Source organism: Aulonocara stuartgranti, assembly GCF_965226115.1.
Source record: "Aulonocara stuartgranti genome assembly, chromosome: 13".
Lineage (NCBI taxonomy): Eukaryota > Metazoa > Chordata > Actinopteri > Cichliformes > Cichlidae > Aulonocara > Aulonocara stuartgranti.
Genome location: NC_138949.1, coordinates 6,801,031 through 7,086,993, shown reverse-complemented (window position 1 = coordinate 7,086,993; position 285,963 = coordinate 6,801,031). Strand labels below are relative to the sequence as shown.

At 41.2% G+C, this 285,963-nt stretch overlaps 15 protein-coding genes and 2 long non-coding RNA genes across 35 annotated transcripts; 11 read left to right on the top strand and 6 right to left on the bottom strand.

Moving 5' to 3' along the window:
• Window positions 1-5,633: 5,633 nt before the first annotated feature.
• On the bottom strand, window positions 5,634-8,662 carry hcar1-3 (hydroxycarboxylic acid receptor 1-3). The gene is made up of 2 exons (XM_082557735.1): window positions 8,520-8,662; window positions 5,634-7,969 (listed from the first exon to the last, which is right to left on the bottom strand). The coding sequence occupies exon 2, from the start codon at window positions 7,900-7,902 to the stop codon at window positions 6,946-6,948; it is 957 nt and encodes a 318-aa protein (XP_082413861.1). The 5' UTR covers window positions 7,903-7,969; window positions 8,520-8,662; the 3' UTR covers window positions 5,634-6,945.
• Window positions 8,663-20,692: 12,030 nt separating this feature from the next.
• Window positions 20,693-26,439, top strand: LOC309719862. Its single transcript, XR_014280341.1, has 4 exons — window positions 20,693-21,427; window positions 21,507-21,594; window positions 24,925-25,062; window positions 25,214-26,439. It is a non-coding gene; the product is annotated as an uncharacterized lncRNA (long non-coding RNA).
• Window positions 26,440-26,658: 219 nt separating this feature from the next.
• Window positions 26,659-30,013, top strand: LOC309719932 (transmembrane protein 229B-like). Its single transcript, XM_082556359.1, has 2 exons — window positions 26,659-26,837; window positions 29,406-30,013. Exons 1-2 carry the CDS (start codon window positions 26,789-26,791, stop codon window positions 29,885-29,887), a joined length of 531 nt encoding a protein of 176 aa, XP_082412485.1. The 5' UTR covers window positions 26,659-26,788; the 3' UTR covers window positions 29,888-30,013.
• A 3,524-nt stretch (window positions 30,014-33,537) lies between these two features.
• haao (3-hydroxyanthranilate 3,4-dioxygenase) lies at window positions 33,538-44,710 on the bottom strand. Of its 4 annotated transcripts, none has more exons than XM_082557220.1 (12): window positions 44,628-44,678; window positions 42,524-42,682; window positions 41,802-41,951; window positions 41,538-41,616; window positions 39,122-39,205; window positions 37,800-37,906; window positions 35,285-35,374; window positions 35,155-35,198; window positions 34,935-35,080; window positions 34,160-34,228; window positions 33,995-34,077; window positions 33,538-33,859 (listed from the first exon to the last, which is right to left on the bottom strand). In XM_082557220.1, the coding sequence occupies exons 3-12, from the start codon at window positions 41,888-41,890 to the stop codon at window positions 33,787-33,789; spliced, it is 864 nt and encodes a 287-aa protein (XP_082413346.1). In that variant the 5' UTR covers window positions 41,891-41,951; window positions 42,524-42,682; window positions 44,628-44,678; the 3' UTR covers window positions 33,538-33,786. The 4 variants fall into 4 exon arrangements, with proteins under 4 accessions (XP_082413346.1, XP_082413345.1, XP_082413348.1 ...); XM_082557219.1 differs by having other exon boundaries at window positions 41,802-41,948; XM_082557222.1 differs by lacking the exon at window positions 42,524-42,682 and having other exon boundaries at window positions 41,802-41,948; window positions 44,628-44,710.
• Window positions 44,711-44,739: 29 nt separating this feature from the next.
• papolg (poly(A) polymerase gamma) lies at window positions 44,740-64,620 on the top strand (the record flags this gene model as incomplete). Of its 2 annotated transcripts, XM_082557217.1 has the most annotated exons (24): window positions 44,744-45,075; window positions 45,776-45,934; window positions 46,236-46,302; window positions 47,566-47,647; window positions 49,318-49,427; window positions 49,530-49,583; window positions 49,802-49,913; window positions 50,029-50,118; window positions 53,528-53,666; window positions 53,760-53,832; window positions 55,693-55,813; window positions 55,931-56,015; window positions 56,668-56,721; window positions 57,979-58,098; window positions 58,187-58,296; window positions 59,337-59,458; window positions 59,533-59,690; window positions 59,817-59,977; window positions 60,168-60,358; window positions 60,436-60,519; window positions 60,624-60,683; window positions 60,769-60,872; window positions 61,008-61,108; window positions 62,344-64,620. In XM_082557217.1, the coding sequence occupies exons 1-24, from the start codon at window positions 45,059-45,061 to the stop codon at window positions 62,517-62,519; spliced, it is 2,550 nt and encodes an 849-aa protein (XP_082413343.1). In that variant the 5' UTR covers window positions 44,744-45,058. The 2 variants fall into 2 exon arrangements, with proteins under 2 accessions (XP_082413344.1, XP_082413343.1); XM_082557218.1 differs by lacking the exons at window positions 53,760-53,832; window positions 55,693-55,813; window positions 55,931-56,015; ... (10 more) ...; window positions 61,008-61,108; window positions 62,344-64,620 and having other exon boundaries at window positions 44,740-45,075; window positions 53,528-53,670.
• A 2,059-nt stretch (window positions 64,621-66,679) lies between these two features.
• rel (v-rel avian reticuloendotheliosis viral oncogene homolog) lies at window positions 66,680-80,342 on the top strand. Its single transcript, XM_082558163.1, has 11 exons — window positions 66,680-66,837; window positions 67,253-67,291; window positions 68,873-69,012; window positions 69,120-69,268; window positions 70,056-70,147; window positions 75,702-75,842; window positions 76,520-76,624; window positions 76,804-77,022; window positions 77,119-77,184; window positions 77,285-77,359; window positions 77,444-80,342. The coding sequence occupies exons 1-11, from the start codon at window positions 66,831-66,833 to the stop codon at window positions 78,271-78,273; spliced, it is 1,863 nt and encodes a 620-aa protein (XP_082414289.1). The 5' UTR covers window positions 66,680-66,830; the 3' UTR covers window positions 78,274-80,342.
• A 19,626-nt stretch (window positions 80,343-99,968) lies between these two features.
• On the top strand, window positions 99,969-105,837 carry pex13 (peroxisomal biogenesis factor 13). The gene is made up of 4 exons (XM_082556737.1): window positions 99,969-100,379; window positions 103,629-104,347; window positions 104,613-104,735; window positions 104,904-105,837. Exons 1-4 carry the CDS (start codon window positions 100,306-100,308, stop codon window positions 105,287-105,289), a joined length of 1,302 nt encoding a protein of 433 aa, XP_082412863.1. The 5' UTR covers window positions 99,969-100,305; the 3' UTR covers window positions 105,290-105,837.
• Window positions 105,838-105,984: 147 nt separating this feature from the next.
• sanbr (SANT and BTB domain regulator of CSR) lies at window positions 105,985-127,438 on the top strand. 2 transcript variants are annotated; one of them, XM_082556735.1, is made up of 21 exons: window positions 105,985-106,652; window positions 107,599-107,750; window positions 107,903-108,077; window positions 109,296-109,392; window positions 109,573-109,811; window positions 110,005-110,063; window positions 110,486-110,646; window positions 111,699-111,785; window positions 111,909-112,019; window positions 112,202-112,325; window positions 112,455-112,607; window positions 114,051-114,193; window positions 114,283-114,379; window positions 114,475-114,507; window positions 114,641-114,740; window positions 122,072-122,157; window positions 122,533-122,585; window positions 125,256-125,329; window positions 125,428-125,516; window positions 125,840-125,922; window positions 125,999-127,438. In XM_082556735.1, the coding sequence occupies exons 2-21, from the start codon at window positions 107,601-107,603 to the stop codon at window positions 126,033-126,035; spliced, it is 2,151 nt and encodes a 716-aa protein (XP_082412861.1). In that variant the 5' UTR covers window positions 105,985-106,652; window positions 107,599-107,600; the 3' UTR covers window positions 126,036-127,438. The 2 variants fall into 2 exon arrangements, with proteins under 2 accessions (XP_082412861.1, XP_082412862.1); XM_082556736.1 differs by having other exon boundaries at window positions 105,993-106,652; window positions 122,557-122,585.
• A 1,649-nt stretch (window positions 127,439-129,087) lies between these two features.
• Window positions 129,088-155,229, bottom strand: xpo1b (exportin 1 b). 6 transcript variants are annotated; one of them, XM_082556240.1, is made up of 25 exons: window positions 155,152-155,229; window positions 151,870-152,001; window positions 151,538-151,639; window positions 147,495-147,567; window positions 146,083-146,144; window positions 143,909-143,953; window positions 142,061-142,242; window positions 138,948-138,996; window positions 138,719-138,838; window positions 138,462-138,590; window positions 138,214-138,372; window positions 137,897-138,094; window positions 137,301-137,439; window positions 136,023-136,204; window positions 135,734-135,890; window positions 135,455-135,618; window positions 135,208-135,342; window positions 134,937-135,120; window positions 134,143-134,249; window positions 133,520-133,714; window positions 132,736-132,904; window positions 132,335-132,469; window positions 131,640-131,799; window positions 131,466-131,562; window positions 129,088-130,527 (listed from the first exon to the last, which is right to left on the bottom strand). In XM_082556240.1, exons 2-25 carry the CDS (start codon window positions 151,993-151,995, stop codon window positions 130,381-130,383), a joined length of 3,216 nt encoding a protein of 1,071 aa, XP_082412366.1. In that variant the 5' UTR covers window positions 151,996-152,001; window positions 155,152-155,229; the 3' UTR covers window positions 129,088-130,380. The 6 variants fall into 6 exon arrangements, with proteins under 6 accessions (XP_082412366.1, XP_082412363.1, XP_082412364.1 ...); XM_082556237.1 differs by lacking the exon at window positions 155,152-155,229 and adding an exon at window positions 154,336-155,075; XM_082556238.1 differs by lacking the exon at window positions 155,152-155,229 and adding an exon at window positions 153,450-154,317.
• On the top strand, window positions 153,089-165,223 carry LOC309719860 (uncharacterized protein; the record flags this gene model as incomplete). 5 transcript variants are annotated; one of them, XM_082556251.1, is made up of 6 exons in its annotated part: window positions 162,969-163,192; window positions 164,051-164,200; window positions 164,301-164,386; window positions 164,464-164,718; window positions 164,836-164,928; window positions 165,050-165,223. In XM_082556251.1, the coding sequence occupies exons 4-6, from the start codon at window positions 164,494-164,496 to the stop codon at window positions 165,221-165,223; spliced, it is 492 nt and encodes a 163-aa protein (XP_082412377.1). In that variant the 5' UTR covers window positions 162,969-163,192; window positions 164,051-164,200; window positions 164,301-164,386; window positions 164,464-164,493. The 5 variants fall into 5 exon arrangements, with proteins under 5 accessions (XP_082412376.1, XP_082412374.1, XP_082412378.1 ...); XM_082556249.1 differs by having other exon boundaries at window positions 164,051-164,215; XM_082556248.1 differs by lacking the exon at window positions 162,969-163,192 and adding an exon at window positions 155,362-155,440 and having other exon boundaries at window positions 164,051-164,215; window positions 164,301-164,718.
• A 628-nt stretch (window positions 165,224-165,851) lies between these two features.
• On the bottom strand, window positions 165,852-168,164 carry LOC309719863. The gene is made up of 3 exons (XR_014280342.1): window positions 167,687-168,164; window positions 167,469-167,548; window positions 165,852-165,932 (listed from the first exon to the last, which is right to left on the bottom strand). It is a non-coding gene; the product is annotated as an uncharacterized lncRNA (long non-coding RNA).
• Window positions 168,165-169,176: 1,012 nt separating this feature from the next.
• LOC309720138 (RING finger protein 122-like) lies at window positions 169,177-181,240 on the top strand. 2 transcript variants are annotated; one of them, XM_082556733.1, is made up of 6 exons: window positions 169,177-170,155; window positions 173,941-174,097; window positions 175,246-175,288; window positions 175,413-175,454; window positions 177,329-177,411; window positions 178,278-181,240. In XM_082556733.1, the coding sequence occupies exons 1-6, from the start codon at window positions 170,131-170,133 to the stop codon at window positions 178,390-178,392; spliced, it is 465 nt and encodes a 154-aa protein (XP_082412859.1). In that variant the 5' UTR covers window positions 169,177-170,130; the 3' UTR covers window positions 178,393-181,240. The 2 variants fall into 2 exon arrangements, with proteins under 2 accessions (XP_082412859.1, XP_082412860.1); XM_082556734.1 differs by lacking the exon at window positions 169,177-170,155 and adding an exon at window positions 171,948-172,023.
• Window positions 181,241-184,524: 3,284 nt separating this feature from the next.
• Window positions 184,525-186,306, bottom strand: LOC309720699 (uncharacterized protein). Of its 2 annotated transcripts, none has more exons than XM_082557840.1 (5): window positions 185,958-186,306; window positions 185,780-185,872; window positions 185,448-185,702; window positions 185,240-185,332; window positions 184,525-185,118 (listed from the first exon to the last, which is right to left on the bottom strand). In XM_082557840.1, the coding sequence occupies exons 1-5, from the start codon at window positions 186,048-186,050 to the stop codon at window positions 184,945-184,947; spliced, it is 708 nt and encodes a 235-aa protein (XP_082413966.1). In that variant the 5' UTR covers window positions 186,051-186,306; the 3' UTR covers window positions 184,525-184,944. The 2 variants fall into 2 exon arrangements, with proteins under 2 accessions (XP_082413966.1, XP_082413967.1); XM_082557841.1 differs by having other exon boundaries at window positions 185,973-186,306.
• Window positions 186,307-193,622: 7,316 nt separating this feature from the next.
• Window positions 193,623-202,706, top strand: pcgf6 (polycomb group ring finger 6). Of its 2 annotated transcripts, none has more exons than XR_014280451.1 (10): window positions 193,623-194,133; window positions 194,391-194,490; window positions 194,750-194,846; window positions 197,483-197,538; window positions 197,633-197,692; window positions 198,265-198,382; window positions 199,109-199,136; window positions 199,554-199,652; window positions 201,617-201,699; window positions 201,818-202,706. XR_014280451.1 is itself a non-coding variant. In XM_082556961.1 (10 exons), exons 1-10 carry the CDS (start codon window positions 194,059-194,061, stop codon window positions 201,866-201,868), a joined length of 771 nt encoding a protein of 256 aa, XP_082413087.1. In that variant the 5' UTR covers window positions 193,623-194,058; the 3' UTR covers window positions 201,869-202,706. The 2 variants fall into 2 exon arrangements, 1 of the variants encoding a protein (XP_082413087.1); XM_082556961.1 differs by having other exon boundaries at window positions 201,613-201,699.
• A 1,508-nt stretch (window positions 202,707-204,214) lies between these two features.
• On the bottom strand, window positions 204,215-209,137 carry LOC309720206 (alpha-internexin-like). The gene is made up of 5 exons (XM_082556879.1): window positions 208,800-209,137; window positions 207,728-207,958; window positions 206,896-207,423; window positions 205,029-205,153; window positions 204,215-204,629 (listed from the first exon to the last, which is right to left on the bottom strand). The coding sequence occupies exons 1-5, from the start codon at window positions 209,091-209,093 to the stop codon at window positions 204,455-204,457; spliced, it is 1,353 nt and encodes a 450-aa protein (XP_082413005.1). The 5' UTR covers window positions 209,094-209,137; the 3' UTR covers window positions 204,215-204,454.
• Window positions 209,138-216,799: 7,662 nt separating this feature from the next.
• On the top strand, window positions 216,800-259,820 carry sertad2b (SERTA domain containing 2b). Of its 2 annotated transcripts, none has more exons than XM_082556960.1 (2): window positions 216,800-216,983; window positions 255,540-259,820. In XM_082556960.1, the coding sequence occupies exon 2, from the start codon at window positions 255,544-255,546 to the stop codon at window positions 256,792-256,794; it is 1,251 nt and encodes a 416-aa protein (XP_082413086.1). In that variant the 5' UTR covers window positions 216,800-216,983; window positions 255,540-255,543; the 3' UTR covers window positions 256,795-259,820. The 2 variants fall into 2 exon arrangements, with proteins under 2 accessions (XP_082413086.1, XP_082413085.1); XM_082556959.1 differs by lacking the exon at window positions 216,800-216,983 and adding an exon at window positions 244,737-244,867.
• A 2,072-nt stretch (window positions 259,821-261,892) lies between these two features.
• On the top strand, window positions 261,893-284,318 carry slc1a4 (solute carrier family 1 member 4). Its single transcript, XM_082558162.1, has 8 exons — window positions 261,893-263,170; window positions 274,465-274,507; window positions 275,917-275,982; window positions 278,883-279,049; window positions 279,194-279,427; window positions 280,038-280,232; window positions 280,344-280,478; window positions 280,822-284,318. The coding sequence occupies exons 1-8, from the start codon at window positions 262,656-262,658 to the stop codon at window positions 281,048-281,050; spliced, it is 1,584 nt and encodes a 527-aa protein (XP_082414288.1). The 5' UTR covers window positions 261,893-262,655; the 3' UTR covers window positions 281,051-284,318.
• The last annotated feature ends 1,645 nt before the right edge of the window (window positions 284,319-285,963 follow it).

Sequence of the window (285,963 nt, the reverse complement as noted above, 5' to 3'; positions counted from 1 at the left end):
TAGACATGCACACTACAGCTGGGTATTGTCACTGATTTCTTCAACCGATTCACTTCCGATTCACAAGGTCCCGATTCAATCTCCGATTCGATTCAAGTTTGAATCAGTCAGTCTTATAACTACCGTCTCCCTTCTTGGAGACTCTGCAAGAAGAGAAGCTGGTCTGCATATTGTGGAGTCATGCAGCTTCTTTGTGCAGTAACAATGTCACCAGCAGTTGAAAAAACTTGTTCAGAATGAACTCTGGTCCAAGGTAAGGAAAGATACTGCTTTTCTTAGAGAGCCAAAAGAGGATATTCCCCTGCATGGTCCCTCCACCAGATCAAAGGATCCTTAGAAAGTGGAACAGGTTGAACTTCCCTGTATCGATTCACTTCTTCCTTTGCCCTTTCAGTTAGTGTTTTCTGTGACGCTGGCAGGGCTCTAGAGTGCGACCAATTTGGTCGCAAATGCGACCAAATTTTTCAGTGGTGCGACTAAAAATAAATATTTGGTCGCACAGGTGCGACCAACTGTTCAGGTAACAAAAAAAAAATCTCTGTAACTCTCCGTGTGGTCAACAACAGACACACATTATGCCCCTATCGTGGACTAAACCAATCAGAGATAGTCAGGGGCGGGACCTCTCTGATTGGCCGTGGTCCAGTTGAAAGTGCAGGTGGAAGAGAGAGGTGAGTAGCTTGAATAAAGCGATATCAATTCATTAACGGATTCCACACAAAGACCTAAACACGGAGCGGACCCAACACATCAGAATCAGCTTCGTCTTTCTCGGCTTTCTCACCCGACGGCCTGAACACGGACACGCTGTCGGAGCTTAGCGATTCTTCGGGTCCGCGCTGTGTTTACGTCTTTTTGCGCTGATTCTGAGCTGCAGGTTTTGCCTCTCTCCAACCAAAATTCACCGAGCCTGCAGCAAAAGAAGCAGCAAACTGCGCTTCACATTTGATCAATGTCGTCATGAATTCCCTCTGACTTTTGCTGTTTTGCTTCCACCACGATAAAAATCACACTTCCTGCACAGCTCTCTCTCTCTCTCTGTACTTCAGGAACAGTTTCCCGTCTCAAATCTGTTTTCTGCATTATTCATTCGCTTATTACCCACCAGTCTACCGTTGTTTACAGCGCTGTCTTTTTCTTTTTTCACTTAAATGACCTCAGACAAGAAAGCCTAATTTCTGCTGTTCAATACTGAAGAAATTTAAATTTCTTAAAATTATGCAAAATTGCAGAATATTTTTAAGGTTATCTGCTATAAAAAGCCAGACCAGGAAAATCTCCTTCATGTTTTCCTGTGTTTTATTCTCAGTTACTTTCACACAAAGGCATCTGCTGTGATTTTCACAATTCTGATGAAGTCTCATGTGTATCAGTACTGATAAATGATCAGAATTATAATATTTCTGACTGTCTGAGGCTAAATTGAATCAAATCAGGACTTTGAGAACCGGAATTGAATGGATTATAGAAATCAGTGATGATACTCAGCCCTAGTGAGCAGCCTAGGCCTGACAGAAGTGGATGTACTGTAGCTGTGGGTAATAAGAAAAGATGAAAAGAACTATTGATAACTTTTTTGTTAAGTTAAGGCCTGATCTGTCTGAAATTCATAGCCAGTGCTCTGACACGGTGCCATCAATATTTGAATGCTGAAAAAGCACAGTGTATCCAGGAAACACATTATATGCTGCGATAAATGCACTGCCCAAGTGTCCCCTCTCCCCACGGCCTTTCAGCAGCAGACAGCAGCAAACAGGTCGTCAGAGGAGGCCAAGATGATGATTAAGTTTTTAACATTTTCTACAATATTGACAAAGCACTTTAAGCACAAGTTTGTTAGTTAATAATTTAGAAATTAATATTGTCTGTATGGACTTCCCCCCCCAAAGAAAGTGCACATGTAAAACTGCGGTGTTAAGCGATGCGGTTGAAAAATTTGAGTGCGCCTAACTTTTGTGCCGGTACGCCTAAATTTTTAAAGTTAGGCGTACCGGTGCGCCCATGTCAAAAAGTTAGTCTAGAGCCCTGGCTGGGTTTTTTTTTTTGGTGAGTGGACTGGCCCAAGGAGAAACATGAATGCAGAGTCCTTTGATATCTTAGTTGGAGGGGCATAATCCATTTCAACATGACCAAGGGAGATGTCAGGGACAGTTTCCTCTACTCTGTCACCATCAGACTCTTGCTGTAGAAAAATGAAAACTTAATTGATAAAGAGAAATTAATTTGCAAAATAATTTTGAACTCTCCAGACAATTTAACATATTAATACTGGCAATGGAAGGAAATGACTATTTGTATTCAAACTTGAGTAGTGCAAAGAAACAATAAATTTTTTTTAACTAACACTTTTAAAATATTTACATTTTTGCACTATATTAATAATTTCTCATGTCATACATGCATCCCTACAGTTACACACATGCATGGCATATACACACATTTCATAAACATACTTTGACTTCAAGTTGTTTGACTTCAGTGAGAGACACTGATCCTCTTGTCCAGCAGTTGTGCGTGCAGAGGTGATGGATAGAGTTGGGGATTTTTCTTCAGCCATAACCAGTGTGGCTGCTTTCAGTGGTTTCAAAGCTTTCACTATATCTTCTCCATCAGCCTCTGTAAGAGTACAGAGATTACTGTCACTTCTCCTCACTTCAGGTGAGAGTAGAGCTGCAGAGATCGCTGGTTGTTGCTGTAGGAAGTGTTCCAGCATGTCCAACGTGCTGTTCCATCTGGTCACCCCATCAGTCACCAGCTTATGGGCAGGCAGCTTCAGTATCTTTTGCTTCTCTTTAAGCCTGCGACTTGCAATAGTGCTGCTATGAAAAAAGGATGCTATGCGTCTCACTCGGCCAAGCAGCTGAGCAACAGCTGGAACTTTCAGACCTACTTCTGAAGCGAAATTGAGTGTGTGGGCAAAACAACCAATGTGCAACCAGCCCGTTATTTCCACAGCTCACACCATATTTGTAGCATTGTCAGTTATGATGACAGAGTTTTGTTTGTAAGCTCACAATCTTCTATTGCCTTGGACATTATTTGAGATAAATTAACTGCTGTGTGGCTTGCTTCAGTTGTTCTTGTCTGTAAGACATGGGACACGGTCAGGTAATTATCTGTTGCTCTGGATGTCCAGCTGTCATAGCGACTTTCTCTGCTGCTGAAAATGTAGCGTGGATTTGGACAGATGTATGTCTTTACATATGAAAGTTTGATAAACTGGGTTATTTTTTTGAGCACGTGGAAAAGTGGATGCAAACTTCACTGCAAATGCCTTTTTGAGTGAGCTTTGCTTCATGTTGGGTATTTTTGCTAGCATATCTGGATGATGCCTTGCTAAATGATTTCTGAGATTTGTGGTATTTCCACAATGTTTTACCATATGGCTTTGCTTTTGTCCAGCTCTTCACTGTATTCACAGTTCTTGAATCCAAAGTGCTGCCAGACATCTGCCTTTAGGCTTTGGCAGCGCCCTCAGTGGAGGAGCCATGGAAAAAAAAAAAAAAAAAATATGTATATATGTATATATATATATATATATATATATATATATATATATATATATATATATATATAATATACAGTGGGGCAAAAAAGTATTTAGTCAGCCACCGATTGTGCAAGTTCCCCCACCTAAAATGATGACAGAGGTCAGTAATTTGCACCAGAGGTACACTTCAACTGTGAGAGACAGAATGTGAAAAAAAAATCCATGAATCCACATGGTAGGATTTGTAAAGAATTTATTCGTAAATCAGGGTGGAAAATAAGTATTTGGTCAATAACAAAAATACAACTCAATACTTTGTAACATAACCTTTGTTGGCAATAACAGAGGTCAAACGTTTACTATAGGTCTTTACCAGGTTTGCACACACAGTAGCTGGTATTTTGGCCCATTCCTCCATGCAGATCTTCTCGAGAGCAGTGATGTTTTGGAGCTGTCGCTGAGCAACACGGACTTTCAACTCCCGCCACAGATTTTCTATGGGGTTGAGGTCTGGAGACTGGCTAGGCCACTCCAGGACTTTCAAATGCTTCTTACGGAGCCACTCCTTTGTTGCCCGGGCGGTGTGTTTTGGATCATTGTCATGTTGGAAGACCCAGCCGCGTTTCATCTTCAAAGTTCTCACTGATGGAAGGAGGTTTTGGCTCAAAATCTCACGATACATGGCCCCATTCATTCTGTCCTTAACACGGATCAGTCGTCCTGTCCCCTTGGCAGAAAAACAGCCCCATAGCATGATGTTTCCACCCCCATGCTTCACAGTAGGTATGGTGTTCTTGGGATGCAACTCAGTATTCTTCTTCCTCCAAACACGACGAGTTGAGTTTATACCAAAAAGTTCTACTTTGGTTTCATCTGACCACATGACATTCTCCCAATCCTCTGCTGTATCATCCATGTGCTCTCTGGCAAACTTCCTGCCTGTGGACAAACCCATGACATTGCCTCGCTTCGAACCCCTCTCCATTGAATCAAGTGAAGGCTCGAAGCAGGATGCTAAGCTCCGTGTACGCCTGGCTCGTCTCCAGTTAGAGAAGGAGGACCGTGAGAGGGAGTTCCAGCTAAAGAAAGAGCTGGAGCTTAGGCGTTTAGACGCAGAGCTTGCTAGAGCCAGAGAGGTCGAATTGAGGAAGGTGGAGGTGGAGGCAGAGACAGCTGTGAGGTTGCGACAGCTGGAACTCCGGCAGGTTTCCCTTCCTCCGACCGCCTCCATTCGTCAGGCGGACACCCCGTTTGACGTAGGGAAAAACAGTCGTCTGGTTCCGATGTTCCGGAACAGGTCTGTGAGAGCCAGAGATTTTCCTTGTTTGAGGTGACCAAATACTTATTTTCCACCCTGATTTATGAATAAATTCTTTACAAATCCTACCATGTGGATTCATGGATTTTTTTTCACATTCTGTCTCTCACAGTTGAAGTGTACCTCTGGTGCAAATTACTGACCTCTGTCATCATTTTAAGTGGGGGAACTTGCACAATCGGTGGCTGACTAAATACTTTTTTGCCCCACTGTATATATATATATGTATATATACAAAGCATTTCCATAAAGACATTGATGAGCAAGTTTGGTGTAGATGAATTTGACTGGCCTGCGAAGAGTCCCGCCCTCAACGTTTAAGTCCACCTGCATGTAGTGATGTGGGTCCTTAAGCATCACGTTCCAGGGTGTTAGTAAGCCAGATGAGTCATACTAGGCAACACAGATTTAATTAACGAACATCATTTGTTATCCAGGGCTCCATTTATTATGTTAAGTAAACGTCTCTGATCAGCAGGATGCCCTTTGAGGAGTTAAATAATTAATAACAAATTATGTGGTCGGCAAATCACAGCAAGCTAAATAACTGAACTTCATGAGTTATGTATTCTTTCCTCATTTGTCTGAACAAACTTTGCTTTGTTCTTATCACATATCTGAGAAGAGAGATTCCAGCTTCTTCCCACTGTTGAAAACTTTAAATTCGTGCAGGTACATGTGAGTTTGGGGTTTGGGCCCATTCAGGATTTTCTCTACTATTGCCAAATGTCTGCTGGAAAAGATTCTTATCCCTGTCATTCTTCTGCTGAGTAAAGTGTGTGTGGTTGATGGATGGAGGTCTGGGAAAAACAGAAAAAATGAACGTTCATGTTTTACTGATTTTATTATATCCACATTGCAGGATGAACACAGGTACTTCAATGGCGATTGGAGTACCTGTGAAAGAAACAGTGCAAACATACAGCAGAACAACCTGACCTGCAAGAGGCCGTTAATCACCCGAAATCTTTAACTCGTGTCAAAAGTATTAAAATCATCGCCACACAAAATTACAAGTTGCTTCGACAGTGTGTAAAGCAGGATTGTAGGGATGTTTAACTCAGGCAATGTGTGTCTTATTTCCTGATTTCTTTATTTGAAAGACAAGATTTTCCATGCTACTCTCTAAAGAAAGCAGGCACTTTCATCTGGTTCTGTCAGAATATGTGTTCTAACATATACATTTGTGCAACAACACAGAAGCGGTGAAAAAATCTAGACTACCAGTACAAAATGCAATTTGGAAACAGCAAAAATATGCAATAGTGCACTACAGTAGCAAGATGGTGCTTTGACCAGTATCCCACCTCTACACACTTCTGCATCGTCCCATATTCTTTTATCATCTTCTTGCTACATCATTCTACACGCTTACTGCTCTTCTGGTTTCGTGGAGTGATAAACTGTTTACCAAAACATTATCCTCTATGTTGGTGAAGAAACTGTTGACTCAAGCTTGAGAAATGTGCTCTACAACAGCAATAATTGTGGCATTTATGGGCTTGGCAGGTTTTGACAGTTAGATAGGCTCTTCCACATGTGTGGACTTACAAAATGAAAAATGGAGTCACAAAGGTGTATACAACCAAACTTTGTTCAAATTGTAGACAGCTTATTCTTGCAACATTCTCCTTAATGTCAAACAGCATTTACAAACTCCACCAAAGACTGAAAAGCGTTTCACACGCTGTTTTGACAGCTTGACAAAACAGCTTGTTTTGTCGAATGTGTGCTGTACGAATCTGAAAATACACATGGAGAAGTTAGTGGCAGTTAGTGGCTCTTGGCAAGAAACACTCTCCCCACATCAGTCACTCATCTTTAACATAGTAAGAAGGTGATTTAAGCTAGCTTTTTCTCTACTTAAATTTTCTCCACTGATGTTTTATCTAACAAGCGTTAGCTAGTTTATAAACTTGTCTATTTCAGCTAAGCAGAAGGTAGTTTGGGGGATGCCGTTATATAAAGTTTGCCTAACAGTGTTTTTTTTAGTCAGTAACAATATATGAACCAAACAGTTCATGGACTCCTCACTCGTTACTCACAGAAGTCTTCAGAGTCTTTAGCATCTTGCACACATGCTGCTTCCAGTCTTCCATTGAAGCAGACATTCATTGTATTTCAAAATCTTTGCCTTTCAGCTGTTGGGGACTCTCGTGCTAACCGGTCTGAAGATCTTCTTGAAGCAGATGGAGGTCTTGAGGGCATCACGAAACATGGAGCTGGAGAAAGCGTAGACGATGGGGTCCAAAGCGCTGTTGAGGTAGGTTAACACAATGCATATCATGAAAACCTGGGTTACATTAGTGTAGGACTCGCAGTCATGGGGGTGGTTTCCCTTGATGTAGGCCGCCGCTAGGCCTGTGATGACGCTTGGCATGAAGCACAAGGTAAACACCAGAATGATCACCATGACCGCTCTGATGGCCTTCCGTCCCTTCAGCTTCCTGCCTACTCGCCGTTGGCGAAGCCGGCAGACTATCTTTGCTGAGCAGAAGAGCAGCAAGAACCAGGGCAGGAGGAACTCTGCAACAAAGGCAATGTAATGCAGCTTAATCGGCACAGGGTCTTCTTCATAGGAGTTGAAGCTACGGCACTTGCCACTCGCCTGGTGGAAAAGGTTAGCGGTCAGCAGCGGAATCCCGCGGACCACCACAGCAGCCCAGATCAAGCCCGCGAGCCAGCCCGCCTTTGCTGAAGTCATTTGGCTGATGCAGTGATGTGGGTGGACCACCTTAAAGTAGCGATCAAGTGCCACCGCTGTCATGAATCCAATACTAGCAGAGCGATTGACAGTCAGCATGAAAAGGCTGATTCTGCACCAGACCCATCCAAACACCCACTTCCCTCGCAGGTGGGTGTCGATGCGGAAAGGCACGTTGATGAGGACCAAGAAGTCAGCAAGAACCAGATTGAAGAGGAAGAGGGTGTGAGGTTTCCATGACTTCATGCAACAGCAGAAAATCCACAAAGATACTATTGTTCCCGGCAGGCCCAGTATCTCAATTATCAAGCCTATTTCCATGAACATATTTTCTTTATTATTTTTCATGTGCCCGCTGCAGTGCAGTGAAGAATTATTTACTGCCTTCATTTCAGCTACGTGCCTTCTGAGCTCTTTGGTTTATCCGTACTTCCTTATTTTCAGCAGGTCATGTGTTCTTTCATAAAAGAGAGAAGTGCAAAGAAAATAATTTTTTCCTTTTATTGAACATTTTGTGAAATACTAGCACACACACCTGAAACTTTACACATCCTTCTGTTCTACCTTATTCGTCTGTTTCCCTTTAGATGAAAGCATCTATCAGTAAGATATATATCTGAAGCCAAACTTGAATACAGTAACTAGTTTATTGTTAGAAGCTTTCGTCTAACTTTTTGGAAGAAAATAAAGAAGCTCATTTAATGATTTCCATTTATGCATACCATGTAGTTATTTGTTTTTTAAACTTCAGTGCGAATCTCCCATGCAGTCTAACAAAGCAGTTTGCAAACTGTGTAAGTTATGAAAATGATTTCATAAAAGATACATTTTCCTTTCTATGTAGCGTAGGATTAACCATTAAAAAACACCAGGATTCATGTTAGACTAACAACTTTTGTTTTTAAAAGTTGCCATGGCAGCATTTATGTGCACACCGTGGATAACAAATAATCATAATTTATGCCCTGCATTCTAAACAGATATAAAGTAGAAAGTTTCATACTCACCAGCAGTCAACACTGACTCTTTGCTTTCCGCATGAGAAGACGGCGATGTGTCTTCAGCTTGTGCAGTGAAAGTGATATGATGTGATAAGATCCTTGGCAGTTTATAACTGCTGTCTTTGTCTGAGGGCTTGTTAGAACTTGTGGGTTATGAGTGCTCCAGAGAAGTGGCTCTGCAGCTGAACCACTTCTGCTATTATAGACGGTGACGTGTAATAAGCACCTTTATGACATTTTTCTTGACATTTTATGACACACAATATGTCAGGAAATTGTGTAATAATTAATATTTTGAGAGAATCGTAAATTATGACATATGACATTATGGGGAGATGATACCTTTCTTTTTGTTTGCTTAGTGGGGGAAATGTGGGAAAGACTATCCAGGGCCCTAACAGTAGGAGGGGCCACGGCAAGCTTGGAATGCAAAACATTTGTTTTTATTTTTCATTTTTTTTCTACACAGTTAGTATGTGACTTAAATTGCTATAAATTGCCTCCCTACAAATGGCAGAAAATGTGTTTAGTCCACTCTACACCTGGTCTCTCCTTTAAAGTACAGCTAATTTACTCTATCAAGGTGACTGTTGCTATGTCATCTCAAGGAAACAGTTTCAGACTATAAAACTAACAAGAAGACAAAAGAAAGGAGATTTCTTTCAAAACAAGAGTGACCATGTTGACTAGTGTAACTGTGAGCAGTTATTAAAGATAGGGAGCCAATGTAGCTGTGCCACTACCAAAATAACCCAGCACAAAACCATGACGAAACGACTTTCATTTTATAAACAGCCAGCGGAGCAGCAGCAGATCCCTCTCTAAACAATGTGACATAAGGTGAGCTCATATAGTGGCAACTTAACGTTAGTCCAAGCAGTCGTTTGTACACTTAGATTTTCAGCAGTAAGCTTAGCAAGACTTCCACAAAGTAGCTTTAAATGTTATTTTAATAGTTCTCAGCCGGTGTGCCATGAGGTAAGCAGAGGATTTTGAGGAAGCCAGTGCATTTCAGCGTGATGAAATGGCATTTTAAAATACCTCAATGACACTGCTTTTTAATATATTAAAAAAAAGATAAGTAGCGTCCAGAGGGCATCCCTGTCAGATGCCTGAACCATCTCAACTGGCTCCTTTTGATGTGGAGGACCAGCGGCTCTACTCTGAGCCCCTCCCAGACGGCCAAACTCCTCACACTATCATTAAGGGAGAGGTCAGCCACCCTTCTAAGAAAGCTCATTTCTGTCGCTTGTATCCTCGATCTCGTTCTGTCAGTCACTACCCACAGCTCGTGACCATAAGAGAGGGTAAGGACGTAGATCAACCAGTAAACTGAGAGGTTCGCTTATAAGATAAGATAAGATAAGATAAGATAAGATAAGATAAGATAAGATAAGATAACCTTTATTATACACTCAGGTCTCTCTTCACCACGACGGCTCGGTAGAGCATCTGCATCACTGCAGCACCAGTCTGTCTGTCAATCGCTCACTCCCCTCTCCCCTCACTCGTGCACAAGACCCCAAGATGCTTAAATTCCTCTTGGGGCAGGAACTGACCCGGAGTGGACACTCCACCCTTTCCGGCTGAGGATGTGGAGGTGCTGATCCTCTTTCCCAACGCTTCACACTGGCCTGTAAATTGCTCCAGTCGGAGCTGGAGGCCGAATCCAACATAACCACATCATCTGCAAAAAGCAGATGTGAGATTCTGAGACCACCCAAGTGGACCCCTCCCACCACTTGGCTGCTCCTTGAAATTCTGTCCATAAAAACTATGAACAGAATCCTTGACAAAGGGCAGCCCTGGAAGAGTCCATGACTCACCAGCAGTGTTGTTTAGTGTTCTCCCTCCTGTGCTCTGTTCGTGTCCCTGAGTTAGTGTTGTAGAACAGTTTGTGAATTTCCTGTTTTACTTTGAAGGTCTGTGTCTCGTCGTGTCTAATTAGGTTCAGCTGTGTTCCCCTCTGGTGTGTCATTCCCTCATTACCTTGTGTGTATATATAGTGTGTGCCTGCCTGTGTTCCTTCTCGGTTCGTCTGTGTTATTCAGCGTTTCTCCGCGTCTCTGCTCTGCTTTCTCCGTGTCATCTCTGTGTATCATCCTGTGTCCTTATGCTTTCAGGTTTGTTTATTCGTTTTTTCCCAGTCTAGGCTTTAGTAGCTCCCTGTTCCTTATTTCCTGTTTTGTACTTCACCCTCACTGTAAATAAACACCCACTGGCACCCCAGCCAGTACCTGCATTTTGGGTTCTTTTCTCGTAACACCACACCACTGCTGCCCCAGCCTTGATAGTAACTGAGTTACAAGTAACTAATTACTAGGAAAAGTAACTATTGTGTTATTTTGAAAAAAATGTTTATCCCTCTGGGCTCCAGGGTATAGTTGGCTGTTTCTGACTACTTTTGATTTTACTTCTACATTTCACCTTTAAAAATATTTACCTTCCCTTGTTTGGTATCATTCTTTTCAGCAAAACCTCACATGTCTGAATTTACAGTTATTTTATCATTTTGACATACTGTATTAACACAATTGATCCAAAATCAGACACAAAAATCTTTAAATCCAAGTAGAAAAAAGTTGTAATTTTTACTATAATAACCACAAACGTGTTTAACGAATCATTAACTTGAAATGCAAATATAAATTGTAAATTTTCTAAATCTATGCACAAGTTTTGCAAACAACAGTTATATGCAGCTACTTACCTAAAAATGCAGCCAAGGCATTTTTTTTAACTATTTCAAACTATTTACATTACACTCAGGCGTTCTGCATCAAATAAGATGCCACACAAATTATTTGTACCACTCCAACAACTCATTTCTGTCCACTGTAAAATAAAGGAGAACATCACAAGCCTGATACCTGCAGGCATGAAAGCAGGAAGTGTATCACTCCTGTTTTCCGCCTACAGACGGCGTCTGGCTTTGGTGGCTTTTTGGCAGCACCCGTGACATTCAGCAGACACACAAAACAAAACTATCCACTACACTACACACTAAATATACAACACAATACACTAACAACACACTGCAAACACGCTAAACATCACAAATCTCTCAGTTCTCAAAACTCGCTCTCTCTCTCTCACCGCCATCACTCCTGAAATTTCCTCCTCTTCCTAAACAACCAAATGCCATGTTGCTATTTCATTTTTTTAATGGTCAACATGGTACATTTTTCCACCAGTAGGAAAGAGTGGAGATGTATTCAGGAAAAAACATTGCTTATATTTTTTATCATAACTCTGGTTTTACATGGCCTATCAGCACAATTTTAAAAACTGGTATTGTGGTGGACACTAGAGGGCTCCACTCACACCCAGTGTATAGGAGGTGTGGTCCTGTGTTTTGTGGCGCGATATGCGCAGTTGATGTTGGAGACGAATAAAGAAGGAGTGAGAACTGAGAGCTGTGTCGTTGATGCTTACCTCCACAGTATAAAGTTTGAAGTCCACACTTTTAACACAAACATGGAGAATCAGGGTTGCCTTGGGTTGACATAGCATCTTGTTGGTATGTCATCTGATTGGTTTACCATGACTACTTTATTCTTCCTCAGCCAATCAGCAGCACTTGTGTGATTGTTTCGCCCCGCTAGGTCCCAGTAAGATAAAGCAGACAGCTTCAACCGTCTGTGTGTTGAAAAAGTAACACATCCGCAACGCATTTTCTTGTTAGTAACTGTAACGGCGTTGTAATGATAGAAATAGTAATCCATTAGAGTTAAGTAACACCATTACTAACAGTGCTATTCCCGGAAACAAGTCCGACTCTTGATTTCATCACTTAAGGAATATTCACAAATTCCCATTGTGTCGTACTGAGAACTGGAAATTGTTGTTCATACATTTATTTCATCACGTCTGGATTGCAGTCTTTGTTTATTTGTCTTAAGCAAAACTTCCTGGGAATCAGGTTGTTCAGAATGCTGCGGTGACGTCGTCTAAGTTTTCCAATTACTCACAGCATGCAGTGACTCAGTTACATAGACAGCATTTTAAGATTCTGCCTTCTAGAGCTCTCCATGGACAAGAACCAGCATTGGGGAACACTGTACATCCCGAGCAGGTCTCTCTTCCTTTGAGTTTAAGATCTGGGAAATCAGTGGTCTCTTTTGCTTAACATTTGGTTTTATCTTCTGGCATTTGAAAGGTTGAAAGCATATGGCCAATAAAATGTTACTTACTTACTTTTAACTTATCTTTTTGGGTATCACAATCAGGTTGAAAACGGAAACAGGCTGTAAGAAGATAGACTGATATCAGTCCTCGCGTTAATAAAGGTCTGCCTGTGTACCAAATAGTGAGCAAGAAGACGATAGTAAGTAAAAAGAGAGAGAAAATTGTCCTGAAGGTAATGGAGATAATGAAGCGAGGACAGATCATATTAGAAGTGCTACAAAAATAAAATTGTATTTTTAAGGTTTTTTTATATAACATTTCATAAATCATATTATACTCATATCACACTCAATCATCCTTAAATAAAGAAAATCGTGTACTCTTAAGCTTGATACTCCAAGCAAAACTCTACAATAAAGTAAACTATAATATGAAGTGAGGCTGAAATGTGAAGAGATTTCAAACTGTTCAAACATGGATGCATCGTAGATTTTTCTTATATGTGTCATATGATTTCCTGATTACTGGCAATTCTAGTTACCACTACAGATTGTTGTGTATAGTTGTTAAATCAATTATTTGTTTGAAAAGACAAAAACATCTAAAGATACATGAGAGATATACAGGGTGGGCCATTTATATGGATACACCGTAATAACATGTGAATGGTTGGTGATATTAAAGTCCTGTTTGTGGCACATTAGTATATGTGAGGGGGCAAACTCCTCAAGATGGGCGGTGACCATGGTGGCCATTTAGAAGTCGGCCATCTTGGATACAACTTTTGTTTTTTCAATAGGCAGAGGGCCATGTGACACATCAAACTTATTGCTAATGTCACAAGAAAAACAATGGTGTGCTTGGTTTCAACGTAACTTTCTTCTTTCATGCGTTATTTACATGTTTCTCTTTGTTCACAGCCATTGACATGTCGAAGAGGTTAACCCGTGAGGAGCGGATCGAAATTGTGTTGATATCTGGTGAACGCAGTAACCGGGTCATTGCAGCAGATTTCAATGCAAGACACCCTACGAGACCACCCATCTCCCACGCTACAGTTCAGTGTTGAATTGGTCAAAATGTGGACTCAAGAAAACTGTTACTAATGAAGAAACATCAGTGGCTGTCCTAGCTTCATTCAGCAAGAGCCCACAGCGTATCACTCGCCGCATGTCACTGGAGAGTGGCATTAGTCGAACATCCCTTAGGCAGATATTAGCTAAATGGCACCCTTACAAACTCCAGCTACTGCAGCATCTCACCGAGGATGACCCAGATCGGCGCACAGAATTTGCAGAATGGGCAAAACAAAAATTGGAACAGGACCCTCAGTTCACGCAGAAGATTTTGTTCAGTGATGAGGCAAACTTTTATGTGAATGGTGAAGTTAACAAACAAAACCACCGCTATTGGTCTGACACTAACCCACATTGCATGGATCCCTCCAAGACTGTTGGAACAACAAAAGTGATGGTTTGGTGTGGTGTGTGGGGTACAACCATAGTGGGTCCATTCTTCATCAATGGAAACCTCGAGGCCACTGGATATTTGAAATTGCTACATGATGATGTGTTTCCCTCTTTATGCACTGAAGCTGGCACGTTCCCTGAGTTTTTCCAGCAAGATGGTGCACCACCACATTATGGGTGCCAGGTCCGAGCATTCCCAGATGAACAGTTTCCTGGAAAGTGGATTGGTCGTCGTGAGCCACTTGAATGGCCCCCAGGGTCTCCCGATCTGACCCCCTTAGGCTACGTCCACACGTACACGGGTATTTTTGAAAACGGAGATTTTTCGTTTTCGTTTTAAAAAAATAATCCCATCCACACATAAAGGCAGAAATGAAGGAAAACGCTGCTATGAACATGCCAAAGCAGCAGGTGGCGCTAGATTCCTAACCGTGCCGAAATGTTGGCCAATCAGAAGTCTAGAAGCCTCGGTGGGAAAAAGTAAACAAAGCTGGGGCATAGAAGCAGAACAGAGTCGTATGTGTGGACGGACAGTAACTGTGTGTATATGTAAGCATTTAAACACTGCAGAGAGTAGAATTAACAGTATTGTAGAAATTCATTTCACCGAAACAATAGCGTGGCGCACAGTGTGACGTTAAAAAATGCGCACACCTTTGACGCCGCATTTTCTCCATTTTTCTAGTCCACACGTAAATGCAAAAACAGAGTTTTCAAAAATATCCACCCTGGCCAGAGTTTTTAAAAATCTTCGTTTTCAGTGACCAAAAACGCCGTTTACGTGTGGACGAAAGGTGCAAACGCATAGAAAAATCTGCGTTTTCAAAAATACCTGGGTACGTGTGGACGTAGCCTTAGACTTTTATCTTTGGGGTCATCTGAAGGCAATTGTCTATGGTGTGAAGATACGAGATGTGCAGCACCTGAAACTACGGATACTGGATGCCTGTGCTGGCATTTCTCCTGCGGTGTTGCTATCAGTGTGTGAAGAGTGGGAGAAGAGGGTTGCATTGACAATCCAACACAATGGGCACATTGAACACATTTTATAAGTGGTCAGAAACTTGTAAATAACTCATGAAAGAATAAAGTTACGTTGATTGTATAGAAGTCTATGAGAAAGCAACCCTTCTCCTCCTTTTCACTTTCAAGCCTTACTTACTGACTGACATTATTACCCTCATTAAGGACCACAATACAGATGATAAAATGGGCTATACTATAGGCCGGGGCTGCCCTAGGGAGTTTATGATTGACAGGTTCTGGTGTTATGAGCATACAGTGTCCCTTTCACTCAGATCTGTTCCTTTTTATCAACTCTGGTTTCAAAGCACTAAAATAGTAACGGCCAACATGCTTATCAATGGATAATATCACAATGACTGCATCTTTTACATCTAGTAATGGACAAAAATTAATTCCAGAGACCATAAAAAATGAATCTTCTTTTTTGCATTTTTCTTTGTAACCTCGATACCTTTTGGCCCAATCAATCTTAGGGTTTTGGGGGGTTTTTTTACAATCCCATAAGATGGTATTGTTTACCATCTTATGAAACTGTCTCTGTGTCAACATGGCAAAAAGTAGTCTTGAAGGCATGCTCTCTATTTGGAACTATGACAAAAGTGTTTTTGAAAACTTTGGCAACAGATTTTGGTAACATGTTAGTTTCTCAACTTTCATGTTACCACAGTTTAAGATACAACGTGCGTATCTGAGATCAAATGATGGTGGGGTTTGGCAATGAATAGGGTCTGACTCATGAGATCACTAATGTAATGAAGCCTTTGAGCTTGAGCCATTCTGTCCCATTGTTTCTCATCCTGATTTATGTCATTGCATCCCATTTGATCGCTCTGTTGGATCTTATTTAAACATCATTTCCCCTTACTGGAACTTGTCCTGATGCATGCTTAGTCATCCAGGTAAGGAGATCTGAGACGTTGATTCTGTTCATCTGAACGTAGCGTTTTCAGTGGGAGAAACATTTCATCAATCATCCAAGTGACTTCTTCAGTCTCAGCTGACTGCAGGTTTCCCCAACCTAATGTAGCCAGATGGGTTACTCTGCCTTCTCCACCTCTCTCTCTCTCTCTCTGGCTGCTGTTCGGGTTGGGTTGAGTGGAAACACACCTGCACTCTAATTGCAGGGTGGCGACTGTCGGTATAAGGCCATGCAGGCTTCATTTCCCTATTAATTGCTTCTTTGCCTTTTGTGAGTGCAGTATCAGGCACCAATGCACTTATTTTCTTGGGATAATCAGGCAGTTTCGATCAGGCTCTACAACAGTTACAGGTAGGCCGTATGTGTATCCTCCTATCCACTTTAAAGGTTAAATAAGTGGTATAGTGCCGTATTGCTGTCCTGTTTACAGATTGGCCGACTTACTTATTATCACACTCAATCATCCTTAAATAAAGAAAATCGTGTACTCTTAAGCTTGATACTCCAAGCAAAACTCTACAATAAAGTAAACTATAATATGAAGTGAGGCTGAAATGTGAAGAGATTTCAAACTGTTCAAACATGGATGCATCGTAGATTTTTCTTATATGTGTCATATGATTTCCTGATTACTGGCAATTCTAGTTACCACTACAGATTGTTGTGTATAGTTGTTAAATCAATTATTTGTTTGAAAAGACAAAAACATCTAAAGATACATGAGAGATATACAGGGTGGGCCATTTATATGGATACACCGTAATAACATGGGAATGGTTGGTGATATTAAAGTCCTGTTTGTGGCACATTAGTATATGTGAGGGGGCAAACTCCTCAAGATGGGCGGTGACCATGGTGGCCATTTAGAAGTCGGCCATCTTGAATACAACTTTTGTTTTTTCAATAGGAAGACGGCCATGTGACACATCAAACTTATTGGTAATGTCACAAGAAAAACAATGGTGTGCTTGGTTTCAACGTAACTTTCTTCTTTCATGCGTTATTTACAAGTTTCTCTTTGTTCACAGCCATTGACATGTCGAAGAGGTTAACCCGTGAGGAGCGGATCGAAATTGTGTTGATATCTGGTGAACGCAGTAACCGGGTCATTGCAGCAGATTTCAATGCAAGACACCCTACGAGACCACCCATCTCCCACGCTACAGTTCAGTGTTGAATTGGTCAAAATGTGGACTCAAGAAAACTGTTACTAATGAAGAAACATCAGTGGCTGTCCTAGCTTCATTCAGCAAGAGCCCACAGCGTATCACTCGCCGCATGTCACTGGAGAGTGGCATTAGTCGAACATCCCTTAGGCAGATATTAGCTAAATGGCACCCTTACAAACTCCAGCTACTGCAGCATCTCACCGAGGATGACCCAGATCGGCGCACAGAATTTGCAGAATGGGCAAAACAAAAATTGGAACAGGACCCTCAGTTCACGCAGAAGATTTTGTTCAGTGATGAGGCAAACTTTTATGTGAATGGTGAAGTTAACAAACAAAACCACCGCTATTGGTCTGACACTAACCCACATTGCATGGATCCCTCCAAGACTGTTGGAACAACAAAAGTGATGGTTTGGTGTGGTGTGTGGGGTACAACCATAGTGGGTCCATTCTTCATCAATGGAAACCTCGAGGCCACTGGATATTTGAAATTGCTACATGATGATGTGTTTCCCTCTTTATGCACTGAAGCTGGCACGTTCCCTGAGTTTTTCCAGCAAGATGGTGCACCACCACATTATGGGTGCCAGGTCCGAGCATTCCCAGATGAACAGTTTCCTGGAAAGTGGATTGGTCGTCGTGAGCCACTTGAATGGCCCCCAGGGTCTCCCGATCTGACCCCCTTAGGCTACGTCCACACGTACACGGGTATTTTTGAAAACGGAGATTTTTCGTTTTCGTTTTAAAAAAATAATCCCGTCCACACATAAAGGCAGAAATGAAGGAAAACGCTGCTATGAACATGCCAAAGCAGCAGGTGGCGCTAGATTCCTAACCGTGCCGAAATGTTGGCCAATCAGAAGTCTAGAAGCCTCGGTGGGAAAAAGTAAACAAAGCTGGGGCATAGAAGCAGAACCGAGTCGTCTGTGTGGAGGGACAGTAACTGTGTGTATATGTAAGCATTTAAACACTGCAGAGAGTAGAATTAACAGTATTGTAGAAATTCATTTCACCGAAACAATAGCGTGGCGCACAGTGTGACGTTAAAAAATGCGCACACCTTTGACGCTGCATTTTCTCCATTTTTCTAGTCCACACGTAAATGCAAAAACAGAGTTTTCAAAAATATCCACCCTGGCCGGAGTTTTTAAAAATCTTCGTTTTCAGTGACCAAAAACGCCGTTTACGTGTGGACGAAAGGTGCAAACGCATAGAAAAATCTGCGTTTTCAAAAATACCTGGGTACGTGTGGACGTAGCCTTAGACTTTTATCTTTGGGGTCATCTGAAGGCAATTGTCTATGGTGTGAAGATACGAGATGTGCAGCACCTGAAACTACGGATACTGGATGCCTGTGCTGGCATTTCTCCTGCGGTGTTGCTATCAGTGTGTGAAGAGTGGGAGAAGAGGGTTGCATTGACAATCCAACACAATGGGCACATTGAACACATTTTATAAGTGGTCAGAAACTTGTAAATAACTCATGAAAGAATAAAGTTACGTTGATTGTATAGAAGTCTATGAGAAAGCAACCCTTCTCCTTTTCACTTTCAAGCCTTACTTACTGACTGACATTATTACCCTCATTAAGGACCACAATACAGATAATAAAATGGGCTATACTATAGGCCGGGGCTGCCCTAGGGAGTTTATGATTGACAGGTTCTGGTGTTATGAGCATACAGTGTCCCTTTCACTCAGATCTATTCCTTTTTATCAACTCTGGTTTCAAAGCACTAAAATAGTAACGGCCAACATGCTTATCAATGGATAATATCACAATGACTGCATCTTTTACATCTAGTAATGGACAAAAATTAATTCCAGAGACCATAAAAAACGAATCTTCTTTTTTGCATTTTTCTTTGTAACCTCGATACCTTTTGGCCCAATCAATCTTAGGGTTTTGGGGGTTTTTTTTACAATCCCATAAGATGGTATTGTTTACCATCTTATGAAACTGTCTCTGTGTCAACATGGCAAAAAGTAGTCTTGAAGGCATGCTCTCTATTTGGAACTATGACAAAAGTGTTTTTGAAAACTTTGGCAACAGATTTTGGTAACATGTTAGTTTCTCAACTTTCATGTTACCACAGTTTAAGATACAACGTGCGTATCTGAGATCAAATGATGGTGGGGTTTGGCAATGAATAGGGTCTGACTCATGAGATCACTAATGTAATGAAGCCTTTGAGCTTGAGCCATTCTGTCCCATTGTTTCTCATCCTGATTTATGTCATTGCATCCCATTTGATCGCTCTGTTGGATCTTATTTAAACATCATTTCCCCTTACTGGAACTTGTCCTGATGCATGTTTAGTCATCCAGGTAAGGAGATCTGAGACGTTGATTCTGTTCATCTGAACGTAGCGTTTTCAGTGGGAGAAACATTTCATCAATCATCCAAGTGACTTCTTCAGTCTCAGCTGACTGCAGGTTTCCCCAACCTAATGTAGCCAGATGGGTTACTCTGCCTTCTCCACCTCTCTCTCTCTCTCTCTGGCTGCTGTTCGGGTTGGGTTGAGTGGAAACACACCTGCACTCTAATTGCAGGGTGGCGACTGTCGGTATAAGGCCATGCAGGCTTCATTTCCCTATTAATTGCTTCTTTGCCTTTTGTGAGTGCAGTATCAGGCACCAATGCACTTATTTTCTTGGGATAATCAGGCAGTTTCGATCAGGCTCTACAACAGTTACAGGTAGGCCGTATGTGTATCCTCCTATCCACTTTAAAGGTTAAATAAGTGGTATAGTGGCGTATTGCTGTCCTGTTTACAGATTGGCCGACTTACTTATTATCACACTCAATCATCCTTAAATAAAGAAAATCGTGTACTCTTAAGCTTGATACTCCAAGCAAAACTCTACAATAAAGTAAACTATAATATGAAGTGAGGCTGAAATGTGAAGAGATTTCAAACTGTTCAAACATGGATGCATCGTAGATTTTTCTTATATGTGTCATATGATTTCCTGATTACTGGCAATTCTAGTTACCACTACAGATTGTTGTGTATAGTTGTTAAATCAATTATTTGTTTGAAAAGACAAAAACATCTAAAGATACATGAGAGATATACAGGGTGGGCCATTTATATGGATACACCGTAATAACATGGGAATGGTTGGTGATATTAAAGTCCTGTTTGTGGCACATTAGTATATGTGAGGGGGCAAACTCCTCAAGATGGGCGGTGACCATGGTGGCCATTTAGAAGTCGGCCATCTTGGATACAACTTTTGTTTTTTCAATAGGAAGACGGCCATGTGACACATCAAACTTATTGGTAATGTCACAAGAAAAACAATGGTGTGCTTGGTTTCAACGTAACTTTCTTCTTTCATGCGTTATTTACAAGTTTCTCTTTGTTCACAGCCATTGACATGTCGAAGAGGTTAACCCGTGAGGAGCGGATCGAAATTGTGTTGATATCTGGTGAACGCAGTAACCATCTTATGAAACTGTCTCTGTGTCAACATGGCAAAAAGTAGTCTTGAAGGCATGCTCTCTATTTGGAACTATGACAAAAGTGTTTTTGAAAACTTTGGCAACAGATTTTGGTAACATGTTAGTTTCTCAACTTTCATGTTACCACAGTTTAAGATACAACGTGCGTATCTGAGATCAAATGATGGTGGGGTTTGGCAATGAATAGGGTCTGACTCATGAGATCACTAATGTAATGAAGCCTTTGAGCTTGAGCCATTCTGTCCCATTGTTTCTCATCCTGATTTATGTCATTGCATCCCATTTGATCGCTCTGTTGGATCTTATTTAAACATCATTTCCCCTTACTGGAACTTGTCCTGATGCATGCTTAGTCATCCAGGTAAGGAGATCTGAGACGTTGATTCTGTTCATCTGAACGTAGCGTTTTCAGTGGGAGAAACATTTCATCAATCATCCAAGTGACTTCTTCAGTCTCAGCTGACTGCAGGTTTCCCCAACCTAATGTAGCCAGATGGGTTACTCTGCCTTCTCCACCTCTCTCTCTCTCTCTCTGGCTGCTGTTCGGGTTGGGTTGAGTGGAAACACACCTGCACTCTAATTGCAGGGTGGCGACTGTCGGTATAAGGCCATGCAGGCTTCATTTCCCTATTAATTGCTTCTTTGCCTTTTGTGAGTGCAGTATCAGGCACCAATGCACTTATTTTCTTGGGATAATCAGGCAGTTTCGATCAGGCTCTACAACAGTTACAGGTAGGCCGTATGTGTATCCTCCTATCCACTTTAAAGGTTAAATAAGTGGTATAGTGGCGTATTGCTGTCCTGTTTACAGATTGGCCGACTTACTTATTTCCAGCCGTTGTGGAGAGGGCCGCCGCTGCACTACTACTAGCAACTGATATAGCGTCCTTAATTCTGGGGTAAGTAGCATTTGGCATTATTTTGCTACTGACTATAAATTAGAATAAAACATAGCTGGGCTTGAGTTAGAGCTGGGCGATATATCGAGTTTTTAAAAAATATCGATATATTTTCATACGAGATATAAGATGTGACAATATCCTTTATATCGATATAGTCTATGTTACGTTATAATTATACTTGTGGAGCCGCAAGTTTGCCTCTCTTTCGTCCACTTTCGTCTTTACGCAACGTTACTCGGCCTCGCCTCTCCTTCACTGAACACAACTCCCCCTCCTCCCCCATCGCTTCACCTACAGGAAGCGACAAGATGGACACGGCAAATCTCCGTTAACGAGTTACTGCGCATCGCCCCGTGCGTGGGGCTGGACGGCGTCAACGTGTTAGCTAGCTAACCACGCTAACGAGCTAACCACGCTAACGCCATGCAGCCCAGACTAAAATCCTTTCATTTTCTCAAAAGTTGACAGCGCGCCTTATGTATGAATTCTGATGTGCTTGATGGCCGCGAACCGATTTTATGTGGAACACGGCGCTCAGCAATCTGTCAAAAAATGTTTTAATATGACTTTGCTAAGCTACGGAGCTGCACCGCTTGATGGACAGCATTACGGCTGAGCCTCGCGGAGTGATACGTACTGTGCTTCAACGTAATATTACCCTACTGTGTATAAGGACCATAAATGGCACCTGTTGAGAGACGTGGTTGCGAAGCGGATTTCAAACTCCAGGCTGTCAGTCACGCAGTACAAGTTGGGAACAGAGCAGCTGTGAAATCTGTCTTTGTTATTGTGCTCAGTGTCTTTTAGTTTACATTTTGACTGCACAATTGTGAGCTTTTTGTTATGCACAAAAACAACATTGTTTTCTTTTATTTATGGAGCATTATTATTTAATAAATGCTCATAATTTATTTTTGAGTAAATTTGATGTACATCTGTTCTATGTTAATAAAAGTGCCTGTGTGACATCTGGGACACAGCTTTGACTAAGAACTCTCTTCTTGTTCTTACTTTATGGCTTTAAAAAAAAATATCGAGATATATATCTTATATCGCCATCCAGCTAAAAAATATCGAGATATGAATTTTGGGTCATATCGCCCAGCCCTAGCTTGAGTGATCTCTTGCCCGTTTATTTTGCTGGTGTTTACTTACATCTGATATTTGTACTTGCACGTTTGACTTGCTCCAGTCGCCACAGAGAGCGCCTTTTTGGAGTGTTTGCTAGGATCAAATGTCATAACGACCATCATCGGTGCAGGCAACTGTTTGCCTGTGGAGTGTAAATTCCTAGGCTTGTGTACTTTACTTTCTTTGAGTGTGCGTCTTTTATTATTGTGTGCTTGGAGTAGATTTTTTTTAGTTTGACTGTGAGCAATGAACCTGGTGCTAAAGCTCCTTTTCCATTAGTAACTACTCGAATCGACTCACTATGGCTCGCCCCGACTCAACTCAGGTTGACTGGTTTTCCATTACAATGCAGTACTACCTAAGGCCATGTCTCCGCTTTGGCCTTCCGTCCACACTGAGACAGCGTTTTTAGTCAAGGAAAACTGAACTCTTTGAAAAAACTCTCCAAAGTGGATACATTTGAAAACGCCGTTTTCACGTCACAGTGTGGACTGCGAAAACGCAGTCAGCCCATTTAAAAAGCTCGGTGCTTTTCCTCGACATTTAGCAGCAACATTTCAAATATAAATGGCAGATAGAAATAACGCAGGTCGAATTGTCTTACATTTCACGCATGTGCAATACAGGAACAGTTTCAGTCATTTCAGTGTGGATGAACAACTGTTCGTAAACGATTACAAACGATAGTGTGAAAGCAGAGAGTTTTTAGACAAAAACGCTGTTTTCAAATTTATCCGGATTAGTGTAGATGTAGCCTGATGTGTGTGGTCTCTCTCCCCACTTGGTGGCATGCAGTCTGACGACGTCACATTTTAGTACCTGCTCACTTGGAACCCCGGGTGGGGAGGTGCTAAAATAGTACTTGGTAGCAGGTATTATGACCACAATGGAAAACCCTTAAAACCGTAGTAAACCGTGCCAAGTCGATCCAAGTAGGTACTAATGGAAAAGGGGCTTAAGTGTCCTATTAGATTTTTGAGACTTTTTTTTTTAACTTTTATTTAACTTTTTTCCCCAACAAATATAAGACTGGTTCACATCCAAAATAATAACACTACACAGCACTAGAATATTACAACATTATGTCCATAATTGTTGTCCACTAGGATCCAGTTTACAGGTTACTCCCAGTGCTTCCAGTGGTTTCTTCCATTTGTCCACAAAAATTCGGGAGCTCCCATCAATATAGTGTCCCGGCCTGATCAGAGTCTTAACTTCAATGATGAGCGACTTCCATAGAGAAATGGAGGGAGGCTCAGCCCCCACCCATCTCAACATAATGCTCTTCCTGGCCAACATTAACAGTGACTGAATTACATGCTCATGTTGTACCAGTGAGACAGGAATATATCCCAATATACACATTATTTGGTTTTCTGTCACCTGATGACCAATGGCTGTACTAATATTGGCGCAGACCTCTTTCCAAAATGACTGGATAATAGCACACTCCCACAAGCAGTGGAATCTAGTGCCCACTCTGACCTTACACTTGAGACAGTTTGGAGATGTTCCCATATTATACTTACTATAAATATACGGAGAAATATACACATTGTGCAAAATTTTGTGCTGCAGTTCTTTAAATCGGTTACAAACAGAGATTTTAGATGGAAGGACCAGGATTTTGTCCCATGCCTGTATATCTATTTCACATTTAAGCAGCGTCCCCCAAGATTTTCTCAACCATGCCAGTTTATCCACAATTAGGGCATAAATCTCGGAATAAAACTTTGATACAAAATGTTTATGCTCCCTATTATCCAGAAAAAATTTCTCCAACCGAAAAGAGGCAGTTGAGATTCGTAATGATTTAGCATTTTTTAACACATAATTTCTCAATTGCAAATACTTATAAAACTCAGTCTTTGACATAGAATACTGGGATTCTATGTCTTGTCTTCAAGGATTCAAATGATTTAAACTCACCATGTTTAAAGAGGTCATAAAACCTCTTTACACCTACTTTATGCCATCCCACAAAGCTTGACCCTACGTTCTGCGGCAGAAGGTCAGGATTATTTATAAACGTTGACAAGATATTAAACGGAAGACTAAAAGATTAAAAGATTTTCTCAGTTTTCCCCACGTCCACATAGCATTATATATCAGTGGGTTATGCTTTATTACATAAGGTAAGTCATTTAGACTTTAGATTTTTGGGACTTTTAATGTTCTTTTTTGTTTTTTACTGAGGTGAACCGAGGATAAGCCAGTAGCTGTGGAACCTTTGGTGGTGGGTTGTTTCCACTTTTGTTGTACAGCACCTTGGGTCCAAAGTTGGTTGGTTGGTGTGTCTGTGTGATTTTTCTCTCTCATGGTCCTCAGCTTCTGGTAAGTCCAGGTTGTTTTATCTTTGATCAATGGTTGCTAATCAATGATACATCCAGATTAACAGAGTCACCTTTATGGACTGAATCTTGTCTTTTCTTCAGATGAGCCAGGGCCACTGCTGTCAAAGAATGATTTTTATCTCTATCTGCAGGAATTCATATTTAGTGGCATTGCTCTGATCTGGGTGCTTCCCTTCCACATGCATACAAGGGAAGTGTAAGGCAAGGACAGCAGCAGCAAGACCCCAGCACAGAGCACAACAGGCAACATTGAAAACAAGGGTATAGGTGGGTTGCAATGTAGCTTGCAGATGCACAGCAAACACAGTCAGGCTGAAGCGGCTTAAATAGTGTGACCTCTTTTTGACGCATAGAAGAATAATCAAGCCATCAACTGATGTGGGCTGACACTGAGACCAGTTGATCTTCCTGGATTACACCATACTTGACTTCATGATCTACCAGAATTCACTCGTCCCGTCCGCTGTCATGCCGTACTATAAAATGTCAGCTGTGTGTTTGCCAGAATCACTGGACTCTGATCTGGACGGCTGCCATTCATTCAACTGTTTTATTAGCGTACACATAAAACAAACACACACAAGCAAGCAGCGCCACCACGTCAGGACTGACATCTGCTCTCAGACCCACTTTATGGTTGCAGTGTATACTATGCATGTGTGAAACCAGGCTGTTAAGAGCTCGCTTCCATATTTGTACCATGTGTTTTTATTTGTATATTGGCATCTTTGTGTACATGTCAGTTGGTGTCAGTGATTAATGAGCGTAATCCACTTCCTTATTTCTATAATAAGAAAAGAAAACATGATAACATCATATAAATTTCTCCCCTGTACCTGAGCCATTCAGCTCCCTAAATAAACTAAGAAATGCATAAACTAGCTACAGAGAGGACGGTGAAAGGTTTTTATGCACACCAAATAAATACAATACATTTGAATATGATGTAACTATGAAAATATTGAAAGCTATTTGAATGTAGGCTGTACTTGGACCAAACGTATTAGTCTGTACTGGGTGTCTGGTGTATTGTTTTTTCTGTTCACTTTCTAAATTTGTGTTATTGCGCTAATCTTTACTAATCATTTTAAAGGTAAATGCCCAGTTAATATGTCCTAAATAATGACTGAACAATGAAATTTCTGGATTTCACGGCAATCTGCTTCAGACTTGTTGAAGTGTCTTAGGTGGGAAAAGTGGTGGACTGGCCAACCAAAGTGCCATTCTTTAATTTACCTGATTATATAATGTAAATATTAAACTGATCTATTAATATGATTTCTGACTCGCTTCTCTGACACACCTAGGTACTGTAGTTCACTGATAACCGCCAATCTGACCCACTGCATGACTCAGATACAGCATTATATGGCGCTTCCGTGTCTGCCCTTTGAAAACACTCATCGATACAATTCTTCGCTCACTTATTGTATGCTTAAAACATTCAAACAGCCACTGTGGGATCAATACTAGGATTTGCACACAACACACACACAGTTACTGCTCAGGTGGTCCAGGTTTGCTTCCCGAGTTTTCCCTCAGTTCACAGCTTCAGCCTGTGACAGGGACATCACTGTCTCACTCTGATAACATGGAGCAGCTTAATGTTTAGCCCAAGACCCATGCACATGCACACACACACACACACACACACACTAGAGAGCTAAGAGATTACAAAGGCACAGAGACCCATATGCCGACAAGCAATGGAGACGAGTAAACTCAATGTGAGGCGAATGCGAGGTAACGATCAAGGTGAGTTATAACTGCTAATAGCATTTTAAAATGTGTAATGACTGAAGAAGAAAAAACTTGAGGTGGTGCTACCTGCCACTGCATCTTTATTTCTTCTGCACTGAGTGAAGAAGCAAAGTGATGGAGTTCAATTCTGTACAGATGGTAAATTATTACTGATTGGATTGACTGGGGAAAATAATTGACCGTGAAAGTCGCCTAGCTGATATTTATAGCAAAGTGAAAACTTGTTGAAGTCAGTCTAAGCCTTTAATTTGCTAAGTAGGGCTATTAGCCTGTTAATCCACACGAGAGGCTGTCAGCTGTGCTGCATGGCCTGAGAATGAGCGAGTGAATTCATTTTGAACTTGTAATAATGTAAAGAACAAAATTCAACAAACTTTTCTTTCTCTTAAAATTTTATGATTTTTTTTTTATCTGGACAGGAAAATGCTGGCAAGAGAGATTAATGTTAAACACGCTGTTTAATATATTAATAGACTTAACAGCCTTCGACACCCGTTCAAGAAATTATGAAAACAGGATTTATTGCTCAGACTTTACAATTTCATGAAAGAGAGCGTTGAATAATGTAATTAAAAGGAAGGGAAATGTCTTTAAAACAGACTTTTATCCGTAAATAATCTGATTACTTTTCAGAGCAGGAAGCTATTTCCATCTATGGTTGAAGTAATTTATCGTTTCATTTTTTTCTGATTTTGATCATCTTACTTTACATCCATGAAAAACAAAAGAGTGAGAGACATAACCCATAATCCAGAGACATTATGAGAAAAAAACGTGGCACAGAATAGTTTGTTGAAATCAGTAAACTTCTTAAGTTTGGCTTTTAATAGTTGTATTAACATTTACAAATGTAAATCATCTCGATAAAATTTATAATACAAAAGCTTGAACCTTCCACAAAAAATGAGAAAATAGGAAGTGAAAACTAAACTATAGTCTTTGAACGTTGGTTAATTAAGGCTAGCTGTTACCCCCAGCTAACGTTAATATTTTGTAAATATTGTTTTCTGATGTTTACTTCGACATATTTTACATTTAATTTGTTTCACAACCTAAATATTAATTTTCAGTGATATTTCTGACCAGGCAGCATCTTCCTTTAAAACCTCATTTCAGTCCATGTAGCACATACGTGTGTGTGTGTGTGTGTGTGTGTGTGTGTGTGTGTGTGTGTGTGTGTGTGTACATATATATTCGTATTTGTATGTGTAAATGCAAGTATGTGTACGTGTACATAGTGGTTTGCTCTATATGTCTGAAATAAAGATACAATAACAATATATGTAATACTGTACATTCAACCTACAGGCTGACTGAACATTGTAGAACAGCTGGAGACGGGGGGGGGGAGTTAGTCTGACACAACCCAAAACTAACGTAAAGCAATTATTATAATTTTTATTTTTATTCTGTACAAATTATTTCAAATAAAAACACTTTATGGCCAATTGGCTGTCAAAGTCTTGTCTGTGCACAGTAAACATTAGAAGTGAACTGAATTTATTAGGCTGACAGGTAGACAGACAACTCTAAGAAAAGGGTGCCCCAGGCAAAGAAATAGTCTGACGGCTTTTTTAATATTTGAACTGTTGAACAAATGAAACAAATAGAAGTTCATACCTCTGACAGCACTAGTGCCGAATTCAATTAAATGTTTCTGTCAAATCACAACAACAGGCACCTCTAGTTACTTTGCATTATAACGTGAAACCCTGCAAAAACAGAGAGAAATCAGTTGAACAGTCTTACTGCTAAGCTGAGCTAAATATCTGGATGCCCTTAATATTTACAGCAAAGAAATGAGAGCACTCATCTAATTTATTCTCATCATTTATTAGCCCAGGCTTAATCTGTTTACTCTAAACTATTAAAAATCTTTGAAAAGTTATTTAGAAAACTACACATATTAAATAGTTTAAGAAAAGACGAAAACGCCTCGTCTGGGGATCCTCAGCCCTTCCCATGAAGGTGGCACGGATGCCCCTCCGGTGGTCCTCGTTGGGCTCTCGCACTCTGAGGCCTCTGGATGTCTGGAGCCTGGATCTCCTCCATGCCTGCTTCATGCCCTGGGGGACGGGGCTATGGCTCCCTACATCCTCTTGCAGACCATTACATGTGGAAACCATTTGAATACAAGCGCGCTGATCCACACAGGTGTGCACACGCGTGATCACTGTTCGTAGACTTAAATTACACCTTTCTTGGCTGCTACTTCAAAGCACATTATGCGCTGTCTGTCCTGTGTGCTGCACAACAAAATTGAATATTTAGTATTTACTGCTGTTTACACTTAGCTAGATTAATGCGATGGTGTTGTGTTTAGTATGTTGCTTTGGGTTTTTTTGCTTGTTTTCTATTCTTTCTCTCTCAACAGGTGATCCAGGAGATTTTTTTCCCTTTCTCACTGTCCCTCTCCCCTTCTGTTCTTCTTTTCTTTCCTCTTTCTTTCTCCCTTTCCTATCCCTCACTCATGTCTGTCCCGTCTGTAACAACTGAAAATAAGAAAAGAAAAAAAAAAAGAAAAGACGAAAACATCCAGTAATTTCTGTCTCTTTTTGACAGGGATTGTTGAAAATGACTCCCCAGCAGAACCACATGGCAGCAGCTCTGTTCGACCTGTTTCTGCTCTTGTTCGTCTCTACGTGTATGCGCTGCATGGCTGCCTCTGCGAGGTGGCCTTCACTGCTGTGTGGGACTGGTGCAGCACCCAGGACAGGAGGCTGGCAGGCCACAGCAGTCTGTGGGCGCTGCCCATGTATGCCACAGCAATCTATCTCATGGAGAGGCTGAGGGCCCTGATGCTCGCTCAGAATCACCCACTGACTGTGCGGCTCGTGCTCTACACTGTTTTCATCTACCTGTGGGAGTTCAGCTGGGGTGTGGGGCTTAGTTTGTTGGGAGCCTGTCCATGGGACTACTCAGGCCATAGGTACAACCTGAGAGGACTGATAACTCTGGACTATGCACTTCCCTGGGCTGTGGCTGCATATATAGCAGAACAGCATGTGATCAGGCACACTTTAAGAATAAGACTGCATAACTGAACCGCTGTTGTGACGATCTGGACTCATGTGCTTCCAAAACACTTGATTAATTAATTTCATATTAATTATATTAAAAGTAACTATTCTGTTGTTTTTAGCAGTATAATAAACCTGACTGGGAAAGTACATTAAAGGAGTAGTCTTGATTTTGGAAAATAAGATAACAAAAAGTCTCTACACAAAGCCACAGATATGAATTAGCCTGGACACTTGGAAAAATAAAATATTATGAAGAAACAGCAGGTGTAGTTTTATAGTAAAGTGAATAAAAACAGAAAGAATGATCAACAATGAGCTTTGAACTATTGAGAAAGTGAAGCCAGCTTTCTTAAATCCTTTGATCTTTTCCCAAAGGATTATTCACACTAAGCTAAAAGAATCCAATCGCTTAATACAGTCAACACTCACCTTTTTATATCTTTGCTTTAAGAAGCAGTTTTACTTTAAACGTTTAGCCTCATTGAAAGTAGAAGAAACTCCAGCAATCTATTCTCTCAATGCAACATAAATACTCTTCTCTTTGTAGCTTCAAGGCCAAATTCATGCACGTAAGCGTACAAGGAACTCTCCAATATTTCATCCTTTAAAAAGATTGTTTAAAACAGCTTGTACCGATTTGCAATGAGGAAGTTAGTGTATGTATTTTTTTTTTTTAAAAACCTGAACAATAACAGCACACGTGGTTCAGCACTTTTATGCACATTACACAAAGGCAAACATAGATTTACGCTCTGTCTATGCAAGACAAGACACAAGCCTATTTAAGTCTCCACAGATAACGTGTCCTGCAAAGTAGTAGATGGGAGCAAAAATTAAACAAACAGTGAGAATAAAAAACAGGAAATGTCCACAAATGTAGCTAAATGCTGAAAAGTAAGTGTCAGACCAGAAACCAGTTAGTCAAAAACACAAACACGTACCTTGCGTTGTGCGTTTAGCCCTGTACATTTGGCTGTGCTGTGATTGGTGCCTTCCTGGTAACATTTTTTGCTGGTGCATCTAAAGCAGTAAAACTCTGAATTCAAACAAGCTCAAATTTCAGCACTGGGGGTAAATAAAATAGTAGACAAAACCTAATAAGTGGGCTTTAAATTATCTTCATATATGACAATAACATCATTAAGCTTACGCACTGCCACCCCCAAAGTATCTGGAACAATTCAAATCTTTATTGAAAGGCTCTTTCAGACTGTCGACCGAAGGCTAATTACACTGCTGATTTATAAAGTGTCACCAGTTCTTAAATGTCAGCTTTGTAAGAGACTACATGACAAATGTAGGTGGTTGAAAAGCAGAAGACAAGTACTTAACCAATCAGAAATGTCCAGCGCAGCAAGCTCCACACCCATAGTTCCCATTACTTATTAATAAATATTGTCCCACCTAGCTGGAACGTTTTATTGCAGGGCAACGTTCCTGGATCTTAATTTATAGCTTACGCGTCCATGGGAAAAGTGTAGTGAAAACAATTCAGAAAATGTTCATTAAAAAAATATTTGTATTTGTTTTTTTAGTCTGGGTGCCATCGATAATTATGACTGGCATCTCACAGCCAAATATGCTTTGAACTCATTTACAGTCATTTGTGCATTACTGGGGGAAATCCCGTACTCCATTAAACAGTGGTGATTAAATAGGAACCTGGCAGTTGGCACCTAACAGCAGTGTCATCTGACAACAAGGCTGCGTTCCTGATACTCGTTGAAACTTGTGTTTTTAAGTCCTTTGAGCCACTGGGACTGAAGTTTATGAGTGACAGTCATCTTGCAAGGAAAGCACATAATGTTATTTCTGTAGATATTTATTTATTTTTCTCTCAGCACTCACATACAATTACATCTGATGGGAGAGTACAGCTTTCACGTTCTTTAATCACTTTTATTGCAGGGTTTACATCCTTTAGTCTTTATGTGTTAGTCCATGAAATGCTTCTCAGTGAGCAGGACAGCGGTTTCTAATACAGATGTGACTTAGAGTTCATGCTTGGATTGAGGAGTATTTAATGATTGAGGGTATCGATTAATACAGCTACAAGTAAGAAAAGTAAAAAGAAAAGTATCCATAAATAATTTTTACATGAAGATTTACTCACTTTTCAGAGCAAGAAGTTATATTCATTTATGGTTGTAATACTTTAAAATGTAATTAATTTTCTCATTTTAATCATCCTCTGCTATCCGGGGGGAAGGAAACAAAAGAAAAGAGAGTGAGACAACACAAAAATCAGAGACATTTTAAGAAATGAAGGTGGTTGAAATCTATAGGAAAACCTCACAGCAGCAATGAGGGTAACAGAAGGAAAAGGCTTTGCTAAGACTTTATTTTAGACCTAAAAACACTTGCTGTTGTGTCTTTCTTAATATCAAATTTTCCTTGTAAATTTCTCCATACTGTTTTGGTGACCAGGGAAATGGTATGACATAGAGGTTACTTATATTACAAATATATGTAAATTTTGGGGTGTGATGCTTAAATTAATTTGTTTTTACATCTATTTTTGTATAAAATAGGTTTTTCATGAACACAGCAATGTAATGCCTCACAGTACTAAATTGAGAAATCACATCATCATTATGTCTTCCTGCAATCTTCTACATGACGAGAGGAAAGAAAAATATGAAACATGGTTTTCTGTTTAGCCTGCAGTTGCGTTACAGTTGCACTGGACGTAGCGCAGTAGCATTTACCATCAGTTGTGCAGTTGTACTAAGATGTGCAGGGAATAGACAGGGCGGAGCAGTCTACAACGGAGGAGTGGAAATACCAACATTACTTTTATTTTCATTGCATAAAAACACAGGAGGGTGATGGTAAAGTACAAATTGTGTCCAGGACAGAAACAGCCACACTGTACTGCTAACACAACATCAGGTCTTTGCAGACATCTACACAAACAACGTGCCAGCACAGAGCCAGCGTGTAACAAAGTGAGTGATGAGTAGTCAAGCTTAGAGCGCTGTAGCATTCATTTTAGAATCACAGTGGCAACACTTTGAAGTCTATGTGGTGGTTTTCCACTTTGTTTTGTGTTCAAATGTAACCTTAAAAGAAAAACTGCTCTTTTTAAGAAAAGGATTTATCTTATTATCTGGGACTGTAGCCGAAGGTTCATACTGGTAACTGGTAATTATGTCACAGTGTATTTCAGGACATGCTACTGAGCAACATGAAAGAAATATAAAAACAAAAAGCAGCATAACAAATTACTTTTTACTGGGAAGTAATCAAATTCATTTCTTTTAAGTAATTGTAAAAGAAACACTAGATATGACCGTAATGTTATTAAACTGAATTAATTTGGTTACAAAAATCCAAACAAAGCATTGGGTTTGGCTCCGAAACTGTCAGCCTGCTGGTTGACGTGAACAGACAGCCTGCTAATGATTCAAATTCCTGTTAGCTCGCTGTATCAGTTCACCTCCATGCACCTCCACCTAAAAGGTTTTTGAAACAGCAGCAGGTTCTACATGTCAGTTTTGTAAGAAACTACGCAAAACATGTAGGTGGCTATGAAGCAGTTCGTTGGAAAAGTTCATCTGACAACAGTGTTATGTTCCCGATACCTGTTGAAACTTGTGTTTTTAAGTCATTAGAGCCACTAGAAATGCAGTTTATGAGTAACAGCCAACTTACAAGGAAAAGACAAATGCTCAGACATGAGGATGTTTTTATTTATGCATTTTACTCACATAAAATTACATGTAGTGATTGATGAATGCGAGAATATAGCATCATTTTGTAATTGTTTATTAATACTGTTTACCCTTACTAAATGGTCTATGCTACTTACTGTATTTGTTTTATACATAAAACACTTTCAGTTGTTCGAGCTCATTTAAAGAATTCGTGCTCCCCTCCCAGCATATGTTTCAATGCAGGTGTGATTTGACGGTTGATGCTTAAGGTCTCTTCCTCTCTGGGTTTTGGATCACAACCAAGGCGACAGTCCCCTCAGCTCTCTGCCACTGGTATCTACGACAGAGAAAGTCACTGCATGCAAAACCACACTGGAAACCCTGGAGAGTTCACTTTCAACACTTTTGATCCAATAATTTGTACACTCAGTGAAAGAGTTTGTGATTTACTGACAACTTGATATTGACTTACTGGCTCTGCTCGGGAATGAGCAAACTGTCTCCTGCAGGAAGACTGAACTCCTGCTCGTTCATAGTCACTGTGGAAGATCCCTCCTAAGAAAGAGATGTAGAAGAGGAAGGGAGATTTACATGTGCGTCCAGGGACAGACTGTTGGGACAGACTCTGCATACATACCAACTGCCAAACCCACACATCAGTTTGGGGTGTTGTCATCTCTGTGAGTCCAGGTCCGAACACCATCGCCTGTTGGGGAGGCAGTAAAAAGAGTCTTGTTTATCACTATCATTACCTACAACACGTCTAGTCTCCTGTTATTTCAACAATAATTATACCTTTGACTTGTACTTTTAGTATCAAAACATCCTTTCTGCCGGATAGACCGTACTATACAGTTGTGGTCAGAAGTTTACAGACACTCATCATGGGCATGTAACTTTGTCATAGTAATTTTGTTCCAGTAGTTTCCAGGTCAGGGTAGGCTTGTGCCTTTGTGGCCCCTGGATTGTCCCTGAAAGTCCGAGCCAATACCCTCTCATGTGAGGGAGACAATTTGTGTCTTCTTGTGGTGGCACACACATTAAACCTGTACTTACAAATATTTATTTAAGGTGTGATCTTGCAACCTACAGTTACTTAGTGCTTTCAAACAAATCTTGTTTATACTGGCAAATAGAAACAACCATTGCCAGCAGTCAACCACGATCTCTGACAAGAAGCTGGTCTTCAAGGACACTGCAGAACCTTCAGGATTGCTTATTAAAAGAAATAAGTGAACGTATGTTTATATTTGAGTGTGTTTGTACACGTTTGACCCTGCATGGATTTAAGAAACCAAAATTGTAACTATATATGAGTGCAGGCCTAAATGAAATGTTTTACTGAAAATGGCTGAAAAAAACCCTGATCAACCATCTCATATATGATCATTACCTGACACTAGGTTTCTTACCTCAGTCTCAAACTGAGCTCCGAACATGTCGATGGGCCTGCCATTCCCCAAAGACGGCCTCTGTTTTTCCAGCCAGTCTTTGAAGGAGAAGGGCGTCATCACGTTCATGGTGTTCAGCTGGAAAGGAGGTTCCCTGAAGACTTCATCTATCCATCCAATAATAAACATTGACACCAGCTCAAAGTTTACAGGGACTTACAATTTCTTCTGAACAACTCACTTGGATCAGGTTTTCCTGTTTTGCACTGCTTGGATGCCATGAACCTGAAAGTAAAATACAGTCAAGTCAACATACTTAAAAGAAAGAGCATGATCTGAGTATGACTTGTAAAGATGAAAAGATGCCTTACTCCTTGATTATTGGCACCAGCTGGGTTCCTAGATCCTGACAGTAGAACCATTTTTCAAATAGGATGTCAGTGGTGTTGTCTACATGGTACCTGAGAGCACAAATACATGCTAACATAAAAATCTGTTTACAGGACAAATGTGTTTCACTAAGATCTAAGACTCAATTCAATAACATTGTTATTTATCTATTGTAGGACCCTACAATAAAACTGAACAAAGTAGCTGCTGATGAAGATAGCCACTTAATTAAATCCAAGGCATCACTTAACATTTATCATTTATATATAAAAAATGTAGCCAGTGGTGTAAATACATATCATTAAAGGTTTATTTGTTCAAATAATTAATCATTAAGCAAAATGTGCTGGGTATAATCTGAAGTATACCAGTCCCATAAATTTTATTTGACCAGATTCAATAAAGTTAGACATTTTACATTGTACTTATTTTTGTTCTTGCTTGTACTTGAAAATTGATTAATTAATTAAAGTAGTTTAAGTCATACATTTTTATGAGTGTAGTTTTAAGTCTTACTTAATACAGCATGCTGTCTATTTAGTAAATGATGGTCCTGTATAGAGAAAAACAGACAGTAAGGAGAGTATTTGTAGAGCAGGGGTGTCCAAGTCCAGCCCTCCAGAGCTACTATCCTGCAGCTTTTAGATGCAACCCTACTCCAACACAGCTGAATCAAATGATTGGATTACCTCCTCAGCATGGCATCAAGGTTGGCAAAGGCCTGATAACAAGCCATTCATTTGATTCTGGTGTGTCGGAACAAGGATGCATCTAAAAGCTGCAGGACAGTAGCTCTGGAGTGGTAGTAGGACTGGAGTTGGACATCCCTGCTTTAGAGTATAGCCGGGTTGTGATTTATGGAGGGTCAGGAGTGCCAGAATGAATTAATTAGCAATACCATTAAATTATTAATTAAATGTTTACTAAATTAATTAAATTTGGAATTTATTAATTACATAAATAATTAATTTACTGCCTATTCATTTTATTCAAAACATGTAATAATTTATTTATTTATTTCCTATTCTAATTAATTAATGACATGTTTAATTAATGAAATTATATATTTAATAGGGGTGCAACGATACTCGTATCGATATTGAACCGTTCGATACAGTGCTTTCGGTTTGGTACGCATAAGTATCGAACAATACAACATTTTTAATTTATTTTATCAACTTTTCTTTTGACGATGCTGTCTGTGTTGAGCGCTCAGTCGATCTGCGCTCGACAGTGCGGAGTAGTCGAACACAGATTCACTGAGAGCAGCGCAAGCTAGCAGGCAGAAGTTAAGCTCACCTTGCAACATGGCAAATTGAACCTCCCCCACCCTCATTCAGATCTGGCGTTTGGAATTATTTTGGTTTTCATGTGACGTATGACCCTGAAGGTAAGCGCGTCATGGACTAAAGTAAAACAGTATGTTGGATGTGCCACGCAATGCTCAATTACATGGGTGGGAACTAGTGGTTAGCGCAGTTAGCTTGTTAACGTGTTGACGCCGTCCAGCCCCACGCACGGGGCGGTAGCTCGTTAACAGAGATTTGCCGTGTTGTGACGTTAACGTCATTTCAGATTAACGCTGACAGCACTAGTGGGAACAAAATGAATATGACTGCACATTTACTCCGACATCATCCTAGTGCAAAGACAAGTGGAAGCAGACAAAAACAACAAGCACGCATGCTACAAACTTTACCCGAGTCATTTAGACAGCCGTTAGCACAGGATTCTCCTTATGGGGACCTGATATGTTTAATATGCTGCTGAGAATATAGCCCAGAAGAAGCGGATAGTATAGCTTTTATTTTGGAAAGAGACATTTCTCTGTAATAAACTCTCTTTTCCAAAGATGAGTGATTTCTCGATCAGATACTTATTTTTTTCTTACTTTGTTGTTTCAGCAACATTAAATTTAAAAACTGTACTTTTGAGTTAAAATATATATTTATAATTTTAATAAATGACAAATTAAAAAAGCATGAACATTTTTTTTGTATCGAAAAAATATCGAACCGTGACACCAAAGTATCGAACCGAACCGTGTGTATTGTTGCACCCCTAATATTTAATTGTGTATTTATTTAATGATTTTGGCACTCCTGGCCCTCCAATTGACATGGGGACTGTTAAATCCCCAAAATGCTGCTGCTGTAATTTGATTATGTTGTCAGATTTGAATTTGATTTTATTTGTTGTAAAAATGTAAATTTGTTACATACTTACAAGGTAAACATTCAAGTTTACATCGAATCTGGTCAAATAAAATATATTTAACTGGTTTACAGTTTATACCACACGTTTCATTACTGATCTTTGAAAAACCTCTTTTTATGTCAGCTGAGTTTTAATTAAACTTATTGCCTCGTGTTTATGAGGGCAAAGAATCTTTTCTTTTTAAGTGTCCTGTCATGTTTATGACCATTCATCATTTTTCTGTTGTCAACAACTCTCTAAGAAAAAATGCAGAAAATCGAAACTGCCACAGCAGTGAACCTCAGGCAGTCGGTTTCAGTGAGCAGTCTTCTCCTTTCCATCACCAAGCCCACGGTGTTAGCCTGCCTCTGGGGGGAGTGAGGGATCCGAGCTGGCAGCAGAAACATCTAGAATTTGAGACAAAAAGTAGTGGAATGCACAGTGAAGCAGATTCACCTGAGATAAAGCTTATTGCACAAGCTTGCTGTGCTTCCTTATTTCTAATCAGCAGAGAGCGATGGGAACTGGAGCAGAAAAATAGTTTCCAGGAGGGTTTAGTGCAGTTGTCTATCTCAACCAGCATTTCACTATTATGTATAAAAAAAATTTATTCCTGTTTTGAAAGATGACCAAATAATTTCTATGTTCTCTGTTAAATAAGTATCTTACTACAAATTTAGAGCTAACACACTACATTGTGGGGGGCCTAAGAGACCTGGGCCCATCCCGACTGGCTGTGAGAAGAATTTTCTTAGGTCTTATCTTCAGTTACTAAATGTGGTTTTGTTTGTTTGTTTGTTTTTTTAGTAGACGGCTTTTATGACATTATCACTGACAAATTCTGACTATTCACTACAGCCTGTTTCACATTTACAATTACCTGTTAAATCTGAGCAGCACAGCGCGGTTCAGCACAATGTGAAGAAACGTTCCTCTACTTTATTTGGGCGCTGCTGTAGACGGCTCAGGTTGTGACATGGGTTACTGAACTTGTATGACTTCCTTATGTCTAAAAGATATTTACACCAGTCTCATCGGGAAAAACCCAATTGTTAACAAATTGGTTTTCGCAGGTTTTCTTCCTCCTTTTCACAGGAGGAGTATACTTCAGGGTCTGTCAGTGTAAAATGGGAGGAAGGGGCTACAGCATGCAAGTCAATGCATCAAATATATTTTCTTTTGAAAGTATAAAAAATGTGGAGAATAAATGGTTGTTCGAGCTGAAAGTTTCAGTAAAGTTCAGTGGCTCTGCAGCACTCACTCTTTCTCACTCATCTGATATTTAATTACAGTCTCTTTGTTTAAGTGAATAGACGGCCTGTCTCAGTCTTCACAATTAATAATGATGGATTGGGAATTGTTTTCTTAATCTTTTCACACATGTGTAGCAGAAGTATTAAAAATAATAATCTGTGCAATTAAAAGGCCCAGACCAATTTACTCTGGACCCACCCAGAGGTAGAATCCTGCAGCTGCTCTTGCATAAACAGCTTAATTAATGCTTTTTAAAAAAGTGTTCTTTATGTTTTATGCAATTGTACAGTTAAATTCCATCTGAATGAATGAATGTGTATTTGTGCACAGCAAAGTACGAAGCAGAAACATAAAAGTTTAGAGCTTACCTCTCCCTCTTTGATGTGTACATCCTTGTGTTTACCATTTTCAATCACCTTCAGACACATGTCCCCCTTCACCTGGTAGAATAACTACTTAAAACAGAGAGAGAAAGACAAACGAAGAATGGCAGTGGGTTAAATACATGTTATAAATATTTATTTGCAGGCATCAGCAGATACTTCAGTTGTGGAAAAACGGTTAGTCACAATTAACATAAAGACATCTCAGACCAACCAGTCAAGGCTCAGTCTGGATAATGTAGTACATCAATACTGAAAGAACCAAGAGGGAGCTATAACACAGAGGGTCCCAAATGCAAGGAATCAAATGTCAATATTATGTTTAGCTTCTTGATATTTCTTAAAGGGCAGTGAATCCTTTCAGCTACTTTAGTCAAAAGTATTTCCATTGGCAGAAATGTAGACACTCCGTGCTTCGTGTTAGGAACAAAAAGATCCTACACTGATTGATCAAAATCAAAATTATTAACCTAGAGAGGACATGCTGAAAATCACATAAAAAAACAATGCAGCAGGCTAGTCTAATTTACCAAAATCAAAATTTTATTGCAGCAAATCAATCAAATGGTCCTCAGTAGTTTGTATGGACTCCACCAGCATGTATGCATGCCTGGTAATGTCAGGCATGCTCCTATTGAGATGGCGGATGGTGTCCTAGAATGTCTGGACCGGGACATCGCTGAGCTCCTGGATAGTGTGAGGTGCAACCTGGTGGCATCAGATGGTCCCAGAGGTGAGCATGGAGGCCAGTAAGTGGTAATTCTTTCATTCTCAATGAACTGCCTGGAATGTCTCACCACATGAAGCTGGGTGGGTATTGTCGTGCACGAAGAGCAACTCAGACCTTCCGTGGCCCTGTCCAGCTCTCCTAGAAAAACTGCCTGTCTCTGTGCTGGGAGACACAGCAAACCTTATGGCAATGCCACATATTGCTCTGTCATCCTTGAGGAGTTCAACTGCCTCAAGAACTACCTCTGTAGTGTCCACATATCACCTTCCTTTAATTTTTTTGAGCAGCATATTTACCACCCTGCTCATCCATGAAAACTAAAAGGTCAGAGGTGGGTAGAGCAGCAGTAGGACCCTAATAGAACAGGCTTTAATGACAAAAAAATGACAGTTACTAAGTCAGATACAGCATGAAAGGAGTAGATGGAAGGGAGGTGGGTGGCAAAGTGGCTTGCAGATGTGTAGCAACTGACAAAGCAGCTTAAATAGAGCGCCACATATAGCCATATATGTGATGTGTGGATTGTATCACTCGAGCCTTCAGCTGATATGAGTGGGCATTTCTTGGAGCTGCAGCTGACCTTTACTTCATGGCCTGTTTGAACAAACACCATGTTTAGATTTACAAACAAAGAGCTCATACGTGACTCTGATTCAACTGATTGAGTGTGATGCAGTTGGTGTTCAGCAAGAAGCATGACAACAGTCTCCAGGATGTAGGCACACGTTTCTCTCTCAGTCACTGAACAAGAAATGTATGGATAATCAAATAATCAGCCTCAATTAAAATCAAAAGAAGAAAACCCATAGAAATAATAATAATAATAATAACATTCATGAGCCAAACCAGAAGCTTATCTTCCTGTGTTATGGCATAAATATTTATGACAGTCAGATTCCTCAGACTGGCTCAGGCATTTAGTGGGTTTGGTTTTTCTTTTTTCCCACAATCTGCCAAGCGCATCAAAACTTACTGGATGGCATTTCTAATCTAATCTTTCTTCCTTTCTATTTTTAAACACAAACTCTGTTACAAGAACTGTAGTTTCCATATAATTATGTTATATTAAGAGAGTCATAGTTACTCCCGCCGTTGACTGCACTTCATTGAATTTCTTCACTTTAACATTCAGAGCATTGGGCAGAAATCACATTGCGTCAACACCCACCGTGGGCCTTCGTGATGCTTTGTTTTAATTAATATGAACCAACTTAAATTAATTAAAGCCAACAACTTTGTTTTAAAGCTTAAAATTAAATGTGCAGAAACTTGCAGCTTTCACAAAAAATCATGAGTAACTGTCAAAAAAGACAGAAAAGATCTGTATTTTTAGACCATGTCAGAAATTACCACAACACTAAAAAGGGTATCCTGAGTCATGATTCAGTATCAGTGAATGTTTAAAGTTGTGAAAGTGGCTGTCAGCTGACACACTTTATACTTTGACACAGAAGCAAAAAAACCCAGTAGCAGCAGCTGGCCAAATAGCCTAACCAAGCACTGCAACACGTGGGTGGAACTGGCCCTAAAAGGACAAATGAAGCAACTTTGCGAAAAACTGTAAGAAGCTAACTAATGTTGTCTTTTGTATTAAATTGTAGGTTCTTCTGCTTCCATGGTCCATGTTTGTTGCTGGAATGAGGGAAAAAAAGAGACTAGTCCAACTCTCACCTCCTCCCCTTCCTCTATGTGATAATCCTTCCTGGTGTTAGGGCCTCCGACAAACATGACAAGCAGCTGGGAGAAGTGCCTGAGACAAAGAGGAATTAAAATCATGTCAGTGCATGCACTGCGTGTCCTCGCAGTTCAACTCACTGAATCCCAAGTGTTCAAACTGCCACATAAATTACACATTGCTCAATAATTACAAAACTCAATTCACATTTGCAAAGAATAAAGAGTGAGAGTGTAGCTAAGAGTAAATGTGTTACTTACATGAGTTTGTTGCACACTGGGGGCAGGAAAGCATTCTGATTTTCTGCAATCCAGTGTTCCACATTGACCTGAAGAGTACTGCTGTTCATTTTGATGTGATTTGTGCTGCAGAATGTAGCCTCTGGGACTCTCTGTCAGCTGTTATGACTGCTTTAAGCAAGAGGACACATAAAGTCCAAAATGCAGAAGTGGGAGTAAGCAAATCGGGGTGGAGCACAAGGGTTAAAGGTTGTTGTTTAATAAGTAACATAATGCTGTCCTGCAGACCAAATGGAATCCTTTGCAACGTGCACAACGCCACGATGGGAGCAGTTTTTACCCAGCCTACGCTGTACAAAGGGTATTTGAGGTCTAGTTGAGGTAAAAAATTATTCTCACTCAGTTTTCTGCTTCATTGGTGGTTGTATATTTTGGTTGGGTTTCAATCAACTTGTAATTAAAGTCCGTTCCTTTAATTTTCTATTTTTATTTAAGTGAAAGCACACAAGTTACACTTATTGTGCATTTTGTGTAATCTAAAACTGTTGGGTTAATCTGACTTTAAAACAAACACAAAAAACTTGCTTAAATCATGCTACCAATTCATGTAATAAAATTAAGTTCTCTGTTCTTTCAGTGGTGTTTTGTTTTTTTGTTTTTTTTTGGGGGGGGGTTGTGTATAACATGTAAAATATTTAGCATCTTCTTAAAATTCAATATAGCATAAAGGTTAAAAATCCAACCTGTATGCTCATTTCGAACCAGAAAACTGTCCTGGGGTCAGTCAGACCAATCAAACTTTTTATTTTATTTCTGGATGGATGGATGGATGGATGGATGGATGGATGGATGGATGGATGGATGGATGGATGGATGGATTTGTGGATGCTGCATCCTCCAGCCTGAAGAGGAGAGGGACCAGAGGCCATTCTGGCTCATTATCAGCACACACTTCAAAAGCTACAAAACACATGGGTGTACAAACATGGTGAACAAAAAACATTGATCTAGTCAAAGTCAAAGTCAAAGTCAACTTTATTTGTCGATTCTGCCACATGTACAGGACATACAGAGAATAGAAATTGCGTTACTCTCAATCCCTAGATAAATAGCAAATCTACTTGGATTTTCCAACACAACCATCTATGAAGTTTACAAAGAATGGTCCAAATAAGAGAAAGCAACACTTTTCTGGGGGAAAATGCCTTGTGTGTGCCAGAGGTCCAGGGAGAAAAACCAGGCTGCTTTGTGCTGGTAGAAAGGAAACAGTAACTGAATAATCATTACAACCAAGGCATGCGGAAGAGCTCTGAACCTGACCCCAACAGGTCGCAGCAGATGACATTCTAAAGGGTTTAATAACTTTTGAGAATCAACGATGAATGAAGATGAAAGTCTGTGTGAGATATTTGGTCATGGGCAAACAATACACTGACCAATAAAAAGAGTCAGGTTTAGTCAGCCAAGTTTACATAAAGCCACAAAAACATCCACCACAAAGAAAACTGAAGTGAAAATGGTAATTTAATCTGTTCAGTATCATATCTGCTGTACAAAGTGTGCTTAGAGTTAAGACATTTAATCAACTGGTAATCACTTAACCTTCAGTATGAAAACAAAACAATTAACTATACTATTGACAATGTTTTTGATGCAAGCTCTGTCGTGTTTTCAGTGTTTTCTTGCCAAGATATGTTGAGCAAGATTCATCACAAGAGCAGTTGCTTCTTCCTTATCGTATTATATTGTGTGACTAATATATTCTTTGCTGAAGAATTATGTGACCAGTGAGCAGCAAGTACATCAGAAATTTGAAGTTCAGTGGAATATGAACAAAGAAGTCCTTCAAGTGCTGTTCAGAGATATTTAGTAAGTAAAAACCTGCCTCCTAGTGGGCCCACTTGAAATGACAGTTTTACAAGTAGCTCACATTTTTTAAACATATGCAGCAAAAAAGTATATGCTGTAAGTTATCGAGAGCATAAACAGATTTTGCTGTTTAAACGAAATTTTAGGTAACTTATCAAACTGTATATAAATGAAGACGTGTAAGTGCACACAGCCATGTGGAATGTTTTAGACAGTTAAAGTGTATTTTGTCCCAAAAAAGAGCTTGGGAACATGGTTATACTACTTCTGTTAACCCCATTCAATAAAAAGCTGCGTCTACACTTAAGGCACATTTTTTTTATCCTTTCAAATCCATCGTGCTGGTGTGCAGAGGTGTACAAAGTTAAACTACCACTGTCCAAAAACATATTAAACTCGCTGTAGATGCTTTTAAAGGAATTTCCGCCAGTTTGTTCAAAGAGTGAAAGTCTGAGTTAACTCTATGCCATAAACAAAATAAGAAAAAAGAAAGAAAATACTTTTATCTATCTAGTTATTGTAACTAAAGCTATATTTTGTTGCATCTGTTATTTATTGTTTTTTTCTGTGAGACGGTCCCCCCCTCGTGGTCACAAAGGTAATAAAATATCATCCCAATACAACAGTTACGAAGTATTTATTTTGTAGACAGACTGTACATAAAGTCAGAACGCGTCTATCAATTACAATTCAATTAATATTTTTAATGTACTTTTAATTTTATGAAAACTGTTTAAGCGGGGTCATTCAATGAAGGGATAAAGACTTAATTGGTTCTCTTCCTGTGTGTTCCTTTTAACCCATCACAACCAACATTAGCTTGTGTACACTCAAATTAGTAACGTGACCTCTAATCAACGTATTATATATTTTTATACTTAGTCGTTTTGAAGCTTATTATTTATTTAAGTATTGATTATAGTTTATATGTTATTCCTGATACACTTTTTTAAAGAGAAAATTGGATGTTAGCGCTACCTGCATCCGCTCGTGTTTTGTTGGGCTCATCAGGTTCAAGCTAGGCCTCGGTGGTCACGTGATTTGTGGCCTCACTGAGGCGGTGCCTTCTGCTCAGCGTGTTGCACGCAGTTGTCTCAGCAAACACCGTCACATTTGTAATTTGGGGTTCAAAAAATTCCATATAACATTTGGACGTGTGTTTAGCTGATAGAAACCGAAACGTCCTTGCTTTTTGCGGATTAATTAGATATAAATATTCTTTCAGAGACACGAACCGATATGTTCACACATAAGAACTAATTCCGGTTCACTGGGAAGCTTTGAACTGCTTTCTGGAAAGTGACCATTGTTGTAATCAGGTCGAGGCTGTTATCATTTCCACTTGCTGACTTTCTTTGTGTTTTTTACGGATTTGCAGCAGAAAAACAGCGCAAGCTTTTTAGAGTGTCATGAAAGAAATGTCAAGGTAAGTTATGCATGTGACACATTTTTTCCTCATGAATGATTTTGCCCGCGTTTAAGACTATTCTGAAGAATAGGCTAAAGGCTAACGTTAGCAAACTGTCACAACAAGGCCTGCAGCCTTCGGTTGCTGGCTGTCCCGCTTTGTCGCTGGTGGGAAACTGCAGAGTAAATGTGTCAAAATACCCGCATAGTTTCCACTTGTTGGTTTTATTTGGGAAAATGACAACTTTTAAAATGTCTTTCTGTCGAGTCGTTACTTAAACCAATTCTTCCGTAGCATCCGGCTAACGTTTTGCCAACTTGCTAAATTAGCCAAATTGTTAGCTTCCCGTCGTGTTTGTAGCATCTCTGCTAACGCTCGCACGCTGTAAGGAGAGGTTGAATAGTGGCACTTTTTAAATTTGCTGTCTTGGTCAACTCGCTTTCCAAGTTCGACATTGCACACAACTATGGATTTAAAGCTTGCTGTGTGTGGGAGATGTGATTTAATCAGGTTGCTGTCTGTGGAGTGTTTACACAGTATAGTGTTCGCGGCAACAGAACAAGCTAACTGCAAAACCCGACTGGTGTTTATTAAAGTCTTGTTAACGCGTTGGGGAATGGTTCATGTCTTGTTCTTACTGAGCTTGAAACTTAAAAAAAGTGTGCTAAGTGGTGGTGTAGTATCTGCTTTTTGATCTGTTGTACCACGTTTATCGCAGCACCATGCCTAGTGGGCAGCAGCCTCAGAAACACTATGGCATCACCTCTGCGATTAGCCTCGCGCCCCCACGAGAAATAGACCACCACTACACCAAGAAGCTCTGCGATGCAATGAAACCTTTTGGAGTGTTTGAAGATGAAGAAGAACTCAACCATAGGTGAGGAATGCATGTTCTCTCTCCCTCTTTCTTTGTTAATAATATACCAATCACCACAATACAGTTTTTGAATATGTTGATTACAACCCTATGATTTGAAGAGCTATAAGCATTTAAACTAAGCCTCTCTGATATCTATTGTCTGCATTTTATTTGATGTGCACATTAACTAAGTGAATGTACATGGGCATGTAAACTCTTAGGACAGGTGACCTTGTGAAAATCATTTTCACTCTCTCAATGAATTTGTGGAAATGAAGGATTGTGAAAGAAGTGTCAGCTAAAAAGTCTTTCTTTTCAGACTTGCAGTTCTTGGGAAGCTGAATAACTTTGTTAAAGAATGGATTGCAGAGATCAGTGAGTTAAAGGTAGGTTCTGCTTGGGAAGCTGAATGATTTCTAACCCTATTACCAGTTTCCACCCCCAGAGTTCATTTTATGGTCATGCTGAACTGAGATTTACGGTCCCAAAAATTTGTCTGCCTGTTTGCGCATCTCTGTTTGGGGGTTGTTCACCCACCCCAAACCTACTGTCCTAAATCATATTTGCTTCCACACACTCCTCCAAAGTCCTGATTGCCTGTCGCTGGAAGTGGGTGATGTGTCATCCTTCTCTTGATTAGTTGACAAGTGGGCCAGAATAGAGAAGGGAGCAACAGTGGAGTTCGCTGGGAACGGGTGAACTGTGGAAAAAGAATTCGAAGATAAAAAGAAAAAAAATACAGCATGAAATACACAGACCCTAGCTACTGTAGGCACTACTTTTTTTCTTTTCTTTTTTTTTAACATTTGGTTTCACTTCAGCTCTTTGTGCATCAGAAGTTTGATCTTCTCTGTTTCTGGAGGAACAACAATCTTACAAGCAAGAGTGGCCCACAGATCAATTCTACCACATACTCTGTACACTACCTCCACTACGCTGATGACAAACCTGTCTGCAGGCCTGGAGTGGACAGTGACCGCACCACCACCACTGGGCCATAAATCCCATTTAAGACTAGGGCTGTTCTACTGTCTAATGCTTGTTTTTGTTTTTTGTTTTTTTTAACTGTTTATTGAGTTAGGCAAAATTTTTGCAGTTTTACAGAATTTCCCACTCTCTATAGTTGTGTGACATTAATTATTGGATTAACAGGGGAAAGCGCTCAATTGAAATGAGCTTTATCAACAATGCATGAGTATCACTGCAGATGTCCACGTGTTTAGCACTTTATTTGTGACCCCACAGAAACACTGTGCTACAGACACACCAACTACGCAAGCACCCTTTAAAGAATAAATAACAGGTGTCTATTGAACCAGCAGAGTATAATCTTTGCTTTAAAGTTTCCTCGTCCACGAATATGCAGAGCCATATGACGACATCCACATGCCTGCCAATTTTTGTGACTACTCAGCTGCACTACAAAATAATAAATACCTGTGCAGTAAAGCACAAATGGTCTTTGGTGTCTGCATCTCTCTACGTTTCCAACCAAGTGTATTCCCCGTCTTGTGTGAAGATGATGGGGCTTAGTGCTTTATGAAGTGTTTAATCTTAAACTGTCTAATCAGACACTAAAGTGACACTAACACTTTCTTCTGTTTTTTTAAAAGTCATACTGACTTCAGTTTCTTATCTCTGCTCTACAGAACCTTCCACCATCAGCTATTAGCTGTGTTGGGGGCAAGATATTTACATTTGGTTCATACCGACTTGGAGTGCACACAAAAGGTATGTGTATCTGTTACTCTAATAATTTAACATCTTGTCAACGTGAAACCTGTAGTGTATGATGATTGGCTGGTTCTTTTGGCACAAAAAGAGCGTGTTAGCTGAGCATTATTACCACCTATTGCAGAACCCTGTACAAGCAGGTGTGCAACATTGTTTTTGAAAAGCTCAGCTCTCCCTGACGGCACTGAAACACAAGGCTGTCGCTGTCATTGTCATGTTCCTGTGCTATTGAGTGGTTTTGAAAAGGCTAGTTTTGGGGTCAAAAAACTGGGTAAACAAACACTGGTGTGAATGTGGTTTGAGTCTGCCATTGTTTTAAACAGCTGGCCAGTGTGACAAAAGGGTAAAATCTTTATTTAAATACAAGAGTATAATAGTGATTTGCACTCTTCTCATTTTTTAAAGTTACCTGGTTAGCATGTAAACTTTGCAGTATTTTATATTTCAACCTTTTGCTTTCTCGGACAGAATATATTATATATTGATATATTATTGTAATTGTAAATATTTTTCTTAGTAATGAGCAATCAGATATTGCAAAACTGCAAATGAAGTTCTTTGTCTTTCATTTCAGTAATTTTAGTTGCTGCGGAATGAAAATGTAGTGCAAACATGCTGTCATTAAAAACCTGCGATGTCACGTATGACAGCCTGATCTGTATTACAGTTTAGTCCAACTTAATGCAATCACGTGTGAACTACTGTTATGCATTGGTGTTTTAATGTGAGACAGCAGTTACCAGTCCTGTGTGAGATAATGAGCTGTTATGGTCACAAACATTGCAGCATCGCGTACCCAAGTTCCACCATCCTGAGCAAATTTGGAGATAGTTCTGTTAAGCTAAGGGTGCACAGTGTGTTTTGATTTTGTTTTGGTTTTGTTTGTTTTTCCATCTTGGGATCTTCGTAGAATTCTATTGTAGATTTCTTCTATTTTACTGCCATATGACACTTTCAAATCATGTGTCACATCAATCTCATGTCTCACTCTTATAAAAGTGTTACAAAAATGTTTTCCCAACTTCCTTCCACACACCTACAGTTGCCTCTGCTGACTTTACTAGAAAAAAACCAATAGCACCATCAAGTAGACTGAGAAAGCAACGGATTTTATTATTGTAGTGCTAAAATTCAATTTATATTTGAAATTTGTGTAATAAACAGAGGAAGGGCATTGCTGTTCGACAAACTGATGCGACAGTTTCTGTTATGCTGGCCACAAATTGTCTCTTAAGTGATTCAAAAATTCCAACTGTTTATCAAAACATTTTCATCAACATGGTCAATATTTAAACTCCTTTGTTAAAAATCTGCTCAGGTTTGAATGTTCCCTGTGTGTTCTTCCTTTCTAGTCCCCTTGGCAGGTTTTTTTTTCCCCTCATGTAAATGTTCAGTAATTTAGTCACCTTGAACATTGCTACTTCCTCTAAACCCATAACATTTTCTACACTAAACATGAGCAGTCATTAGGCCTGTTGTGCTCAATAGTTGCAGAACTTCTTTGGATGTTTACATACCTAGTTTAGTATTTCCTAAGTCTGTGCTTTAAACCATAACGTTTTATCATGTAATCTTGACTGAATCAACTTTACTATCATTTGATTCATCAACCCTTTATCCTGCTGATCAATCCAGATGACACTGATCAAAGTAACTCCTCCTTACAGGAGCTGATATTGATGCCTTATGTGTGGCTCCACGGCATGTAGAAAGAACAGACTTTTTCCAGTCTTTCTTTGAGAAATTGAAACAGCATGAAGAGATTAAAGATCTCAGGGTAAGTCTTGTTGACACAGCGGGGGGGGCAGACTGACCTACAGTGTCCTCAGATGTCCTTTGTTGTTGATGAGGCCTCTTGTTTGTTCTCTACTCCCTCAAGGCTGTTGAGGATGCTTTTGTACCAGTGATAAAATTCAAATTTGATGGAATTGAGGTGAGTTTCATTGTCACCCAAATGATAATCATGATTACATCAGTGCATGCATACTGATTAAAGTAAACTAATTACACTACTGTGTTGGTAACATGCTTGCTGCAGGGTACTTTGTGCCATGTTGCTTTGGTCATGTTTCCCATTTCAACAAGTATGAAGGGTTAATCCCATGACGCAAACATTTTTATCTCTAATGTTTTATGTCTCTGTGTGAGCAGATTGACCTGCTTTTTGCCAGATTGGCCTTACAATCCATTCCAGACAACCTGGACCTGAGGGGAGACTCCATCTTGAGAAACTTGGACATTCGATGTATCCGCAGCCTTAATGGTGCGCTCAGTGGTCACTGCTGATCTGAGGCTTTAAGTTAAAACTGACACATCTCCAAAGTTTTCCTAATGGTAATTTCCACAACTGTAACACTGCCTTTTTTTTTTTCTTACAGGTTGTCGAGTAACTGATGAAATTTTGTACCTGGTGCCGAACAAAGAGAACTTCAGACTGACACTGAGAGCCATCAAACTCTGGGCAAAACGTATGTGTGCTTGCACTTTCTATGTGTTTGCCGTTGTTTGCGTTTATTGTATTTATTTGCACTTGGGTTGTGTATCCTGTATAGAGGTTTAGGACGTGGCGTCATGCACACATCGCTTGAGAGCTGCCATATTGGCCATAATAAGCGTTAGCAATCATGTCTAATTACTCAAGTAGTTTAAATAGAAATTGGATACAGGCATCAAATAAACAGTATAATGGCGTAACAAATATAAGTTACTTGAATTTTTAAAATCACCAGTGTTTGTTTGAAACAATATTTGACTATTTAAAATTTTTACATGTATTATCTCGTTTTGTTTTTTTTTAAATTTATTTTATTATTATTATCTTCATCTGCCTTCTTCACCACTACACTCAGCTTCTCACCCTCCTCATCTTAAGCTTCACTCCTGAGTTGAAGTTAAATGGTAAATGGCCTGTATTTATATAGCGCTTTACTTAGTCCCTAAGGAGCCCAGAGCGCTTTACACTACATTCAGTTATCCACCCATTCACACACACATTCACACACTGGTGATGGCAGCTACATTGTAGCCACAGCCACCCTGGGGCGCACTGACAGAGGCGAGGCTGCCGGACACTGGCGCCACCGGGCCCTCTGACCACCACCAGTAGGCAACGGGTGAAGTGTCTTGCCCAAGGACACAACGACCGAGACTGTCAGAGCCGGGGCTCGAACCGGCAACCTTCCGATTACAAGACTAACTGCCAACGATCGCCCCAAGTTAGGGTTATAACATGAGTAATCCTATGTGAACAAACTTAGTTTAATCTCTATATTGTTGCAATTGGTTAACGGTACCAGATCAGACATGTGACCCTCCCGTTTCTGGACAGCTGACAAGAGATGGCTAAACAACAATATAACATCACAAGCTAACATCATGCCAGCTAACATTAGACTCTAGCGTCCAAAGACTTTTAACTGCTTTCCCTCTGATCAAAACTTTGATTACATTCTCAAATCACCAGAGTTTATGTTCTAAGTTCGAATCTGCCCACATAAGATCCAAAGTTTCAGGAACAACCATAAATGGCAGCAAACAGGAAATAACAGCAGCACTTACTGACGGAAAATTACAGATATCCTCAACAATTCATCTCAGTGTGACTGTCGTTAATCAGAAATGAGCTACGTTGACCCATTGATAATGTAAGGGATAATGCACAGAGAGGTGCCAATATCAATATCGTGGTCCACTTGATCCAGTGACTACAGTCCAGTAACTAGAGTTTGTTACCCATCTTGACACAAAATACTGATATACAAGTCGACAAAAGTTTGAATGTTTATCTCGTTCAATATAATGTTTGATATAAATCGTGTGGTGTGATGTTGGGGAGAACGCCAGGAGAGGGGAAGTTAACATCCATCTTCAGCTCTTCGCTGCCAAGTTTCTCCACATAACGAGCAAGATGCTTGTCACAAAGTGTTTCACTTCCTCTGAGAGAGTATATACACTTGTTTGTTTATTCATAGCTGCTATAGTGTGTCTCATCTATATGTGGTGTAGGTTTTTCACTATGTTTCAGGCTTATTACATGTCCGAAATGGCCGATAAGTTAATGCCACGTGGTAAGCGGTCACATGTCTGCAAATCCTTTATGTAAACATTTGTGTTTACTATCACATAAGGCCAGAGGGGCCGATGGCGCGATATGGCAGCCTGGCTTCTGTCAGTCTGCCCAGGGCAGCTGTGGCTAGGGCTGAACGATATATCGCATTTGCGATAATATCGCGACATGATCAAGTGCAATTTTCTAACCGCAAAGGCTGCGATTATACTCTGGACATGTCCAAATTCATGGGCTGCATCCTCCTGAGGCCGCATTTGTAGACCGATTACGTCACAGCGACGCGCCGAAGGCTGTCCAAATTACTACCATATCCCAGAATTCATAGCGCGGCCCAGCCAAACTCCAGTTTCCAGCAATGGCGGCCGCTACTAAGTTTTAAAATTACTCATACTAATCTTTCTGGGTCACAAAATAAACTTTTAACATATTTTCAGGCGAGAAAGTAGTTGTGTAAACATCAAATATCTGCTCGGTTTATCAAGATATCCCATATTTGCAAAAGTGCTTCGACGTTTTCAGAGGCGTCTGCTACCCACCAGCTCGACAGCTAGCCGGGAGCTCGAGGGTTACTGATGCGGCCGAGAACGGCACAACTCCCGGCACATCATTTTCAGATCACCGCGGAGTTTCGCTGCTCGGGTTAAACGTAATATATAAGTCACTTAGACAACCTAAAAATGTTATTGTTGGGCTTTTTTCAGTGTTTTGTTTGTTCGTGAGTAAATCGGTTTGGCTGAGATTAAAGTTATTAGATTAGATAAAATAAAACTTTATTAATCCCCCGGGTGGGTTCCTCCTTGGTTTTCACACAGCTGACTAAACGTCAAACAGAAAACTTATTAAACAGAAGTATGAGACAGTCGAGAATTTACACCAGTGTCTGGTTATATTTTAGATAGCAAGAAGCAGACGGCCGAGTTTATTAAACTCCACCGAGACAGCGGTGACGCTAATCAGAACTAGACCGTCCAATTTCACGCCTTTAAATTTTAAAGGCGTGTTTGTGTGTGTGTTTATACAATTGCTATTATGTTTGCACTTTATGTGTAATGTTACTGACTGCAGAGATCAGTAAGATGTGTGTATTTTTTATTTATTAGTTTTATTTATTTAATATTATTTTTTAATTGAATGACTGTCTAGTAGTTCACAGATGTCGAAAAACTGAGTGTGGTAAAGCCACTGATTTTGTTTATGTATATTTCTGCAATCTGCACATTGTACTGACTTTCATTTTAATGTTTACACCAGGGTTCCTTGTCAGCACTTTATGCTCAGATGTTTGTAAGCTAAAAATAAACTATTGTGTATGTTCAAATATACTGTTGTGATTGAAGAAGTTAAATAAAAATGTCAGTCATCAATTCATGCATCACCTCATGTCATCATAACAGAGGTCTGTCTTCCAGGAAAGAACAGTTTAAAATTAATGTAATATAGTATTGGCCATACTATATGATGTATTGCTTGTCTTTGTTTAATAATACAGAAGACAAAGACCTTAAAAAATAATCGCATCGCAATCGCAATATTGGGGCAAAAAAATCGCAATTAGATTATTTTCCATAATCGTTCAGCCCTAGCTGTGGCTACAACTGTAGCTGCCTCCACCAGTGTGTGAATGTGAGAGTGAATGAATAGTGGCATTGTAAAGCGCTTTGGGTGCCTTGAAAAGCGCTATATAGATCCAATTTTTTATTATTATTACTACAAAAGCGCTCCTCCTGTTTTTCTCACATGTCAGTGTATAACTCAGAGTGGTTAGTGATGCTCTTCTCAATAACCTGTAACATTTCCTGTGGCTGCAGGTCGAGGAATCTACTCCAACATGCTGGGCTTTCTGGGTGGAGTGTCATGGGCTATGTTGGTAGCCAGGACCTGCCAGCTCTACCCCAACGCTGTTGCTGCCACACTTGTCCATAAGTTCTTCTTGGTTTTCTCTAAATGGTGAGATTCTGCAACTTATCGTCTTCTGCTTTTTGGCAGCGTCTCACAGCCCAAATATATTTATTTACTGCATTCATTACCTTCCTTTTGTAGGGAGTGGCCGAATCCGGTGCTTTTGAAACAGCCTGAGGATAGTAATTTAAATTTGCCTGTGTGGGACCCGAGAGTGAGTATTACACCAGTGTTTTACCTTCTTATGGTATTGTTATGCCCTCTGTTTTGCACATGTATTGCTGTGTAGACACTGGTAAAGCTATCTGGATGGAGATGTGATAAGTTTGTTGGTGTGTTTTTTAAATTTGGCTCGACAGCTAGTGTGTAGGTACATTTCACATCTCTTATTTCATGTCTCCTCATCCCTATGTCCTCACGTGACCACGACATTGATTGGGTCCCACTCATGAGCTCCAGTGCTCTTAACTCTGCTCGGAGGAGGCCTCCCAGAGCAGAGCAGTTTGGAGGAAGGAAGACTTCCCACATGGACGTCTTGTCAGATAACACACCCCTACAATAGAAAGTGCATTAGATACAGAATAGAGCTGAAATCTTTTTTTATGGGAGTCTCATTTATTTTGGAGACTAAGCCCTTCGTACCTTCTAGCGCTAGTATACATATGGTAACCGTACCATAAGTGGTAGGGCTGAGTGGGGCAATGGTGTGTGTACAGAATATTTCAGGACATATTGAGACTTTTTTTTTTTGCAAATGTAACTCTGTTCTATCTTGTCAACCTCACAGAGCCATGGGAAATTACTTAAACTGAAGAAGACATTGAAGCTATTAATAAATGACTTGGATCTGTGTAAAAATAAAGAACATTTAATCAAACTTTCTCGGGATTTGAAAAAAATCTTTTCGTCTGAACATTTGTTGTTCCTGTGATAGTTTAGGTGGTTTTTAATGAACAGTATTTGGTGGTTTGGTGGCTTTTAAATGAACGTGGCCTCCTAATTTTGCGTTTTGATGTAAAAAAACAAATTGTTTTTGAATGTAAAATGACTGTAGGTGATCGCATCCTTACACCAGGGGGTGCTGCAGAGTTGATGAGAGGGGGTATTGAGCCTGTTCTCTTACAGTCAGAGCAGGAGCAGCTCGTCTCTTTCAGTCTTTTCCTTTTCCAGCTGTCATATGTTTGTTTTTATAACTTTGCTTATAAATCTCTTTTCAAACTAAATGCTTTTTGCCTTAATTGAAAACACTCAAGCCCTTTGTAACTACTGTGTCATGTTTATTGTGTGCCTTCAGCAATAAACACTTTTTAATTGCATATTGGTGTCCTTTCCGTTCAGTCACTTGGCGACTGCTGAGCTGTAGGCTGAAAATACCATTTAGATTTTATTCATGCCACATGTTTGTTTTACGCTGAGACATTCATCACAGTGTGGACTGTTAAAAGCACAAACTGTTTATTTCCTGGTGGTAAGTTGGCATTTGGCCGTAGGCCCTCCCCTCTCTCTTAAATACAGAAAAGCAAGTATCCAGTGTAAAACCAATCATATGCAGGATACTTAAGAATGTGTCCCACTTTTGTGACAGGCTAAATCCAGATTTGGTGATGCTTATCATGCAGCTGGTGTTAAGGCTCATTGTGCACATAAAATTTCAAGTGTTTTGTAATGCTGGCAAACATGAATAGCTCTCATTTGATGTTAAAGATTAGTTATGGCTCATAGCCTTTTTTTTTTTTTCCATTTTATTTTATTTATTTATTTATTTTTTGTTTTTTTAGAAATAGTTTCTTTAATTCCGCCATCCTCACATTGCCTGAGGGGAAAAAATGCAAATGAGGGAAATTTAAGGCAAGCAGAGTGAATTGGGATGTACTGTGTGGGTGGGTGGGATGTGTGTACCTTTAGCTTTATGTTGCTTTTGTGCGTGTGGGTGTGGGTTGTGGTGAAATTGATCTTCTCATTCAGCTCGGTGGGTGGAGTGCACTGACGCAACAGCTCCCTGATCTGCAGAGAACCCAACAAGAGTCCCCTGTGCTGCGTCTTTCCTTAATTAATCGACCTTTTTAAATTCTAGGTGAACCCAGCTGACAGATATCACCTGATGCCCATCATCACACCTGCCTATCCCCAGCAGAACTCCACATACAACGTCTCCACGTCTACACGTACCATCATGAGCGAGGAGTTCAAATACGGTAAAGAGTGAATCAGCAACGTAGCACTGCGAAGTCACTTCATCAGTGTTTTCCAATTTACACTGGGTGTACACGAGGGCTGAGTCATCAAATCCATCTTCGTTCTATCATGAACAGGTCTCAGCGTCACAGATGAGATTCTTCAGGGCAAAGCAGAGTGGTCCAAACTGTTTGAGCCGCCCAACTTTTTCCAAAAATACAAGTGAGTGCTCTGTCTGTGCTTTTGAAACCGCCTGAGGATAGCAATGTAAGTGTACCTGTGTGGGACACCCCTCCCCTTTGCTTTTTGCTTGTTCTACATTTTGAATTTGCCAGGTGCACATTTAAAAAAACACAAATGCTTTATGCAGCTGAAACAAACTAGTGCAACTTGCTCTACCCCCCCCCCCCAAGCAAGTTATTGTTTCTGTGGTGTGGGCAAATTTGAGTCATTCTGTGGTCACTTAGGGTGACTCACTTTGTTTATGAATGTTCCTCCCACACGCAGTTTCTGCTGGCTTTCTGTTGGTGCTGCTCTGTTACTGGAGCTACAATGGTCACCTGAGCAGTGGTGGGACTGTCGATGCCCAAAAACTGTGGATTTTGCTCCTCGGTGTGGTATTGAGGATTGGTACAAGATCATTAAGACTGCACAGTAGTGCATCAGCAGACCAACACCAGTCTCTGTGAAAGCCTGAGGTCTTTCAGGACCTCTGGATTTATTATTTGCATAACTTCCATCCATTCTCTTCCGCTTATCCTTTTTAGGGTCGAGGGGGGGTGGAGTCTATCCCAGCTGTCTCAGGGCGAGAAGCAGGGTAAACTCTGACCATAACTTGTCTAACTTTATTTATTTTCTTCTTTTTTTGTGGCAGACATTACATTGTTCTCACTGCCAGTGCATCGACAGAAGAAAACCACTTGGAATGGTGAGTGTCAAAGATCAAGATTTCTAGTAGCTCAGGAGCTCTAAATCTGTAAATCACCATCAGCCATCATTGTCTTTGATATTAATTGATACATTTGAGCCTGCCAGTTTGCATGCCAGCTTAGTTTCATCTGTATTTACAGTCATGGTACAGGATCATCTATGTAAAGTGTGTATGAAAAAGGTGAATGTAGCTTCGGTGTGTGACTTTTGTTCTTTTTAAAACAAAAAGTGAAATTGTTTAGATGTATAGGTCTTCATCTAGAACCTCAGTAAACTCTTTCCTGATGAGTTTAGTCTCAGCAACTAGTGTCAGGTCTTATCGAAGACAGTATAATGATCATTTTTGTCCGATTAAGTCCAAAACAAGGATTTAGCAGGCCTAACTTGTGATTGTGAGCCCCATCCGGTTTCCTTAGGTTTCTCTGAGATTTGCGGCAAGAGCCAAAACACTCAGCTTGAAGCTTCAAAAACAGGCCTTCACTTAATGGGTGATGTTACAGTGACTATATCCAGCCATCGTATACAGTTTGTCCTGCACATCAGTTGGAAAACTGTACCAAGTGCACTGTAACTGGGCGATTTGCTTCATAGTGTAGTCGTCCTATTTCCCCCTGTTGCATTGCCACTGGGTGCCTGAGAAGTCTACCATTATGATTATGCTGCCGTTCACCATTCATAACGTACAATACGTCTCATACATGCACACAAAGGGGAAAAAAGCGTAGCAGCTGCAGCAAGAGTCACATTTATAACACACAGAAAAGTTTGTATGTTGACATGCAAACTTGTCATTAGTAGTATAACAGTCATTACTGTTATCCTGGGTCCACTGTCATGGGGTGCACATATTTGCGTCGTTCAGACCAGATTCATGGACGCGGAAAGTGTAATCGAGGCTGAGCAGTCAGAATTATTCTCCTGTTTTCTCTTATTTGATGAATCAGTGTTGCCGCGTCACATACACGCCAACCTCAGAGCACGCAGGAGTCAGAGTGTAGATGTGTGCGCGCTGTGTTGCAAGCATAAGTTATCTGTGAAGAATTGACGGGAATCTGCAGCTTTGTAGGTTGAATTTAATGCGGCTCTCATGCATCAGATAAGTATAGATAAAAATCACCTTGATTGGTGAGGTATCACCTTTAACTGTGACCATCATCGATCGATGACATCATTGCCTGTCAGCACAGCCTTGTGGTGTACCCTCCCTGACCACGTCTTAATGTTGTTGTTTTTTTTGTTTGTTTTTTTTCCCCAGGATCGGCCTGGTGGAGTCAAAGATCCGTGTTCTGGTGGGAAACCTGGAGAGGAACGAGTACATTACCCTGGCTCATGTAAACCCCCAGTCATTCCCGGGATCTAAAGAGAACCGGAACGAGTGAGTCCAGCTTCATCCACAGACGCTCAACCAGAACATCGAGACATATTCTAAGGGAGCGTGCTCTTTTTGTGTTTTTCTCCAACAGGAACGATTTTGTGTCGATGTGGTTTATTGGGATCATCTTTAAGAAGGTGGAGAATGCAGAGAGTGTGAACATAGACTTGACATATGACATCCAGTCTTTCACAGACACTGGTAGGTCTAACCTCACTCTGCGTTTTAAATGAGCTGAAGGAAAAATTGCTGCTAAATCTTTTCGAACATTCTAGGAAAAAGGACAATGGCTTGTTTTGTTTTTTTCAGCATTAACATGTGCTCTACTTTAGTGTATATATCAGGGAAAACAGGTGAGTTTATAAATGAACTGAATGGAACTGCTGCAGAAAATACCTTTCCAAACATTTTAGCTCCTTTTTCCAAAGGTTTAGTTCAGATGTTTGTTGTTGAGGGTTTTTTTTAAAGGGATCCTATGAGATGTCCGTGTTGTGCTTAGTCTTTATAGTCTTTTCTATGTCCGCAGTTTGCAAAAGCTGAAGAGAGTAATGGTACCGAAGCGAAGGCAAAAAATGTTTTTACTGCTGCACCATATCTTACGGCAGTCCTTCCCAACAGAGCATACACACACTCTCTCCATCCTATCCACACAGAAACAGTCGTTTTATTTCCAGAATACACAAGTAGATTGTTTTTTGTTTGTTTTTTTTAGCTAGGCTTTTGAGTCCTACTACTCAGATTCACACAGTGTGATGAATCATTCGTGCGGCTGTGTAACATACAGCTCTGAAACGTAAAGTTTCTGTATGAGTCAAACAAATCTGGTGGCTTTCAAAAGCGCAGGTGATGAGTTCAGTTCTCCACTGAAAATGGGCTGACGGCAAAGTAAAGTGGGGGGAGATGTTTTTGGGTTTGTTTGGTTTTTTATGGTTATTAAAAAATTTTTAAAAAACACTAGTTTTTGCAACTTTAACAATCAATCATTTACTGTGGTTTATAGTGGTGTGTAGGTTGTGTGCTTCTGCTGCTGTAGTTATGTTGTTATGTTTAGTGTAAATGGAGTTTTAACATTAAAAAAAGGACACAAACATACCACAGATACATCTCGGGTGTTTCACTGAGTAAATTGGCAGAAATGACCGGAGCTTATTTGTATGATTTTTATATGTTTAACAAACATTTATATACACCTGTAGAGGTTGTCTGTCCTGTCAATGTTAACGTGACATTGTGCACATCAGTGTACAGACAAGCCAACAACATCAACATGCTGAAGGATGGGATGAAGATTGAAGCAACACATGTGAAGAAGAAGCAGCTCCATCAGTACCTGCCTCCTGAAGTGGTGCAGAAGAAAAAGAGAGTAAGATGTTGCTCTGCGATGCTTGTCTTGTTTTTAGGTTTGTTCTCCTCCTTAACAAATCTGTCCTCCCGCAGAGCATAGCAGAGTTGAACCGTAGTTCTAATGGTGGCAGCTCTAAGCGGCTCTCCCTCGACAGCAGTCACCTGGACAGCTCCAGAGACACAGACTCAGGGACTCCCTTTAACTCCCCGCCCAGCAAACCCTCCAAGCCTACATCTGACACAGACGACAGGTATGATGCACTACTTGTGTGTAATTTTTACTGTTAGTGTTGTCCTTTTTTTTCCTAATCCCCTTTTACCTCATGAATACAGTTGTCTTCAAATTGTTGTCATGTTTTCTGCTCTTCATTTTGCAGCGTCAGTCCTCCTAAGCAGCTTTTTGTGGAGGGTTCTCCAGCACCTGTTGCAGCTGCTCCTCCTGCTGCTGCTCCTCCTGCTGCTGTTGCTGCTCCTCTTCCTGCTCCTGTTGCTGCTGCAGCTAAAGACCAGGGCATGTCCATCCCTGTTATTGGTACAAGTGAGTTAAAATAAAATCACACAGGGACTGTGTATAATGCATGTTTTACTTTGCTTCCTAACAGAAATGTCGATTTAAACTGCAATACTTTAATTAAGGAAATGCAGAAAGTGTTACTGTGCACTTGTTAAGTTGGTCTCTAACATGTCCTCTTTTGATTTCCCAACTCCATCACCTCCTCATCCTGAAGAACCTCCTCTTAAAGCAAAGCCTCCTTCCCCACCAGCCAGCAGCTCCATCACCAGCAGCACAAAGCCTACCGCCACCAGCAGCCCCAAAGAGGAGCCCAACGGCCTGGAGGACTCAGTCAACGGAGCTCCTTCCAAGAGACCGCACTCGCCCACACAAGAGGACCCGGCCAAGAGGCCAAAAAACACAGACGTAAGCATTTGGACAACTTATTGACATATTTAAAAGAATGGACCAGATGCTGACACTGTTGTGTTTTGCTGCTGCAGGTGGTGTCAAATGATGACGCTGCCTTCAAAGAACCATATCCACCCTCGTCTGACCCCCAAACACACGGAGAAGCATCCAGCATTGTAGGTGTTACTGCTGCTGTGTCTGCCTCTGTTAACTGTTAATAATAAAGGATTTTCTCAGTAATGTAAAGCAATAAAAACAAATTACATTTTCTCTTCGTTAGACTTCTCTTGCTGGATCAAAGGCAAAGCCCATTCCAACCATCGATACCTCAAGAACACAAGCAAGTTCTTTATCTTTACTTGTTAAATCACTTATTAAAAGACTTGAGGTGATTTCTAACACTGCTGTTGTTCTTCCTCCCTCAGAGACTTCCCAGCATGGAGCTGCCTGATGCCTCCTCGCCTCTCCCTGCCAGTAACAGCTGTCGTGTTGTGAAAAATTCCATTAAACTGGCCCTCAACCGCCACAAGTGAGTTTCATCAGTTATTTGTATGTATGGAGTTTTTCTCCCATCACATTTAGTAGTTGAAAGTGCTGCTTTCACTGATGCAATTCTGATGTGCTGTATGTGTTGTCCTGCTTGTTTTTCAACGTGTCTGTGCAGTATCACACCTCCCAAGCCGCCCGTGTTTGAGGACGCCCTCACCACAGACGCTCCTGCTGCCAGCGAGGAAAAGGGCATGTCCATTCCTGTGATTGGCTCAAGTGAGTATTTGTTTCAATAGCTTCTTTTCATAAAACTGCACATCATTAATTAGAAATCAAATAAATTACAAGCAACAAACAAACGGCAGCGATGTCCATAAGATTTTATTTTATTTTTTTTAATAAACCTGAAGTAAAGTCACTGCTGCGTCCTGTCAGTTATCAGAGACTATATTTACCTTTCTTGTTTACTTTAAAAGGACAAGAGATTAATCACCCTGCGATCTGGTCATTTACAGGTCGGCAGAACAATCCGACACCTGTTTGAAAAACACTCATGGCATACTGCTGCCTGTGGAATATCAAAGAATTAATAGGGTCATATATCATCAATTGCATCAAATCATTTAATCAAGCTTCTGTAATCAAATTCTCCTGTGCTTTTATTTATTTATTTATTTATTTATTTATTTTAAAGAGCTAAATAACCCAGATGTGTGTTATCAGGGTTAGCAACCCTGGTTCTTGGATCAAAGACATGCCCTAAAGTAAAATGAACAACTCCTTTAAAAAGATCAACCTTTTTAATCAGATAAAAAAATGAGGTTAGGCAACTTCAACCAATTCTTTTATTTTTCAGCTCGCAGTAGCATTGGATTAAAGATTTTTCGACAAAATACTTATGAACCAGCATGTAATGGCTGGAGCAAACGCAGTAACAAACCCCAAAGCCGCACTACAGCACAGCATTTGTTTTAAATGGTAACCATCACCTCAGCCTACATTACCAGCAGCTGTCCTAGAATTAATTGTGACCTCCAGAACGGTGATCTTGCACTCATTTCTGAGTGATGCACACTACATTAGTTCAGATGTTTTTTCCATCGCGCCGCTCAGCTGTCGACTTTGGTGACGCGTCAGTGCTGCTAATCGCAAACCACACTCGTGCATCTGCAGTGCTGCTCACTACAGGTGTTCTTTAGCGACCTGCTGCGTTTCTGATTTGCCCCACTAAACACCACATTTTCCATATCATTTTAAAGTAAAAGCAGAGCTTTGTTTTGCTTTCCTTTACGATGTTGAGTTGGTCAAGTAAGATTTTACTCTTTGTGATCTATTAGATTGTATTGTGTGTATATAAGAAAGTGATTTTTTTTTTTAATCTTATCCATTAATGAAGATCCAAATGTATTGCATAATTTCTCCATTAGTTTGTTAGCACATGCTAAGCTAAGATACAATACAAAGGCTAGTGGAAAAACTCACCATTTCTGTCCCAATCTTTCTCTCTGTAGAACATGTGACATCCAAACATGTGGTGCCTCCCATCGGCAGCTCCATCCCCACGCTAGTGAGTCGAGTAGTCGACCCTCTGAACGGGGCAGCCTCCAAGAGACCCCACTCCCCATCGTCGGAGGAACAGGCCAAAAGGCTGAAAGAAACAGAAAAGGCCAGAATCCATATAGCTTGAACTGCCAACAAAGACTGGATTCACACAGATAACCGAGGTGAGGGGCTTTAAGTCAAGTCAAACACCAAGGACGTGACTTCACACAGGGACAGGCGGCGGCGTTCAGGTCAGTCAGTCTGAAGCGTGAAGCAGCACAGACACCTCACCTCAGACTTGGAGATTACAGTCTTGCCAGTGGATAAGGGATTCGGCCATTGCTGTCACACACTCACAGCCAGAGGGGAGTTTAACCCCCCTCCCGCAGTCTCGGAGATATGACACGAGAACTAAAGCAGCAGGTTTTTGTTCTTTTCTTTTCTTCTTCTTAACTCTGTGTTTAGAAATCTACACATTACAAGAGGAAAACATGCTGTCCTTCTATTTCATCGTCTCCTTTTTTCCAGTTTAAAAAAAAAAAAAAGAAAAAAAAAAAGGCCCTGATCATTTATCAGCACTTGCTACACACATTTCTGGTGTATGCTGATTTTCTTTTACTCCTTCATTTTCTTTTGTCCTCAACAGAAACCTGTACAGTAAATGTTGATGTACATAACTTTTTTTTGTCTTAAAAAGGAGCAAAAGATCACCGTTAAAACTTTTGACCATTCTATTGTAGTTTTATCTAAAAATGGGGAAAAAAAGTATATTAAAAAAAATGTAATTTTTCTTTGTTTTCTCTACTGCTTGTCCAAAAACAAACTGTCCAGTGCCCTGGATATCTTCAGTAGATACTGCATAGGTTGCAGGGAGGGTTTAATGAGGGTGTGCTTGGATGTGACTGGATACTAAAACCACAGCTCATTGGACCAGCATGGACTCCAGGTGTAGGCGCGCAAATGATCTTGGGCAACACAAGAGCTTCTCAGGGGCTGGTAAGGGCAAGAAAATGTTGTCATGACAACAGGAACGGTCACCAGAACCATATCAAAGTGCCACAGACGCTTATAGTTCTATTTGTCTGAGCTTCAGTGTCGCACCCGTCCGTCTCTGATTGGACAAGAAGGCTGACTTTTTCTGCTCACGTTCGTTCAATCCCTAGATGTCAGAAAAGTGTCCCGACACAAAAAAGTGAGCGTTGAACGGTTTAGACACCACCCCCCCTCCCCCGAAGTGCTTTCTATGTCTGTGATTGGCTGATTGTCTGACACGTAGTAATTTCGCTCTAGTCCATCAGGAGGACTAAACAAAATGTTTGGAAATACTGCTTGACCCCCTCCCAAACACACACACACCCCTCCACCTGTTCACTGTGGTCTGGTTTTGCTTGTGAAGTGTGATCCTTATAAAAACCAGGTCCCGGTTGTGAGTGCATTTCATGTCCTTTTGGGAAGTTTGTGGTGCTTTGTGACAAGAAAAAAAAACCCAACAAAACAAAAAAAGATGGTTCGAAGCTTTTTGAAGAGTTGTGAGTGTATGCATGCATATCTGGTTGACTGTGTGTGAGCGTGCATGCATAGATGGCTGTGTTTATGTGTTGGAGAGAGACAAAATTCCCTTCTATATGGGTGTTAACCCTCTGCGCCTCCTGTGGAGGTTCTTAAAAGGCATCTCCTGGGGCCACTAGTGGCAGTGGTGGTGGTGAGGAGAGGGGTCGGGAGATAACTACTTTCTTGCCTTGCCTTGCCCAACCCTCCATCTTGAAGCTGGGTGTCTTTGCATTTGATTTCAGTACAGAGGATATATAAATATAAACATAGTAAAGTGTAAAGCGATGCTAATGGGGCGCCCTCTTCATTGGAGCAGGTTGACAGTTGGGACATAGGCTTTCTAGCATCAGTTTCCCCAACTAAATGTACAGAGAACAGTTTTTTTTCCAAAAGGCATATTCTTCATTATTTGGGGGTTTTCTTATCACTTTATTTATATTTGCATATTTGTACCATGTGATTTTTTTTTTTTTTCTTTTTGATTTTTTTCTTATTTTTTAAATAGCATTCATAGCAGGTAGGTCTTTTGAATCTGCACCACTCTGTTTCAGACAACTCATGTTTTACTGTTCAGAAACATTTAACAAAACAGGTCGTTTAGATGTTTGTTTCTAAAAATGTATTGAAAGGGTATTTTTGTATGTGTTTATCACTTCCTTTAAACAACTGTACACCTATTAAACCCCTAAAAACAATGTGCTGTCTGTGGTTTGGTTTGTTTTTTCCTCAATTTTATAATTACACCTATGACAACGCCGTAATGGGAGCGATGGGATTGGATGATAACTGATGTGCCGTGTTTGATTTCCTGGAAATGTTTATCGTTGAAGTAAAAAATGTCTTCTAAGAATTAATAAATGAGAGCCAGTAACTATACAATCCAGTCTGTTTGTGTGCAATGGGGAAGAAAGCCAAAGCAGGTCAGGGAGCAGATGAGCTGAAGGGGCCAAGGTTACAGTAGTTAACTAAAAAAATCATTAGATTGGGGGGGGGGACACAATTTCCTAAATCTTTCCTCTGGCAACTACCCCATACGATTGTTGTTGTTATTATTATTATTTTTTTACATCTAATATAACAACTGAACTGGATTGTCAAAAATGAAATCAAAACTAATTAGAAAATATGAAACTATAATAACAAAGCCTGGTATAAGATGCAAAACTGCTCTAGCGGAGTCCAAGAACTGAAATATAGATCTGGGAATGAACAAAGCAGATCCTGTCTTAGTGAGAAGCAGTGTAATGCTGACATTACTATATTAAAATGAGGTATAGCATCTTTACCCAAGTTAGCTGCTGACCTCATCCTTCACCTTGTGTTTCCCATTATCATTTTGATTCCTCAACATAATATATTTGTAATCTTTAAAAAACCTTGAATCTCACTAAGACTTTCTCACAAATGTACTGTTTTTCTAATCATCTAGAAGAAATATAAAATCAATTTGAATTTCATGCTTGCACAGAGCGTTCAGCTTGTCATAAAGGTTGCAAATGTGACTTAGTGCGGCAGCTTAACCTGAGAACTTGCATACTGGCAACTCTAAAGCTAAAAAAGTCATGAACAAATACCAGATGTTTTTCTGAGCTGCAGATTCAATAAAGAATAGCCAATTGCCTACACTATCAACTACAAAACAGCAGAGAAAACACTGGAGCTGGGCTGATTAAAGTATAAATACCAATGCTGGTAGTGGTATCGGATTGATACTGGTACTACAACAATAATAACTTTGCTTTGATCCTCTAAGTTCAGTATGTAACCCACTAAATTGTTTTATACGATTTTTTTTTTTTTTCCTCCCCCAGAAATTAAGAAAATACACCTCAAACATATGGCATAGGGTCCAGAATCGGCTGGTAAAGAATTCAATCTGGCCTACTGGATGATTTTGGAAAATGTGAAGGAATAAAGAAATTTTTGACTTCTACCTGTATTTTCATAAGTTTTTTTTTTTTCTGTGTTCCCATTTATGCCACATCAAAGTAAGTTACAGAGTCATAAAATTTTGCACATTTACTTAACTTTAAACCAATATATTTTTACTGATAGACTTATTTCTGTTGAAATATATGTTAAAACTTAAAATTTTAACATATAGGATATCTCAGAGATGCTTAGTTAAGCCCAGAAAGGACAGGTTCACAGCAGAAGCCAACAAAAAGTGCTTTAGAGACGAGCGCATTTACAACCTAGATACAACATACATGAAAAGCTGAGCTGTGTGTTTTGTTGTATTAACTACTGTGTAAAGTAAAGAATCACAGTGACTTGGTGGTCATTCAAATGTGTTCAGAATTTTGCAAATTCATCTCGTAAATCATGACATACTTGCTCTCCCCTACCGCCGTTATATGTTAAAAGTATCAGTATTGGTAGTGACAGCACTGTTCCTGTGTTTACTTGGTATCGCTCAGTACTCATATCTGCTGTATATGTTATATATACGGCTGCTGTGTATAACAGTGTGTATATGTAAACACACAGTGGCTGTGCGTGTGGTGCTCCCTAATTGATATCTATTATCTCTATTATCTCTAATTTTTCGTGTTCTTTATTTGCGGCTGCTGTTGCGTGGCTCTTCTTTACGTATGAGCCCACCCTCATTCTCGCACTTCCGCCACCCACTTTAACCTCCAGCCCTGAAGGACCGACCCCCGTGGACCGCGCCGTGCATTTCCTCGAGCGACCGGGCAGGGAGGAGGCATAGTTGAGAGTGAATCGTCTGGACCCCGCCCCTTTTTTTTCACGGAAGCTTCTCATTGGCTAGATCAGATGTGACGGACGGGAATTCCCCCGCTAGTGTCTTGACAAAAAATAGTTTTCTGCCCGCTGTCACTCATTCAGCCCGAGGTTCTCCAAGACACAATAACCCGTGACAGAGTGAAAGAGTGTTTGCATCATGGACGGTGAGTAGCAACACCTTTTATTTCCTGTGTAATAACAGCGATAAACGTGTAGAGTGAGCGGGTAGGAAACAAACGGTAATAACCACACCTGTGTACCTGTGTCAGTCAAAAAGTCGAAAATGTAGTACTGGCTATAGGTCATCGTGCTGTACAGTATCACCACGAACTGGAGTACTTACTCTTGACTTTGATAGTATTCGACACTGGTTGTGTGTACTGTCACTGCTGAATGCTGTGAACTTCCTCGTTGTTGCATGACTAGCAGTGTTATTGGTTGGGCAGCTTTAGCTAAACTGATTGGGCTTACAAGACCAGTTTTAGCAATAGCGCCATTACTGCCACAGAACAACTCCTCTGTGTGTGATTTGGATATCTATTTGCCTAAATTTTTTCTGTCTCACATTTTCCTCCCCAGTTCTTATGTCCTCCGTGCTGCGGGACGAAGCACACCTACGTAAGTCAATTTCATTTGTGCTCCTGACAAAAATAGTCTTCACAGGTTAAAACTTAAAAGTGCAGAAATGTGTGTGTTGGGGGGGGGGGTGATGGTTCACTGAACAGTGTCTTTTCACTTCCTCTTTTTTGTTTTATTGGTAAGCATTGTATTTTCAGACTTATGTTGTAAGGATGTGAGAGAGCCTGAGGTTCTTGTAATCTTTGTCTTTACCGGTCTGTGTGTTTATATAGTGTGTAGTGAGTGCGCTTGAGCCTCATGATCTTTCAGTTACTGAAAAGTGATCAGGGCAAAACTTGACTGGGCCACTTTTCTTTCTTTTCTTTTCCTTTTTTTTTCTCTTAATCATTTCAAAAATGTTACTTGACTTGTTTCATACTGGCCTGCCGGAATAACAAGCAGCACTCTGATCTGTGTGCTTGCTGTCATGTCCAAAAATAACCACGTTTTGTGTTGTTACTTCAGTGGAAACAGTGTACAGCAAAAACTGAAACGCTTCCCGGATCAGTTTTAGTTCCTCTCTTGCACGGGCATCATGTGGAGTCGGTTTTATTTCCTCCCAGAAAAAAAAAAAAAAAGGTTGAGGAAACAAATTTCATGCCTTGTCATTATGCCGAACGGCTGAAATGTGCTTTTCTGAGTTAACACTTGTGTTAAGATTTGCAGTCACGTCCTATCAGCATTAAGTTGTTTGAAAGCTGAAAGATTTCTACACATCTGGGTTGAATTCAATAGGTCTGTTCATGCAGCAATCTTTAGTATGTAGAAATCACTTTCTAACAGACCTGCTAATTTCCATATTTTTAGTCTCAGATTCTACTGAAATAGCTTAACATGATTTGATTCTCAAAATAATGCCTCTTAATATCACACTGGTGCAGGCCCTTTGTTTTAGGCCCTTTTCGTGTAAAGAGACATTTGCTGCCCCTCAGAAAGGGAACAGCAGTAGGTGCGCACAGCCAGAACTGTTTGCATGAGATGACCATATTAGGGATAGATGCTCTCAGTGACATCACACAGAGCCAAGATGAACTTTCTAAAATGGAGCCTTAAAAGCAGTCTGAAGTAAAAATTTACACATGTGCTGATGTAAATCACTAGATTTAATATGAAGGTTCACAATTGTTAGAGTATATAAAATAAAAAAAGGAAATGGCCTAATAGGTTCCTTTTAAGGTTCATAGACCAGTACTTAAAGATTAGTATTAAACCATAATAAACCTTTTTCACAGCAGGCTCGACATAGTGGGAAAGGTTCAGGTGTCACTAAAATCATGGTTCCCAAGAAGGCAATGACTGTATCTGAAACTGAGGCAGCTAAATGGAAAGCAGCCAGCAATTTTTTTATCCTGTACAGCTGCATTTTTACTGCTGCGACATGTCGAAATGTTTGCTGAGAAAAAGAAATTTGAGTGTGAGATGTAGGTTTTGAGCCCCCTGCCTCCCAGCACCAAACCACTCATGTGGCAGCCCAAACAGGAAAAAACTAAAGCAGATAACTGTGTCAGATTCACACTCGGGTTTTCTTTTGTCGTCTTATCAAATCTGTTTATCGTCTGCTTGTTGTCACCCCCTCCTTAGTGCCTGAGCCAGGGATTCAGATCTTCGAGCAGCCCAAGCAGAGAGGAATGCGCTTCAGGTACAAGTGTGAGGGTCGCTCAGCCGGAAGCATCCCGGGAGAGAAGAGCTCTGACAACAACAGGACGTACCCCAGCCTGCAGGTTCGACCCCAATCCTCCTGTGTAACCTGTGTATTTGTGCGTAGAAGCACCTAAGCATGTGTCTTTCTACATGCGTCTGAACGCACACCATTCCTCCTTCTCCTCAGATCCTGAATTACTGCGGGAAGGGAAAGGTGCGCGTTTACCTGGTGACGAAGAACGAGCCGTACCGACCACATCCGCACGACTTGGTGGGAAAGGACTGCAAAGATGGATTCTACGAGGCCGAGTTTGGCCCGGACCGCAGAGTGATCGCGTGAGTGCTCCTCCCACGGTCGCCTCCACCTGTCCAAACTCGCTCTTTATCAGCGTCTGCTTACTTCGCTGCCAGTTGTTATCGTTGAGAGCCCTAGTCTCAATCTTAATCAGCACACTTTCACCGAAATAAGTAACCACTCTCTCTGTGACGCACTCACAGAGCCACTCACTGCACAACCGAATTGCTCTCTATTAACAGTATTTCGTCTTTCGCTTGATGGTTTCGGGAGGCATCATGTGTAAACTGATGTCCTCTCAGACACAGCTGAAGAAACTCTTACAGCACACTGCACACACACACACATACACACACACACAAAGCATATTTGTCGACCCATGTCTGTGAGGATGGCAATATGGGAATTCCCCAAGTGACATCACCCATATTTGCTGTGTGTTAGAGAGAGAAAACAAAATTTTGCGCGTGTGTGAGTGCTGGAGCATGTGTGTGAGTGTGTGAATGAGTCAGTATCTTTTGGTGTGTATAATTTGCAAATCCCAAACAGACTTCTGTAGTAAATACAGAATCATTTTGAATTTCAGGCCTTCTGGGTAAACAAACAGAATGAATCCAGTAGATTCATTACTGAATGTTTTCTTTACTACTGAAAAATGTGCCGGTCTGACTGGATAGGTGAGAGTAATTGCGTCATTACTTTGACCTTTAAGCACAACAAAATCATTGAGTTCATTTACAGTTTTAGAGATCCCTTCACTCAGGGTTTATTCAGCATGTTTGAGTGCTGTCATTTTCCTCATGACATTTTTTTTAAAATTTCTTACAGTTTCCAGAATTTGGGTATCCAGTGTGTGAGGAGGAGAGAAGTGAAAGAGGCCATCATACAGAGGATCACCAGAGGAATCAACCCTTTCAATGGTGAGTGCTCTGAATTTTTATACGGTGGCTCTATAACTACATCAAGGGTCAGTGTTATTTATGTTTGAGAGAAAAAAACATGTTTTTAGACAAAAATGAAAAAAAAAACTGAATAAAAAAAATTGGTAGATATGTTATATTTACTTATTTACATATTTATTATTGAAACCCAAATGTGTATTAAGCCGCAGTTGAAAATACTCACCCAAACCGTACAATTTCCCCCAAATAGAATCATTTAAGTTAAATTGACAGCCTTCATATTTGTATGTTACCTTTATTTGTAAAAGCTGGAAAATAAGTTGACTTTATTGCCTTAATGGGCCTAAATTCAGGCACCTTGCAGCCATGAAAATGAGCTAATCCAAATTAGCCGTGTAAAGTTAAGCTAATCTCAGTTCTGAGTGTACAGCAATGCTAGCGGCTCTGTGAAACTATATGTCAATCTTTGCAGGCTTGCAAACCATAAATGATTGCAAATGTTTTTGGTTTTTTTAATTTAATAGTAGCCCATCGAGCAGAATTTGAAATGAGTTATTCATATAATCCCTCTTTTCAATCCCAAGGGACTAATCTAAAAGAACATGTAGTAGTTAACAGGCTAATAACCTTCTAGCTCCTAATAAAGTATCAAACAAGTCAGCGGAGTTGTAAATTAACAGAGCTTTACAGGACTTGGTAAAAAGTAATTACAGAATGTCTTGGAGTCTTTTACACTCTTTCTTAGCAAAAAGTAAATTACTAAGCAGTGTGTTAGTACTCCAGAGGATAAGGCTAGCATTTGTTGTGCCGCCAATATGTAAATTAAAACAAGACTGTTACCTTTCAAAGAAACCTGTCCAGCATTATGTCCAGTAACACATCCAGCTAACTTCAGTGGTATTTCTGCTTCAGAGTTATTGTGTATAACCAGACATTTGCAGCAGGTAATATTCACTAATGTACATACAGAGATTCTTTGCTAGCTTTATGATTCTTATGTGTAGCTACAGCTAAAGTGTAATAAAAGTGCAAACGCTTGTGTGATTGAAATAATAGATAAATAACTAGAGTTTTGCTGGTATAATATCCAGCCTGATGTTAGCTGATATTGTCATCTCCCCAGTGGATGATCCACGCTAAAGTCAGCAGTTGACAAAACAGCAAATGGAATTGTATGTGGGTAAAATATAAATATCAATCCTGTTGCTGCTGCTTTTCCTGATCTTGTTACTGTTAAGCAGCTTCAAAAACAATTCACAAGAATTGTTTTCTAATGTTGGTTGACCTAGTTCTCAGGCAGTTTAGCAGATTTTCCTAACATCAAGTCACAAATCCGCTCTCTTGCCACCGCGCTATCTACAGCAATGCCATTTCCTCTCTGTGCTTTCATTCTGCGGTCCTCCAGAGCAGACAGACACTTCTCGTGTACAAACAGGCGTTGAGCTACTTCCCCATTCTTTGTTACAGTTGCTCAATTCAGCACAGTGCAGAGATGCCACGTGAGAGCTGGGAATGCAGGATTCATTAAAAGGGGGAGGGGGTGGACCGAGGGGGTTCCCCAGCCCTGAGAGATGATGATAAAAGTAGAATAGGGTGCTTTACAGGTCTGTAAAACTGTGGAGGGAGTGTGCTTTTAGCTTTTGTTTAGATCTCAGCTCTCACAGTTGTTATAGAAAAGAAACAGTGTAAGTGCACTGAGTACATTTGCATGGTAGCAAGTGGCAATAAAGAGCAATTTGAATTGCCTTTAATTACTAAAACCGGGCCTGCTGTAAAGTGCACATCTTTTACTTGTTTGTAGTCTTTTTACCTGATAATTGTCTTAGCCTGAGCGCTCTCGCAGACCAAAATATGCAAGTGACACAGATGTGTCCTGCACGATATGAAAAGTAAGCCTGGCTGACATTTTTAGCACCTGTCACCACTGACTCAGATATGATCATATCTCTGTTTCTTACCCCTGTTAATAGCCACTTGGCCCTTAAAAGACTTGAGCTACTTGTTGTGTCAGGCCATATAGAAGCCCCACTATAAGCACTTGTGTTAAAATGTCCTTAGCTGCAGAAACTCGGCGTATTTATTGCCACAGACGTGTGCGATGGACAGCTTGATGTCTCTTTTTTTTCACATGGCTCAAACCTTCCCTTCTCTTAAATTCACTTCTGCTCTGAAACTCAGCTGCTTCCTGTGTTAGGATGGGGTGTGGTGGAGTGGGTAGGGGGGGTTGGAGGCACTTTCCCCTCCCTGTCTGTGAATACATGCATCTGCACTTTCAAAAGACTCTCTGTGAGCACTGTCCGTTCTTGGCCCAAAGCTCCCCTCACCTGCACGAGTGATGACAAACAGCCATCCTGAGTAGGGCGTAGTAGATTTTTCTGTAGTACCGCTCCGTCACATTCTAACATTGTGGTTGCACACCTGGCAAGTGTTTGTTTATTTCACACGGGACATAAATCTGCCGTAAGACGACGTCCATATTAATTCAAAGAAATACATGTGGCTATAACCGCACTGACAACCAAAGAAAATGCACAGCGGGGCTTCAGATAAGTGCCTGTACAATTCTGCTGAAGCCTGTGGTTTTGAAATATCTTCTGCAAACAAGTGGAAAACTACTCAATTAAACATCCTTTGATTTTTTTGTTTGTGAAGTTACCGGCGTTGAATTTTACCATTCTTCTCGCAAACTGAAAATCTCACAGATCCTGCTTTTATCCCAACTCTATCGGATTCAGCCACAGCACGATCACAATTTCTTGCAGATTTAATTGTGAAATTATGTCTGAATATCAGTGGACATGTACACATTTGCCAGTGCACTGCAGACAGTAGTTTTCTATTAGAAATAAGCTGTTTAAAAATGAACATTTTACCGAAGAGGATTAAGGTGCAGTGATTGTCCTTTAAACTAACTTCCATCATGTTCGGCTCCAAACGGTCCGCTTTTATTTTTGTTCCCTAACGAAACTTCCTCATGTGCTGTAAATGCACACACGTTCATATAATGTTATATGATGCAACAGCAGACTTCTCATGTAGCGACTGCCTCAGCCTCAGCCAGACACAAAAGCTCCACGTCCTAAAACGTGGTGAAATTGTGAGTCATGCAGTGGAGACATTGTTTGTGGTGAGACTTGGCACCTGCCTCCCCGTCTTTCTCACTTTTACACTCTGCTCTCACAGTCATAATAACCACTTACCCTGAACACCCCCCCTTCGGAGCCACATACCACCCCCACCACCTGCAACCCCCCCCTCCGCTGTCACTGAACATGACCCACCCCCCCCTCCCTTGCAGCCCAGTGTATCTTATGACCCTGGGCCCAGTTTCTTTCCACCACACACTCTCAAACATCAACCACCATTGCTACCTACAACCCACTTTCCTGCACCTGTCCGTCCAAGCTTCTCCCTCTGTCAGCGACACTCCACCAACACTCACGCAGACCAACACAGCATGTTCCATCAATATTTATTCTGACGGTTTCGTCTTCACTTCTCCCTCCTTCAGTTTCTCCACTCACTGCGTGTCTCTGCCACCTACAGTAGGCAAACCTGATGACCCAACAGAAAGCTGCACAACAGAGCAGTGCTCCACACCGCAGAACAGAGTATTTGAGACCAATTAGACGTCCAAAGCTAGCAGGATTTGTCGTGCATTCTCAATGAGGAGACCTACACTACCTCCTTCTAGAGGCTCTCTTGTAATAATGTTTTGTTACGTTGATAGAGTACACTGGCACCAGACCAGAAAGAAGCATTATAGGGAATTTGCTTTTTTTTTAATCTGACTGTGCCGATGAAGTTTTTTTTTTAAAAAACTAACAGTAAATCCCTCATCGGGTAAATGCTTCGTATTAATTATGCCACATAAATACAAAATTCTTGAATGGTAGTCATGCACACAGGCGAAAAGGTGCGGAAAAGCAAGTCAATTAGCACAGACTCTTGCGTTAAAACTTCAACAATGACAATAACATTACTACGGGCTGCAGTCATGGTGTCCATAAAACAATTCTTTATGTGTTTAGCTAATTTACCTCTTCATAGCAACCTGGTGTGAGCCCACTTCTGGCTCAGAAAAACCCAAACAAACAAACACATCAAGGCACATGTCATGTTCTTCCCTGCTTGTTGCTTCTACTGCTATGAAATCAAGTCAGATTCACAGCATGAATCTGATTACTTCTGACTAAACACAAGCAGACTGTGAACCTAGAGAAGATTAATGTCCGGTGCCAGCAGCACATGCAGAGACAGAGCAGGAGAGCTAGCTGGCTCACTATTGGCACTCAGCATGCCCACTAAGGATGACGACTTTCCCTACACAGCTAATGTGTGACTGCAGTTGTATTGTTTGGGTTTTGCACATATAATTGCCACCTTATATGCCTAAAATAACAAAAAAATGATCACGCTTGAGTATACAGAGTAAGACGCTACTAAAGAATCAAAACTAAAAAGCTTATAAGATATTTTCTCATGTCACACCACTTTCACATACGTCAGGAGGCTCCCTGGTCACTCGTGCAGGAGAGTCTCATCTCTTTACTTATGTGCGGTGTAGACACTCAAACACACATACACAGAGGCGCATACTTGTTTCCACTCTGAGGTGACGTGTGGAGCGTCACAGTGGCGACACTTTGTAGGTGGGGATGGCCTCATGAGCACGGAAGATAGAAAGTAGGTAGATGTGAAAGCCTGCTCTGTGCATGCGTGCGTGTGTCGGCACGTGGGCGTCTCTCAGTATAGAGTGTGTGTTATGTGTGTGTGTGTTTGCGTGTTGCTTCTGAAGGCGGGTGATGCAGATGAGCATGTAGGCTGAGGACGTTTGAAAAAGCTTATCTGTGACGTTTTTATGTTGATCCAAAGGTGAGGTTTTGTGGACAGCCTACAGATGTGACTGCATAACTACACTGTCTGCCTGTTTCTCAAAGCAGGAGCGTATGCTTATAGCATGCCTTTGTTATTGCTGTAATAACGTCTGTTCAACAATGGTGTGCACTTGAAATGCAAGTATTTAGTTGTGCTGATGGTTTGAAATATGTCGGTACTTCAGTGTGCAGCTAGGTAACCTATATCAGTGAGCCAATAGCAGATGACATTTACTAGTCACAATGACCGATGTTTATCCAGTTTGCAGGTTTTAGCTTTTTTTTAATAATGAAATATTGTTTCACTGAAACAAAAAAGAAAAGACATAATGACTGGCATTTATTTTTATCCCCATGCTAAATAGGCAAAGTCAGAGAAACTAGAACATGTTACGTTTCAATTTATGTGTCATCCATCCTTAAGAGCTGTGCTCCACACAAATATAAATTATATTTAAAAAAAAGAAAAGGCTGGACATTAAACAAACTGCAACTCTAAATGTTGCTGGTTTGCCAGTAACCTGGTAGGTGCTAAGGGTGCTAACAGTCTCTACAAATTAGGTCCACAGTAACCACCAGGTAATACTTGCACTGGCCCTTTAAAGGGAAAGTCTGGTGTAAATGTTTCTTAGTTTATATTTCTGAATGTTTGCTTTATTACCAGCTTCATCTAACTGATGTGTGTTTTATCGTAGTGCCACGGGAGCAGCTGTTGCAGACAGAGGAGTACGACCTGAATGTGGTTCGCCTGTGCATTCAGGTTTTCCTGCAGGATGAGAACGGCCACTACACCCGAGCGCTTAACCCCATCGTCACCAACCCCATCTACGACAACAGTGAGTGACCGAGCGCCGTCTGTGTCAAATACACTGACGTCACATCATGCAATTGCATGAGAACATAATGAAATAGCCGTATAGTTGCCCTGACAAGTACACGGGCTCCCCAAGGTCAGCTTTGTACACCTGTAGAGGTCAGATAACAGCAGACTTCAAGAAGTGATTATATAAGATTAAGTACATACTTAATTCCCTTTCCTGTGTGAGTATAACAGTACTGTGTAAGTACTGAGAAGTGACACATGTAGTCGTGTTTGTACATACAGTGTGTACCAGCAGCTGCAGCATATGTGAATGCAAGTGCTTTTTGCAAGACCTGTATACGTGTGTCCACTAGTGTTTCAAGTGTTGCAGTTGGTGAACTAGTTCACTGTTCCACACATACACAAACACACAGAAAGGGGAAGTTCTTTATACACACCAACCTTCAAACAACACTGTTACCATGGAGCACTTCCTCTTCTCGCTCCAGGCATGTGACATGTGACTCAACCTGCTGAAGCTTTAGCTGTAAACTGAATGAGGATTGTTCTTCAAAACCAAGGCAGCTTTTTAAGCTAGGCCCACCGTGTCAACAAAAGCAGATCCTGGTTATATTGTTTTTGTACTGAGCAACTTGTAACTTGTAGTATTTGTTGCGTTGTGTGTTTAGAACTTGTTTTTTGTATTACCAGGGGCCCCAAACACTGCAGAGCTGAGGATCTGCCGGGTCAACAGAAATAGCGGAAGTGTCAGAGGAGGAGACGAAATCTTCCTACTGTGTGACAAAGTACAAAAAGGTACATCAAAATGTTCTGCACTATAGACCTTTGCATTTTTGCACACTGTACTAAATTTATTTGCATCTGTTTTCTCTTTCTTCATCTTTATTCAGTCCACTGATTTAGTTTACCTCCCACACCCATAGTGCCTGTCTCTTTGCATGCTGATGTACTTTTCTGTTCCTGTATTGCTCCAGATGACATTGAGGTGCGGTTCTTCTCCCCTGATGGCTGGGAGGCCAAAGGCTCCTTTTCTCAGGCTGATGTTCATCGCCAAGTTGCCATCGTGTTCAAGACTCCGCCCTACCACAACACGTCCATAACGGACTCGGTGACTGTGCACATGCAGCTACGCCGGCCCTCTGATCAGGAAGTCAGTGAACCAATGGATTTCCGGTATCTGCCTGATGACAAAGGTGAGCAGCAATCGCTTTATTTCTGCGGGGGCTTACTAGTGGCACCTAGTTCTCGGTTAGACTCACGTAGTGTTAATATTGTTGTTTTTCCATCAGATCCTTATGGATACAATGAGAAAAAGCGCAGAAGAGAGCACTTGATGAAGATATCGGGATTGTCAGGTAAGCAATGTGGCAATTTATATATAGTACACCTCATGTGATATCATTACTTGTGATTGCGAAGTTTGCATCGCAGCTAAGGTTTCCCGTCTCTTTTTAGGTGGTCCTTTTAGCGGTCTGACAATGAATAGGCCCAAGGCAGTACCACAGAGTACCATGAGTCACCTGAAAAGAGGTAACTACGTTTGAAGTCATCATAAAAAGGAGGATGGCGATATACTTCATTGCTGTGAAACTAAAACTCTTTTCTTTTTTACAGACATGGGCAATGCATACCCAAGACAACAACAGCAACCTTCTATGTTCACCCAAGCCTATCAACAGGCTCCTCAGAATCTAATGGCACCCAATCTACAATTAAGCCATGCATGGGCGAATTCCAATCCAACGCTCTCTATGGACACAGTCACCATAAACCCAGGTGCCAGCAATCTGCCACGTCCTGTTAGCAGGCAACAGCCACCGAACCGCAGCTACCAACACCGTGTGGACCACAACAGCTGTGAGAACAATGCCCTCCCTCAGCTCTCCATGCGGGACCTGCAGTGCTTGGATACAGGTTCTCAAGCCCCTGTAATGAGAGAACCAGAGCAGCTCTTCCACCAGCAGAATCAAAGGGAGGAGCTCCGATCAGAAACTCCAAACCAAGCTCAGAACCATCTGGTCAGCCAGAACCAAGGTATTCAGTGGTCCAATTTTACTACCATGGGTTCAGTTCCGAACCCCTTTAATGGATCTGGAGGTGGAGGGGGATCACAGGGGGTAGGGTCGTTCCCTTTCTTAGAGGGAATAGAAGAGAATGATTTTCTGAAGAACATGGCGGGAGCACCTCAGCCGTGCTTCCAGTTGAAACAGGAGTCCCAGATCTCAGTGGGACAAGAGAGCCATACTCCCCTCATGCAGTCCCCAAGTCAAGGAAATACGTATACTAACCTGCTGCCCCGTCCAATGAGCAATTGCACCAACAGAGATCCAATGCGGCCAGACGGTACTGCCATCAAAAATCTCCATAGTCCTTACGTAAACAACGGCACGACTGCAGAAGCCCACTATGCAACTTTGGAGGACTGGATGAATCAAAATGACTGAAAGCTGCTCAAATTCTTCTTTTTAAACAGTAGCAGCTCAAAGGAGAGCAGAAATTTCTTTACTCACGCTGGCCCTGCTATGCTCAGTAGGCCTTTGCTTGGGTTGTTACCTCAGTGGGACCAAAACGATTGACAGTCAGTCAGCCTTAGGCAATGTTTCGCAGAGATACAACTGGTTACTGATCACTTGATTGGTTAGCAAGAGTACTTCCTGATTCTGATTCTAACAACATGGTACCTTGTGGTTGGTCTTTACTTCCAGTTAGTCATCAACATTATCAGGTAAATTTAGTTTCTTGAAAAACTGGAGACAAGCTATTCCCAGTGCTTGTCCTATTTAAATTGGTGATGCATTGTTTCATAATTCTGTACAGTGGGATTCTGTAAAGTTCAGCCCCAACTTGTAACCTGTGATTTGTTGTTGCTTGTCTAACAAGCCTTTTATTTGTGGGGGTTCAGCTTTCAGCTGCTGGTGTTCACCATACTAGTCAGTTGAAGTGATTCATCTGGTCTCTTTAGGGGGTAGGATCTTTAAGTGGACGATCCATGTTTTTAATGACTATAAAAGAAAAAAACAGTAGCGTTGGCTTCCAAGCCAAAGTTATGCCTTTGAGGAAGTGAATGTACTACTTTCTTTCTTGAATATTTTTTTGTAAAGTTAGAATTACTACCAATATACTGTAACATAAATGATTTGTTTGAGGTTTCTTGGATCTTGAGAAAACAAAGGAGTAAATTTATTGTTTTTGTATGTCATAAAGTGGAATGGACAAAGTTTAACTTGGTATTTTTATTTTCTTGCATGTAGTGATGTGTTTTATTCTTTGATATTTTTTTAGCGCGTAGTGTTTTATTTTGTTGGGTTTTTGCATGCTTTTGTTTTGTTATGTGATTTGTTCTGGGAGGATGCCCATTCCACCGCCCCTCCTGATCATTAACCTGGCACACCTGGGGTTGGCAACAGCTATTTAATAAGAGAGAGCGTGAGAGAGAGAAGGGGAGAGACATGGTGTGGTAACCAGTGTGGGCGACGGCCGCGCAGAGCGGCACAGAGGCCCAAGGCGTGCGGCAAAGGAGAACGAGACCGAAGATCGCGGATGACCGCGCACTGGAGAGAGTGATCGGGGCTGAGCAGAGAGGTCCGTGTTGGTGTTGACGGAAGGTAGTTCCTCGCCGAGAGGCCCACGGCAGGGGATTGAGAGGCAGCGGGGTGGTGCCTTATGTCCCCGGGACGCCGAGATTATGGCTACGCGTGTGAAGCACAACACTGTGGCGGCCGGAGTTAGGAGCTCTGCCCATCCCCGGGCTAAGTCCCGATCCATCCCGTCTAAAACGAACCTCCAGTGGAATCTAAAAATGGTGACTGCCGCTGGCCCTCTCTCCTTTCTTAGTTGGCACCAGAATGAAGAGGCAGACAGGACTGTTGGTTTCTGCACCGTTTGGACTTACCACCCGTGAATCCACCTATTACATGTGTAATGCTGGAATATATTGCTTATTGTTTTACTATTGATCTCTTTGTAAAATTTTCATACATATGAATTATAGTACAATACTTTTTTGTTGATTTTTGTTTTCTTTTTTTTATTTGGTACCAAAGCATTTACTGTTAAGTGCACTCTGTACATACATGTTAGCCATAGTTGAGAGTTACAGCAATACCAATGCCGAAACACTCAAGAAATGGCAAGGTACTGAAATTTCCATTGAGGAAGTGGGAGGAAACACATTCAGCTGTGTCTTTCCTCTGTAATGACTATGTCATACCAGAGATTGCATGTATTCAGAGTTCTCAGAGCATTTCTAACAGATGTTTTATAGATAAAGATGTCAGTTTTATTGTTTTATGTATTCAGCCGATGTTCTCTGAAACATCACTGAAAGTATCTTGTTAAAGCATTGACGGCACAAAGCTGATGTTAGACAAACTTTGTAGGCCTTCCAAAAGCTTTATGGTCTAAAATATAAACGTATATTCTGATGACTACTTTGTAAGATTTGCTATTTTTTATTTGTTTTGATTTTTTCTATGAGATCAATTCTTAATAAACAAAGTCGGTCATTTCTAAATATTTTTGTCATTGTTTATTATTTATTTATAATATTGTAAATGGTAAAATGTTATAGCTCATTGCAAACATTATGCATTGTCATGGGCATATTATTTCATAGATGGTCGTGATATTGTGTGAAGGCATAGATGTGACTGGACATGACAGAAAGAAATACATTTTAAATCCACCAGTGCTACCTTAATGTGATAATGTGATAAATAAAAACCTTAATATAGTTTAAATAACCCAATTTGAATAGCTGTGTTAAAGCTAAATTCCCAGATTAAACATCAGTTAATAGTGTAGATATAAAAATTTAATGAACAGGGTGTGGCACTGTGATTTTTCTTGAGACAATAATGAGGGGTCGATAGCCTGTCAGAGGATGTTTTCCTGAATAATTAGTGTCTCAACAACAAAACAATAAGTAGACTGAAGCACATGACTCTTAACTTTCAATTTAGACCGAGTCCATCCTCATGTTGATATTTAGTAGTGATGGGATTTCCGGCTCTTTTTAGAGAACCGGCTCTTTTGGCTCGGCTCACTAAAAAGATCCAGCTCTTTCGGCTCTGAACCGGCTCTTTAGGTTGTTTTGCTTTAATTAATTTATTATTAACAACAATATAAAAGGAATTACTAATGTAAAAAAAAAAGTGGTTTTATTTATATATGTTTATATATAAATATATGCGGTGGCCCCTAGAGACAAAGCACGTACAAACTCCAAAAAGCACGTACAAAATACAAAACACATTTCTAGCGTTAACTGAACTTCCAAAACAGAGCTACCTAGATCATTTAAATTAAATTGTTTGTGTATTTATACACATGCACTCATTTATATTCATCCATCCATCCATTCGCTACCGCTTATCCTTTTCAGGGTCGCGGGGGGCGCTGGAGCCTATCCCAGCTGTCGTAGGGCGAGAGGCGGGGTACACCCTGGACAGGTCGCCAGTCTGTCGCAGGGCTAACACATAGGGACAGACAACCATTCACACTCAGATTCACTCGCACATTCACACCTAGTGGCAATTTGAATTATCCAATTAACCTATCCCCACAAGCTGCATGTCTTTGGACGGTGGGAGGAAGCCGGAGTACCCGGAGAGAACCCACGCAAACACGGGGAGAACATGCAAACTCCACACAGAAAGACCCCGGCCTGATGGTGGAATTGAACTCAGGACCTTCTTGCTGTGCGGCAACAGTGCTAACCACCGTGCCACCGTGCTGCCCCATTTATATTCAAATAATTAAAAAAAAAATGTTCATTTACCTGTTACTAACACACACCAAATCCGGTCGCTGGTACTTGAATGGCTTTTGTAGCCAGTAGGTAACAAAAGCTCAACACTGCGCCTAGCATCCTGGAGCACTTCTGTTGTCTTTTGTACGTGTTTTGGAGTTTTTTACGTGCTTCTGAGTTTTTACGTGTTTTGGAGTTTATACGTGCTCCGGAGTTTTTATCTGCTTCGGATTTTGTAGGTGCTTTGTCTCTAGGGGCAACGTAAATATACTTTTATTTATTCACTCCACATAAAATTTAATAAATAAATCATATAATACAAAAAACAACTATTCACATTTCAACTTTTAACTATTTAAATTTTTCCTTTTAAACAAATTTAAAGTGAAACAACACAAAACACTGCAAACCACAACACAATTAAATATAAATTAAAATATGAAAACAAAAAGAAGATGTACATTCTCTGTCATATGAGCCTGCATGAATAAACTTTCTGAATCCTTTATCATCCTCAACTAAAAATAGTTGTGGATGATTACTATACCTTTCTAATGTGACATTGTTGTCCCTGGCTCTCTTTCTCTCTCTTTCCCTCCCGCTCTGTTCCTGTGCTACTGTGAGTGTAACTACTGCCCCTCCCCCCTCTTCCCAGCGCAAAGCACAAGGCTCGCATGCGGAGTGAAGTGGAAAAAAAGTGCGAGCCTAGCTTAGCTTAGCATAAAAGCTAACAAGAGTGAATGGTTTAGGAGAATTTCTCAGCTTAACAGTAGTGTGGCATATGAAGGATATAAAAAAAACAACAACAGCAATAGAATAATATTAAACACAAAGTGAACCCGTCTTCCTTCATTAAATAGGTTCTTTTAGATGTTAAGGAGGAATTGACTTAACCAGGCTGGCGGAGAATGAAGACAACCGGACACCTGCTGCAGATGGGGAATCAGTGAACTTTTATTGAGACAGAGACAACCTCTCAACACAGCTCACATCAGGAGATTCCTAATATTTGCTGTGAGGATGGGTATATATTCTCTAAAACTTACAGGAGGGGGTTGTGAGGAAAGTGCTGCATTAGCAGAAAAACAACTCCATAAAAGGAAAGCGGCCTTGGGTGTTCTAGTCTCTTCGCTTGCAGATATCTTTCGCCTGCAGGATGAGGCGATCGCTTCTTATCGCTCTCAAGGCCAAAGTCGTGAGCACATTTTTATTACACAGTTGCACAGTAACTTTAAAGCTGAACAATATTTAAAGCTGAATAATGTTTGATCAGATTATATTTTCTTCAAATCCCCCTTTTGACCCATCTTAAATGGGTCAACACACAAAAATAAGTAACATTCAAAGGAACACAGAGACGTGTCGAAGCCTGGCTCGAAAAACTCCTCGGGTCTTATCATTTGTCTTTATCTGTCATTGCAGATGAGGAGAAAAGAGTCCAGGCACCACCCTGCCCAGGGGTCGGCTGCAAGCAGTCTCGGTTCCCGACGAAAGCAGTAACAGCTGCCCTGCACACACGGATACAACGAGTTAGTGCAACCAGGGTAGTGACACAAAATTAACAGTTCCTGTAACCCAGCAACCAAAAAACATAAGTAATGATAAAAATGTGGAGAGTACAGAGTATACTATAATAATGAGAGATATAAACGTGAAAATGTGAAAGAATAAATCAACCGTAAAATAAACTCAGAACGGTAACTGCTAAGGACATTCAAAAGTGAATATGGTAAAACGTGAGGAAGGGGTGTGGAAAAAAAAACAATTTATATCCAGTGGTGGGAGTACACATTCGCTCAGGCTTAAGTCCGGAGACCCTGAGAACATCGCTTAACCCTCACAACCCGACCAGACACAGTTCAACCAGATATATCCTTCAAGAGGAAGTGGGTGAGGGAAACAATTAATAACAAGCCTAATACAAAACACCACAGAGAAACAACCATTCTAGAAGAATTTAAACAAGAGAAAGACGATAATGTTCGTCACCCTCACGATCAGGATTATGCCAATGGGAATGAGACCCAGGGCCAGGAAGCAAACAAAGACGCAACATCTTTGCCTGCCTGTCATTTCAGGGGGAAAGGGCCAAGACATGTTTACTTAGCTTGGATGTCGTCTAATAGAGGATGATGGGGCACAGAAAGGTGGTCCAGTTCCCCCCACCTCGCCAAGGGCGTGTTCTAGGAGTTAAAGAGCAACAACCTGCAATCTGTACCAAAAAATCTTCATAGTCCCACCGGAAAATCATAAGAGTAATAAACGATTCAGCTCAACAGACAAGTATCATGTTCAGGTTTCTCCAATCATTAAATCACTATTGCTTTATTCACCCTTTGGGCAATGTTATTCCAAGAGAGAGAGAGAGAGAGAGAGAGAGAGAGAGAGAGAGAGAGAGAGAGAGAGAGAGCCCCTAATGGCCAGTTAGTGGGCTCTAGGTCAAACTGTCCCCAAATTTGTTATTTGTTATTATTACTTGATTTCATGTCACTTGTCTGTTTTCTACTGCACCCCCCTCACCAAAGCAAAGCAAACATTAGCAGCACATTGACCGTAGTCAGGCATCCTCATTCCATAGGTGCTATAAAACATTTCCTGTAAAAGAATCACAGTTTTCAAGACAGGGTGTGTCTCCCCCAACACTCTCACCAGAATACAGTGTAATAGCATCCCCAACTCCTAACCCATAAACACCGTTTCTTCACACATCCGCCCAGAAATCCTGTAATAGAAAAACATTAAAACTGTAACCCTGTAGGGAAGAAAATGTAAATGGTAACGCTGCGCAGTTACCTCTGTAAGCCACACAAGACACAAAAATGGCATTTACAGGTTCACTCATCCTCGAATATTTTGTCATCCTTCTACTCCTGTAAAAGAAACCCACATAAATTCATCCACCCTTTTATCCTATCTAGGTGGAGGTGGTTAACCTTGAGTCATGGTCAAGTCTTGTCATCTTTTACCAGTCAGTCCGTTTGTTTTTATTCCCAGTCTTTCATCCATTCATCCGTTCTTTGCTGATAGTGAAACCTGTCGTCGCATCTAGTTTCCACACTCAGCAAAATGACGTCATCTCAAAAAGAAACAAGAACTTGAGTTTGGATTACCTCGCTGAATCCTTTTTTAAACAGGGACTCTCGTTTCTAATTGTCCCCACAAGTGTTTCCTCCAGAACCCATTTCAATGCGGAGAAACTCACTTACAACAATTTTCTCGCCGACGTGTAATGCTTGTAATTTCCGATGTGCAGATCTGCTTAAAGAAAAGATTCACAAACAAAAATCAGTAAATATAAAACAAAATAAAATGAAAAATAACAAAAACAAAATGCAGACGCCCGGGTCTTAGGACTTGTCACTGAATATTCTTCCCATCAATAAAAATACCAACCTAAACCTACACAGAGTCAAATCAACACCATCTCAACCTTTTCATATTCATAAACCTATATGTTTTGCGTTCGTGAAACAAAATTGAACCATTAAGTAAGTTGAGCTCTTGAAATGTTTTAATTCTCTTAATTCTGCCAGTTTATTTCAACACTTATTCAATGACTTTTATTCAACTGCTACTTGGTCACTCGACTTTTACCTGTTCAAATTGCCTAGGGTTCAACAAAGTCTAGATCCCCGTTATCATGAAACTTGAACGGTGTACGATGATTTACTTACAGTAATTTAGAATCATCACTCAACCTAGCTCTACTACTGGCACTGCGTGACTTTTCTCACACTGGAAACCAGAATTTAGTACAGAACTTTAATGCCTCAGGCAATCGCGTTCAAGGGCTGCCCCCCCTTCTCTTCTTCTTTGTCCGTGTGTTCCTCCTTTATTAAATCTCCATCACAATGACGTGGCGCTCTGAAATAAAACTCACACTGTTAATTCCTCGTTTTCACTCTGCACCACTGCTCAGAGTGTTTTCTTTTCTTTTTAGTGTAGAGTAAACAATTAAGTCGAGGCCTTAAGCCCCAGATATCTCGCACGGGCATCATTTTCATAACCAAACCGCTCCGGACTCTGCTCCCCAGACCACACAAATGCCCTCTGGGCTTATTATTATAGCAAATTCTGTATTTGACTTTGTTGTGTGCAGCATTGAGCCTTTGTCAGTAAAGCATTCTTCATTGCAGCAGCTGGAGCATTGTGTGTCACTTCTTAGTAAATTAAATCAACATTTTGATTTTAGTGCATGGGTATGTATCAGTTTTTACTCCCTCAACAAGTGCATAAGTGTTCATGTGTGTGTTTCCCTTCATTCTAAGTAGGCGCATGCAGAAGTGTGTGTTCGTGTGTTGGTATATGTTTGTGTTCATCACCTTCCTGTTCTGTAGTTTAGGTAAACCAGCGGCCTGACGCATGGCCTAGGGTCCTCCCCTCCTCTTTGGGTCTGTTTTCATCCGTTGTTGCAGCTGCCTGCATCTTCTCCTTGTACCTTGACCCTTTTGCTTCTGTATGGTCCACGGCCTTCTGCAGCTCTGCTGTTCGGCTCTTCTCAGAGGTCAGCATCCTTCTGCTCACCGTCCCTTTTCCTCCGGGCTTAATGCGCGTCTCGTCACAGCTCTGTCAGCTGACGCAGCCTGGGAATTTCCCCCGTGTAGTGAAACGGGCTTTAGGTTTAGTGCTCTCCGTCTCTGCTGCATGAGATCACTCTTTTGCAGCACTGTTGACATCCTCAAGTTGTTGTTGTGAGTCCAGCTGCTGTGGCCTTCAGGGGTCAAAGGGTCAAAGATGGTCGCGGAGAGGGCAACGATGGTAGAGGGGAGGGTAGGAGTCCAGGTCAGCTTCGGCTCTCAGAAAAAACAAAAACAAAACAAAACAGGCGAACAGGAAAATGATGTTGTGTTGGCTGTGCTGTGTTGGCTGTGTTATCCCGAGAGGGGAGAAACAACGAGATCTCGTCTCCCCCCTTTTTTGTTTTTGTTTTTTTTTTTTTTTTTTTCACCATATAATCAACTCATAACCCCTCAAGTTGACAGGACAACACAGGTACGTGTTAAAATTCTTAAGATCCTGTTTAGAAACCTAAAAAGGAATTTCCTATCATTCAGTAGTCATTTGTCTTAAACGATCAACAAAAACATGTCCCAAGTCGACCCTTTTAACCACTAAATTTGTCGTGTCCTCACTTAATCCTCAGACCAGTGTCTTTGTCTTTTGACGTTACGTTGTTGTCTTGCAACCCAAAGCGTTTAATTGTCAGTAATGTATAAACTATATCATTTAAAAACAGGTGTATGTTAAGTGTCGCTACTTTAACCTTGCATGTACGTGCACATGTATGTAAGCTGTTTCTTCATTGCATGTATGGGTGCGTCTGTATATGGGTTACTTTAACTTTTTCTCAAACGAGGCATTTCTCTAACACGCACATGTGTCTGTTCCTCACCCTTCTCATATCTTTCTCTGGTTGTGTGTGGTTTTATTTGTTTCAGTGATTTACCAGGAACATCTTTTCCTTTTCTCCATGTCTTCCGCCAGAGGTTAACACTGGTGAGATTCAGGGACACAGCACCCAGAGCAGTTCAGCGAGAAAAACCCGCCTCAAACTACATTCTCTCTTTTTTGTTTTACCGGGAGGGGTGAGGACAACTCTGGTGTCCAGCCGTGAATTTTAGCCAAAGCTTGGCCTGTCTTCTGCTGCCGTACTCAGGCTTCCAGGTTAAGAAAAAACACCTGTATGAAGACACTAAACATACATTTAGTATTTGTATAAACATAACTGCCTAAATCATTGAACTCTTGAGGAGGGTGTATTTCAGAATCAGAATCAAAATCAAAAACTTTATTGTCATTGTCATGAGACCGACGACATTAAGAATGGTCCCCGATCATTGCATCATCCCTAGTAATATCAAATATAAAAAAACAATAAAATTCAATCAATAAAATAGATAGAATACTTAAAATACTAAGTATTCCCACCGTCATGCTTCAGACCGTGCATAGATTAACACAAGAGTGGCATGGTGGACATTTTTGTAGTATTCAGATGTGTTATTGCAGTTGGATAACAGCTGTGTTTTGAGTCTATTAGTCCTTGCTCTGATTGCCCTGTACCGTCTGCCTTAGGGCAACAGTTCGAACAGGCAGTGGCCAGAATGTGAGGTGTCTTTTATGATGTTTTGGGCCTTTTTAAAACAGTGGGCGTTGTTTGACTCTTTACTAACTTTAAAACCCCACCATAACAATTTCTCACTGACAAACTTCTATGCATCCATTTAAACATGCGAAGCCAGCACAAAATCACACACATACCCCTACAGCAAAGCTTTAACATAACCACAATGCAACTCCTCCCTTAAACGGGAGAAATCACCCTGAATCAACCAACTCTATATAAAACGTCAAACAAAGATAAACCACAAACATTTCTACACTTCTGTGTCTTCCACGCAGCACAATAGGCAGAAAAACACCGATTACTCACAGTCTACAACAAAAGAAAAACCTGCTCTTTTCACAACTCTCACAGCTAAAGTCAAAACTCTTACCCAGTGCCTCTGAAATAATAAAAAATCACCAAATACTCGATTACTCTTTTCACTCGCTCCCTCTCACTCCCTTCTTCCTCATACAGCATACACGCTCGCTCCCGCGGACCCGCTCGGCCCCGCGGGCTCACTCGGCCCCCACCTTTTTCCTCTCACAGAGACAGAGAGAGAGACCCTTTTCCTTTTTTTTTTTATTTCTCCAGCACACATACACACACAGAATCCCAACTGAGAGAAAGAGGGAGAGAAGAGAAAAGAGTTGTAGAGAGGAAGTTTTTTAGCAGGAGTTTCAGATCTAACAGATTTATACAACTTATTTACACACACCGGTAATTTATGTTCTATTTATTGATTTTAAAGGAGAATTTGGGCCAGCTGGGTTTCTGCCTCTGTTAGGCACTAACAGCTGGGGCGCTGCTTTAAAGGTGAGTCAGCACTGAAGTATCCCTTCAGGTGTTACCAGGCTTCTACCAAACCGGAGTCTGGCGGGTAACCTTGCCTAGAGCTTCCTGATAGGGGTGCTAGTTGGTTGTCACCTTGTTCACACGTCTCATTCACACTTCATACATTACCTGCAGTCACTCATTACCCTCCTTATGTATGTAATAAATGTGTAAAAAAAAAAATTCTATGTGTGGTGTATTATTTTAACCAAAAGAGGAACCTAGTTCCTTTAATTGTGTAATCTGTGAACAACGGAGAACCAAACTGTCCTGCCCAGTGTTCCACAGCAAGCATTCAGCGTGTATTTATGTGTGTCCAATATCAAACAGAACATCAAAACATTTAAAACACTAAAATCATCGGGGTTTTAAGAAGAGATCCGTTTTCTCCTATTGATCAAAGGGACCCCTCCTTTGGACTCCAACCAGTACTTCTCCTTTTTAAGTTTTAGAGGATCTTTTCTAATAAAGTCCTCTGGGCCTTCCTAACCCTTCTGTAGTTTAGAGAATATTACTAAAAAATATTCTCAAGGCCTTTAACCTTTTAATTTGTTTAGAAAGGCGTTACTAATAAACCCTTTCAAGGTCCCAGACCTGCACTGAGGTATTTATCCGACACCGGAGAGCAACCCGTCGGCTGCAACCGTGGTCAGACCTCAGTTCACTCTTATCTTTATTCACTTATTCACTTATTTCTTATTCACTTATCTCTTATTCACTTGTCTGATTCTCAACAAGCCTTAAGTAAGCCAGACAATTTTGGTTATGAATTACTAGGAGTTTGGACACTAAGTATTTTTATAATGTTCAATATAGCAGAAATAAAAGGTCTGCTTACCTTGTTTTTGTGTGCACACAGCTTTTGTCCAAACTCCGTTCACTCAGACCACGGCCGATTTCCTCCCATCCGTTCCAGTTGACCTGGAGCGCATCCTGTTCGTGACGCCAATTGAAGGATATAAAAAAAACAACAACAGCAATAGAATAATATTAAACACAAAGTGAACCCGTCTTCCTTCATTAAATAGGTTCTTTTAGATGTTAAGGAGGAATTGACTTAACCAGGCTGGCGGAGAATGAAGACAACCGGACACCTGCTGCAGATGGGGAATCAGTGAACTTTTATTGAGACAGAGACAACCTCTCAACACAGCTCACATCAGGAGATTCCTAATATTTGCTGTGAGGATGGGTATATATTCTCTAAAACTTACAGGAGGGGGTTGTGAGGAAAGTGCTGCATTAGCAGAAAAACAACTCCATAAAAGGAAAGCGGCCTTGGGTGTTCTAGTCTCTTCGCTTGCAGATATCTTTCGCCTGCAGGATGAGGCGATCGCTTCTTATCGCTCTCAAGGCCAAAGTCGTGAGCACATTTTTATTACACAGTTGCACAGTAACTTTAAAGCTGAACAATATTTAAAGCTGAATAATGTTTGATCAGATTATATTTTCTTCACATATTATCACATAAATGTTAAAATGAATGTTATACTTAAATGATCTCCCCTATTTGGGCAAAGTCTCATTTTTTCTGTCGAAGACATTTATTTTTATTTAACCGTTAAGATTGGTTTAGCTAGTTTAGCTTAACTTAAAAGACTCAAATCAGACATGGTTTATGTCTAAAGATAACAACATTTTTGCAGACTTGTAGAGATTGTATTTTTAGTTGTGGTGGTGTTTTGTCACATTTTGACAAAACCAGGCTAACAATCTTCCCCATTTTCCATCCCTGTTCTATGCTAAGTTCAAGCTTGGCTGCGTTGCCTTAACACTGTCACTGCTGAACAAAGAAAAACAACTTTTATTCAGTATTCCTGTAGGTCAGGTTTCTGCACATGATATGGACAAAATCAGGACTGACCAGTTGCACAACAGGGGAAATGTAGTGACTTGAATATTGTTGAGCAACGTAGGTTGAGTAAGTGGCCACGGTGTTTGTCCCAAACACTTTGGAATAGTGCAGTAGTTTGTTATTGATTACTTACAATTTCTGAGTAAAAAAGGTACATAGAACCATCCTGCAGAAAGTCTTTTACATGTATTATACCAAATCATAAATCATTTTGTTCCCTTTAATCTATATGTTTGATATTTGTGTGGTTTCAATGATTCTCCAGGTGATCTTTTCCAAGTAAAGGCTTAACCACTCTCAAGAGAAGCTTAGTTTAGTTTCACTATAGCTAAATACATTGTCATAAGGCAATTTACTTGAAATCTGTTAATTTGATTTCTTATCAGTATGACATTTCCTCACCACCAAAAACAGATTATCATCCGTTTTTGGTCAATGGTAAAGTCACTATGTCATCTCCTGACATATTTCTGCCTATTCAACGTATGACGTACAGTTCTGACACATGTGAAACTGAATTATCTCAAGGTGTCAATAAGCTGGCGGCAAGAAAGTAAAGTTTTTGCTGAATATTTTAAATCTTTCAAAACAGAGTGGTTCTTGCAATTTTCGGCCTTTTGCTCAGTAGCACTTCATACAAACATAAGAAATAACCTACAGTTTCTAAAAGGAGTCAGATGGTGCACACTGAAAAATCCATATCAGTGTGCTCTGTGCTACTCAAAAAAACTCTCCAAAAGCTACAAGAAGAACTAAGAATGGAGAATTAATATAGTACAGTGCAAATGTCATAAGCCAATTTGACAAATTGCTCATCACCACTGGCTAAAATGCAGGCCCAAAATGACAGAGCCTACAGATAGTTATGGACGCTGTTGTTTCTATGAGGTTAACACGTCACATCAGGAGAAAGGCTTTGGCATACAGCTTAACCTTTAACTCACTTAGACAATACTGAAGCCATTATGACGAAAGAAACATCAAACAAGTGCAGCTAAAGGGAATTCACGAATTTCATATTTACATCAGTACCATTCACATTTTCATCACAAATAAGAGATTTTGATGTCGATAGGTGACAAATCAACAGCTGATTATCATCTTTTCCTGTAAAATTCAGTTTTTCACTGCCAACAAGGTAGTTTACAATCAGTGTGTCCTGAAGCGTCATTACCAAGGAACCCAGGATGTACTACAGGGGAGACGTTTGTTTTCTCTCGTATCAGGAGGCTGAGAAGAAATGCTCTGTGTAGCTTCCTTCCTGTCGCGTTGAACGGAACCACAGCGAACCCTAATTTAACCTCAGTGCACAGGATACTGTAAACAATCCACTCACAGGTTATATTGGTTTTGGTTTATTCCCCCAAAACTTATTGGTAGACACAAAGCATATTCTTATTGGAATCTCAAGTTTACACCTCATCTGGTGTTTATTACGTCTTCTAATAGAAAAAGTTTTCTAGTTCTGTTCTCCACCAGCTAGTTGCTGCTAATTTTATTAAGGAAAGCAAAATAGGTCAGTTTCAAGTGACAACACCAAAACAATGAGCTCAAAGAGGCTAAAACAACCCCCAGAGATGACTGCATCAGCAGTAATTTGTGACAGCTAAATAAATGGCGAATTTACCATTACACTTAAGAATGCATATTTAATTTGCTTTAATCCATATTCATTAACCTGACAAGACAAAAAAAACTGTAAAAAAAATCAGATTTTGTGCTTTTCTAAGTTTTTGAAACATACCACAAGACAGTGTTGGATTTTATTTAAAAGAAAAAAGAGTAACCACAAGTAAGTAACATGTTCTTTATTGCTTTTTTAAATCTGCAGCTGAAAGATGTAAGATGTTGGTTCCTGTAATGGTGCTGTTGTACTGACATTCAGACTGAACATTCATAATAACATACTCGAACTGGGCTGACATCATTCCTTTTGATGTTTATTTAGATGCAACTCCATATGTTGTGGAGGCCACAGAGAAGCAAACCATTTATATAGACTCTGAAAGCTCTGAATTGGATGAAAACCAACATATGGTGCTCTGTGATTACTAGATCTTCATTAACTTTGAATCCCAAACACCAGCAATGTCACAACCACCATATCCAGTACAGTTTTCTCAAACTTTCAGACCGCAACTCTGGTCTTCTAAGATTGTTGTTCTTCTACTATCATTAACTTCCAGTCTTTTAATCCAGCACTTAATTAATGACTTAATAAAAACAAGTGGAAACAGGTTAAGCTAGAACTGTCCTATATTGCAACATCATATTTATTGGTAAATAATTACAGGACAGAATGTCCTCACGTTGACAAAATAATGGAGTAACTCATCAGGACATTTCACCTCTGCAAGGATCTGCATGGAGATAGGCACACGGTCCTCACAACATCAGCACTGAATGAGAGTTTAGCTGCACACAGATTCCACATGCATGTGTTTGGATCTCTGTGTGATAGACACAGCTTGTCCCAGGTACTCACTGCACCGTATGTCTTTGAGTATTTCTTAACCATGTCCTGGAAAAGGCGAGCTAGACCTGTTTAGCCACCTATTTCCCGTAATGCCCCTCCTCTGCTGCTGTCTCCTCCCATTTCCCTCAGGTCCCCTCCTCCCCCTTCTCTCCCCCTCTTTCTCTTTCTCCCTTCACACTGTAAATAGTTGCTGACTACACCAGCTCCACCTGAATGAATTTGCTATCAACTCACAAAATTAGACAGAAATTACTACAGGGTAGTCCTTTCCTCATTGCATTTATTATAAACAGGAGGTTTCTTTTAATGGCATTTATACACTTCCCTTATTTACTTACATACTTCTCGATTACATAAGTTATGGGAATTTATCAGATTGCAATATATTACTAAATATGGAAACAAAAACTGGATATTTTTGTCCTACCCTGTGCACAAATAAGAAATTTAGACTAAAGCTGACTTCACACTATAAAGCTCTGTGTTTTTCAGTTACCTCAGTTTTGCATGGGGATTTAAAGAGTCCATTCACTTTTGTGACTAATATTGATCTGAATTAACAGATCAATAACAATGCCAGGATCAAAACTAGCTCTCTTTCCCACTGATTTGTCTATGAAGTTTGGAGCATGCCTTTACTTCCATTCTCTGATCCTACAATTTCCAAACTTCCTGCTGCACATTTTAATGATAGGTATTGTACAGTATGTGTTGCTAGAACAGCTCCTTATGCAAGACCCAACTCATGTTCAGAGCAGGGAAAATCCCATGTAGCTGTTGCTGTGAATGTTTGACTAGAAACAGTATATACCTGTCTGTTGATGAGTGTTCAGCAGACATGTGTGGCCTCATTGTTTTCACTGACTATTTTTCATGTGAGGCACACACACACAAACATCCACCCAATCCAACCCAAATCAGGAAGTGTATTAGCCACTGCTGAAAATACTTTTAAAGTAGCAGTAAGTACAAATTTGCACACAAAGGAGTTGACTTTTGTACTTCAGTGTTACCCAATGAAAATTGGTACCAAATGTATAGCATTCAAAAACATGATTTAAAACGAGCAGGAACCAAACAAAGACGGACTGAACTCCATCATGATCAAGTGTATAGTTTGTCTGTGTGACTTGTCTTTTCAAATCACCACATTTAGTTTTTTCTAATCAGAGACCATAGCTGAATGACCTACAGCTATTTGGCTAGCTAGTTTGTTTAGCAATTACAAAGGATGCTAAATTTGGCTAGTCAAAAACTGGCTTAAAATGAACCTGCTTGAAAAAACAAAACAGCCACACTGTTACACTGCTACAGCTTTAACTTTAAGCCTTGTTAATCCAATAGAACAAGCAGTAAAATGTAAACAGAAAGGACAGTATTTAAGCTAGCTTATTCAGTCCAGACATAACTGAACTGAATAAGCTAGCTTATACCGGACCTAAGTTTAATTTGCTAATTTTCCAATAGACAGGTTTAAGTTTAAGCTTATTGTACTAAAGCTTATTCTGGAAACTAAAAATACAATTTAAATAGAATATGCTATAAAAATATATTATAGAAAAAACAAACAAACAAAAATGCAGCACTAAGAGCTTACTAGTTTAGTCCTTTAAAACAGAGTACAAAGTTCTTGAAGCAAGCCAAAACTGCCATCATTCATTACTAGAATGATTGCAGCTTACTGACCATGGCCTGATATATTTTTTGCGATAGGTTATTTACTTTACTACAGCTGCTTTTTGAGTATTGTGGTTTCATTTCTAGCTCCTTCCAGAGTTCCCAAATCATGTCTCACCACTGAAAAAAATGTCATGCTGATTCAATTTATCAATATGGTTAGTCAAGAAAATCCTAAGTGCACTTGTGATAAGGAGATATGCCTGCTCCCACTGAAACTATAGCAGCTCTTTACTAGCCTACTGCATCAACATGGAACTGCAAATGGCTGGTGCACTGATACTGGTTCAGCTGTTGATTATTTGATTGCAGAACAAAAGGATTCAGTGTCATGATGCCTTCGCATCAGATGACTTAATAATAATTGCCTGCATTACAACACAGTTACCTAGTTTGACTCCTTTGCCTCTACAGTCGTGACATTACTGCATTTCCCTTTTTTGACAAGCAGCCACTCAACTGTGTCAACACAATGTGGCAGACAGACGCATTAAGTGGACACGGACTTCGAATAGCTTCTGTACGTTCCACCAACATTTTTCTCTTGGCAGTTCCACTTTTGTTAGAGTTTGTTTATTCCCCTCTGTCATGTATATTTGTACAATACCAAGTAGTTGACACAAAGAGGAAGGGTGAAGCTGTGTGTGTAAAAAAAGTACACTCAACACTCTCAGGCCATTCCAGCGTGCTGCCCATAAAAAATACAGCAGGAACCCTGGAAGTTCAGAATGAGTGCTGAAATTGACATGTCAGATATACGGCACTGGGGAAAGGTTAGGGATTATTTGAACTAATCTTTACTATGATCACCACCTATTTCGGTTGTGTAAACACAGGAATATACAGGGCAAGTTTCTGGCTGCCCCGCCAAATTTATTTCCAATTGATTTAAATGTACATCTCAGAGGCTCTTACAAAAAACTTTCTTTTGGTTCCTCTTCATTTTGGTGATTTCTTGCTCATTCAGCATTAGCGGGGAATAGATTGCCTGTCTTACAGCTCCAAGACCCAAACCAAGTTTATACTGCTGGGTTCTTTGTGCTCAAAGAGAAGAACAAACAAAAAGGGACTAGGAAGTATGAAGCAACCAGAACCCTTGGAACGTCAACAAAAAATAGCAATTTTTAGCTTTATAAAGGGAACAGTTACAGTAACTGTTACTGTCATTGCTAAAAATTGTGGGTGGGTACTGAGTTCAACTAAACTCTTTCAGTTTTGAAAAAAAGGTGGAAGTGATATCCAGTGGGAGAGAAGAAACTGCTGACCAACAATGTGATAGCGTACAACACATAACCAGAGCTTGGAATGTGTGTTAGCTAGCAGATGTCAGGGTTTGTTTTTTTTCTTTTGAACTTTAATCAGCATCCGCTTCATAGGTTAGTTTTTTTCTTTAAACTAAGCAACTCTAGAAACTTTTATCTAGCTTTGTCAAAAGGTTGCTTTTTTTCCCAAGTTTTATGCTAAGCTAAGCTGCCTAAGCTAAGCTATTGTGGTTTTGCAGTCGTGTAACCGCTACATGTTAACTTTTCTGAAATTTTGTTGATGCTTTGGGCCCAGTGACATACGCCTACAGACTGGTCACATACCACTGTTCACGATGGAAAAATGTGTATTCCCTGACTAGGTTGGCAAAAACCTCAATCTTATTGCTTTAGTCACTAGCAGATTGTTGCAGTCACCTGTAGTTTGCACTGAAGACACCAACTTGTCTGCAAACACTAAACCAAGTACTAGTGAAACAGTGAGAAGTGTGAGACAAAAATGAAGCAGAGAATATTGATCTACAGTAAAAAAAAATAGAGCCTTTTAAAATGTGTTGGTCGTGCTGAGATACAACTGATAATTTGATACATTTGTTTCTGACAGTTTAAGCCCAAAGTAGCATTTCTTTATCATGTAGAAATACTGAGAAGTATCATTAAAACTGCTCTTCTTTTTCTTGTATCAAAATATCTAAGGGATTAAATGTGTAGTTAAAGTGTATTTAATGTTTTTACTTTCATGTTTAAAGTGTATTTAATGTGACAGATAGGAGCGTTTCACTGGTCCGGCTCACTTAAGATCAAAGTGAGTTGCCTGTGGCCCACAACGTAAAATGAATCTGACATCCCTGCCATAGAGGTTACCTAACCCTTATTTTGAAAAACCTGTCTTTCGATAATAGTATTCTTTCAATTTGCTTTCACAGTCCTGCTTCGGTGTTACAGCATTTTTGTGCATCATCAAAAAGTGTTTACCAAAGAATGCAAGCTTGATACAACCCAACATGTTTGGCATCATGTGGGACAAGATTTACAAAAAGTTCCAGATTAGATTTTTCCCAGAAGAGTGGCAGATGCAGTATTTTTACAACCAACAATCACACTTACAAATCCACAACCTTTTAGCATGTAATAAATTAAATATCTTTAGTTCTGTGAATTAACTCAAGTGTAAAAATCATTCTTCTTCCAATATCATCACAATCTGAAAAGGTCACAGGTCACAGTTGCATGGCACGAACCCCTAAATATCAGAAGCATCATCAGTTCAACAGTCTTCCCCCACTCAATGTCACCACAGGCAGAGACTTGGATTCGCACCTTTGGCCCTGGATTCTGACACCATCACGCCACAAAAAGGCAGCCTCGGTATTGTACACCTACGCTGTGAGATCACACTGGTGTTTTCTGTAGTCCCACCCTAGGGAATCTAATGTGACAATGCTGCGCACACCCCACCCCCACCCACCCACATGCACCAACAGTGCTTGACATCACAGGACTCCCTCCTGGTTCTTAGTGGTTTTTTAAACCACACTGTACACCTCCTTTGCTCACGCTCACAGCAGCGGAGTCACAGATCACCCCCTCAGTTAACTGACGTTACCGAGAGCTAGTGAACGCATCCTCAAGCCAATCTCACACAACAGGTTAAAAGTCAAATCTTGAAGCTGCTGTCAGCAATATTTCTGACAACAGAAGTCTTATAATGCTAATATATATATGTCTATATCTATAGATATAGACATATATATATAGATATATATTCTACTCGGCAAACAAGTATCCATCTTCTGTTAGTGTCAGAGGTGTGAAACTGTGTCAGCGGCATGTTGTTTCTTTTTGCTAAGCAGGTTACAGAGGATAACACAGAGATGTTATCAGGTCTTAGCAACTTTACTGTCTAGATAGAGGAAATTGTGTCATCTTGGGTGCATTAGAGTGGGGACAGGAGACTTTGTAGTGTAGTATTTTCTTTGGTTACCAAAAGCTGTTCACTCACATTTCACATTCTGACTGCCTGTTATAGGTTTTGTAATAAAAATCCAAACATCAGCAACGTGTTGATGACTCTCGTCAGATTATATTAAAAATGACTGCATATTAGTTAGTAAAACCATGGTTTTTAAACAAAAACGTGTTCTTTGTTTAATTACAGAGTACAAACAGGGGAAATTCCCTTTCATCTGTAATATTAAAGCCCACAGAACTGCGTCAGTCTTATCTGATGAGTCACAGCACCCTCTGTTGGACAAAAGCACAAGGTGCAAATGTTTTTTAAGTTGATGACATTCTGAGATGACCTCACACGTCACCCAATTTCGTCTGCCTTTGCTTTTTTTCCCCTCTCAGGGGTGTAATGACTGTTTTACCTGTAAATACTGAATTTTTGACTCAGGTCTGTATATATATATACGGTATATATGGTGGTGTATAAATATATACACCACACCAGACAAGACCCCAGGGGCAGGCTTTGTAGAGATGCCCCTGAGACAATTTAGCACATAACAGCAGGGTGTAAGGTGCTAGCAGTCAGGGCATACATGGAATGTCATGAATGTCATGACCAAGTGGCTGGCATAGTATCATACAGGTCATACTGTGCCAAGCACGGCCTGGAAGTCCCAAGGTCAAAATGGGATATGCCCCCTAAGGTGGATGAGAATGACCAGGCTAACATCCTGTTGAACTTCCAGATACAGACAGACAAACTGGTAATGGCTAACCAACTAGACATAGTGGTGGTGGACAAGTAGTGGAAGATGGCTGTAGTGACAGATGTAGCTATACTGAATGATAGCAACATCAGGAAAAAGGAAGTCGAGAAGCTCAACAAGTACCAAGGGCTGGGAGAATAGCTTGAGAAGATGTGGAGGATAAAGACAACAGTGGTCTCAGTAATCAGGTAATCTGACTACTCGGTACAGTGACCCCCCCCCCCCCCCAACCTGGGCAAGTCACTCTAGGAGATCAGACGCAGTCCTAGGAACAGCAAAGATACTGCGCAGGAGCCTTGAGCATCTGGTAGAGGACCGGAGGATGAAGGATAAAGACCGCCTGCAGGGAGAGAGGGAAATTTATACCATCCAAGGTGTACACTCAGTGCAGGGGAACAATATGAAAACAGTGCCACCGAGACTGGAGATAGAGTAATACTGGAAGAGCATGTGGGAGAAGGGACCCATAACAACAATGCTCAGTGGCTAGCAGAGCTAAGACCAGACCACAGCAACCTCTCTGAACAGGAACCAGTAAGCATCACAGTGGAAGACATCCAAGAAAGTTTAACAAGATCAACAGGACCCTGAGAGCCTTCATCAGGAGTTTGTTGATCACTAGAGGCCAACTTTGAGCCAATACCACAAGTCACCATCAAGTGTGGGATCTGTAGTTGGAAGAAGTGTAAATGGTAACAAAGAGAGGGAAAGGAGTCAGGAGGGGAATGTACTACCAGAAGGCAACACTGTAGACATTAAGGACAAAGAGTGGGGAAGTTTTTAATCATATGGATGGCATTTGGATTTAAATTAAAATAAAATGAAATAAAATTAAGATTCCAGATTTAAAATGAAGCCACAAAGGACAATGATTTGTCCAGGAGCATTTTGAGGCAGAAATGAAAGGAAAGGTAGCAAACACAGAGAAAGAAACAGAGAAAATAGCTCTGAATAAAATGTAAAAAGACTTTCAAATACCAAAAATGATTTCATAGAATTAAAGGAAAGCATTAGAAATGTGCATGAAGAAACAAGAAAGACCTCAGCATTAATATTTAGACTTGGACAAGACTAAGACTTTTCCTTAAACAGATATTTCCTGTTTATTTTATTTCAGAAAATAAAAGTTAAGTCTAACCTCACAGATGTCAGAGAACTCACAAAATTAACCGCATAAGGTCATATTTTGGCATAATAGATAGAAAATTTACTTAAATGATGCATTTTGTCAACATTACACTACAGGTCCACAGAGTACTTCACACTGCAGTAACTGAGCTATCACTGTCAAAAGGTTCCTCTGTGGAACAGTGGAGTGGAACGCGGGGGCAAACACCAATTTTGGGCTACTTTTTTGACAGTGAGAGCTCAGTTACTGCAGTGTAACTCCACACCAGATGGTGGCGGTAAAGCGTCTATTCTATGTTTTTAAACAACGATAAAAAAAAAAAACCCAAAGGAGAAGTGGAAATACGGAGTAACCTAAAAATCAAACTGGATCTGGTTGAGTTGTTGCGAATGGAATCAGGAAGTAAAAGTTATCAGGCCTTATTTCAGTTTTTAAAAGAGGGGAACCTGTTTGGCAGGATTTGAGATTTTTTTTTTTGTCGTCGTTCCAGACCATACTCCATACCAGTTGGTGGCGGTAATGCACCTTTCAATTGTTTGCCAACCGCCAATATAACTGTAAGAAAGAAGAAGAAGAAGAAGAAGAAGAGGAAATACGGGTAGGCAGTAGTGGAAGGAGATTCTGCGAGGGCTCTATATTATTTGTGTACTGTGCACATATATTTTGCTATGGATTCACAGCCCCCGACACGGCCATGGGAAAGGCGGATTCCTGGCTCAGTTGGTGCACCTTTAAATTACAGGTGAGCGAATTTCGGAGGGGCCGCAGTCGCGAGAAGTCCCTCGTGTTTACAGCTGCAGCTGCTCGCAGTTGAAATGCTAAAGTTGTCGCTGTCACTTCGTGCAGGAGTTGTTAGACGACAGTTGACATTTTGTTTTAATAATTGACACGATGGTGAAAATTATTGCAAAACGATGAGTCGTGTTTGCGATTGTAAGAGTAATTGGTTGCCATTAAAAATGCCCCAAAAACAAAAACGGCAACTAATTATTTATCTGCACAGCCGTATAAGTGGCTAACTGCTAGTTTGGTCCTCTGAGGCCGTGTCCTAGGCAGTGCGTCTCGCTAGATTTCTCTCTCTTCTGTTGATTGAGCGTTTTTGTTTGTTTGTTTTGTTGCAATTCTGGTTAACAAGTGAAATTAATAAAAGCCCCAGAAATATTTGAATTGCATTTTTGTTTGTTCTGTAGTTGTTAACAGTCAATTCAGAAGAAAATGTAGCTGCTGTCTTCCTGTTGCTGTTTGCCAACAAACTCAGTTCCTTCGCCCGATAATTTCCTGCAGAAAATGCATATAGAGATATAGCCTCTGCAGAGCGTCTAGGGTCTGGCCCGGGGCCTCCTGGTTGTCCATGCTTGGAACGCCTCACCTAGGAGGCGTCCTTGCCAGATACCTAAATCGTCTCATCTGCCTCTCTTCAGTGTGAAGGAATAGCAGTTCTACGCTGAGCCCCTTTCGAGTAACTGAACTCTTCACCCTGTCTTTAAGGGAGAGGCCAGCCACCCTTAGAGAAGCTCTTGTTTTTTTTGGTTTTTTTCCATTTGTCAGTCCTCTGCTCACCTGTCCCCAAACTCGTAAACAAGACCCAGAGAAGATTAAACTCCTCCGCTTGCTGCTGCAAGTCATATTTTTTTTAATTGTCTTATTATTATATTCGGATAATTATAAAAATATATGTACAACAGTTTGTTTATGCTGTCCGCTGGCATTTGTGTATATACAGCAGTATTCTCAAACAAGCAATAGTGAACGCACCAGTGTGAGGCAAATTCCACAATCACAGTTCAATCAGTCCCCCCCCCACCTGACACTTTTTTCCACTTTAAGGGGGGAAATGGAATTAAATCTGCACACATCTTTATCTTTTTTGGACATATCAACATATCCTTTTAAGGTTAAGAGAATATGGTCATCAGATTGGAGAAGCTGAACAATCAGAGCTGTGATAATGATATTTGAGGTGTGTTGACTGGTTCATAACGTCAGCTCACATGAGAAAACATCCCATGCTAAAAGTTGCCGGTAGCTGCTGGTTGATGGTGAGCGGCACTGTGAATTTACTGTGTATTTTCCACAGTCTGTACAGATGAAGAGTAGCAGAGCTGGAGATGAGACGGGAGGAAGAGTTGACTCAATTCAATTACAGTTTATGTATATAGCATTAATCACTAGTGATGGGCAGATGAAGCCCCATGAAGCACTGAAGCTTTTCATCCAATTGGTTCACCCCAACGCGAAGCTTCATGAAGCTTCATTTGCTCTAGCAGGACACCTACTGGACGTAAAAATAATAGCTGGCATGAATTTGAAGAGTGTGGCCTTTTGCACACAGCCTGTAAATGTCAACAACAAAAGGAGTGTGTAAAACATGTATATTGTAGTGATGGCAGTATACTGTGTATATTTATAGTGGCAGTATGGGAAATGATTATTTGGAAATGCTTAAAATGGAAATGATCATTTACTGTGAGGTGAGGTGTGGTTGGGGTGTGGACAGTAGTTGTGCTTTTGTAACGTTGAGGTATGGACAGCTACACACTGAGGCTTTGAGGCTCAGTCCTGCCTGTTCACATTTTATTCTGTAAAAACTAAATTTTCACTGCTTTTATGACCTTTTTAGTGGGGAGAACATAGCTAGGATTTAATGATTTAACAAATCTTTTAAATCCTTTGTCCTCCACAATGCTAAATAGCTGTGAGTCCTCAATCACCATGCTGACCAGGTCTTCATCTATTTGAGATTGTTCTCCTGAGGAAAGACAATAAAGACAAAGCACAAATATAAATATCACACACGTAACTTATAACAGTTGTATAATATTGTTATATCATTTAGTAACATTACTGCATGCTATATTATCATTGCATTTGATGGCTCACCTGGTCTTGCTCCACGATCGGTGTCCCCCTTATTCTCATGCAAAGCTCTGTAGTGCCTAAGCATGGATGAGGTGTTGCTGTTATATCCCAGCTCCCTGGCACATAGCAAACACTTCACCTTGTACAAAAGTCAAGACAGCTCAACATAAGTTTTATTGCAGCATCAGTATCATGAAAATACATCTTCTGTAGAAATTTACATACCTTGTTGGGAGGAATAAGATCAAAATGTTCCCACACAGGGGAGGACATCCTCCTCTTCTTAGCTGGCTCCATTCTCTCCTGACTTTCTCTCCTCACTCTCATAAACCTCCAAACTGTCTCCAAACTCTCACTAACCGCAACTCTCCATCAAACACCCACATTTTTGAATGAAGTCTGAGGGGTTTATATCTGTCATAGCTCGCGGCAAAGTTCGAACCACTTCATGAACCAGTCACGTGGTACAGCCGGGCAGCGAGGCTTCGGACGTCATCATTTTCAGCTCCTCCCATAAATGAAGCAAGCCTCGATACGCGCTTCGCGGAAACGCCCCCTCCATTACTCGACACACGCTCCGAAGCCTCGATACAGAACGTCCCATCACTATTAATCACAACAACAGTCACCTCAAGACACTTTATACGGCAAGGTGGAGGCCCTATTGTAATACAGAGAAAACTAAATGATCAAAACAACCCTTTTGAGCGAGCACTTGGTGACTGTGGGAAGGAAAAACACCATTTTAACTGGAAGAAACTTCCAGCAGAACCAGGTATAGGGAGGGGCAGCCTCTGAGGACTGGTTGGGGTTGAGGGGAGGGAGAAAGGACAAAGGACACGCTGTGGAAGAGAGCCACTCTATAGAATAGAATAATCCTTTAATTGTCCCACAAGGGGTAATTTGGTTGTAACAGCAGCCAGAAAGACACATATACAAACAAACAGTACACAGGACAGAAACGTACACAATTTTTCTTACATATTTACATATTTGAGCTGTTGAGCAGTTTGTGGACTGTGGTTTAGCTTGACTCCATGACGTTTCTGAACTAATGCTTTGCTCAATTAATGTTGCAATGAATTATGGGTGGATTTTACTGATATTCTATCTTTATGTTGTCACCAAACAGATCTACAGATTTGGGACTAGCTAGAGGCTCCTCCACCTCTGCTGGCCCTTCTGTCCTGCCCAGGATGGCGCCCCCGGTGCCCCCTCGTCAGGTCCAGCAGTCCTACCGTCCATCCTACAGCTCCTTCTCCCAATCTTACAGCCCCTATGGGAGCTCCATCTATGGTGGCTACAGTCCTTACAGCTACGGCTATGGTGGAGGCTATGGTAGCGGCTATGGTGGCGGCTACAGCCTGGGAGGATACAGACACACACCTCACCTTGAAGACGTCCCCCCCAGCAGGTTTGTGCAGCAGGCAGAAGAAAGTAGCCGCGGTGCCTTTGAGTCCATCGAGAGCATCGTCCATGCGTTTGCTTCAATAAGCATGATGATGGACGCCACCTTTTCTGCGCTACATAACGGTTTCCGTGCCGTACTGGAAGTAGTCAACCACGTCACACGACTGCGCGTGCACCTCACCCGGGTTTTGTCAAAGTTTGCTCTGGTGCGCACATTGCACTACTTGTACCGCTTGGTGCAGAAGCTGCTCGGGCGGAGGCTAGACCCTGAGGTCGAAGCCCTGTGGCCCAACCCCAGTGAGGCCACTGGTATGAGATCATCCAGAGAGATGGAGGACCAGGCAGTTAAATCCTGGCCCATCTTAATGTTTTTTGCTCTAGTCTTGGGTGTACCCTACCTTATCTGGAAGCTGAGCTCCACTGCTGACTCTGAAATCAAAGGTAAGGCTTGCAGATGGAACAGCAAGCACTCACATATTCATAAAGATACATTTTGTTTTGTTGTTTGCAATACACATGTAAAGATGAGTCTGCTTGTATGACATCATGTGCCTTTTTGTAACTCTGTGGCAAATAAATTGGGTATCATAGCTCCATATGCCATTAGTCACTTTACAACTGACAGTACAAAGCAAGTGGACTTGTTTTTAATTAAAACAAGTTAAAATTATGAATGTCTTTAATTCAGTTTCCTTGCTTGATTTAGACACTAACTGGGCAAGTGGGGAGGACGACCACGTGGTGGCCAGAGCAGAATATGATTTTACAGCTGCTTCTCAGGAGGAGCTTTCTATGCAAGCTGGAGAGATGCTCAACCTCGCTCCTAAAGGTGATGAGCTTTTTACTGGCTGCGGGACATTTGATTCTGAGTGCTTTGACCAAAAACCTTCTATTTTTGTTTTCCTTATCTTGGGAATAACAGATGAGGGCTCTTCTTTTGTGTGAGCGTGCACCATGTTTACAACTATCACAGTGTTTTCCTCTTCCTCGTGTGTAGAGCTACAGCCCCGTGTGCGTGGCTGGCTCCTGGCCAGTGTGGACGGTGAGACCACAGGGCTCATCCCAGCCAACTACGTTAAGATCCTCGGCAAGAGGAGAGGCCGCCGGGCCGCAGATATGGAGAGGCTCGCTCAGGCCCAGCGGGCGAACACACAGGAACCCCAAACAAGCTTGGCTGCACAAATGCAGACAACTGGAGCCCAAGGCTTTACCCCGGACCCCGCCTCTGCCTCTGCCTCAGCCTCTTCTTCTGCCTCGGCTTCCTCAGAGGACCTTCTGGAGTCAGCGTACAGGGAAACACCTGCTTCATTCAATCAGGGATCATCCACCTCCACCATGCCCTCCAACACACCACTTAACATCCCTGAAAAGACTGATCCATGATCTTTGTGTCCATAAATGTTCATTCATAACAGCGGTTTGCTCAGTGTGTAACTCTGGAGCTTAACTAATAATCTGCGGTTAGTTCATATTTTGGGGTGGTGGACAATCCACAGACCTCATCAGGAACTGTTAAAGTAATTTTCGATTCAATTTTTTTTAACGCAGTATGGACCTTCTTATTACTTGCCAAGAATTGTTTCCATGCACAAGGCTCACTGCGTCTGAAAATCTGAGCTGAATTTTTATTTTTAAACTCAAAGCTTTTACAAAAATAAACAAATGAGTATTCTAAAATGTGTTTTTAGGCGCACTGGCACATTATGTGTACAAGGACAGTGTAAGAACACAGTTAAGGTGTTTTGTTTGATCATGTGATCACATTTTGTTTTGACCCTCACATGTTTGGGTTTCTGTATAGTTTTCTGTGACGTTAATTTGATCTATTCAGAATAAGAAAGGGGCGAATTTTGCACATTTTCAACAGTTACCATTCAGAAATTTTTGGAATATTTAATATGATTATTATGAAAATAAATAATTTAAAAATCGTTTTTGTCCATTGTGCTATAAGGTATCAAGTGACAATGTTAGAAATTTTGTCAAGATTTTCAATTTCAAAACTTGGACCTAACTGTTTAGTTTATGCTAATTTAAATGACATATTAGTATAATATAATTTCATTTAATTTGTTTTTAAGTCTGACTTTATGGCAGAAGCACTTGATTTGCGACCACTGTCTCCAAGCAACAGGACGCCTGCTGCACTGCGCCAACAGTGACGAGTCACCGTTGCAGATACAGACCGAATAAACGCGTTTTGTTAATCGAAAGTGTTCTGGGGGTAGATTTTTATGTAGTATTTTGATAGTGTAACCTGCCGATAGCATTTTCTGTGTTGTCGGCTTAATGACATACATACGGCAATTTAAGTAGCCACTTGCTCAGCTAACTGTATGCTAGCTAGAAGCTAATGCTACCTTCCATGGCTATCGGAATTACTGAGGCAGAGTTGAGCCTGAAGGCACATTTTTGATGTTCTAGTTCACTTTCGCCTTTGGTTTAAATGTCATCGCATAGCCACCGTGCTCAAACGCGTTGAGAGAGAGAGCTAAATACGTCGGTGTAAATCCCACCAGAAGGTATGACGCAATAGGACGGACCACATCACTAGTGACCGTCGTTTGATATTTACAGGGAGTACCTGAAGGCAGCAGATCTGTCCCGTCCCGCAAACTTAGCTAGCATTAGCCGGTAGGAGAACACCGCAGCATCAGCATCATCCACACGCACAATGAGATGAAACATTTACCCGCTTATTAGATTGTACGAGACGACGGTGAGGATTATCTCACAGACCAGAACAGTAAGTGTCATTTCTGTTGTTGGATGTGTGTCCTAGGAAATCTGAGGATTTTAATGTGACCTGAAAGCATCTGATGTTGATTCAGCAGGAGGGCAGAGGCACTCGGCCTACCCTAATCTGTGCCTCTACGGCATCCCATAAACGTACAGCATCTACCCGTATCATGTACAGTACATGAATGATCAGTCTCCTCTTTCAGCTCATACATAGTCACCAGTATGCTCTAACCTGTGATGCATTTAATAACAGAAAAACAAAACACAGGAACTTTGAATAGTAGTGAATGGCAAGTTCAGCCGCCAAGCAAAGTCTTTTACAATAAACTTCATTTTTTTTCTCAATGAAAATGTGTTTCTGAGGCATAACAACCAAATCATACTAAAGAAAGAAACAACATTTGTCTCAGTAGTTGGCCAAATTTATTATTTTATGCAGTGGTGCACAGTTTCACAACTGGTCCATTCCTTTTATCCAGCAATTTATTATCTGGGCTACAAAACGGTCCCTCAGACGCTATTGGCCCACTCTACTTACCTCACAAATAGTCCAAAACCTGAAAGCATTCAGTTTTGGAAGATCTACACAACACCCGCTGTCTTAAAAAGGCCCAAAACATCATAAAAGATAACTCACATCCTGGTTACTCCCTGTTTGACCTGTTGCCCTCAGACAGACGGTACAGAGCAATTAGTGTAAGGACTAATAGACTTAAACACAGCTTTTATCCAACTGCAATAACACGTCTGAATACTGCTACAAAAAAAATGCCAATCACGCCACTCTTGTATTAGTCTATGTGCTGACTATGCGCAGAATGCTTAAAGGCAATTAAAATGGGTGCTAACTGCACAGTGATTTCAGCTCTAATTTGGCTATGATGATCAAACAGATGAAGGAATTTATTGTTGACTTGCTGCCTATTGTTTCCTGCCCTCTGTGTGTGTAGAGATGAGTCGCTTCTGTTCGGATAACAACAACTTTCCCTACGACAACAACGTCCTGGTTTTGGACATGGTGCTGGGCTCCCTGTGGGGTGTGCCCCAGCCCATAAACTGGGACAATGTGGCCAAGCTAGTACCAGGCTTTACTCCTAAGGAGGTAACTGGATCACTGGGTAACTAGAACCCCTTCATCCATCCTGCCTCTCCATCCATCCCATCCCGCCCATAGTTCGTTCCATGCTTTAGTAACAAGAGACCTGAATTTTTAATGAGAAATAATTCTGTGGCTCTGATGCAATTGTGTTGCAGTGTGCCCGTCGGTTTGAGGAGCTGAAGAGCATGGGGGGGTTTCCTCATGTGGATAACCAATGCAATGCCCTGATAGAAGGAAGCAGCTCCCCGTCAGACCTCCTCTCCACACTGTTGGACACTCGGGACATAGTGGAGAGAGGAAGCGGCCAGAGCAGCAGCAGCAAAGTTACAGGTCAGTTGCTTTCACCCACAGATAAAACCTTCAATAAGTTTAATCAGCAGGAACTGGTTTTATCGATAGCTTTACTCATGTCTTTCAAACTTCACAGTGGACAGTACACAGTTCATTGTACATGGGGAGCAAGAGCTGTATGTGTGCGTTTAAACCCTGGGAACCACAAGCTCAGGCTTCAGACTGCTCGAAATATGCTGTTTCACACAGTTTCCTACACTTTTGGCTCTGCATGATGTCAGTGAGAGAGGATATACTAAGTTTGGTCATCTCAGGCACACAGTTCTGGCTGTGAGCACAGAAGCCCCACCCACCTGCTGTTCAAACCTTCTGTTTGCAAGAGGCAACCAATAATCTTTCAGACAGTGGATAAACTCGGGGGCTGCACCGTGAAATTAAAGAATAAAAACGCACCACAGGAAATGAGCGTAATAGGCAAACATAAGTATAATAATAACATAATTTATTGTCTTGTTACATACTACTAGAAAGTGCTGAGTAAATATGAAATTATGAAACCTATTTATATAATTTGACCACTTTTGGTCTTTATATATTTTCCTATTTTATGCTGGCTTCCTTCCACAGTCCAAAGACATGGGAAGCCATATATCTTTCTTGAACTGTCATCAAATAATGAGGAATGCTGTCCAGTTACTTCTGAGTGTCTCTCAAAAGTAACCAAAAATGTATAAATGTATAAAAATAGCTCCAATTCCTAAACAATGAATGTGATCCTGTTGTTAAACCCTCTGTAACTTAAGTCTGCATTTTAATTAGACCTGCTAGCTTGAGTTACAGAACCAATCAGATGGTGTATAGAGTCAAAAATACAAAAATCATCCAGATACTTATTCTGGATGTGATTTTATGTGTTACAGTATAATCGATTGGAATTACTATAAGCAGTTTAAATGTCATTCTACTCTAATCACAGGTTATATTTTAAGTTTAATCCTTTTTTTTCTCTAAATTGAAAACTTCAACTAACATAAACACAAACACATAAACATTTTTTGAATAAGAGATTTCTTTTATGGGTTACATGATGGTGTAAGTTCCAGTACAGCTATTTAGCTTGCGGAAGTGCTCCGAGGCCCCTATGAAACACATAATTGAAAGACTCTAATAAATTAGAGGGGTGTAGTATGATTTTTGTTCTCATGCTGCATGACAACCTTACTTTTGTTTTGTTTTTTCCAACGTTTTTGTGTACAGGGTCCAAGTTGAAGTCCACAGAAAGAAGTGCTGCTGTGGAGAAGAAAGAGAAAGGAGTGTCAGCAGAGGAGGATGAAAAACCTCAGAAACCACGAGAGTACGCTGGGAGATATCTTTTCATACCACAGTGAACCGAGCTAAGAGAGATTCCTCACACATCCTTTGAAAATCGAATCTATAAACATGACTCCATCTTAAAGTGGAAATGTTTTCAGCGTTAATCACACACACCCTGTGGATGAATATGATTGAATATTATTTTGGCTTTTCCCTACAGTCCCAACATGGTCATCCATGTGTGCGATGAGACCAAGAACCTGAAGCAGGACTTCACTTGTCCCAGAGATCTTCTGGTCAAGGAGATGCGTTACTTTGCTGAATATTTATCTGTGGACCCCCAGAGGTGGGAGGAAGTTGACATCTCAGTCCACTGTGACGTGCAGATCTTTGACTGGCTTATGAACTACGTCAGGAGGAACTCAGCAGGAGAGGGAAACAAGGACAAACCCCGACTTGGTAAAAAGAAACAAGAACAGAAAACAATCAACATTATTACACATCCCTGAGCTGTCATTTACACCACCTGTGGCGCTTGATTTATTGGTCACTAAACGTGGTGTGTGTTTGGTGCGTCACTGGCTGCGTGTTCTGTCTTGTTTGTCGTTCGTGGGGTTTGCTTGGTTGGTCATGTGGTATTTGTCGGTTACAGAGCCCAGCAATGTGATCTCAATCCTGATCTCCTCCGAGTTCTTGAAGATGGACACGTTAGTAAGTGTTGTGACATGTGACGCAAGGTGTGGTGATGTGCATCGGGCCTTTTGTTTTTCAGCTGTGAACACATTTTCTTAGATATATCCAAAAAAAATGTTACAGCAAAGGTGCAAAAGTCTCACATTTGCCCAGTAAGGCGCAGGCAGTGTGTAGAATGATAGTTCAAAGGTAACAATGGGTAATTGCTCCTAATCCACAAAAAAACAAGAGGCCTACACACAGAGCTTTGTTAAGTTAGTGTTGCATGAAAGTGCAGATGTTCTTTTGCCCCCGTGCAGTTACGGTAGCAGTGTTTTCTCACCACTACTCAGAAGAGCTAGAACTGCTAAAGAAGTGTTGACATGGTTTGGACGGAGCATTGTTGAAAGGACATTTCCCATTTTTGTTTGATGAGTGCTCTGTATATGCGTCTGGCTCAGGTGGAGGAGTGCATCCAGTACTGCCACAAGCACATGAGTGCCATTGTGGCTACTCCCTGCAACATGAACTGCATAAACAGCAACCTGGCCACACGGATCGCTGAACTCTTCAGCCACAATGAGGCCGACGACATCAGGGACAAAAAAGACAAGTTTAAAAGGTAAGAGGGGCGAGCTGCTTTGCTTATTCTCGGCACCGTATTTGTATTCTGGGTCTCTGTGAATACAAATATTTGGACAAAGCTGTGAATCAGCTTTGCATCATTTGCATTTCAAAATAATCCTTTTTTAACGCCGGGCCTCGGCGTGGACCCTCAGTTAGGGTTAGTCTTAATCTAAAACAAGCCATTTTAGCTTCTTACCCCTCCATTTGTGCTAACTGCTTCTGATTTGTTGCACATAGCAAACAGAAGGTTCGAACCGCAGAGAACATCTTCTTCTGCCATTAAATGCAGTTGTGTTTCAGTTCAAAATGAGGACTCAAATGCAGATAAGCAACACCAGGAACAACATGGAGACAGGGGATGGAGACAAATATATGCACTGAGACTTTGTAGGGAAATGGGACACAGGTAGGAACAGGTGGGACAGGAAAAAAGTAGGAAAAGACTGGGAATAAATCTACAAAAGATGCACAGGGAGAAGTGTAAAAAAGTAACTATAGCTGAGACAAATGAAGACCACAGGCAAAGAAAGATGTTAATTAAATAACCACGAACCAAAACTTAAACTCATTCAGCGCTGACTGAAGCCTGAGCTTTTGGTATGAGCATCTGCCAGTGTAATAGTATATTTCCTTGAATTCTCAATGATCACAGAGAAGTTAAAAGTTCTGTCAGTAACACTATGATGGCTGCAGCAGTTCAGCTGCAGACAGATGGTCTCTTTAAGCTCCACAGATTCGATGTAGAGAACAATGCAGTGACTTCTCTTTTTAGCCAGTTCAGTCTAAAGATCTAGGAAGTGTCAGACTTTTTTACATGATTCCTACACTGAAGTTTTGTCAGGTTACAGTTTCTCCATATAACACCAATAAAAGAAATATTGCATGTGTTGCATTAAATAACTGAAGCACAAGCACAAATGCTACTGTCACAAAAGCACCTGGTATAATTTTACTAAAGCAACAGTGGCTTATACTTTTATAACCTTTTATTAAGATATATGCAATATCAGCTCAAGTTTGATCCTTTCTTGTCTTTCACCCTCAAAGCAAACTGTTTCAAAAAAAAATTGAGCGTCTCTTTGACCCAAACTACCAGAACAGAGATTCACCGGGAAATGCCTCAACTCTGTACAGGTGAGTATAAGCTTTTTATTTTTGCATTGTGTTTCTTTTTATGCTCTGACATGTGTAGCGAGCATGTGAATATTCTCTGCTAATTTAATTTATATTCTTTGTCATCCTTGCATTTCATCCCAGGTGTGGTCTGTGCCTTAAGCTGTTGACCAAAGACACAGAGAGGAAAATTTCTTGTGTTCCGGGCAAAATCAATATTGACGCTCGTGGAGAAATCATCTATACACACACCAGGTATAGCAGCATGTTTTAATGGCTGTTTTAAACCTTTTACTTTAACCTTTTACTTGATTGGCTGAGTTCCTGATCACAGTGTGTGAGTGATCGTGTGTGTGTGTGTGTGTGTGTGTGTGTGTGTGTGTGTGTGTGTGTGTGTGTGTGTGTGTGTGTGTGTGTGTGTGTGTGTGTGTGTGCAGACAGAAGAGTTGGGATGTGCACGAATACATCACAGGCCTGTATGAGGAGCTCAAGTCCTGGGTCTTGGTTTACTGGAGAATCTGGGGTACCATCAACTACCTCACCTGCTTCCGATGCCAGCAGGTTGGAGTGTTATAGTGTGTGTGTTGCACAAATGAGCAAAATGAATAATAAAGAGAAAGTGAACAGAGTAAGAGTGCGTGCAGGATATACTTTTAAAAATCATTTGTATGTGTGTGTGTGTGTGTGTAGGTGTTTGTATGTGCAGAGCTGACGCAGTGCAAGTACCACCCAGACAGCGTCCTGTACCCTGGCATGGGTACAGAGAGAGGCTGGCACGGTGCAGGAATATATCCGTGCTGCAACCAGCGGGTTCTCCGCTTTGACCCCACTGGGATACCAAAGGTATGCATGTGCACACACACACACACACTTACCTATTCTAGGTGCAAGGTAATGCTTAATGCATTAATACTGCCTTTACTTTCTTAGGGCACCTTCACACTTGGAGTTCATTTAACACACATTTTATTGATAAAACAGGACAAGTAAATGTGAGGACATATAGATAGGCATAAGTCAGTTATAGGCATATCTCACTTAATCCATATTTATCCGATACCGATATACTTGTACAGCTCCTTAGTTCATCTTCGTCTAAAACAAGCTGTTCTGCCATCCTCTGTCCTTTACGGCAACCTTCTTCTGAGTGGCTGCCCCTCAAAAACAGCACTGACATCATTCAGAGGCAAGAGTAGGAGAAAGACTACTTGAATTGAGTGTGTAGATCAGGCTTAAGCCTGAACTTCTGGCTCACGGGAATTTCTCGTACATGCGTTGACATAGTTATTTGAAAATGAAATGCTTAATGCGAGCATCCACCACTGTAGTAGTATATGTTAGTGGAAAATAATTTACCCCCTTAAGCCTCTGAGTTCATATTAAAACCACTATGAAGTGGAGCAGTACTCTTTCACACTGAGCTGATGCTGCTTCTGCTGCATTGCTGTAGCATACAGCTGGTTCAACATGACCAGGATATCGTTCTATAATCTGGACTTGGTGGTGTTGGTAGCATCTGACTGATCTAAAAGTGGTGGTTCACAGGTCATGTGACTTTTCCCCAGAATGTTATTAAGAACTTTGTAGCAGAATGCTACACATGGTTGCACATCATTTAAACATTAACCCTGTCATAAGTCATATAAAGATCTAAACTATAGCGCCCTATAAAGGCTCAAAGGTTACTGCCCCAAAGCCTAATAAATAAAATGTGGAAATTGCTTCATTTTGTCGGTAGATCAAAGTGAAATTAGTCTGATTGATTGAACAGAAATGCTTGGTGTGTGTCCTGTGTGCTAGTAGATGCGTTTTCCAATGTAGAAAGAGTCTCAGCAGCAGAGTAGAATACAGTATAAAAATATTTCTACAATTTACCAAATTACCATTGGAAGAATCAGTGAAAACTTGGGACTTCAAGACAATTTTAATGCAAAATCTGGAGAATAACCTGAGAGTAAGGATTAAATATGGAACAGAAATTAAGCAGACTCAGTCTGTGTACAGATGTGATATTAGCTCAGCAAACACTTCCAAGGCCACATCCCTCAGGTTTCCAATGTTGGCCCCCACAGTTTTGTGGTTACAGGCTAAAGACAGTTTTCGTCTCATTTGCGTGCACCTGTGACGTGGTGCATGTTAATTAAACACTGTGCAAGCAGTCTCATTCTGGCTGCAGCAGAGTTTGTTTGACATCTCTCTGATTGGTGGGTAAAATTGACAAACACCCAAATTTACCCTGCAGAAGAAATCCTGATCCAGTTTGCTCGTGTTTGTGTGTGTGTGCAGGGCTGTAAGACGCGGGATCACATAGTGAATGTGCCCGATGAGGAGAACTGTGACGAGGAGACTTCAGCCCAGACCCGAGTCCTCAATGACCTGCTGCTGCACAGAGATGCTGTGTGTGTGTCAAACTCTCCATCGGCAGAGGGGTGAGTGTGTGAGGATTCTTTCACAATGTTCTTTTTCATTGTGTGTGTTATCGATGCACTAATTGCAAATGTTCCTGTGTATGTGTCAGTGCTGAGGAGAGCCAGTCCAGTGCAGAAAAAGTTCAGGACTGTGACGTTCTCTTGGAGCCAACAGTCCTCAGATCTCTGAGAGGAGATGGCAGCACCGTAAGTCGCACACTTCCCATTTCTCTGTGTGCTTCTGTCTGTCTGCCCTCAGCCTTTCTGTGTTCTTACTGTGTCTACTTTGTGTCTTTAACCAGTTTTCCCTTTTGAAAAACTGGAGTCTTCAGCTGGTAGGACACTCTTTTTTCATGATATCTGCTTACTTTTTTAAAATGATTGAAAATTACAAATGAGGAACCTGCAAATGTTGCTTTAGACGAGAAAGAAGTGTGTGTCTAAAAGCCTTGACCTTTGCCCTTTCAGAGACAGCAGTCTCTTCTGTCAGAGGATGAGGAGTACACCACAGGGTCAGAGGTCACTGAAGACGAGGTTGGGGATGAAGAGGAACTCTCTAAGAAGCAAGGTGGAGAATTTATTCTTGTTTTCTTGCATCAGCAGGATCTCATTCTCTATTTCATACGGCTGAAGGGGAGCCTTGAAAGTGCTTAAAAAGTGTGTGTGTGTGTGTGTGTGTGTGTGTGTGTGTGTGTGTGTGTGTGTGTGTGTGTGTGTGTGTGTGTGTGTGTGTGTGTAAGAAAGAGAGACTGACAGAAGCTGAGCTTTATTCAAAGTGATTTAAAACAAACTGCAGCAATAAGGGCAAACTAGTGCACAATTATGTTTACGTGAGCGTTATTTTGTATGCATTTGTACAGTTCGATAACTGTGAGAGTACACTGAGAGCATTTAGCTCTAGTAACAGGCATTTGTACCAGTGAGCATGAAAAAGTAGGGCAAAGACCTAGTATGTAAGCACTGACTGGTATATGTGTGTGTGTGTGTGTCTGTGTGTGTGTGTTTTTATGCTCAAGTGAATGAATAAACGAGTCAGTTTTAAACAGTAGCAATTTAAACAGTAAAAGAGTAGCACTATATTTATAAAGAATTACAAACAACAATTATTTGATGCTCAAATTAATTAATTAATATCCAGTTTATTTCCAATTAGTTCCAAATTCATCTTGAATTCAATTCAATTTTATTGATATAGCAGCAAATCACACCATTAGTCACTTCAAGGCTGTATGTATTATTGTATGGTAGATGGTAGATGGTATTATTGTATGGTACAATAATACATACAGAGAACCCAACAATCATATGACCCCCTATGAGCAAGCACTTTGGCGACAGTGGGGAGGAAAAACTCCCTTTTAAAAGGAAGAAACCTCCAGCAGAACCAGGCTCAGGGAGGGGCGGCCATCTGCTGCGACCGGTTGGGGTGAGAGAAGGAAGACATTTGTTGTAGGTCTGATCGAAGGACTGATGTGATGGTAAGTTGACTGCTGCTCTGCTTTGAATATTGAGTGATTAGTGAATAGATTTTAAGCCCAATTGTGCCTAAGTTTAAGACCATATTCATTGGTTGTTTTTGTTGTTGTTATTACTTTGGGCTTTTGTTCACAAGAATTGCTAGCTTCCCTAGAGTTTTGGACACCCAGACAATCAGATGATTGCTGAGAAAGCACAAGGTTTTTATACCCCTGTGCTATTCATGTTGGTGCAGGATGGTCTCCTAGAGAGGCCAGGGTTGAAAAAAGGGATGCTTCAGAACCTCTGAGGGTGTTATGCGCTGATTTGCATCCAAGGCCAACATCTGTTTGATTAGCCTGACAAGTAATTGTTGGCCATTTTCAGGTCCTCGCCTAACCTTCATTAGTTTTTCGAGGTCATCGAGACACTTAAGTTTTATATATCGAGTTTCCTTGGATTGATAATCTGTCTCGTATTGAAATTGTTCTTTGGTCTTAAATGTCCAGCGCTGTTTGTTGTAGTTATCTTCGATGAAATACCAATCAGTGTAGAAGCCAGAATCTAGGAGATGATCTGGTAGCTGACCCTGGGTTTCAGTTATGAATCTCAAAACATCATAATTGTCTTCCCCAGGATAGAGAGGCACCCCTGTAGCAAGCTCCACAGCTACCAGCCCCAGAGCCCACATGTCAATTGCTTCATCACATGGAATGCCAAGCATAACCTCGGGTGCACAATAACCAACCGTCCCCAGACTGTGACCAGGAATCAGTGCAAAAGCGGGACGTGCGAGGCCAAAGTCTATAACTTTGACTTTGACGGGAGACTCATGGCGATTCACAACCATTATGTTTCCAGATTTGAGGTCAGCATGCACTATTCCCACAGAACCCAGGTGGAACAGAGCATTTGCGAGCTGATGCAAAATGGGACTGAGTTCTCTTATTGGGAGACCCTGGTTTTTCCGGTCCCCTATGTAGTCCCACAGGCTTTGGTCGAGGAGTTCGAAATTTAAGCAGATACGCTCTCCATCGAGGAAATAGCCGTTCCATTCAACAATGTTGCACCTGTCTGGATCCAAGCATCGCAGCTGCTCCAGGATGAAAATTTCCAGTTTTGCCTGTTGCTGAATTTTAGGGTTACCCTTGTTGACTTTGATAGCCACAGTTTGGTTGTTTTTTGTATTGCGACATTTGGTCACAACACCAAAGCCTCCTTCCCCAAGGAAAGCCTCTACCACGTGGTGATCTCCCAAAATGGTCCCTTCAGGTATTTCAAGATCACCTTCTGAGGAAGATGATATTTCAGAATCACCTTCACAGGAAGATGATATTTCAGAATCATCTTCAGAGGAAGATGATATTTCAGAATCATCTTCAGAGGAAGATGGGTTTGCTGAGGTGTTGACGTGTCCTTTTTGCTGAAATTCAACTGAGATTTGGAAACTGCAGTTGAATTTTTGCGATCCATGACTTTCCCAGTTTGAAGGCTGCTGAGAGAGCACAAGGTTTTCTCCCCCTGTGCTATTCATGTCAGTGCAGGGGGCTCTCCCTGAGAGGCCAGTGTTGAAAAAGGGATGCTTCAGAACCTCTGAGGGTGTTATGCGCTGATTTGCATCCAAGGCCAACATCTGTTTGATTAGCCTGACAAGTAATTGTTGGCCATTTTCAGGTCCTCGCCTAACCTTCATTAGTTTTTCGAGGTCATCGAGACACTTAAGCTTTATATATCGAGTTTCCTTGGATTGATAATCTGTCTCGTATTGAAATTGTTCTTTGGTCTTAAATGTCCAGCGCTGTTCGTTGTAGTTATCTTCGATGAAATACCAATCAGTGTAGAAGCCAGAATCTAGGAGATGATCTGGTAGCTGACCCTGGGTTTCAGTTATGAATCTCAAAACATCATAATTGTCTTCCCCAGGATAGAGAGGCACCCCTGTAGCAAGCTCCACAGCTACCAGCCCCAGAGCCCACATGTCAATTGCTTCATCACATGGAATGCCAAGCATAACCTCGGGTGCACAATAACCAACCGTCCCCAGACGGTGACCAGGAATCAGTGCAGAAGCGGGATGTGCGAGGCCAAAGTCTATAACTTTGACTTTGACGGGAGACTCATGGCGATTCACAACCATTATGTTTCCAGATTTGAGGTCAGCATGCACTATTCCCACAGAACCCAGGTGGAACAGAGCATTTGCGAGCTGATGCAAAATGGGACTGAGTTCTCTTATTGGGAGACCCTGGTTTTTCCGGTCCCCTATGTAGTCCCACAGGCTTTGGTCGAGGAGTTCGAAATTTAAGCAAATACGCTCTCCATCGAGGAAATAGCCGTTCCATTCAACAATGTTGCACCTGTCTGGATCCAAGCGTCGCAGCTGCTCCAGGATGAAAATTTCCAGTTTTGCCTGTTGCTGAATTTTAGGGTTACCCTTGTTGACTTTGATAGCCACAGTTTGGTTGTTTTTTGTATTGCGACATTTGGTCACAACACCAAAGCCTCCTTCCCCAAGGAAAGCCTCTACCACGTGGTGATCTCCCAAAATGGTCCCTTCAGGTATTTCAAGATCACCTTCTGAGGAAGATGATATTTCAGAATCACCTTCACAGGAAGATGATATTTCAGAATCATCTTCAGAGGAAGATGATATTTCAGAGGAAGATGGGTTTGCTGAGGTGTTGACATGTTCTTTTTGTGGAAAGTCAACTGAGTTTTGGAAACTGCAGTTGAATTTTTCTGATCCACGACTTATTTCAAGCTCATCTGAGCCAAAGGATGGGTTGGCTGACATGGTGTAACGTGTCTGCTTGTTTTGTGAATTGGTGAGAAACAAAACTGAACTTGGTTTGGTTTCTGTCATAAAATGCTCTCAAAACTTCTCGAAAGGGTTTTTGTTGCTGTCAGGTCAATGTCCGTTAAGCGATAAAGTACAATAGGTGGGCGCTCCTATTTATGTGTTTTGGGATCAAAGCAAAGTTGCCACGTCAGAAAGGATCAAAGCAAAGTTGCCGCATCACAAGGAATCAAAGCGTTCTAATATATGCGCGCATGCGCACACACGTGGTTGTTTGTGTAATGTTGTTCACACTAAGAATTTTAAAAGGAAACTGACAGTTACAAAACTTTTTTTCGTTTATTTGTATTTGTTTTGTTGTTGTTTTTTCTGCATACCATGTCCAGCTTTTCTGTATAAAGTAATGAAGAATCTTGGATTTGGTGCTTAAAACTTCGTGAAACTGTAACCGTATTTCATTCACCATAAATCACTATCTGATTTTGAATAGTTTTCTTATCAGATACAGAAGTCTAAAACCAACATTTCTCTGCCTGGGCTGCCTTGTAGCTCTGCACGTTGTCTCTTCAATGTGTGACCCCTTCCCTCCCCGAACAGTCGGGGGTGAGTGCACTAACGTGTCCGGTGTTGCCGTTTTAATGAGTGTTTGCTGGAAAACGAAAAATACAAGGAGTCTGCAAGATGGATTTGTACGTTTTCACAATGGGGGAGTTTGCGTAAGTGCTAGTAAATAATTTTCTCGAGTGTGTACGTTACACATGCTAATTTTGGAATTGTTTTTATTATTTTGCTAGCTAGCAAACTCCGGGATAAATGATTGAAATGTACTCAGTGTGATGCAATACGGTGCCGCTATTATAACAATTAGTTATTGCAGGGTAATTTATGTAATATGCTGTGAATTTAACCAAGACTACACAGCAGTAGCAGTATTGCGAGTTACTTCCCCAAAGTGAACGCTTTAAACGTTAGCCCGATGCTTAACTAGCCAACTTAAGGCTTTCTGATTAAAGGCTAAAAGCGGCGTTGTCACCGAATAAATAGAATATTGATTATATTTTTGTGTATTGCTGCAGTTTTTTCAAGTATTAACTTGGTGCTTTTGGCAACCTTACGGGGAAATAATGGTAATATGGCTGATCCATATGGACACAAAGAATATAGACTTTTTTATGCTACCGAAGTTCCCTCGCTTTCATTCAAAATCTGTTTATCGTTAAACAACTTAAACATAATTGCCTCAAACTCACATTAAGGCCTGTGGGACACTATCAGCCACTGAAACAGTAGACGAATGAATATTTCATACCTTAAGGCTGCCTGTTTGTTTAAGGGAGATGAACAATACATTATAATTGTATATAATAATATCACAGATGATAGATTTAATAGGTTTTTGAAAGATGCTTGTGCATTCAAGTCTTATATGTTGAATTGAACCGAGTATGTCAACTGTTCAAAGCTTCTCCCAGTCAGTGCTGTTCTATGTGCCTGTCTTACTGTACATGATGTTATTAGCACAAACACTTTAAAGGTGATAATTTAGGACTTCAGCAACACAGACTGCAATGTAGTTAAGCATCTTACAGTTAGTTTTGAATGAATCAACTTAAAAAACAACACAAGCCAAGATCTGTCTCCTATTTTTTTGTGTCACGTAAGAAAGAAGCATAAATATCTGATGAGAAGACTTATTAATTTGGCCTTTCTCATGATCTGACTGAGGTGATGCGAAGTGAAATAGTCATCCTTTTTTGGTAATGTGCTGGAAAAGCTTGAAAATGGAGATTGTTAGTGCTTACAAATTGCTTGAATGTCACCCTGAAAAAGGTGTATGAAGTAAAATCTGATTTTGATGCGTTCAGCACAAAATTTAGTCACACAGTCAGGACAACATCTGATTTACCTTCATTGGGAAACATGTTTAAAGCAGGAGTTCAGTACATATTTTGTTTTTTGTACATATTTTTATAGATCTTTATGTTTATTAACTTTTTTTATTGTATTCTTATGTTTTTTTTTAATTCTATATATTTTATACATGTGTTACATTTACATTTTCATGTAGCTTTTTAAAAAAACATTTTTTTTGTATTTTGGTATCTTTACCTGTCTCATAAATTCAGGGCTACATCCTTTCTATAGACAAAGAGCTTATCTTGGAGCCTTCAGCTTCTTCTTTAGTACTTTCATAGGTGGATGTAGGAAGTAACAATAATATGTGATGATAATCTGTGATACATGAAATAATCTTATATTAATAGTAATAATGGATCTGTTCCTGTCAGGAAAATGCTTGTGCAGAGGTTTCATTGTCCTTATTACCACCACAGCTCTGCCTCGCAGTGACAGTTTAGTTGCAGTTTCGAGGCTCATTTGTGTACCAGCATAAAGACTTTCCTCGCAGTGAGCTGTGATCTCAACTACTGAGCTGATCCATGCTATAGTTACAGCTGGATATTTTTTTCTCTCTTTCGTAAAGTGTTTTCATTAAACAGACTCATTCATTATTAATTGTTTTACATATTTTGTCTTTTACGTAAACAAAACACTGCTAGAATTAAAGTACTAGAAACAATTAAAATACACTGTAATTAGTACTTTTAACAATTTGATAGATGCCTTTTATTATATTTTTAACATCAGCATGTTGAAGGACTTGTTTAGAAGAGAGTGCTAATTTATATGCTAAAATATGTTTTTCTTTTTGGCCAAGTTAGTGAAAACACTTTATTATCCTCTAATAGATTTTTTTAAATGCTTGGTGATCATAGTACCCAAAACTAGCTGCATCAGGTAGTACTTCTGAGAGGATCAGAAGTCCCAGGTATACTGGTATTGGGTGTTGCAGCTGTAGGGATGACTCTTTCTGAAGCCTCAAGCTGACTGTTTCCTCTCAGATGTAAAAGGCTGATGATTTACAAAACAGACACTGCGTCGTTCAAATAGATGAGGCTCATCATAAAATAAGAGATACTTTACTCTCTGAGCATTGTTTCTAGTGTCCATTCATCCATTTAGTTTACTCTGGTCTTAATAAAGAGCTTAAGAAGAGATATTGTTAGAACTTAGAAATAGGAGGAGCAATTCAGACGTTAAGTTTTTAATACGAATCGCTGGACAGAAAAAAGTGGCACACCTATTCGTCTTCAAAACAGGTTTGACTGACAGCTTAGAACACAAGATGCTGAAACTTTACATACATGGCTGTTACATACTGGGCTGAACTGGCAGCTTATCAGAAGTAGCTTTTGATGTTGGCAGTGTGAGAGCTGAAAAACCCAAAGTCATCCTATTTTCATCACTGACTGGTTTTAATCACGTGATGGCTTCATGTTACCATGTGCTCTGACTAATGATCGCATAATGTTATGCTTACTCATTTCCTTTAACCCGACAGTCCTGCAATCCTCTCGTCACCGAGCGCCTCTAAGTGATTAAAGCAAAATGAGGACACTTGACGAAACACGATCTATTCATAGCACATCACCGCTGTTCCACCCTCATCTCCACCACCTCATCTATTTTTAACATTTCATTGTCAGTCCTCACAGCTTAAGAATGGAAACTGAAGGCATTTCTCTTTTCAGCCTGCAGATGGCGCTGCAGTCCTTCACTACATCTCATCCTGTTTTTCTGTTTTCCAGCTGCTAAGAAGGCCAAAAAGGCTCACAGACCTCTGAAAAAACAGCTGTCCTCGCCAAACTTCCAACGCAAAGAAAAATCTGAGAAAGTGAGTCAGCAGTTTCATGAATATTTCACTGCGGCTCCTTAGTGGAGTCAAACACGGCAGAGTTCAACCCAAATATCTGACACATCTTATCTGTAACCTACAACAGGATGAATTGTTTTTAGCTGGGTCTTATAAATAACTGAAATGCCCTAAATATGGATACAGAACTGACTTTGTAGCATTTTGGTGCATATCTGATATTAGTAGACATCCTACAGGAAAAAGCTGGATTTATTATTGATACTCCACAATATCTTATTGTGTGTCCATAAAAAGATCTCACACACTGACTTATACTTCCTTTTAGATATTCTGTCATAATTGTTGCTTATCTTTTTTACTTCAATTTTACAACATTCATTATTTTGTCTTCAGAATGTGCTTTTTTTCCTCCCTCAGTCACAGACCAGGGACAACACGCCTTTCACGTGAGTAGATCTACATGTTTATCCTACTTACAAATTTGCTAAGCAGTAGCTGTGCATTGAAGTTTAATTCTTTAAAATGTAGCTGGAGCTAATATAAGGGTTCAGCACTTTGTATTAATCACATTCATAGACTGTATAGAAAAGATGGATGAAGCCACCATGTTCTCAGTAACTTGTTGTTGAAGTCCTGTTGTGAGGGGTGTGTCATTGCCTTTACAGTCTTGGTGTTTTAAAACTGGGCGTGGCTCCGACTGAAACAGAATTCATGTTGCCACATCTGTGTTTGTTTGCATATTTGGCTAGAAGGAATAAAGCATTATGGGTATTCAAGCTATCCAGACTTCACTTCAATTAAAAATTTCTTTGTCTAGCATGACTCGGATCTTGTCTGTGGCAGAAGAGCCACAGAGAACGATAGTAGCCCATAGACCAGCTGGTGCCCTCTGGTGATGGTAAACAGTTACAACAGGTAAACCAGTCCTGGGTAGAAACCAGTGGATCCCCTGAGCTCAGCTTTTAGGGTTTTCCATTAGGTGGTAGTTAAGGCCATATCATACCGTTCACAGTAATACTGGTATAATGTTGGGCAACGATAAGAAAATGGAATACCGCGATAGAATTTGGGTAAAACGCACATGCGCAGTGCCTTTGTTTTCATACGCACATGGCGGAAAAAGCATGGCAGCGACGGAGAATGAGGGCGAAAGCGATCGTTGAATGAAACGGATGAACCAGAACTGTTTGTAAAAATGCTGCAAATTCAGTGTGGAACTGGTTTAGCTTTCGTCCGTCAGATACACAACAAAGCACTATTTTTGGTAGCGCATGCTAGCGGGCCGTCGTTATTACCGTGTTTTTTGGAAAATACTGCACACTTAAAATCAATCCTTTGATTTTTCTGGTTGTGTTTACTGACCTCGAAACGATTTTATGTACACGGCGCTCGAAAATCTGTCAAATGTTTTAGTACGACTTTGCTAAGCTACGACGCCGCACCGCTTGATGGATTGTCGGAGCATTACGGCTATCGTAGGCGGAGCCTCGCAGAGTGATGCGTACTGTGCTTCAACATAATATTACCGTATTGTGTGTGTATAACCTCTTTAAGTTTTGTGGATATTATACATGGTTATGCTGAGGATATGTCGGCCAGTTTCCACTGGAAATACCTTTTGGTTAAACTGTCAGCAAGAAATTTTGCACTGTTAAATTTTTATATAACTTTAATGCACATAAAAAACAGCTGCTTGTTTAAGTGAAAATACATTGATTTTTTTTCCACTAATAAAGTTGTGGAGTTGTAAAGTATTTTGTCTCGCATCAATTATATCGTCAGTTATATCGTTATTGCAAATTTTCAAATATATATCGTGATAAATATTTTTGGTCATATCGCCCTGCTCTAGTGGTCGTACTTGGTACCAGGTAATGTTTTTGTAGTTTCTCAGCCGAGTTTCCAAGTGATCCAAATCAATTTGAAAACAGACATCAACAGACTGCATGCCAGTCAGTGGCTTCAGACTCCTTCACAAAAATCAAAACTGACATTTTTGAAATCCGGCAGTGAGGGAAATAGCGACACAAAACCCACCTCCGACCTTCAGCCCAACCAGTCTGGTTTTAACATTAGAACTTTCTTTTTTGATAAGGCTTATGGTCAGGGCTGGATCAAGTGACCCAGAATCCTACCTTAGTTACCCTGCAATAGGCTTAGGCTCTTGGGGTTTCTCATGATGCACTGTTTCTACTTTACTCGCCTCTTTGCACTCTCTGTGTTTATACACCCCTCTGCATTTAATTCTTAGTTATTATCAATCTAAGCTGTCCTCCACAGTTTCTTCTCTCCTGCCTCATGCCCAGCCGGTGGTGGCAGATGGCCCCGCCCCTCCCTGAGCCTGGTTCTGCCGGAGTTTTCTTCCTGTTAAAAGGGAATTTCTTTCTTCCCACTGTCACCAGGTGCTTACTTGAAGGGGGTCATTTGATTGTTGGAGTTTTCTCTGTATTATTGTAGGATATGCCTTACAGTATAAAGTGTCCTGAGGCCACTGTTGTTGGGATGTGGTACTATATGAATAAAGTTTAATTTTAAGTTGATATAGTGACTGTTCTGAGACACATTAGTCCCAGTCAGTAATCATTTTGCCATCTTCATGTGGAAGTTAGCAGGATCTGACTTCTGGTAGCAAGAATGTCAACAGCAACTGGTCAGAGGTGTGTTGCGGTGTTTTGTTTTGAAATGTTTCTCCTTCAGTCTGCGTTTGCGCCATGTTTACTGCATGTGGGAAGGCGCTCTGTGTCCTGATTGGTTGTCGTCACAGGCACAAGTTATTTTGACTTAGGAGTTACAGGTAAGGTGTGGAGAATCAGGTCAGGACATTGTCCTTGGCTGCCTGTTCTCACACTTAACTGGAGATAGTCCCCTTAAGCTGGGTACTCACCCTGGGAAATACTCTGTGGTTAAGGGGAAGCTGCTCCTTTTCAGTGCCTGTTTGTTCCATGTGGGGCTGAAAGTGTACGGCACCAACCTGATATAACAACATAATCTGAACGAATTTCTCTGCTGTAAATCTGGATCAATAACATTGATTGAAAAAACGTATAATCTATTTCTCGTGTTTGCTGTTTGAAGTTAACTGGTGCTCGCTCTGTGGGTGTTTGTGTGTGTTGTAGAGTAAGCGTCCAGAAGAGTAAGTGGGACAGCTCTCGCTCTATGCGCTACAACCAGGACGCTCAGCGAGAGGAAGGTAAAGGAGGACTCATTGATGCTTTTCTATTTTAAGCCACTGAGTCAGACTACGTTCTTTCAGTCTTGCATTAACCACTTTCTTTGCATGTTAACCAGACCAGCGCCGCATGGTGGAGATCATTGGCTACCTGACAAAGATGAGGTTTGGAGACCAGGAACAGAGTAAATCCAAGGATACTAAAGAGGTGGCTGTTTATTTACTGTACACCTAAAATGAGATTGATTGTCAGGGTGCAGGAAATGTGACTTTGACCAGGATTTATTGTCTTTCTTCACATCATGTGGTCAAGATTGGTGCTGAGCTGTCAGACCTGCTGTCCTTGTTTTTGCAGCTGCCTCATGTTGGATTGTTTTTCTTCCGGACTCTCTCTCTCTCTCTCTCTCTCTCTCTCTCTCTCTCTCTGTGTGTGTGTGTGTGTGTGTGTGTGTGTGTGTGTGTGTGTGTGTGTGTGTGTGTGTGTGTGTGTGTGTGTGTGTGTGTGTGTGTGTGTGTGTGTGTGTGTTACAGCCTGCAGGGGGGATCTACTCCAGACTTGAAGTGCAATTTAGGAGCTCCTCTCAAGTCAGACAGAGTTCAGAAAAGACACCCAGGTACATTTACAGTGTTACACACACCCTGGTGTCTCACTCAATAACTAAGCACTTTTTTCTTTCTTTACCTCTGCAGGTCTAAAACACGCTACGCTCAAATCCGAACAACATAAAGAAGCTAATGGGGGAAAAAGGCAGTGGAGCTGCTAAATAGACCAGCATTAAACCCGATGAAGAGGACAGAGACTCGCTCCTCAACCCCAGCACTTGTCAGCCCACCCGCCCCTGCTTAACTCAGGTGACTATGTATGGATCACCGTCAACCACATCTCCTTTCACTCGGCCCACTGTGTGTTTGTTCAGCTGCATCCAGTCCACAAAAACAGCAGAACTGTGGACCCATCTCGGCTCATTAGAAATGCACTTTGACTTTCCTCAGTGTTTCTTTAAAGACGGACAGGTGGGGATTTCTACAGAAGGCAACAGGAGAAATGTATGGAAGTCCACTCATGCCAGTGGGAAAAGAAAAAGTCATTTGTATTTCAGAAAATATTTCATAGCAATGACAAACATGTATCTTATTGTAAAATACATAGTTTCTGTCTGTCCACCAACTCCTACACAATCAGGAGTTAATCAACCAAACTTGGCACACAGGTACATCTTAGGCCCCTATAAGTTCTTACCTATATCAGATACTATGGTGTAATCACATTACACAACTACCTACTGACCAACTAAAAGGACACACTTTGTGTTTATGCACCTATCTCACCTTATACAAGCATTGTATCATTTCAGTTTCACAACAGTAGCATCTCATTTACATCAGATGTTATAGTTGTGAATATTTTGATATGCAATATCATCGTGTTGCTTGGCAACCACCTGGTAACAGAATAAAAATACATTTATGTAGTAGAGCAGGACATGGGATGTAGTAGTAAAGGTAAATTTAAAAAAGAAAGAAATTACAAAAATGCCACAACAGAAAAAAAGTTTTGATATTAAAAAAAAAAAAGGGGGAAAAAAAGCATAAATCAAATTGACTTGAACTGAAGAAAAAAACTACATCAGGATACTGGAAAACATGTGTGTCTAAAGCTCCAGTGACATTTTTTTAAATGCTAAATTGAGATCAAATTTAATTTTGAGGTTAAGAAGTAAAATTGAGATAAATGTATTGTATGTTATATGAAAATCGGTCAAAAAGATGTCATGAGAAAAATGTATGAAAAAAGAAAAATCATTTTCTTAAACTGGCACTGATTATCTTCCTGGATGGCTAATTGAAGATGTTACCTTCTTAAACTGACATCTTATTTCCACCATAGTGGAAGGTCAGACGTGTCGCATGGAAATTTTACTGCATCAACTGAAATTTACACCCAGCCTTACATTTACACTGTAATTCTGCCTGCGTTCTGTGTAAAGCTCATTCTGTAGGTGAGAAGGATGCCACATTTGTTCCACCAAGTTCTGGTAGAGATGTAGTTCTAGTCTTTCCTGTGTTTACTGGAACGTGACTGTGCCATGTACCACACCTAGGCCAATAAAATACAAGTGGCTAAATCCATTCAGAGCCTTATGTGAACTTTTGTTTCTGGTTTATATCCACTGGGTGGCAGCAAATCACACTGGGGGAATAACTATGGATTCCCAAGACACAACCTTTGCCCCAGTTTCACCATGACCTTTCACCTCTCCAACAATCTACCAGGTGAAAAATACGCACTTGATTGGTTCTCAGCTTTAGCAAAGAGTGTTAGTGTTGTTTCCTGTATGAAAAGAAGCCAGAGCAGTTTGTGGAAACTGAAAGTCCCAGAGAGGGCTGGTATGTGCCACTTGGTTCGGGGTCACGCCGCTCCTCTCTGCATGAGAGGCACTGACCAATGGGCGTGCTAACCTGGCTCTTCCTGTAAGACTTACTCACAGGGGTATTAATAACCCTGGCTGCTCACAACACAGACCCAGAGCAGGGCTTAACGGGGCATAAAGCGTAGAGGAGGTGATGTGGGCTTTTTTTTTTCTCCCTGTGGGCGGGCGCTACCCCAGCTGTTCTATCTTCTCCTCAACAGCAGATGCCAAGAATGGCTGAGGATGTGGATCTGGGTCAGGAAGGGGGGGTGGGGGAGTCCTGTTACAACTGGACTGAATTATGGTCCCACAGAGATAAAGAGATGGTTGGACACGAGAGCATCAAAGCAAACACGCCAAACTGACAGATGCTCAGTGTGCCAAGACCTGCAGAACTAAAATGTTACTGCTGCAGATTCCTCTGAAGCCTGGCTCTGGGACACAAGGAAATGAAAAGTTGAGTGAAATTAGAATTCCATCTCCCTCTCTGGTTACATCAGAGCTGACAAGATTGTTGGGATTGCGTAAGACGAGCGTTTCAACTTTCAATGGCACGGCGTCAGCATAACCTTTAATCTAATACCAGTATGTTAACAGGGATTAGTGGAGGAGTCCACTTACACAGCAGCAACCTTGGCTAAAGATGCCCAGGCGGAAACGGTTGGATGTCGCGTTGCCTGCGTGACGGATGCCATCCGTCATCACTGAGCTTTCCTTTTAGGATTTGTGTTTTCAAACCTTTTCAAAGCACGCTCCTCTTCACACATAGATGTATGCATCTAACAGGAGATGGGACAAAATAGTCACTATGCTTAACGACCATGTGGTCAGAAATCATTTTCCAGAGTTGATTAACAGTGCATCGGGTCAAAGCGCAACAAACCTGTTTAGGTTGGCTTTAGTTTCACACAACAAATCTGACACAAGATGTCTTCTACTCCAGCTGCCATGTGGCAAATCGTCTTTTATAGTAAGTGAAAGCGAAAGCAGCCTGCACTGTAGGAGGTGGGGTTGGACAAGTAAACACAAGTTCTCAGAGTTGATGACTCAATCAGCTCACAACTGAATTCAGCACAACGTCAGTGTCATTGTTCAACTGTTGACACAAGAAAAAGCTAGTGAGCAAAGCTCTCACTAACAAAGGCTGTATGTTACAATGTTAGGTTAGGTTTAGAGTTTAGTCAGCTATGGCAGCGATGACTTAAAATTCAACAGAAAAAGCCTGCTGTATCGTAACACGATAAAGACTGCATTCTTACTCAGTATTGATCAAGGCCAACACTGAAGTCTTCAGACACACAAACAATATCTGCTCATATAAAACTCGAGTCTCTGCTGTGGAATGAAGAGATCTGAGCGAAGGCAGGATTATAAAATTCTCACCTTTAATCAGTTCAAAAAGTTCACAACAAATGTAACACCTTGAGAAGGGAAATCTGCCATTAGAGATTGGATGCTTATTTGGATTTATACATTCTTCCTAATTAAACTCACTGGCAATTCATTTACTCTCTGGACAAAAAAAAAAAAAAAGCCTTTATTTGGACAAAACTCAAACAGTTACAAATGAAAAATGCAAAAATACAAAATTAAATGTAAACCCAGGTTTATTTCTCATTTTGCTCTAAAGGTAGTGTCTTGAAGCACTACTGCATGGTAAACAATCTAAATTAGTACAATTCAAAATCAAAAGCCATCTGAGTTAAACAGGAGTTGTTATAAAGATGCAACCAACCAAAGAGCCCATAAATACCTCCGCCACTTCCTTAAAACATCCCATTAATGAAGGCTCACAAATGAGCAACAATCCTCTTAGAGGAAAACAAAACGCTGATGTCGACTAGGCGACAGCACACACGCGCACACACCCACAACAAAAAGAAATAACAGAATAAGAGGAAAAAAAAAATGTTCCCATGGTATTAAAGATGCTATACAATTGGGATGATATGCACATATTCGCTTTTGCTTTCCCTGAAAAACCTCACGCTGGCAGCAGCAGCTCAGTTTTTTGGGTGAAGCAGAAAGTCATGAGCAACAAGATGCTGCTGCACGAGCAGCGTCTCTCAGCCTTCATTCATTTTCCATTAGATTCACATTCTCCCACAATGCCGTGGGGCACCAAACAAGCGGTGCGTGCGCCTCTAAAAGACCACTTTCTGTCACAACACGGGTCTAGAAGCTTCTATGCCAACTCAACACATGGGCCGATTTTCACAACACCCCCGCCCTCCCCTGCCCACACCGGGTGTAGAATAGATCTATATATAAACAAAGAGATGGGAAAGAGGGAAGAACTAGGAAACAGAACCAGGGAAGTGACGGAAACTGATCCAAAACAACATGGTTAACTTGTCCTAATCGTTATAACTTCATCTTGCAGGTCTGAGAAGGGCCAGAGACCAACAGAACGTAAGCTAGATTAACAGTTTTGGAAAGTTATTACACAAAAAGTCTCCATAGAAAACGCAGATCATGTAAAAAGGACCACAGGGTGATGCGGTAATCATTTACAGAGTATTGGCATTATTTTGGTCAACAAACATCCAATGGGATGGCCCACGGCCTCCCACCACACTCAAGTGCCTCTCTTGGGTTTTGTTGTGTTTGCTGTGGTTAGGGTTAAGTTTGGAGTACTGTACAGTTAGACTGAGCAGGCGCTCAGTCACACATCTCCTCTGGGATCTCGTGAGGATTCAGGATGCCGGGCACCGACATCTGGATCTTGTGTTTCTCCTCCTGGGCCTGTCGGAGTGAAGCCTCCCTCTCCTCCAGAAAAAGGTCCGAGGTGTCCTCACCTGCAAACTCCTGAACAGCGACACAATCACAGAAAGCTGCTGTTAGCTACAAGGTTTGAAAGCCATGCTGCTTTTCTACCACAGCGACAGAGATCCTAATTTTTACTGTTAGACTGCTCAATTAACTGCAACACTACTAAACCCCCATTTGGGAGTGAGGGATCAAATACTCACTATGGGTGCTGGTAATTGAACTCACTCTTCCAAATGATGGACTTTTATTTGTAACAGGGTTAGCATGCACATGCTTTTTAATAAAAAGTCATTTAAAAGCATGTATTAGGCTCATTTCCAGCATTTCTACATTTTTATATTCTTAGAAATTTGCATGAGCCGTTCAGCTCACGTTCCCTTTCTTTGAGATAACTTCCTTCTGATTGGCTGCTGCTCACAAACAAAAGATCTGATCGGCTGATTGGTTGGGCTTCTTGGGATGCCCATCATTCAGATATTCCCTTTCATTTCTTTTCGCCCTCTTAGACAAAAAACAAACAAAAAACCCAACATGCTTGACCTCAGCAATTGGTTTAACAGTATTTGATTTACTGACATAATTACCACCTAAATGTCAACTTCAGTGCACAAAAATAAACAACAAAAAATAATTATAAATAATAAATAAATAATAATAATCAGACCAATCAGGACACATGACACAACATTGAATGTTTCCAACAGCACCCACAAAGCTTCCATAAAGTCATGGCCGCCTGACCATGAAGTGGCAGGAAAATGTTATTTGTGGAAACAACAGCTAAGCAGTTAGCTATGTAGTCAGTGATAAGGAGAGACAAAGCTTCCATAGAGGGACAGGCTCCATGTGCTTCAGCTCAAATACACAACTGAGATACACTCAGTCTCACAACTTACACTTTGTGTACCTCCTCAACACTGAAAGGAATACTTAATACACCTCCAATCAAAGTTGCTACAGTCTGACGAGCTCACCTTTATCTGGACGAGGAAGTCCCTCAGATGCTCCTTGAAGGCAGGAATGTCCTGGTTTAAGCTGAACAGCCCTGTCACAAACACCTTCACCTGAGCACTGACAGACAAAACACACACACACGTAAGCATCGACTGAAAAACAGACTCACTTATATGCGTAATGTTCACACTCACTCCTGCAGGTGGGGGAAGGCAGTCTTAAGCAGGTTGGCCACATATTCCTGGATGAACACCTGGTTGGTGGTGGGGCTGGCGGGGTTCAGCGCTGCAGTGATCTTCCCCTCCTCCACCAGGTTGAACATGTAGGCCAGGATGGACGCGTGCATCGTCAGGCCTGCAGCACACACGCAGCACACACGCAGCACACACGCAGCACACACACGCACACACACACACACACACACACACACACACACACACACACACAGAAAATGAATCCATCGTCTTTCCCTAATTCCCTCGTCTTTGTAAAGCCACGTTCAAATTGATTTAGTTCTCTGGGGGAGGTGTTAATATTACCTGGCCTGGTTTAGTGACTTTAATCCAGTTCAGATAATGAATGTGTCTTTTTAAAAATGTTTTTGATCCCATCACCAGGAAGATTCAACACTACAATCAACTCCTAAATAAATCAGTACTGAGTAATGTGTGATCTTTTAAGCAAGAAGTCACTTCCATTTTTCAAACTAGTGCCTTTAAAAGGTTGTACTGAACTACTACAGCCTTACTGTGATCTGAGCCAATGATTTTAACATAAACATGTTCATCTGACCTGCACAGCAGACGCCAACATTTTTTGAAAGTATAAATATCATTTGGACGACTGCAGATTCAAACAACTGAACGGCATCAATTGTGTGTGAGCTCACCAGCAGTGTGCGATGTGTCAGTGACCACAGAGAAAATGTGCTGCAGGATATCGCAGAAATACGTCTGGTAGAAACTTTGAGCGGCTGCCTCCTCCTGGGCCACATTCTGCAGCAAGGTGTACAGAATCTGCAGACCTGAGCAGCGACAAGACACAAAACAACACAAAATTATAGTTGCACATCCTTCGAAGACCACAGCAGCTTATTGTTAACAGCCGGGTTGCACAGTGATGTCGCTGTTCTGATGCACGTCTGTTTCAGTGTGAAAAGGATCACAGTGCACCTTCATGTCACGTTTCTGCCTGTGGATCCCACAGTGGGTTTTCCCATTATCAGTATTTAAGATGTTGTTGGTCAATAAGAGCATAAACACCTTAGTGTACTCATCTCTGAGCCCTTACCAGTGTCAGCCACGTTCCTCATGGTGTGCTTAAAGGCCCAGATGATGGAGTCCAGCACTAGTTTGAACTGGGCTGGAGGGATGGCAAGGAATGCGGGGAAGCAGTGCGAGTTTACAGCTTGGAGCAGGTAGAAGAAGTGGGTCCTGTGCTCTGGATACTCCTCAAAGTTCTGGTACAAACATACAAACAGATGATGAAAAATTTAAATCTACAAACCAAGTTATATCATAATGCTACACATGAAATAACGTATCAGCAGTCTAACTTAAATCTGGCCTCACACTGCTGCAGGTTTTTAGTTTTTGAGAGGCACCTGATGGGTCCCAGTTGTATTTTGGAGTGGAAACAGAGGCTCAGGTCAGAGTAAACAACAGCTGAAGCCGACTGAATTTAAGATTTTCATTTTTTTTTCCTGCAGAACACAAGCACTTAACTGATAGTGACTAAAACCAATGCAGTGCTGCAGTTAAATAGATTTTTTGTTTTCTATCAACAATGATGACGTGCATGAATGTAATTATCCGCCCAGTGATTTACACACTGCAGTGAAGGCCGCATGGTAGATTGCTTATCCCAATGCAAATGAAAGCTGCTGATTTGATGACTGAGGTGTTTACTCACTACTCTCAGTAATAAAAGAGCTGCTGATAACTACGAACAGTTGAACAGACGGCCGGCCACTTGATAAACAGAAAGACAAAGACTGCTGTCTCGGTCACGTGTGCAGGAAAGATTTAAAAACAAATATCCACATATGATGCGTCAGCGGCTCACTGGGTCGTACCTTGTTGATCATGTTTAGAGTGCACTCAAAGACGGCATCAAAGATCTGGGGTATCTCGCTGGTGATGTGCCCCCCCAGCTTGTTGACAATAGTTGCCATGGTGCTGAGGACTTCAGGCTCACGGGCGGCAGGGACATTGCGTTGGTAGTCAATGAGGACGGCATCCAGCAGGGGGGGAACAAAGTTCTCACCAACCTGAAACAACAACAACAAGAGGCGTCAGCAAAGAAAGCTTTGAGTGACGCACAAAAACCTGAGCAGACATGCTTTAAATAAAACTATGAAAGGTGACCAACCCCTCAGTACAGTGACAAACTGTGAATATTAAAGGGTTGTGCAGATGCAAACACAGGGGGGGGCAGAAAAGTCTGCCGCAGGGGAACACAATCTTTGTGTCTGATCTAAAAATACCGATTGGATTGTTCGAAAGCTGTTCCACAGTCAGCTGTTCCACTGGCTGCTACAGTAGGAGTAACTCAGGAGGACACAAGAGTGTAAATATATCACTTCTGATATCATCAGCATTTTTAGTACAGCAGCTTTCTTCCTTCATTCTTTGTCAACATAAAGCCCCAACTGGGTTTGTCTCCTTCAGCAGTGACATATGTGAGCGCCTTTCTCACCATCTGTGGGTCGTTTGATCGGCTGACCCAGCCTGAGATCAGCTTCAGAGTCTCCCGTTTCACTGTTCTCATACTCCGGATCAGTGGCTGCTTTGTCACCATCTCACCTGCAACACAGACATTAGCAGAACATGCGACTTCTTAATGAGGATGGGAAAAAAAACAAAACAACAAAAGTCTCACACATAGCAGCTGGGTCTAAATGTGTAGCTCTCGCTAAACTTAATGTGCACTGCACACCTCTCAAATCTCAGCTTTTTGTGCCAATGAAACCCATCCCATGTTACATAACACATATCTCACACGTGGAATTACCTTAATTACTGTAATGCAAAAAAAAAAACGAGAGAAAAGACTTTGTAGCTGACTAAGAGCCCACTTGGAACAGAAGTCTGGTAGAAAAATGGCTGGAATGAAGAAGTATGATATAATTACAGATCATTAAATATTATACTAGCGCTGCACCCATTTATCAGCTAAACACTGGCCCCTATTCTTCTCGATGACTGGTATCAGCAAATAAGACGTCAATTATCTGAAACAGTGGCTGATATTCATCTCATCTACCACACTGACTTAACCCTGATTGGAGTGTGATGAACACTATAAAAGTAAAACAAACAGTATAAACCTCTGAAAATCAACTCAGTTTGTGTGCTGCTTACAGAACAGCTATAACCTCACTGCTCTGACAGCAGCATGACAGTAAGCATGTTTACAACCATCTGTCTGCAGTGACCACCATGCAACTGTGACAGTCTGCTGCACGATGAAAACAAATGTGCCGGTCTTACCGTTTGTCTGAATGGCAGCAGAGATGTTCTCGCTGAGGCACTTGTACACGTTGAGCATGTCAAGGTAAATCCGTCCCAGCTGGATAACAAAGGGGTGTCCCACTGCCTTGCAGGCCCTGACATTGGTCTTAAGAATGCTGCCCAGCTGTTTGACGGTTTCTGGGTCCTTCAAGATGTCCACGTTCTCATGGACGGAAGAGGAGCAGAAGAGCCATTAACAAACAGCTTGTGTGTCTCTGAAATGTGAATAAACGGTGATACACCATCTTACCTTGGTGGCCTGCTGGATGATACTGTCCCACACTTGATTGGGCAGCAGCATATATTTCTCTATCAGGTGCTCCTGAACAGCCTGGTCGGTCTGTGCCCCGATCATGTACCCTACTGCCTCATAAAACGTGTGCACCTGTGCGTACACACAAACAAACAAAACAGTCAGCACGGACACTCAACTGGGCAAATAAGAGACAGCTGTGCCTCTCTCTGATGGATTTCTGTGGGTAAGAACACTTAATGACCTGCTGAGGCTGAAGGTCACAGATGATCGTGTTAATGTTGTTGAGGATCTCATCGATGAAGGGCATCACCTCTCCCACCTGCACCTGGATAAAGTGGCGCCGACACTTCTGGGCAATCTTAATGAAGGTGTCGCACGCCATGTCCTGAACTCCATCATGGGTCTCTGTGAGGGCAGGACAGAAAAATAAAAATGCATTAGAGCTGTATCCATCTATTCATCCATCTGCCTGAAATAGATGCAAAGAGGGAGTTCAACAAATAAAAATACTCCAGCTCACCATGCATGAACTCAAAGAGCTTGTTCACAACAGTTTTGAGGAACTTCCAGTGGGCTCTAAGAAAACGAGGGTACTGGCCAACAATGTACATGATGTTAGAGGCGATGATGGCCTTGTTGTCTTTTCCTCGCTTCTGCTCACAGAGACCCAGCAGATCCTGAAGCAAACACCAAAGGATTCACTTAGGCTTAATGTTAAACCTTATGGGTGAGACAATAATTAATATGAGGCGTAAGCATGAGTGAGGGACTGCTGTCACCTAAACCTAAATACACAGACACATCAATACCTTAATGACAGTAACAAGGAACCTCTTCTCATCCTCCTCGTGCATAGCCCCACTGATGGATCCAATGGCCCAGCACAGTGTGTTGAGGTTCTTCCAGGACCATTCAGTACCATTTACCTGGTTGTGAAGCTTCTCTGTCATTATGCGTTCTGTGTCCGCATAATCCAAGTGAGTCAGGTACACTGCAGGACAGTAGAGGAAATGTGTATCAGAGTACAGTACAGTTTCTGCTAAATTAAGAGTTAAAACTAGAGACACAGTTCAGAACCAAGACAGAGAGAGATAAAAACAACAAAAAAAGAAAAACATATATGAGAAGAAATGGCGGAATGAATTTTCCCTAAAAAACACTGACGCCTGTGTGATGAGTGACACTGATCAAGCCAATTTAGTCAAATGTAAATTTATAGTCAGTCAGTTCTACAGTCAAAGCTAAAGCTTTCCCTACATCCATCCATTATTCAAACAGCTTATCCTTCTGCCAGTCTACGAGTTTCCAATCGATCTAACCTGCATTTCTTTGGATCTGTGGGGGAAAACCAGAGCACCCGGACGAAATCCACGCAGACGCACAGAAAGGCCCCAGCCAGCCGGCAGTGCTAACCACTGAGCCATGGTGCCGCCCGATTCTCCTACAATATTTAAATATTACAGTGGTGCTGAGAACAACTCGCCTAACCTGTTGGAGGATGTGTCTGATCAGTAAATACAAATCCAGCTGCTGAAGCCACTGGATGGATGCATTAATTAAGATCTATTCAAAAATATGACTTCTTGTGGTTATGATCAGTTAAACACTGCTTCTTAAGACAAGTGGCCTAGAAAAAAAGAGAGTTTAAAGCTTGATTTACAGTCCTGTGTTGAATCCCTGCAGAGCCTACGCTGCAGTAGCGTCGTCATCATTTGCATTTGTACTTGAGCGCTGCTGAGTTGCACTGGTCTGCTATCACCAGGGTGAACTGAGACAATCACATTCACTTCAAGCTAATAGTATCATACCACTGCTACATCGAAATGCAAGAAAAAGAAACCCCCCCCAAAAAAGAATTCAGAAGCGATCGAGCCTTTACACAGATTATTCGAGCTTTAAAACAAGAAACCAGCATGTACCTGCATTAGCAAAATCTTATTTTGCTAATCATTATACCTCGTTTACACAGGATTTTACTAGCAAGCGGAGACACAACTGCTGCAGCGTAGATTATGCTGCAGATTTAACACAGTACTATAAATCAAGCTTAAGGATATAAAATATTAGAAGCTATCATTAAGTCATACCAAGGGTCTCCCTCATATTCTTGTAGAGATTGATGGAATCTGTGTCCTTCATGAACTCCCTGACCACCTCCCCCTGATCATTCTCCACCACCAGGACCTCCTCTGGCTTGGCCATCCGACTTACCATCAGCAGACGCACCTGTTACTCCAGATAAAAAAAACCTGTCAGCAAGTACACAAATCAAAACACCTGCCTTTCACACACACAGGAAAATATAGCTTAGCTTGTGTTCTCATAAATGTAAAAGGACGATACAAGTGGTTTGTCTCCTGGTTATAGTCACATTTCACACATATGGAATGTATTACTTTAGTAGCTGCTGATTTTTAGTAACACTGTAACCAGCATCTCTTTTGGCAGCTCTGAAGCAGCCACCTGTCGCTGGCCTGAGCCAAGTCTTTCTAGTATGACTGCGAGCTGAGACGCTTCAGGTTCCACAAACTGGAAACACTTCAGCAACCTCTGTGTCATCTTCACTATAAACGTAAGACATGCTTCTTAAAGAAGAGTCTGCATTTATAAACTCAACTTCAATCATGGGGCTCTGCGATCATGTATGTGGTATGAATAAATACCATCTTGTTCTAAGAGGTACCTTGGAGAGAACGGGTAGATAGAGCTGTCTGCGTGGAGGCACATCAAAGTGCTGGTTGCCAGACAGCAGAGGGGACGTGGATGTGGAAAAGGGACTCTCTCTGTAGAGCTCAGCGGCCAAGTGATTCCAATACTCCAGGCAGATTTTGAAGATCTCAGTCTCTTCCACCTCTGACACCAGCAGCATGTAGTGGAGGGCCTGAAGGAGAACCAGGGGAGTTGCAATGTAACGTGAACATGTTAGCTAATTACCATAATCTTCTCCTGTGCAGCCTATGTAGAGCAACAACAAAATACAGAATACCGTGCTTCCCTTACCTCCATTAATGTCTCTCTGAGGTTGAGCCTCTTCTCAATGAGTTGCCCGTGCTCTTTAAGGAAAGTACACAGGAACAGACTGAGGTTCTGGATGAAGTTTTGCTCGTCATCTTTCCCGTTGGCGTAGGCCAGCCGAATGTTGGTGTTCAGAGGCAGCATCTGAACAGATTAGAGTTAAAATTCATCTTAGAGTCTCAAACCGAGCAACGTGTCAGTGTGGCTTTGTCAGATGTCACCGGGTAACCCACCTGTTTGAGCTGACACATGGTCAGCGTGAAGAGGGTAACAAACTGCTCCTCGTACTGGCTGACACTCACGCCCGCAATCTCTGTCAGGCACTTCAACGTCACGTTGCGAAACATCGGCACGTTCAAGAACTGTTTAAAATAAAAATATATATATGTTAAATATCCATTATAAATCGATTTTATGCACATCATCGAATATTTTAAATAATCACACAAATCTGCATCTTTGTGTGTTGTGTGCGTCTTTGCGGCCGCACCTTATACACCAATGTGCTGATCAGTTTGGTTTCAAAGATGTATCCCAGAGGAATCCAGTTGAGAAAACGCAGAAGTGTCTCCAGGGTGGCATGGACCAGGGGGGCATTCTGGGAATTCTCCTGAGGTGCACACAGCAACACAATCAGTAAAATCAGCTGAAGAACAAACACTGGTGTGTAACCGATGATAAAAAGAATGTACGATACAAGGAAAAAGATGAATGCATACCATAACAAACTGACACAGCTGGAATATCTGGGAGAATTCATTGCACATGCTGAAAGAAAACAAACAACATGTTAAACAGCATCTGACACTGATAATGAAAGACAAATCTGAAAGTTTCATGTACAACCTGTGCCCTGAAACAATGTAAATAACCGTGGTTCGTTTCTTTTGATCACTTTATGTCTGTTCATGTTTGGTTTCAAACCAACACCGTTTCAAAGGTTTTGCTGCACTGACAGCAGCTAACAAGTTGCCACCTACTCAAGTAACACCGCCCTCTCTTATCCCGCTCTCTCCAGTGTTACACTCCACCCATCTCATGCAGCAGTTTTCACACATGAACTTTGGGCCAGTTCAGGAGAGTCTAGTTAATATTTCTCACATTTGTCCTTCCTCACATGTAGCACACAACGGGACATGGTCTGCTTCAGACACAGTTGCACCACTGGAAAAACACTGTAGTTTAGTGGAGGGTGCTGCCTAGACAGACTGTGTAGGAGGTACCACACACGATGCCCAACTGGCCAATAGTAAATGCACTGGGTGATGTTGGGTGACTTCCAGAAAAACTCAGGGAACCAGGCCATGTAAGAAAATGGCTACACTCTGACGTCTGGTGACAGCAGAACAGGGACGTTTTGAGAAAATACATTACAGGCTTTAAGATGGCATTAAAATAAAGTGAGAGCATATAAAAGGAAGGAAATAAAAGATGGTTTTAATATTCTATCAATGTCTTTTCCTTTGGCGTTTGTGTGTATCATGTGACACGGTATTCCTGGGTAGCAGTGTATTAAATGTTTAGTCAGATTTAGTAGTTTACAGCTTGTTTAGTTATACTAGACTTGGTAAATTCAACTGCACCGAGTCTAAACATAATAAGTCTCATTTGTCATTGAATGTAGTTCCAAACAGTCAATCGGGATGACCTTCTTTAGTCATCTGAAGAGAAAAAAAAAAACCAAAACATCTAAAATCTAAAATGACTTCAGCCCCAGTGGACATATTTCGGATTCTTTGGATGAGGAAACAATAAAACATGAAGCTCCCAATCACGCGAGCTTCATGTTTCAGGAACGGCCTCCCTGATCTGAACCCGAGTGGTGTTTTGTTATTGGACTTCTGTGCAAATCACAGTTTGCCCATAACAAACACCTTGTTCGAACATAAGAGTGTCCATAAGTGCATGTGGCACACGAGGTCACTGAGGCAGTTAAACAACTCCTTGGTGGCAGAGCCCCTGGTGTTGATGAGGTCCGCCCAGAGTTCCTGAAGGCTCTGGACTTTGTAGGGCTGTCCTGGTTGACACGCCTCTACAATGTTGCGTGGAGATCAGGGGCAGTACCACTGGACTGGCAGACCAGGGTGGTGGTCCCCATTTTTAAGAAGGGGGACCGGAGGGTGTGTTCCAACTACAGGGGGATCACACTCCTCAGCCTCCCTGGGAAAATCTATACCAGGGTGCTGGAGAGGAGAGTTCGTCTGCTAGTCAAACCTCAGATACAGGAGGAACAATGCGGTTTTCGTCCTGGTCGTGGAACACTGGACCAGCTCTTTATCCTCTCAAGGATACTTGAGGCGCATGGAAGTTTGCCCAACCAGTCTATATGTGTTTTGTGGACTTGGAGAAGGAATACCTCCTGTGGGAGGTACTACGGGAGTATGGGGTGTCTGGCCCATTGCTACGGGCCATTCGATCCTTATACGATTATTGCCAGCAATAAGTCGGACTCGTTCCCGGTGGGTGATGGGCTCCGCCAGGGCTGCCCTTTGTCACCGATTCTGTTCATAATTTTTATGGACAGGATTTCTAGGCGCAGCCAAGTGGCGGAGGGCTTTCACTTCGGTGGCCTCAGAATCTCATCTCTGCTTTTCGCGGATGATGTGGTTCTATTGGCTTCATCAGGTGGTGGCCTCCAGCCCGCACTGGAACGGTTCGCAGCCGAGTGTGAAGCAGCAGGAATGAGGATCAGCACCTCCAAATCTGAGGCCATGATTCTCAGCCGGAAAAGGGTGGAGTGCCCACTCCGGGTTGGGGATGAGTTCCTGCCCCAAATGGAGGAGTTAAAGTATCTCGGGGTCTTGTTGATGTGATGGGAGCCAGAGATCGACAGGCGGATTGGTGCTGCGGCGACAGTGATGCGGACGCTGCACCGGTCCGTCGTGGTGAAGAGAGAGCTGAACGTAAAAGCAAAGCTCTCAATTTACTGGTCGATCTACGTCCCTACCCTCACCTACGGCCACGAGCCGTGGGTAGTGACCGAAAGAACGAGATTGCGGATACAAGCAGCGGAAATGAGCTTCCTCCGAAGGGTGGCTGGCGTCTCCCTTAGAGATAAGGTGAGAAGTTCAGCCATCCGGGAGAGGCTCAGAGTAGAACCGCTGCTCCTCCACATTGAAAGGAGCCAGCTGAGGTGGTTCGGATATTTGACAAGGAAGCCACCTGGGCGAGGTGTTCCGGACATGTCCCAGCGAGAGGAGGCCTGGGGCAGACCCAAGACACGCTGGAGAGATTATATCTCTCGGCTGGCCTGGGAACGCCTTGGTGTTCCCCCGGATAAGCTAGAGGAGGTGGCTGGGGAGAGGGAGGTCTGGGCTTCTCTGCTCAAGCTGCTGCCTCCGGGGCCGGGCCCCGGAGGCAGCAGAAGAAGATGGATGGATGGATGGCTATTAAACATCAACAACAGTCAACTGTGCTAAACAATCAACCCACATCTTTAGATATGAGGAATATTCATAAAAAAAAAATATCTATGTTTATTTGATCTGTGTTTTTTTTCCCCCCATAGCAGAATTTTCAGGCAAGTACACAACTGCATATTAATAATATAAAAGAAACTGTATAACAACCTTATTGCCCTGACATTACTGATTGATAACATGGAGCCACATTTCATCTTAAAGTGAAATCCATTTTCAAATGCCAGCACAAAGACATCGTGTTTCATGAGCCTCTGAAATAATGTGGCAAAACAAAGTTGCAGGACTGAACTCTTTAAAAAGTTGATTTGATTGATTTCGGTGTGAACCTTCTATAGAAAAGCTTTCCTATGCTAAGGTATGTTGGGGGTAATGATCAAAGACATTTTGGCATCCATGCTCTCAAAACTGACCTGTCTTTTAGGTGTTTGGCCTTGACCTGGGTCATTTGGCCACTAGAGAAGTCAAACACCTCCTCGCTGAGCAGCTTCAGAATGACCATGTTGTTCTGACAGAGGCTCTCGCTGGTACGACTCGCCCCCACAATGTCACTGATGAAGGTGGGCCAGTGCTTGGGCCACTCCTGCTTCAGGATCTGCAGACGTAGAGGACACAGACATGTTAGTGAGAGATGGCACACACTGAGAAGAATGTGTAATCTGAAGAAAAAAACGAGATCAAACTGCAACTCCCCATCAGTCTCAAGTCAAAAACATTTCTTTTACAAGCATCCCGTAGTGAAGAAAATGCCGTTTTTGTTAAACTCCATACTTAATTGTCCATATTGAACATAACCATTTTAACCAGCCTCCTGACGATGAACGTGGAATCTGGAGCTCTTCAGCCCCTCCAGGCCAAAACAACGTTAGCTCAAATGACGTAAGCGGTGACTCATTCTCACTGGCATTAATGCAAAGTCACTTGTGAAGTCAGTGAACCAATCTCTGCCTCTCGCTCCCTCACTCACACATTCATCAAACGCAAAAACATGGGAAAAATGTCACGTTGCACATTTAGAAGCACTAAGGTCTAAGTTGTTGGTCTCATGGTCCTGATATTTCTACAACTCTGCATTTACAGATTTCAGTGCCTTGCTGAATTAAGGATACTGCCATCAACAGCTCCATGATGATTTCCACTTTGCCAGTTTTTAACTAATTTGTATGTTTCCATACAGACACATACATCCATTTTTCTGCCACACTCTTCGAGATGATATCCTTTATTATCACAAGATCACAGTCACTTTCTAAGCATCGTTTGCCTCGGCTGAGACATTCAAGTAGTACTGATGTCCCTTTTTAATGACACTGATGTTTTTTGAGCCAGATCTACCAATTAAGAGTGACATCTTCAGGTTAAAAAGAACCACTGCAAAAGAGAAGCACTGAGGCAACAACAACATAAGGTTCAAACCCAGCGTTTTTAGATTTACTGCTTCATATGACGACACCCAGAATTTTACCATTTAGGAGTCGATAATGGTCAATAATACACACCCACTTGTTTATTAGACATTAACAAAGCACTGTGTCTTTGGTAGCAAGAACCACTTTGCTCATGGACCTGTAACATGGTCTCCAGTGAAAATTATGACATTTGCTGTGTTATCTTTACTGTATATACTGCTCTGAATCAGGCTGTATAGTACATATCATAGTACTCTGTGACTCAGTGGCTCTACCATGCTCCAGGCAATGAGTACAACACACGTAGCTAGCTAAGTGAATCTCTGCTCTGATGTACGCTACTGCTGTCAGAGTGAATAGCTTCTTGGAAACTGTTTGCTGACACTTTCTTTATCCCTCTCCACTATTCACCCACATGAACGCTGAGGGTTAGGAAAACATCACAGTTATAAACACAATGAAGTGTTTCTCAGTGTTACTGAGGCTCTGTAAAGATAATACTGATAGATTTAAAAGAAAAGTAACGCACACTTTATTATTTACAGTGTAACCAATACTATATGTTTGATATAGTTAGATATTTAACAGGTCTGAAATGAAAACAAAATCTGTGGCTGAAAGTGCACAATCAAATCCTTTGTTTTAACAATTCTTGGATTCTCTGATATTGTTTTGCAAATAGAAAACATTTACCACATGCAGCTCAGACACATCTAAGCGCACGCACGCACACAGACAATAGACAGGCCACATTTTTCATTCAGTAAACTAACAGTAACAACGCAAAATGAAGAGAAAACATCCCCCACAAAGGACTGAGTAGGTCCAAAAACGAACCCAAGCAACTCTTACCTGAACAAGGATCATGTTCAGCTTGCCAATGTACACCTTCTCTTTCTAAAAAGAAATAAAAAGACGTAAGTCAAGGAACACGTTTCAGTTACACAACCATATCCTTTAAACACATCATGAAAAGGTAAGGTATAACAAGAGAAAATGTATGAACATGTTGATGTTTGACATTTTATATAAAATTAGTAAAGGCTGGGTTTCACCCACGAGATAAAGTCACAGGTGTTTGTAACAGAAATGTCGAGGCTGGTCATGTGTATTTGAAAGTAAACACCAAGAATTGAATTTATCCTACAATTATAACCTGCAGTAAAGTAAGCCAGACACAAATAGTCATTTCTATAATGGAGAGTTATGGTTTTTAAAGCTCACTGAAATTATTCTTTTTGAGTGCTCTTTTGGAAAATCCCCTCACAAAACCTCTAGTCTGGTGTATCTGGTTGGTTTAATAACCTTAATAAACTTGGTAAATATATCATGTTTTGTAGAGTTACATACTTGAGAATGATGCAAACACCTGAAACACAGCTGGAAAGTTGCTTGCTCAGCAGGAAGTTAAATACTAACTAGACATCATTTTGTTGTAGGTGGCATCTGCACTCCTTCATTTTTATGTTGTCTTCTTCTCCTCAGCTAACCTCTTGTTAAAGCAAACAAGTATTTAACAGTGTTCACCGTCTGGCTCTTCTGACTTCACATTTAAAATCATTTAAGGAACATTTACAAAGCACAAATCCTTTCCATTAATCAAATCTAAAACAAAATTTTACATTTTCCTTTACCTTTCAATTTACCCCCCTTTCTTGCTGTTTTTATAACAGCAATACAACCACCAAGAAAAATCAAGCTTCATTGGACTTAAAAACCTTAAAGCTAGGCCAGCATGTCATATTTTCATGTATCAATCTCTGTACTTATGAGAAAAACACTGCATTCTCCTAATGAACACCAGAAAAGCTTGCTGTCAGTTTAAATTTAAAACATTTTACAACTCCAGCCTTTTAACTGCTTGAGTGCTCACAATGGCTGAAACAGTGAGAAAAGCTGCTGAAGTCACCATAGTTGTTCTGAATTACACAGCACTCTTAGCAGCTTAAGTCATGGCTGCCCTACTAACCTGCCTGTTTAAAGTGCTGCTGCAATAAAACATGGACACAAATAACGAGAGAGGGAACAAGAGGCTGTTTGTGCAAAAATTTTTTAACATCAACGAGGTTATAAATTGTTATAAATTGTTTTTAAAGTGAATCTTCTAATATGTCTGACTTTTCCTTGAACCACAGGGAGGTTGTGTAAAATGTACACTTTAATCATTTAAACCCTTTGCTGAACTGCAAATAATAAGAGCCATATTAAACACCAGCATTTTATGTTTTATTATGATTTATAATATATACCCATTTAAAATTTCCCAGTGACATGCTTCCAAAATCCTGGAAACGTGGACTAAACTCTTTACAAAAGAAACTCAAACAATCAAACAAGAATCTGGTGGAACTTCTTTGCCTTTAAGCTAATTTGTAACATTACTGAGTACAAAAAACGCACCGCAGGCAGGATCTCTCCAACTTTACGATGGGGAGGGTCTCACCACCTTGTTCTTGACTGAATGGGCAAATTGCCCAATTGTAAAGAACCCGGGAGCAATTAAAAGATTCACAGAATCCAGACAAATCTCTGCACATAAGCGATAAGACTCCAATGTTTAACAGCCATGGACTTTGGGTCCTCAGACAGCACTGCACTGCTGTAGAAATTACTATGAATACAGTTCATCAATGCATTCACAAACACAAATAAAATGTTATTTAAAGAAGAACAAAAAGCTCTTCTCCAGACCTGAGCTCGTTTAAGGCAGACTGATGGGAAGTGGAAAATTATCCTGTGATCTGAATCAAAATGGGAAATTGTTCGTGGACACATGGGCACATCCCAGACCTGTGACCCACTCAAAACATCTGGGGCGTTATGGACACAAAGATGTGACACGGGCAGTCCTGAACTACTGACTATTTGAAATCCAGTCACGAGAATGGGAAACCAAATTCTCCAACTCTTACGGGGTGTTTCTAACAGAAGAGGTTTTGCAACAAAGTAGGAACTGTTTTTGTTGTTCCATCTCGTACTATTACCCCAAGAATACAACCTATTTATAAAATATAAAGTTTACTCACCTCTACACTTGATGCATCAGATGAAGTCTTGATAATGAGCCCAACAACATACTTTTTTATACCTGGCAAATACACAGAGAATATCAGAAGATGTCCGTTAGCATGCACCAATAAAAATGTGTTCATCAGCAGTTGCCTGGAGCACATTAGTCAGTAACCCTAACACAATCTGCGGGCTCATAACTAGCTGAATCTGCCAATCATATCCCACATTTGTACTGTAGGAAAAAAAAAGGTGTGGTTCTCCATATACACACACTGTTGCAAAGCCAGTTTATAAACACGTGGACGTGAGCAGCAACTGCCACTGAACTTTCACAGGACAAAACCCTTTGGTCGGTTCAGTGGAAGTTCCATTTTCCCCCACGTGTTTTCACAGACATTCAAGATTGTCAAAGTGAGCAGAGCATCTTTAAAATGCGTTTTCAGCTCCCTCGCATTTCTCTCTAGACTGCAGCTGACTACGAAAATGTGTGTTTTGGTGTGGTGAGAGGAGCCGAAAACAAGGCAATACTCTGACACAAGGGGGGAAAAGACATACTTGCCAGTCGCCCTGCACTGGGTTTGCCACTTGAACAAAATTCAGGCATCTACGGTCAGAAGCAGGTAAGTCTTAGGTCAATGAAAAAATTAATTTTGAGCAAAATTATAGAAGAATGGAGGGAGGCAGAATCATCTGATTTGCACATGATTATCAAATTTATTTCATTATCACTGCTTTTTCCTCTGAAATGTTTTTCTAAATAAATTCTGTTCCACTGTGTTGAGACCTCTGCTATGTGCTAATGCTGATGTGTCCAATTGACAATTAGGCAATAATTAAAGGCTGAACATTAAGAACCTATAGCCATATACTGATAACACTGCAACACTTTATATAGGTTCATACGCACATTTACCTTGTCAACAACTTCGTGTAACGTTTAAAATTATCAATAAACATTTTGAAAATATAACTGACAGCAATTACCGCACTCCATTAACCCATCCCTCATTCCTCCCTGGGTACAATGTGGAAAAACTGGCTCAAAGCAACACACGCAATGTGTCATTGATTTTAGAAACAACAACATATCCCATCAGAATAATGTAAGGCTAGACAACAGTAACAACGTATCTACTTTGTTTCCTCTCAAAAAATTTCCCTCACAAAGCATTAAAAACAAAATAGTGCTGGGGTGTTTTCCTTGTTTCCTCTCTAAAACTACTGCTCAAATGCAGAATCCAACCTTTCTGAGTAGCCAGTTCGAGTCAGTCGAGCAGAAAACAAACCAGCATGCTTAGTGGGGGAATACTCCTCAACATGGCAACCACACGTCACATTTACAAAGAAAAAAACTAAACAAAAACAAAACACACTAACACCATGGGAATAAATGTTTCAGGAATTTTTCCACAAAAGAAACTTTTACCTTCACACTGATTCCTGGGAAGAATCTTCCATCTGGTTTTGATAACCGTTTCCAGAATTTGGAGAGCATAGTACTGTAACACGCAAGGAAGAAGCAGCATTAGGACAAAGCTGTTATGACAGCATCCAACAATAAGAAGTGCCCACCTTTAATCCAAAAACAGTATGAAGTGGACCAGTCTGCAATAACTTGCATTTCTAAACTAGATTGCACTGAACCACATTTCATGCAGATTTTGTAGTGTGCAACACTTTCAACTTTCTTTTTTTTAAAAAATATAGATATATATATATATATATATATATTTGTACAAGCAGCATTATGCTGGAACACTGCAGAAGCCCTGCTGTTATTCTCAGCATCACACCAGACACAAAAAAAAGGAGAAAAAAGAAAGAAAGAAAAAAGGCAACCCATTAACCAGCTTTGTCACAGATTGCTTCAAAAGGGAGTCAAATGGCCTAGAAGACACAACAAGGTTTAAACGCCTCTATCTAGGCTACATGGACCTTTGTAGGGTTGGGCATCGAGAACTGTTTTTAAAGGACAATTTGTTCAAGTGCAATATTGCTACAGGTTTCTTTTGTCCCTTAAACTGATTGTGCTTTAAGACCCCTTAAAGCAAATTCTGAGCCCACTGTGCTTCAGTCTACATTAAAGGTGGAGCATGCATCATACAAGTACCCACCACAGGAGTCTGTGGGATGTTCTGGGGCAACTGGACAACTGTACAGGTTTCCACTGCAGAACTCATATTACCTTTCTGACTGTTGTTCTTTTCAGGGAGGAAAACCTGCTGTGGGGTCGATAGGACCGGATATCCTAAAAATATAACCAGCGTTTCTGCTGCCAACTAGCAAGAGCAACATTTTAGTTAGAGCCTGACCAAAAAATTAGATATTGGACAATAGCCCTCTTTTCTCCACCTCAGACACACAAAATATAAAAATCAAATTTATTTTCTGCTCAGATCAGCTGGTTGTTGTGTTTGCCAACAGGGAGGCTGCAGCGCACCCACTGGTGGGCAACATGTTTGAAGGGTGTTTCTCTCACCTCATTTTCTTTTAGTTTTTACATTTTCATTCATCAAAGGATACTGACACATCGGAAAATGGGTCATATCAGCCAATCGCTACAGTGAAATAAAACAGAGGTTCAATATAAGCTCATACATACTGAGGAAGAATTTATGGATATATACTTTGTGGCTATTTTTCATACCTGTTAAAAGTGTCACAACAATGCCAACATTAACAACCATCAAACCTTGAGAACTCCTCGATACTAACAGTCTGTGTAAACACAGTGACTGTCTAGGTTGCTCACAATTCTACATAACCACTCTTTCACTAAAGGCATGCCATTTTCTCAGGTTCACAACTCTGTCATTACTTGTATGAAGTCAATCTGTTTTTTTCTCTAGTTCCTGCAATTAAAAAAAGACAAAAGGAACAAAACCCAACCAACAAATAAGCAGTTTTAGCTGAAAATGCTGCAGATATCAAATATATACAAACACACATTTATTTGACACTTTTTGTAATACCAAAGGTTTGTCTCTGTTCCTATGAAAAATATAATTACAGCTCATGCAATAACTTGCCAGAACTACCTCATAACATTGTAAGTTCCTTCAGACTGACAATCCATCAAACTCAGTTGCATTTTTCAAACTGTATCTCGTGGATCAAATTTCACTGTGGCCCTCCAACAGAGACATACATTTTTTCGCTTATTTTAAAGCAGAGATTTTTTTTGGGACTGAAAGCCCTTTAAAATTGCAGTATTTTCAACATCTGAATTTTTTTTTTTCCCCAGACGCAGCATGTTCACAAAAAGCTAAAGCCACAGATCGCTATGAAATTCAAAATTGTTATCCCCACTGACAAATCACAAAACTTTGCCTTTAAAGGTCGTTTCTTTATAATAACCAGAATTTAAGGAAGTGAAGCACCAACCTAGCTACAAAAAAAGAAAAGAAAATAACAACAGTATCATGTTGTCGATACCCAACCCTAAACTCTAGTCCATTTTCTTTACAATGCTTCATTTCTAACTTAAATTCAACTTTACCTGGTGTGTCATAAAGAACAGCAGGACCACCACAGATTACACTAATTTAAATCACTTACTTGTGAAGCATAAAGAAATAAAAATATAATTTGTTAATCCAAGTTAGTTTATGATCTGATGTTACTTCAGCTGACTGTTTCAACTGTAGGGATCATCACTTGAGACCATGAGTCAATAAATTAAAAAAAAAAAAAAGAAGAAGAAGAAAAAAAAATAGTAGTAAGAAATTACTTGTATTACAGGATGTTATTAAAGCAAGATTAACAGTGTGCTACGGACAATGGATGCTGGAAGATTAAAGGTGAAAGCTCCTTATAACAAGCTGACTGTACACCACTCGCAGGTGTCACCTGGAGCGCTGCATTAAATTCTGCCGTGTTTTATTTCACCTTTAATTACCGGACTACACAAACCACCGCGCAAGGTAAGAAGAGAGAAATTACAAGTAGGAAACTGCGAAATGCCTTGCAACATTTCAGCTCACAGAGGTGCATCTTAAGAAGAGGCCATGACGAGAGAACTCAGCTGTACCGTTTAAAAAAAAAAAAAGAAAGAAAAAAAAGAAAAAAGGAAAAGCATGAGAGCGAGGTGGGAACAGTGCCATGATCCCTACAGTTGAAATTAAATCTTTTCGTGTCTCTTTACAATAGATCCTACTGACTGCAGCCTGCACCCACCCTCTGTCCAATGAAACAGATGCAATAAAAACGGATGAACAGAATTCAGTCAAAGGGAATTTAAAAAGGGTAGACCTTGTGGAGGCCTGCCGTCAAAGCCTAGCTGTGTCATGATGCACAGGATGACACACCCCTTCTCTTCCTATTACAAGCCATAAACATAATGGAACATTGTGATTAATATCAAAAAGTCACAACTTGAAATCATGACAATTTCAAATATAGCTACTGTAGTTAATTAAAAAACAAACAAACAAACAAAAAAAGGCAGACACCCAAAGTGCTTTGAAACTGGGCATTTTTCAAACTTATCACTGAAGATAGAATGCAGGATTCGAGAGGTGTTTACCTTGTTTCCTCAATTATCCCTATTTATTTGGCAAATTTATGAATTTTAAAGTGATATTGATACATCAAGAACTCAGATTAGTATTGAATGTCAGTATTAAAAGCAGTCTTACAAGCAAGCAAAAATAAATAAAATACAAATGAAAAAAAGTATCAACATTACTTTGAGGAAGTTGTGTATGATTTGCACTTCAATTAATTCATACCATGTAAATATTATTCTTTGATTATGGATATGTACTGGCTTTAACAGCACAATTCATCTGTAAATCTTTGACATCTGAATGGTTACAAAGTCAAACGTTTACCATTCACAACTGGTTGCTTAACTAGCGGTACCACCATGCAGAAGCAGCACAACATACACTTGCAAACAGATGTCCTAGAAACACACAAGACCCAAATCTTTAAATAGTTACCAAGATTCATTCGGTTTTCTTAAATCAAAAAAACATACAACCACATAAGCAGAAATGCCAAATACACTTTACATCTATGTAAATGTTAATTATTAGCAGGTGTGGAAAGTTACTTTAACCATCTTTCATAACCCTTTATATTACCACACAAACAGGATTGGCATGCATGGAGTTTTATGATAGTTGTATTTAGAGAAGTACGTTTTAATAATACAACAGTAAGATGACAGAAAGCCTCCATTGTTTGTCTGCTAGGTTCAGATCCAACAGAATTCAGAAGGACAGGGGTCCTGCATAGCTCAGCAGTTAGGGCATGAGACAAACACTGCAAGTGCATAAAGGCTGCTTCCAACAAAAAGATCCACTACAAAGTATCTTTTATATAAATGAAAGCATGGTATAGGCTAACCACTGTGACGTAGGGTGAAGCTTTTATGTTGTTTTGTGTGCTGGCTAAAAATACTTCTTCCTCAAAGTACATGCAAGTTTCCTTTCAACAGCATTTTGCAGGTAAGAGTTAACTTACTTTGGTGTTCATGTTCTGGGAGAACTCAAGGATGGTATCCACTCTCGTCCAGGCATCTGGGTGCTCTTTTAAGTGTGTCAACACTTCTTGTGCCATTCTTTGCTGTAAATCGATGAGGATAACACTTTAGAATTAACACTGAGGTGATATGAAAAGAATTGCAAGGAAAATGCAACAGTAAAGTCAACATTGTCTGTCTTACAAAAAGTCAATGTGTTACTCTCAGGTGAATGTAAAGTGGAACTTAAAAGAAGAAATTTACAAGCAGCTTCTTTCAGATATGGTGTAGAGATAGAGAGAGAGAGTGAGAGAGAGAGAAAAGGATAACATACCTGTGGTCCTACCCCATGATACAGACAGTTCACCACATTATCCAGCAGATTGATATCCAGTTTCTGGTTGAAGTCCAGCAGCTGCTGTGCTGCATGGTCTGCTAACATTGTCATAACTGCTGGCATAGAGCTCTGCAACAAGGACAGGGGGCGGGGGTCATGAGTGCACAGAACGCATTTAACAGACAAAGTCATGTGAACTGTGTGTTTAGAAACCATTCTTAACAGCTGACCGTGTAACAAACATCTGCTAGACCAACCACTGAGATGTCATTTTAAGATATTAGGCTCATGGTGTCACATGCCTGTCATGTTCAAAAAGTACAGGAAAGCTCCTGGTTCCTTTGCTGGACTCCGTTTAGGAAACTTCAAACTGGCTGAAAATGCTGGACATAGTACTCTGGTTTACACCAGGAGCCCAGGGACTCGAGCAGCAAAAGCCAAAATAACTTAAAATCAATCTCAGTATAATTCCAAACCTTTTATTAGAGAAAGAGAGTTACAGCGCCACGTTATCTTTAAAAAAACAGGCCAGTATTGATCCGTAAACAGATGAGTGCACTATTCAGAAAGCCGAAGTCAATGACACTGCGCTTTTGCTTTAAACAAACAACTTAACAGCTGACTCAGACACAGTTACAAGCAGGCTTTTAATCCGTCCGTGGTGCCTGCGTTGTTTCACTAACCAAGCACTCATTTCTACAACTGCATTAGTATCATTAAATGAGCCACGTGCCGCATATACTATCCGACGTCACGTTGTTTACGTCTGTAAAACACCGAGCACACCGCGAATGACTGGCAGCAACAGTTAAAAAAACAACAAACGCATCTTACAACCACGTCTACCTAGTAGCATCACCCGCTAATTTAAAAAAAAAAAAGAGAGAGAGAGAGAGAGCACAAGCGCGTCTCCCGCACACATTAACCAGCCACTAGGATTCACCCCACACATGTGCTCCCTCACTTCTCACTCCAACCACTCCCACCGAGGATACCAGGGACGGAGGGTGCTCATAAATAAATTTTACTCGCTGTGTCGTCACCGCTGTTTAGAGAAGTTAGCGCTTCTTGCTGCGACTCTACTCCAAAGACTAGAAACGATTATGGGCCATTTTCCGGTACAGTACGGTAAAGTTAATACTAACGCCGTTTAGCACCTAGCAACATCAACTCGACATCCGCTCGCATCACGTACACGAGTGATGCTGCCTCGGTGGGAGAGGCGCGGATTTAATCTCACGCAGTTTGGTGCTCGTCTGCAGCGTCGCACGTAACGTCAAAAGAGGTAGCCTGATTATGCGTTTAGTTCAGTAAAGTTACAACACTTTCTCTGACAGCCAGCGTTAGCTTATTTTTAAGTGGCAAATGCTAGCAAGCGGACAGCCGATGGCTATTTGGTTATCCCCACTGATGCCATTGCATTCTGAATTAGCATGTCGTTACATGAGCTTAAAGGCAAATTACAAGATAACACAGGTTAATGTGCACACCAAGATGCATTTTATTCTCTATAAAGGGTAAAGCCAAGACACGTTAATCACAGCATGGCAGGTTCGTACTTCACCCCAGTTACCTACCTAATATCCGAGGCTCTGACTGAAAAGAGTGGCGTTTGCCAAAAAAAAAAGCTACTAGGTACTTTGAGTACTTCAGAGTATCTGATGATTACAAAAGATTTCCTATCTCTGCAGCGTTGACTATCTCCAGCTCCAGTAGTGAATGATGTCTGGCTGGTAAGAACCACTGATGTGGATTCCAAAACTACTATCACAGTAGACCTAACAATCTGTTACTCCGATACATTTTACGAAACTAAGTAAACCTTGATTCACTAATTTATTCTTTACTCTAATAATTTTCCAGCAGGGTGGTATAGAGGTTGTGTGCCTGCGCCTCCTCTCTTCTCTCCTCTCAAGCAACTAACTCGCAACCGGTTGAAACCGGTTCAGACTGGGAGATTCCATCTCGGTTTAGTTTTCAGCCGATGGCGCCGCGTAAAGTTTGGACTTAGGTTACGCCCAGGCCGCGCTGTGATTGGCTGTGTCTCTGGCGAAGACTTCCTACTTGGCGTCCCATTGAAGGATCGGCCTGTCAGTTTATTTCAATTCGCACAAGCGCCCACGCGACTACTCCGCCCGGAGAGAAAAAGAGGGCAGACTCCCTTGCAGAATGGACTTCTACACGACTCCGTTTTACAGAATGGCGAATAACTTCTCGACCCGACTTTCGTGTCAAAACTGAGCTTTAACATAAACATTTCAATTATTTGAGCAATTACAAGAAATAACTGGAGCGCGAGCGTGCAGCACGCGGAGCAAAAGTAATGGCGTTTGATGTTTGTTATCCATATTAAGCCTCTCTGTGGAAGTTTTGCTATTTTGAAGCCAAATATAGCCAGAAGGCAGAGTGCCTAGTTCATGCAGGTAGCCTGTTGGTTTGAATGATGTGATAAACCGCAACTACCATTCATTTTGCCTGTTGCTCGTAAGCTGGTAATTTTCCACCAGCCACGAGTGGGCGTGGTTACATGATCATGAACGCACGGGGTTAGAAAAACGACCTGGAGCAGAATTTGTTTCCCCGAATGGGTAACGCTACCAAAGTGAACGGGGGACATTATGTATATATATATATATATAGTGTCAGCAGCAGCCGGACGGTAAATGCAGAAACGCTGTCTTGTATTTTCCTATTTGAGCGCCATATATTCAATGCACCGCTGTCAATGGAGGACGCAAACGTGACAGCGTTTTTTTTCCCTCCTCTGTGGTCACGTGGTCCAGCGCGCTACTTGATGGAAAAATACTGGATTTGGTGTGTAGCGGAGACAGTACACAGCCCAGTAAAGTCATTCTGAGAGGATATTTCGAAGGGCGTTTTGAATGTTTACCCAGCAACACTATCTACCGCTCATTCTTTATGTTTCTTAGAAACCTGTAAGACTCGCTTTTTATTATTATTATTATGATGATGATGTCAAAGTAGTCAGAGGTGGGAAGTAATATCTATTTTTAAAGTCCAAGTCGGACTGAGATGCACGTCAGTCAGTGAAATTGCGCAAACTGCAAGAAAATCCATTACCAGTCGGGTTGTTTCAGAGTTGCACGCTGCTCATGAGAAGCGTACGTGTTATGTTATAGTGCATGTCATGATGATACACTACAAGGGGAACTGACTGCACACAACTTGCAGTGTAATGTCAAAGCTATTCGTATTAATGAAAAGTTTTTTTTTCTTTTTGCATATTTTCCATGTCGAAAATAAGTTATGTTATTTCACCTGTTCTGCCAGTGTGCCAATGGCGTCCCAGTGTCCTTGGATCAGCCTCACACCTCAGACAGTTGGCCTATATCCGAGCCTTTGTTATTAACAAACAAGATTTCAAAGCCTATTATCTATGTGTGGAGTCATGCACGCCATTTGCTTTGCCCTCCGTCCTGTCACAGAGTGCCTGACCCTCAGGAGGACAGGATGTGCACATTTCTAGATACAAACAGGTCATCCTGCTTTTTGGGAATGTAATAGACTAGGCAAAGCTATCTGAAGTCCAATTTATATTATGTGTAAGGTAAGACATATTAACATTGGGATATGCTTTAACTGTGGTGGCTTATCATTTACATATAGTGCATGCACATAGTTGTCCACCCTTGTGAGTTTGACAGTTGTAATATATATATGCAAACAAATAAGTAAGTATGATAGACTGCTATTTTTAATGCCCAACAGGAAAGTGTAAGTGCAAATCAACAAACCTCCAAGTAGGTGTGTGACCTCTGCAGGAAAAAGTGTCAGGTACAATTTATAGCGAAGCCTCAGATATTGAAAAATGGATCTAAACCCATACCACAGCTGAAGGCTGATTTTTTTTTTTTTTTTTTTTCCCATAAAGCCAGAAAAGCTTTTTTTAAACATCAGCCGTGTCTTCACTGTAGGGTCCACCAGTGCCCTTATCATAGAAAGTAGGCCACACTGTTTAAAGTTTATGTCACTCTGATATCATTAAAAATAGATGTAGTACTATGAAAATCCTCATCGTGTCATTCATTTTCCCACCCTACACGAGCCCAGCTGCCCGCAGGGCCTCACTGTCCACACAAATGAGGTTCTCTGGTAGAGCGGTGCTGGAATTTATTTTCAAACATGTGTGAAGTTTGGAGGTAACCAAGCTCGATCAGGCACAGGCTGGTTAAAGCTTGTTCTCTCTGGCTGGAGCCTAGTAGGCCATTTACATATATTATCGTTGCACCACACTAGTGGGCTGACCTCTATGTGGCAATCAACTTAAAAAAAAAACATATTGAAAGTTGTTGTGCTGGCTCATACTCCTCTTGTCCCAGTGCCCGAATGGTCAGCTTTGGCATGCAGGTCTATGATAGGAAAAGGAGAAATGAAAAGTGGTGCATAATTTCAGGGTATTATTGCGCAATGATTCCAGTGTGACAGAAAAAGTCAACTTGTTGTCAACTCTGTGGGCTGTTTAAACAATGCGTTTTACTTGCTTGTACCAGCTGCTGGTCGGTACAGGAAACTAATCTGTGCTACAGAGAATAAAAACACTCATTGTTTTTTGATTAGCCTCTGACTCTAGCCCATGTTAAAGTCAGGACCTTATAAACAATTAATAGCGCCATCTCCTGCTGTAGAAGTGTTTCACACTCCTGCGTCTAAGATGTGATTTTGGAGTGCCATCTGCTGGAGAAATGGCTTCTTTTTTTGCTATCGCTGAGATCAAATCTCAAAGCAGTATTTCTATTTCCATTGTATTTGCAATATTGAGGTATTATAATTTTCTGAGCTTTGTCCACAGTCTTACAAATTTGGATCTTGGGTGTCATTTTAATGAGCTGTAGAAAGTCTAATGGTCTCTTAAAGTGTGTGTTGGTTATCTGGGTTACCAAAAAATTCTGGGTTCCAAACCAAAGTTAACTTATCAAATTGAAGCTTAAATCAGTGCTCATATGGAGACCTTTGCTGTAGGCAATACACAGATATTTTGTTTCTAAATCTATGCTTAAGTTTTTAGTTTTAAATGCAAAAAACAAAGATTTAACATCTCTAAAGCACATAACAGAGGATGAAGAACCCCTCATTTCTTTACAGGGAGTGCAGAATTATTAGGCAAGTTGTATTTTTGAGGAATATTATTGAACAACAACCATGTTCTCAATGAACCCAAAAACTCATTAATATCAAAGCTGAATGTTTTTGGAAGTAGGTTTTAGTTTTAGCTATTTTAGGGGGATATCTGTGTGTGCAGGTGACTATTACTGTGCATAATTATTAGGCAACTTAACAAAAAACAAATATATACCCATTTCAATTACTTATTTTTACCAGTGACACCAATATAACATCTCCACATTCACAAATATACATTTCTGACATTCAAAAACAAAACAAAAACAAATCCGCGACCAATATAGCCACCTTTCTTTGCAAGGACACTCAAAAGCCTGCCATCCATGGATTCTGTCAGTGTTTTGATCTGTTCACCATCAACATTGCGTGCAGCAGCAACCACAGCCTCCCAGACACTGTTCAGAGAGGTGTACTGTTTTCCCTCCTTGTAAATCTCACATTTGATGATGGACCACAGGTTCTCAATGGGGTTCAGATCAGGTGAACAAGGAGGCCATGTCATTAGTTTTTCTTCTTTTATACCCTTTCTTGCCAGCCACGCTGTGGAGTACTTGGACGCGTGTGATGGAGCATTGTCCTGCATGAAAATCATGTTTTTCTTGAAGGATGCAGACTTCTTCCTGTACCACTGCTTGAAGAAGGTGTCTTCCACAAACTGGCAGTAGGACTGGGAGTTGAGCTTGACTCCATCCTCAACCCGAAAAGGCCCCACAAGCTCATCTTTGATGATAGCAGCCCAAACCAGTGCTCCACCTCCACCTTGCTGGCGTCTGAGTCGGACTGGAGCTCTCTGCCCTTTACCAATCCAGCCACGGGCCCATCCATCTGGCCCATCAAGACTCACTCTCATTTCATCAGTCCATAAAACCTTAGAAAAACCAGTCTTGAGATATTTCTTGGCCCAGTCTTGACGTTTCAGCTTGTGTGTCTTGTTCAGTGGTGGTCGTCTTTCAGCCTTTCTTACCTTGGCCATGTCTCTGAGTATTGCACACCTTGTGCTTTTGGGCACTCCAGTGATGTTGCAGCTCTGAAATATGGCCAAACTGGTGGCAAGTGGCATCTTGGCAGCTGCACGCTTGACTTTTCTCAGTTCATGGGCAGTTATTTTGCGCCTTGGTTTTTCCACACGCTTCTTGCGACCCTGTTGACTATTTTGAATGAAACGCTTGATTGTTCGATGATCACGCTTCAGAAGCTTTGCAATTTTGAGACTGCTGCATCCCTCTGCAAGATATCTCACTATTTTTGACTTTTCTGAGCCTGTCAAGTCCTTCTTTTGACCCATTTTGCCAAAGGAGAGGACGTTTCCTAATAATTATGCACACCTGATATAGGGTGTTGATGTCATTAGACCACACCCCTTCTCATTACAGAGATGCACATCACCTAATATGCTTAATTGGTAGTAGGCTTTCGAGCCTATACAGCTTGGAGTAAGACAACATGCATGAAGAGGATGATGTGGACAAAATACTCATTTGCCTAATAATTCTGCACTCCCTGTATATTTTGTTGCCAAAATAGGTGCAGCTTTTTACTGAGACATGTCCAAACAAAACTGGAAACACAGTGTATAAGACTATTCTAATAAGCTTGAAAGTCTTGAAACTTGAACTCCATCAAGTTTAACAAGCTCTCAAACACCACTGGTTGACAGAGCCTGTACCGTGTTTTACAGATGGCAGTAGATACTCCCTGCTGTACCTCTAAGACCTATTTCCACTGATTTTCAGTCCAATTCTTGTGCAGTTTAGCATGCCTCAGCCTTTGACATGACTTTTGGAAAATGTCCATCTGATGTAGATAGGCCTGACATTTCTTTCTTTTTTTTGACCTCCACTTTCCTAAAAAACAATTTAAGCAAAAAATGCACATCGTGCCCAGATAGACCAGGTTTTTGACTAACAGCTCTTTGGGAAGCACCTTATCACTTGATCATTAACAGAAATATCTAATCAGCCAATCACGGCAGCAACTCAAGGGGGGGTAAGTTTTCGGACATTGCTCACTTACTGGAATTTTTCCACACGACCACAGAGAATGGTAAGAAAAAGAGAAAATATCCAGTGAGCAGCAGTTGTTGTCGAAGGTCAGAGGAAAATGGCAACATTGCTTTGAGTTACTAGGATGGTAAAAGTAACTGAAATAACTGCTTGTTACACCCAAGGTATGAAGACAGAATCTTGAACACAACATGCTGAACCTTGAAGCAGATGAGCACACTGGGTGCTATGCATGTCAGCTAAAATCAGAAAACTGAGGCTACACAGGCTCACCAGACCTGGACAACAGAAGATGGGAAAATCATCGCTTGTTCTGATGACTCTCGATTTCTGCTGCAACATTCAGATATTAGAGTCAGAATTTGGCATAAAAAATGGAAACATGGATCCATCCTACCTTGTATCAAGAGTTCAGGCTGGTGGTGGTTGTGTAAAGTTGTTGGGGAATTTTTTTAACACATTTTTGGTCTCTTAGTACCCACTGAACATAACTTGAATTCCAGAGCCTGTCTGATTGTTTTTGCTTACGATGTATGTTCTTTTATGTTCTCATCTTCTGACGGCTGCTTCCAACAGGATAACACACTCAAATAATCTCAAACAGCTCTCATACAGCAAGTGTCATTCAGGTCAGCGGGTGTGTTCAAGTTTTCATGAAATGCTTCAACTTTTCATTCACATCTGGAAAGCCAAATAAGATAAAGGTCAAGCTGTCTGGAATACCCTATTACCCGTCCTCAGACTGAGTTTAAACACGACTTATAAGTGGTGATGAAATATTGTCTTTTAACAGTGAAGTTTAAAACATTTGAAACGTGCTCTAACATCTACAGGGAGTGCAGAATTATTAGGCAAATGAGTATTTTGTCCACATCATCCTCTTCATGCATGTTGTCTTACTCCAAGCTGTATAGGCTCGAAAGCCTACTACCAATTAAGCATATTAGGTGATGTGCATCTCTGTAATGAGAAGGGGTGTGGTCTAATGACATCAACACCCTATATCAGGTGTGCATAATTATTAGGCAACGTCCTTTCCTTTGGCAAAATGGGTCAAAAGAAGGACTTGACAGGCTCAGAAAAATAGTGAGATATCTTGCAGAGGGATGCAGCAGTCTCAAAATTGCAAAGCTTCTGAAGCGTGATCATCGAACAATCAAGCGTTTCATTCAAAATAGTCAACAGGGTCGCAAGAAGCGTGTGGAAAAACCAAGGCGCAAAATAACTGCCCATGAACTGAGAAAAGTCAAGCGTGCAGCTGCCAAGATGCCACTTGCCACCAGTTTGGCCATATTTCAGTTTGGCTGGATTGGTAAAGGGCAGAGAGCTCCAGTCCGACTCAGACGCCAGCAAGGTGGAGGTGGAGTACTGGTTTGGGCTGCTATCATCAAAGATGAGCTTGTGGGGCCTTTTCGGGTTGAGGATGGAGTCAAGCTCAACTCCCAGTCCTACTGCCAGTTTCTGGAAGACGCCTTCTTCAAGCAGTGGTACAGGAAGAAGTCTGCATCCTTCAAGAAAAACATGATTTTCATGCAGGACAATGCTCCATCACACGCGTCCAAGTACTCCACAGCGTGGCTGGCAAGAAAGGGTATAAAAGAAGAAAAACTAATGACATGGCCTCCTTGTTCACCTGATCTGAACCCCATTGAGAACCTGTGGTCCATCATCAAATGTGAGATTTACAAGGAGGGAAAACAGTACACCTCTCTGAACAGTGTCTGGGAGGCTGTGGTTGCTGCTGCACGCAATGTTGATGGTGAACAGATCAAAACACTGACAGAATCCATGGATGGCAGGCTTTTGAGTGTCCTTGCAAAGAAAGGTGGCTATATTGGTCGCTGATTTGTTTTTGTTTTGTTTTTGAATGTCAGAAATGTATATTTGTGAATGTGGAGATGTTATATTGGTTTCACTGGTAAAAATAAATAATTGAAATGGGTATATATTTGTTTTTTGTTAAGTTGCCTAATAATTATGCACAGTAATAGTCACCTGCACACACAGATATCCCCCTAAAATAGCTAAAACTAAAAACAAACTAAAAACTACTTCCAAAAACATTCAGCTTTGATATTAATGAGTTTTTTGGGTTCATTGAGAACATGGTTGTTGTTCAATAATAAAATTATTCCTCAAAAATACAACTTGCCTAATAATTCTGCACTCCCTGTATAGGCACATAACACATCAGTTACAGGCAAATGTTGTGCAAAAGCTCAGTGCTAAAATCCAAGTGTCACATAGTGTTACTAGCGACAGAGGTTACCTGTTGAAAGCTTACACTGAAGATTGTTTGTTTGGGTTTTTTAGCCCAAATTCAGTACCCTGAGGAGCTGGAATTTATGAATGTTAGATGATCAGCAGCTCAGGCATGAAGTGTTAGGCCGCTTAAAATCACAGAGCGGGGTCAGTGGATGCCGAGGCACGTGCTGCACCGAGGTCACCAACTTTCTGCAGATTCAATTACTACAGACCTCCAAACGTCATGTGACCTTCAGATTAGCTCAAGAACAGTGCACAGAGAGCTTCATGAAATGGGTTTTCATGGCATCTAAGCCTTACATCTCCAAGTGCAATGCTGGATGTAGTGGTGTAAAGCACACTGCCACTGGACTGTAGAGTGCAGACGTGTTCTCTGGAGTGACAAATCACGCTTCTCAGTCTGACAATCCAATGAACATCTGGGTTTGGCAGTTGCAAAGAGGATGAAAGCAATGGGCCTTATAATGATCTGAGTCTGACTTATACCTGCCATAGAGGTATAAGATGTAACAAATCAGATTCTAGCCACAACTGTCTGTTTAGTCAAGTTTAGCCAGTCAAAAAGAAAAAAAAATTAACTGTCTGCCCAGGCAGCCAGCCTACGTCATACGGCACACACACTGAATATTCAACTCCATTTGGATGGTAGCTGATAGAAAGTGTAGTTCTTACACTTTGATCTGTGCACAGTAAATGCATTTGGATGTTGTACAGCAGGAGCAGAGCCTAAGTAGCCACTGTGATTTTCAAAGTAAAGCTGCCGAAACACAGCTGTGTGTTTAAGAATTGTTAAATAAGTTCAGTTTTTAGTATTTTCCTTTAAGTGCTGGTACGTTTTACTAGCACAATACTAAGATTACATGTTTTTTTCTTAATGTCAGTCTCTTTACCTTCGAGTTCGGTTTGATTGGCACTTGTTTTCTGCCTCAGCTCTGTCACTGCTTCCTTGTGCAAACAGGGCCTGGAGATTTAAAAACATGGACACAGACAATTCAACTATTGAAGAGAGTATGTTGAGATGATAGAAGAGGCACTTTGATGACCTGATGAATCCAGAGTTAGTGTTTTGGAGATAAAGGTAGAGAGGCAAGACTGAGATTTGGACATGTTGAGAAGATGGATAGTGGATATATTTGACAAAGGATATTGAAGATGGAGCTTCCAGGCAGGAGGAAAAGAAGATCACAGAGAAGATTTGTGGATGTAGGGGAGGATGATCTGACCCCTGACCCCTAGGGAAAAGTTAAACTCATCTGGTAGTTCATGAATTCAACAGCAGGTGGCACTGTTGAATAAAATAATGACTTGAGTTTCAAACCTTCAGCAGCTCATGTGCTCAAGAACAGCTTCTAAATGCAAAACAACACATGAGACCATCTGTGGAAGTGATAAGAAGGTCACTATGCATCAACAATTTTACACAGGATCATATGTTAGTAGATTTTTTTTATTGTGAAATCTAATTAATGGGTGAAAAAGATCTAAGATCAGCGACAAAGGACAGCTGGACCAACTGAATATACATTGAAAAGAGGTGAGTAAAGGAAGTAAATGTAGTCGGGTGCAGTGGAACAGCAGAAGCAAAGAAGTGTTCCAAGACGAGGCTCATTAATCTCGTTTAAAAAATGGTATAAAGGCTGATCTTCTTATACACGAGTGTGACTCTCCTGAGTGTGTCTCTATCAGCCATTCACAGCAGCTCCAACATTGCTTGCAAAGCCAACAAATTTTTTCAGTTTCACAATTGCAGGATGTCGCAGACGGCAGCCTTGATGCATAGCTGCAAATGAAAAAGTTTAAAAAAGAAGTAGAATTCACCTTTGTGAGGAGACACTCCCGGCAAATCACGCTGTTTTGATAGGTACAGTGGAACAAGAGGGTTTTAGGGGGGAGGAGAAACACATTATACTGTAAGTACTTTTAAAAAAACATTCCTACACTGTACAGCTGTAAGTTATTTTAAGTATTTAGTAATTTGGGGTGTTTAGAGAAAAGGGTTTATGTGACGTAAGCCAGCAAACTAAAGTGATGAAGGAGTTTTGAAGGAAGTTAGGCAGCTACAATGAAGCCATTGTAATGCTCTCTAAGAAAGGGTTCAGATGGGATCCTGAAGGCAACAATGAATCAATGCTCAGTGTTTTCTTTTAATCTGTGAAAATACAGAAATAATCACAATCTTTTAAAGAACTCCTGTTTCTACTGCAGAATGAATGTGGCACTAATCTGCTGATATTGACTTTGTCTGTCATCATTTCCCTCTGGTCATCACCACGAGGACATTTTAATTTGTGGAAACACAGTATTCAGCCACCTTTCTGCAAACAACAACAACAACAACAACAACAACAAACAAAAGGCATTCCCAGCTGTACTTTGTATGTCTACAGTCAAATATGTGAAAACCACTTTTCTTTTCATGTCATGACTTTAAGTAACAGTAAGGCATTTTTACATTCACGCGTCACTTGAGTCCAGAATTGCTGTTAAATAGTTGAACAAAACTCATCACTCGCCCTGGACGTGTGAGTCCATGTTTTCTATTTCACAACATGAAATATTATTTAGAATATGAATGGGGTCTGAATGCCAAAATTAAGTTAGTTCTGCTGTAAGGTGCAGATTTGCATCATGTTGCTAGGAAACAAACTGGTTTGAATCAAATTTATTTTCAAAGCTGTAACGGTGTCTTACTTTTAGGATTTCTGTCACAGGCCTACACTTGGTTACAACTCTGCTTATTTTACAAATTTGTTTTTGTTTTTCTTCAGTTGACATGTGACCAAATCTGCACTCAAAAGCTGTATTCTGAAATTACAGTTAAGTTTTGATGCATAATTGCAATGGACGCCATCAGATATGAAAACTGCTATGCACCCAGTGAGGTTTCCAAACAGACGGTTCCTTCAGACTGGAGAAATGTTGAGTGGACCGACGTACGTTTCCCTTCTGCTTTCTGAGGATCATAACAGGACGTCAGCTCTGTGCTTTGCTGTCTGACTCTGTGCTTTACTCTGACAGAAAATGAAAGTCTATCTGAATTCTGACCAAGCTGTTACTGCCAAGGATCTGCTCAGCATGTTTTTGGATGTGTCATCTCTGTTCAGGTAACTGTCTTACAAACGTGCTTTAGAAATGCAAAATTCACTTTCATTTGCTTCACGATTTTCCTCTCGTACTTCAGACGATTGTGAAAAACAATCACAGATACGGGATGGTGCATTACCGCAGTGCCGATGAAGCTGCCGTGGCTTTGAGGGAAATGAAGAGCAGCACCAAAGTCTTCTTCGTAGCTCAAGTAGGCATCAGGGAGGTCAGAGAGGGCCCCAAGGATAAAAGATCCGAACGTCCCCATCGAGCACCACCAGGCAGCTGTAGTTACCGCCCACTGCACAGACGTCCCATTCTGTGGGAACCACTGTTTCCAGCTTACAGACAGGTAATGAAACATTTGGACTCCCACAAAAAAGAAAAAAAATCTAAAGGTTTGTTTTTTTTATGGCTGATGATGGATGTTTTGATAATTTTATGAAATCTTTTGTTTTTCTCTCGTCAGACTGTGTCTATTGAAATTGATAACCTCCCACGATCTTGGTATGAAAGAGACCTGCTGCTCAGCCTCCTCCCTCCGACCACCATTGATGTAAAGGTGCTTACTCTCCAGCATTTAAAAGCACTGATTCAGAGAAATACATATGTACACAGCACTGAAAGTTTTAAATACTGTTTCTATTGTTTTAACATGTATGCTCTGTATTATGACCGTGCAGATATTTAAGAGAAAAGCCTGTGTGGTCTTGCCGGACTTCTCCAGTGCCTTGAGGCTCAGAGATTTGTTAAACAGTGCCCTTCACCACCTCCGCTTTATCTTTTCACCTCATGGAAGACGGAGGTGCCCCACAGTGAAGATATCAGCAGCCGGCACCGTGCTCTGCTCTCGGTGACCTGTGACCTCTGCATGCTGTTACATATACAGATCAACACAAAAGCAACAATAACACAACTTCAGTATAATAATAAATGTAAATGCTGCTGTAGAGCTGGACCCATTATTTCTGCATTACATGTGTTACATGATTAAAACCAGAGAAAACAGGAGCTTAAAAGATGGGAAACAATAACACAACCAACATGCACAGTGATCATGGAACCTGAGTGGGATATATTAGAGAGCAAGTGGCCATTTTTTCCTCAAAGTTGCTGTGCTAGAGTCAGTAAAAAGCACAAGGTCCAAAATGTGATGGCTGGATGGCTGGGTCAGCTTTGGGCATCTCCAGATCTCCAGTTCTTGTGGGGTGTTCCTGGTCTGCAGTGGTCAGTATCTATCAAAAGTGATCCAAGGAGGTAACAGTGGTGAACCAATGATCATGGGCCAAGACACTGATACACATGGTGAGTGAAGGCTGGTGGTCCAATCCAGCAGACAAGCTACTGTGGCTCAAACTGCACAAAAAGTTAATGCTGGTTCTGATAGGAAGATGTCACAATACACAGTGTATCGGTTTGCTGTGAATGGGGCTGCATAGCCACAGACAAGTAAGGCAAAACTGGTAGTAAGCAAAAATGCTTCAGGAACGGTTTGAGGAGCACAACAACGAGTTTGAGGTGTTGACTTGGCCTCCAAATCCTCCAGGTCTCAATCCAATCGAGCATCTGTGTACCGGGCAAACAAGTCAGATGCATGGAGGCCCCGCCTCACAAGTTACAAGACTTAAAGAATCTGTTGCTAACATCTTGGTGCCAGCACAAGGTCTTTGTTAGCAACACAACACAGTTTTAGGCAGGTGATCATAATGTTATGACTGATCAATGTATAATCAGGATGCATTGTGTAATACAGGAATTAGAAACACACCTTGCCACTGAACAGTTGACAGAATAATTATAATAATTTTGTTTTCTTTTGGCCCCTGTTACATTTTATTTAAAGCCAAGGGACAAGTTGCTGTTTTTAATCAACTGAGCAGCTTTTTGGAATTAAACAACTGCTTTGATGTCTTACAATTAGCAGTTTAACCACGTTTAACCTAAACATAGTGAATGGCAGATTTTAGTATCACAGGATCTTAGTTCTGCAACTGAGACCATCGACCACAAAGCAATAACAGATCAGATGGCAAACTGTGTGGGACTTCCTGGGACAATGCTAAAGGAGTTTGAGTCCTACTTAAAGGACTGAGATGGCTTTGTGTCTGGATAATTATTAGAGTCTCGAGTTTAATGTGAATGGGTTTTCTGTGAACTCAATTCTACTTTCAGGAGCTGCACTGAGCCCGTGCTGCACTTCTGCACAACAACCACTAGATGGACCATTGGATTCTCCGAAGCAGCCGCACAGACTGAACATGGAATACGTATACTTTACATTATTGTTTCTTTTAATGTTAACTGGATATTTTTCTCAGTTATAAATATTTCTGACATACAAAAACAAATAAATCACTTTTACCTCATTCTATTTCCATTTTAATTTTATATTATAGCACTTATATCACACATCAACTGAGCAGGAAATTGATTTTGCTAGACTCACTCAGCTTAAAAGGTACAATAAGTAATTTTTTCAGGTTATGTAAAGAAAAAAAGGAATGTTGTACTCATAAATATACACTGATTAGTGTTTAATTACATCATCCATCAAATTCATGCATTGTCATAAACTTAGAATGAAACCATTAAAAATACATGGGGGCAGGCACTGGTTTGCATGTTATGCTGACTTCATGTATACAGTGACTGAGGTGGATATTGCTGTTATGCCCAGTTGTGTTTTTTTGTCTGTGGCTTGAGACCAGTAACACATGTAGTATGTCTTAAAAGTTACTTTTAATTTAAAGACCACAAATACTTCTTTCAAACTATATGTGACCATTTAATATTTTTATGTGTATATTTTCATCGTCCTTCTCATTATTCCTCCTCAACTCAAGCGTCATCTCCTTAACTGAAGTTGAAATCGTGAATGAATATGTTTGGTTATTCTCAATACTGTCGCAATTACTTTGTCAGATGATAAACAGTTTGATTAAAGTATCAGATCGTGTAAGAGTTTATTCACTAAGTGGCCGAGTCCATTGATGTTAGATCAACAAGACAGTTTCAAGTTTCTTACATTGGCTAACAGCAGCTAACAGCAGCTAACAGCAGCGCTTACTGACAGAATATTCTGGAATATTCTCCATAACTCACCTTGGTATCGCTGAAACGGACACGTGAGCTTCACTGATTCATTGATGTCACAACGAACGAGTGAACTCAGGCGCAGGACTCTGTTGATGTTGAGAATAAACAGTTTATTTACACGATCACCGAGTGCTATATACAAAGTGCGTGGGGAATAGGGCTCCAGGGAATCCAGGGAAGGAGGGGGAAAGCCACACACTTCTTTGGCCACACACACCACTCACCAAAACAATCAAGATTGCAACTCCAGGGGTGGAAACGGGGATGGGTCCAAGAAGATCTATGTACAGGGGAAGACAATTAGAAGCCAGGGAAACACGAGAAACGACGATACACAGGAAAGAGTCGGGGCTACATTGGTGAGTGTCGTACAACGATCCAGTGATGAGAAACGCTGAGCTGTCGCCTAAATAGTGGCTGAAGTTCAGGACAATGAGCTGCAGGTGCGTGATTACTTGCAAGGGCATGGGCCAGAGGTGGGAACCCCAGCAGAGGCGAGCGAGAGAGAAAGGCCAGAGAGAGAAAGCAACAACAGCAACACCGAGATCGCTGGGGAGACACAGGGAACCATGACAATCGAGGCATATCGGAGTCTTTTCGGAAAGTTTTACAGCCTCCTTCGGAGAAATAGATGTGGCATAAACAGCTAACTGACAGCAAACACTCGCTACAATTGTACTGTTGGCCGAGTTGTTTGTCCTACAGTGGCCACCATAGACAGGATTATGCACTTAAATTGGGAGGAGTAAGAAAAAAGCATTCAGTTAACCGTAATCTGCCATGTACTGACATCTAGTGGTTAGATTTTACACGTTGTACCGTTAAGAAATCACAGAAGTCCCATAACCAGTTTTTTTTATAGCTACTTAAATAACTTTTTTCTTTTTAATGTGATTCTTCGTGAGATGAAACATTTATTATTCACTCCTGAACAAAAGTATTTACTGGCCAAAAGCTGAAGTCATAAGGCGGGTTGTAATTTTTCTTCTATAAAAGCAGGTCTGAGGGTAGAAACTCATTGAACCCGTTAATCCTCACTTAGCAGAGCTCTACATTTCTTCCTTTTTTTTCCTGGCCCATAACCTCAGGCTGCATTTACAGTGGTTTTTCTGGACTGTTTACCTTTGGCTAGGTTCATTTGTACAGGTGAAAGCACTGGAAAGGTGAAAGCAACAACCAGCAAACACAGTGACACACCCATCCATCTGTCTGTCAATAACAGCTGTACTGAACCTTCTGTCTTTCTGTGTCATATTCCTTCCATGTTTACCTATCATGATTAGCTATCTGCTAACATCTCTCTTCCTGTCTTATCGCCTGCAATTGACACTTATCTTTACGATTATTGAGCTTATTGAAGCTATTTTTATACATGGGCAAGGGCCCAGAGGCAGTTACATTTTTAGTTCAGTTGGAAGTTGGCTTATGGAAGTTTTGAGGGATTCAAAATTCCCCTTTGGTTCGGGTTACGAGTTTTGCATAAACAAAGCGAGTTGCTGTTTATCAGTGGAAAACACTGCATCTAATTAATCAAACTATCTTTCAACTGTCATATCGCTGACTTTCCCCTCATCTGCCTGTCTGCCATCTGCTCTGCAGCTACTTCAATAATAGCTTGCAGCTGCATAGGAAGGTGGGGATGGGGTGGGGGAGAGAGTGGGTGGAAGGAAAACCCAGAGGGGTAAAAGGAGGGCATGCAGGCGAGCTGGGAAGGAGGGAGGAAGGAGGGGGCGGTGAAAGCAGAGCTATGATGCAGACAGCAAATCACATGAGCAGGGATCTGTTTACAAACTGAGACCTTTAGACAGAGAACGTGGGGAAGAGAGACGAGGAAGGAGAGTGAATGTGAGAAGAAAAGAGAAAAAAAAGAAACCACAGGCGGAGAGAGGAGACCCTAGGTTTGAGTTACCATTGGCTGCATTGTCTTCCTGCATTGACATACCTCCCCGTGTTCTGTGTTCACAGCAGGAAGCCGGGGGAAGAGATGAGTTGCTGCTTTCCACGGGAACACTGAGAGGCTGCCTGCCTGCTTGGCTGGCTGTGCTGCCGGGAGAACCCGTCCACGTCCCTCCCTTTGTCTCTCCATAATTGGCAACGGCAGGTTTTCACAGCCAGAGAGGACGAAAGCGGCGTGGAGATCTAAAAGGAGCGGACAGAGGAGTGAGAAGAAAGGGAAAAGAGAACAGAAGAAGAGGAAGGGAAGGACAGCCTTGTCACAGTGTTTTGAAGGGGGAAACAAAGCCAGAGGCTCATAACAAAAGTGCTGTATGGGATTTGGAATACATTTCCTTGTCTTGTCAGTGACATTGGTGTCTTCTCATCAGCACAACTCGGATTCTTTGTCATTTGTGGGGAATGCACAAAGGAGCACTTTAGTTTCTACCTCTGATACATTCGCAGCCGTCTGGGAGTCAAAATCTCACATAAGTGGATGTTTTTTATGACATTCATGGGGTAAAATCATCCCAGCAGACTGAAACATTGTGTTCAAGGTCCTAGGTGTCTCTGATCAGGTGTACTGACTCTAGACCACAAGGATTTAACACAGGTATAAGAGGAACCTGGAGGCGGACATCATTTTCAGTGCTGGAAACAATCCCAGAAAAGTTGTGCAAATCATAGTTTGTGATACTGGAACGGCTTACTGGGTTTGCTATATGAACATTTGATGCATCCTGTCCACTGGTGTAACGGTAAGTGACCTGGAGCCAGTTTGCCCTCCTAAAAGAGTTATATTAAGCTGTTCCACCACGATTTCCTTATACATAGTCAACTGATTTTGATTGGATAATGCTACTGGTGTTTTCTAGCAACTGATTTATACATTATTAAGCTGTTTGTAGGTAAGACATGTTTATATATAATTGTTACTATGAGGTGAGGAAGGACTTTCCAGTCACTAGATTAGTGAAGAGCTGACCCAACCCTATCCTGATGTCATGAAGTTATGACAACAGTAACAACTAGGCCACAACATGTTTTACTATTTTTATAATTTTAAAAAAATGACTGCAAAAAAGTTTTTCCTACTTAATCATCTTAAAGATTTTTATGCTACACATTTCTACAAATTTTCCATCCAAAACACATCAAAATAAAACTAGTCATGTTTAACAATGATATAAGCCTATCCCCAACTAATGCATGTGCACAGTAGCCTAGCCTTTAGTGCTCCACTATCAATGATTTACTAGCATCGTGCTAAGATTACCTCCTTCGTCCAGACGTCCTCCTTAACCCTCCTCCTAAAACCCCCTGAGACTGTCACCTGCTGCAGTGACCCTTGTCCATTAGAGAGTGACTTCTGAACCAGACTTCCTCCACTGTAGCTTAACTTCTTGCACTTTAGTCTTGTGAAAACATTAATTACTGTGGTTTAAACCTGACGTTTGTTGCATGGAATGAAAAGTGCCTTGCTCAAACGCCTCAGGCTAAGAACTTGTTTCTCCCCAAGCTAAACTAAGGGGTGTTGGGCCAAAAAGCAAGTAGAACACATTCCTTTGTGATGCAAGGAGAGATATAAAAGTTCATATTAAAGTCGGTCTATTTTAGGGTGTGGAAAGCTGCTTGTTTTCTCTGTCTTCATCATGAGGATAGCAAACATCACCAGAAACAAAAATCTGACCCCAAAATCCCACAATACTTTCCCACAACTTTCCCCTGAATTCAAACACTCTATCTAAGAATGCTAACAGGGTAAGCAGTTTGCAATTTGAGACAAGAGGCTACACAGATGTCGTGTGCAGCTCGTGTGCCAGGCTTTACAGACTGCACAGACACAAGAGTGCACCCCCTAAAACCCAACCCTACATCCACTGTGGAGTAGTGATGGGTCGGTCGCGAACGAAATGGCTCTTAGAGCCGGGTGTTTGACATGAACGACGCGAGCCGGCTCCTTATCGCTAGCCGTGGGTTTTTTGTTGTTTTGTTTTTTCTCTCTCACCCTCTCTCGCACTTTTTTCCCGCTTCACTCAACATGCGAGCCTTGTGCTTTATGCTGGGCAGAGGGGGGGAGGGGCGGTAGTTATGCTCAGTAGCACAGGAACAGAGCGGGAGGGAAAGACAGAAAGAGCCAGGGACAAAGGATTCAGAAAGTTTATTCATGCAGGTCCATATGACAGAGAATATGCATGTTCTTTTTATTTTCATATTATAATTTATATTTAATTGTGTTGTGGTTTGCAGTGTTTTGTGGTATTTCACTTTAAATTTGTAAAAGGAAAAAGCTGAAAATTTAAATAGTTAAAAGTTGAAATGTGAATAGTTTATTTTTGTATTATATGATTTATTTATTACATTTTATGTGGAGTGAATAAATAAACGTATATTTACAGTGGCCCCTAGAGACAAAGCGCATACAAACTTCAAATCACATACGAACTCTGAAACACGTACAAACTCCAAAGCATGTAAAAACTCAGAAGCACATAAAAACTCAAAACACGTACAAAAGACAACAGAAGTGCTCCAGGATGTTAGGGGCAGTGTTGAGCTTTTGTTACCTAGTGGCTACACAAGCCAGCAAGTACCAACCACCGGATTTGGTGTGTGGTAATAACAGGTAAATTAACTTTTTTTTTAAAAATTATTTGACTATATATGAATGCTTGTGTATAAATACATAAACAACACACATATGCTTTCATGCTTTCAATTGTGTAATTTAAGTGATCTAGGTAGCTCTGTTTTGGAAGTTCAGTTCATGCTAGAAATGTGTTTTGGAGTTTGTACGTGTTTTGTCTCTAGGGGCCACCGCATATATTTATATATAAACATATATAAATAAAACCACTTTTTTTGTACATTAGTAATTCCTTTTGTGCATAATTTTATATTATTGTTAATAATAAATTAATTAAAGCAACAAAACAACCTGAAGAGCCGGTTCGGAGCCGAAAGAGCCGGCTCTTTTTAGTGAGCCCAACCGAAACCTCTGGTGGAGCTGGGTGGTCTAATACTCACATAAAAATGTGTTTATACACACAGGTGTTAAACTTATGTTGTTGACCTTCATTCCCTTGATCTAAAATAGCAACGTGACACACATGGGAAGTCCAGACTAGTATATTTTTTGAAACAAGTTTAACAGCCTGGTTTTAAAGGCTAAAATGTTTGCTAATGCAGGCAACATTAACAACTGATAACAACTCTAGGCTACTTGTTGTCCAACAACTGCCGAGGAAAGTTCTGGTTGTAGCTGCTAAATGTTACACGTTGATCAGTCCTTAGCTCTTAGCTACTACTCTGGTCAAGCTAATGGCTACATAGCCTTTAGCTAAGGCTACATAGCCTTTAGCTAAGTAGCTAATGGCAACGTTTTGATATGAAGATAATAGCTAGTGTTGTGTCTTCACTGCTTATGAAGAAATCGCCTCGGAGTCTTCATACTGATTCTTTTATTCCGTATATATAGAACAAGCATCCACGCAACTGTAAACTGCTAAGCTAGCACATGAACACACAGCCGGCGTACCTATCTACATCCGGTGATTTCAAAATAAAAGTTCGAACATTACAGCTAGGTAAATGGGCATTAGCTTCCTAGCAAAGGGATAAATTTATCTGCCACTTGATGCCGGGCAAGTAGGGTACATCTGGTTCATCAGAGTTTTCTAGTGACAAGTCTGAAGAGAACAAAAAGAACCTGTTAAACAGTATAGTTATGAAGCATTGCAAAAAATTGTTTAAAAAAATTAAAAAACAATTGTGTATATTAGCTTTTCCTTTCCTTTTGTGCACATATATATATGTCTCTATAACATATTGGGCTATTAGGGTCATTTCAGAACTACAGACAAAGGACATAAATTGTTCAGAATAAAATTAAATAGAAGCTTTCCCACATCTTTATGAATTTTGCAAACTATTTAGGTCATAAATATTCTGTGCAGAAAAAGCAAGCATGCTTTCTTTCTTTCCTAATGATTTCTGTTGGCATTTTAATTCCACAGCTGAATTAGCTGACTAATAGCTTTGTTTATTGTGTTGCCATACAATCAGGCATGAGAAACCATGAATCCGTATTTGCATTATCACCAACAGTATATTCATGAGTGGCTTGTTCTTTGTGTCAAGATATATGAACAGTGAGCCTTACATACAGGCCACTACCAACGTATTATGGAAATATTATACACTGATATTATAAAATGATCCAGTTTAATAATTAACTGTATTTTAATTTGAAACTATTCATAAATGATTGCTGCTATAGGTATTTATTATATAGCTCAAAATACCTTTTCATAAATCTGAACAACTAAAATGTTTATTATGTCATTAAAGCAAATTTCCTTAGTATAAAAAATCAGCTGTGTTAAGCTATTGTGGTGGGACCGGTTTACACTAACGTGCAAGTAGTTATGGAAGTAGTTTTCTTGTGAGCCAAACTGTGTTGCTCTAGCTGTTTTAATACAGGTTGAGGTAGTTTATACACTGGGTGCAGTCTTTTTCCTCTGTGTGTATCCTATTCTCTTAGGGTGTCTATGTAACCTCGGACTGCAGAACTCTGATCCTTACTGCAAGATGACATCAGAAACATTGCACGAACTGCCGCTCAACGTCTACATAATCATCCTGGGCATTGGCCTCTTCATCCTCATGCTCAGCCTCATCTTCTGCTGCTACCTGTTCAGGTACAGGACAAAAGGCAGTGCAGCTTTAGAGCTCCTGCATCAGATAGCTCTACAAAACTCTTATATTTGTGTGTTTCTATGAACTAGTCACCATTTAGTCATGTGCATTAATTCATTCTAAGTCTGTCAGACTCTCAGCGGAATTGGTCTCTAATTCCAAATAGTAAATGGGTCTTTCTCTTTTAATAAACATCATAAAATCTGTTGTTAAGTAGACAGAATTGTACACCTAACTTACAAATACAAATAACAAAAGAATCAAAAATAGTTCCAAGACATATTTAATCCTCCATTCACTTATACAGGATTTTTTTTTTTACCTATATTGGAGTGTGTTACAAAACAAAACATCTTATTTCTCAGTTTCTTGCAACTGTGTTTCATCCACAGCCAGACTCATTTCTTCGTATCATCTTTTATCATTTGGCATTCATATGGGAGTTGAAATGAGTCACATGAAACTATCAGTCCAGCTGAAACAAGCTAAATTATATTATGGGGTGGGTTCACATGAGCAGATCTTAATGGCTGACTCTGAACATTAGGAGATAGTATTTTCCGCTGTCATTGCATTATGTGGAAATACATGGAACATTGTTGTTTGACAAAATGAAGTGCTGACAGAACAGGTTTAGGACAGGGTGCTGCTTTCAAGCACTAGCATTCCTGGAAAAAGTCAGTGTAAATGGATTGATGAAGTCATGTTTCATCAGTCATATTGTGGTTTCACTAGCAAAGGTGTAGCGAAGATACCCTGGAGACAAAGGTGCTTTTACTTATCCTTCAAATTTAGTAAGGGATTGGTGAACTAGCTATTTGCTTGTTCCCCAAACCCAAAATAATGCTAATCTATTTATGCTTTACACAGCTTGTGATCAGTGCAGTAAAACTGAATTTCAGCCAGATTTTTTTCCTACAAGCGCACATTCCTGACAGAGTTACAGTTCTGCTCAGTACAAGAGTGGATGGACAGGCTGATACATGAATTTCACGTTGTGTGAATTCCAGGCCTGCTCAAAGTACTATCCCAGCTGATTCCTACAGCATGACAAGACTTGTAATGGTGAAGACAGATGTGGAAGCATCAGACATAGTTTAGAGCTTTCATGTATCTAAATAATAATATGTTTCTTATTTGTGCTTCACAGACTGAGGCGACGAGGTGCTAGAGGGCAGTACGGCTACAACGAGGTAATATATTGATATTGTGACCAATATGACAAGTGCCAAATTGTAATCCAGTTACACTTGCGCTTTTTCTAGAGAACTGCCATTTATATGTATATATTTTACACAAATCCCTTCTTCTCAACAGGTTGTTTTAAAAGGAGCGGAGAAGAAACTGAGCCTACTTGGTGTAAGTTAAAGGGGCAAACTGGGCTGAGATGAACAGGAACCAGAGCCAGTGTTAACTATTTAAAAGATATTTGTTATACATCCTTTTTGTTAAGTGATTTAAACTGTGAAAAGCAAAACCAAATAAAGGGATTAAATGGAAGCCTAATTTACTGCTGAGCTGTAGTAAATCTATAATTCAACCAAAGAAATAGGGAACCATTGTTTGGTGTGACTGCAGCATAAATATAGGATAGGATCAGATAAGTGTAAACTTCATCCTACTCCTTTGACTCTTATGACAAAATGCCATCATATTTTTAAAGGTCAAATAAGAGGAGACCATGTAAAAGCATTATACATTATGTAAAACCTGCCAGTTACTTTTAGAACTACTTTTTTAACCATTAGCTGCTGGTTTTGAGGTTTAGCTAGCTACAGCAATTACAGTCATGTGAAAGTTTTCACTCAGAGTAATCTAGGCAGTCCTGTGAAAAACTAAGTACACCTGTACTGCTTCATTGAAATTATGACAGTAAATAACAGCCACATTTTAAATAGACTCTAAAGTCTAGCATTTACCCAGTATATATGAAGGGAAGGTTTTTTATGATAGTCAGATAGTCACCTGTCCGATGCCATACTCTTCAGCGAATATTACAAGTCATCAGATGTAACTAGCAGATTTTGTTGAATATGATGCAAACTTCTACAACAAAAATGAAGTGGCAGTATGTTCTTAGAAAGAATTTTTGTCTTCTTTGCTAGAGTTATTTTTCGTTTTCCCACAGGAGGGAACTATGGTGTGAACTAACACAATGATTTTTGGGGTCATAATTGGATAAAAATGGCAAAAATTGTCAGATATGGCTGAAAAAAGTATGCCAATCTATGGATTTGGCATCTAGATTTAGATTAATCAAAAGTGAAACATACAAACTGCTGAAATAGCAGTGAAATAAAACAGGTGCATAGTTGGCCCATACATAGTAATTTACAATCTGGTAACATGCACAATTGATTGGAGTTTTATTTTCAAGTTCGATGTGACAAATTTCAGTCTACTTTTCAGCATTGTCATCCCGCTTTCTCCTACACAAAAACAGTTTTTGCCTCACATTTGGCTTTTAGTGATCTGGTCAGTCTACAGGGCCTGGGCACCTTGCAGTCACTGAGTCAGCCATTAACTCCTTTGTATACCAAAGTATTCTGAGTCAAATATGCCATCTGTCTGACAGATAAAGCTTGACCCAAACTGGGTCATAAAACAGGTCAGTGATCCCAGGTACAGATGCAAATCTACAACCCGCATGGGTAAAAAAAGAAAAGAATCAAAGTTACCCAGTCAAAGTCCAGACCTCAACCCAGCTGACACGCTGTGACAGGACCTTTGTGCATAAACAAATGCCCACAAAACTCAGTGAACTGAAGCCACATTGTGTAGGAGCCACTGATAAAGTCCTGCAGACTTTACTTTAAGTTATGGCTGTTACAGGTGCTCCACGGGCATGGCTTCATGACTGTAGCTACCACTTTGTGCTAGATGTTATGTATTTATAATTCATTATTTTAGCAGTTTGATACATCATAATAAGCGTAACTAGATTTTGGAAAAGTAAAGCAATCGAATAACTGATTAAATGCCAAAATTGGTATTGTGGTTATTCACCCAAGAGAAACAGGCGAGGTACTCACTGCTAGCAATAAATGTGTGCTTCAGGAAGATCTCTGAAAAATTATAGTAACTGCTATATCTTAATGTAACTTTTAAGCTACCAATGAGCGAATGAAAAGATGGTCTCTATTGTGAAATCACACCCAGATGTTACACAATAAGTGTAAAAAAAAAGGTAGTCGTTTTGAATTTTGAATTAAACCGTCATTTGGCCTTTTCAGCAAACATGTGCGGTGTGCTTGGAAGAGTTTCGCAGCAGGGACGAGCTTGGAGTGTGCCCGTGTTCCCATGCTTTTCACAAAAAGTAAGTTGTTTAGTACATCATTCCATGGTAATTATCAAACCTTCATGAGAGCAAACAACTGACTCCATGTTACGAAAACTCCAAACTCAAAACATGTTTCATTTGTTTTAGTGGTTTCACAAACTTGTAATCATGCACCTAAGCTGACTGCCTGACCGTGGCTCCATTCGTCTTTTTTAAAGCTTAAAAGTTTTAGTGAAATGTGCAAGGATCTCGACCAGCTGGAGAAACGACATGTGCAAATTTCTTGCTGGTCTCTGCCTTCAATTAGCAGCTGACGCAATCACCGAGGCCGTAGAATTTGGAAAAAGATGCCCAGCAACGCTCGCAGGAAATGACTACCAGATTTCTAAGAACTCTTGACCGTGCATGTTTGAACAGGAGGACCTTTGTAACTGAGCCTTGAATTTACCCTGCAGCTTAGGTGTGACAATAACAGCAGCAGTTTTAGACCAGCTTCTGGAATGTACATGCTGTTTACAAAGTGTGTGAGCTGTCACTGTTCCTGTATTTCTCTTTTGTTGTGTTTTTAACCACTAAACCATCACTGGGTCGCCAGGGATCTTTTTTGGGGCAGGGTAGGTTCAGTTCATATTGACCCTTTTATATAGACTTTTCACCTACTTGGTGTATTCAGGTTTAAATCTTAAAATAGGAAAGCTGAAAGGCCAAAATCCATGTAAAGGAGCTGAGTTAAAAGGTAACATGATCTTGCTTCTGGGACTGTGCTTGTTTAACATGTTGCTAAAATGGAACCTTAAGTATTTCTCTGGTGATCTGATGGATGCTACGTGGTTAAAACGGAACCTTTTCACATAACTTTGCAACTTTGTGTCTTTGCCTCATGTCTATCCACATTTATGCAGGTGTCTGCTAAAATGGTTAGAGATTCGCAGCGTGTGCCCCATGTGCAACAAGCCCATTTGTCGCCTCCAGCCTGACCACCAGCAACCAGTGCCTCAGAGTCTCCTGGAGGTCTGAGAGTGGAGCGTACGTCCAGCAGCACTCCACGGCTCTTCAGTCAATTGACCTGTCACTGTACAGAATCCTGTTCCACAATCTGACACACAGTACTTTTAGTAATGTGAGTATTTATGAGGCAGAGCTCTTCTGAAAGTGAAAATAAATATAGATATGAGAGTAAATAAGGAAAGCCAAAGAACATTCCCGGCAAACTGAATAAGGTGAGAGATTGGAATGGTAACCACATTTAATCTGTATGTACACGGCATTCATGATAGAGTTGCAGTAGGTTGAAATCAACCAAAGGCAGAAAAAAGGAGAAAGTTCAAAAATAACCAGCCATCTCATATGGCTTTCCCATCATTGAATTCACAGAACTCAAACCTCTCTCTCCCACCTGAAGGTCCTGCATGTTCCTGCTTGGAATTCATTTCTTTAGATAAAAGGTGTACACTTGCAATTTAGAGTCTATTAATTTAGTTTGGTGTTATTCTCCCTTTGTGCAGCCATGCACAGCTCCAAGTGCTCTGGGTATGTTTGGATCACCCACTCATGACTAGCTTTGCAGACACAAAACAGACTTTTTTTAAAGTCAAACTAACACAACCATGATAGCGATGATCATCACTATCGACCATAGCTGGGAATGGCCCAGAGACCAGAAAGCAGTTTCTAGTGGAGGACTTGTTTAAGGCCAAAAAGGCATATGAGGTCAGAAGGTAGCACTAAGTTTTTCAGTTTTGGCTCTCTTCAAGTTTGTCCTCTTTTCCCAGCTGGCATCAAGTGAGGTTTGACTGTTTTGAACAGAGGTGGAAGAGATTCAGTGAGCATGGGCACACCAAGAGTTAGCAATCCAAGTGGAGCAGACGTGGAGGGAGAGGTGCAGCACTTCACAGTGGGATAATCTGGAGTCAGATTTAAATAAAGCTACTTTTTAATGGTGTGGTCACAGAATTATTATTTCACCTCTTGGCGATCAGCTATTCCAGTCTGTGCGGATTGCCTCGCCGATCATGAGCTAGCTTTTTAAAGCCTGAAAACAAAACCCAGAGAAAGTGCAGCAGTCCACTTTCCTCTGCAACTGCTGGATTACAGCGTGCTGGGAGGTTATCGATTTTCTTTTTTTTCATTGTTGCCAAAACGATTTTGTCCACTGTAGCTTTAACACAGTCAAGCCAGATGTGTAAACTAATGGACAAGTGCCTTCAAGATGCATACAATGCAAAGCCCACTAAAAACAGATGAAGTATTTAAGAGACTTTGTAATATAAAAGAGAAAAAGAAACTGGATTTGAAGTGAAAAATGTAGCATCCATGTAGTTTTGTCAAAAAAACAAACAAACAACAAAAACAACAATAACTCAGACCACAAATCATGCTTCCCTTCATCAACCTGTGATGACAAAGTTGTTACGATTCGTGTTTGAAATTCAGTTTGCTGGTTATGGTGGAAGAGTCGGTGCTACATGTGAACAGTGAAAGTGAAACTTGTCAGACATAAGTCTAAACTTCAGACTTCAAAAGGCTCCAGTTTAATATAGACACAAGTTTTGCTTCAGGTTGTTGATCAAGTGGGGTCAGATAATATAGCTTTACTATAACTGAACTAATGAGATTATTTCTGCCTTCAGAGCAGCTCTGCCTCTGAGAAATGTTTGTATGACAAACTCCAGTCTGCTTGTTTTTTTTGTTCTTTTACTTTACCCAAAAATGACATGCAGCTCCTTGTGAACATGATTTGCTTTGATCGTTTGCTACATTTTCATAGAGCCTGAGAAAAAAAGTGCAGTCTCTTGACAATGTTATGAAGAGATCTGAACCTCCTTTGTCTCTGTGTGATGAGACGACAACGATGATGATGATGATGATGAATGCAGGGACTGTAAAGAAAGTGCAAAATGACCCACGGGGCTGATTTAACTTAAGGAAATGGGATTATTTTGAACTAACAAGAGGAAGAGGTGTATTTATTCAGGTGTATCTACTATTTCTCAGTCAGCTCTGTACTATACTGGGTTGCCAAGCTGAGTGAAGGTAGCCATGTCCCAAATGTCTCGAGTGACTCACCCACTAAAATATACCTGATTTTGATATTTGTTTCTTCTTCTTTAAAAAAAAAAATCATAACAAGGTTTCAGTAAAATATACTGTGAGTCTGTGATGACACAGCACTTTTGCAGGAGTGCTAACATGAACTAATTCATCTTTAAGGCAATCTTAGCTCCCCATGTGTGAAGAGCTACACTTGCTAAAGTAAGAAGGGACTGCAGTGACATGAAAGAGCCTGTCCGAGAACAAGTGAGGTACATCATAATTATAATTCTCTGTGTTCACCATGTTATACAGGTTAAGTACTGTGTAAACTGTAACTATAACAGTTTCTGACTTCTAAAATATATTCAGTACAATCAGCTTTTTGATAAGGTTGTCTGGACCCACGTCTTTTTTTTTTGTCTAGATTTGTTACATGTACACAATTAAAACTGTTTATTTCTATGTTGTCATTTTAATATATGAAAGAAAAGCCTGTTGGTACTCTCGCTATATTTTAGCAACTCTGATCTTTTACAATGTGTCCTCATACAGAATAATCACAGTGTTATAACCAATGAGGTGCCACCTTATCGGTGCTATATAAATGTACCCACCAATAATTCTGTGTAAGTTTAAATGCAGTTTGTTGTTATCTTTTTAGCAGTGTCTTTGGTGTTGACAACCTCAGCCTGTTGGTTCGTCTCTCCATCAAACACTTTGAGCTTTGAAGAAACCAGACAATTATTGTACCGCTATGGGATGCTGTAAAAACCATAACTGGTCCCCAGTGGGGATCCAGATTACTTTAAAATTAAAGTATTCACATATCTGTTGACGTTTATCCAGCACCTTCATTCAGTCAAAAATTTAATCTGTGTTACATTTTATGGTTTGTGCCTAAATGTCTGTGTAGGTTCTCAGTCATAAAGTTCATGGTAGACTTAAATGCTTGAAATGAAAGCAGCTGGACCTCTTTTTGGTTTCACCTTTCATCCAAGAGGCTTCTTTGGTTTAATCCAGCAAACTGAAGAAGCCTTAATGGTTTGCAGCCACATATCAAAAGAATTACAGGCTATTTTCATCAGCGTACCTGCTAATCCACTGACATGCTAAACTAAAATAGCAAACATTACTTTTGAAACATTAGTAATGTTAGCATTATTACTGTTAGTTTGCTAGCATACTGACCTCAGCATTCAGCTTCAAAGTTCTGGTGTGCCTGTAATAACAATCTGATTATTTCATATCACCATTTCTGCCTGTATTTATTACAGGAAGTCACGATATACTGAACTCTCAGACAGTCGATTCTGTTCATCTGTAATGTTTTCAGAGGGAGAAACATTTCCTCTCTCATCCAAGTGACTTCTTCTGACTGCAAGCTTCATCAACCTGTCTCAACCCCAACCTAACAGAAACTAGCACCACTGACTAGCATTGGGCCATGAGGTCAGTTTAATGATCAATAATATGAAAACTGTCACGACCATTGATCAAACGTCATGAGTGCCTTACAGAGAGAGTTGGAAAATGGCTGCATATGTACACTTGGGCGCCCTCCTCAGTTCAGAAGTGTGTGTTTCCTTTTTTCATGTAAATGGTCTCACTGACGTCCCGCTCAAACCAGCGTTCCTCCCTGTCTAGGATGTGTACAAGTGAACAAGTGCCCACTGGCCTGTAGGTGTAACAGACTGTGGAGTCCTGACCCAACGAGGTAGTTCTTCTGTGTTGTGCCATCCACTTAGCCGGAGGTTGTTTGGTTTCCAGGAGTTAGAAATCACAGGTCCTCCTGGCTCTTCACCGCATACATTATAATCTGCTTGTGCCGGGGGATCGATCCTTGGGGTGGACCAGTTTATAATGTTTACATCTAAGTCTTCTTAACTCATAAACAGAATTTCTGGTCTACTACAGGGTCTTTACAGGGACAAATAAGCGACCGTACAGGTACAAAGATGCACGTCTTACTGCATAAATATGCACAACACAAAAGCAGAGACAAAAGAAAGCTGTTGCACAGAGTCAGCAAATGTCTGGAAATTCCCTGCTCAGGTATGACATCAGGGTATTTGTGCAAGAACACATCAATTGTGTCACGAAAAGGTTTTCAAAGATGCTAACTATTGATTGTTGACACTGATTAACCGGATTACCTGCAGACACTTGAAAAGGCAGAAATTTCATTTGAGTCCCCAAAACACCACACTACAAATGTTCTAACATCTATATTCCCACATGCCCTGAAAGTAGTCCACAGTTCCTCATAAAGTAAATATTTAACTTCAAGAAGTCTCAGATATCAGCATGCATTCAGTGTTCTGCAGACAAATTACCTCATTACAGCAAGTGGAGAGAATGATTAGAAGATAGAGAGGATAATCGCAAAGGGAGGGGATAAGCTGGTTCACAGGTTCTCTCAGTACATGACTTGTTGCCTTAATTATAAATAGATATCAAAGAGCATATGGTTCTATTTATGTTTTCGTCTTTGTCTGGAATGGTTGTTTTTGTTTCCTTGGCATCCATGCGTGTATAAGCAATCAAATCTCTGGGCTTAGTGACTCACCTAATGTCTCTTTCCTCTTTCTGGGTGCACAACTCTAAGTGGCTATAGTCTCTCAGTCAGCAAATAGGCTGATTGTTATCCTCCTGCAAGATGATGCCACATCTGGCATAACCTGACTCGAAGAAAACAAAACAAATAAACCAGGAGGATGAAGAAAAACTTTATCGTATTTGAGAGTGTAATAAAGGATAATACATCCATCTACTCATGATACATATTGTACTTTATGGTTCACATAAAATGAACATGTGTCACATGATCTCAGATATACAATACACAAGCTAGTCACTGTTATTCCTGCCTCTTCATTCCCAGGAACTGACTGTTGTATTCCATCATCAGCACAGGGATGTACCAGAAGTCACTTCCCTAAACAAAAAAACACAGAGGCAACCCGATGTCACACAACTCAACAACAACTCACTGTTGTTGCTATTTTGACTTTGTGGATTATAAAGAAGATGTGATTGAAGTTCAGCTTTAGTTTAATGTTTTTAACAAAAATAAAATGGAAAAATTGTTTTTTTACTCGGATGAAAATCCCTTGCAGCTGAAGACTGCAATACCTTAAGCTGCAGCTTGTTTGTGAGTCTTTTCGTTAACTGAAAAGTATACTAAAAAAAACAAGTTGGGTTTTTTCCATTTTTAATAAAACAAAGAGTGGAAATACCTCCAACACACAAACATTTGACAACCCAGCATGCAATTAATTTGCACAAATGTAATGTCTTTGATATGCTGCTCAGAGATGGTCGTGACTCTCAAATCGGAGCCAGTGATAACTCTTCCTCTATGCTGTTGCATGCTGGGGCGGCAGGTGGGGTGTTGCAGATGCCAACGGTCACAGGAGCACGCTCAGTGAGAGACTGAGATTACACAAATGCACCACAGAACGACACAGGAAGTCATCCATGCCTGTACAACTCCTCCATCTAATGCACAGTACACAGAGCAATAGTTACTTTTGCACATGCTCTTCAGTGAAATTAAGAAATAATAAAGTTTGACAGGTTAGAGTAAAATGTCAGTCATATGTATCTCATCTCTGTAATATTCTGGATATTTATAATTGAGCTATTTATATATATCACAGCTATTTCTTATATATTGTAAACTTTATAATATATTTTATTATTTAATTTAGTTCAGTCGGTTACTGTTCTAATTGTCTTGGATTAATAAAGATTCCGATTCTCTCCCCTGTGGAACAGAAACTAAATTAGAGTTCCTAGGCTCATTTAAACTTAGGTGGCATTGTTGCAAGGTAGCCAGAATTCTGTCACTAGTGGGGCATTGTTTTGTAAGCTTTCTGTTTACTCAGATCAGTGACTGCCAACTTCCCCCTCATGCCACATCAATCATTAACCCCAGTTTTACAGCAGGACCCAAGTTTTCCCAGCACAGCACTGCCTCCGCTGGTTTGTGTTGTTCCCGCGGTGCATCCTGGTACCAGGCAGTCGCCACCTACACACAGGCTCATGCACCGAGGCATGTATGTGATGTAAAAGAGGACGTGATTCATCCGACCAGGACACCTTCTTCTATTGCTCTGTGGTCCAGTTCTGATGGTCAAGTGCCCATTGTTGGTGCTCATAGTGGTGGATAGGGGTCAGCATGGGCAGCCTGACTGGTCTGCAGCTATGCAGCCCAGTACACAGCAAACTGTGACGTTCTGTGTATTCTGAAACCTTGCTTTTTACTGACTCTAGCACAGCAACTTTGAGGAAAAAATGGCCACTTGCTCTCTAATATATCCCACTCAGGTTCCATGATCACTGTGCATGTTGGTTGTGTTATTGTTTCCCATCTTTTAAGCTCCTGTTTTCTCGGGTTTTAATCATGTAACACATGTAATGCAGAAATAATGGGTCCAGCTCTACAGCAGCATTTACATTTATTATTATACTGAAGTTGTGTTATTGTTGCTTTTGTGTTGATCTGTATATGTAACAGCATGCAGAGGTCACAGGTCACCGAGAGCAGAGCACGGTGCCGGCTGCTGATATCTTCACTGTGGGGCACCTCCGTCTTCCACGAGGTGAAAAGATAAAGCGGAGGTGGTGAAGGGCACTGTTTAACAAATCTCTGAGCCTCAAGGCACTGGAGAAGTCCGGCAAGACCACACAGGCTTTTCTCTTAAATATCTGCACGGTCATAATACAGAGCATACATGTTAAAACAATAGAAACAGTATTTAAAACTTTCAGTGCTGTGTACATATGTATTTCTCTGAATCAGTGCTTTTAAATGCTGGAGAGTAAGCACCTTTACATCAATGGTGGTCGGAGGGAGGAGGCTGAGCAGCAGGTCTCTTTCATACCAAGATCGTGGGAGGTTATCAATTTCAATAGACACAGTCTGACGAGAGAAAAACAAAAGATTTCATAAAATTATCAAAACATCCATCATCAGCCATAAAAAACAAACCTTAAGATTTTTTTTCTTTTTTGTGGGAGTCCAAATGTTTCATTACCTGTCTGTAAGCTGGAAACAGTGGTTCCCACAGAATGGGACGTCTGTGCAGTGGGCGGTAACTACAGCTGCCTGGTGGTGCTCGATGGGGACGTTCGGATCTTTTATCCTTGGGGCCCTCTCTGACCTCCCTGATGCCTACTTGAGCTACGAAGAAGACTTTGGTGCTGCTCTTCATTTCCCTCAAAGCCACGGCAGCTTCATCGGCACTGCGGTAATGCACCATCCCGTATCTGTGATTGTTTTTCACAATCGTCTGAAGTACGAGAGGAAAATCGTGAAGCAAATGAAAGTGAATTTTGCATTTCTAAAGCACGTTTGTAAGACAGTTACCTGAACAGAGATGACACATCCAAAAGATGAGAACATGCTGAGCAGATCCTTGGCAGTAACAGCTTGGTCAGAATTCAGATAGACTTTCATTTTCTGTCAGAGTAAAGCACAGAGTCAGACAGCAAAGCACAGAGCTGACGTCCTGTTATGATCCTCAGAAAGCAGAAGGGAAACGTACGTCGGTCCACTCAACATTTCTCCAGTCTGAAGGAACCGTCTGTTTGGAAACCTCACTGGGTGCATAGCAGTTTTCATATCTGATGGCGTCCATTGCAATTATGCATCAAAACTTAACTGTAATTTCAGAATACAGCTTTTGAGTGCAGATTTGGTCACATGTCAACTGAAGAAAAACAAAAACAAATTTGTAAAATAAGCAGAGTTGTAACCAAGTGTAGGCCTGTGACAGAAATCCTAAAAGTAAGACACCGTTACAGCTTTGAAAATAAATTTGATTCAAACCAGTTTGTTTCCTAGCAACATGATGCAAATCTGCACCTTACAGCAGAACTAACTTAATTTTGGCATTCAGACCCCATTCATATTCTAAATAATATTTCATGTTGTGAAATAGAAAACATGGACTCACACGTCCAGGGCGAGTGATGAGTTTTGTTCAACTATTTAACAGCAATTCTGGACTCAAGTGACGCGTGAATGTAAAAATGCCTTACTGTTACTTAAAGTCATGACATGAAAAGAAAAGTGGTTTTCACATATTTGACTGTAGACATACAAAGTACAGCTGGGAATGCCTTTTGTTTGTTGTTGTTGTTTGCAGAAAGGTGGCTGTCAGAACAGTATGATTTGTGTCCTTGGAAAACTGAATTCTGCAACTTCTTTTTCCAACGTTTTAATTTGCAGCTACGCACCGAGGCTGCTGGCACTTTAAATTCTCTTTTTGCTGGTTTTTATTGTTGTTTTCATATCTAAATACCAGGAGAAAGATCGTATCTGTGTTCTCATTAGGATTGGGATTTTTGTAGGCTTAGCCTATGGCCTATAAGTTTACTTTGTTAAATGCTAGTTATGACACAGTGTGTTTCACTTCTCTTATGGAGAAGTGTGAAAGTAATGTCATGAGTACTGTAATGAATTACTTTCTCCTTGAGTTGGTACTTAACATACTGCGTTACTTTTTAGTAACAACAACAACACTGATAAGAGCAGAAACAGCTCCAATGTGCACAGACAACATCCACAGCAAGCAATTAATTTGCATGAATGCCTGATATACTGCTTAGTGACGACGGTGACTCTGAGAGTGGAGCCAATGAGAACCTGGGGAACTGATAAAGAATCAGGATGGTTGAATTCTTATCAGTTCCCATCTCTGCTGAAATACACGTCCTACAGGTAAACGACGACATAACTGAAAACAATTCCTGTTTTGAGAGCTCATTGAGCTCAGCCGTTAAAAAATAGAAAAATATGTTTTTACTGTTGGTATTTCCAGTGGCGTGTCTAGAAAATTTTTGTTGGGGGGGCCAGGTAGGGGCACAGATTTGGAGAAGGGTGGCAGATTTAATTGGCAGATAATGTTTTTAAAAAAAAATTCTACCAACCCTTAACCATAATTCAATAATCCTATAAACCTAATAACCAAATGCACTTTTAACTCTTATTAGAATGAGATTTTAACCACTACGGTGCAAAGTTTTTAGATACTGCGTTGATAAAGTACAAGAGATACAATCAGTGCTTTGTCAGTGTTTACTCAGCATTCAAGGACAGCAATATTTGCATAGTATTTTTACTGACATATACTGCACATATGTTTTGGGCAAAAACATTTTTGAATATTAAAATACGAACATTTGTAGCAAACAATTGACAAATTAGCCATTCCAATGCAAAACTTTCTCTGCCTGTTAAAAAAAGAAGATAATCTTCTCACAAACTGGTGTTTGATTTTGAAACAGGAAAAAAGTGGAGAAACAACTGAAAAGACTAACATTTGAATGAAACCTGAAAGCAAGTAAATACTTTCTATGCTGCCTTATGGTAAACTTTGGTAATATTGATAAAGAACAACACTGGCTGATGATGAAATACATTCAGCTGGCATGGTGACACTGCCAGTATAACCTGCAGGGCTGGACTGGGACAGAAAATCGGGCATTTTGACTACAGACCGACCCACCAGGTATTAAAGCCATAAAGCCTTTGAATGAAAACAAACCCTGTTGTGACAGTGATGTACAGTCTTTTTGGTATATGTATGATTTCTATACATTTTACGTCAGATAAAAACTTTGGTTGTAAGATTTAGATAATTATTTAATAAAAGCTAGATATTTTAAATGAGAATAGGAAAGAAAAGTATTTCTTTGTGCCCCCTTTCCCTGTTAATGCCCTACCTGGCCCCCTGGCAAAACTTTGCTAGACCCGCCCCTGCACAGTTACCAGCTGTCAGCTACATAAAAAAGGATCCTGGTGGGTGGTCTTCACGTTTCCCTCTCACCAGATATCCAAACCGACATCATGACCAGCAGCTTTACAGCTGTGGCTCCAGCAAACATCAGCTGATACTAGAAATTAATATTAAATAAATTCTAACAACAGCCGATCAAGCTTAAACGTGCTGCTGTTGTTTAGCGCGACATCTGCTGGTTTCGTCTTTCTGGCGCAAAGTGGGCGATAAACAAACAAGAGAGAAAAGCCGATCAGCTGATCATCGATCAGTTTCATGATTGAAGTAGCAACAGGAGAGGGAGGATGAGAGAAGAGGCAGCTGTGCAGCGTAAAGACAGAATAAATCCAGCTTTGTGTCTTTTTCCATTCTAGCTGAAGTTCGGGACAAACTGCGTCTCTTCTCAGCTCAATACGAAACGTGTAATATTTTCTCTGATTGAGGGACCATTCCATTTTTTTAAGGAGCCGTTGGCAACTCTACTAACTAACCTTATGAATAAAATAAAGTTCACTATCAGTAACATCATAGCAACCGAACAGCTGTATAAAAACTCCAAGCTGGCTAGAACGCAGTATGAGTTATTGCAACTGACAGTAAAAAGTCAGCACAACGAAAATAAACTCCACCTAAACTTAGTTCATATCTGACCCAGATAGACTGCAGGTCATAACTTCTTACCTGAAGTTCAGTTCACCTGACACTCGGACTGGCGGCTGCCTCGGGGCTCTCCTCCTGCCTCCCCTTCCCTCATCCACCTGCTGCCTCTGTGGAAGCCCCGCCATAGCCACCACCAAACAACGGAGTTATTTCTACACATCGACCTGCATCTGGCCAATCCACCACCTCTCATTGTTCATGCCGTTACAAAAAAAATAAAAAATAAGTCAAATAAGCCCGATGGCCAGTCCAGCTATGTTAACCTGCAACCAAATCTGCAGCTCCATACAGCAATGTTACGACTTAGATTACATCTTATAACTCATAACTCTTATGTTAGCTCCCCTCTGTAGCATACTGTCTGAAATATTCCACGGCTGCAATAATTCTTTAAGTGTTATTTTTTCCTTGGTATTCTAATTTCGCCGAAGTTTACTAAACTCAACAAACTTAATATTACTTACCGGGACATTTATTCTGTCCTCATTTTCTTTCACCGAAAAATTGTTTCCTGCAGTGACGTCTTTCGTGCTTGGCTCTCCTACCTTTGCTAACGTGATGCAAATAGCGCAGAAGCCGATGCTGCATTCACTTACACTCGGATATCTGAGCGTCACCGTGAAAACATAATCGGACATTTGATATTTGATTGAATTTTATTGTTTTGCCTTTGGGGTGGCACCTGGGGTGGCCAGTCTGGTTGGGGGGGTGGCCTGTGCCCCCCCAGGCCACCCCGCTGGACACGCCATTGGGTATTTCATAAAATGACAGAAAAAACCTTTCTTGTGAATTAGCTGACGAGCTCTGTTTGTTGTTTTGTTTTTTAAAAAATTACAGGATAAAGTCCAAGTAAGCTGAGAGTACTTTCTGTAAGTCTACAGATTTATTTCTGATCGTGTGATGTTTACTTTCCTGTTCAGTGGTTCCTTCCGGTTCATGTTCCTCAGAGAGGTGCTACATTAACACAAGGCCCCCTAACACTGATGTAAGGTCTGTTCTAAATGCTGCTTTGGTTTATCTATAACAGCATGTCTTAACTGTGATGGTCATATCAGTGCAACGTGTAACTCCATTAGGACTGCTTATCTCTATGTTACCATGGAAACAAAGGTGACTTAACGCAGGAGGCTGTGTGTAGCAGATGAGAGAGCGGAAAACTGTGGTTGTTAGGTATTTTAGTACCATGGTAGCATTTACTGGATATTGTTTTATAGTGACATTATGCAGGAAAACTCTGTCATTCAATAAGGCCCCTTTGTTTTAGTTATTTTTCTCTTTGACCCAAGAATTGATGTGTGAGAATCACAGGCTGGTACAAGGTTGAAATACCACAGAGATCACTCCCTCAGCTACATTAGTTTCTTAATCTTTTAGACGCCTGTTGAAGGCCAAATGGTTTGTTTCAGATTTCACTAATGTAAGAACTCTTTGTTTTGTGCCTTGAAAATATGTCGCTGAGATAATCACAATTGTAGCTGAACTGATAAACTACACAAAGGATGCTTCTTCACCCAAGGGCAGGAAGACGCTCCCTTATCTTGGTCTGTACTGGTTTAAACTGATAATCTGCTGTCTCATGAATTTTACCCTCTATATAAACTGTTGTACTTGTGAATAAAGTTGAGTCAATTTGGGAAGACAATCTAAAGCAGTCTCTGTTTTCTTGTTCTCCCAAGCTGCTCCCGAGCTCGTACTAACACGCTGAATGGCATGCTTGAATATTACTTGAGAATATATTTGACTGTGTTACAGACTAAGGGACATTCTCTGCTGATAGGTGAAGGTACATTCTCTGCTGATAGACGTCCACGCCTCGAAGGAAGTCGATCCACGGATTAGGCCTTGGAAACCGTTTCCTTCAGTGGTGATATGAAGCAGATCACAGAGATGAGGGGCAAGGTTATGAATACACTTAAACGTGAGAACTAATATTTTAAAGTTTATCCTGGCTTCTATGGGCAACCAGTGAAGCTGTTGAAGAAGTGGGGTGATATAGTCTCTAAATCAGGGGTGTCCTGCAGGTTTTAGATCTCACCCTGGGTCAACACACCTGAATCACATGATTAGTTCATTACCAGGCCTCTGGAGAACATCAAGACATGTTGAGGAGGTAATTTAGCCATTTAAATCAGCGGTGTTGGATCAAGGAAACATCTAAAACCTCCAGGACACCGGCCCTTGAGGCCTGGAGTTCGACACCTGTGCTCTAAAGGGAGTACGAGTTATGACCAGAGCTGCAGAATTCTGAAGAAGTTGAAGTTTATGGAGGGACTTCCTGGGGAGACCAAATAGGAGGGAGTTGCAATAATTGATTTGGGAAGTAATAAGACTATGGACAAGGATGGCAACATCCCAGGGAGTAAGGAAGGGATGAAGTCGGTTAATGTTACGTAAGTGAAAGTATGCAGACTGGGTTATGTAATTAATGTGAGGCTGAAATGAGAGAGTACTGTCAAGTATGACACCCAAACTCTTTACCTGCGGGGATGGAAGGATGGGGAAATTTTCAATATTAATGGGGAAACTGTGAGATTTGGTTAAGGTAGAGGCTGTGCCAACGACACACGCCAACTGTTAAGTTTGAGAAAATTGGAGGAGAACCAAGATCTGATCTCCATAAGACACTTCAAGAGGGAGGTAGGTGGAAGGGATGAATTAAGTTTGGAGGAAATATAGAGCTGGGTGTCGTCAGCATAACAATGAAAATTTATATTATATTTTTGGAATATTTGGCCAAGAGGGAGCATGTAGATAATGAATAAAAGAGGCCCTAATACTGAACCCTGGGGCACACCAGCAGAAACAGGATAGAGACTTGAAGAGTAGGAATTAAATTGGATAAACTGAGTGTGGTCTGAGAGATATGAGGTGAACCAGGCAAGGGAGGTGTGACTAATGCCAATGGATGCTAATCTGTTCAGGAGGATATTATTAGAAACTGTGTCAAATGCCGCACTAAGATTAAGAAGGATGAGAATGGTTAAAAGACCAGAATCAGCTGCCATCAGAAGGTCATTCGTAATCTTTAACAAAGCAGTTTTTGTACTATGAATGCGGCGGAAACCAGACTGAAATTGTTTGTAGAGATTATGGTCATTGAGGTATGAGTGAAGCTGGGAGGCAACAACTTTCTCAAGGATTTTCAAAATAAAGGGGAGGTTTGATATAGGGTGAAGGTTATCAGAATTATTGGGATCTGCAGCAGGCTTTTTGAGAATTGGAGTGACAGGAGCAGTTTTCAGGGAGAGAGGAATAATTCCAGTGTTAAGGGAAGAGTGGATAATACTAGTTATGAGAGGAGCCAGTGAGGGAAGACAAGCTTTAACTAACACAGTGGGAAGAGGGTCAAGCTGACAAGTGGATGATTTAGATTTTTGAATAAGATTTGATACATCAGCTATGGAGGGAAGAGTAAAAATGAAAATGACTGGGAGGAAGACAGTGAGGAAAACAGAAAGTCTACCTCACAGTTTATGAGTGAAAAACTATATAAGAGAGTTGCGAAAGTCAGCAGAGTCTATATGAGAGGGGAATCAGTCCGGAGGTTTTGTAATTTTACTAAACAATGAAAAGGGAGACCTGGAGTTACCTTTACTAGAGCTGATTGAACCAGAATAGTATGCAGATTTGGCTGAAGCAATGCAGATATGATCGTTATACATTTCTTTGTGTATGGTAAGTCCAGTTTTCTTGAACAGATGTTCCATTTGGCGTCCTTTAGCTTTGCGATGGCGCAGGTTAAGAGTAAACCATGGTGCTGAACGGGAAAATGAGACAGTTTGGTGTTTAAGTGGAGCAAATATGTTAAGAAGGTTGTGGAGGTTGACATTATAGTGAGAAACAAGTTCATCTGGGGATGAGGTGCTGTGAACAAATGGAAAATCATAAATGGCAGATGAAAGATCAGCAGGGTTAATATTATTAATTTTCCTAAATGTGATGTCACGGGGAGTACAGGTTTTTGAGGCTGTTGTATTTACAGTAAAAGAAATAAACTTATGATCAGATCCTTATTTGGCTTAGGTGGCCGGTACACAGTACATATAATAGTGGGAGTAGATCCAAGTAGCGATGTTATCAAATGAGTGGAAGGGTGACAGGGAGAACTTTCCAGTGCTTGTGGTGAATTATCGCGAGGCCGCCCGGAGTTGCGAGGTTGACAGATGTAAACAAACTCAGATGGAGTAGAGCCATTAAGTGAAACAAAATCAATAGGCTGTTGCCACGTTTCAGTCAAGCAGCAGCCTATAGTTAACTTTCTATCTATGATCTCTGGTCACTACATTGCCTGGACTTTATTTCGTGTGGATGGAGCTCTGGTAATTAGTTTAGCCGTTCAGCTCCTTTACTAGCTATTCATTGAAGACTGTCTCAGAAGCACCCTCTGCTGTTCGCCTATTGAATTACAGCCAATTTCTGTGCAGGAAGATTAACAGGAATTTCACTGATTCATTACAAAGTGTCCATTTCCATGAGCCATAAGTATCTCATACAGCGCAGTCAACCCTTCGGTACAACACTTTCAGAGTCATTCACGGGCACATGTCAACCTGCCTAACGAGTCAGAGTCTGTGAAGGTTCAATTGCTTTCTAACAACAGCAGCTACTTAAACACATAAAGACAGGCATACAATTGTTTGTTGAAAGTTTCTTTAAAGAACACTTGGGAGCCACTATATATTCAATACAGTATATTAATTATATATTAGTGATAAAGAAAATAGTAGGTTTTATGTATAATTTATGCTCAAGTCTAGGGTCAGATGACATTTATTTTGAAGTACCCAGACCGGAAGTTGTAATGTAGTCGCCATTCGCCGAACACGAGCGAGGGAAATTGAGTTGTTTATATGAGCATGAAGAAAGCAACAAAGTGCATTAAGTTAGGACGTGATATCGTTTTATGTTAAATGTAACTTTTAGGCATTAGTACGTCTGAAGGATGTTTTTTACTTAGTCATTTTCAGTAACGTTAGCTGCTAGACGGTTGCCGCTTTCACGTGCGTTTTTTTTTTCTGGTGTTGCATGTAATAAGCCAGCTAACGTTAGCCGCCTAGCCGAGCGTGGCTAACTTAAAAACAAGTTTAGCCAGCCTTAAAGAAAACGTCGCTCGTTAGTGCAAAGTTGAAATTTAGCTAGAGGAAGCTGTTTAAGTTTCCATTTTGGCCGTAACTAAAAGAGACGAGTGAAGGGTTTTGAAGCGGGAATGTCATCGCCTCCGTTAGGTCGCACGAGTCATGAAGGGTCAGCGAACGCATCAGACAGCGACTCCGAGGACGAGGTGCGTTTACAGGTGTTTTCCCTCACCTGTTTTTTTTCCTGCTGTTTATTCATAATGGAGGCGGCTTTTCATGCTGTTCTGACAGTTATATCTACTGTGCAAGAGCTGTCCTGCCCACTGAACTTAGCAGAACAATGCACTACACGGAATGTACACGTTAATATAAATAGTAGCTGACGCAAAGTAATTATAAGGTTATAGTGATTTTTTTTTTAAATCATGTAATCATTTACGTTGGTTTGTTTATATTTCCACAGCCCACGCTCCCCCTTAATCAGTTCTATCCATACATCCGCTGTGCCCTTTGCTGTGGGTTCCTCATAGATGCCACCACCATCACAGAGTGTCTGCACACATGTGAGTTACATCTTTATCTGCTGCGTTTAATGATTTAATGTGGTGGGAATAATGGTGGTATCAGCATTTATGCAGTGCTGTGCAAAACTCTTGTAACTGCCACAAATACATGAAATATGTATATGAAGCAGTGTCTGTTTGCATAGTTTGCATTGTAAATGATTTATTTAAATGATACTTAAAAATTTTTGTGGGCATGTGAGAAATGGGTATTTGATGTCTGAAAAGTATTTTTTGTGCTTTTTCTTTCCTCCCCAAGTTTGCAAAAGCTGCATTGTGAAGCACTTCTTCTACAGCAACAAGTGTCCCACATGCAGCATTGTTGTCCATCAGACACAACCTCTTTACAACATCAGGTGAGTCTGACTATTTTGGTCATATAGGAATCATCTAAGCAACTTTCAGGTGCTTTTTTCAAAAGGGGTCAGCACAGCGAGTAGAATAGAATTAGAATTAGAATAGAATTCAACTTTATTGTCATTGCACATGCACAGGTACAGGGCAACGAAATGCAGTTTGCATCCATCCAGAAGTGCTTTAGTGATATAGATATATTACAATATATATTAGCAATAGTATAGATATGTAAGTATACTACAGAAATGGGTCTATTATGGTATGTTATAATGTACACGGTATGAAGTATGTTGTGAATATTCTATAACTAAGTATGTAAAGGTTGTAGTGAGTACAAGCTATGTACAGGCTATGAACAGGATATAAATATGAAAAACTATACAGAATATGAAATAAATAACTTTACAGAAATCTGAGATATACAGCTATACAGAAATGGGAACTATGCAAGTTGTAAACAGTTGTAGGATTAAAGATTATCGAATGTACAGAATGACTATTTACACAGAGCTATACAGTAGTGCAGTTAAGATAAGTGAGATATGTGGATAGTTTCTACAGAGGCTATATAAAGTGCTAGTGGTTGTGAGTGGTGGTTCAGTCCATGTTATTATTGTGTGTTTGAGGGTACAGTTGTCCATTGTGGGTGTGTGTATGTTCAGTCCATGAGTTTAACGTGGGTCAGATGTCAGTAGTAGAGTAGCTCTTCATGTTGTGATTTGGCAGATTTTTATGCCAGATCAGTACTATCAGTAGACAGTTTTGGTTCAGATGGTTGTACAGAGTACGGAGCAGGTGAGGAGAGAGGTACAGCAGTGAGTTCTTACAGCCTGTCATGGTTTGGTGCTGCGTTTCAGCCAATCATGTTGATTTGTCTTGTATCGTATGAGGCTGATCTGCCATGCAGTTCCATCTGTAAAGTGCTTAATATGCTGAATAACCATTATGTGCACATTTTTTAAAAAAAATGGAACGATTTCATATTTTCATAGCAGAATATGATGAAATAAGGGTGGCTCAAGACTTTGGGACAGGACTGAAATCAGGGGAGTGGAGAAGAAATGAGTGCTTTAGTCTATCACAGTGACCCCAGCAGCCTGAGCCTAGAGACGTGTAACTAATGTCTCTTTTCCATTAGTGTCAACTTGACTCAGTTTTGGTTGTTTTCCATTAAAATTGAGTACCTCCTAAATGTGCATGGGGTTGTTATAGCAACGCGGCTAAAAGTCTTATTACGTCATTTGTACATAACACAAACACAACACAACAATGGAGGACATCGAGGTGATGGAATACCTGCTGCTCTGTCTATGACTTTTATCAGACTCTGGGAGCACAGTGTTGGCTTTTGTGTAGCCGGGTTTCAAAAATGTCTCCAAAAATGGAGTCACTCTCATGACTTGAATGATGCCACTGGCTACCCAATCAGTCTTTTGATGTCACATTTCAGAACATTCAAATCACGTGGAACCCTGGCTGAGTAGGCACTAAAAAGGTACCTGATACTAGGGCTGGGCCATATCATACCGTTGGCGGTAATACCTGTATAATGTTGGGCAACGAAAAAAAAAAAGAAATATCGCGATAGAAAATGGGTAAAACGCGCATGCGCAGTGCCTTTGTTTTCATATGCACATGGTGGAAAAAGCATGGCGGCGACAGAGAATGAGGGCGAAAGCGGATCGTTGAATGAAACGGATGAAGCAGAAGTGGTTTGTAAAAATGCTGCAACTTCACTGTGGAACTGGTTTAGCTTTCGACCGTCAGATACACAACAAAGCACTATTTTTGGTAGCGCATGCTAGCGGGCCGTCGTTATTACCGTGTTTTTCTTGCAAAATACGGCACACTTAAAATCAATCCTTTGATTTTTCTGAATATCGACAGCGCCCCTTATAATCCCGTGTGCCTTATGTATGAGTTCTGGTTGTGTTTACTGACCTCGAAACGATTTTATGTACACGGCGCTCGAAAATCTGTCAAATGTTTTAGTACGACTTTGCTGAGCTACGAAGCCGCACTGCTTGATGGATTGTCGGAGCATTACGGCTATCGTAGGCAGGAGCCTCGCGGAGTGATACGTACTGTGCTTCAACATAATATTACCGTATTGTGTGTGTATAAGCTCTTTAAGTTTTGTGGATATTATACATGGTTATGCTGAGGATATGTCGGCCAATTTCCACTGGAAATGCCTTTTGGTTAAACTGTCAGCAAGAAATTTGCACTGTTACATTTTTATATAACTTTAATGCACATAAAAAAACAGCTGTTTTTTTTTTGTTTTGTTTTGTTTTTTTGCACTAATAAAGTTGTGGAGTTGTAAAGTATTTTGTCTAGTGTCAATTATATCATCAGTTATATCGTTATCGCAAATTTTCAAATGTATATCGTGATAAATATTTTTGGTCATCTCGCCCTGCTCTACCTGATACCAGGTGCTACCACCTAATGAAAAACCCTAAAACCGATTCAAGCTGAGTAGGTACTAGTGAAAAAATGCTGTAAGGGATGCTCGCCTTTTTCCAGGGACTACTTGAACACGCATTGACCTCCCCAATGGAAACTTTAGCCATGTTTAATACGAGTATGCATTGAGATATGAGATTCACAGGTTTGTCTCGTTTCCCTGCAGGCCTGACAGACAACTTCAGGATATAGTTTATAAAATGGTTCCCTTCTTGGAAGAGCGTGAGTATGCAGGCATATGAAGCATAACTGATGTGCTGCATTTTCCAGTCCATATTTTAATGTGATCTCTCTCTTTCTCCCCCCAAAAATGCAGTTGAAAGAGAACAAATGTGCAGCTTTTACAAAGAGAGAGGACTGGATGTACCAAAACCAGGTAACATGTTTCAACTGTTGAAGTGTAGTAAGGCCAATACATTGTAATATACAGTATGTAAGTACCAGCTAAAGTAATAACTGACCACATGACCTTTGACAGTTTAGTGTTTAACGAGGAGCTGCTGTGCTCTTCTTCTTTTCTCTCTTATAATTTGACAGCACTGGGTTGTCATGTTAAACACAGACACATTTCCAAGAGAAGCCCGAAGCCTCAGCGCTCCCCCCTCTCGCTCATTTTCAAGCATTTTTCTCTTCTGCTGCTGATGCCTTATGATTGAAATGCAAAATCCAAATTTGATGTATCGCTGTAATTTCTGTTGCTGTGGATGTTTGCTCTGTCAGCTCTCATATCCTGATTTGAATTCGTTAAAGGGCTACTTTAAGATAGACGGAGTGCTAAGGGTTGACATTTTTAGAGCTGTGCTATAATTGTGCAGCCTGTGTTACTCCTTAAACGTAGTAATGTCAGACTAGAAACGAGTAAAAATGCTTTTTAGATTTACAGATCAAGAACTGTAAGTGTAAAGATGGAGCACAGCAGTGCTGAGGGTTCTCCTTCCTCTCTTGCAGTGATCGTCTCCTCTCCATGTCCTGCTGTTACAAAGAGGCAGAAGAAGGACAACGTTCCTCAGTCTGTGTTTACCGTTCCTCCAGAGCTGGATGTGTCTCTGCTCCTGGAATTTGTTGGGTAAACATTTGTACTGTATGGTTGTTTGTTTTTATTTTATTATTTGTTAATCATTAGTGAGAATAACACTGTTCCCAATCAATTTACTTGTGGTCAGTCTTTCTAGCTCTTGTTTTGAGAGTTCAGTCACTGCTTTGTGGTTCCTGATTAGAGCAGTTACTGCTGTCAGCAGGATGGTGGACGATCTTTTTATGCTTTTATGAGAGACTCGTAAAAGGATGGGTGCCTTTAGTTTTTGGCTCCACATCTCAAGGCTTTCTTTAGACACTCTGTCCAAATCTTTTTTGGGGGGCAGATTTATAGATTGCTCCCTGATTGAATTGAAAAAGGCTGTACTGGTGGGAAAAAACAAAAAATAAATGAAATACTATTTTTAGAAAAATCCAAACCAATTGGAGGTGGTTTGAACTGTGCTTCAGTCATATTTGGACAGTGCTTCAGCCCTGCTGCTTAAATCTGGTGGCGGCGTCAGTTGCAGCCAGGTCAAGCAGAACGCGATTTTAATGTTTTTGTTTTATAGATAAGTTGACATCCAGATACTCAAATCTGACCTACATTAAAGATCTGATTTGAAAAACGATTGAGATGAATGAAGTTAAACATGGGTTTTTCAGGTTTATTGTGCAGTTACATAGAAATACCAGCAGGTGGTTCCACTGTCTCAAACTGACAGCTTCTTTACAGCCAAAAACTTGAACATCTCTTGAATCTCTTCTTTGTTTTCAGGGCTGAAGAGGGCATCTGCAACTACAAGGTAAAGTCTTTAATATGAAGGCTTTTAGATGATTATAACACTTATGTGCCGTTGATTTCAGGACCTGTTAAAGGCTAGTTGTGTCTCATGTTTTCCTTTGTGGTTCTCATATATCTATAGGCTGCAAAGTTTAAATGGTTCAATCTTTTCCCGTGTTTTAGGACTCAATGCTGGCAGCTGCAGCGCGTTCCTCACTAACTTCAAGCCTGCTTACTGTAACATTAGTTTGGGGTTTTATGTGGGTGGGAGGGGGCATTGACATGGCTAGGCTACAAGAAACAGTGAGCAAAAAGTACCTCACTTACAGTTTCAGTGTAACGTTTAACAACAAGAAATCGGTGTCAGAGTTTGAGAGGGTGAAAATGTTGTCTTGGTTTTATAAATGTGTCTTATACAGTTTCTGTTTTTTCCGTTTAGCCGTTGGAGAGGCGGTACGTCCGTGTGTCAGGTGAGGCCACCGTTCGCCACGTGGAGCTCTTCATCAGGAGGAAGATGGAGCTGAGCCCATCTTGCCAGGTGAATCTGCCAGGCTTACAGCTCGGTGCAAGACTGCACACTTACAGACTTGGAAGCAGGACAGTAATAGAATTTAGCGCTACACTAAAGAGAACAACAAGTGTGTGGATATTATTCTAAAGTAGGAACAATCTATGAGCCCACAGGGCTGTCAAAGGGCGTGCAGACAGGAAATGCATGATCCAATAAAGAAATGTATTCTCAATCATTTTGCACACTTCAGGGCAGCATACACCTGTGGAGGATGATGCACATTGAATCGGTTTGTTTTGCATGGAAACCTGCACTCCAGGAATGTTACAGCATTAAGGCTTTTTAACGCTCTGATTTGTTCCTGCAGTTTATTTTAATGATATTTGGTTGACATAAACTCACCGGACCCTTTATTAGCTGCAGTGGGGCAAGAGATGCATTTCTGCATATCTTGATAGTAAGTAGGGATGTCGAGGGTGACTCATTTGTTATACGTTTGTTTGTTATACATGAGTATAACATGTATAATGTTATACTCATACATTGTGGATTAAACAAGAGAGAAGACCAGTCGAGTAGTTTAAAATACAGAAACTCATTGGAGAACATTGAAAACTGAGCACAGGTAAACAATGCCCAAGCAAGAGAGAGGAGTGGTGTCTGGTGGTGCTGTAGGGTCCTTGTTGTAACCCGGTAACTACCATCACACATTGTCTGTCTGAGCTCTGCTAAAAGCCGTATGATGAGAATTATTGAGTGTTTATCAGGATTGTCTGGAGGATGTTTCCCATTTCTTCTATGAGGCTTCTTCAGTTTCACTGGCTGATGAGAACTTCCCAACGGTTCATCTTGATGGGAGACAAGTGGAAAAGTTATCCAGACATCAAAATATAAGAGGAATGAGGAGTGCACGTGTACACGTCAGGGAATACAAGCTGAACATTGACGACTCAGCAGCTCAGGTCAAAACTCAGCAGGCTGCCGGCTTCTAAAGGACAACAGAGAGTCCTTAAATACAACTGTAATCTGATTAGAGTCTAGTTATTAGAACAGTGATACCATATTTCTGTCTCAGAGTAGTGAACCTGCAGTAGGAGATGATTTGTGCTGCAAATATATAAACTTAATATCAGAATTGTCCTCATTTCCAGAAGAGAAACATTAAGTGTGATCAGAGTTTTAAGGTATTTGTGCGTTTTGTATTTCGTAACACAGGGGAGAGGATTAGCAGCTTACACTGATTTCCTGGTCTCGGTGTGACACTAAGGTTTCCTGTCTGGACAAACCTGCAGGTCACTTTTTAATGAAGGAGATGTTCCAACAATCTGAGGTTCAACCTTAGCTTTTACATCTTGTTGCGCTTTAATTTATAACTGCCAGGTGTCTACGTCCTGCTTCCAAAGTTTACACACTGAGAAATGTCAAGGCGATGTCGCTATTAGAATCATTTCTTTGAAGTATGTTTATTTCTTTGAGGGGGGGAAAAACTCATGAATTTGATGCAAAGTTTTCTTTATTTTGCGTTTACTGAGAAGTGTCCAAATTATACTTGTGGTAAGATAACTGGTAGGATGTTTGACCTGTCTTCTGCGCAGGATTTGTGGATTTGTATTAAAATGCTTGCTTTGCTAGCACAGCTGGGACTTATATACAGGCTTTGTATTGTGAGTAGGTTTGAGGTCCCAACTTCAGCCTTCTCAAGGCTTCCTGAACTTTTTTTAGATCTAAACCACTGAAGCTGTTTTCGCCATCGTGTTTAACAGTTGGTACAGATTTCTTGAAATTAAAGACTTTACCTTTCCTCCTGATAAATATGGCCACACTCCTCCTGAAGGTCTTTTTCTTTGTCAGGATCTGTTACAAACTGCGAATCCAGAATTTTGTACCTCAGCTTGGGGGTCTGGATTGAATGCCTTGATTTTTACCCAAATGTTCTCGCTTGGAATCACTGTGATGGTCTGTAATGCTGTCTGTGTGTGTCCGGCAGGTAGATGTGGTTTGTGGCGATCACCTCCTAGATCACTACCAGTCACTCAAAGAAGTACAGAACTTTGTGGGCGAAGATGCACTACAGGTTAGAATCAGAAAAGCACGTAGTAGGACTAACCTGTAATAACATTGGAAGTTTTACAGAAGGCTGGGGGTTATCATCCTGTGAGTAATCACTTTGCTTTTGTTTGTCTTTCCTCCAGGACGGTTTGTTGGTGCTACACTTTGGCTTGGTGCTGCCCTCCCAGTCTTAAATATGAGGCGTGGATTTAGCCATGATCTGAACTGCTGAACTGACATTTTGGTCTTTGTTTCTCTTTATAAGACTCGTGTCTTCATAAAGGTCTTGGATTTTAGACTCTAATGAATTGTTGCTAGCTGATTACAAAACATATAAAATTCAAACCTGAACATAGCCACATTTGGCACCTGGCAAACTTTAATGTATTACTTCTTCATTGAGCAGACTGGAAAATGAACTGTTTTGATTGAATTTTTAACAAACGAGATGATTATCTTTAGTTCATAGTTACCACAAATCTGCTGGACACAGATGACATCCATCTGAACTACTTGGTACCCACGTGTATAACATGAATTTGACCTGATAAATGAAGATGACACATTTCTGTTCCTGCTAGGCTGTTGTTTGAAGATTTGTTTAAAACTGTTTGCTACTGTTTCTGTAGCGGAAACTGGACTGAACCACTGTGACTGGATCTGAAACTCTTAAAGCTGCTATAGCAGTATAGGCAGCATCTGTCTAGTTTACCCAACTTTTTGCAACCCAGGGACTGTCTTTAATGATTTATGTTGACTACAAAGCTGTGATTTAAAGGGCTGCAAGAAAAGGACTGCCACTACCAAAGATTTATGTATGTTAACGCTTGCTTCTTAGAGCTTGATAGTTTTTTAAGAGCTGTTGACTTCCTTCTGCTGTTAATAGAAAAAACTGATCAGCTCAAAAATACTTTGAGTACAAAAACAGTTATTTAAAGGGAGTTTGTATAAAGTCTTTGATATGGTTTGGTAAAAAAAATGTTTGTACTTGCTTTTGTCAGGTTGAATTAATAAAAGCACAACTGAGAAATATTTCCTGATTCATCCTTGGTCTCTGTTTTTAGAGATTTAGAAAGAAATGAATGGATGGACTAAAGCATTTTAAATTGTTCAGATTTTATAATTTATCGTATTAAGTAGTTTCCTATGAAAAATCCAAAAGCATTTGTCTCCTTCTGGGCTCAAATCTGTGAAATTGCTTGTCGTTAGGCAAACGTGTAAAGCGTTACACTATGGATCCACTTGTCCATAAACAGTACACCTAACCTACATGGTTCCTATGGGGGAAATGACACTAGTGTCAATGTTCCACCAGTGACGCACATGCTGCCACTACATACTGTGCAATAAAAGCCTGTAGATCAGGGACGTCAAACTCATTTTGCATTTAAAGTGGACCGTTCCAGTTCAAGTCAGTCATATATAAAGTGGCAAATCACAACTGTTGTCTCAAAGTCAAACTCTCCTCTTTGTCAGTGTAAAGAGGTTTAACTGCTCATTTAGTCTCTGAAATGTTTTAACCTCCTAAGACCCGAACTCTTCCACAGCATGCATTTTTAATTTCTATTTGATATTTGGGCTGATTGGGTCCTGATGAATGTAAAAACAAAGAAGCAGATTTTTTTTTTTGCCCAATTTTTGTTTCTAACAAAAATAAGAGCCACATATGAGGATATTCGTTTAAAATTTTGCTAGAACAGTAGCAGTATAATGTCCTCGTAAGTGGATATCAGGCCCTTGTACAGCAAAATTGAGTATTTTGGTCTAAATAACCCAAAGTGTGATGTCAACATTTGTGGACGCCAGGTCCTAGGAGGTTAATATAAGAAAAGGGACAATTTTAACCTTGCATCTGTGTTTCTACATGTTTAAAAAAAAAAAAAAACCAAAGCAGCTATAGTAAATGAAAGAAATATGCCAGCACGACTTTTTGGGTTTTCATTGTAAGAAATAAATGTGTACAATTGTAGAAAAGGTTCTGGTTACCCAGATTACCTTGTAAAATCATTCACAAATATTTTTTCTATGGTAGGTAGTGAAAAAAACATGAACTTTCCATCATTTGATTTTCTATTAACTATTTTTCCAAAGCCATGCAGTGAGCCAGATTGGAGTCTTTTCCAAGCAAAGCCAAGCCTTATGATCACCACCCCTGCATTAGATTATAGAAAGCATGTGGCGACAGTTATTTGCTTAACACATGATTAGGAGCTTGTTGATAATTGTTAGAAACTCACGAAAGAAGTTGGAGAAGCTAGATTTATTGTTCCATTCATTAAAGTATAACATCTGTCTGCCACCTCGAGTCATCATAAGAAACCACAGTTCCAGTCATGTAATTTTATTTGCTTATCATTTTAGTGATATCCAAGTGGAACTGACAACCTTAATTTGTGGGTAAATAAACTCCATGCCTTCAAGTCTAAGCAATGTCTGTTTCCTCATTTCATCTTGGCCAGGTCTCCCTTGAAAAAGAGGTTTTTAATCTCAATGGGATCTTCCTGGTTAAATAAAGGTTAATAAATAAATAAATAATACAGGTTTGAGTGCATGAAACTGCAGCAGCAAAATGAAAGATTCCCCATTAACATTTAGTACTAAGGTTAATGTTTGGAGTGTCATGTTAGCTCTCTTCGGTTGTTAATGGAGATATTTAAAACTACAACAAAAATGTCAAATACAGGATGCTGACTATGACTCAAAACACTGACTTTAGAGACTACTTCCAAAACGTCTGTTTCAGACTTAACAACTATGATGTCAGATTTCCCCGTATATCTTCAGTTGTTGGAGTTGATGTCCGCCTCGTCTTTATCCTCGCTGACGTCTTTGAAGCTTTCCTTCGCGCCTCCTTCTTTCTCCCTCCTGGAGGAGCTGGTTGAGGCTCGAGGTTGGTAGGTGTAGTTGAAGGACATCCCTGAGTTAAAGTGGGTCTCCTCCCCTTCCAGCAGTTTCCTTATAGGATCATAGGAAACAAATGTCAAGCTGCACACAAATAGAGTACATCAAGAGATAGCCAGTTTGATTTTCAGAGGAACTTCAATAAAAGGTTAACACACTGACATTTACTTACATACAACTGGTATGAGGGTAAATTAAAGCCTCCCTACTGTATGGACGTGCCAATTAATTGTTAGGAACGATATTTATGTATTCGTAGTTATAGTTTCAATGAGACTGAGGGAGTACATGTAACTTGAAGAGGGTTTATTTGAACTTTATTTTGGGAAAACCTCATCAGACAGTGCTATTCTGCGTGGTCTTTGAACTAAAGCAATACCTTTAATCAATACATATGTTATTTGCTCTTTAAGCTAAAAGATAGGGTTGCATTTTCTTGAATCCACTTAGCACCTATAAGCAGCGATCTCGATGTCCAGGGCCATCTTGACATTGAGCAGGTCTTGATACTCTCTCAGATGATGAGCCATCTCGCTCTTCAGGTTCCTCAACTCAGTATCCAATTGGCTAATAGTGTCCTGTTACAATGGAAATGAGACAATAGATGTAGAATATCAGCACTGTCAAATGAATGACACCAAAACAGAGTTGTTTTTTTTAAATCAGTAGCCGTACTTTTTCTGTTTTCTGAGTCATTTTCTGTGATATTTCTTTTTCCTGTAGTTTCCTGTAATAAAGACGCCTCTAAAGTTTATTAAGGGATTTCCTTTTTGTCTCAACAACCTTTGGACTAAGCTTTACTGCCCGTAAAAAGCCAGTGAAAGCCAGATGGCCTTCCGGTATCCGACTGAGCAGGTCAGATGTTAAGCTAATAGACATTCAGACTTAATTCACTAGAACTGCTACAGCCACAGAGGCTGATTAGACTGCCAAAGGTCAACTCTGTGCCACAGCTTACACATGTTTTAAATATTCATTTCCCCAAAAAACAGAGCCAGAACTTTTTACAGATAGTCAAGTGTCCCCCTATTTTAGCCTCAATACATAATTTTGTGAATTTGTTTTTAAATTTTTTGTTGTTAGAGGAAAAAATTTTGCTAATTCTGAAGCTAAAGCTAGCAAGTAGCTTGCATAGCCTAGCACATGAAAAAAAAAAAACCTAACTAGCATGGACCTTTCCAAATGTAATAAATGCTTTTATTAGCATCTCTAAAGCTCACTGAATAATATGCCTTTTTTCTGATTCATAAGGAGGCTCTCAGAGTCCCCCTGTTTCTTTATGATCTAATTTATGCTAAACTAAGCTAACAATCTCACCGCCATAGCATCGTTTTTAATAGTACAAACATGAAAGTGGTAGTTTTCTTCTTCATTGAACTATATTGTAGTGAATATTGCATCTTCTCAAATAAAGATGAGTGGTCAATTTCCAGTGGTCAGTGGTGGGTTTGGTAGTGGCAGACACAAAAATAAAACCCAAGCCCCCAAATTTCAGTTAGAGAAAGAGATAATCAGATGTGCATGTCATGTTCAGGTATGCCTGAAAAATATTTAATAAAGCGAACACCACTAAGATGCTGAGGGCTGTTAATTTGCAATAGTTACATGAAGTGTAAGGAAGTTATGGGTTTAAACAACCAAGGCTAAGCCTATCTTTAGCTAAAACTTTGAGTGTGGCTGTAAATTTTTTCCATTATGTTTACAGTTGAGTTGTTCAGATTGGGTTTTAGTTGAGATACATAAAAAATAAGAAATGGGTTCTAATTAACAGGCACACCATCAATCTGATCTAATTATTGAATGAATGTCACGGTAAACCCTGAGAGTATTTAAAAAATAGCTTTCAGAGAGTCTTTGATCACAATTATTCTGTAGGATTATCTGTATGCTGGATTCCTTCTACTAAATCCTTGACACCATGGGGACACCGGGGTGTGTGATGTTAGCCAAAAGCTTTACTCAAGCTGTGACATAATTGATGATTAACTTGACCTTGATATCTGCAGACTTTCAATCCTATTATTCTACAGGTTTACAGATAATTATGACCTCCTTCCAGGATTTCTCCCAAACGATTTAAAAAAAAAGTTGTCTCAACTTTGGCTTTTTACAGTTTCAGTTCTTACTCAGATTTGATCGAATAATCCTTCATCCAGCGAGCGTATATGAGTAGCACAGTATTTCTGCCTCTTATGGTTGCTGTTTATGTCTCACAAAAACTGCATGGAATTTGTGGTTCTAGTTCTGCTTTAACTGTAGGTTTATGCATGAATCATAACATAATGTACAAAAGACTGCTTTAAAGGTACTGTTTGCTTGCCTGCATTGCTGTGACTTCAGCATTGTGTGTATCCTCCATCTCTGAGATCTGCCTCTCCAGAGACTCGTTGGCACCCCTTAGGGTCTCTATCTCAATGGTCTTGGACTGGAGCTGCCTCCTGAACTCACTGATCTCCTCCCTGCTGGCCCTCATGGCCTCGTTGCTCCTCGTGGCCTGCTCGCTGAGGCTCGCAAACTTGCTCTTGTACCACTCCTCAGCCGACTGCAAGTTCTTGGAGGCAATGGACTCGTACTGGTTGCGGATCTCCTTCAGCGCTGAGGTGAGGTCTGGTTTGGCGAGCTCAACCTCCACAGAGACCTGCTGCGCCTCCATCATGCTGCTCAGCTCCTCAATTTCTTCCTCGTGGACTTTCTTGAGGAAGGCGATTTCGTCCATCAGGGACTCCACCCTGCGCTCCAGGTCCAGGCGGACAGCGGCGGCATCGTCCACGTCTTTTCTGAAGGACCTCAGGGTCTGTTCAGCTTCTTCCCTCGCTCTCACCTCCTCATCATACTTTGCACTTAGCTTCTAAAATGAGACAAAACAGCAGGGTTAAGAAGTGAGAAAGTGCTAGAAGTTTGATTCTAATGTGGATTCTAGCTCTGAAATAAGCTGCCCCCTTCATGCCTGAAAGAATCAAGCTAAAAACTGCAGTTCCTCTTATTTCCCCCCTTTGTAACAACTGTGCTGGAGATGATCTCTTTAATACCATCCATTTAAATGTTTGTGTCCATTTTTAAGTACAGTCTATGTTTTTGTTTGTTTTAACTCAAATTCGAACAGAGGAGAAACTTCTTCCTTTTGCCTCTTCAAACCTGCCCTTTTCTCTCACCTGCAGCTCGTCCTCCATGTTGTTCCTCTCGATCAGCACTCGGTTCTTTTCCCTGTTCAGCTCCTCCAGCTGCGAGCGCAGGTCCCTCATCTCCTGCTGGTAGAGATGAGCGACGTGGGGCCGCTCGCTCTGCTTCTGCCGCAGGGTCACCAGCTCTGTCTCCAACCCTTTATTCTGCTGCTCCAGGTGTCTGACTTTATCGATGAACATGGCAAAGCGGTCATTGAGACCCTGTGCAACAGAATAAACACTTTTTTACTACCAAAAAATATTTGGCATATTCAATACATGACAGGCAGCAAACCGGAAGCTGCCTGTGGCTGTAGCTTAAGAAGTAGAGCAGATCATCTGCTGATCGGTGGTTCGATTCCTGCATGCCCAATATCCTTGGGCAAGATACTAACCCAAGTTACTCTCCAATGCATAGATCGGAGTGTGAATGTTAGTTAGAAATCACTTAAAAGAATAGAAGAAAGTGCTTGTGTGAATGTGGCATGTTGTATAAAGCGCTTAGTGCTCTGGGAGAGTAGAAGCGCTATATAAGAATCAGTCCACTTTGTTTCTGTCCTCTAACTTCAGTATGTAGCCCACTCTATAATGTTAAATATTTTTTGATAATAAATGAATAATTATACCTTAAACATGCACTGTAAAAAATGTCAGAAGCTTTTTTGTTGACTGTCACATCTATTTTGTTAATAACACATTTAAACAACAGAAGCTGACCCAAAGTCCTTTAGAAACAGGCGCATTTATCTATTTATTTATTTACTGGCCAACAAAGTTGGCTCTCGTGTTAGCAGTTGTTGTATCCATGTCCAGAATGTGTCTGCTGCCCTTCAGAATTAATCTGTCACTTTCCTTTGGGCTCTATTTTGGTCTTCATCTAACTCGGAGGGAAGTATCTGCTTCTTTGTCATTAAGTCTTGCAACCTTGTCTGAACTACGCAGGTAAGTAAACAGTAAGGTGTAACGGTCCACGGTGAGCTCGTCGTCAGGGGTGGCCCCTTTACACTGCTGCGCATTCTTTCCTGCAACTCCTCTTCGTTTCTCGGGCTGTGATCACACCTACCTGCAGCTGCTCCTTCTCGTTGGTTTTGATCACTTTGAACTCATTGCTGACCACGGAGGTCTGGGACAAGTCTAGGGAGGCGGTAGGCACCGTGGAGAAAGAGGTGGAAGTCCGTCCTCCCCGTCTGTACAGGGTCACAGAGGACGCGCTGTTGCGCGACGCTGCCATGGATCGAAGGCTCGGGGAGCCCCGCGGAGACCCACTGCTCATGCGAGAGGAAGAGACGGGGAATCTCGGAGAATCCCCGAAAATCTTCCGATAGGAGGACGACGTGTAGCGGTCTCCGTAGCTCATCTTTGCTGTGACTCAGAGATAACACCGTGACGCGTAAAGAGATTTTCAGGAGCTTATAAAACTGCGGGTGGAGCGAACCATTTACGCACAGCGGGAATGGTAATAATTGCCCAGCGGAACGAACACGCTGAACGAAGTTTAGCCATTCAAGAAAAGAAAAATCAAGCTGATAACTTTTTCCCATATTTCAACTTCGTCTGTGTTTTATTTTGTGTGCACTGAGAAAACAAAACATGAAGGAACAGATGGAATTAGCCACGAAGACTTCACCTCTCCTTATCTGTGCGTGTGTGTGTGCGCGCGCGCGTGTTTGTGCGTGTGTGTGTCTTGTTTGATGGATACTTGTTATTAGCGCAGATCAAGCTCTGTGGTTGAGGGGAGAAAGAAGAAAAGTTTGTAGTATGAGCCAAGCAAAAGTCGCTTAAATTCAGAGACGTGAAAAAAATTGTCTGACAGAAAGAGACGAACATGAGTCTTCCTGTCTTCCTCGGGCCCAAATCAAATGATGGTGTTCTGCCAAAAACGGATTGCTTGTATTTAAACTGCTATAAATAACTTGTTGGTGTATAATATGTGAAACATATGTCAAATGTATCATGAATGATATCACGTCATCTTGAGCAACAAACAACATTCCTGTAACAAGGTAGAAGCCGCAATCAGTTTTTGGCAGTGAGTTTTATGTATCCTTTATGTATGCAGTTTAAAAAAAATTGTTGACTTTAAAAATGTCTCTTTTAAGAGTAATCTGGCCAAGAGGACAGCTGAAATTGCAACAAATGCAAAAATAGTTCTGTAAATATATAAAGTGGACAAAAGGGAGCTGATTGATTATAATTTATTTATTTATTAACCTTTATTTAACCAGGAAGATCCCATTGAGATTAAAAACCTCTTTTTCAAGGGAGACCTGGCCAAGATAGGCAGCAGCAGATGTCTCACAGTTACAGAAATTATAACGTAAGTACAATAACACAGTCACAAAGATACTTGAAAAACAGGTAATTTTTTAATTTTATATATACCCCTTTGTAATACCTGTTCACCAAAGTCTGTTTAGCAACATACGTAACAATATTACACATAAAAAACACACGGAAACATTGGAAATCAGTTTTTGGCACAACAACGGCTCATGGTCAAAATCACTGGAGTTCTTCCAGACCCAAAAAGTGCTCCATGTTTCCTGGTTTCCATTTTTGACTTGTATGTATGTTTTTAGATGTTTCTTTTCACTGTGCAGGGCTGTAACACCCACCTAATTGTGCATGTTGGACCCCAGCCAAACCTAAAACCGTGTTTAAACTTCCTCACTCTCGTTGTGACTCTCAGTCCCAAACTTTACAGATTTCAAGTCACAAATATTGTGCATGGTCGCATTTTTAAAGGCTCAACAACAAAAAAGAAGAAGAATAAAAATATGCCAAACTGGCATCCTCACCCTAACAGCTCCTCCTCTCTGCCACTTTGAACACTGCTTCTGCGGTTCGTGTCTCCGTGTCCGTTGTTAAAGCTTTCCAAGAACCCGACAGAGCTGGTCAGATGTTAAAGCTATTAACAACTGAACTAAATGAAACATTAAATAATATGTTTAAAGTTATAACTTTCACATTTAATGAAAGTTTGATATCATATGGAAGAAGACGCCAGAAGTCCAAAGTAACGCGATATTTAAAATCCCCATGTATCAGTCCTATATTCACATATGTTGTTAATACAACAATGCCAGTACGAAAAATAGCTTTTAATAGCTCTGTATAACATTATAATCACTTTAGATCAATCTATTCACCTTGAAGGAGAGGTCAGAGGTCAAATGTAACTTTTTTTATTTATTTATATCTTTGTACTTTCTATGCCATTCTAGGTTCAAACTTTTAGGGGGACTGCATGCAGTGCCTTGTAATTAATATTAATGGAATATGCTGTTTGCAAATGTAATCAACTATTTTCACATTTGTAAGCCTCAATTCAGTTGGATAAACATCACAATGTTAATCTAATTAGTTGGATGACCAATTATAGTGTTTAAGAATAATCAGAGTGAATAATCAGAGATTTCAATCTAATCCACCTCTTGTAGGGTGGAGCTTTTCCTTATCAAACCAGAGGCAAAGGCTCAGTCATTAAAGAAGTTAAAGAACTATTTGTGGCAAAGAAGACAAAATGAGAAACATTATTTCAGACTGCTAATCACATAGAGGCAGTCCACCAAATCATCAAGCACTTAAAGTAGCATCATTCTGTACAGACAATGGAAAATCACCCTGCTGCTCACAGACCTGTAAGCCAAGCTAACTGGTAATATTAAATATTAACTGGTAATATTATGTTTCATATTAAAGTTTTTGAATTCATACAAACCCTCCCTTTATTATGCAGACTCAGCATAAAGCATCATGTACCCCAATTTCACGAGTGGAGAACAGATTTGTACTCCGTCACATGAACGTAGTGGCACCATCGTGTTCAGCCACGTTTAGAGTGACAGAGTACGAATCCTGTAAAATGCCACCATTCAATATACTCTGTATAGAATTTGCACTGGCATTTTGTAAGTGTGCTTCTGAAGAAGATGCAAAGTATCCATGAAAATAGTAATAATGAGTATCTGTGAAAAGTAACTTTTGTTTTTCCAGCAAACTTCATTATCTGTTCTCTCCCCCCTCCCCTCCCCTCTCTCTCCTCATTACTCAACTAGAAACTACAAAAAGACAAAAATATCATCTCATAAAAATTACTATAGTATCAAGTTGGGGGTCCATGACTGATTACAGTACAGCACACGGCTTAATTATGTAAAATCATCATAAATGAATGTGAGAATTTTCATAATTTTTGGTGATTTTGACTAGATCTCCACTCTTTCATATCCCTCTGTCCTCCTCTCTCAGACTTTATGCCATCATCCAAAAGTTAAATAACAGTGAATAAAAGTCATAAACTGATCCTTATCAATCTATAACAACATTCAAACTGAATACAGTTTGAATATTTGGACATAGACAGGTCATTTTGACTTCCTGGATGTGGAACTGCTAAACAAACACTGACGCCCAATTCGACCAGAATAGGAACAAAAAATTTTAACAAACTAAAATAATAAAGTTCATCAGCTCCTTGGCTGGCAACTCAAGATATATCAGCAAACTAGTGGATCAGAAGGTCAATGCTAATAATCTCTAGTGATATAGGCAACATTAGCAAATGATTTTCACGCGATTTAGAGAACAAATAAAAATAAGCAGACACTTTATTAGCCACAAAAACAGTTGCCTCAATGCGCTTTATGTTGTAAGGTAAAGATCCTACAGTAATACAGAGAACAACCCAACAATACGACCCCCCCTGTAAACAAGCGCTTGGGTGACAGTGGGAAGGAAAAACTCCCTTTTAGCAGAAAGAAACCGCCAGCAGGTTTGGCTGAGCCATCTGCCTTGGCCGGTTGGGATGAGGGGAGGAAGACAAGACAAAGACATGCTGTGGAAAAGAGCCATAAATTAAAAATAACCAATAAATGAATGGAGAGTGGTGTATAAACACAGTGAGTGTAAACGGTGATGATGATTTAATGACGCCTTTTCCTATCAAGTGAGGAAGAAAGTTTCCACACAGCTTCTGCCCTGACTCTGTTCTCAGTCTGTGGACAGTTAGTTAAGTGGATGGCTGTATCTGCGCGTGTCTTTGCAGCAGCGTTTCCTGGTCTTGTTTATTTTCAGCCAAATGAAAATCAAAGCATGACGTTTCCACATTCTCGGGGCGCATTTTACGCACGTGGCGCAGCAGCCGCAACTTCATTCAGAAGGATATATTTAGATCTCCTAACACGAGATTAATCCCACAGTGTTCACGTGCAGTGATTTGTTACTCACGGACAGCTTTTACGCGCAGATCTGAAGTCTAAAACAACATCTGGAACACAGCCGCGTCTCCATGACGAGTCCAGCTCTGTCACCGCTGTGGGCACGTTTATTTTCAGCTGAATCCAAAGAGCATTTCCTTCGGACGATCAAACATCCTTCTGTTTGAGTTTAAAGGTCTGCCGCTTCAGATCAGAGCGTCTCAGAGGCAAAAAGGCGCACAATGAGGGCTTGATGTGATGAACGCCTGTTACATCATTAAGGATAACAACGCGATATGACAACAGCGATGAAAACAAATATTACTGGACCATAAATGGATCGATACACTAACTCTAGCCGTTGCTGCTCCATTGTGGTGGTTCAGCTCTTACATCTTTTCATTCGTCGCCTGTAGCTCACCGAACCGGCGTGTGTCTGCAAACACATGAACATCAGTGCCGTAAAAGAGACTTCCTCTAAATGAATTCACATGCAAACTGAAGCTATGTCACATTAATACAATCAGTGTGACTGAACGCCAACATTTCCCAGGAGTATTTGCGGTTGTGCACGCCCCCACCGCCTGAGGGCGCAGCAGGACACGAATCAGAAAGCGGTAACCCAAAAAAGTCCAAACAAATATTTATCGTGGATCTCCACGTAAACGCCAAATTTTAATCGTCTGGATAAATCCTGCTACATATCAGCTTACCTAAACTAACTCTTTCATCCGTCTCACTTCCAGCACATCACATCAACACAGTTTCTTGTTGTGAGTTTCTCACAAGTTTTCTTATTTTCGTGCACGGAGACTGCAACCAGTGCGCAAATGCTCAGCTGATGTCCTTTAATGTGTCATAGCTTACTGACAACACAGGGAGGGCTGATGTGGTTAATGTCAGGGCCTTTTTTGAGTTATGTTGCTGCCAACAAAATCAAGGTGGGCTATTCCTCATTAAATTGTAAAATGTCTCAGTTATTATGCATTTCATGGGGAACTTGGTGTCTGCTTGTAAATGTTTTTATTTTTGTAATCCTTACGAAGATCCTATCTCTAAGGATGTTTTTACTTTGTCCGCTCAATGGAAATTCCAGCATAGGTGGATTTTTGTCAACCATAACGATTCTTATTAGTTTCAGAAGCTCTCCCTAAAGAGTTTGGGGCTTTTTCACGTGTTTGTCTCCTGGGTACTGCTGCATTAAACACTCCAAAGGCACATTTGAGGACTTTCAGAGGGCTTTTTTTAATGTCACACACATACACACACTGACAACGTGAAAACAATAACAGCTACACTGTTGTGGTTGATGATTACTTATACTGGTCTGGGGCAATAAAAACAAAAAGAAATTTATAATGCAGTTCCTTCACATTTCCAGTAGATGTCACAGAAATCCAGAGTTATTTTCCACACATCTCACACTTTAGAAGTTCAACGCTAATACTGTCCAATTGTGTGTGTGTGTGTGTGTGTGTGTGTGTGTGTGTGTGTGTGTGTGTGTGTGTGTGTGTGTTTTCATTCAGACAAATCTAAAAATGAAGCGCTGACTTGAATTTGAGAGTTCAAAATGATCGTGTATTACTTGAACTGCATCCCACTGCTATTTCTGTTTCTTGTCAGTTTTATAGGAAGTGAAATAGGTGAAGTCAGAAACTCGTTGGAGCACCAGTTACTGAGTGGCAAAGCTTTTTTTTTTAACCATTTTTCAGCTCACTAACAGTCAGATAACTATGGTTGCTGGTCAGACCACAGTTTAGATCCGTCCATTTTCTTCCACTTATCCTTACTAGGGTCGTGGGGGTGCTGGAGCCTGTCCCAGCTACCATAGGACTAGGCAGGGTACACCCTGGTCAGGTCACCAGTCTATCGAAGGGCTAAAACCATTTGCACTCATGGGTAATTTAGAATCTCTAGTTAACCTAAGCAGCCTAACCTAACACAAGGAACCAGCCAGATGGTGGAATCAAACTGAGGACCTTCTTGCTGTGAGGCAACAGTGCTAATCGCTGTGCCACTGTGTGGCCCAGTTAGCTTACAGTTCAGTTTTTATTCCACAGACATATTTGTAAAACTGCCTCCAGCTTCATTGCTGTCTACAAATCATCACTCTACAGTGGGAAAGTGAAACTAAACGCTGCTCCAGAAACTACCTGCTATGGTCGGCCACTCATACTTGTCCTCAGAGCCTTACTAAGCAGTGCTGAGAGCGCTAACACAGGGGCGTTAATGATGAAGAAGTCCTTGTAGAAAAATATATTAGTGTAGCTTCAGAAGATCCTTGACAGCTCCCAAACTGCTGCAGACCAGCAAAAACATTCGGCACACAACCAAAGTGCACCATGCAGAACAACTCCCAGGACTAAATGCTTCTCCCTAAGACCTCTGCAGGGTTACGACAAAGACTGTCAGGTAAAAGTCCCCGATTGTTATGCGGAAGAAGCCCAGAAACAGGCAAGCATCAGAAGAACTGAGCCGCTACAAACTCTATGACATCAGACAGAAATATCAGGTAGATACAAAAGAGATGGATATGGGAAGAAAAAGAGAATTACAACAATCTTATGGGGTAAAACTCCAGTTTTGGAAGATTAACCTCTCAGTGATGCTGCCAGCACACAGTAGGATATTATCTCCCAGCCAAAGCCAGCTGCATGAGGCCCCGTAAGGGATCCAGCAGGGTGGAGTGCAATCAGGCATGTCCACGGATATCTTTCAACACTCTAGGAGAAGCAGCTCAGTAACGACAGCAAAAATGAAGTCCATTCTCCAAAGTAGCTCCTGCGTGAAAGAGCTATTTCATATAAGAAATAGAGGTGACAGTGGTTTTATACCTCGACCATCAGATGGCCGTGATATGTCTTCCTACCTATGACACACAAAGTATCATCTCTAGTCTGCAGGACGCCTGCACCTTCCCCAACCTGTAGCCAGGCAGAATGAAGACTGACCACGACCCGTCAACTGTGAAAGCCCCATTTAAATGCTCAAATCCAACTATATTCTGAGGGTTTGGTTCTTAGCTTACAGTCTTCTCTACACACTGACACTTTTCTTTTAGAGGGTTTCCACCAAGAGCTGCATAAATGGACAGGAGCTACCTGCTCAGGTCAGAATTTAGGAATAAAAAATGAAAAAGGTGCTCCACAGGGCACGTTAAGCATTAAGCATTAAGTTTCATCTGGACCAACAAGATCTGTTTCCCCCCCCCCAAACTGGGAGGATACATGTCATCCATAGATTTCACAGACTGTGGCCAATGCAAGTCAGTCTTTGGTCTGAATTCACTGACTCAGAAATCATCCTTCATGTTTCTTTATATTTATGTGAATGTGTCCCCTGCGCTCCCACCCACCTGCCTTTAATGGTCAATGGGAACGATTTCCGTGGACGGAGCGGGAGCTTGGAGTGAGGGTGGGTGTGTGTACGGGGCTGGCGTCCCTTTAAACTGCACACTGAGTTACTGTTGAGGGCTGCGTGACTCCTCGCCGCCGTACCCGCTTCCGCACAGGCGCGATTGGCCGCCACCGCTGTGTGGGCGGGACACGAAACAGTGACTCAGCTCTGAGTCACTGCACGACATGTCTGTCACAGAGCGAAGTGTGACGCGTTCACGGACTTCAGGAACAAACGACTGATAAACAGACTCAAAGTCAGACTGAAACATGGCGAATTTTACAAAACACATCTCCGTGTTATGAACCACATGTATAATATGTTTAATAGGCTTTCGTAGGCAACTGAACCTCCACACTGAGTGATTTCTTTTCGTTCAGGAGCAGAATTCAAAGAATATTATTTGTCCCATGACACTTGAATGCAGCACGAGGCTGGCTGATATTACAAGACTTCGCATTGGCGGCGGTCTGTGTGACATTGGAGACGTTGGACTGAGCCCGTACGTAGTCCACCAGATTTTAGGTAGAACAGAAATTAGACATCCCGGCATTGGCCGTGTGACCTTTCTCCCATCACAGAAGCTTCAGAGTCCATTTTTTCAAATCCATTTTTCTACTTCAGCACCGTGCTGGACGGATCTGCCATACAGGGTGAGTGTCTGAAACTGCATCATGAACTCTTGTACAGACACTCGCTGTCTGGGGCTCCTCTTGGTTGTGATTGTAAGTGATGTATTTTTGTGTTTATGTTTCCATCTCTATGAGTCTTCTTATCTTTAACACCTTAAACATCTCCACAAGTAGCTTTCAGCATTGTAAGAAAAAAACAATAACCCATCATAAACTGGTTCAAAGAAGGAGCAAGTACGTTGCCTGTGTACATCAGCAGAGGCTGTCAGAAGTGGAAAAGCGCAGCGTGGAATTCCCGTTACGCACGATCATAACGCGCGTAGACAGTTCAGCGCCAAACTTCACTGGAAAAATAGCGATTTATGGAGCGAACATGCTGCTGAACGATAATGCATAACAGGTCAAGCGCGCAGATGTGTTTTACGTGTGAAATGACGATGCTCTTGAAATCGGCCTATGTTTGACAAATGAAACATCGCTCATTGTAATTTTTGCGTGTTTAAAAAGTTTAACGGGCGATCGTGGCTTAAGAGTTGGGAGTTCGCCTTGTAATCGGAAGGTTGCCGGTTCGAGCCCCGGCTTGGACAGTCTCGGTCGTTGTGTCCTTGGGCAAGACACTTCACCCGTTGCCTACTGGTGGTGGTCAGAGGGCCCGGTGGCGCCAGTGTCCGGCAGCCTCGCCTCTGTCAGTGCGCCCCAGGGTGGCTGTGGCTACAATGTAGCTTGCCATCACCAGTGTGTGAATGTGTGTGTGAATGGGTGGATGACTGGATATGTAAAGCGCTTTGGGGTCCTTAGGGACTAGTAAAGCGCTATACAAATACAGGCCATTTACCATAATTAAAAGGCGTCACTTCGTCACTTCAAGTTCTTAATCATGAAGGGAGCACAGGAACTTTTTTTTTTTTGGGGGGGGGGGGGGGGGGGGGTATAGTTTTAAAGGGCTTTCAGGGAGATCTGATTCTTCTGGAGTTGGAGGAACTCACCGCGGTGTTCTCAGTTGACGCTCACACAGAATCAGCGCTCATTTGCTGTTCTGCTACTGCCTTCATTATATAACCGAGTTGTCTTTAAGCTCTCACACACCAGCACTGACTGACTGACAGGCAGATCGCGCTGCGCTGCTGCGCTGCTCCAGTGCGGCACAGTATTCCCTCGTGCCTGGACTTCATACACACATGTACTTATAATTTATGTGCCGTCGATGTCAAACCGAAGGAAGAAACGCGTGTTTAGGATCGTGTTTATTGGGTTTTTTAAATCATCATTGCTCACTAGGAGCATAGACCTTCATATCTGAGTGCAGCCCGGGCTGACCGGCCTGAATGAACACTCCTGCCGTCAAATGGCCAATGCGGGGCTGGCTGGTGGAACTTTGGCAAAGGGATTACACAAGCATCCAGGCCTCTAACTCAGCAGCTAATCCAGATTAAGGTGCTGTGGTTCTTCAGTGTTCCCAGCCTGGGTCTCAGACACTGTGGCCCGTCTGGCAGGCAAAATCAGCAAACCGTCCAGCATGAGCTGTCGCTTTCCCTACTTTCAAGACTCTGCTGTACTTACAATCCTGCAGTACACTAAAAAGCAGAAATACCTGATCTAGTATAATCATGAACCTGACCGTCACAGTAAAGATAACACCATGTTGCTAAAAGCTACCTTGATGATCAAATCTGGAGTCGCTTTGGGCCAAAAACGTTTCAGTAGCCACACTGAACAGATGCAAAGCCCTTCCAGAAGCAAGTCTCACCACTGAGCGGCTACCTTGAAAGTCCTCTGGACACTTATCTGTTCAGGTGTTTTAAGTCATTATGGAAATGAACTTTGCCTCTTTATATCCAGCAAGCCACTCAGGGATGGGGTCAGGGTTCCCTTTAAGCCACATGCTACATAAAAAATGATATGCATTTCTACTGGGGTAAAGTTCCATTTAAAGAGGAAGGTGTGAACCTACCTCTAACCCTAAACAGGTCAGCGGTGACTCTGTGGATGTTAAGAAACTAAAAGATGTTCCTGCTGTCCAAGCAGGCAAACAATTCTTTCTTGGGGTTGTATGGTATCCAAACACAAATTCTACCCCTTACTTGCAACACAACATGGGTAACTAATGACCTGGTATATGTTAACAGGTTAGATCAGAAAAGGATATAATCACTAGTCAGATCTGGTCAACTGTAATTCTTCCATACACTTCAAACTTAGGATTCTTTGACTGTCCTCATGTCAAGAGTAGAAGAGTAGACAGGAAGAGGCAGAGACCTGGGAAAACGAGCAGCAAAGGGCCACAGGTCGGAGTCAGACTCAGGCTGCTACGTTTAGCCTTGCAGCATCACCTGCTCACCCTGTGAGCTAAACTGGCTCCCAGCTGCAGAAATCTTGACCTACAAATGTGTCATAATCTCCAGTGGTGAAAGTTGCATTCTTGGCCTCATAGAAGTGAACATAAGAAGTCTGCAAACCTCAGGGTACAAATCTGTGTAAGACAGAGGACAGGTGTTGTACTTGTTTCTGAGGCTCAAACCGCTAAGTACTGGTTAGTGGTTCTGTTTTTCCTGACCTTCTGCTTTTAATGCATTTGGCATTCAGTATGGAGAATGTGACAGAGACTGAGAGAGAGAGAGAGAGAGGGAGGGAGAGCTCTGTGAACTATAAATAGACAGTGGGAGAGTGGTTGTGATGATAGCATCACCACACAATAATCCCTCAGCAAGACTGGCGTTGCTCCACTGCACTGTGCTGGCTCTAACAGGGAGCAGGTATCCCCTCTACTTTCCCCCTATACAGTAAGCAGGGTTATCCTGTGAACCCTTGACCTTATGCCAAAAGTCTGTGTGCATAAATGCTGTATTAAGCTTGGTAATATGGAACGTGTTTCACTCAGCCTGAACAGGTTGGAGGGTGGATGGAGCTCACTGGTCAGTCAGACAACAGGCAGGGGGGCAGATCATGTTCCTGCAGTTGTGGGCATAAACTGCCATTTGTTGAATGCCATCCTGGACTCCCGCTCATATCAGCTACGTCTCAGCAAGCAAATATTGGCTATGATCAGTTTCAGCACCCACAGATCATTTCCTTGTCTTGGAAAGCTAACTATAAGCTCTAACTGCAAAAATTACAAATGAAATGGATCAATGAAGGCACTCACAGAGTGCTTTTCATTGCAGTGTTACCATAGAACTTAAAGTTTGCTTATCTTGATCTGCCTCACTGTTGCTATAGAGTTGCAAAGTGGTGGCTGCTATTTTGGGCAATCCTGATCCAGCAGTAAAGTCCCATTCATTTCTCCCACAGAAAATGTAAGGTGACTCATAGCTGGAGCGCCTCTACAGCTTGGATTACCATCAAAATCATCTGATTCAATCATCAAACCATTAACAATGGTGTTACAAAGTATTTTTTTTAATTAAAAAAAGTCAACAGTGTAAGGTTGTGCAAATAAAACTTCCTGGTAAGAAAGTTAACTTAAATCCTTATTTGCATTTCCACAAGAACAACTGGGTTCTTCAGATTCTGTCAGGAAATTAAGTCTGTGTATCAAAATCAGTTTGAATTTTTTTTAATCTCATGCGATAAAATTAAGCAGCTGTAATTGGCTCCCTCTCCACAGCACTGGCTCCTAGAGGTCATGGGTATTGTAGTATTTAGACCACAGGTGTCGAACTCCAGGCCTCGCGTGACGGTGACCTGCAGGTTTTAGATGTGTCCTTGATCCAACACAGCTGATTTAAATGGCTAAACTACCTCCTCAACATGTCTTGTTCTCAGAGGCCTGGTAATGAACTAATCATTTGATTCAGGTGTGTTGACCCAGGGTGAGATCTAAAACCTGCAGGACACCGGCCCTCAAGGCCTGGAGTTCGACACCCCTGATTTAGACTGATGTACTTTTGCACAAAAGGCATAAAAACCATCAATCTGACAAACTCTGCAGATAGCAAATATCTCTGCTAACATAGTTCTCTGTAAATGCTTTGTCACAGTCATTATAGTATTAACCGAGCATGTTTTTCAATAGTGGGGGAAGCTGCAGCTCAGTCCTTTAGTGTCCCTGTAATGTCTTTGTTTGAGGTGTAGCTATGCAGCAATATAAACATTTGGAGACTATTAGAAGCCTAATCTTCATGCAAACAGATATTAGCTATATCTAAAAGGCAAATCAGTGGCTGCTGTTTTTTTTAAGGAAGTCATAATGTGGTCATGACACTGATGAAAATGCCCATCCGTGCTTTTCCTGTGATTTACTAATTTGAAAGTCTCAATCTTAAGAACTAATCTCAAGCTGTTCCATAATATTTCTGGTGTTAAGCTTAATGACCTTCAGCAGATGTAGTGAAGATCATCTTAAAGGGCCAGTGCACGCTTTAGGACCTTCAACATCCTTTATATACACACAGATATAAACATACTCGACACAGATTGTCAAGCTGTAATGAAAACGTCTCTCTTTTGTTGCTGCGTTTCATGGTGGCAGCGCTTGTGTGTGATGTAAGTGTTTGACTGCTGTCCACGCACACTCACACACAGACACACACTTGCATTTTGCTGCCTTACCATTCATTCCATCGCCACAGTCAGCAGTCGTGTGTGTGTTTGTGTAGCAGCTCTGCATTTTTGTTTTTAGTGCTTTTACTTTGAACAGCGCGCTCACCATCGCCCCGCCCCTTCAGGCACTGACCTCTTTTTCATTATTCAAACAAACAGCAACTTTTTCTTGTTTCATTCCTTCTTTCTTTCTCACATGTTGACGCGGATACAACTTTATTTTTAATGTTTTTAAACCAACAGATCAACTGTGCAACATTACAGGGAGAAAGAGTGGCAATCGTAGGAGATTTTATTTTAGATATTTGATACTTTGATGTGTTTAAGAGGCTTTTATTGGCATGGATGTGCTTTTCAAGTTTGTAGTGTGGGAATGTGTAAAGCTGCGATAAAGGCTTCATTGTGTGAATGCTGCATGCCTTTTTTTCTTATCTTTTGAGATCTTGTAAAGTCAGGAAATGTTCAGGAAAGAAAACCGGACAAGAATTTCAGTGGTGGAATAATTTCATATTTGCCAAACAGAGCAGGGGCAACATGGTGGTGCAATAAGGCCCTGGGTTTGAATCCACCATCCATCCACCATCCACCAACAGGACAGCCGCAGATGTTCCCTGAACCTCAAAACACCCCCCATTCCTGTGTTTTTAACTCCTGCCAATGTCACAGGCACCAGGGAACGTCTGTGTGCTAGACGCCACAGAACGTGCCCACTGGTCTCTTGTCCATGTGCTGATGGGTCAGAGCTGTTTTAGCAGCATGGGAGGAGAATTTTAAAAATCAGGGGGTGGTTTAACGTTGGGGCTTGTCTGTGTGCAAGAGTTAGCGTTGAAATGTCGTGAGACAAAATACTGTAACTCGAGGCGGTATTTTAACTCCCAGAACAGACCTCGTGGTAAAAGCACGTTGTGTTACAGCATTACACCAGCGTCGGTGTTGTTTTCTGCTACGCTTACAGCATGTTTACGACGTGCACCGCAATGCACTTAGGATCTAATAACTGAGGGAGCATTGTGCTGGATTCAGAGATCCTCAGGAAACAAGACGCAACAAGCAGAGATCGGAGACACATACTGTACACGCACACACACACACGACTGAGGGGATCAGATGTCAGAGAAGGAGCATTTGCAGAGCAGGCCTCTTAACAGGAGCAACAACTGCATTCAGAGAAAGACAGACAGATGTAAAGAGCAGATTTCCAGTGTCCATTGAGAAAATAAGGAGCTCCTAACTGAGCCGCTTGCACAGATGTTGACTCGTTGGGAGGTTATCATGTTGCATCCCCTAGCACACTGACTCATTGCTCCACTACCTGTATACTACGCTGAGTTACATCATGTACTCAGTTGGAATACCCCCTCCCACACACACTCTTCCTCCTACTCTGTAAGACAGCGAGAATGCTGCTCGATGCTAACGTAATGCGGTCGACTCTGACACACTCGGTTCATCATGCTGCATGAATACCAGCATGTTTTTCAGAACTAGTTTACTGTTCTACAATTTTTTTGGTGCGATGATCGTCTGAAATGAAAAGATTATGATCAGAAAATGTTGTACAGTAAACACCTTAGTCAAGTGTCCTATAAATATATTCTTTTTAAAGGGGACCTATTGTGCTGTTTGTGGCCGCTCATGTTAGATATGCCTAAGGTTTCAGATAATGAGGTTAGTGTAAGTGCAGGTAATCCCTGTTAGCCAGAAGCTCATACTTGAGATTGCTCTAAATGTTGTATTTCAGACAGCTTTTTTAAACTTATGGTCTGTGTGATGTCACAAAAAAGGGATATCCCTAATATGGTGATCTCTGGCACACAGCTCCGCCCATTTCCTGTTCAAATCTTTTGCTGGGCAGAATAAAGGGAGCTTAAAGGGAGGAGGAGCTAAAAACTGATTATTTTAGCTGGGGGATGAACTGAAGGGCTATCTCCTCGATATTGTAAATTATTATTTTTCAGAGCTGCTCTAGTAGAGTGCAAAAATAACCTAATATCCGAACAGGTCCCGCTTTTGAGCACACATTGTTTCCTGAATGCACGACTCACTCCGCGACTCTTACTGGATTAGAAGGTTATGGTCTAGGGCAGCAGTCCCCAACCCCTGGGCCACAGACCGGTACCAGTCCATGAGTCGTTTGGTACCGGGCAGCAAGAATTGAGGCTGGGGTGTGAAATTCATGGTCTTCAGGGTTTTTTTTAAAATCAGTTTTTAGCATCATTTTTTAATCGGTTTCATAATTAACTCGGTTTCTCTGGGTCTTTTCCCGTGTGTTATGAATAAATCTTCTTTTTTTGGTACTTGTACTGGTTTTATTTTGTTGCATTTATCCGTGACACCTTAAAGGCTGGTCCATGAAAATATTGTCGGACATAAACCAGTCCGTGGCGCAAAAAAGGTTGGTGACCGTTGGTCTAGGATTAAGATCGCCAGTTCCATTTCCAGTTACATCATAATAGATTTCAAGACTCTCCTACAGCCACAGCAGCGGACCTTTGAGGTTCTCAGATAGAAGTAATTTATTAACCAAGAACTCGGGACAAGTGATAAATTATTAGTATTCTGTCTCCCAAGTGTGTTTCTTATGGACAACAAAGCCAACATTTTGGACAGCAGCTGGTCTCTGTAGTCATTGTTGTTAACATAAAGCAGGTCTCCACCTGCTGCCGGTTCTGCTTAGAGCAGTGCTGTTGCTCACAGTGGAGCTCAAGAACAGAACCAAAGCCATAAAGTTGCAGGTTATGATGCTGGAGTTGAAGTTGATTCATCTGCAGTACGAGAGACTCGCTGTAGCTGAAAGTTATTGAGGACTGCAATGACCTGGCCAGTAAGCTAATAGCAAGAAAAACACGATAGGAATGACTGGAGTCAGCTGTTTAACGAAGACTAACTGTTCAAAGTCAGAGCGAGAGAGATCAGCCACATTGAATAGGTGTAAGTCATGTCCAAAGGCTCTGCCTGAGGGTTGTAGCACCAAGTTGTTAGCAGCAGATTTGGACTTTGTAGGCTGTGGAGTGAGACTGAGTGTGTTGGGCTCTGTGTCAGCTGCATTATTCTCCTGGGGAAACTGCAGAGACCATAGAGGGGAGTCATGAGGGGAGTGGGGTTGGGGGCGCTTCTTCTGTGAGTGTGTGATACGTGTCGATGATGACAGCAATGATGAGAGAAATAAGTTCCATGTGCCCACGTTGGACTTTCTGACCATGATCATGCGATGGTGGCTGTTAGGGTTGAGCACACGGAAGTACTGCATTGTTGACATTTACGTATACACTAGGAAATGAGAAGAAGAGGAAGAAAACATGATGGGCTTGAATCAAATTAATCAAAGATGGTCCAGTGAAGGACGATGCATTATAGCAACAAGAAGGTCTCAGAGGGCGGACACCTCCACCCAGGCAGCTCACTCTCTGGGTATTTACTTTTAAAGAAAGACTGCTGTATTTTCTTTTTAAAAGTGCTTTAAGAAATTTGCAGGTATAAGACTTTTTGTCAGTTTTTGGCCAATGAATCAGTGAGCTGACCTTTAAGGAACTTGATGTATGTAAGCTGAATTTTATTGGCTCCAGGTAAGAGTATTTTAAAACGATAATCAGCGCCATGATAAATAATTATATGAACCTTAATTCAAATGTATATAGGTTCACATATCTTCTTCCACCAAAATGTGAAACCTACACAGTTGTGTGATATCAAAACACACCTTTTAAGATTTTGAATCCTATCTTCAAACAAGTTAAATTACAATTTATATTATTTGTGTTTTTGTGAGAGTCTGGCAGATGAATATGTCTGTTGAGCAGGACTGTGTTCATTGTTCAGTCGTACTTTAAACATTTCGTTAATCATTCAGTCTCCATCTGCAAAGGTGTGTGCTGAGATGTTATGTGTTCACTCAAAGTGTTTGCTGAGACATTAAAAGCACGTTGCCTCCTGAAACATAAGATATTACAAGGGTATGCTAAGTATATACACTCTCTTTAAAAGTGCGTACAAACTCTGTATTGTTAACCGGCTGTAGCCTCCTCTCACTAGCCTACAGGACGATCAGTAACACAGGGTTGCAGAAAGCTTTGAGCTGGAACTGGACAACAAATCAGCATGGCAAATGAGTCGAATCAGTTAGGGAGCATTAACATGCCAGCCCTGATACTGGGATATTTGGCTTCCAGTCACTGTATGATTACGGCCTAATGATTATATACTTTGTTATACAGTGCTGTGTCAGCTTGGCTGCCATTCAGGAGGCTGATATCTGTGTCAGTGGTGCAGAGTAGCATTTGGAGAGATTACTGTTTGGGCATTTGACTGAATGATGATGTGTGTAACGCCATAATTTAAAACTCGTGTGGAAGCCAGTAGCGTATCCTTTGGGTAGCAAACTCACGCAGCTGGTCAGGCGAACGCTTTAAACAAGTGAAAAGCAGGAAAGCGGTCTTATTCTGCAGCATGTCTCACATTGTTTAGTGGATTAAGGTCCTTACCTGCTAGTTGGCCACTTAATGCTTTTCTCATATCTGTTTTTGTTACTGGTATTATTTTTTTATCCTTTCACATTTTTTGGCACCAGCTGGTAGTTGTTCCTGGAGAAACAAAGCTGGTTGTCGCTAAGTTACTGACAAACTGAAGAAAACTTCAAAACTTGATGATTCTCAGCCAGCTTTTTAAAAATTTTGTTATCCTTTTTTATGTTGCTTAATGCCTCTGTGTGTTGTGTGTCACAGCCACTGCTGCAGCTCCAACTGCTGACCGTGATAAGTTGGCCGAACTACAATAACTAAAATCCCGTTGTTTTTGTTTCTGATCATGAGTACGCACCTGTCGGTTCGACCCCATGCAGCATCCTAGCCTCACATCTCTCAATTTAGATGTCTAAAAATATCTGGGAGCGCTGTAAGACGTGCTTTAGTGTGATAAAACCAATCAGTGGCTGCGTGGATGGACGGTATCTGCTGCAAAGAATTTCACATGAGCTCTCCCTGCTTTTCTAAGCTGTCCAATATTTCTCTGCTAATAGTAAAACTGAAACTGCGTTACTGTTTGGATAATTAACCATGTGGTTGGTTTTAAATGGACACCTGCATCACGACAGGTCACAATAATCACCTGATTTTAAACTGTGTTGACTGTGGAATTGTGCCTGCAATTAATATCAACATTCAGCTTGGGCCGCAGCCATATCGTGTTTTAGGTTTGCTTGTGTGTGTTTGTGTGTTTTTGTGTCTGTGTGGCAGAAGCTGGTTTTCATGACTCGTAGCTATTGGATGGATTTTTCTTTTCAATAATTAATGAGGAGGAAAGCAAACACATCCCTCTGCTGAATAAGGACAGTTTGTGTGTGTGTGCGTTTGTGTGTCATCAGGTGTTTGTTCTGGCTTGTATTGTGTTTCCTCGTGTTTACTGCTGGAACTGGTGCTGGGCCAGTTTACTGGGCCAGATTGCCACAAAGGGATTTGATTAAGACTGTTGTAGACAAGACTGGGACATACTGGTTTGGACTGGGCTGAAGTGGACACTTTAAAGATGAGTCAAACCACACTGATTAGCCCAACCCCAACCGATTGGATTGGTCTCCGGTGGACTGGATTGAGCCTGACTGGTGGTAAACTGGTGGTTAATTCAGCTAGGCCATGAAATCAAGCTCAGTCACAATCAGCAACACTTATATTTGGCATATAGGGGGTGCTGTTTTAAGCTGCTTTATCCTGCTTTCCTTCTGCAAGCCACTTTGCAACCCACCTCCACCCTTTTTTCTTTTACATTTTTTGCTCTGTTGTGTGCAGGGTGAACAGAGCTGTCCAGCCAACTGTACAGTACTAGAGATGGAAGAGTCCTCCTTACATCTATCTATCTATAGAGTTGCTGCCAGAACTGTGCATGAACAGTGTGCTCGGACAGGATTGAACCAGATTAGTCTTGGTTTTATTCAGTCAAGTCATTTTCCCCAGTTTCCCTTCCTATTTAACATTCCCATGCCTCAAGAAGCAGCTCACATTCTCAGATTTTCCATGTTGTGGTGCTTCCAAAACATCTCACTTCATTTCATTTCTGTGGTAGTTTGTTTGTTTCAGCGGTTTAGGCTGAAGAAGGTTGGAAGCAAAGCATTTTTCTTACAGGTTTGGTTTGGCTCACAATTGCTATGGTGAAGGAGAAAGTTAAACTAAATATTTAGCAGGCCGTTCTTTGTGCGTGTGTGTGTTTTTCCCCCCTCCAGTCATTGCTTTGACTGCATTCCCCCTGATTTTATGAAGACAGATTTTATTTTGTTGCACAAACGGCTCTATTCTAGTCCCCCTGCTAGACCTGTCCACTATAATTAGCTGCTTTGGCTTTCTGCAGCTAATGTGTTTGTGTGCTCATGTTTTGGACAAAAGAGAAAATGGAAAAAATGGGATATACGATAAGATCCTGTCCTGATTGAGCCTTTTTAAAGGTTTGTAGAGGTTTGTAGAAAAATATGGAGGACATTTTTTTTTCAGTTCTTATATAAACATTTGTAATTACTAGTTCCATATTCAATATTCATTCGTATTCATATTGAGCGATGATGAGTCATGAAAACCAAGCACAACGAGATCCACTGGGAAAGACAAGGAAACTCTCAAAGCTCTGAAAATAACTTTCATATGCCATGAAATAGTCTGAGTCCGATTTATCTGGTCAAACCTTTCTTTTCAAGGTCAACATCCAACTTTTAGCTCCATCTCATGTAAATATTATCGTCTACGTCCTCAATGCTGTGTCTGCTTCTGGTTTGGTGTTACCAGACAGCTGAGTGAGTGTGCATGTGTTTCTTTTCATTCAGCCTCATTAAGTAAATGACTGAATCACATCTGATGTCGCACATCACCCCAGTTTTCCTCTTGGGGTTTTTTTAGGGTGTGCTCATACAGATCATAGGGCGGTAAATGAGTTGTGTTGACTGCTGACTCATTGTGAAAGACTACTACCTGTTTTGACAGTCTGCCCATATATGGAGTCCACCTGAAATACTGGGCATGGGTTTCATTGTGACCTAGACACCTATCAGTTGCATGAAGTTCAAGACATCTCCATTAATGGACCATGGAGCTTGCATTGATTTGTAAAGCGTCACCCTGAAGGTCAGAACAATTTCCCATCTTCACTAAATGTTTATCGGTACTTTCGAATTATTGTTGCAGATACAAGTCAGTACAGCAAGGGGCTTTCTGTGTCAACTGCTAACCAGCTCAGCAACCAAAAATGTATAGGAGCCAGGAACATCTTTCCATTATTATCAGTGTCACATGATTCATTGACACCATTAGTCCTCAGCTTTATGAAGGTGCAAGTTTACAGCCATCCACACTAAAGGGTGGATCAACACCTGGGTAAAATTCCCAGCCGTACTTAATCTACTTCCACGCCCGGTGTAGATGCGAAATAGTCAGGGAAATGTTTCAGCTTGAATGTCGGTCCTTTGTGTTTCCTAAAAGCTCGCAGCTATATCAGGGGAGAACCAAGGCGAGTTTGCACCAACAGCCTTCTTGCCGTGAGGCAACAGTGCTGACCTGAGCACCGCCATGCTGCTGACATAGCACGCAGATTCAGAATGAAACTTGCAGATCATGCATGAAATGCTTTTCATTTAACTCAAAGGAAACGGTAAAGTCTTCAAGTAGCAAAACCCTCCCTGTCATTATTATGTTATGTTTTGTTCTGTCGGTGGATTGTGACTACTGCTTACCAAGTTGGGCTTCAGAGTTGCTCAGATCAGATGGTCATGATGACACGGCTCTTGTGACTCAGGTCCTTTATATGTGCCTGTTTTCTACCACATCCAGCACAGGGAACAACTATTCACACGCCATCACGTGGGTATCCTGGACCAGTTTTATTGTGTAATTATTGTTGTTCACTTCATCTGTTCACCTTAAGTTTTGGCTTGTGTGTAAAACACAGTTCAACTGTGATCCCACCTCAGCATCAGTACAGTTGTAGATGGTGTGCTGTAGAACAGTTATAAACATGCACTAACCTTGTAGATCCATATATTTACGACGACTACACATATAAAACACTTTTTTACATTAAAACTCTGAAAAGAACATTTTACTCAGGGCCCCCTGGTGGGTTAACATGGCCACGATCAGATATTAAGTGACCCTGACTTTGTCGTTAACTTTGATCATGACAACAAAAATCTCACTGATGATAAAAGCTGATTTCCCATTGAGTTGTATTCTGCTTGCATCATATTCATTTCTAACAGAGGCGCATTTAAGTTGCTAGTTCTTCTCTGGGGTTTGTAAGAAGTCATCCGGTGAAACTATGAAAGGCCAGGCAGAAGAATCAGGCAGTGGAAAAACAAACAGAGTAGTCAGAGACGTAATCACAACATATCTGCTGGAATGCGCCGACCTGCACACTTATGATATATTGCAGAGGATGTCTGGCAGTTTGGCTTAAAGTGCACACACACACATCATGATCATGCAGGTTTCTGGAGCTGTGATTTGCTACAAGACTACTTACAGAGTTTGAGATAACAACTGAGCTCTGTTTTGTTGCTCAAACGCAATTTTTATGCATGTGTGTGAATGTGCTTTGTGTCGACTTCTTTTTTGTGGGAGGGGAGCAGGGGGGTCAACACATGTTCATCTGTTTTCCCCCAAATATGTCTTTTTTGTGTGTATGTGCCGAGCAGAATGTGGACAAAGGACTGGGTGTCTGGAGAAGGTGCCGGGGAGGGGAGAAGGGGACGATGGGTGATGGGTGGGGGACTGGACGAAAGGATGATGGGTGGGAGTCTGCAGGGGACGGCTGGCTGGCTGGCTGGCTATGTTTATAGATGTGAGTTTGTGAGGGCAAAGGTGGGTGTGTGTGGGTGTGTGCATACATCTGCATATCTGTCTGCATGTGTCTAAGAACATGTAGACTCATCTGCCGGTGAACCCGTGCGCGTGTGTACACTGCCTGTCTGTTTGGAGGCTTGTGTGCAAGTGTGTGTGTGTGTTTCTGTGTGTGTGTTCTTTTGTTTTGCTCTGGGTTGCTGGGTGATGGGACCAGCTGGGAGGGCTGAAGCCATTCACTTCCCTTCTGCTACCCTGAAGGCAGCCAGCAGGGAGGGAGGGATGGAGAGAGATGGTGAGGTTTGGGGGGGAAGAAAAAGAGGAGAGAACCGTAGAGTATGTGGACGCAGGATCTCTGCATGAGATTTAAAAGGAGCAAACGCAATCAGGCGAAACAGAAAGAGGCTCGCAGCAATAGTGGAGAGGCGAGGAAGTTTTGAACCAGCTCAGGATGAATGAAGAGATTCATGAAGGAAAGTTGGGGGGGAGAGACGGAGGGAGGGAAAGTGTGTCAGGCTGAATCGTGATAGAGCAGTGGAGCTGACTCAGCCAGTCTGGTCTGGTGTAGGAGGGCAGCAGTACGGAAAGAAGTAATAGATTACTGAGGATGGATTACTATAACCACAATTCTGATGCACTTTTTTTCTTGTCGACACAGCAAACATTTTCCTATTGCCAGATTATTCCAGTAAACCGATTAATAAATGATCCCTGGAGAGATTTGGGAAATTTGGACTTTCAGAAAACAGCACTGTTCGGAGTGAACAGTACAAGAATCCACCTTTTGTCTCCCTAAACGCCGTCAGTCCACTTGGTTGTAAGAGATGAAACTCATATTCTGACACCTCGAGCTCACCCTGTGACTTTCTGTTTTGTTCTCTGTCAGTGTCACACAGGTGTCACGGAAACGAGTGTACAGCGGTGATTTTAAGATGCTTCCGTTGGCTCGGTGAGGGTTTTCACCAGGCTTGCAACTGCAGTGCTGTGTGACCAAAAACAAAATAAGACAGTATTGTACAAGTGTACAAAAGTGTACAAGTCTTCTTCTTCTTCTCTCACCCCGACCGGTCGCAGCAGATGGCCCCGCCCCTCCCTGAGCTTGGTTCTGCTGGAGGTTTCATCCTGTTAAAAGGGAGTTTTTTCTTCCCACTGTCGCCAAAGTGCTTGTTCATAGGGGGTCATATGATTGTTGGTTTTTTTTTCTCTGAATGTATTATTGTAGGGTCTACCTTACAATATAAGGTGCCTTGAGGCGACTGCTGTTGTGACTTAGTGTTCTATAAATAAAATTGAATTGAATTGAAGTGAAGTGAAAGACTTTGTTATAACATCTAAATATGACGGCATTTTTGCTGATGGAAGTGTATCGTGTGAACTGAAAACCAAAGAAGCACATTTTAATCAAAGCGGTGTGAGGGGTGGTTCTGTTAAGGAGATGTGAAAGTGTGTGATTTTTGTTTTTCATAACCATGGCCGTCCATCACATTCATATTAGTAGAAGGAACTCTGTTAAGTTTCTGGCTGTTATTTAATGCGATAACCCAGGAACACCCAGGAACACTGAACTGGTAACATCTTGATGTTGTGGACGTGACTTTTGTCCTTCAGCTTTCACTTCAAAGTTTTCATGTGAGTTCAGGCGGACATGGAAGTAAACTGACACTTGTCTGGATGACAGTGGCAAACAAGTGTAAGGCAGAAATTTCTTTTTTTTCCAATGTCTTAGCACTGAACGAGTCACCGGCAACTCATCTAGGATTAGAGGTAGGGTTAGGCTAATCTCCATCTGTCTCCAATAATTTTGTCTCTTTGGAACACCCAAATGGAAAATCCTTTAACAGACAGATGTCAGAGGGAGCTCATTTTACCTCATGAATCAAATACGGCCCACTTTGATCTTAGCCGAGCCGGACCAGTGAAACTCCTCTTTCTGTCAGTGTAAAGAAGTTTAACTGCTCATTTAATCCTGGAGGTATCTCAATGTAGGAAAAAGACTTTTTTTTTACACAATACAGAAATGCTGAAGTAGTTACTGAAAGAAACCTGTCAGCATGACTCACTGGTCTTAAGTTGTAAGAAATAAATGTCTAAATGCAGCTCACTGCAAGGACTTTCCTGTAATCACAAAGCAGAATTTTTTTGTTAAATAAAATAGATGATCCACATAAAATGCGATACTTTACTGTTACTGTTTTACATATTATTCTATAGTACAGCATTTTTGTTGTATACTTATATAGTGAAAACACATGATTTTTTTGTGTAATTTAAATGTTTGTCTATCACTTCATTGCTGTTATATGAATGGCTGTGGGGGAGGTCTTTGTTAACTAGGTGTAAAATTTGTTAACATACAGTTAAAAAGTCCAAAATTGATGCCCTCCTTCTCATTTTCCAAAGTTGTCCAGTGGGCCTGATTGGAGTCTTTGCAGGACCAATTCTGGCTCCCTAGGCCTTATGTTTCACCCCTGTTTTAACAGAAAGGTTTGTCAAAATGTGCCCATTTTTGCATGTGGCAAAAACGAAACCCTAACCCCCAGGCAAGTCCCCCGGCGATTTGGTGGGTGTTAAGCGATAAATTTATCGCCGTTGTTTTGCTTGTTACTTTTGTACATTGTTCCGAGTGCATCCTGGTTTTTCAAAAGCTACACCAGAGAGGAAGAATATCTCTCTGTGGATCTCGTGACTGGAAGGAATAGGGGCGCATAAAATGAAGCTGCTTGGTAGCAGAAAATCGGGAGAAAAAGAAAGATGGATAACCAGCTAGGCCGTATAGCTACTAGCTGCTAGTCTCTAAAGCTGCTTCCTTGTGTGCCCTGACTTGTGTGTCAGCTCGCTTTCTCTCGAAGATTAATGACCTTCCTGTTTTCAGCTACAATATCCCCCCACAGAGTTTTCAGTGCAGTTTGCTTTGACATGAAGTGCATTAAAAAAAAAAGGAAAGGAAAGAAAGAAAATGCTGCAGAATTTACTGTTGGAGGCAAAGCGTCAAAGATATGCATGTGGGAGGAATTCACTCACACATGAAATGACACTGCAGTGAGTTGGTAAAAGCAATAACACTCAAGTTTTTACTATTACTACTCCACCTCTTTTTACTATGACTAACACATTTACTGCTATGACTGCCATCACTTTCAGTATTTCTCACATCAGCTGCTATTTTCTGTACTTAGAACTTTGTTCAGACTAGTCATGCTAGAGCTAACCCCTGACTGAATTCAGTGTTTTCAGTTGGTGGACAGAGGTTTCTGTGTCCTAACTACTAATGGTAAGCTTTTCTGTTGGAATGTGTGACACTCACACACTCATTGGTTTGCTATGGATGGGTATACACACACACATACACATTAAAGGTTTGGGGAAACTCCTCATTAAACACATAACTGAGTACGGTCTAAGATACATCTAAAATAGTTGTTTTAGCCTCAAATAATGGCTTTATTTTCCTTTCAACTTCGCTTTAAGTCCATTATCATATATAATTTTGGTAATCTGCCTCTTGCCTGTTTTTGGCATTCGTACTCTGATTTGTTAATCCGTTATAGAACATAGGCAGTAAAGTCAGGGACTTGAGAGAGAAAAACAATTCATGTCAGAAGTTATGAAACAAGGAAAACAGAGAAAAGTTCCCAAATGAAAGAGAAATAGAGCAAGAACGAGAGAGAGAGGGAGAGAGAACAACAACTTCTTTCCTGTAAGTCACCTGACACTGGAGGCGTTACAGCAGTCGTGAATAAACATACCTCCCTCCCTCCCTTTCTTTCTCTTTGTCTCTGTTTTTCTGTATGGCTCTCTCACCCAAGCTCAAGTCAAGTCACAAGCCCTCTCTTTGCAAGATGAAAAGTTTTGTGCAGAGCGACCTAACTTTTCTATTTATAGAGCTGTCGCTCGGAATTCTTCAGTCACTGGACAGAAAATAAAAAAGCGGTGTTATTTTGTTTGGGAAAAATGGCAACTCGGAAATGTCTTTTATTTAAAGATCATACTTTGCATTTTGTGTTTTGAAAAAGTAAAAAAAAATGTGTCTGTTTTACAAGAAATGGTCACCTTGCTCTTGGATCTCAACCTCGAGCTTACTCCTCTCAATGAAATGCAATTTTGAAAAAAAGCCTCAAAATATTTTAAGATCTGAATTTTTTATTTTTTATTTTTAAAGAAAAAGGAATAAAAAAGCAGAAATCGTTTCCTGAAACTGAGGTACTGCAGTTTGTACCAATGTGGCTTTTTTCTGCTGTGGATTAACGCTGACAGTACTGCGTGCTGTAGGCTGGTTAGATATTTACAGCAGTAATTGAGTCTAATTTAAGTAATTTAAGTCTACTGTAATAAACCATTGTAATAAAAATTAATTTTTACAATTTTTGGAATAACAGTAGAGCTTTATGGCACAGAGGTAAGAGATATATTAGACATGCCTATTAGCAGGAAACGTTTGATTGTTTTGGTGATGGAAATATGACGATAAGAAATATATTAAATATAGTCTGGTTGACCCTTCCATCACAACGCTCATAAAAACTGGAGGATTATCTTGATTTGCCAATAAAAATACCAATTTCCAGCCAAAACGTGGTATACAGTATAGAGAGTGCATACAGTAATAGAACATGACTAACTTGACTTTTAAGAATGGCAATATGAAGAGAAGGAAGAAATCAGACCGTTATGAGCAGATGTTTGCATTCACAGCAGTCTGAGGTGTGCGGATTTGATCTCACTGCATGACTAATGGGCGGGATGTGAAACCATCCGGTTGAAATAGCCTGAATTATCCAATCACAGCTGAACGAGAACAAATGTAAAAGTATAACGTGAAGAGTAACTTCTTCTAGATGGTGTCTCTGTTGCTCTAAATACTGTATATAAAAGATGGATGCATCTGTCTGCTGCCTGTGTTTTGGTCACTGCCGTGTTGAATTTTGGAGCAGGAGTGAAACGCTACGTCCAGATGAACAGAATCAACTTCTTCGGATTTCCTTAACTGGACCCTATCAAAATAGCTGCTTGCTAGCAGTGTTGGGCAAGTTACTTTGAAAAAGTAATTAATTATAGTTACTGCTTCAAAAATGTAACTGAGTTAGTAACTGAGTTACAATATTCTAAAAGTAATTAATTACTTGAAAAGTAACTATTGTGTTACTTAAAAAAAAAAAGTTTAACCCTCTGGGGTCCAGGGTATAATTGGCCATTTCTGACTACTTTTGATTTTCCCTCCACATTTCACCTTTAAAAACTATTTACTTTGCCTTGTTTGGCATCATTCTTTTCAGCACAACCTCACGTGTCTGAATTTACAGTTATGTTTTTATTTTGACACACTGTATTAACACAATTGATCTAAAATCAGACAGAAAACATAAAATCAGAGTAGAAAAAGTTAATTTTTTTACTGTAACAACCACAAACATGTTTAATGAATCATATTTCATAACTTTCATAACTTTAAATGCAATTGCCAATTTTAAAATCCTATGCACAAGTTTTGCAAACAACAAAGTTATTTGCAGCCATATACCTTTTACCTTTTTTTTTAAAATAACCATTTCAAACTATTTACACAACAACCAGCTGTTCAATAAGACGCCACACAAATTATTTCTGCCGCTCCAAAAAATTAATTTCTGTCCACTATAAAGGAGAACATCACAGCCTGATACCTGCAGGTCTGACAGCAGCAGGTGTATCACTGCGCCTGTTTCTACCTGGAGACAGCAGTCGCCTCATTGTTCTAACACACAACACAAAACTATCCACAACACTGCACACTAACTACACAAGAAAACATGCTAAACGTCACAAATCTCTCACATCTCAAAACTCGCTCTCTCTCTTTTTCTGCTGTCTCTCTCTCTCTCTCTCTCACCGTCACTCCTAAAACTTTCCCCTCTTCCTAAACAACCAAATGTCATGTTGCCATATCATTTTTGATTGGTCAACACGGTGCATTTTTCCACCAACACGAACGGGCTGCTTTTTGGTTGCTCATAAGCAAAACTCTGCATATATATTGTTTATCATGACTCTGGTTTTACGTGGCCTATCAACACAATTTAAAAACTGGTATATATCACCTTGTTGCTTTGTCATCTTGAAGTGGTCATGTGATTGGCTTACCACGACTACTTTATTCTTCCTCAGTCAAACAGCAGCACTCATGCGACTGTTTTGCCCCATTAGCTCCAGGTGTTGTGCCAAAAAGTGATCGTCTGCCAAAAAGTGATCGTCTGCCAGAAAGTGATCGTCTGCCAAAAAGTGATCGTCTGCCAGAAAGTGATTGCCGCTGTCGGGAGCGCACAGCTGCTTAAAGCTGTAGCGCCCAGATTACTTACAGCTACTTCCGTGCAACTGATATAAGATGCGGTAAGCTGAACACAGCTTCAACCGTCTGTTTGTTGAAAAATAGTAACGCGACTGTGCCGATAACGGCGTTGTAATGATAGGAATAGTAATTAGATTACTCGTTAATTGTAACGCTGTTACTTGTAACGCCGTTATTCCCATCACTGCATACTAGTATCCACCCATTTATGTACACACATTGGCAGAAACTCAAGGATCAGTATTTTGTCCTCAGATACTCTGATATGCATGATGGAGTAGCCAATGAATCAATCCATGAGTTTTGTAGTTTGTTTTTTTAATAATAGAATTCAAACCACAAGAATGAAGCATAAACTTATTGAATGAGGCGTTCTACACAGAACAATTCCAGCAAAATGCTCTAAGTCAGCGGTCCCCAAACCTTTTTGTGCCACGGACCAGTTTAATGTCAGACAATATTTTCACAGACCGGCCATTGAGGTGTCCCGGATAAATACAACAAAATAAAATAATTCGACCAAGACAAAAACTGTGGTATTTTGTAAATATAATAATAAACGCGAATTAACTTTGTAATTCTGTAACTTTATTAGCAGCGTCCTCCTGAAATGCAGCAACAACATTGAGAGTGAAGTCCTCCTCTCTGCCCCTTAATGCTCTCTGGTCGCTATGGTAACGTGTAAATATTTATTTCAATATATGGCACACATATACAACACAGGAAAAGACCCAGGGAAACCGAGTTTACGATAAAAACCCTGAAAACCATAAATTTCACACCTGAGACTCTCGCGGCCCGGTACCAAATGACTCACGGACCGGTCCGTGGCCCGGGGGTTGGGGACCGCTGCTCTAAGTGACTTCTAAGTTCAGTGACTTTAATTAGTTACCACACAGCGATCAGCTATAGTTTCTTTTATTGCGACACCTGTCAAAGCACCATTGATGTGAGTGAGGAAACTATCCATTCAGACCAAATGGAGAAACTGAACCATCTCCTCTGGACTCCTCGTTGCCATCCTGATGCTGGTGGAAGGCTAAAATCCAGCCCGAGCTGGTTAGTTCTCCTGTTCGTCCTTTGCAGAGCTGAGAACTTTCCCCATCATTGCGTGTACTTTCATCCACTACCTGTTTAACTGCATTTTCAGAATGAACACCTTAATGAGTCACTATCCAGTCTCAAGGTATAAAGTGGTAATACTCAACGCTTGCTGGTTAGCTTTAATAGCCTTCTCATAATCGTTTACACAACATCATAGCTGTTAAGTCTTCACTTTCTCCTGATAATTTTTGTTAATTTCATTTGAATTGTTGAATTTTTCTTTTTTTTAAATTATTATTAAATGTTTTTACATATTTTAGCTCATCTTTATTTAAGCCTACGTAGTCTATTTTCATGAATGAAACTGATTTGGACTGCTTGGCCAACAGTGTAGCTATAAAACCTGACATCTCAGCTTTTGCACTAAAACCAGTGGCAGCTGTGGTTTCTGAGTTACAGTATCTCAAGATAATTAATCCCGTAATCGTGAAATAAACTGTTTACCCGGGATCACCGCTTAATTGTCCAATTTAGTTTAGATAACAAACTTTATCCTAAGGATAAAGGGAAGAGCTCTTTAATGAAAGCAGCTTGTAAAGGTCATGGTGTACAGAAGCTTGTTGTCCCAAGATAAGCACACATTTATCATATTTAGACAACAGTTTTTTATTATGTAGCAACAGCGCAGTAATTCAAGTGCAGTCAAGTCATAGGCTTAAAAAGACTGAAAAGCCCCATTTGTCATCTCTGTGGATACGTAATGATATAATTGGGTCATGTCAACCATGAGATTGCAGTTTCAAGTCACGTGAGAGGCCTAAAGATTTGTGTTCTCTTTTGATGTGAGGGTTGCTCTGTGATTGAAGAACAGTAGGATGCAGTGCAACAAGTCCTAAAAGCCTGCTCGCACTCGTGTATTTTTTTCCTGCTGCACTCTTACAGCAGTACGGACTGGCTCCTAAATTTTCTACTCGGAGATTCAACATTTTATTAATGCTCTTCTGACTATGCCATTAATTGTAGATCTCATTAATGCTCATTTGGCTTGTGACAGCCTCCGTATAGCATCGGCAGACATACCCGGCCATTGACTGTCACAGCAGCGTGCACAGATCACCAGCATTATAAGAAAAACCATCAGGGAGTTTAAGCGCCATGACTGCATTTTGGAAGCATATTCGACTAAAATAGAAGCACTGTAGGAGGCCGAGTCGCCTTGCTTACTTGTACTTCCCCTTTTGAAGTGCATGAGTCAAGGCACTTAACAAGTGTTTGAAGTCTCAATGTAATGAGAAGAAAAAAGATGATGAAGTGTGTGTGTGAGAGAGAGAAGGAGGAAGAGGCTCTGTCCACCTTTGTGTGGGCAGTTATATCAGTTTAGACTGTATAGCACAAAATTGTGCCACTAACTGCGGATATATCACATCAAGGATAAAGGATTTTGTGTGTATGCACGTGACCGAGGTAACAGCTGTGTCTGGGCCAAAGAGGGGGCAATGGTGGACTCTGATAAAGAGACGGGGCAAAGAGACAATGAGAGAGAAGAGGAGGAGGTAGAGACAAAGAGGGAGAATGGGAAAGAAAGCAGATGGGTGTTTTTTGGTGTGGAGCCCTTCCCCTCCCTGCTCCCCCCACCCCAATGTTTTCTCCATGTTGGGCCTGTGTGCCACACCCATGTCTAATAGTGTTAATAATATTCTCTTCACACACCCACCCCAAATCTGTCAGCACACACGGATGTTTCTGCTGGTTTTACTCTTCTTCATTTTAAGACATAAACTTAAAGGGGAGAAGAATAACCAAAGATGATCAGCGGTGTAGTTTCCACTTGTGATAGAACGTAAACATTCTGTTGCACAATCCCTTTACAGTAAATCACAAGTACTTTGACATTAGATTAAGGTCCACTTGTGTGGGATGACAGAGTAATAATCCTTTACCATAACAAACAATGGGGACAAAGTATTTTAGCACTGTAATGTAGTTCACCACAAGCCATTTGCTTGCTCGATCAAGGGGCAATGGTACTGGTCTTTATATGAATTATATTTTATAGAAGATGTAATAATTACCATATAACTACATCTGGTTCATGCACTGGCTATTAAAGTTGGCATTGACCTGTGAAGGGCGAACCCAATGCAGAAGTGTCTTGAACCTACATTCTTTTTAATGACCAGCAGGGGGCGAATACCGTGGTTGCAAAAAACCCGCAGGTTTTGTAGAAGTCTCTGAGAAAACAGTCCTTTGCTCTCTTGCTATATGATCCCAGTAAAAAACGCCCTTTAAATGTTCAAGTCTTAATAAATTTTGATGGTCATCTTATTATAACAACACAAAAAAATTTGTTATCTAATTTGGTAACGACTTAGTGTATCAATCACAAGATTTGCGTTTATAGTCAGATCTCCTCTTGACTTCTAGTTTCAAAAAGTGAAGAGGGCGATGGTGGAAACACTCAGCTCAAGGCTTCACAGCAAAACGTAACAAACCAATGGTTGACCTCACAGTGCCCATCTCCATCTTTTATATACAGCCTATTAGTGGCGACAGATGACGCACTCAAAAACTATATCATTGTTGAGTTAATTATTAAGTCGCTGAATGAAAAAAGCACTGAAGATTTAGTATTTATTTATTTGTTTATTGAAGACCAATTAAAAATAACTCAAAATGACAGTTCGTTTGTAACCATCCAGCTGAATTCCATTCACAAGAATCGAAATTCTTATCCTTATTATCCTGATTCTTTTTCACCCACTCTGGAAGCTGACCCAAATATCAGTAGGCTGATAGTGACAGCGACTGATCGCATTTGTCTCTATGCAGGAAAACTTGTGTATAGAATATAATGCATTCAGAGGGTAATTTTAGAAACACAAATGCACAAATCTGACTGTTTCCACATTTGTAGCTGTGGCACATTCAGTAGAGCATCAGTTAAAGGTGTGAAGACAGGTGTTGTCTTCACAGTCTTCACTAGTTTGTGATGTACATTGGTGGAAATTGCTGGAGCCTATCCCAGCTTAAATAGGGTGAAAAGTGGGCTACATGCTGGATAGGTTGGCAGTCCATTACGGGATTAACACAGAGAGATAAACAACCAAACAATTTGATATATCAATATCAGAATTTTCCTCCCCCTTAAAATAAGCAAATGAAGTATCAGATGGACTCAGTATCAGTAGTAACAGCAATTGTAGCAGTAATAACTGGAAATGTACAGTAGGCTGTTGTTGTAATGGTTGTAGTAATACAAGTAGCAGAGGTGTTAAAGGGTTCAGCAGCCACAGCAATGTGCCTTTAACACAGCAACTAAACTCAAGACTGCTTGCCATGCAGGACCACATTTACTTCAGTGAATAAGTCACCAGCAGATGGTTGGAAGTTGCTGTGATACTTCCTGTATTACTAAGAAAAATACACACCTGAGGACATAATCAATACATTGTTCAGGTCAACGGCACTTATGATTAACAGACACACGAGTGTGAATCAACTGTTGTGCTCGGTGGCATTTTTCAGCTCATGTGTCTGTATGAATTTAGAGAGCCTGATGATATGAAAATGCACCTCGTGTTGTCCTGCTGAGTATAAATGGAACATGATGTTCGTGATCTAATTCTGGTGACTGCCATAATCCCTGTGTTACCACCCAAAGGTGCAACACAGTGATGGATGAAAGCGCGGTGATGGATGGATGCAGCTTCATGCGCTGGGTGTTGAGTTGGACCAGTGAACTCACCGTGAGTCAGGTTCACAGTTATAGTGGCACACACACACACGCACACACACACACACGGACACACACAACCTGATATGTGATGAGTAAGTTATCTAGTTCCTGGTCTGACATGAGAACCTCGGAAAAAATGAAATAATTGAATGGCAGGAAAATATGTAGAATCGGAGAGACAAAAACAGAGGCACAGGAAGAAAATTAAGGTTAAGGCATCAGCAAAAACTTTTACTCAGTGAGGGAAATAAAAGAGCAAAGGAGAAATAAATAGATAAATGGAGGGAGGGAGGGATATTGTGGGTGCAGCTCTCTCCAGTTGGTGTTGCTATGGCCCTGCCCTCCCTGCTCACTGAGCCATTTCCTGTTTTTGACCTGAAATCTTTATTTAGAGCCATCCCTCCTCGCTGCTCTGCATTCATGAGTCAACTCAAGAGTCCAGAGAGATGAACGCGCTACTAAAATCAGATCTCCATTCACCACAGAAACTACGTATGCACCCTGGCTAACCCACTGGTTATTTGTACAGCAGCCGGGGCTTCATTCGGGTCTGTTTGCATGATTAAGAAACAATAGGACACATCCTTGTTGCCAAAAATAACCATTTCTCTGTCTGATCTGTTGCTTCCACAAGTTCTTCAGTGCTGAATCATTGAACAAGTTCGTTTAAATAATACTATACTTTGTATGTCTCTCAGCACTTATCTAAGCATGAATTTAGACCCTGTTATGCCAGAATTATAAATGAAGCAAGTGGAACATTACATGGTGGAATCAATGGAAGTTGTGTAAAAAGTCGCAGAAGCAAAAGCATTTGATTGTGTATTGAACTGTGATGTCTTTGGAGTTGTGAGAGAAAAGAGACCCCAAAACCTTGGATTGTTGTTTGTCATTCACTCTTATGTCCTATAATCTGGTATACAGAAGAGAAAGAACTAGAAAGTTGATAGGAGTGAAATTTTAGAATTTGTGTCATGAAATTTTCATTGAATATCTGCTAATTACGAGCCAGAGCTTGTTATTGAGTGAAGAGATGTACGAGCCTGAGAAGAAAACGACACAAGACAGAGCTCAGGGAGCTTCTAGCAAATGAAGACTGTAAAGAAAAGACGAACATAGCTGCGGTGGCATCACAAATTGGTTTAAAGTCTTGATGTGCCATTTTAGGTATCAGATTCTTGTTTTCTTTTTCTCTTTTTCCAAACTAAACATAACCACATTTGGAAAACAGTGTGGAGCTGTTAGTATCAGCTGATACTATGATTGGCTGGCTAGCTTCGTTGGCAAAATGAGGGAGTAATTCAGTGTATAAGTGCAATTGCTTTTGCCAGTGTTAGCTGCTGTTAGCCTCTGTTAGCTGCAGTTAGTGATACATTTCTTAAAGTGGATCTTGCATTGTTGGACTCGGACATGTATATAACAAATAAACTCTTATACGATGCAATCAATCAAACAAAACTGCAGTTTTGAATATTAACTTGGATAATGTTTAGCCAGCATGTTGTCAACTGTCTAAAGACAGATGGGTCTCATGTCTAGTCTGCAGGTAGCGTTGCCTCTTTCATTTGTGTTTTTGCATCTTTGGTAACGGGGACGCCATCTCAGATGATAAAGCATATGTGTTTTATTTGCCTGAATGGTATGCGAGCACCTAAGAGATCTCATCTCCTCTGCCTTTGGCGTAATGCGTGCATGTAGTAGCCACGTATAATATGCGATTGGCAGAACAGCGATGTCCACTGCTATCAAGATAGCTTTACTAGATTATTTCTAGGTTTATGACAATTAATCAGTTTGCTGGAAAACATTGTTACAGACTCATCACTGAATACTTGTGAGTACAATATTATTTTTATTATTATTATTAAATAACCAAAAAATAACTTGATTGCCATTTCTTTTATTTCTCAGTTAGACTAACCTGTTTCATATAACATGTGGTTTAAAAAAAATCATTAAAAAAACCTGATAGCCAAAATGCCGAGCTTAAACTTACGGGACGGGACTTTACTAAACAATGAGTGACACTGTAATTTGTGTCCACCTATATTTACAGCCTCTTTGCTGCTTGTTAGAATTGAGCTGTAGCATAGCTTACATTGTCATCACCAAAGTTTCTAAACCAAATATCTTGAAAAGATGCACAGGTGACTTTTATTGTGTACTTCCTGGTGTGAGCAGTGTACCTTAAAGGTCTAATTCCTGTTTTTGCCACCTTTAAAACCACAGAAACTGACAGTTGGTATCTGGAAACACTGAGGTCCAGTAGATGGAAATACAACAAGTTGATTAAAGGCTGCCCTAGGAACATGCCGCCTGTCTTAAAAAAGTGTTATGAGGCTATATTAGGGCACAACTGGGCAGCGTGCAACAGAGGGCATCGGGTCCACAAACGGTCTGTGTGCCCATTTTGTGCCTCAGGATGCGCCGGTGAACTGGTGTTTTTGTCTGCACGGAGCAGACTGCCGGGTTTTGTTTGAGTTTACCGGACATCACCCTGCCATCTGCTGCAGAGTAGGATGGATGTCAGTAACCAGCTAAAAGGCACCGGCCGTGCACTCTTCATTTCCGTCACCACTGACTACTGTAGTATTAATCAAGGAATAAATGAATGAATTTCATCTTTTTAATGCATTCGACAATATGAAATAGCGAAAAAAATCTGAAACGAGTATAAAATTGCTTACATATAAGGAGCCTTGACAATGCATTAATTTCGTTTCTAATGTTATTAATGTTTAATTAACTAGTCTTACACTGAGTGGGAGAGAGAAGGCACAGCGTTAAGACATTGTGTGTGTTTGTGTGTGTGTGTGAGAGAGCGAGTGAGTGTGTGGGTGGAAGGGTGGGCGGGGCAAAGTTGACGATGCTGCCTTTCGGGGCAGCTGTTCGGTTTCAGCTTCTCTTGTGGCGTTCATGTGTTCCTCGTAAATATATGAACCATGACAAAAATGGATTCTGGCATAACGGTAATTATGCAGTTGTTAAATTAAAGTGGCATCGGGAGTGTAACTGATGCTCAATGGAAAGCCACTTCCAGAAACTCAATTCCATCTAACAAGGAAAGGATGCGTATTTGTTAAGGGCTGTGTATTCTTACTACACATTTTGTCGATCCGTCAAAGTGAAACTTTTAAAAAGAAAATATATCAGCCCTCCTAAGTATCCGATAGTAGATTTTCATGTGTACCACATAACCCTAACAAACTCGTTTTTTTTCGGAAAATGACACTAAAGTGCGGGACATTAGCGCACGTGCTTTTCACCTCGCGAGCGGGTCCGGCAGCTCTTGAAGGCAGCAGCGTTCCTGTAAGCGGAGGCAGTTTTCTCCTCCTATCAGCGCCATTGTGTGACAGAGTCTCCGGGAGCTCGGACGGACTGGTTTTCTGTAGGCGACGGGACTGTTTAAATACCCTCCATGTTACTCTTTAAACACCCGGCGGACCTGGATGCGGTAAGACGTCGTTTCTCACATTTTAAAGAGCAAAGCAAAAAACACGCCGAACAAGTATGTTAAATTTCGGCGTGACTGTGTAATTTATTGGTAATGAATAATAGAAACGATGAGGGCTAGTGTTTCAGGGCTGCTGCGGGGTAGCTGAGTCTTGTTGAAAAAAGTTTCACTATTAATATTTGCAATTACCAGTTCGCTCTGTACTTCCACGGACCGTCGTTCTCTCTGTTATACAAACTCAGTCCAGCTGACAGAGTCGAGCCAGCAGCCGCCACTTCTGAGTTGGTCTGTCCGATAAACTTTTCAGTCCTCAAAATACACTGAAGGCTTTCACTGAAGAAAAACGTGAAATAAATAGACAGGTTATCTTTGACTACTGTTTATCTACAGTTAATTTGAACATTTGGCTGTAAAAAATGACACAAGTCGGTGTCAACACACTTACGTTTAATTGGCAATCAAACAAACATGTAAAGTCAACTTAGTAGAAGTGAGTTGACAACAACAAGACATAAAAGTCAGGTTTGATGATTGAGTATATTTCAATGGTATTTATTTTATAATGTGTTATTATATATATGTATATATATATATATATATATATATATATATATATATATATATATATATATACACACAACACATACATATATGTATGTATATATATATGTGTGTGTGTATATGTATATATATATATATATATATATATATATATATATATATATGTATATATATATATATGTATGTATATATGTATGTGTTGTGTGTATATATATATATATTTATATATATATATATACACACATACATACATATATGTATGTGTGTATATATATATATATTTATATATATATATATACACACAACACATACATATATGTATGTATGTGTGTATATATATATAATTATATATATATGTGTGTGTATATGTGTATATATATATATATATATATATATATATATATATATATATATATATATATATATATATATGTGTGTGTGTGTGTGTGTGTGTGTGTGTGTGTACACAACTGCCACTCTTCCACTTCCTCGTAATCCCGCCATACAAAACTTGGCTGCAGTTCGGCAACGTTCAGCAGAGGGCGCTGAGGAGCCAGTCCTCAATCTATTGTGTGAGCTACTTGAATAAATTATTTAAATAAAGTAATTAATTACATTGGCTTCTTAAGGAAAAGAACGCATTTTAATTTGGACAAAAAGACACTTAAGTCCTTTTGGCTTTCCTAATAGGAAGCTACTAGCGTTCTTCTATTCCATGCTGATTGATCCATTAAAGGATTTATGAAATGATAAACAATGGCTAGACATGTAGAACTGTAAAGAAATTGACCTATGTCTAAGCAGCAGTTGGTTGTGGTTGCTGGTTCGTGTCTTTAGTGAAAATCGTAGAGTGGCTCTTGGTACTGTGACATGCCTTAACACTCCCAGAAAGGCTTTTTGGTGAAATCAAAACCTGGAAACAAAACAAAGTTTCAGCTCCATAGGGCTTCCACTCATTCTGGACTATCTCCTGAGCCCCCCGCTACGATATCCTGCTATTGGCTACCTTTGTGAGACGTAGTGTTGGACACCAGTGAAGCAGTGAACTGTGTTTCTTAAACCTAAGTAAGTGTAGCTGTTGTGGTAAAGTTGAGGGGCCTCTAACTTTCATAAGAAGCACCACAACACATACGAGAACTCCTCTAATGACAGCAACTCCTCACTTTTTGGTTGTGACCTGCAAGCTGTGCATCAGCCATGTCAGAGGTACTTACTTTGCGCTCACGAGTACCCACAACATAGACCTAGCATCAGACCACAGACAGTCAGCAGATGTGCTGCAGAGTTATACAACTGTAAATGAGCAGAAAACCACACAGGGGGAGAGAGGAAAGCCTAGTTTTTACTGAATGGGGAAGTCCTCAGGAGGTCTCCAAATTCCAGGTAGGGTCTAGAGTCCATTTAATATTTCCAAATTGTACTATTTGGTTTACTGGAGCATTTCCAGTTCCGGAAAAAACAATCCTGATTTTATTTTTGCACCCAGGCAGCTCGTTCAGCTCATGCTGCCATCTCCAGAACAAATGCATCAGCATCGAGCTGGGAGGAAAACATTAAAGCTCAGAGAGCCTGGATGTTGCAGAAGACATGACAGCTGCAGGCTTTTATTTTGAATCTGTAAGACCTGATAATAACAGAGTTTGATGCATGAGGGGTGGTTAATGTAGGTGAGCTGTATACCTTTAGCATGTGTGAGCGGTGCAGTAGCAAGGCTTGGTTTGTGCTGATGAGGATTATATTCAAGTAATACGGGTGCTGTCTGCAGTTGAAACGATGACACTTGCAGTACTGAAGCTGGTGCTGCTGTAACAAGGTGGGCACTGTGGTAAAAAGGCAGATTTTTGCCATGATGTGGCGCGTGCTGCAGTAATAAGGCGCATACTGCAGTAATAAGGTGGGTACTATTTCACACCCGATGACCAGACATGTCAACGCTGTAGATTTCTGCAGTTTCAGAGGCTTTGTCACTGGAAGTGTCAAGCTGTTTTCTCCCTCGGTGGCTCAGTGGAGAGAGTGGAGCGCTCAACAGCATGTAGACATGTCTGCTGACCTAAATCTGCTCTCTTCTTCTGCCTTTTATTTATAGACTTAAGTGTGCGTCTGTGTGTGTGTGTGTGTGTGTGTGTGAGAGAGAGAGAGAGACAGACAGACAGAGAGAGTCAGTTTGTGCATGAATATAAAAAATTACCAGAAATTTGAGAAACACACGCTCACTTTTTGTGCTTGTTCATTGTGTGCTACTGCATAGTTCTTTAGGAAGTGGAAAATGGTGAACTGTCCCTTTAACAGAAGTGAGCAAAGTTATGATGTTATATAAAAAAGGCACCTGACATGGCTGTCTTTTATGATTGACATAGGGTCCAGTGTACTGACTGGGGGGCCCTGAGTGGCAAAGCCCCTCTGAAATGTGTCATATCAGTTCAGCTATGTGCAGAAATTAGGGAAGGAAACAAGGAGGCTGGATCCCCTTTTTCTGGGAAAAACTGTGAATGCATGTTTTTTTTATTAATATAAAAAGTTTTGGCACCTGTTGAAGAAGTTTTGGTTTCCCATAAAAAGGAAAATCACCTGGATTGAGACACAAAACATGCTTTAAACGCTCCTGTGGATTTAAGCTTTAATATATTCTTAGTTGCTAGTTACACCTACATTAATAACAAGGTTTTATGTGCTATGTGTTCTATTTTTCGCACCTCATATTATAATCTAATCCAAACTTCAACTAAATACTACCAGCTAGGTGTGTCTAATAAACAGGCTACTGAATATAGCTTTATCATGAGTCCAGGGGGAAGAAAGTGACTCTGTTGCTTTGTCCCTGAACTTCGGACTTCTTTTTCACTGTTCTTTTACCTTAACACTGCGAGTAATGTTGGTGGTCCGAACTAGAGCATGTGAAAATCTCTTAAGTAACTTTAGACTTTTCAAACACTGTGAATGTGTGACTTTGATTTATGTAGTCAAACATGAATCTGAAAAATGAATTCTGATGCATTTAAAGCCCAGAAATGAAGTATTTGCGGCATCAGCGAGGTCCTCAAGACTTTTTGTTTTAGCATCACTTCACAAAAAGGGTTAAAATGCAACCTGTGCTTGCCGTGCCAGTACTCTCTCACACACACATGCGCACACACACCGGTGCTTCTTTATTAATGGGATGTTGCATGTTGTCCAGTTGGAGCTGCAGTGTTTTGTAACCATGTCCGTCATTATGTAAGAGATCATAGTGAATTCCCTGTCTGATACCCAGCTGACCTCTGTCATGTGAGTGTTTATGATCACTATGAGACACACACACACACACACGCACGCACGCACGCACGCACGCACACACACACACACACACACACACACACACACACACACACACACACACACACACACACAGATGGACATTGTTTCCAGCAGTATGATTGGCTTATTTATTTTGCTTTGGACGCTCTACTACCATCTGTCCTCCCTCCTTGTTGTTCCACAAAAGCACTCAGGAACATTTTTTTCCCAGGGATTTGAAAATAAAAGTGTTTTCCAGATTAAGGATGTCTTGTATAAATGGAATTTGTTGGGCCACAACTGACCTCTTATTCAAAATATTATGATAAAATTACACTGCACAATTGCACTTGAATTTGCTGGAGGTGAAATCACAAATGGAATGGCCTTCGCTTCTGTAATCAACCTTTTTTCACCTTCTCCACATCTTCTTTTTAAACCACATGTGCAAGGTGAACCTTGGCTTGCTTAATGAAAAGTCTTTTGGGGAATGACATACGTGTGTTTTCTTCTTTTATTAGAGGTCAATGAAAAAGAGAACATTTAAGGGAGAAGAAAAGGCAGCAAGGCGTTGATAAGGATTTTCAATGATTGTCGATGCTTATGAGTAATTGGGGCACGCCTCAGCGCATGTGTGCAAGCACTCAAATATGTCAGAAAACCGGTATTCTTACAGTAGTAGACAGAGCAGGAGCAGTATCAGCTGTAGTAGCTTGTATCGTCATAGTGTAATTGTATCTTAAGTTGTGTGTGGAAGTGTAGAAGCTGGTGAGTGTAGTCAGTCTGGTCAGGCCAGAACTACACCATCTCTTCCTCTGGGTTTTGTCTGGAATGTGTTTACTAGTTCTGCATTGTGTGTGTGTGTGTGTGTGTGTGTGTGTATGTGTGTGTGTGTGTGTGTTTGTGTGTGAGTGTGAGTGAGAGAGGAAAAAAGAGGGAGACACAGAGGAGTGAGTTGGACAGCGTTGTCCTCATGTGCAGAGCTGGGTGCATTACAGTGAGGAAGAACGGGATGGCGCAGTCATGCCTGCAGACTGCTGTCGAACACGCGTCCAACTTTGACTGCTTTCTTGCTCGACCTGCAGGAGTGTAGTGGAGTGTTTGCACTTTGTGCATCTAGAGAACCTGAAATAGCCCGATGTGGAGGTGAGGGGGTGGGAGGGGTGGATGCGCAGCTGAGGCATGGAAACCAGCGTATCCGGTTACAGGATCATAATATCACTGCAGAGTCCATCCACTAGCACTGCACTACTGCACAACACACACTCACTACAGTCAGCTCTCGGAGTACCATGCACAGCCCGCACGTCTGTGCGTTTACAGGCTAACATGCACTTCCACACAGCAGAGCTCACCTCTGCATGTAAAAAAAGCTCTACATGGTCCTTTACTGTGATTTTGGGATTCGATTCACACCATGCTCTTTATTTGTTCATGCAAAGTCATCCCTTCTTATCGGTCATCTTTTCCTCTTCGCTTCATGTGATTGTTTTACTAGAAAGGCCACTTTTCTGAAAGCTTTGTCAGCTTTTAATGTAATCATATCTTTATCACACGCTTAGCTGCAAGCACCTATCAGATTGTAAATTTCACGTTAAGGTGCTATTTGATTGTAGCGTGGTTCTATCAGTTGCAGTAAATCCTTCCTTTATGAAGTAGACGAGCCCAAAGACATTCAGGGGGCCAGCCCAGTGTGTGGTTAGCTCTTGGTTTTGTATCAGGATATTTGGTGATATTTTACGCTGCAGGCAACACCAAAGAAATGCTTCTTTTGACAAATGTTTTTCTCATGAATCTGATAGAATAGAATAGAATTCAACTTTATTGTCATTGCACATGCACAGGTACAGGGCAACGAAATGCAGTTTGCATCCATCCAGAAGTGCTTTAGTGATATAGATATATTACAATATATATTAGCAATAATATAGATATGTGAGTATATTACAGAAATGGGTCTATTATGGTATGTTATAATGTACACGGTATGAAGTATGTTGTGAATATTCTATAACTATAAGTATGTACAGGCTGTAGTGAGTACAAGCTATGTACAGGCTATGAACAGGATATAAATATGAAAAACTATACAGAATATGAAATGAAATAAATAACTTTACAGAATCTGAGATATACAGCTATACAGAAATGGGAACTATGCAAGTTGTAAACAGTTGTAGGATTAAAGATTATTGAATGTACAGAATGATTATTTACACAGAGCTATACAGTAGTGCAGTTAAGATAAGTGAGGGTGTAGATAGTTTCTACAGAGGCTATATAAAGTGCTAGTGGTTGTGAGTGGTGGTTCAGTCCATGTTATTATTGTGTTTGAGGGTACAGTTGTCCATTGTGGGTGTGTGTATGTTCAGTCCATGAGTTAACGTGGGTCAGATGTCAGGAGGCAGAGTTCAGGAGTCTGACAGCTGTGGGGAAGAAGCTGATGACTCTGATAGGAGTAATTGTTTATGTATTGATTTGGATTTGTTTGGCATATTTTGCAAAGGCAAGGAGAAAAGGATTAAACGCAATAAATAAACAGTTTTTGTTTGCCTTACTTAGATATTGGACTTTGAGTAAAGTTTTGTCTACTTTGTATCGTCTGCCTCTGATATGATGATGGTTGTAACCTTTCACAGAGTATTGTTACTTCTGTAACTACTGATTTTGTTTTGCAACTCTGTATCAAATGTAATGTAGTGAGTACAAGGGGAAAATTAGTTCTATTTTTGACCTTCAGAACTGCAGCTTGTTGTATTTCTACTCAAAGCTTCTTTGCTTTGAAGGTCGGAATATACCTTTTACTATGTTTACCTCATGGGAAAAAGGTAGTTTTAATACCTTACTTTGCAAGACAGCTAACAGTGATTCACGTCGTCACAATGACCTTGAATAAAGATCGCGGCTCCATTTTAGAGCGTAGCACTCCTCCACGGCTATGCTTTATCACTTCGACTCATTTATGACCTGTTTTTCTTCCCCTCGTGCGGTCATATCTAGACATGGCTCATAGAGAGTAGGATGGTGCTGGGCCTGTGAACTTTGACAGCCGTCGGAACGGGGAGGTGGAGGGTGTGATGTAAATGCTGAAGGGCGGATGAAAAAGAACGACTGAGAAGAAGTAAAATTCCAGAAAGTGAGCGAAGAAGATGTGGAGTAGAAGGAAAGGGAAGAGGAGGATAATGAAGTGGAATGTAAGGGGTGGGGCACCTCTGGTATGTCAGCCCTGCACTCAGTGTGTGCGAATGTGTGTGTGTGTGTGTGAGCCTAAACACCCCACCATGACTCAGTGAGTCAGACATGCGCAGCTGCTTCAGCTCTCAATCACACACCCGCAAAATGCTTTGAAACTATCTCTGTTGCTCTCTCTTTGATTCTCTGTTTCTGTCTCTCTCTGACACTCTCTGATTCGCCATTTCCCTGGAAGATCCACAAGCAGCTGCAGTGGGTGGAGAGGCTGCTTTTTTAAATTAACACACACACACAAATGTTAAAAATCAGTCATTCATTTTTGAATGAACTCCCAACAATTTCTTTACTGCAGTAAAGAAACACATAGTTTAAAAAAATGTGTTGATTTTTCAAACTATTTCTTTGTGGATTAGTGTTGACACACAAAGGCTGTTTAGAAAAGATTCATGGAGCTTCTGGGACTGAAAGGTGAAGACAATGCTGTGGTGCATTAATCCTGCATTCTTTCTATTGGCCAGCAGGGGGCAACTCCTCTGGTTTCAAAGAGTTTTGTTGAATAAGTCTATGGAAAACTGGCCCAACTAACACTCAATCATCACGGTTTCAAAAAAATGGCAACACTGAAAATGCTCAAGTTGAGACACCACAAACTAGCGGATGAAATCTTAGAGGTCCTCTCTCTATCAGCACAGAGCAAGCAAGGCTTAGCCTAACATCTTGAGGATAATTATAATTTAACAAAAAACAGACAGAGTTTAAGAGACTACTTGAAAACACCTGATGCACATCATGAAGCTAATGAAGCATCTGCCCAAACTCAGACTGCTGAAAAGTGTGCCATGCAGATAGATAGAGCAAGCTTTTCCTCCAAGGCTGGCTATCTCTGGACTCTCTCTCACCTGGGGCTGAAGCAGTGGGGTGCTTAGTGGTCTCTCTTTCATCTGATGATGGCTGTCTAAACTATAGCAACCAGCCCAGCCTTTAATCCAGTGTGTCCTCCACAGCTCACCGGATTTTTAAATAGCAATGTTATTTTTCGTAACATGATCAAGAAAAGTCCTCATTTAATTTTTTTGTGAACAGCTTTTGTTTTTGTTTTATTATCAAGGTCACTATGACATATATAACAAAGAAGTCTAACATTAAAACAAAAGTAAAAATGTAGTTTGTTTTCTTTGCTGTTTTTCAGATTTTTGTCCACATATATGATATACAAACTATAATTTAATAATAAAGACAATCCTACAGTTTTCAGATGTCTTGCTTTTGAGGGGAACAGCTTGATGAGAATAAGTGAATAAGCCAGGACTAGTTCATACAAAATAAAATGTTAATACTTCTGATTCTCCACACTTGAAGAGCTGGCTGTCACAAGAATGGAGGAGATGTGATATCGTTTATAGGTGGAGAAATTCATAGTTTTCATACGTGCACTCAAAAAAATTGAATCAACATGAAACAATTAGGGAAAGGATTTTTTAATGTGATTAAATTGCTGTATTTTCGTTTTATACAATTCTGTTATTCCAACTTAAAGCATTTGAGTTGGACCAACTTAGTTAATTAATGATGAATCAACTTATTTACTGCAGTTGAGTCCAATTTAATAAAGCTTTGTAATGTGCATCTTTTTTTCCCTCCAGTTGAATGGATTTATAACAAATTTCACACAGCAGTCACTCCATACTAAAAAAAGAAGTAGGGAAGTTATGATTTCAAGGCTTGATACAGAATTTTCTTTATGTTTTTGTCCTTGGTGGGTGCATAGCTGCAATTATTTAAAACCAGATATATATGAAAATGTTCGTCGTCAGACTAAGACTTTTAACAGGTTAAACCACAATAAATAGCCACAATAAATAGCAATAGCATGTAGCCTAACATCCTGTAACAACAGCGAAATGTTACCAACAACCTGTGTATGTTCACCCAACAGTCTGAACCAACAGATCTGTAAGGTCTCAATAATGATGCAACTGGGGGTTCAGTGCCTGGCCCTAAAGCAACCGAGCAGCAGTGATTTGCTAGAGGGAGGAGAAAATGTTGCTCATTTCCCTCCCACCGTACCAGAGCAGTCTCACCTCCTCTTCTACTTCCTCTTCTCACTTTTTCCCCTCCTCCTCCTTGTCTTCCTCCTCTTCCTTCCTGCTCCGCCCCCATCCCCCTTCCCTCCCCTTCTCCACCAACACCACCACCTATCCCCCCCACACCCCCCACCTTCCCTCCAGTTCTTTGTCATCTCTTTGGGTGAATTCCCAGCTGACTCTGTTTGTCATGGCAACCAACCAGTCGTGGTGACTGGGCCTGCAGCTCCTGCTTCCTGTGTGTGTGTGTGTGTGTGTGTGTGTGTGTGTGTGTGTGTGTGTGTGTGAGGAATGAAGAGACGCATGCGCAGTGTGTATGTGTGTAGACAGCGGCTGGCTGCTTGAGCCTGTCAGCCTGGATTAAAGTCAAACATACTGCAGCAATGCCTTTCTTTCTTTCTTTCTTTCTTTCTTTCTTTCTTTCTTTCTTTCTTTCTTTCTTTCTTTTTTGCAGCACAGAAACAATTCAGTAGATACATGTATCTCTTAAAGCTAATATGTTTATTCAGGGAATTTCGTGCAATAATCTCTCTCAGCCGTTTTTCTCCTACTGTCCCCCCACCACGTCCTACTTAGTAACTCGGTGTGCTATTCTAATGTGGCACGAGGAGGGAGAGTGGAGGGGGTGGGCTTTAAATCTGGCCTCTGATCCTGTGGTACAGCAGGGAGCGCTGCTATTACATAACTTCTTGTTTGTGTGTGTGTGTGTGTGTGTGTGTGTGTGTGTGTGTGTGTGTGTGTGTGTGTGCTGGGCCTTAGTGTGCAGTGGTGAGGCTCCCAATGCAGCTGCTTATGGTTTCAATATATGTGTTTTTTTAAAATCCCCTGTCACAGTAAGCTCGTTGCGTTTAAGCAGCTTCTTGAATCACGCCAGTTAAGCTGCTATGCTTCTGTCTGAAAACTTCACTGTGGAGTATGTCAGTGTTTTAGTGAGATGAAGTTGGGTTTGATGATCATTTTATACTGTAATCCAGTTGGGATGCTGGATTTTGCTCACCATAAGAATATATCCCTCAATTGCAAGATGAGAATTTTCTTTTCTTTTCTTTTTTTTAGAATATCAGAGTTGTTTTGAGGTGTATTGTGGGGAACAAACCAGAACATGACTCTACTTACAGAGCAGGGAAACGTCCACTAGTGAGAGGAAGTAACTAGGACTGTGAAAAACTAGCTATTTATTAAGGAGTGATAGTTTATTAATGACTTTTTTTTTAAAAAGAAAAAGAAAAAGTTGAATAGTCACAAAAGTTCAATAACCTGAAAAGAGAATTGACACTTGTGTCTGGTCAGTGTAATCAGTGATTGTTGAGTAGGCCAAACCACAGTTGCTTATAAAGTGGACCTATTATGCTTTCCCTGTTTTTCGGTCATGTTTGCTTTCACAGTGCTGGATCATCACATTAAAATGGGCAAAGTCTAAACTCTAAACAGACATTTTTTTCTACTCTCAGTTTTGTGTGATGTCAGTAACATCCAGCGATAAGACAGCTAAACCCTAATGTTAGCAAAGCTATATGCGTCTTCAATAATCTCTCCTCTGTCTCTGCTTATTTGTTTTTCAGATATATGTTCGGTAAAGGTGCGAAGCGAAAGCTGGACGAGGATGAAGAGGGGCTGGAAGGCAAAACGCTGGAGGCGCCGGTGGCGGGAGGGGGGCTAGGCGTCACTCCAGAAGGTCTTTCGAAGGTGTCGTACACCTTGCAGCGGCAGACCATCTTTAACATCTCTCTGATGAAGCTGTACAGCCAACGGCCGCTGGGAGAACCCAGCCTGGAGCGCCGCGTCCTCATCAACAACATGCTCCGCCGCATCCAGGACGAACTCAAGCAAGAGGGCTCCCTGCGGCCACTTCTCCTTCCGCCCTCACCGCCACCCGACGACCCCATGGACGAAGGCTTCCGTGAGGCGCCGCCATCTTTCGGCGTTCTGTCAGCGGCAACGAGCACACAGGTATCCCAGCCTTCTGCACTGCTGATGCCAGCGATTGCTCCTCCGCCTTCACCCCACCCAATGGTGCCTCCCAACTGCCAGGTATCCCAGGCCTGCCCCAGCCGTCTGGAGGCCTGTCCTGCCCCTTTGGAGGCCTGCCTCACTCCTGCCTCTTTACTGGAGGAGGATGGTGGAGATTCAGCCTTTTGCGCGGTATCTCCACCCACCCCTCCGCTGTCACCACCCCCAGTGCAGCCTCCCATTTCAGCACCTCTGAGCCAGGCCCCCTCTGTCCCTGTGCCTGTCTCTCTGAGTGACATGGAGTTGGGTCCTCCTACAGCCATAACAAGGACAGCAGCAGCTAATACTACGACCATGACTACCTCCCCAGCTCCCACACCAACCACCCAACCCCTCCCACCTACACCCACCGGCTCACCCAGAGACTGCAGGACTACGGGTGCTAAACCAGAGGCAGCTGCCGTTTTCCTAGTGGAAGGCCGCTGTGCTGAGCTCCGGCCAATGGACACTCTTCCTGCAGTGCCCCCAGGTGGCCTGGTAGACGTTTCCTCCTCTCCTTCTTGTCCCCCGTCCTCTTCCTCGCCCTCGCCCTTTCTCTCAGACTTGGCGTTGGATGATGTCCTGTTCGCCGACATTGACACATCCATGTATGACTTTGACCCTTGCACGACAGCAGGGGGAGCAGGGGGTGGGACAGCAAGCACCGGCGGCCTCGCCAAAGTGTCGCCAGTGGTGACGGCGGACGACCTACTCAAATCATTGGGGGCACCGTACAGCGGCCCTGCCCCCCAGGTTTCAGCCAATCAGCCTTTCAAAATTGATCTGACAGAATTGGACCACATCATGGAGGTGTTGGTGGGCTCCTGACTCAAGGATGCCCCCCCCATGAGAAACAGTTTAATCAGACTGGAATGAAAACGTGGGATCGATTTTTTTTCCTGGTTGTTGTTTTTACATTTTTTTTTTTTAAACTCTCTTCAAAAGTCGGTAATTGTAAACATCGATGGTGATGTCAGTTAGTACTACTATGACAACTACTACTACTACTACACAACACTGTGCATGCACTGTCCTCGCCTTTCCAAATATGGAAAAGAAGTAACCGGGAAACAAACACATATAATTGTATTTCTATACTTGTGAGGACCTCCTTTGACTTCCTTCATTCCCGAAACCTAATCCTCTTTGTAATCTTTAACTTTAATCTAAGCCTTAACCCTAAGGAGTAACTGTAAATAGAAGCAATGAAATTGTCCTTGTTGTGGACAACTCTATCTACCCTTGTGGGGACACTTACTCCTCACAGGTAAAGAAATACAAGCATAAACATGAGACACACACACACACACTGTAATTATGGCTTTTAGCAGATGAGTGCCTTTCAAAATGACCACTTATTCAATTCCTGTTTTAACAGTATTTTTTTTTTTCGTTTTAACAGCCTAGAGAGGTCACTCCTTAATGTTTTTTGTTTAATTTATTGTATTGAAACTATCGTTAAGTAAGGTAATTTCTCATGATCAAATAGTAATTATTTAATCTCTATCTTATTACAGATGCTATGTTTTATTTGTAAAGCAAGCATAAAAAGGAATATGTAGTTTTACCAGTGTGCTAGATGACATATTAGCTTGGCTATACGATTACAGTTTGGGAGTGGCTCTGCGACGCCTCGCCGATGTCTTGGTAAACTCTTTTTTGTACTTCTCCTTATCAGCAAGCACATATAACTGTGCTGGATGCTGTTTTACATGAGTTCGGTCATAGGAGCTGGTTATCATGATTCACTTGCAGCAGAATTCAAATGAGCTACACCCACAGGGGAAAGCTCGGCGTGTTTACATTGGAAGCAACAGCAGAAGCAGCAGCAGCAGCACCGACTCATGGCTCCCAGTCGGATGTAGATGATGTGAAAAGTGCAGCCTAAGCAGAGGCTTAGGGCTCACTACACGCATGTTAAATTTAGCTGCGCAGGCCTGAAAACAAAACAGCTGTTACCCCATTGCAGGGAAATTCACTGTGGTACCACTGCAACTCTTGGAATTACACAAGAAAAATGTGGGCGGTTAGTAGGACTATTATTTTTTGGGTGAGGTTTAGTTCCCTCTGATTTAGCAACACAGGTGACTGGCAAATTGTAGCAGGACATACAGTATTAAACACACCCTGAGTATGTTTACTTGTGCTTAGAATAGAAGCCCTAAAGTGCAAAATCTCATGGTTCTGCAGGACAATTTTGAGATTGCCTCAAAAAGCTCACGGGCCAGGAGGTCTAAATCTGACTCGTAAATAATAAGAATGCGGGTTAAGTAGGAAACCCAAACCACAGTGTTAACCTGATACTGCAACCATGCAAAGTGTTGTTTCAAAACACTTCCAACCCCCACCCAGCAGAGGTCACCAGTGAATATTTATGGCACTAAAACACAAAACTGGCAGTTAAGTGATTCTGAGTAACAGTTGTCTGTGGGTTTATCACTGCAAGGTACATATTACACAGAATCATCTAGTGAAAGTATAGAAGGGGCACCAGAGAGCACAGCTTTAATGTTAGTCACCATTGTAGCTGCTGTGTGCTGTATTTTCTCATCATACAGCATCTGTCAGAAGAAGCGTTTCTGGACACTGCAATGATCCAGAGGGCCGGGGAATGCCACCGGTGGCTATTTTGATTATGGAAGCGTTTTTCAGCAAGTCACCGTAAGAACCCCTGAACCCTCGTGTGTTTGCCAGCACAGCTTTGCGGTGGTCTCGCGGTATCGTTCGAGAACATTGTGTTCCAGTGGAAGATCATCAGCTTCCCAGGGTACATTTGACTTCAACTAGCTTGTAAAAGAATGGCATTTTAAACCGAAGCAGAGTGTGAGCCGAGCACATGGCAGCACCAACTAATACCATTTCTAGATGACCGTATCTTGTTGCTTTCACCATATTTAAATTTTGGAGTGCTTGTTTTTCTTTCCTTTTTTTAAATTGTCAATGAAGTTATTTATTCGTATGGATTTTCCCCCTTTTTTTGTAAATATATTTATTTTTTATGTGAACATTTGGATTGTAAATGTGTGTACAGAATGTGTGGTAGGAATGTACTTCAAAAAGGAATGTATCCGAGTGTGGAACTATGGGGTGGAAGCCATTTTTTTTATATACATAGGTAATTATATTATCTTGTTTATGTTTGTTTTGTTGCATTGTTATTGTTTTTTGTTTTTTTGATTTCTGGGGTGGCGGCCACAACTTTTTACATCTTTTGTACTCTCTTGTTCATCACTTTCCAGTTGAAGGCGAAGAGTTCATGCAGCAATACTCAAAAAGCCCATCTCAAACCTTCAGATGTCAAGTCTCCAAAGCCTGTCAGATGCTCTGATGCCAAAAGTAATGTACATAGTATGAACAACATTCAAGGTTCTGAGTCTTTTTCGATCAGTGTTTGTCACCGAATCGGTTTAAGCGCTGTCCGAGCGTGCGGCAATTTCTAACCGCAGATAAGGACTGACCACAGTCGAGGCTGAGTCCCTCTGCAAAGGCTGTATTTTACACAGACCTCAGAGCTGTGCCTTTTTCTATGCAATAGAACACAAACACACAGAGAGAAACTATCAGCTGATCACTGTATTGGGATCCAAATGTGGACTGTAGATAATATATACATATATATGTATATATACATATATGTATATATGTATATATACATATATATATGTATATATACATATATATATATACGTATATATACATATATATATATATATACATAATAAATGAAATAAAAGTACAGCTGTCTATGAATTTGAAACAGTCTTACTTTTGTAGTTTTATATTTATATATATATGTATGTATGTATATATATATATATATAAATATACATATACAATAAACTGTAAAAAGAGCAGGTGTCTGTTGTGTCTCCTTGTCTTTGTTTTTTTGACGTGTACATGATTGAACATGAGTCACTGTCAAAGGTGGAGTGATGACAAGCAGAAGTGGAATACAACTAATAAACTGGTTCTTGGCTTAGTTAAAAAAGATGAGGGAAATTTTACCACAAGTTCAACTTATGTGTGTAATAAGACTCACATGATGAGAGGGTTATGCACAGTGCCTGTGAAGAAGATGGCCATGAGGTGTAACCGAAAGCTCTGGAAACAAACTTTAAAAAATTAATTAAATTGCAAATCAAATGTATTTATATGGCACCAAATCACTGTCACCTCAAGGCACTTTATATTGTAAGGTAAATACCCTACAATAACACTGAGGAAAAATATCAACAATCAGATGACCCCTATGAGCAAGAACTTGACAACAGTGGGAAGGAGAAAACCCCGTTTAACAGGAAGAAACCTCAGGCAGAACCAGGCTCAGGGAGAGGCAGCTGTCTGCCATGACCGCTTGACCAGAAAGAGTTCCAGAATTGACGACTTCCACTCGTTTTCTTGAATTTCTTCAATAACCAGGTCTCTTGAGGCTGTTGAGTATCCTTGCTATTAAAATTGTTGAAGATCTGAACAATCTGGGTACACTAAACACTACAAGAGGTAGTTGCCTCATCCAGAAGCACAACACCGCCTTACAATGACCATAAAGGTTATGGATAAGTATAATAATAATAATGACTAAAATAGTAAACCTTTACTGCTTTTGGTCAGGTTTGGGCCTCGGTGCCTCCCAAAAGGACCAGCTCTTTCTTGCTTGTCCTTGGGTGACAGCTCAGCAATCTCCAAGAGGAAGCTAAGTATGTGTCTTTCCCTGTTTTCTTCCCCCCTGCGGTTTACAATGGCAGGGCGCCAATGTTAGCCACTGTTAAACAGCCATGATTCCAGATCCACAAGCCGGTGGTTATTTCCATTATTCAGGCCACACAGCTGTGAGGGGAAGGGGGACAGTCTGTCTCTATTGGTGGAGACATGCAAAGTTTAACTCAACTTAGCAACAGCAGCACTGGGGTGAGTGAGGACAGAGGCAGGGAAACAGAGAACTGCCTCTGCGTGTGTCGTCTGAATATTGCCTCTCTCTCCTTTGAATGTATTAGCTGAAGGCTCCGCTGATTTTATTGTCATGCTTTCCTAAAACATTATATTTCACTTAGATTTTTTTCACAGTCATAGAAAATGTGTGAAAGCTGTTGCACCATCTGAAACAGCAACAGGCTGTCAGTTTAGTCATTATAAAGGAGTGAAAACAGCGCTATTCAACGTAAGCAATTCCCATTGAAACAAACTAATCAGACATTACAGTCATGCAAACATCATCGACTATAAAGGTCAAAAATTGATTGAGCGCCTAACAATGTCTGACATTATCTGATTTTACATATATGATACAATCTTTCAAATGATTTATATGTGGATCCAAGATATTACAAACCATGTTTAAAAATATATTTTATAATAAAAAGAAGGTCAAATGAAATTTTAACACGTTTTTTATACTTACAATTGCTACTCAAACATCAAGAATAATAAAGATAAACATCTTTATTAGACACAAAAGCCAATAAACTGTTTAAGGAAAATGAATATGAAAACCTTTCCAGCAGCAAGGCCGCTCCCTTTATTCGTACTTTCATGGCTTACCTTTGGGCAGCTGCGTCTTTACTAAACCAACTGCTCTCCAATGGGATCACCTTGTGGTCAAACACCAGCAGTGCAACAAGCCTAACAGTTCTTATCTTCCAACAGAAGAGACAGCTGAACCTTTAAAATGATGGAAATCTTTTTCCCTGTCGCTGCTGTTCCGTCTAAATGTGACGCTTTAAGAAAAGAAAAGGTGAAAGGAGCTGGTGAATAGCGCCCTCTAGGAGCCGCATAGCGCTGACCATGGTGTTGACAGGCCTCTGCTCTCCATCCACTATTCTCATTCTTGCACCCTGATTGGTCGCTTGCTTCAAGAGCAGATCTTGTATTCCACTGACTATTAAAGGCTTGTAAATAAAAATAATTATAATGAAAGATTAAAATAAAATTTTAAATTGCATGCAGAAAGGATTTATGAGTAAAAACGATACTTTAACATAAGAACAAGTTTAATAAAGCTCCTAAAATATCCATAATATTGCAAACAGTAACAGTTATAGCATGCAGCAGCACGGGTTTGTGACAGATCACGATTAATCTCATTACAATGCCAAAAAGGCTGAGACAGACACGGCCCACTGCACTGACTATTTCTGCCCGTTAGAGAAACAAATGTTGGTGTGATCCGTGTGAAAATGAAGAGAAGACAGCTATTTCACTAAAATACCTATGGGCGTAAATATTTATAGTGAATAACTAAAAGCAGACATGAAATAGGATGCTCTCGTCCTAAGCCCAAGATTCGGGCGGGCTTTCCAAAGAGTGCAGAAAATGAGTGACGTGAAAGGGTGCTTTCATGTGTTTGCATTATTAGGAAGAAGACAAGAAAAGCAGCAGAGCGCGCACTCCGGTGGAATGGCTTTTTGTCTGCTGTTTCAATCATAAAAACCTCAGTTATTTATTCAGTACTGGACCCTGGCAATATCCCACGCTCTTGCATCATTTGCTTTTGGTATAAAGTACCCCCTTTTGTGCGCATGTTCCACTTGGCTTTTTGAGTCGTAGCTCACTCTCCATTGGCTCGCCCTGCCGCTTCTGCGCTCAGAGTTGAACGCCGGACCAGCCTTCACAGAAACGTGTGTCCTACCCACGCTGTCTGAAACCGGACTGGGCTTTCCACGCCGCATCGGAGATAATAGAAAAAATTAAAAATGGAGAAAAAGAGCGAGATAAACGGACACGCCATGCCCGGCTCAGCATCCACAGACCAGATCCTGGAGAAGGGCTCGCAGAAGAGCCTCGGAGAAAAGCTGATGGAGTTTCTGAGAAAGAACCTGCTGGTGATCTTGACGGTGTCGGGCGTGCTGGTGGGCGTCGGGCTCGGGATGATGGTCCGCAGCATGAACCTGACCAAAGCGCAGATGACCTACTTCGCCTTCCCCGGTGAGATGCTCCTCCGGATGCTGAAGATGATCATTTTGCCCCTCGTCGTCTGCAGTCTCGTATCGGGGGCCGCCAGCCTGGACACTCGCTCCCTGGGCAAGCTGGGGGGCATCGCAGTCGCCTACTTTCTGGTGACCACGCTGATCGCCTCGGGGATCGGGGTAGCCCTGGCTTTCATCATCAAACCCGGAGTGGGCGCGGGAGCCCTGAACACCAACAACCTGGGACTGGAGAGCGTCAGCAGCAACAAGGAGACCACCGACTCCTTCTTAGATCTGGCCAGGTAAAGAGCCCTCTTTAATCGCCTTAAACAGCGCACACGGTAGCATGTTAGAGGGTAGTGGGGCAAGAAGGGGATTTGTGTGCTGTACTCTAGTGAATCTGATGGGAACTGTGGCACAGCGTGCCTCGGGGCGGTTTGGGAATGCTGGTTAGTTACACACACGAATGGCTCCACGCTCGCAGTCATCCTAGGCATGCGTGCGCACACGCTCAGTAAGGCTACGGCTGCTGTAGTAAGCCTCACATGTGCGCCACTGAAACAACCAAGTCCTCTCTGCCACTGTAGCAGACTTTATCTGTGTACTATCTAAATTACAGTTATAGTAAGATTTCAACGGTGGTCCTGTTTGGAAGTGTCTAAGATCAATGTCACAATCCGAGTGACCCCGTGGAGCAGGTCAGTGTATCCTGCAGTGTATCTGTAAACAGTGCTTTATATGTTCAGGTCGAATCTTCCACTGACAGTTCACTCTGCTGCAGGGACGTGCAGAGAGGTTTAAAGGGGCGGGTGCTCAAAGTTAAAAAGGGGCACATTGAACCATGCTGAATAACAACAACACACATTCATCAAGAATCTAATATGGGAAGGGCAGGGCTGTGTTGATCTGAGACTGTAGACATTAAAAAGTCCACAGGAGAGATGGTAGCTGATTAAACAAGTGTCATGAGATAATAACAAAATGCAAAGATTGGTGACAGCGCTTGGAACCATAAGGCAACGAAAAACTGTGACATAAACTCGGCTCTGCCTGTGAATCACTCTTTGCTTCTCTTCTTCCTTCCATCGCATCATTTCATATATCACTCTCCACTTGCTGTCTATCTGAGAACAAGGCACAACTTGCTATTGCAATAAACTATAATCTAATTGTCCACACCTAACAACTCTTGCACTTAATCTATAATAAAATGATGACAGAAAAATGTTATAGCACTGCCTTTAGTAGCCTCACACAGCTCCTACTGTTTCCTCCTCAGGTCCTTACCAGGCATGTCTGCACAATGTTATATCATGAGTAATATTTTTTTAAATCCAGCTAAATAAAACACACACATGCACACACAGTGACATTTTAGACCTTCTTCAGAATACTGTATATACTATGGGCATCATGGTGCTGATCCAGAATCCTTACATTATTATTTATTACTAGAGCTACAATAATAAAGCAATGAGGAGGGGGAAGTAATAAATATGAAATAATGTATTTATGATGATTCCATTTGTTTCACTATCCACTCTGTGCAGGGCAAAGCTTATTACATGTTTAAACTGTAGAGATACAATCATTTTACTGCTGTAAAATCCAACTTTTGTCTTATTTAAAATATAAATCTAATATAATCTGCTTCTTAATGTATGTTCTTTAAAATACAGCTTGTGTTTTTTAATATATTATAATAATTATTATGTGGACATGCATATTAGATCGTTTTTTAGTGAAATATAATCCCTCCAGAAAGGCCGGAAAAGCCCGGAAACTTACTTTAAAACTAAATATTGTCATGGTCCTGGGTCGGTGACCCAGCGCTTTTAGTTATCATTTTCCAGTTTATGATGATGATTATTATTGTTTGAGTTCTGTGTGTTATATTTGGTCTGCCTTTGAGTCTGCGTCTGTATCTGTCTGTCTATGGTGTCTCCCCATCTGTTTGTGAATCTGTCTGTTTAGTTCAATGTCTTGTCTGGTTCCATGTATCTGAGTTTCCTGTTTTATTGTGAAGGTCCGTGTCATATGTGAGTGTGATCAGTTTACGTTTCCCCTGTCCCGTCAGCCCAGATTTCTCCCAGCTGTGTTGCCCTCCTGTCTCGCATCCCCTGATTACTGGTGTGTGTATTTAAGCCCTGTGTGTTCTCCTGCCTGTTGCCGGTTCGTCTGTGTAACTCCGCGTCAGTCTGTGTTCCTCGGTGTCCTGCGCGGCTCTCTGCCTCTCACCCCTTTCTGGTACCCTCTCAGGTTTGTCATTTAGCTTTCCCAGTTTAGGTCTTTTGTTTTGTCTTCTCTCTTGCCTGTTTTGCCCTCTCACCATTGTGTAAATAAACATCACCAGCATTATTATCTACTGCCTGCGTTTTGGGTCCTTTCTCCCTCCATTCCCACACGGCTCGCCTCGGCAGCCGTGACAGTACGAACCGGCCACTATGGACCCAGCGGCAGTCAACCCGCCCAAGGAGCTCCGGGAGGACATTTTGTACTCAGTGGACAAATTAATTAACCTATGGCTGGAGCATGAGGGGAGAGAATTCCGCCAAAGCATAGCGGTTCGGCTTCAGCGTTTACTTTTTGGTCTCCCCTGGTTGCTCAGCTCACTTCACCCGCTCATACAGGATTTCGTTCTGAACGAGCTTCATCTTCTTCCCCCTGCTACCACCCACCCAGCAACACATGCTTCACTCCCCGACCCGACGGAGAGCGTCCTGCCCGGCCCGTCGGTCCAGCCTTCAAATGGGGAACAGCACTCACGCCGTCGACACCCCTCGCCACAGTCGGACCCCAGGATATCAGAGCAGCCGACTGTGGTGAGTAGGAAGGATAACAGTTCCAATTCGTACCTTGAGACTTTTTCTTCCGGGATTGTTCGGGGTGTGTCAGTGGGAGCTAATTCGCGAAGCCTACCTACCTTCGTGGTAACCGATCTCTCCCAGGTTGGCATTTTTAAGACTTCAGTGAAAGCAAAGGGCTGTTGTTCTTCTGAAACTGTTAAACCCGTGTCAGCCAACCCAGGGTCTGCTAAAACTGTGACATATAACCCAGAGACCATTAACACCAGCTCTGATAATACTAGGTCCGTTTATTCATTTGAACCGCGGCCTCAAGCTCAGTTAGCCGCACGGCCTCAGGCTCAGTTAGCCGCACGGCCTCAGGCTCAGTTAGCCGCACGGCCTCAGGCTCAGGTAGCCGCACGGCCTCAGGCTCAGGTAGCCGCACGGCCTCAGGCTCAGTCTCCAACTCCACCACCGTTGTCATCACAACCCCTATGTCAGTCACCCTCAGTTCTGCCCCCTGTTCAGCAGCCACCAGCCCTGCATCCTGTATCAGTTGTTCCACCTGTAAAACAATATAAGTCTATTCTACCCGAAAGACACAGCTCCTCGCCCATCCACTCCAAGCAGAGAGACACATCTAACAATACTGTTTTCGTTCCTCAAAAGCTGGCCCGATTAGAGACATTTACTACCTCCAGGGCCTCCCCAGAGTCCGAGTTACAACCCGCAGTTGACTCTGGACCCCTGGAGGCTAAGGAGTCAGCCGAGGACTGCACCCAACTGTTGCCTCCTGAGCCTAATCTATGTGTTGCTCAGCCCCAGTCAGCATCAATGCTGCCAGAGGCCCGTGCGCCTGCTGGTCCTGTTCTGTCTCTGCCAGGGGTCTCCGCACCTGCTGGTTCTGTTCTGTCCCTGCCAGAGGTCCCCGCGCCTGCTGGTTCTGTTCTGTCTGTGCCAGAGGTCCCCGCACCCACTGGTTCTGTTCTGTCCCTGCCAGAGGTCCCCGCACCCACTGGTTCTGTTCTGTCCCTGCCAGAGGCCCGTGTGCCTGCTGGTCCTGTTCTGTCCCTGCCAGAGGCCCGTGTGCCTGCTGGTCCTGTTCTGTCCCTGCCAGAGGCCCGTGTGCCTGCTGGTCCTGTTGCGTTCCTGCCAGAGGCCCGTGTGCCTGCTGGTCCTGTTGCGTTCCTGCCAGAGGCCCGTGTGCCTGCTGGTTCTGTTGCGTCCCTGCCAGAGGTCTTCGCACCTGCTGGTTCTGTTCTGTGTGTGCCAGGGGCTCCAGTGCCCACTGGTTCTGAGACTGTCTTTGCTGGGGGGCCCGTGGAGCCCATCCAGCCTTCTGCCTCGTTAGCTGGGGGGCCCGAGGAGCCCGTCCAGCCTCCTTCCTCGTCAGCTGGGGGGCCCGAGGAGCCCGTCCAGCCACCAGCTGCTCCACCAGCAGCCTCATCCACGCTTGCAGCAGCAGTTTCATCCATGCCGCCACCTGCTGCAGCGCCTCCGTCTGCATCCTCCACGCCGTTGCCTGGCCCGGCCTCTGCTGCATCCTCCACGCCGTCGCCTGGTCCGGATTCAGCATCCTCAGCGTCGCCTGGTCCAGCGCATGCTTCGGCTTCATCCGCTTCACCTGGTCCAGCCACTGCTTCATCCTCGCCTGGTCCAGCCTCCGTGTCTTCATCCTCGCCTGGTCCAGCCTCCGCATCACCTGCAGTGGCCTCCTCTTCAGCATCCTCATCAGCTGCTTTGCCTGGTCCAGCTTCAGCATCCTCATCAGCTGCTTTGCCTGGTCCAGCTTCAGCATCCTCATCAGCTGCTTTGCCTGGTCCAGCCTCTGCATCATCGTCTGGTCCAGCCTCTGCATCATCGTCTGGTCCAGCCTCTGCATCATCGTCTGGTCCAGCCTCTGCATCATCGTCTGGTCCAGCCTCTGCATCAGCTTCCGGTCCAGCCTCTGCATCAGCTTCCGGTCCAGCCTCTGCATCAGCTTCCGGTCCAGCCTCTGCATCAGCTTCCGGTCCAGCCTCTGCATCAGCTTCCGGTCCAGCCTCTGCATCAGCTTCCGGTCCAGCCTCTGCATCAGCTTCCGGTCCAGCCTCTGCATCAGCTTCCGGTCCAGCCTCTGCATCAGCTTCCGGTCCAGCCTCTGCATCAGCTTCCGGTCCAGCCTCTGCATCAGCTTCCGGTCCAGCCTCTGCATCAGCTTCCGGTCCAGCCTCTGCATCAGCTTCCGGTCCAGCCTCTGCATCAGCTTCCGGTCCAGCCTCCGCATCAGCTGGGGCTGCAGGGGCCACGCAGCCTTCAGGTCCCCTACTACCACCTCCACATCGTCGGTCATCTGCCTGGCCGCCTGTTGGGCATCTCCGCCACCGTGGACGCCCTCCTGAACGCCGCCACTGCCTTCCACGTGGCCGGCCCCCGGACCTGTTTCCACGCCGCTGTTGCCGTCCGCACGGTCGGCCCCCAGAACTGTTTCCACGCCGCTGTTGCCGTCCGCACGGTCGGCCCCCAGAACTGTTTCCACGCCGCTGTTGCCGTCCGCACGGTCGGCCCCCAGAACTGTTTCCATGCCGCTGTTGCCGTCCGCACGGTCGGCCCCCAGAACTGTTTCCATGCCGCTGTTGCCGTCCGCACGGTCGGCCCCCAGAACTGTTTCCATGCCGCTGTTGCCGTCCGCACGGTCGGCCCCCAGAACTGTTTCCATGCCGCTGTTGCCGTCCGCACGGTCGGCCCCCAGAACTGTTTCCACGCCACTGCCTACTGCGTGGCCGGCATCCGGACCTGCCCCGTTGCCATTCGCATGGTCGGCTTCCTGAACTTGACCATCTGGGCCTTTTTGGACTCTGTCCCTCCGTCCTGGGCCCCCTCCGCCCGCCCTGGTCGGGTTGTTTTCTGTTTTGTTTTGGTCCGTTTTTTTTTTTTTTTTTTTTTTTCGTTTCTGCTGGGCTGTCTGGTGCCAGCCCTTGAGGGGGGGGTACTGTCATGGTCCTGGGTCGGTGACCCAGCGCTTTTAGTTATCATTTTCCAGTTTATGATGATGATTATTATTGTTTGAGTTCTGTGTGTTATATTTGGTCTGCCTTTGAGTCTGCGTCTGTATCTGTCTGTCTATGGTGTCTCCCCATCTGTTTGTGAATCTGTCTGTTTAGTTCAATGTCTTGTCTGGTTCCATGTATCTGAGTTTCCTGTTTTATTGTGAAGGTCCGTGTCATATGTGAGTGTGATCAGTTTACGTTTCCCCTGTCCCGTCAGCCCAGATTTCTCCCAGCTGTGTTGCCCTCCTGTCTCGCATCCCCTGATTACTGGTGTGTGTATTTAAGCCCTGTGTGTTCTCCTGCCTGTTGCCGGTTTGTCTGTGTAACTCCGCGTCAGTCTGTGTTCCTCGGTGTCCTGCGCGGCTCTCTGCCTCTCACCCCTTTCTGGTACCCTCTCAGGTTTGTCATTTAGCTTTCCCAGTTTAGGTCTTTTGTTTTGTCTTCTCTCTTGCCTGTTTTGCCCTCTCACCATTGTGTAAATAAACATCACCAGCATTATTATCTACTGCCTGCGTTTTGGGTCCTTTCTCCCTCCATTCCCACACGGCTCGCCTCGGCAGCCGTGACAAATATGTTCCCTAAAACGGTGACAGAGCTACAGACCCATGACAGCCTTGCACAGGTAGCCAGCAGCTATGACCAGCACTACCTGTGCAGTTAATAAAAGGACAGGTAATGTTTGTCGCGCTGTTGCACACACAGCACGCTCGTTTGTTTCAGTTCGTCATTTGACACAAGACATCTTACCAACGTGTACGTAATAAGCTAATACTCCTGGGTGCTACACACTACAGTGCACGCTGTGCACCTACTTACTGGTTTTGTCGCATCAGTCTGTGTCTCTGAGTTAACTTGTGTTTCTCCTACAGCTCCGGACCGCAAAAAATGCGCGTGCTCTTTGTGAGCTCGTTCCCGGCTCGTAACCAGCGCGTTCTGCCGTCGAGGGCGATCATTGGTTAAATGTGATCATGTGACTGATGCAAGCCAGATCCTTTTATTTAGCAAAACTATGATTAATAGTTAAATATTATTGTTGAGGGGCACAGACAGGACTCCGCACGCACACACACATAAAAAAAATAAATAAATAAAAAAAATTTAAAAGTTGCCTCAACAAAAGGGCACTTTGGGCACTCATCAGGAAAGGGGCGGGTGCTCAAGCCCCTCTAGCCCCCCCCTCTGCACGTCCCTGCTCTGCTGCTCTGATGTGGATGGAAAGCTTTGCCTAACAGTTAAAAGTGTTTTAATGTTCCCACTCAGATTGAGAGTGGGCACTGCACTCGTCTTAAAGAACTTTACGTGTCAGTGTAGCCTAATAGTTAGTTTTACTTGCATCACCTGTAACCCTCTGCACTTATTTTCAGAGCTGTATCAGAAAGCAGATGTCAGTTTTACTAAAAATCTGCTCCACCTTCACTGCAATCCGATGACTGTATCAATGAGTACTTTTACTTAAAGTATTTAAAGCCCTTCTTGCTTTTAAATAGTTGATTGCCGCTTTACAATGCCATGCTGCTACAAATTCTTGTCTAACCTCTGATGTAATTAGAGGAGCTGTAAGTGCCACTTACAGCAGGGAAAGGAGGGTTGCACAGCAGACCTTTGCAGAGTCATGTCACATCTGATCGACACCATGCCATAACATAAGTACCTGTAATAATGGATTATTTTTAACCTAAGTTAGCTGCCACTGTTAAGAGTGTATCTTGACCCCACTGTTACACACAAATGTGCCCGATAGGGGATACTTTATAGAGCCCAGATTGCAGTCTGATGGCTTCCAGGGGACAAATAAGCACAAATAAAAAATCTACTGATGGCTTTTCACTGATTATGAAGAGACACAGTGTCTTTGGGGCAAACTCTTGATTATACAGGTAGAGGTTCTGTGGTACAATTTTCAACTCAACTCCTTGTAAAGTTGGTTGATTTTTTTTCCAGCATGGCAGTTGTTCATGAAAGCTTTGCTGCTAGCCTATAAATATCAGTGTTCTTCAGCAGCCTTCAGTGGTTAATAATAAGTTCCCACAGTGTGAGGGAAAGCTGACAGCTGTTGAAATAGTAGGATGTATTTTGGGGAAGGCGAAGAGGTGCAGAGCCTGTAGCAGACTGTAGTGCAAACAGCTAGCACATCTCCCTTATCATGATAGCAGGTGGACATGCTGCTGTTATTTCTCATACTTTATGCTTTTGCAGGTATTCAGATGGTGTAAATTTCACAGTGGGTTACATCAGAACAGGACAGAACGCAAAAGCTAAGTCCAGTGAAGAGAGTGTTGTTTTCTGCTACATATAGACTAAGGTTCATTTATTTGAGCAAAGCTATTGATTCAGAAAGTAAGAATATTTTGGGAATATTCATTTTAACAAGTTTCTGATTCAGGTACTATTGAAAAAGCTAACATTTAACTTTGCAGGTGGAGCAGGTTGAGGGGGGCTAGTCTTAGTACCAGATAAATCACTGTGCATTTTCTTGATATAGACAGTGTGAAAGATGGTGGCTGTTGTGACGTCACCCCTGTTGCTTTCTGAAGTCTGTCAAGCCTCAAGATTAGTTTCTGCTGTCTCGACTTCATCTCGGCTTCAAATATGGGATGAGGTGGGGCAGGTCTGACTGTGAAACCACTCACACATTGCCTAACAACTTCTAAATCACAAGCCTTTAGCCAATGAGCATAGCGTAGATATTCCTTCTTTTCGAAACATAGTACAGCCACAATTTACATAACAGACTTCATTGGAAACATTTACTCACAATGCTATTTTCCCATAAACTTCCACAAGACTTTTTGAAACCACAGATACTGTATCAACACCTGGTGGACTGAATGCAGGTTTAAGACACTTCAGCAATGGTTTCATTTTTCCCACCCAGAAGCTTTGTCCATGCTTTCTGCTGTCTATGTTCCATAAACACGTGTCATATCACAGGGTATTACATTATTTCCCCCCCACTCCAGATAGTCTATTTATTCAGTGCACCACCAGGCACGTGGTGTTTGACTAAAAACCTGAAGGTTCAGCCAGTCAGTTTTATTTGTGTCAAAGTATCAAAACGCTGGTGTTAGCTTTGTGGCTTGCTAGCCTGCCCATTTTTTAAATAACCTCTCTATATTTTAGCTTTTCTTTGCTAGCTTTTAGGACTAAACGTATATTTTGGATTGTTTTAACTTGTTTCTGAAACATGCTTACCAATTCTGCTTGATAGCAACTAACTATTTAAGGCATGGAAAGCTAATGCTCGCTAATTTAAGAAACTAATAAGCATTTTATTTTCATCTTCTTAATAAGGCTGAGGTTTCTGCACTTTGCATTTTGAAGATTTACTGTTAGCATTTTAGCATTTTAGCTAGGACTATATTGGCGTTTACTGCCAAAAGTGAACGTATCTTAACGAGAGGCTAAAGCTAGCAAGTTTGGGAAGTAACCTGCATTCATAAACTGTAGGAGGACAATTCACAGCCACACACATCAGCTATTTAATACTGAGTTATACATTAATAAAAATTCAAAAATGTTCTCATCAAAGCTGAAGCACAAATTTATACCACTAGATCTACTGGCTGGATGTGTCCATCCAGTAGAAAGACCTGTAAACTGTTGCATTAGTGCCATCTAAAAACCAGAAGAACCAGCAACAGACAGACAGGTCATTTCAGATCACATCATTGGACTTGAATTAGGCCTTGAAATGATCATTCATGATACTTGGCTTCGATTAATTAGAAAGTCAAGCTATTATGTAACATCAGTCCACAGAGAGACAGTGGGCCTCTAGGGAGACTCTGGGAAAATCATGCCAGCTCACTTCTGGGTTCCCAGGCTTAATCCAGATTCTCGCTGTGGTCATGTGCTAGGATGAAACCTGACTGCCTTCATATAAAGGAAAAGAATTTAGGGAATCTTGGGTTGCAAAAACATATCACTTGTTTGCAACATCAGGAAAGGAAAGAAAAGACTAAGTGAAAATATTGTGGCTACCTGCCAGCGTGTCCTGGGGAGCTGAGATATTCAACAGCTGAAGCAGCATTTGTCCCTGAACTCAAGGCAGAGTTGACGGGGTCATGGTGCTATGAGCTGAATTGCTTGGCTCTGGTCTGGCCATGGGAATAGATGTGAGCAAAGCCTGTATTTCTTTGCACAATACAGTGTGACCCCAGAGGATAACGTTACAACAAACACACAGCAGTACGTAGAAAGGGCCTGCAGGCTTCTAGTAATCCCTGCATGATTATCTTACAGTAGTGAAAATAAACTCCTTGACACTCTGTCTGTGACAATCTGTCAAGAAAATGTTTGAATGAGGGATTTATAACGACAAAAGGGATAATGAACCAAAGTAGGCTGTTCACTTTGAGGATGAATAATAAACTCCCTGTAAATCTGGTTATTATCCTCTGCATTACTGAGATTGCCATAAATATCAAAGACAAAAAAATCATCTCAGTGCCAAATTACTCCTATTGTTCCTCACTGTCTTTTAGTAACTGACTATTGTGATTATGTCACATTTCCCATGCTGTTATTACTGTCATGATTCAAATTATGGAAAAAACAAAACAGCAATACTGTGTGTCTATTGCTGATCCAAAATCCAGTATTATGGACTACATACAGGTGTACCTGATCGCTAACCAGCAACGTCACTTATACTCTGTGATATTCAGATTCTGGCAATCTGGTAAATTCAGGTGCAGGATGAATGCCGTGCACTCTTTGACAAGTTGCAAGATGTTGCCATCGGGGACTTTCTGGCATTCAGAAAGTGTGCTTGGCCTGCAGCAGCATTTGGGTGGTTGTTACTTGACAAAGTAACTCCCAAAAAATTGATTCTGTTCATCTGGACGTAGCATTTTCAGTGAGAGACAGTGACAAGTGACTTCTTCAGTCTCGACTGATGAACAGAATCAACTTTTAGGGATTTCCTTACCTGGATCATTGAGAATGCATCGAGACATGTCAAAGTAACATCTAAGATAATCCCAGTTGCAATCAGTGTTCTCCTGTGAGTGCTTCTTGTGACCATGTTAGACACAAGATTGTACTGACACTCTTAGTAGTAGTGACACTGTTAGTAGTGCTTCATGTTGGCAAAATATCTCAGTCACTATTGGAACGTGTTGCCAAGAAATTTTGTAGCCTTTTGCTATGGTAATGCAGAGCTCAAGTAAAGTTTGTCGAGCATTTGACAAAAGAACAGCAGCCAAATAACGATGAAGAAAGAATAGAAAGGAAATTAATTAAAAGAAAACTTAAGAAAATACGAATCTTCACTACACTGTGCATCAGTTTTGTACCAGAAACTGAGTAGTATGTGAGACTTGCAGTGCTTGAGTTAGAGTTTGAAAAGTATAAAGCGATTGAATTTAGTCTAATTTTATTTTCCGCATCTGCCTGACTTTGCTTTACCTTTAGTTGACTGGAGAACAGTGAAAGCTCCAGGGAAAGATAACTAACCCTAGGTAAGACCTCGCTAATTTGTTTTACGAAAAGCTGAAACAGACAGCAGGTTCGTGTCCGAACATGTTTTATCAGGGAGTTTGGGCTGCAAACTTTAGGGAGGATCCTGGGAAAAGGCCAAGATACGACGATGATAAACGAATCCTGTTGAGAATTTACTGTTCGGGTGGGATAGCCACATGATTCTGAAACACTTGTCCAATCTTGTTGTAGATGTTGGCCTTTTACCATTTGTTCAGATAAAGTGGCTCACACAGGAGAACAGGACTGAGATGACTGTAATTTTCTGTGGCGCTAACTTGTTTTTGCTTCCGTTCTCAGGAATTTGTTTCCAGCAAACTTGGTGGCTGCTGCCTTTCGTTCTGTGAGTGCCAGCTCCTTACTTCCTGCCCACCCCCACACACGCAGACACACACTCCTTTTATCCTCCTCTTTCTGTCCTCTTTCCTGTATCACCTGTGTCTCGTGCAGATTGTTCATTCAAATTTATTTTCCCAACCACACGGATGCTCCTACAAATCCATTTAGAGTTGCCATAAATCCTGGTTAGAGCACCAAGAGCCTCTTAATGAGGAGACATCCAGAATAGGGTCCGCAGCGCTCCCCTGTTCACCCGAACACCTCTTTTTCTTGTCCCTCACCAGCCGTTACCATGGCGAAACCATTCCATTAAAGCTAGCCTAGCAACCCACCTCGCCTCGGTACTCCTCAACACGGGCCGCTCCATCGCACAACATCCTGGCTGTTACAGCTAAAACAAGGACCTGGAAAATTCAATATTTGGAGATGAAGTGATAGAAATGAACTATACACACATGCACACACAGGGAGAAAGGAAAGCATGTTCACACTCTTTTAATCACGCACAGACACACTTCATCAAACCTTAAACTTCTCCTAAACCACACCTGTAAATTACACACACACACACAAACACACACACACAAATAAGTCAGTTATTTCTCACAGAAAGAGTGAAAAAGTGTTTAAAGTGAAGCCAGGTTACAGAGTTCAGTGTACCCCCACACACTCAGTATATGCTGTGGTAGAGCCCCCCGTGGGAACGGCTCCAACAGTGGATTAGACCAAGAAAGCAGAGGAGAGGGGGGATTTACACAAAATGACAGGCAGCTCGATGTTTAAACAGACGTTTAAACAAATGATGTGTGAGATTTGGATTATTGGATAGCTGGCTTTTTCATTTGAGACTATACCCATCTACTCTGTGTGCCTACATGCCCAAGATCGTTTAAGAACCAAGACTTTTTTAAGCTCATATAGATCTTTAGGAGATGTTGGAAACCTCTACCCTATAGGGGTGTCTAAAGAAATGCTTTGAGGGAAAGGGGGCATTGTTGCAGTTCTGTTTACTGAAAAGACTGAACATCAGTGGACCGTGTCCAACGGGGTCCCAAGTCTCCTACAAAAAGTACTGACACAGTGAACTACTCATAGCCTGAAAATGTCCAGGATTTTTTAAACCTGCGCAACCAAGAAGAGGCCCATGGGAAATCAGAAAATAAAACCCCCGAGGAAGACTGGTATAGGAAACATCTATCATATTTTAAAAAGGGGGTCAGTGGCAGCTTGTGGGTTCCCTTTTGTTCCTCAGCAATGTCTGTAAAATGTACTATTTAAAGCAGTTGCACCTGATTATTCAAAAAGCAACTCTACAGATGTCATATTAGATTAGAATTCAATTTCTAAAAACATTAATTTATTTCAGCAATACAACAAAATAAACAAGCACATGTTTCTTTCTTTATGTTACAGTACGCAACCGACTACAAGATGGTTGCTGTGGGGAATGATACCAATGGGACGACCCTCTACCAAAAGGTAAAAGCTGGGAACGTCTGTTGCGTGAAGTTTTGCATGCAGACTACGTAACACGTAAAGTACCAGATTACGAAAGGAAAGTGCTCTCATCAAACAGTTACCTCTGTCAACAGGAGGTTGAGCCATCGTCCATCCTTGAGGTACATGTTTGCTCTGAGCACCTTGTTTGTATGTCAGTCACCCGTGGGTGCAAAACCACTGAATAAGCAGTATGTGCACGTCTAATGAAAGAGCTGGTTTTGGGAAAGAGGGTCAAGGCTGATGGTGAAATGCTGATAGCCATGTGAACAGTACAATCACTACAAATAAGGCTAAAGGCCAGTCATTTTTATTTATGAGTTTTTAATCTGTCTTTAGCTCACTGGTGCCAAATAATTGTTAGATAAATATTTACTCAATGAGTGCTTCTAGTACTAGTTTTAGTACTCTTAAATTCTAAGTATTGATATATTTCCTATAATTTCTTGATGTCATAATCTGATTTTATAGATAAAAGGTGTTCAAAAAGGGAAAAACAAGTCACTTAGTAACTTTAGAACACAACTGTGTAGACTGACACTATCACTAACGTGAATGTGAGGGGACATGCTCACATACATGTCTCACATGCAGGGACATGCATGCTCTTAAAAGTGTGGACAAGCGTAAACAGGGTTTTTTGCATTTACCATCCATCCATGCATTTTCTTCTGCTACTAAAAAGCATGCTGGACTCATATAGTGCAGTTATCTTTATCTAGTGCTCACATGTTTTCCACTTCTCCACACAAGTTATTATTCCATACTGTGATTATACTGTGACAACACTAGAAAAGAACCGCAGGCTAAATAAATCTAGTAAATACTGAATACTTTTTAATATAAGCTTATATGAAGCTTCAGCAGTCTGAGTTAGCTAAAGGCATCTTTGTCTTGAGTGCTTTTTTTTTCTTTTTGATTGCCAGGCAACAAAACTATATTACTACAATGGCTTCATAAGCTACAGTGCCAAATCAGAACAATAGCTGTCTCGAGGTGCTTTATATATTATATATACAATAAGAGGGAGAAAACCCCAATAATCAGTTGACGCCCCCTATAAGCAAGCATTTCAGCAACAGTGGGAAGGGAAAACTCCCTTTTACAAGAAGAAACCTCCGGCAGAACCAGGCTCAGGGAGGGGCGGCCATCCGCAGCGTGAGGGGAGGCAGGACAAAAAGGTGAAAGACAAAAGTGGAGTTTCACACAGTAACTGTTGTAGCAACCAGGCCCTTACGATTACATGCAGGTGTTGGCCACCATGCAGGTCATCTTGACCCAGCAAGATGGCCTGCATGCCTGATGTGAGGCAACATGATGTGCTGGTCTTTACTAGGAAGGAAAAACAAAATCCTGACAGAGGACCAGCACCAGATTTCTTGATTGCCACTTGCCTGCTACTTGTAGTGGATGTTGCATCATAGACAAGTGTATGATGGCTTTGCTTATTTGTCAGCAGGAGAGACAGTCGATCGGAAGCCGGCTAACAGATGCATAATGGTACACAGACTGCTAAACAAAAGCATTTAGGGAAAAGTACAAAAGCCTTTTTAGGCTTGTACCACAGCAGCATCCTGTTAGTTAATACAAGGAAGCACTTTTAAAGGTTTTTAGTAGCACTTGCACTCAAGTAGCTTGTTTGTACTCGAGGATCGTTAAAGAGCAAAGAGAAGTTTTATAAGTTACTCTATTTGATTATATAACTTGTTAAATTTTGAGGATAATCTTTAAATCCTAATGCTTCACCCTAGAAGCTATGGCTTGTCCCCATTGACCCAGTATGGGGGAACAGTGGGGGGAATCTGATTTTGGCATTGGTCCATGGTATTTGTGTGCCGTGGGTCTTGGTGGACTGTCGCCCCCTACACACCCACCCCAGTGCCAGGGGATGAAGCTGGTGTAGCTGTGGGAGAGCTCAGCACAATGGAAAGGGATTGAGCACAGGATTTGTCCTTGTCCCTATTTGTCATCCAGTTCACTGAATACTTCTACTGCCTCCAGACTTTTGCATTCGCACATACACACTCTGCAGCACGCAAAAGGTGTCGTATATACTACTGCAGTCTACACAAGCTCTATTATTTGACAAGTTTATCTTTCCACAATGAAAGGATACACATAAGGTTCCATCCAAGAGTTCAATGTGTGATTATCAGTGTGGAACTCCTATTGTGTGAAGTGTTTCAACTTGTTTTCTTAGCTAAGTTGGATCAAGTTGGATCAACAAGCAATTTTAGCCTTGCAGGCAGTTTGAATTATGGGTCAGTGGACCACCACTTTGGTCCAGTCTGATCAAACGTTTCTACAGAGAGTCATAGTTCTCAGAGGATTAATCTCAAGCATTCACAGTACAACCTCACAGTAGTGAGTGGCTAGTGTTAAGATATGAGCTGACGTAAATATGAGGCGAGCGAGAGCCAAAAAAACTTAATTCTGTGTCATGAAAATTTGTTAGTTGTTATTCTCTCAAACTGTAAATTCTTCTGAAGCAACTCAGGAGAAGAAGTGTATTGTTGCTATTTGTGGGCGGCTGAAACTGTGTGATTCAACTTTGCTTTTATATGGACAGAATGAAAAAAGAAAGGGATCTGGTAAAGTTGCACGGTCAACCACTGCCTAGGTAATGCTGTAGCTCTTCACTTTCCAAGAAAAGATTCTTCCACTCAAGCTCTTTAATGTACTTTCAGTGACACTAAGTCTTAGTAAAACAGATGCTCTTGCCAAGATACATTTGTCAAACCTTCTGCATGGCTGGAGACCCTTTCCTCTTCTGTGTTTTGCTCCCTTTTCACTTAAACCAACTAGGTTTTTGACAGCACTTCTTAACACCGTCTTGTCAGTATGCTCAGGCTCTTACAGTGTGACTCTGCTTGGTGCCTTAGGTCCCTTATGGTACAGAAACAGATGGCATGAACATTCTGGGTCTGGTGCTGTTTGCCATGGTGTTTGGTGTGGCGCTGAGGAAACTGGGTGACGAGGGAGAGGAACTCATCCGTTTCTTCAATGCTTTCAACGAAGCCACCATGGTGCTGGTGTCCTGGATCATGTGGTAAGTGCTCTTGGATGAAATTTATTGAAATGTGGGGATATTTTATGACATTTATTAGTCAGTTAAATAAGGATAGACATTGACTGTCTGTGCTGCGCTATTTATTGTTGTATTTGACTCTTCCTTTCTCCTGTGTCTCTTTAGGTATATCCCCTTTGGCATCATGTTCCTAGTGGGCAGTAAAATTGTGGAGATGGAAGATGTGGTTCTTCTGGTCACCAGCCTGGGAAAATATATCTTTGCTTCGATTTTGGGCCACGTTATCCATGGAGGCATCGTCCTACCCCTCATCTACTTTGGTTTAACGCGCAAGAACCCCTTCAGTTTCCTGTCTGGCCTAATAACACCCTTCACCACTGCCTTCGCAACCTGCTCCAGGTATACTGGTACATTGCAGAATCACTGATGAGCTGTTACAGGGAACCTGCAAATCAATGAATATAAATGTATGTAAATAAAAAGTTGACATGTAATATTAGTGAAGTCTTAGTATTTGGCCCTTCGTGATTTCTTATTTTTTGCATATTTGCATATTTATTATGAACATCATCACTGTGGAGGAATTTTCTTCCACTCTTCTTTGTAGAATTGTTTTTATTTAGCCAAATTGGAGAGTTTTTGAGCATGAACGGCCAAAGTATCAGAGTCATATTTAAATCTAGACTTTTAATGGGCAACTCCAAAAACTTTCAGAGGTGGACTTGATGGTGTGATTTGGATTATTGTCCTTCTGCATAATTAATTTGAGCTTCAGGTAGACAGCAGAGTTAATGCTTCAGTGAATCATGGCAAGTTTCAGATCTTGATGCAGCAAAGCAGCCCCTAATCATCAAACCACCACGACCATGTTTGACTATTGGTACGGTGTTCTGCTGGTATGTTAGTTTTAGGCCAGATGTAATGGGACACAAACCTTCCAAAAATCAGTGTGACAGACACCAAAAAAAAAGAAAGATTTTTTTCATTTGCATTTTTCTTCTCTCATTAGTTCAGCAACTCTACCCTCTATGATAAAGTGTGTGGAGGAGAATAATGGTGTGGACAAACGCATCAGCCGCTTCATTCTGCCCATTGGGGCCACGGTTAACATGGATGGCGCTGCCATCTTCCAGTGCATCGCTGCCGTCTTCATTGCTCAGCTCAACAATACCGAGCTGAACGCTGGGCAGATCTTCACAATCCTGTAAGTTAAGGGAATGAGAAAAACTTTTATTAAGCAATAATACCACCAACATTTCCTACTGGCATAAACAGGTGGAAATTTATTGTGTTTCATTGTGAATCACACTTCCAGGGTGACGGCCACAGCCTCCAGTGTTGGTGCAGCAGGCATCCCAGCCGGTGGCATCATCACCATTGCCATCATCCTGGAGGCCATCGGCCTGCCGACCAACGACCTGTCCCTCATGCTAGCTGTTGACTGGATTGTGTGAGTGTCATATTAGAAAACATAGGAGACTACAGATGATCACGTACACCTACACCTCACCTAGCGTATAGTAAGCCAACTAGATCAGAGTTTCCCAACTAGATCAGCGTTTCCCAACTGTAGGACCAACAGAAACCCCCTGCAGTATTTTCCTAGAGCAAACACACACATAGGTTAAACAAACAAATGGAAATAGGTCATATTTAAAATACAGGTTCTTCTTTATGATACTAAGTTCAATTCTTCTTTTGAAAAGCAAAGGCCTTTTGTTAGTACAACCTTCTGTCTGCCTTGATGCCATCATCATCACAAAATTTGTCACAAATGTTCTCTTTGTGAACAGAGATCGTACCACCACTGTAGTGAACGTGGAGGGCGACGCTCTTGGCGCGGGAATCCTCCACCACATAAACCAGCTGGAGATGAAGAAGCATCAACAGGAGGGGGAGCTGTCGGAAGTCCGAGTGGAGGCGGTGGCCAACGTCCAGGCAGAGGAGGAGACATCTCCATTAGTCACGCATCAAGCCAAAGCCTTAGAAGCTATGCCGGAAGCCATTGAGTCAGTGCTGTGATCCCAGCAAGACTTTTTCCTTTCTTGACCTTTTACCTTTGACATCTCTGACATGCTGCTTTTGTGGAAGCATTCTGATTCAGTGTAAGGCCAAAAAAATGCCTGCTAGAGCATGGAAAGTCCACATAGTGTCACTGTTATTTTTAAAATTGGGTTTCGATTCTGGCATCTTAATGCTAAATTGAATATATATGAAATTTTAGAATAATTTACACTGAAATGATTTGCCCAGTCACTTAAGTCAATAGTTTTTGTATTTTACATTTTATTTATTAAAGCATTTTGACATGAACAGTGACAGAAACATACAAAGTCTAAAACATTCCCATAAATGTGACAGTTATGTTCATCTTACTCCAGTCACTGCTCATCGGCAGCTTTGTATAACAGGACATGATGAAGTGCATTTATTTCTTTTTATCTTCAGACTGCAAATACCATGACATGCTTAAACTATAGAGGATTAACAACTCAACAGATGCTGACAAGTAAGAGTGTTTAACCAATCTTGACGATGTCTGTCATTGTTTAAGTACTGGTCAAAGTCTGGGTATGCGCTTTACTTCAATTTGATGTCCCTTACTTGAATAGCTGGATGAAAACAACACATTTTGTAGTGTCAGGTTAGGTTGAAGTGGTAATTGTGGTAACTATTTGGGCCTCAGTTTGAAAGTAATATTTTTCATAATCCAGAGAAAAGTTTACAAGGCCTGTTAAGAGGTTTTAGAACTGAAGAAGCTTCACAGCTGTAAAACATCTTCAAGAAACCCAAAGGAGTCAAGTTGCTTTCTTTCCAAGCTCCTTAGAATATTGGTCTGCATGCATGTATGTTCTCATGAGGGAAAGGTCAATTGTATGGTCTACTCTCTAAATAAAACAAGACCCTATTTATCTCTGAGAAAACAACCATTCTTCACATCAATATTACTACAGAGAAAAAGCTGACATCAGCATTTTACAAGCAGATGCCAACAATTTTGTAATGAGAGCAGCTTAAAAGTCGTTTTTGCTCTTTAAAGTTCAATGTACATCAGCCTTTTTAAGTTAGGTTAAGGTTGTACATACTGGCATATTTCTTAGCTTTTTGTGACAACATACTTGTTTGATGTTTAGCTACACTGATTTTAGCTATTTTATTAAAAAGAAAATATAGCTAAGAGCATTATTGCTATGCTACCAAGGAGTCTGAAACATAGCTAGTTTGGTTTCTTTTTTGTTTGCTAACCAGCTAAAGCTGTGTTAACACTATGCTAACAGTAAGCTATGCTAGAATTTTTTAACTTATCACTTTACTTCTTTTCTTAGCTAAGTATCATGTCAGGTGTTTAGACTAAGTCCAGGGAAGCCCACTTGACACTAACAACTGTGGCTAACTAGACAAATATAATAATGATATAGATATAAAATTATTGAAGGATGTTTATTTTCTAGCTTGCTATTCTTATTCTGGGAGTCAAAAACAGGTTTGGATGATTTACTGTCCATAAATGTCTCATTTATGTTAGCCCTATGCTAGCCCATTCTGCAGCACCTCAGTTTATACTTTGTCTGAAATAAGCCATTTTATTGTGTCTTTAAGAGCCCCATTCTTAAAGCCCCCTTTGTTCTGATTGGCTACATTCTGGAAGCCAGCAGAGGAGAAGCACCCTGTTCTTGTAAGCTATATGACCTTTACTTTATGAAAGTCGAAAACGTTTGGAGACTTGGTATTCTGGGCAGTCAGAAGCTGTTTGAGCTTTTGCCTCACAGTGATTATATTTACATATGCTAAATGTAAATGTGGCAAACTTTAACTATGTTTAATATGAACATTCAACAGAAAATGGGGAAAAGATGTTAAAAAATGGTTTAAAAAGTTGAATACTTCACACACAGCTGCCAGAGTGTGTGTATTTGAAGGACTAATATAAGCCGTTGATACTGTTAAAGCTAACAGTTTGTTTGTGAGTACTGTAACCACACTTCTTTGACACTCCAGGTCTGCTTTTATTGAAGATCACATGTGAAACTTGAAGTTGTCAGTAAGGTCAGTAGTTGACAGTGGTGTGTCTGAGAAATCACAGCAAATTCATAAGTCATTCATTCAAAAATCTAAATCCTCATCAAATGTTTACACTCAAATACTGGACCAAATTGCAGTTCATATCACGCTGCACATTATTTTGTTGCAAATCCATCCTTTGATTATCGGGGTGATTTTTCTCAGTGATGTCCGAGTCTTGTGCCATGACATTATGACACCAGAGTGGAAATTATATGATGTTTATTAATATTTATATTTTATTGTTTTTAAGAGGTGCATCCTAAGCCGTGTCAGAGCATCTGAATCCTACTCTTCTCGCTTACTACATAATTTTATATTCACAAATGAGCTCACTGACTGATATGAGTCTAGATGGTGCCCCTCAATACTTTGTGGTAACCTGGGATGTCCTGCTGATTTATGGTTTTGCGTGACCGCCAAATCTCTGCTGGTTGAGCAGCAGGATGAGTCTTTGCTGCCCTCTGCTGGCAGTTATGTGAAAGTACTAAGCTGCTTGCATCTCTTTCTGCATCTGTCTGAAACTGCATGACAGTGGTGATATCTGCTATTTATTTGATCTGTCATTTAACAGCTGGTGATGAGACTGCTTTGCTCTTGTGACATGATTCTGTATTTTCAAATGAAGAATACTCAGAAGTGAGGGATTCTTTTTTGTTTTGTTTTTTCACGTGTGAAATGAAGTCATTCATGTCGCTGTCCCCTTACTTGTGAGACGCTCGTTATGATGTGGTGGTGCTACTTTAGTTGTCTCCTTTAAAGAGGATGTAAACTAGTTTGTTTCAGGACTTATTACTCAATGGTACAGATTTCACACCTGATTTTTATAAGCTAACAATTTCTCTCTTAACTTAAAGCTTAGTAAACTGTATCTTGTACAATCACATGTAATTACACATGATGTGGTACATGTGTGATATATATTTTAATTTATTGCAATTAGTTTGACTTTTTTGTATTATTTGTATGTTATCCTTTTAACAGTTTCAAATATATTTGTCCTTATTGTACACTTTTTAACTAAACTTCACCTGCCAGTGTTTCTGATGACCTCCTCCTCTTTTCTTTTAGGAATAGCTGCTACATTTCTGTGCCGTCTGTACAGCTGTCACTTTCCTGTTATTTTTGCTGTCTGTCAACATTAAAAGTTATTAAAGTTTTTTTGTTGTCATGCAACCCAAATGATCTGTTTTGATTCCTGCTTGTATCAATCTAAGCCACCCAAAAGGGGCAGTTATTTCTGTGTTACACTCTCACAGCTCGAACAACGCCAATTTGCTTTCTTTGCTGTGCAAAGTTCTTTTTGTAGACATTTTTCTTGTTTTTTAAATTTGCTGTTTAATATAGTGAAAGGTGAAATATTATAATCAAGCCATATTTTTTAAGTATATTGGAAACAGTCACCAGACAAGTAGATTTAATATCTGAAGCATCCAACTGCTGGGAAAAAATATTCTGGGAGTCAGTACATATCCAAAGAGTAAAGGGCTCATTTTTGCACCACTTCTAGATTTTAAGGGTGAATATTAGGAGCCAAGAAATTAGGTCAAAGAGCTAGATTCACTCAGAGATGGAGAAAGATGTAATAACTGCTCAGTGACACTTAATATACTGCAGATTTAAAGATTACATGAAATGTCTTCATTTTAATCACATATTGGATCTGTATATGATGTGTGAACATAAATGCAAACAAATGTTGCATGAACAGCAGGATAAACAGGTTAGCTTGCAGTAATGTGGTGAATTCACGCGTTGGACTGATACACACAGTGGCTGTAGTTTATTATTATTATAGATTATTTTACAGGTAATGATGCTTAGATCCACTGACTGAATTCAGTAATTAAACCAACTTCATACTGTCAGTGTAAAGACAATATACAGCCTACAGTTAGTGTAGGTAATGGGACACAGCCGAGATTGCTGTGAAACATCTGCTTACATCCTGTTGAATTCAGTTGTGCACTTCCACAACGAGCAGCAGGTCAGCTGATTACAACCTGTACAATATGAAAATCTACGGGAGCTTATATTAGAAATTATTGTGAGCTTTTAGTATTTTCCCCATGCTGAGCCACTACAACAGATCTTAGTGTTCCTCCACCTGAATCTCCGTTTAGGTGTGGAGGCAAAGTCACCCTCTGTTTCTTTCTCTTTTATTGCTTGTGTCCTAAACAGTAACAGTATCAAGCTGAGTACATTCATTAGAATTAGAATTTAGATTTAAATAACATTTGTATTCTCGTGTACTAATATTTTTGTATTACATTAATATAGGAGACGGTTTAGTTACCTGTGCACAAAAATAGATGGTAGAATTGTCCTACTTTATGCTTTCTGACTTTTTTTGACTGTACTTTTTCACTTTTATTTGATTCAAACCTGCCTTTGTTCTCTCCGTGTCTTGTAGTTGTATATGAAAATGTAAGCTGGATAAAGCTCCACCAGAAAAATCCTTTCAGTCCATCTCCAAGTATTTGAATAATTAATTGGTGCTTTGTTGTAATGCACAAAAGGTCTGTATTACAGACACTAGCAATTAAAAGACTTATCTTCAAGATACAAAAGTAAAACAGCAGTTCTTTTGTCACGACCCAACTAAACCCAGATACAAGACACAAGTTTACTTACCTGGATAGTAAGGTACAGCAGACAGTTTGGATGGATCTACCTTTAGCTGAGTATATTTGTAATGTGTTGCAAAAGTTAAACCCAAGTGGAGACTTCTTAAACAAAAGACACACCTTTGGTAGAAAGTCCAGAAACCAATTAATCCAAAAGAAACAACAGAATCCAGGCAAGAACTCGCACAAGGAAGAGTAGAGAAATCTAAAGCTGCAAATTTACAGTCATGACTTAGAAAAGGTAAA

What these genes read in the sequence shown, in the direction of transcription:
- LOC309720206 (XM_082556879.1), bottom strand. Translation starts at nt 209,093, where the DNA reads ATGAGCTACGGAGACCGCTACACGTCGTCCTCCTATCGGAAGATTTTC. An exon ending in ACGAGAAGGAGCAGCTGCAG is followed by an intron (nt 207,959 to 208,799) that starts GTAGGTGTGATC and finishes TCTGTTGCACAG; the next exon opens with GGTCTCAATGACCGCTTTGC. An exon ending in CTGAAGTCACAGCAATGCAG is followed by an intron (nt 205,154 to 206,895) that starts GCAAGCAAACAG and finishes CCATTGTAACAG; the next exon opens with GACACTATTAGCCAATTGGA.
- pcgf6 (XM_082556961.1), top strand. Translation starts at nt 194,059, where the DNA reads ATGTCATCGCCTCCGTTAGGTCGCACGAGTCATGAAGGGTCAGCGAAC. An exon ending in CACAGAGTGTCTGCACACAT is followed by an intron (nt 194,491 to 194,749) that starts GTGAGTTACATC and finishes TTCCTCCCCAAG; the next exon opens with TTTGCAAAAGCTGCATTGTG. An exon ending in CTGCTCCTGGAATTTGTTGG is followed by an intron (nt 198,383 to 199,108) that starts GTAAACATTTGT and finishes CTTTGTTTTCAG; the next exon opens with GGCTGAAGAGGGCATCTGCA.
- LOC309720699 (XM_082557840.1), bottom strand. Translation starts at nt 186,050, where the DNA reads ATGGACGCCATCAGATATGAAAACTGCTATGCACCCAGTGAGGTTTCC. An exon ending in GATGTGTCATCTCTGTTCAG is followed by an intron (nt 185,703 to 185,779) that starts GTAACTGTCTTA and finishes CTCGTACTTCAG; the next exon opens with ACGATTGTGAAAAACAATCA. An exon ending in CGACCACCATTGATGTAAAG is followed by an intron (nt 185,119 to 185,239) that starts GTGCTTACTCTC and finishes ATGACCGTGCAG; the next exon opens with ATATTTAAGAGAAAAGCCTG.
- pex13 (XM_082556737.1), top strand. Translation starts at nt 100,306, where the DNA reads ATGGATTCACAGCCCCCGACACGGCCATGGGAAAGGCGGATTCCTGGC. An exon ending in TGCTGACTCTGAAATCAAAG is followed by an intron (nt 104,348 to 104,612) that starts GTAAGGCTTGCA and finishes TGCTTGATTTAG; the next exon opens with ACACTAACTGGGCAAGTGGG. An exon ending in GCTCAACCTCGCTCCTAAAG is followed by an intron (nt 104,736 to 104,903) that starts GTGATGAGCTTT and finishes CCTCGTGTGTAG; the next exon opens with AGCTACAGCCCCGTGTGCGT.
- LOC309720138 (XM_082556733.1), top strand. Translation starts at nt 170,131, where the DNA reads ATGCATCCTGTCCACTGGTGTAACG. An exon ending in GGCAGTACGGCTACAACGAG is followed by an intron (nt 175,289 to 175,412) that starts GTAATATATTGA and finishes TCTTCTCAACAG; the next exon opens with GTTGTTTTAAAAGGAGCGGA. An exon ending in AGAAACTGAGCCTACTTGGT is followed by an intron (nt 175,455 to 177,328) that starts GTAAGTTAAAGG and finishes TGGCCTTTTCAG; the next exon opens with CAAACATGTGCGGTGTGCTT.
- hcar1-3 (XM_082557735.1), bottom strand. Translation starts at nt 7,902, where the DNA reads ATGAAGGCAGTAAATAATTCTTCACTGCACTGCAGCGGGCACATGAAA.
- slc1a4 (XM_082558162.1), top strand. Translation starts at nt 262,656, where the DNA reads ATGGAGAAAAAGAGCGAGATAAACGGACACGCCATGCCCGGCTCAGCA. An exon ending in CTGGTGTCCTGGATCATGTG is followed by an intron (nt 279,050 to 279,193) that starts GTAAGTGCTCTT and finishes GTGTCTCTTTAG; the next exon opens with GTATATCCCCTTTGGCATCA. An exon ending in CTAGCTGTTGACTGGATTGT is followed by an intron (nt 280,479 to 280,821) that starts GTGAGTGTCATA and finishes CTTTGTGAACAG; the next exon opens with AGATCGTACCACCACTGTAG.
- xpo1b (XM_082556237.1), bottom strand. An exon ending in AGCTGTGTCAGTTTGTTATG is followed by an intron (nt 138,839 to 138,947) that starts GTATGCATTCAT and finishes TGTGCACCTCAG; the next exon opens with GAGAATTCCCAGAATGCCCC. An exon ending in GCCTTCCCCCACCTGCAGGA is followed by an intron (nt 131,563 to 131,639) that starts GTGAGTGTGAAC and finishes TTTGTCTGTCAG; the next exon opens with TGCTCAGGTGAAGGTGTTTG.
- haao (XM_082557222.1), bottom strand. Translation starts at nt 41,890, where the DNA reads ATGAACAGCAGTACTCTTCAGGTCAATGTGGAACACTGGATTGCAGAA. An exon ending in TACACATCAAAGAGGGAGAG is followed by an intron (nt 37,907 to 39,121) that starts GTAAGCTCTAAA and finishes CTCAAATTCTAG; the next exon opens with ATGTTTCTGCTGCCAGCTCG. An exon ending in CTCATTCCCGAGCAGAGCCA is followed by an intron (nt 33,860 to 33,994) that starts GTAAGTCAATAT and finishes TCTCTGTCGTAG; the next exon opens with ATACCAGTGGCAGAGAGCTG.
- rel (XM_082558163.1), top strand. An exon ending in CCGGACCGCAGAGTGATCGC is followed by an intron (nt 69,269 to 70,055) that starts GTGAGTGCTCCT and finishes AATTTCTTACAG; the next exon opens with TTTCCAGAATTTGGGTATCC. An exon ending in GTATCTGCCTGATGACAAAG is followed by an intron (nt 77,023 to 77,118) that starts GTGAGCAGCAAT and finishes TTTTTCCATCAG; the next exon opens with ATCCTTATGGATACAATGAG.
- LOC309719932 (XM_082556359.1), top strand. Translation starts at nt 26,789, where the DNA reads ATGGAGACGAGTAAACTCAATGTGAGGCGAATGCGAGGTAACGATCAA. An exon ending in AATGCGAGGTAACGATCAAG is followed by an intron (nt 26,838 to 29,405) that starts GTGAGTTATAAC and finishes TCTTTTTGACAG; the next exon opens with GGATTGTTGAAAATGACTCC.
- sanbr (XM_082556735.1), top strand. Translation starts at nt 107,601, where the DNA reads ATGAGTCGCTTCTGTTCGGATAACAACAACTTTCCCTACGACAACAAC. An exon ending in CAGCAGCAGCAAAGTTACAG is followed by an intron (nt 108,078 to 109,295) that starts GTCAGTTGCTTT and finishes TTTTGTGTACAG; the next exon opens with GGTCCAAGTTGAAGTCCACA. An exon ending in TGAGAGGAGATGGCAGCACC is followed by an intron (nt 114,380 to 114,474) that starts GTAAGTCGCACA and finishes GTCTTTAACCAG; the next exon opens with TTTTCCCTTTTGAAAAACTG.